Consider the following 288,358-nt stretch of genomic DNA (forward strand, 5'->3'; position numbering starts at 1 on the left):
TCACGAAAGCAGGAATGCCAGTTGTATTGATTTGCACTATTTAAATCCCCAGGTTCCTCCCTTTACAGTGACCGGAGGAGATTATTACCGTTTGGCCCGGTACAGTAGCCTTGGGAAATGATGTCAGGGCGAGGTTTTACCGACAGATTGGACAGGATTATGCTCCATTGTAATGCCTTTCACACTCATTCAACACCAAGACATGAAGTATGGGAGAAAAGAACTATTCCATCCAGGTCTCTTATTGACTAAGTATACATTGATAACATTGGGGTTCCAGGGGGGTTGCCAGATGAGTCAAAGCAATAAATCAGATCCTAGCAGGATTAGAGTTACGCATTTCCGTGGGGGTCTACTCTCAATAAGAACGTGGACTGGATTAATTATATTCATGATAATCAACAGCGCTTTAACAAGTATAACGCTGTACATGTATGAATTTTCTCTGTTGATCTCAGTATTGAATATAATGTAGTCAGGAGTTTAGTACAATGACGGTCTGTTCCTTTGTACAAAGGAATGAACTATCTCCAGACTGTCTAGAATGCTAATCTACACTGACTGACCTTGGCTCTAGGCAAGGCTTGAGAGCTATAGAGCCTTTCTACCAGTGTCAAGACGGAACATTTAGAAAACGCTGACGTCATTTTCAGTTTATAACCTGTGGCAAAATGTGTATGAACTGAGTACTCTCTTGAATTAAATGCTGTTACCTGACTTAAGACCGGGGCTCTGTCCATTCTTATAAAATATAGGTTCTTACAAACCCTTCGAATGCGTTGACAGTGTTTAATTTTGATTGGGAATTGAAACAGAGGAATCTAGAATTCCTTCAACAATTGTTCACTTTATTCTGCAAAACAAAGCGTGAATTCCTTGGTACTGCTACTGGGACCAGGGTTCGAGCTGTTGAACAAAAAAGTCCCCGTCTATGTATAGAAATAAATATCTGTACAGAGTAGAAACGTTTTGTAATGCCGTGATTCCTAGACTTCCAGGGACTAAGCAATATACATATTTCTTTGAGAAAAAAAAGACAGAAAGAAGAACCTGTGTTCACTTCACTTGCGTCATTGTATAAATTCAAGGTGGCTTTGCAGGGGAGCAGACTGAACGACAAAACAAAATAGCGATGACAGCAATAGATGACTGGTAAACCACAGAGGATGCAGGGCAGACATACACATTGTCAGAGATGCCATCAGCACAATCATGGGAATGGGGATGGGTTCATTCCAACAGTTAAGAAATAAACTAAGAATGAGGTCAGAAAAGCAGGAATTCTTTATTAATCAAAAGGTATATTGCAGAGGTTTCCCCACTGAGTTTTGCCTGGTCTGGGCTCTGCCAGAGATTCTCTCAGTGCTGGGCTGACGTAGGCAGTGTTTATCTCTCTCCATCTTACACAATTAGCTGCCCCCATCAGGCCAGCACTAAGAATAGATTACAGAGCAGGTGAGCACAGGGAGGGAGGAGAGGGGGCGCAAAAGAGAGAGAGCAGATGAGTTGGAGGGATGGAGAGAGAGGGATGGATGGCAAAGGAGATAGCAGTTAAGTCAGAAGAGAGAGGGAAAAAGACAGGAGAGGAAAGTGCAGGTGAGTCAGACCAGAGAGCAAGGGAGAAATGGAAAGATGGAGGTGGAAGAGAAGTTTCCAGGGATGTGATCAGGGAACAATAAGGAAAAAAGACTAGCAGTGCATCTTTTAACACAGATGCCCGACAACATATTACTCCAGTTTTTCCGTGGTCTGAAGAATCCCATTTGACATTTTCTGATCCCCTCTTCAGTTTTAAAGTTTCAAATCGCCCTCGATCTCCCTTCCCCCTAAATGGAAATGTAGTGTTCCCACTAATATAGTGTTGGTGTGAAATAAAACCACAAGGTTTATTCATATATATAAATATCTATAAATAAAACCCTGCAGTATAATGACCGTGCACCGTCAGAAAAGAAAAAATGGGAGCCAGAAAACAAAGGGTTTGGTTGGGACATGTTTTACATAAATAATTACAAAATATTTATTGGAAAAAAATCAAAACAAAAATGGAAACAAAACACAACATCCCCCCCAACTCACCATCAGCGTTGGCTGTCAAGGTTTTAGTCCATTTGTCTGTCCTTAACCAAGTAGTTTTCCTTACTCAAAGCTCCGTACAGCATGCAGTTTTACATGGGTAGCACTACCATCATCGTCATCATAGTTTAAATATATACGTGTTCTTTATCAACGTCATTCTTTTTACACATCACAATGTGCATCTTTAAAAACTGCAGTTAGGTTCTGTAAAATAAAAGATTGTCTATAAACTAAAACAAACTGGGGCAGGACTCAGAAAAGGTGGGTCTCACACGGCCAGGCCACGCCTCCTTTGGGACAACCAGACAACAGAGGGAGTGAAGGGAAACAAGCACTTCACACCAAGACCCTCGAGGGTAGTCTGAGCAGTCTCCATTTCTCTCCTTCTCCCCCTTTCCCGCTCTCTGTCAAGCGCATGGCATCCTTGAAGAAGAGTTTGTAGCCGAATGGTTCAGGAGGAAACGTGGGACACCACATCAGCAGGCTTCTCTTGGCAATGGCCAAGCACTCCAAAAACAGAAGGACAGGAAAAGATTAACCTGGGAGGACAGAGAGAGGGAGAGAGTTAAAGAGAGGAAGGGCAAGCTTCATTTTATTGTACGAGACTATGGCATGACAAATAGGACTATTTATGACATATAGCGACTTAAAAAGGATATTTAAGGGCACACTTTTCCTTATATGAGCATCAAAGGCTTATTTGTCAAACCCGCACGCACACACAAAGTGATCGAGACTTCCCTCTGCCTCCAGCAGCACACAGATAAAGCAGCTGAATGATGGCAGACCCTACATGGAGAATGAATAGGGGTTATTTAGGAGAGAGCCGGGCAGGCGGGATCACAGAGAACATACAGCTGACAGGGAGAGAGGTAGCGACGGACAGAGAGGGAAACTATATCCTGCCTGCACCCCACTCCATCTAGACCAACGTGAGTCATCTCTAGAACAAATTAATACAGACACTGCTGCACATCCTACCAAGTAGCTCTGCAGTCTGTGTGTGCTCACAAGAGCTTTATGACTGCTAGCGCAAAGGCTCAATGTGTGAGTAAAAGAGAGAGAGGCTTTGTTAGAGGTATGTGTGTGTCATCCTAATGCAGTTGTGAGGTGTGTGTGTGTGTGGTGTCCACGTCCTCTCTGAACTTCCGTCTCTGAGAGGATGCCTAGGGAGCAGTGTGATGGAGATGACTCATACAGAAGACAGCTGAATCTCATCAGTTTCTCTCCTCCCTTCCCTCACTGTCTGAGGATATGTTTTCCACACTCCTCCTGTAACTCCCTCCATCGGTCTTCATTTCCCTCCCTTTAGTCTCCCTCAGTCTTCCCTTCAGAAGAAGTGCCCCCCCCCCAGCACAAATGTCTCATTCACAATTCCCTCCATCACTCAGAGGAGTAAATGCTTTTTGAGAGAGTGCAAAAAATATTACACCTACCACATCCAGAATGACATAACCTTCTCACCAGGTGGGTTGTTGAGGTGCAGTCATTGCTGTTTGCAGTTGGAGAGCTTGCGTATCTTGCTGGCTGTGGATACTCCTTTGCGGGAGGGGTTGGATGAGGACGAGGACCTGCACTCTGGCTTGGCCTTGCTCTCTGTTCCATTCACACAAACAGGCTTGGCCTGGGCCCGGTTCCGATCCACCTCACCCTCGTCTAAGTCCTCCTCTGGCACCTGGCCTGTTGGACAGAGAGAGGGAATAGAGACTGGTCAACACAGAACACCGTGACAGTCACAAACACATAGTTACAGACACACACAGAGAGACATATACAGACCAAGAGGGCTTCTCGTTGCAGCGCATTGTTTTGTAAACAGCTGATAGGCATTTTCCTAATATTTGAGACTTGTTTTATAGATTTTTTTACCTTTAATTCTGAAACTGTCGTAGTTGTACTGAGCCACGTAAAACTATAGAGGCCCATCCCCACCACAAAAAAACGTTAAAACTATTTTATCAGGATATGTTTTTTTATTTTGTAACATTGTGTGGTGATTTCAGAGGTGGCAACACAGGTCCCACAGAGGCCGGGAGATTTTTCTAGGGCCCAGAGTTTCCTGGTGTGGTACTAGGCTAAACTAACAAACTCAGGACCCTAGCTGTAGGGTATGACAGTAATCAATCAGCTGAAAAAAAAAAACCTGACAGGCTATGATGGGACCAGATTATTTGTGTAATCAGGTCATATGGTTGAAAAAAATTCCTTGCTCATTAGAGATGAGTAATGTAGTGTATGTAAACATTATATGAAGTGGCATTGTTTAAAGTGGCTAGTGATACATTATACATTTTTCCATTATTAAAGTGGCTGGAGTTGAGTCAGTAGGTTGGCAGCAGCCACTTGATGTTAGTGATGGCTGTTTATAGAAGCTGTTTTTCAGTATCTCGGTCCCCGCTTTGATGCACCTGTACTGACCTCGCCTTCTGGATGATAGCGGGGTGAACAGGCAGTGGCTCGGATTGTTGTTGTCCTTGACCTTTTTGGCCTTCCTGTGACATCGGGTGGTGTAGATGTCCTGGAGGGGAGGTAGTTTTCCCCCGGTGATGTGTTGTGCAGACCTCACCACCCTCTGGAGAGCCTTACGGTTATGGGTGGTGCAGTTGCCATACCAGGCGGTGATACAAACTGAAAGGATGCTCTCAATTGTGCATCTGTAAAAGTTTGTGAGGGTTTTAGGGGCCAAGCCAAATTTCTTCAGCCTCCTGAGGTTGAAGACGCGCTGTTGCGCCGCCTTCATCACAATGTGTGTGTGGGTAGACCACTTCAGATCGTCAGTGATGTGTACGTCGAGGAACTTGAAGTTTTCCATCTTCTCTACTGCGGTCACATCAATGTGGATAGGGGCGTGCACCCTCTGCTGTTTCCTGAAGTCCACAATCAGCTCCTTTGTTGACGTTGAGTGAGGTTATTTTCCTGGCACCAATCTCCCAGGGCCCTCATCTCCCAGGGCCCTCACATAAGCTGTCTCGTCATTGTTGGTAATTAGGCCAACTACTGTTGTGTCATCTGCAAACTTGATGATTGAGTTGGAGGTGTGCATAGCCACGCAGTCATGGGTGAACAGGGAGTACAAGAGGGGGCTGAGCACGTAAGCTTGTGGGGCCCCTGCAAAGAGGTGTTGTTTCCTACCTTCATTTTTAGTCGCAGTTTGCTTTTACCACATGTAATGATCTTCAAAATATCGATACAAATTTCAGCCACACCCATTGCTGACAGGTGTATAAAATCTAGCACACAACCCTGCAATCTTCATTGACAAACATTAGCAATAGAATGGCCTTACTGAAGAGCTCAGTGACTTTCAACTTGACACCGTCAAGGGATGCCCCTTTTCTAACAAGTCAGTTCATCAAATTTCTGCCCTGGTCAACTGTAAGTGAAGTGGAAACATCTATGAGCCACAACGGCTCAGCCTGAGAAGTGTTAGGCCACACAAGCTCACAAAATGGGACCGCTGAGTGCTGAAGAATGTAAAAATAATTTGTCCTCGTTCGCAACCCACACTACAGAGTTCCAAAACATCTCAAAGCAACATCAGCACAAGAACTGGAGCTTCATGAAATGAGTTTCCATGGTTGAGCATCAGCACACATGCCCAATATCCCCATACAGAATGCCAAGCATCAGCTGGACTGGTGTAAAGCTTGCAGCCATTGGACTACAGAGTGGAAATGGCCCCTTAGCTCCAGTGAAGGGAAATCTTAACGCTACAGCATACAATGACAATCTACACAATTCTGTGCTTCCAACTTTGTGGCACCAGTTTGGGGAAGGCCCTTTCCTGTTTAAGCATGACAATGCCCCTGTGTGCACAAAGCGAGGTCCATACAGAAATGGTCTGTTGAGATTGGTGTGGAAGAACTTGACTGGCCTGCACAGAGCCCTGACCTCAAACCCATCAAACACCTTTGGGATGAATTGGAATGCCGACTGTGAGCCAGGTCTAGTAGCTCAACATCTGTGCCTAACCTCACTAATGCTCGTGGCTGAATGGAAGCAAGTCCCCGCAGCAAAGGGGGACCAACTCCATACTAATGCCCATGATTTTGTAATGAGAGGTTCGACGAGCAGGTGTCCACATACCTTTGGTCATGTAGTGTATTATTAGATAAAGTCAATCACCGCCATTCAAGTTCTCTGCGGCTCCATTGAACAATTTGATTTTTGTAGGTCATCATACTTCAGTGGCAGGGAATACGGCGGTTATATTATCAGTCCCTTTGTTGCCAAGCAAGACTTTAATGAAAATAAAGAGAAAAGTCTAGCTAACAAAATCAGAATTCTTCAAGCACTAGGTTTAGGTCCTCTTAAGCCATTATAACCAAGACATTTACATTTACATTTAAGTCATTTAGCAGACGCTCTTATCCAGAGCGACTTACAAATTGGTGCATTCACCTTATGACATCCAGTGGAACAACCACTTTACAATAGTGCATCTAAATATTTTAAGGGGGGTGAGAAGGATTACTTTATCCTATCCTAGGTATTCCTTAAAGAGGTGGGGTTTCAGGTGTCTCCGGAAGGTGGTGATTGACTCCGCTGTCCTGGCGTCGTGAGGGAGTTTGTTCCACCATTGGGGAGCCAGAGCAGCGAACAGTTTTGACTGAGCTGAGCGGGAACTGTACTTCCTCAGTGGTAGGGAGGCGAGCAGGCCAGAGGTGGATGAACGCAGTGCCCTTATTTGGGTGTAGGGCCTGATCAGAGCCTGGAGGTACTGAGGTGCCGTTCCCCTCACAGCTCCGTAGGCAAGCACCATGGTCTTGTAGCGGATGCGAGCTTCAACTGGAAGCCAGTGGAGAGAGCGGAGGAGCGGGGTGACGTGAGAGAACTTGGGAAGGTTGAACACTAGACGGGCTGCGGCGTTCTGGATGAGTTGTAGGGGTTTAATGGCACAGGCAGGGAGCCCAGCCAACAGCGAGTTGCAGTAATCCAGACGGGAGATGACAAGTGCCTGGATTAGGACCTGCGCCGCTTCCTGTGTGAGGCAGGGTCGTACTCTGCGGATGTTGTAGAGCATGAACCTACAGGAACGGGCCACCGCCTTGATGTTAGTTGAGAACGACAGTTTGTTGTCCAGGATCACGCCAAGGTTCTTAGCGCTCTGGGAGGAGGACACAATGGAGTTGTCAACCGTGATGGCGAGATCATGGAACGGGCAGTCCTTCCCCGGGAGGAAGAGCAGCTCCGTCTTGCCGAAGTTCAGCTTGAGGTGGTGATCCGTCATCCACACTGATATGTCTGCCAGACATGCAGAGATGCGATTCGCCACCTGGTCATCAGAAGGGGGAAAGGAGAAGATTAATTGTGTGTCGTCTGCATAGCAATGATAGGAGAGACCATGTGAGGTTATGACAGAGCCAAGTGACTTGGTGTATAGCGAGAATAGGAGAGGGCCTAGAACAGAGCCCTGCGGGACACCAGTGGTGAGAGCGCGTGGTGAGGAGACAGATTCTCGCCACGCCACCTGGTAGGAGCGACCTGTCAGGTAGGACGCAATCCAAGCGTGGGCCGCGCCGGAGATGCCCAACTCTGAGAGGGTGGAGAGGAGGATCTGATGGTTCACAGTATCGAAGGCAGCCGATAGGTCTAGAAGGATGAGAGCAGAGGAGAGAGAGTTAGCTTTAGCGGTGCGGAGCGCCTCCGTGATACAGAGAAGAGCAGTCTCAGTTGAATGACTAGTCTTGAAACCTGACTGATTTGGATCAAGAAGGTCATTCTGAGAGAGATAGCGGGAGAGCTGACCAAGGACGGCACGTTCAAGAGTTTTGGAGAGAAAAGAAAGAAGGGATACTGGTCTGTAGTTGTTGACATCGGAGGGATCGAGTGTAGGTTTTTTCAGAAGGGGTGCAACTCTCGCTCTCTTGAAGACGGAAGGGACGTAGCCAGCGGTCAGGGATAAGTTGATGAGCGAGGTGAGGTAAGGGAGAAGGTCTCCGGAAATGGTCTGGAGAAGAGAGGAGGGGATAGGGTCGAGCGGGCAGGTTGTTGGGCGGCCGGCCGTCACAAGACGCGAGATTTCATCTGGAGAGAGAGGGGAGAAAGAGGTCAGAGCACAGGGTAGGGCAGTGTGAGCAGAACCAGCGGTGTTGTTTGACTTAGCAAACGAGGATCGGATGTCGTCGATCTTCTTTTCAAAATGGTTGACGAAGTCATCTGCAGAGAGGGAGGAGGGGGGAGGGGGAGGAGGATTCAGGAGGGAGGAGAATGTGGCAAAGAGCTTCCTAGGGTTAGAGGCAGATGCTTGGAATTTAGAGTGGTAGAAAGTGGCTTTAGCAGCAGAGACAGAGGAGGAAAATGTAGAGAGGAGGGAGTGAAAGGATGCCAGGTCCGCAGGGAGGCGAGTTTTCCTCCATTTCCGCTCGGCCTTCCGGAGCCCTGTTCTGTGAGCTCGCATTGAGTCGTCAAGCCACGGAGCGGGAGGGAGGACCGAGCCGGCCTGGAAGATAGGGGACATAGAGAGTCAAAGGATGCAGAAAGGGAGGAGAGGAGGGTTGAGGAGGCAGAATCAGGAGATAGGTTGGAGAAGGTTTGAGCAGAGGGAAGAGATGATAGGATGGAAGAGGAGAGAGTAGCGGGGGAGAGAGAGCGAAGGTTGGGACGGCGCGATACCATCCGAGTAGGGGCAGTGTGGGAAGTGTTGGATGAGAGCGAGAGGGAAAAGGATACAAGGTAGTGGTCGGAGACTTGGAGGGGAGTTGCAATGAGGTTAGTGGAAGAACAGCATCTAGTAAAGATGAGGTCGAGCGTATTGCCTGCCTTGTGAGTAGGGGGGGAAGGTGAGAGGGTGAGGTCAAAAGAGGAGAGGAGTGGAAAGAAGGAGGCAGAGAGGAATGAGTCAAAGGTAGACGTGGGGAGGTTAAAGTCGCCCAGAACTGTGAGAGGTGAGCCGTCCTCAGGAAAGGAGCTTATCAAGGCATCAAGCTCATTGATGAACTCTCCGAGGGGACCTGGAGGGCGATAAATGATAAGGATGTTAAGCTTGAAAGGGCTGGTAACTGTGACAGCATGAAATTCAAAGACTCAGGAAAGATGTGTATTTATTGATTTTCAAGGATATAAACTGTCCAAACTGTGAGGCTTGCCCAACCTACAAAATGTCTTTAGTGCAGTAAGTTAATGGAGGTACTATGTTATATTTGCAGTTGAATGGTCCCCCCCGAGCTTCGAACGTTTAACAGTCTAAACTGGTAGCATCAACTTAAAAAAGGACATGGTTAAGCCCCGTCTTTGTGGCATACAGTATTCGAAAAACTGAAACATGTAAAGAGAAGGCTGCAACACTGTTCCCCCAAGCCTTTTAAAAACAAACTATAGGCATGTGAAGTTCTGATCCATTTTGCTTCCTACTGACTGTAGTCTATCCTCCATCTGAACTCTCCATGCCTTTCCTGAGCCCGCCACCAATCCATGTGTGTGTCTGTTTCTATCTCGCTCCCTCTACCTGGCACAGGGAAGTCATATACAGTGTCTTCAAAAAGTATTCACTCCAATTATTTCCACTTTACTTTGCGTTACAACCCGAATTTAAAATGTATTAAGTTGAGATTTTTTGTCACTGGCCTACACACAATACCCAAATAAAGTGGAATTATGTAGGGCTCCTCCCTTCTTACCTGACACAGTGAAGTCCTGAGTGTAGATGATTGTGTCCTCCTGGTCGTAGAGCTCGTCGTCCTCCTCCTCCGTGTACCCATGCAGGTCCTCCAGGTAGGGCACCACCGTCATGCTGCGCCACACGTCCCGGCTCTCCGCGCTGGCTGGGATCGGCACCGGTGGTTCTGTTGGCGGGTGTTTTTTACGTACCCAGCTAAGGGCAGAAGGCAAAGTGGTGGAGGGTGGGGGGGAATTGTATGACTAATTACTAAACACATCTTGGCAAAAGGTAAGCCAGTATAGCCCGATACCTCTCCAATAGGCTGACCCACATGTTTGTATCACAACTTAAGTCAGTTTTCATATGCCGACATTTAGCTACATTTTAATGCAACCCAACCAGATATAGAAAGTGTATTTCAGTATGTGACGGGGGGGGGGGGGATTCATGTATGCTTCACTGCTTATATACCCAGCACCATGCTGCTATAAAGAGTTTAAATGAGGCACCAGAGTCAGTTGTGGAGGGTGTTTCAGCAGGAGGGCTACTGAGGGGGTGATTAGGGTTTCTTTCTCTCGCCCCTCTTGTTCTCTCCCTAGGGTTACTTTCTTTCCCTTTCTCACGCACTCTTTTTCTCTCCCCAAATTGCAAGAGGGCCAAGGACCCCCTTGTAGAAAAAGGATGACGTATTATTAACCATGGAAACTGAGTCATCAAAGTCATTAGAGTTTATTTTAGTCAAGTGTCAGAATTCACTTTGAAAATACTTCCCTCTTCCGGTCTCTTTCACACACACAGAAAAGGAGAAAATTGATTTCAGCTTGCCTGTAGACCAGCTAGTGTTGAAATATTGAATAAAATGATACTTGATCTTACTCTGCCGATTGTCCGTGGTGTCGGTCCTTCAGCTGCTAGAAACGGGAGGCAATATCTACAAGAAAGTATTGTTTACCTTTTCAGAGCACCGGTACAAAAGAAGAAATTGCAATTACCTGGAACATGCCCAAAACCAAGAAAACATCTGCAAGACTTCAGTGAGTATGCATAGTTCGCATGCGTGTACTTCAGTATTGTACATGTGTTTTGCTTATGACTGTAGGCGCATCTTGATTGCCACACACATAGACCCACTTTTGAAATTACTTTCCTGTTGATATATTGATCTCAAATTTTGACCAGCTGAGGGACCAGACAATCATCAGATTAAGTTTAAATATAATTTTATTAAACATACATTAGATAAGTTGAAGGCACATTTGGTAACTAGACTTCAGCATGCTTTGGCCAGCCGCTCTCCCTCCATACCGTTTATACTAGAAGTCGACCGATTAATCGGTATGGCCGATTAATTAGGGCCGATTTCAAGTTTTCATAGCAATCGGTAACCTGCCTTTTTGGACGCCGATTATGGCCAATTACATTGCAATCCACGAGGAGAATGCGTGGCAGGCTGACCACTTGTTACGCAAGTGTAGCATCAAAAGGACCTTGTGGCTGCAAGGAGCCAAGTTGCAAGGAAGCTTTAAACTTATCTAATTAAAAACAAAACAATTAATTTTCACATAATCACTAGTTAACTACACATGGTTGATAATATTACTAGGTTAACTAGCTCGTTTCGCATTGCATATAATCAATGCCTTTTAATTTATCATCGAATCACAGCCTACTTCAACTTCGCCAAATGGGTGATGATTTAATAAAAGTGCATTTGCGGAAAAAGCACCTACATTGCACAAATGTACCTAACCATAAACATCAACGCCTTTCTTAAAATCAATACACAAGTATATATTTTTAATCCTGCATATCTAGTTAAAATACATTCATGTTAGCAGGCAATATTAACTAGGGAAATTGTGGCACTTCTTGCGTTCTGTGCAAGCAGAGTCAGCAGCAGTTTGGACCGCCTGGCTCGTTGCCAACTGTGTAAAGACAGTAATTCATTTGCCAGGATTTTACATAATTATGACAACATTGAAGGTTGTGCAATGTAACAGCAATATTTAGACTTACGGTTGCCACCTGTTCGATAAAATACGGAACGGTTCCGTATTTCACTGAAAGAATAAACGTTTTGTTTTCGAAATGATAGCTTCTGGATTTTATCATATTAATTATCATATTATGGCTCATATTTCTTTGTGTTTATTATATTAGAATTAAGTATATGATTTGATATTTGATAGATCAGTCTCACTGAGCGGTGGTAGGGAGCAGCAGGCTCGTAAGCATTCATTCAAACAGCACTTTACTGCGTTTGCCAGCAGCTCTTAGCAATGCCTGATGCACAGTGCTGTTTATGACTTCAAGCCTATCAACTCGCGAGATTAGGCTAACAATTCTAAAGTGCCTAATAGAACATCCAATGGTCAAAAAGTATATGATGTACAAATGGTAGAGAGAAATAGCCCTATAATTCCTATAATAACTACAACCTAAAACTTCTTAAGAGGACCTAAACCTAGTGCTTGAAGATTTCTGATTCTACTCCGATAAGCTCTGGAGAGATTGGGAGGACAGTGCGCAACACATTGCATCCAGAGGACACTATGATTGAATTGTGATTGGAGCAGCCTAATTGTTTGATATTGTGATTGAGTGATTTATTTGATTTGTTCATTCTGACAACTTAAAATCTATAATTTGCTTGTCCCAAAGAAATGGTACTTTCCCTGGACAAGTGTTATTGTCGAGCCTGCTTATTGCATACTAATAAATACAAAGATCTATGACTTCTCGGTTTCTAGCGTACCATTACTTGTTTATTTCATTTCGAAGCATCTAGACTGCACCATAAGGTGTGCTAACATTCCTATTTTCTGAAGAAGATATCTACATTTTATATCTGAACTCTCCCCAAGGCAAAAAATCTAATTGTCTGAGGTTCTTAGAGAAACTCATAGCTTGAGATGTGTGATATAAAGTGCCCATCCCTTTGCCTCCTCAGGTCTCAGGCAGTCTGTCTTTGATGCTGGAGCAGTAGAACCAGAGAACCACAACATAATTATTCAAATTCTCTGTGTGGAACACTAGAACGGTCTGGATGAACAGTGACAGACTTCACAGCATAGCTGAGGGCAAAGAGGGCACATGGACTGGAGTATTGTCAGGGTCAATTCCATTTCAGTTCAATCGAATCAGAAGATGAATGGAAACGAACTGAAGACTTGGAAGGAGTCATTTAGCCTATTTTCAACATGGATTACTTCAGTCACTTACTTGTGTTGCCTTATGTGCTGTATTGAAAACCTCTTGACGGGATCATATTCAAGCATTCCTGGAGAAGACAAAGGAGCTAAATGTAAGAACACAGGAGTGGAAAAGGGAGAAATAGGAATAATAGCAGCACTGCAGAAACTATTACACTCAACGGAACGACTTGATTAGTGTAGTGTCAACAACGCACCCACTGCCAGCTAGCCTACTTCAGCAGTACTGTATCATTTTAATCATTTTAGTCAATAAGATTCTTGCTACGTAAGCTTAACTTTCTGAACTTTCGAGACGTGTAGTCCACTTGTCATTCCAATCTCCTTTGCATTAGCGTAGCCTCTTCTGTAGCCTGTCAACTATGTGTCTGTCTATCCCTGTTCTCTCCTCTCTGCACAGACCATACAAACGCTCCACACCGCGTGGCCGCGGCCACCCTAATCTGGTGGTCCCAGCGCGCACGACCCACGTGGAGTTCCAGGTCTCCGGTAGCCTCTGGAACTGCCGATCTGCGGTCAACAAGGCAGAGTTCATCTCAGCCTATGCCTCCCTCCAGTCCCTCGACTTCTTGGCACTGACGGAAACATGGATCACCACAGACAACACTGCTACTCCTACTGCTCTCTCTTCGTCCGCCCACGTGTTCTCGCACACCACGAGAGCTTCTGGTCAGCGGGGTGGTGGCACCGGGATCCTCATCTCTCCCAAGTGGTCATTCTCTCTTTCTCCACTTACCCATCTGTCTATCGCCTCCTTTGAATTCCATGCTGTCACAGTTACCAGCCCTTTCAAGCTTAACATCCTTATCATTTATCGCCCTCCAGGTTCCCTCGGAGAGTTCATCAATGAGCTTGATGCCTTGATAAGCTCCTTTCCTGAGGACGGCTCACCTCTCACAGTTCTGGGCGACTTTAACCTCCCCACGTCTACCTTTGACTCATTCCTCTCTGCCTCCTTTCCACTCCTCTCCTCTCCTCTTTTGACCTCACCCTCTCACCTTCCCCCCCTACTCACAAGGCAGGCAATACGCTCGACCTAATCTTTACTAGATGCTGTTCTTCCACTAACCTCATTGCAACTCCCCTCCAAGTCTCCGACCACTACCTTGTATCCTTTTCCCTCTCGCTCTCATCCAACACCTCCCACACTGCCCCTACTTGGATGGTATCGCGCCGTCCCAACCTTCGCTCTCTCTCCCCCGCTACTCTCTCCTCTTCCATCCTATCATCTCTTCCCTCCGCTCAAACCTTCTCCAACCTATCTCCTGTTTCTGCCTCCTCAACCCTCCTCTCCTCCCTCTCTGCATCCTTTGACTCTCTATGTCCCCTATCCTCCAGGCCGGCTCGGTCCTCCCATTTTCCTCCTCTGTCTCTGCTGCTAAAGCCACTTTCTACCACGCTAAATTCCAAGCATCTGCCTCTAACCCTAGGAAGCTCTTTGCCACCTTCTCCTCCCTCCTGAATCCTCCCCCCCCTCCTCCCTCTGCAGATGACTTCGTCAACCATTTTGAAAAGAAGGTCGACGACATCCGATCCTCGTTTGCTAAGTCAAACGACACCGCTGGTTCTGCTCACACTGCCCTACCCTGTGCTCGGCCGGCCGGCCACCCAACAACCTGCCCGCTTGACCCTATCCCCTCTTCTCCTGACCATTTCCGGAGACCTTCTCCCTTACCTCACCTCGCTCATCAACTCATCCCTGACCGCTGGCTACGTCCCTTCCGTCTTCAAGAGAGCGAGAGTTGCACCCCTTCTGAAAACCTACACTCGATCCCTCCGATGTCAACAATTACAGACCAGTATCCCTTCTTTCTTTTCTCTCCAAAACTCTTGAACGTGCCGTCCTTTGCTATCTCTCTCTGAATGACCTTCTTGATCCAAATCAGTCAGGTTTCAAGACTAGTCATTCAACTGAGACTGCTCTCCTCTGTATCACGGAGGCGCTCCGCACTGCTAAAGCTAACTCTCTCTCCTCTGCTCTCATCCTTCTAGATCTATCGGCTGCCTTCGATACTGTGAACCATCAGATCCTCCTCTCCACCCTCTCCGAGTTGGGCATCTCCGGCGCGGCCCACGCTTGGATTGCGTCCTACCTGACAGGTCGCTCCTACCAGGTGGCGTGGCGAGAATCTGTCTCCTCACCACGCGCTCTCACCACTGGCGTCCCCCAGGGCTCTGTTCTAGGCCCGCTCCTATTCTCGCTATACACCAAGTCACTTGGCTCTGTCATAACCTCACATGGTCTCTCCTATCATTGCTATGCAGACGACACACAATTAATCTTCTCCTTTCCCCCTTCTGATGACCAGGTGGCGAATCGCATCTCTGCATGTCTGGCAGACATATCAGTGTGGATGACGGATCACCACCTCAAGCTGAACCTCGGCAAGACGGAGCTGCTCTTCCTCCCGGGGAAGGACTGCCCGTTCCATGATCTCGCCATCACGGTTGACAACTCCATTGTGTCCTCCTCCCAGAGCGCTAAGAACCTTGGCGTGATCCTGGACAACACCCTGTCGTTCTCAACTAACATCAAGGCGGTGGCCCGTTCCTGTAGGTTCATGCTCTACAACATCCGTAGAGCACGACCCTGCCTCACACAGGAAGCGGCGCAGGTCCTAATCCAGGCACTTGTCATCTCCCGTCTGGATTACTGCAACTCGCTGTTGGCTGGGCTCCCTGCCTGTGCCATTAAACCCCTTCAACTCATCCAGAAAGCCGCAGCCCGTCTGGTGTTCAACCTTCCCAAGTTCTCTCACGTCACCCCGCTCCTCCGTTCTCTCCACTGGCTTCCAGTTGAAGCTCGCATCCGCTACAAGACCATGGTGCTTGCCTACGGAGCTGTGAGGGGAACGGCACCTCAGTACCTCCAGGCTCTGATCAGGCCCTACACCCAAACAAGGGCACTGCGTTCATCCACCTCTGGCCTGCTCGCCTCCCTACCACTGAGGAAGTACAGCTCCCGCTCAGCCCAGTCAAAACTGTTCGCTGCTCTGGCCCCCCAATGGTGGAACAAACTCCCTCACGACGCCAGGACAGCGGAGTCAATCACCACCTTCCAGAGACACCTGAAACCCCACCTCTTTAAGGAATACCTAGGATAGGATAAGTAATCCCTCTCACCCCCCCCCTAAAGATTTAGATGCACTATTGTAAAGTGACTGTTCCACTGGATGTCATAAGGTGAATGCACCAATTTGTAAGTCGCTCTGGATAAGAGCGTCTGCTAAATGACTTAAATGTAATGTAATGAATAATTATAATACAGAGGAAGAGTACACATTTACAGTGCATTCGGAAAGAATTCAGATCTCTTCCCCTTTTCCACATTTCCTTACGATACAGCCTTATTCTTAAATGGATCACACACAATACCCCGTAATGACGCGAAAACAGAATTCTACATTTTTGCAAATGTATTAGCTTACTTAGATACATTTTCAGACCCTTCGCTATGAGACTAGAAATTGAGCTTATGTGCATCCTGTTTCCATTGATCATCCTTGAGATGTTTCTACAACTTGATTGAAGTCCACCTGTGGTAAATTCAATTGATTGGCCATGATTTGGAAAGGCACACACCGGTCTATATAAGGTCTCACAGTTGACAGTACATGTCAGAGCAAAAACCAAGCCATGAGATCGAACGAATTGTCCTTAGAGCTTCGAGGCAGGATTGTGTCAAGGCACAGATCTGGAAGAAGTTTGGAACCACCAAGACTCTTACTAGAGCTAGCCCGGCCAGTCAAACTGAGCAACTGGGGGAGAAAGGCCTTGGTCAGGGAAGTGATCAAGAATCCGATGGTCACTGACAGAGCTCCTCTTTGGAGATCTTCAGAAGGACAACCATCTCTGCAGCACTCCACCAATTAGGCCTTTATCCCAGAGAGGCCAGACGGAAGCCACTCTTCAGTAAAAGCACATGACAGACCGCTTGGAGTTTGCCAAAATGCACCTAAAGTCTCTCTGAACATGAGAAACAAGATTCTATGGTCTGATGAAACCACGATTGAACTCTTTGGCGTGAACGCCAAGCTTCACATCTGGAGGAAACCTGGCACCATACCTACAGTGAAGCATGGTGGTGCCAGTATCATGCTGTGGGGATGTTTTTCAGCAGCAGGGACTGGAAGACTAGTCAGGATCGAGGGAAAGATGAACGGTGCAAAGTACAGAGAGATCCTTGATAAAAACCTGCTCCAGCAGGTGCTAAGGTTCACCTTCCAACAGTACAATGACCCTAAGCACACAGCTAAGACAATGCAGGAGTGGCTTCGGGACAAGTCTCTGAAAGTCCTAGACTGGCCAAGCCAGAGCCCAGACTTGAACCCGATCAAACATCACTGCAGAGACCTGAAAATAGCTGTGCAGCGATGCTCCCCATCCAACCTGACAGAGCTTGAGAGGATCTGCAAAGAAGAATGAGAGAAACTCCCCAAATACAGGTGTGCCAAGCTTTTAGCGGCATACCCAAGAAGACTCGAGGCTGTAATCGCTGCCAAAGTTGCTTCAACAAAGTACTGAGTAAAGGGTCTGAATACTTATGTAAATGTAATTTGATTTATTTTACCTTTATTTTATTAGGCAAGTCAGTTAAGAACAAATTCTTATTTTCAATGACTGCCTAGGAACAGTGGGTTAACTGCCTGTTCAGGGGCAGAACGACAGATTTGTACCTTGTCAGCTCGGGGATTCGAACTTGCAACCTTTCGGTTACTAGTCCAACACTAACCACTAGGCTACCCTGCCGCCTCAATACAATATCAGTTTTCTATTCTTAATACATTTGCAACCATTTCTAAAAACCTGTTTTGATTTGCCATTATGGGGTATTGTGTGTAGACTGATGAGGGAAAAAAAACTATTTAATACATTTTAGAATAAGGCTGTTGGGTAACAAAATGTGTAAAAGTCAAGGGGTCTGAATACTTTCTGTATGCACTGTAGGCCTGCCTAAGTTACGGTATTAAGACTAAACAGGATGGGCTATTAGGCCTACAGCTTGATGGTGGTTATACAAGGCTGCTCTAATAAGCCTATTAATGATAATGACATTACTTATTATTATAATGATGATCATAATAGTAATTATAACAATAAAGAGAAATATCAAACCAATTTCTGACTATTTTTAAGCTTGCATTGCTTTGACTAAAAATAAGTTTAACAAAGGTCGAAAAAATACTTCTGTTCTGAATCTAGTCTCGTTCACAAAATGCGTGTGGGTCTTTTGTGAAAGCTATGATGAGCTTGCAGACAAACCTCATCTGCATCAGATATAAACCTTTGACCTGTCCTACACTACCCATTGCCATTAAATTAATTGCCTAAACCCTTCAATATCAATCAGATCAACTTTGAATGTCAGAGGAAAACACTACTGTATACGCACGCACACGTGAACTTACACACACCCCGGGGATGAAATCATTTTGAAGTATCTAGACTGTACCACAAGGCATACTAACATTCCTCTTTCTGAAGAAGATATCTCATTGTCTGAGGTTCTACCATATGCGTAGTCCACTTCTGTTCCTATGTCAATTGGAAAGTGATAGCGGCAGGGTTGTTCAGAGGAATTTCAATAGAGTGTATGATAGGTTACAGGCCTCTGATGCAGAGGAGACAAGATGGAGTCAACGTCATGGTGCCATCTACTGGACAAGCTCAGAAAATACCACAGGGCATTTGTCAATGTATTCCAGTGATTCCCCAGGCACACAATGGTGGCCAACTCCTGTCCGGGATAGATAGCGGGTGCAGGCTTTTGTTCCAGCCCAGCACTAACATTCAATTTTAGGTCATCAGTAGTTGAAATCGGGTGCATTTGAGTTGACCTGGAAGAAAGCTCTCACTTTACTCTCCATGACCGGAGTAAGCCACTGACTGTAAAGCCTCGAGCTAAATCAACCTTTAATTCAGAGATGGTCTTCATCATGGTCATCCTCACCTTGCAGTAGGTCTGACAGTGCAGGCCCGCACTCTTCTGGAACACTGTAGTCTCCCTTCCCAATGTTCTCAAATAGCTTATAGATGTTGTCCCCTTCAAACGGATAAAGACTCGTCGTAATGTTGTATCTACGGCATGGAAAAAGGGAAACAGGCAAGACATCACATATTGTGAGTTTGAGACGTCATATCTGAGATCTGTTAACTTGCATGGTCTATGACCTGGTATAATTACCTCTCAAAATGATAATACAAAGAATGCAATTGAAAATACACAGTGTAAAAAATATTAAGGACCCCCCTGCCCTCAGAACAGCCTCAATTCATTGGGGGAATTTGTATTTACTAGGGATCCCCATTTGCTGTTGCCAAGGCAGCAGCTACTCTTCCTGGGGTCCAATCACATTAAGGCACTTACATCACACACAAAAGACAAACAGTAAATCATAACAATATTACACCACTACAATATAATACCACTGTGCGTGTGCTAGTGTGTGTGCTTGTACCAGTGTGTGTCGCTTTAGTCCCCGCTGTTCCATAAGGTGTATTTTTATCTTTAAAAAAATAAAAAAATAAAATAAAAAACATCTGATTCTACTGCTTGCATCAGTTACTGGATGTGGAATAGAGTTTCATGTAGTCATGGCTCTATGTAAAACTGTGCATCTCCCATAGTTTGTTCTGGACTTGGGGATTGTGAAAAGACCTCTGGTGGCATGTCTTGTGGAACATGCATGGGTGTCAGAGCTGTGTGTTTGTAGATTAAACAGACAGCTCGGTACATTCAGCTGGTAAAAACTTCTTACAAAAACAAGTAGTGATGAAGTCATCTCTGCTCCACTTTAAGCCATGAGAGATTGACATGCATATCATTAATGTTAGCTCTCCGTGTACATTTAAGGGCCAGCCGTGCAGCCCTGTTCTGAGCCAATTGTACATTTCTTAAGTTCCTCTTTGTGGCACCTGACCACACGACTGAACAGTAGTCCAGGAGCGACAAGACTAGGGCCTGCAGGACCTGCCTTGTTGATAGTGTTGTTAAGGCAGAGCAGCGCTTTATTATGGACAGACTTCTCCCCATCTTAGCTACTGTTGTATCAACATGTTTTGACAATGTCAGTTTACAATCAAGGGTTACTCCAAGCAGTTTAGTCACCCCAACCTGCTCAATTTCCACAACATTTAGTTGAGCTGTAGGGCTGAGTGAATGAGTTGTCCCAAATACAATGCTTTTAGTTTTTAGAGACATTTAGGAATAACATATTCCTGCCACCCATTCTGAAACTAACTGCAGCTCATTAAGTGTTGCAATCATTTCAGTCGCTGTAGTAGCTGATGTGTATAGTGTTGAGTCATCTGCATACATATAGTATTTTACTTAAAGCATGTCATTAGTAATTATTGAAAAAGTAAGGGGTTAGACCACTGCCCTGGGGAATTCCTGACTGTACCTGGATTATGTTGGAGGCTTCCATTAAAGAACACCCTCTGTGTTCTGTTAGCTGTCTAACTCATTGTCCAGAATAAATCAGGGGGAGTAAACCAAAACACATGTTTTTCCTGCAGCAGACTATGATCGATAATGTCAAAAAGCCACACCGATGTCTAACAAGACAGCTCCAGCAATCTTTTAATCATCAATTTCTCTCAGTCATTTGTGTAAGTACTGTGCTTGTTGAATGTCCTTCCCCATAAGCCTGCTGAAGCCTGTTGTCAATTAAAAATGTACTGTTAAATAGCATTGTATCTGGTCAGACAATTGTTCCAAAAGTTTACAAAAACGTTGGTAATAAGACTGATTGGTCAGCCTTTTGAGCAAGTAAAGGGGCTTTACTAGTCCTGGGTAGCGGAATAACTTTTGCTTCCCTCCAGGGCTGAGGGCACACACTTTCTAGTGGCTTATATTGAAGATATGTCAAATATGAGTGGCAATATCGTACGCTATTATCATCCGTAATTTACCATCCAAATTGTCAGGTGGCTTGTCATTGTTGAAAAACAACAATCATTTTTTCACCTCTTCCACACTCAATTTACAGAAATGAAAATTACAATGCTTGCCTTTCATAATTAGGTCAGTTATACTTGGATGTGTAGTGTCGGCGTTTGATGCTGGCATATCATGCCTAAGTTTCCCAATCTTGCCAATGAAAAATCATTACAATATCAGTGGGTTTTGTGATGAATGGACTCTACAGGGTGTCGAAAGTGTTTCACAGGTATGCTAGCCCATGTTGACTCCAAAGCTTCCCACAGTTGTTTTAAGTAAGCTTGATGTCCTTTGGGTGGTGGACCATTCTTGAGACACACTGGAAACTTGAGTGTGAAAAACCCAGCAGCGTTGCAGTTCCTGACACCTGGTGCGCCTGGCACCTACTACCATACCCTGTTCAAAAGGTACTTAAATCTTTTGTCTTGCCCACTCACCCTCTGAATGGCACACTCCATAGCAGTGATTGAATACCCATACTAACATACTGTATACTACATACTTAGTAGGACCTGCCTTGTTGATAGTGTTGTTAAGGCAGAGCAAAGCTTTATTATGGACAGACTTCTCCCCATCTTAACTGAGTATATACTACAAGTACATTTTTGTATACTGTAAATGAACAGTATGCTTTCAGTTGAGCGTATTAGCTCTTCACATGTCTACCGGAAGTTGATGCTGTTGCTATGCAACCTTTTGCTAGCTAGTTAAGCATAACAAATTACTAGTTAGACATTTTATTTATTCAATCTGGAGTGCCAGAGCACGCTCATATTCAGAGCGTTGTCAGATTGTCAGTTTGTAAATTCAGAGCCTTTCCCTGTCGGAGCGCACACTGGACGATCGGGCTGAGAAGTAGAGTTTATTTGAGCATTCTGACCATACAATGAAAGTCAAGCACCCAAGCTAACGTTGGTTAGCTTGCTAGCTACTTCCAGACACAAACGAGACCACTCTGACCATTTTACTCGCCCTAGCAGAACTGGTAGTTTCATGTTATCCTGAGAGTTGGTGACTGTGCTGCTGGCAACAATTTAATTACTTTTTTCCCACAATTTAATTACTTTTTTCCCAACGTTTAGTGACACCGGCTATATTCAACGGGTGTTGAGAGCTCATAATTTAATTATTCTGCGCTCTGGTACACTCAGACGAGAGTCCTCTGAAATTGTAGTAGATAGCCAGAGCAAATTTACGAAAGCAACCGAATGTCAATTGCGAACACACACAGACTATAAAATTTTGCTAAGCTAAGAATGATGGGAATAATCAAGTCATTAACGTTGGGGAGTTAGCCTATAGTTAATATACTGCCAAGTTCGATGTATAAGTAGCCAACTAACATTAGGTAGATAGCTAACAACATACCGATACATCCTGCTGTAACACTATGTGGTTCGTAAGGACAGCGCAGCTAACAAATTGTCAGCCAATATAACATGTAAGGTAACCTGTTTTAAAAGGCATTACTTTATTACATTGCTCAACATTTTCTTAACATCTGTATCCGCTCTCGTATTTCGACTGCCTATTTTCCGATATATTCTTCAAATCTGGAAACGATGTGAAGCCACGCCCATTTCCTGAATTATGGGCCCTAAAGTACAGAAATAGTGTCCTCTGCATGTATACTTCATATTTCGGCGAATTTAGTACGACATCCGGGGACTTTTGGCATACTAACTATATCCCCACTATGACCAAAAAGCATACTAAATACTCAATTCATGTTACAAATAGTATGGTTAGTGCAGTTAGTACGAACATTCGAACACAGTTCATGTCTTAATTGCCTAAAGGCTTAAAAATCCTTCTTTAACCAGTTTCCTCCCCATTCATCTACACTGATTGAAGGTGATTTAACAAGGGACATCAATAAGGACCATAGCTTTTACTTGGACTCACCTGGTCAGTCGATGTCATGGAAAGAGTAGATCTCTTGTACACTCAGTGTATGTTGGACAGATAGGTAATCAAAGCGCTCGGTTTTCATTACCATTGATTATCCTTCCAGATCAACAGAAGGTGCTGAGCTAGGGGTCAGGGTGGACTTGGACATTGCAATGGCTATTACTCACAGTGTGATGCCTGCGGACCAGATGTCCACTTTGAACCCTGAAAAGGTGTCCAGGCCATTGGCGATCTCGGGGGGCTGGAACGCCGGCGAGCCCTGACTCGTACGACACGTGTCATCCTCTGCAAACGGGTGCAAAGCCTGGTGGAGGGGGAGCAACAGATAGGGAGAAAAGGCTCAAACTCAACACACTCAGAGGGAAGAATGATGTCTGCATAATATCGTTAAGAACATGCATATCCCTAACAATAGGTAATATACAGGTAAAGGTGACTGAGGTAAGTGAGATGACATCTCACCTCTGCCACGCCCAGGTCGGAGATCTTGAGTGCCCCGTCGGTAGTCAGAAGCAGATTTCCTGGTTTAATGTCCTTGTGAACGATTCCCTGGCTGTGCAAATATTCAAGGCCATCTAACAGCTGTAAAAAGTACCTGAGAGGGAGGGAGGGTTAATAATAAAATCCTACAAGACAAGTCAGTACACCACATTAGCTCTACGGTGAATCCTAACTTGAGATCTGTGCACACCCACAAACAACTTGATACAAGTGTGAGCTCAGCCATACACGATGTATCTATCCAAGCAATCTAATAAGTCTTTTAATCAAGTGTGGCTATAAATGAGTGTTTAAAGGCCCAATGCAGCCGTTATATATCAACTCATTTCTGGGTAACAATTAACCCTCATACAACCGACTGGGGTCATTTTGAACCCAGAGGCATATTTTATATCATAGCCAATAGGTGGTTTATTCAATTCTTCAAAATGTTAATGACCATGTCAATGAACTTGTTCTTAATAAATATACATAAATTGCTTAGTGTTGCTGTATAAAGACTTCAAATGAAATAAAAATCCAGTCCTTTGGGGTCATTTTGACCACAGCCAAAAGTGTTCTCCTCGAGCCTGAAAATTAGAGCCCGGTACTGACACCACAAGATGACATCACCAATAATATATGCAGAAAGAGCTGGGGAACCTGGGCATGATTCTCCCCGTGGTGTCAGAAGTAAACTGCTGACTACCACCCTGTCTCTAGCCATAGACATCGCTGCTTTTGCAGAAACAATCAGCCATTAATTTCTCTGTCCGACATCATAGAAATGTAAATGAGCCCAAACAGCCTGATTTCTAGAAAACAGTATATTGATTTAAACTGGTGTTGAGAACAATGAAGCGGGCAGCAGTGGAGTGAGGAGACCAGGAAACCGCCAGTCTTAGAAAAACACAAAGAGAGGAAACAAGTTGCTAGAATGTTATGTAACTTAAGTGGATTTTGCTCTTTACTCAAAAAAAAGCCTGTCTGATAATCAATGTGATTTTGTTTCACTGAATCTCAGTCTATATATTTAGTTAGGCTAATTGATCTCTGGCTGGGAAAATAAGTTGTGGTAGCTCATTTATTAATCTGCTTACAGTGCATTCGGAAAGTATTCAGACCCCTTGACTTTCTCGAAATTGTTACATTTTAGAATAAGCCTGTAATGTATTAAATCATTCCCCCCCTCATCAATCTACCCACAATGACAAAGCAAAAACAGGTTTTGGGAAATTTTTGCAAAAAATACAGAAACATTTACATCAGTATTTAGACCCTTTATGCAGTACTTTGTTGAAGCAGATTTGACAGCGATTACAGCCTTGAGTCTTCTTGGGTATGATGCTACAAACTTGGCACACCTGCATTTGGAGAGTTTCTCCCAAATAACTAAGGGAGAATGGGAAGGGATGTGGTATTCTGCAAGTGAGGCTAAACCAGGCGTGCAAGAAATGGAAGCCAATTTAAGAACTATTGCAGCTAGGTGATGGTTTTGTTTTGTGTCAACGACATTTGGACTAGCTGAAAGGGACACTGTTTCCTGGGGATTGTCGCCAGTTTTATTGACGGAAACTATCAAGGACACACAGTGTTGTTGAGCTGCGAGCACATACAAAAACGCCACACAGCAGAGGCCATTTACCAAAAATAGTGGACTGGAATAGTGGACTGGAACGTGCAGCGACAATTCATACGAGTGGTGACTGACAGTGCAAGCAACATGGTCGAAGCCTTCAACCTACCTTGTTTTGAGGAGACCAATGATGGACAGGAGGAAGATGAGGCATCCGATATGGAGGGCACACCACCTGCGATCTCAGTTCCAAACTGACCATATAGCCAACAATGTGGACATGATGGTAAACCAGTACTTCAGAGTCAAATCTCCATTTACGGTGCCCAATTCACATGCTTCAGTTCGCAACAAAGGATGCCATTAACATGCATGATGGGGTTAGCGGACTGATCCAGAAACTAGAAAAACTTTGAAAGGTGTTAGGAAGTGTACATAAAACACAGAAGAAAGTGACAGATTGGGAGTGCATCCCACAACAGCATGTATGACAAGAACAGCCAATTACGCATGATTGAGTCTGTATAAAAGATGTTCTAAAGAGACCCACTGTGGCAAAACAAACTGAAGTCTACCTCTGATGATGCAAAACTCACCCTAAACTAAATGAGTTGGCTACAGGTCCTGGTGGAGGTACTGACAGCACAAGCTGACCTCACCGATAATATGCAGAAAGAGATGGGGAACCTGGGCATGATTCTCCCCGTGGTGTCAGAAATAAACCGCTGACTACCGTGTCTCAGGCCATAGACATTGCTGCTTTTGCAGAAACGATCAGATAACGTTTCCACTCAGTACAGGGGGTATTATAATGATAAACATTTGTCCTAACTGCCATCCTGGACTCCAGGTTTAAAACTGAGCGGGTGATAAGGGATGAGCTGGTGCATAACCAGCTTGGAGAGATACGCAACCTCCTTGTGAAGGAAACAGAGGCTATCAATGTGCCTCCGGCAGGTGCATTTGCCGTACCAGCAGCACCCAAACCTGCCCTTGAGCAAAACAAAGTGCCCAAAAGACCTCACATGTTCAGCTCGTCATTCAGCAGCAGCGGTCCCTCTGTACAATCAAAAGCAGAGGTAAAGGAGTACATAACGGTCATGAGAAGAAACGCAGACGTTATCACCTTTTGGAAAGATATCTCCTCATCCCTTCCCTGCCTGGCAAGAGTGGCCGAAGGTTTTTTAGCATCCCCAGTGGCTCTGCAAGCACAGAGAGGGTATTTTCCGCTGCTGGCCTACTCTCAAGGCACCATCGCATAAGCCAGACTCTGGCCAAAATAGTGTTTCTCAAAAGTGAATTCAAAGGCACGGTAGACTGAGCCAAATAAGGAATTTTTCCATTTAATTTTCATTTAATTCTAAGTAAGACACAGCCTATATGTGCAATTTATAGACTAAGGATTTAATACAACGAAGTGTTGTTTAAATGCTGAGGAGCTTAATGTTCCTGCCAGCTTAGTTCGTCACACTCGCTTCAAAGTATTTATTTGTAGTCTATAGCATTGATATAATAGACTAATAATATAGCCTAAATAATTCATTTTCATTGCTTCTTAGGCCATCTGTCTGGCTCATGACCTATTTAGAGTGTTTATGTGCTGCGTAATATGACATATAGCTTTTTTGAAATGATGAGTGCTTCTTACAGTCACCTTTGTTATTTATGCAAATACTTTCCATTTAAATCATATGGTTTGCTTTCAAAACAACTTCAAACCCAAAATGGTAGGTCCACTTAGTCAAAGATAAATAGGTGTTGGTTAAATGGTGATTTTAAACAAAACATTTATGAAGCTAATTTGAAGCGAGTTTTTTTCACCCTTCCTGTAAACGTGTTAAAGGTTTTTAGCGGAGTAGCTGGAAAGGATGTTGAGCTCAACTCCGCTCAGATACTGTGGCTAGGCTGCATCGGCATTAGACGCCATTGGAATATGGGCTTCTCCTGATTCTGAGATGAGCTGTCTGTGGTGGTCTTGTGGATCATCATTCCATCAAATGCACCTCAACCTATTCATATTGCAATATGAAACATTTCAATGATCAGAAAAAAAGCTTCATCATGGCCACAAATTTCTCTGGCCCAACCAATATCGGAATCCTGACGCCGCTAGTGCCTGCTGCTCAGAGAGAGCAGTAGTGAAAGGTGCACAGACACGCACAGTTAAGAAAGATTAACACAACACCGCAAACCCAAAACACAGTATGAGGCCCAGCAGCAGTTGGGCCCCATCGGGTTTGGACTGAGAATGGTATACAGTGCATTCGGACAGTATTCAGACCCCTTGATTTTCTACACGTTACGTCAAAGACTTATTCCTCATAACTCTACACACAATACCTCTTAACCTGTTAGTCCACTAGGGGCATTATTTCATTTTTGGATAAAAAGACGTGCCCGTTTTAAGCGCAATATTTTGTCACGAAAAGATGCTCGACTATGCTTGGAATTGATAGTTTTGGAAAGAAGACACTCTGACGTTTCCAGAACTGCAAAGATTTTCACTGTGAGTGCCTTATAACAAAAGCTTCAGGCAAAACCAAGATGTTTAAGCGACCAGGAAATGAACAGGATTTCTGAAGGTACGTTTTCCACGATCGCCTTATATCGCCACCATTTTAGATAAGCATGCTCCGTTCAAAAAAATGCAGAACCAAGAACAGATACAGCCCTTGGTTCACTCCAGACCTGACTGCCCTCGACCAGCACAAAAACATCCTGTGGCGGACTGCAATAGCATCGAATAGCCCCCGTGATATGCAACTGTTCAGGGAAGTCAGGAACCAATACACGCAGTCAGTCAGGAAAGCTAAGGCCAGCTTCTTCAGGCAGAAGTTTGCATCCTGTAGCTCCAACTCCAAAAAGTTCTGGGACACTGTGAAGTCCATGGAGAACAAGAGCACCTCCTCCCAGCTGCCCACTGCACTGAGGCTAGGAAACACGGTCTCCACCGATAAATCCATGATTATCGAAAACTTCAATAAGCACTTCTCAACGGCTGGCCATGCCTTCCGCCTGGCTACTCCAACCTCGGCGAACAGCTCCGCCCCCCCCCGTAGCTCCTCACCCAAACCTCTCCAGGTTCTCCTTTACCCAAATCCAGATAGCAGATGTTATGAAAGAGCTGCAAAACCTGGACCCGTACAAATCAGCTGGGCTTGACAATCTGGACCCGCTATTTCTGAAACTATCTGCCGCCATTGTCGCAACCCCTATTACCAGCCTGTTCAACCTCTCTTTCATATCGTCTGAGATCCCCAAGGATTGGAAAGCTGCCGCAGTCATCCCCCTCTTCAAAGGGGAGACACCCTGGACCCAAACTGTTACAGACCTATATCCATCCTGCCCTGCCTATCTAAGGTCTTGAAAGCCAAGTCAACAAACAGGTCACTGACCATCTCGAATCCCACCGTACCTTCTCCGCTGTGCAATCTGGTTTCCGAGCCGGTCACGGGTGCACCTCAGCCACACTCAAGGTACTAAACGATATCATAACCGCCATCGATAAAAGACCGTACTGTGCAGCCGTCTTCATCGACCTCGCCAAGGCTTTCGACTCTGTCAATCACCATATTCTTATCGGCAGACTCAACAGCCTCGGTTTTTCGGATGACTGCCTTGCCTGGTTCACCAATTACTTTGCAGACAGAGTCCAGTGTGTCAAATCGGAGGGCATGCTGTCCGGTCCTCTGGCAGTCTCTATGGGGGTGCCACAGGGTTCAATTCTCGGGCCGACTCTTTTCTCTGTGTATATCAATGATGTTGCTCTTGCTGCGGGCGATTCCCTGATCCACCTCTACGCAGACGACACCATTCTATATACTTTCGGCCCGTCATTGGACACTGTGCTATCTAACGGACACTGTGCTATCTAACGAGCTTCAATGCCATACAGCGCTCCTTCCGTGGCCTCCAACTGCTCTTAAACGCGAGTAAAACCAAATGCATGCTTTTCAACCGATCGCTGCCTGCACCCGCATGCCCGACTAGCATCACCACCCTGGATGGTTCCGACCTTGAATATGTGGACATCTATAAGTACCTAGGTGTCTGGCTAGACTGCAAACTCTCCTTCCAGACCCACATCAAACATCTCCAATCGAAAATCAAATCAAGAGTCGGCTTTCTATTCCGCAACAAAGCCTCCTTCACTCACGCTGCCAAGCTTACCCTAGTAAAACTGACTATCCTACCGATCCTCGACATCGGCGATGTCATCTACAAAATGGCTTCCAACACTCTACTCAGCAAACTGGATGCAGTCTATCACAGTGCCATCCGTTTTGTCACTAAAGCACCTTATACCACCCACCACTGCGACTTGTATGCTCTGGTCGGCTGGCCCTCACTACATATTCGTCGCCAGACCCACTGGCTCCAGGTCATCTACAAGTCCATGCTAGGTAAAGCTCCGCCTTATCTCAGTTCACTGGTCACGATGGCAACACCCATCCGTAGCACGCGCTCCAGCAGGTGTATCTCACTGATCATCCCTAAAGCCAACACATCATTTGGCCACCTTTCGTTCCAGTACTCTGCTGCCTGTGACTGGAACGAATTGCAAAAATCGCTGAAGTTGGAGACTTTTATCTCCCTCACCAACTTCAAACATCAGCTATCCGAGCAGCTAACCGATCGCTGCAGGTGTACATAGTCTATAGGAAAATAGCCCACCCATTTTCACCTACCTCATTCCCATACTGTTTTTATACTGTTTTTATTTATTTATTTTTCTGCTCTTTTGCACACCAATATCTCTACCTGTACATGACCATCTGATCATTTATCACTCCAGTGTTAATCTGCAAAATTGTATTATTCGCCTACCTCCTCATGCCTTTTGCACACATTGTATATAGACTGCCCATTTTTTTCTACTGTGTTATTGACTTGTTAATTGTTTATTCCATGTGTAACTCTGTTGTCTGTTCACACTGCTATGCTTTATCTTGGCCAGGTCGCAGTTGCAAATGAGAACTTGTTCTCAACTAGCCTACCTGGTTAAATAAAGGTGAAATTAAAAAAAAGAAAAATATGGCTGTGAATGCGACAGGAATGAACGGACACTTTCTAGCGTTTCCCCAAGGTGTCTGCAGCAATTGTGACGTATTTGTAGGCATATCATTGGAAGATTGACCATAAGAGACTACAATTGCCAAGTGTCCCGCACGGTGTCTGCGTGGAAATTGGTGCGCAAAAGTCAGCTACCAGTATTTTTCCATCTGAATCAGAGAACAAAGAAGGCTTCTAGGACTGCCATTTCAATGAAGAGATATATGACAAAACACCTTGAGGATTGATTCAAACAACGTTTTCCATGTTTCAGTCAATATTATGGAGTTAATTCGGAAAAAAGTTTGACGTGTAGGTGACTGAATTTTCGGTTGGTTTCGGTAGCCAAATGCATAGTAACAAAACAGAACAATGTGTCCTACACAAGAATCTTTCAGGAAAAACTGGACATCTGCTATGTAACTGAGAGTCTCCTCATTGAAACATCTGAAGTTCTTCAAATGTAAATTATTTTATTTGATCCCTTTGCTGGTTTTTGTGAATATGTTGCGTGCTAAATGCTAATGCTAAATGCTAAGCTAGCTATCACCACTCTTACACAAATTATTGATTTTCTCTGGTTCTAAAGCATATTTTGAAAATCTGAGACGTCAGGATTGTTAAGAAAAGGATAAGCTTGAGAGCAGGCATATTGATTTCATTTCATTTGCGATTTTTAGAAATCGCTAACGTTGCGTTATGGTAATGAGCTTGAGGCTGTAGTAACGCGACCGCATGCGGGATGGGGCGGACTATGAGGTTAAATGATAAAGAAACAAGTTGAATTTTTTACAGATTAAAAAAATATATATTTAAAAAACTGAAATATCACATTTACATAAGTATTCAGACCTTTTACTCAGTACTTTGTTGAAGCACCGTTGGCAGCGATATCAAGCCTCAAGTCTTATTGGGTATGACAGTACAAATCTTGGCACACTTGTATTTGGGGAGCTTCTCCCATTCATCTCTGCAAATCCTCAAACTGTCAGGTTGGATGGGGATTGTCGCTGCACAGCTTTTTTCAGGTTTCTCCAGAGTTGTTCGATTGGATTGAAGTACAGGCTCTGGCTGGGCCAGTCTAGGACATTCCGAGACCTGTACCGAAGCCACTCCTGCAATATCTTGGCTGTGTGCTTAGGGTCATTGCCCTGTTGAAAGGTGAACTTTCGCCCCAGTCTGAGCACTCTGGAGCAAGTTTATCAAGGATCACTCTGTACTTCCCTCTTTCCCTCAATCCTGACTAGTTTCCCAGTCCCTGCCACTGAAAAACATCCCCACAGCATGATGCTGCCACCACCTTGCTTTCTCATGGTATGAGAGTCCTTTAGGTGCCTTTTGGCAAACTCCAAGCGGGCTGTCATGTGCTTTTTACTGAGGAGTGGCTTCCATCTGGCCACTCTGGCAAAAAGGAAATGATTGGTGGATTGCTTCAGAGATGGTTGTCCTTCTGAAAGGTTCTCCCATCTCCAGAGCTCTGTCTGAGTGACCACCAGGTTCTTGTTTACCTCCCTGACCAAGGCCCCTCTCCCCTGATTGCGCAGTTTGACCGGGCAGCCAGCTCTAGGAAGAGTGTTGGTGGTTCCAAACTTCTTCCACTTAACCTGTCTACGACCCCGTTCCGCTAGCGGAATCCTTCGCCAACAGCCAATGAAATTGCAGGGCGCCAAAAACAAAATCAACAGAAACCTCATAAATCACATTTCTCAAAGTATTAGGCACCATTTTAAAGATACAATTCTCATTAACCTAGCCACAGTCAGATTTAAAAAAAAATGCTTTACAGCAAAAGCTCCAAACAAATTGTTAGGTCACCACCAACTCACAGAAAAACCCTGCCATTTTTCCAGCCAGAGAGAGGAGTCACAAAAAGCACAAAGAGATAAAATTGATCACTAACCTTTGATGACCTTCATCAGATGACACTCATAGGACTTCATGTTACACAATACATGTATGTTTTGTTCTGTAAAGTTCATATTTCTATCCAAAAATCGTATTTTACATTGGCGTGTTACGTTCAGTAGTTCCAAAACATGCAGTGATATTGTAGAGAGCCACATGAATTCACAGAAATACTCATTATAAATGTCAATGGAAATACAAGTTTTAGACATGGAAATAGATACACTTCTCCTTAATGCAACCGCTGCCAGATTTTAAAAAAACTTTACGGAAAAAGCATAATCTGAGAACGGCGCTCAGAGCCCAGACCAGCCAGAGAAATATCCACCATGTTGGGTAATCAACTTTATTCATAAATAGCATTATAAATATTCACTTACCTTTGATGACCTTCATCAGAACGCACTCCCAGGAATCGCAGTTCCACAATAAATGCTTGTTTTGCTCGATAATGTCCATCATTTATGTCCAATCGGATTTGGTAAACAAATCCAAATGCGTGATCTGGTCCATTCGGAAGAAACGTTCAAAAAGTTATATTACAGGTCGAAGAAACAGTGGATATTGGTTGAGTTCAAAAACTACAAACCTCAGAATTCACACTTCCTGTTTGTTTTTTTGCCTGCCATATGAGTTTTGTTATACTCACAGACATCATTCAAACAATTTTAGAAACTTCAGAGTGTTTTCTATCCAATACTAATATGCACATTTTACATTTACATTTAAGTCATTTAGCAGATGCTCTTATCCAGAGCGACTTACATCATCCACCAGAACAGTGAAAAACAAGGAGGTGGAAATAGAAGATCTACACAGCTGTACTAAGAGGACAGAGGCTTCTCACCAGCCCTGATACTTCCTAGCTAACGAGCACGCAGAAGAACAGCCAGATGCAATCGCTCCAATAGTTAGTCATTAGCGTCTAGCCCTGTGTGGATGAATCCACAGCAGTGTTGTTGTGAGTTCCCCACCCCACTGATGGTGGCAGGGAGCTCGTTCCGTTCCAGTCCCCTCCACTGGTTGCACACACAGGACACAGCCGTAAGGGGTGAAGGGAAGGGGGACCTTTGAGGGGGGGGGGCAGCTGGAAAAGCAGGGGCTGCTACTCTCTTGAGCTGTTAGGCATGGCAAGGGGGCTGAATGCAACGGCTGAACTCCAATTCCCCCGAGTAGCATCTGGGACTGAGTAAGAGGCAGTTCACTCTGGGCACGCTATTCATCCAAAAGTGAAAATGATGCCCCTTATCCCAAAGAAGTTAAGAATGATGGAGGCCACTGTCTTCTTGGGGACCTTCAAAGCTGCAGAAGTGTTTTGGTACCCTTCCCCAGATCTGTGCCTCGACACAAATCCTGTCTCGGAGCTCGAAGGACAATTCCTTCAACCTCATTGCTTGGTTTTTGCTCTGACATGCACTGTCAACTGTGGGACCTTATATAGACAGGTGTGTGCCTTTCCAAATCATGTCCAATATACAACAGGTGGACTCCAAACAAGTTGTAGAAACATCTCAAGAATGATCAATGGAAACGGGATGCACCGGAGCTCAATTTCAAGTCTCATAGCAAAGGGCCTGAATATTTATGCCAATAAGGTATCTTTTTCATAAATTTGCAAACATTTCTAAAAACCCGCTTTGCCATTATGGGGTATTGTATGTAGATTGATGAGGAAATTGTTTTAGTTAATCCATTTTAGAATAAGGCTGTAATGTAAAAAAATGTGGAAAAAGGGAAGCGGTCTGAATACTTTCCGAATGCACCGAATGATGCCGTATGTTGAGTACATACAGTGCCATAAATGTAATGACAGAAAAGTAAATGCTTCATGTCAAACGATTTTGGACAAATCCATCAAAACACCAACCATGAGAAAGGGTTAAACATAAGTTAAATCAACTTGTGAATTTGATTGAATATAGCCATGATCCCACCTTCCCCCATATCTTAACGTAATGACTTGAAACAAATTAGCCGATTATTATCAGATACTCACTTAACAGATGTAACAAGTAAAAAAAAAATGGATAACCCTATTTACATGTCTAATGATGTTTTAATGAGAATTAAGTTGATATTTTGCTATGACTGTTGTTTTTTCCAACAGTTTCGTCTTGGGGTCAAAATGACTACAGTTGGTAATCCATGTATGTTCAATATGGTGGTAGTATGAGGGTTAAGTACCTTAATACCTTACTGTAATAGAACTCTAAGAGCTCCCTAAAAGTAATGGGTAAAAATTACTTTTTGCAAAAAACTCAAGCAATAACAAAACAGTCTTCGCTTTATCAGCAATGGAGAGCTCTGCAGTCCAGGGCCTAAACTTAGTCTTGGAGTAGACTCTGCACAGAAGCTCAGACTAATAAAATAAAAATAAAAAGAGGGAGAGAGAGATGGTGCAATTGAACAAGAATGGGGGGGCTAGAGGCAGAGAGAGAGATGGAGAGAAAGATGGCAAAATAGATAAAGGGCGGGCGAGAACAATAGAGAAATGGTGAGCGAGAGAGTTGTTGAGCTAGGGAGCTGCCGAGAAAAAGAGCGCGAGAGAGAAATAAACTTACCCGTGAGCTTGAAATACTGGAAATCTTCTCTCTGGGACGCTGTCCAGCATTTCTTGCATCCCACATACGCAATACTCCATCACCATATACGTAAAATGGGCAGTCAAGGGAATACTCAAAACACAACAGCGCAATGAGAAGCATTTACACAATAAAAGTTCCATATTAAACAGCCATTAAAATACAACAGAAAGGGAAAGACATTTTCCTCTTAACAGAATGCATATAGGTAATGGGGACAGCAGGTACCCTATTAGTTAGAGCGTTGGGCCAGTAACCGAAAGGTTGCCGAATTGACTCCACGAGCTGACGAGGTAAAAATCTGTCGTTCTGCCCCTGAACAAGGCAGTTAACCCACTGTTCCCCAGTAGGCCATCATTGTAAATAACAATTTGTTCTTATCTGACTTGCATATTTAGATAAGAGTTTAAATAAAAATAAATAAATAAAAAAATTTAAGAAACACTGTCTCAGAGTGGGAAATTGATTAAATATGGCATTTGTTTTACTTTAGGCGAGTTTCTCCAAGGCTTTGAACCAGCAGCAAGGCGGGTTATTTTGGAACTACAAGATAAATTGACAAAGCAAAAACTAGATATAAACCAATTAGATATTATCTTCAAGAAAACCTAGAGGTCAGGGATTGGCAACTTTGATGGGGGTCACAAAAAAAAAATCTATTCTACATATTTTGCCATGGGCTGTAGAGAAAATGCTGCAGTTTTAAAGCAAGTTTGCGGCAATTCTACACATTCTGCCATGGGGCGAAGAGAAATATATATATATATAAGTAAGAGCAGGAGCGAGAGATAGGCCTGGGGATGACGCAGAGCTTACTGCGAAGTCATGTCTGCGTCAGGAGTCTCTCCACTGCTGCAGGGTAGAGAAGGGAACACACACACTAGAGTCCTACATCGGGTCAGATACCCACAGTTCCCCACAATTAACCCTCAAATAAGTGTATACTAGCTACAGCTTCTCAATATGGATAAACAGTACTATGGCCAATTTTTTCTCTCACTTTTATAAGCCCAGTTATGGTACATTGTTAACAAATTAAAAATAAATAAAGCTGACAAATAAAAACTGTATAAAATATCCAGATGAAAAGTCTTCTCCAATTGCATTCATCTCTCTACTCAGCCTGTCTGCCACCCTTTTTATTTGTCTTGATGTGAACCATTGCTAGTGAAGCACAGCAATTGTATCAAATGTATCAACAAAGGTCCAGCTGAAGCTGTTGCTTGCTAACTTGCAACATTGTATCAACTAGCCTATTCATGGCCCTTGTAGTTTCCCATGTCAGTGAGTTTGGGACAGACAGCGGTCTTTGAGCAAGGGAAAAGTGTTCAGGTATTATTTCCACTGGAGATATGGGATGATCAGATAATGATTGGTCTTTGAGGCCGGGAGATTGTCGGAAAGATTTTTGAAATAATGTGAGGAACTATTATGATTCGCAAAAACTCAGCTTTTAAAATGGTGGTTGTGTTGAGTTAAGAATATCAGAAATCAGATATTCCCAAATTGTCACTTTCCTACATTTTCACTCAGCAAGCCAGGTACTTCATGCATGCTCAGGCACATGCTCCCTCATCATGAACAGGACAGTGAAACCAAACATGCTCATATGGAGCACTCAAAACAAGACAATTCAAAAACAAACTTGTAAACAATGGTCATTAAAATAAAACTTGTCTCTCACAAGTGTAGCTTGAGAACGGTCATTTACTGTAATTAGTAATGCATTAACAGAAATTAATGTAACCAAATGGGGATTAACGGTATATTTACTACTGGTGACATGCAGTGCCTTCAGAAAGTATTTATACCCCTTGACCTATTTCACATTTTGTGTTATAGCCCGAATTCAAAATGTATTCAATTGTTGTTTTTTTCCCACATCTTCACACAAAACCCAATAATGACATCGTGAAAACATGTTGAGAAATTCTAGCTAATTTATTTAAAATGAAATACCTCATTTACATAAGTATTCACACCCGAGTCAATACTCGACCACTGCTACTCAAACTTCCGGGATGCCTACAAGGCCCTCCTCCGCCCTCCCTTAAGCAAATCTTATCACGACTCCATTTTGCTCCTCCTTTCCTAAAGGCAGAAACTCAAAACAGGAAGTACACGTGCTAAGGACTATTCAATGCTAGTCTGGCCAATCGGAATCCACGCTTCAAGATTGTTTTGATCCCGCGGACTGGGATGTTACGGGTAGCCTCTATGAATAACATTAACGAATACACTGATACAGTGACTTTGTTTATCAGGAAGGGTATAGGAGATGTTGTACCCACTGTGACTATTAAAACCTACCCTCACCAGAAACAGTGGATAGATGGCAGCAATCACGCAAAATGGAAAGCACAATCCACCACATCTAACCATGGCAAGGTGACTGGGAATATGGCTGAATACAAACAGTGATGTTATTCCCTCTGTAAGGCAGACAAACAAACAGGCAAAAGATCAGTAGAGATAAAGTGGAGTGGCAATTCAACGGCTCAGACACGAGAAGTATGTGGCAGGGTCTACAGACAATCACAGACTACATACGGAAAAGGGAGTGTGTTGCCAGGAAAATAACCTCTCACTCAATGTCAGCAAACCAAAGGAGCTGATCGTGGACTTCAGGAAACAGCAGAGGGAGCACGCCCCTATCCACATCGACATGACCACAGTGGAGAAGGTGGAAAGCTTCAAGTTCCTCGGTGTACACATCATGGACAAACTGAAATGGTCCACCCACACAGACAGTGTGGTGAAGGCAGTGCAACGGCACCTCTTCAACCTAGGGAGGCTGAAGAAATTTGGTTTGGCACTTACAACCCATAAACTTTTACAGATGCACAATTGAGAGCATCGTATCGGACTGTATCACTGCCTGGTACCTCTCCAGAGGGCGGTGCGGTCTGCCAAATGCATCACCGGGGTCAAACGGCATGCCCTCCAGGACAACTACAGCACCCGATGTCACAAGAAGGCCAAAAAGATCAAGGTCAACAACCACCCGAGCCACTGCCTGTTCACCCCGCTATCATTCAGAAGGCGAGGTCAGTACAGATGAATCAAAGCGGGAAACGAGAGACTGAAAAACAGCTTCTATCTCAATGACCATTAGACTGTTAAATAGCCATCAGTAGCACCTTAGAGGCTATTTATCTGCCAAAGGGTGCTCTTTTAAGAGTTAAGAGTTTACATGGACTTGAAATCACTGGCCACTGTAATAATGGAACACTAGCCACTTTAATTATGTTTACATATTTTGCATTACATCTCATATGTATATACTGTATTCTATAGTATTTTAGTTTACGCTGCTCTGACATTTCTCGTCCAAATATTATTCCATTCCTTTAGATGTGTGTATTGTTGTGAAATTGATATCTATTATTGCACTGTTGGAGCTAGAAACAGAAGCAACACACATAATAACATCTGCTAAAATTGATCACACCCGAGTCACTAGAAAAATTCTACAAGCTCTGTCAAGGTGGTTGTTGATCATTGCTAGACCATGAGTCAAGACCTGCAAGATGTGGGACAGACAAACTGGCAGCCATTTTCAGGTCTTTGCCATAGGTTTTCAAGTATATTTAATTCAACACTAACTCAGGAACATTTGACTGTCTTCTTGGCAAGCAACTCAAATTGTAGATTTGGCTTTCTTTTTACATTATCGTCCTGATGAAAGGTGAATTGATCTCCCAGTGTCTGGTGAAAAGCAGACTGAACCAGGTTTTCCCCTAGGATTTTGCCTGTGCTTAGCTCCAATCCGTTTCTTTTTTATGCAGAGACTCCTCAGATTGGCCCCATAACATAACATGGATTGGCCCCAAACATATCACTTTGTATTCAAAGTGTATTTGTATTTGTATTTAGGAATATTTGTATTCTGTACAGGCTTCCTCCTTTTCACTCTGTCAATTAGGTTAGTATTGTGGAGTAACTACAATGTTGTTGATCCATCCTCAGTTCTCCCCTATAACAGCCATTAAACTCGAACTGTTTTAAAGTCACCATTGTTGTCATGGTGAAACCCCTGAGCAGTTTCCTTTCTTTCCAGAAATTGAGTTTGTCGTGTTTTTGTAGTGACTGGGTGTATTGACACACCATCCATAAGGTAATTAATAACTTCACCATGCTCAAAGGAATATTCAATGGCTGCATTTAAAAAATAAAAACGATCTGCCAATAGGTGCTCTTCTTTGCGAGGCATTGGAAATGGGAGGACTTTACAGATAATTGTATGTGTGGGGTATAGAGATAGTCATTCAAAAATCATGTTAAATGCCCTTGCAACATATGTGACTTGTTTAGCATATTTTTACTCCTGAACTTATTTAGGCTTGCCATAAAAAAAGTTGCTGAAAACTTACTAACTCAAGACATTTCAGCTTTTTATTTTTAAGACTTAAAAAAATAAAATAAAATCCACAGGCCCAAAGCATGATGTTTCCACCCATGTTTTCACACATATTTTAGTCACTTTTCACAGACAGCTAATCAGCTAGGCCTATTGCCATGCGCCCTGCCCAAATAGGCATAGGCAAATAAGCACTATTTTTAAAATAATGAAAATAATCTTTTATTCCTAAATCATGCTCTCTGGTGAAATATTTTGAATGAGTTCATTTCTGTATAGACAGGAGTAATTATATCATTTTGGCAAATGTATTTCAATGTACTTTAGGGGAAGTTACTTGACACCCCCGCCTATGAAATACCTCGTATGCTATTTCTCTCCTCTTCTATTAGTTTTCATATCAACTTTCTTTCGTTGTCCAGAAGCCAAGTCCTAGTGTTACATCTTCAGATTCCCCGTTTCCATGTTCCTAAATAAGATTTTTATATATGCCACATATGAACCGCTAGCAGAAATGCTTTTTGGCAAATGTTTGAACATTTTGTATTATTGGTTTCTTCATTAGAGGAGTTATATGTTCTGTTAAGATGCATTACAACAGTCCAAATGTGATTTGTCATTCTGAGCACAGTGGGTGGACGCCCTAAATGGGATTACAATCCAATGCCTATGGTCAAATTTAAATCTCCCAGGTCACGTTAGCCAGTGTCACATTTTCCTAACAGAAACCCTGGCGTGCACAAACACAGAAGGATATATTTTCTGCTTCTCTTCATTGTACAACACATCCACCAAATGGATCACATTTTTGTGCTGGAGTCTCCGTAGCAGCTGGATCTCCCTGAAACACAAACAAACCAACAGACAAAAAAGGTTAGAGATGTTACAAATGAAACTCCCTCACAGGCATCACAACTGAAACATTGGTGAAATTGGAAAATATACAAATAAATAGCACATTGTAAAATAAATGATGTGTAGACTTCAAGGGGAATGAAGCATTAAGGTGAATATAATAGCAGAAAAGGGTGAACGACACTTCAGGAAACAGCAGAGGGAACACCCCCCTATCCACATCGATGGAACAGTAGTGGAGAGGGTAGCTAGTTTTAAGTTCCTCGGCATACACATCACAGACAAACTGAATTGGTCCACTCACATTGACAGCGTCGTGAAGAAGGCGCAGCAGCGCCTATTCAACCTCAGGAGGCTGAAGAAATTCGGCTTGTCACCAAAAGCACTCACAAACTTCTACAGATGCACAATCGAGAGCATCCTGGCGGGCTGTATCACCGCCTGGTACGGCAACTGCTCCGCCCTCAACCGTAAGGCTCTCCAGAGGGTAGTGAGGACTGCACAACGCATCACCGGGGGCAAACTACCTGCCCTCCAGGACACCTACACCACCCGTTGTTACAGGAAGGCCATAAAGATCATCAAGGACATCAACCACCCGAACCACTGCCTGTTCACCCCGCTATCATCCAGAAGGCGAGGTCAGTACAGGTGCATCAAAGCTGGGACCGAGAGACTGAAAAACAGCTTCTATCTCAAGGCCATCAGACTGTTAAACAGCCACCACTAACATTGAGTGGCTGCTGCCAACACACTGTCATTGACACTGACCCAACTCCAGCCATTTTAATAATGGGAATTGATGGGAAATGATGTAAATATATCACTAGCCACTTTAAACAATGCTACCTTATATAATGTTACTTACCCTACATTATTCATCTCATATGCATATGTATATACTGTACTCTACATCATCGACTGCATCCTTATGTAACACATGTATCACTAGCCACTTTAACTATGCCACTTTGTTTACTTTGTCTACACACTCATCTCATATGTATATACTGTACTCGATACCATCTACTGTATGCTGCTCTGTACCATCACTCATTCATATATCCTTATGTACATGTTCCTTATCCCCTTACACTGTGTATAAGACAGTAGTTTTGGAATTGTTAGTTAGATTACTTGTTGGTTATCACTGCATTGTCGGAACTAGAAGCACAAGCATTTCGCTACACTCGCATTAACATCTGCTAACCATGTGTATGTGACAAATAAAATTTGATTTGATTTGATTTGATTGGGGTGGCTAAGCTCATTGAGACAGCTCTATAAACTGGCGCTGGAGGGGGAACTTTAAAATCACCCCAAGCACCACCATGTCAAACCCCCAAGAGACTCCACATTCATCTGCTACAGAGTAGCCAGCCTGCCACTAATGACTACAGCAACTGCATGAAGGGAGCAAACACAAAAGAGGCAGGCCAAAAGTGTTAGTGTATTTATGCCTCAGTCTACGTCACAGAGAAACATCCCCTTTCAAAACAAGAGTCCTTGTTTTTAAAACGACTGGGTTTGAATTATCCATGTCATTCAACTGGATGGGAAGGAAATCTCGGCTACATTTGAAAGTGCATTTTCATGAGTAAATGTTCTCATAGTCTTAAGTGTTGTACAATAATAGGTTAGTTACAGAGGGGCTGAACTTACTGATTTGGCCTAGTTTTTCAGCTTGGTCATTGATAAGAAATGAAGAAGCCATGACCGAAGCCAAACGAGGGTCGTCTTTGGGGCGGGGGGGTTAATGTGGGTTTCGTACGTGGCAAGAGTTCATACATTCTCTCTGCCAAAACAGTACACAGTCACAAACTACTCTAGATAACTTGAAACCGTCTAACAAACTCCTGTCTTGAAGTCGCAGAGTAAACTTCTTTCGGCTATTAGCTTCAGCCAACTGGGGTTCCGACCGTGGCAAAGTTGGTTTGACATTGGATAGCACATCTCTGGAACAAGTTATGGTTAAAGGGTTGGGAAATTTCTGGAAATTTTACATGGGAAGTTAAGCCTGGGAATTTTTCTTAAATTCATCAAATAAAGTTAGCTTATAACAGTGAATCTTTTTTTGTGGGATACACAAGGCAGCATATTTTGGTTAAACTATCCCCATTTCAATGGATTTGCAACCCTCTGCATGCACATTGCATTCTTCCATCAAATGTACAGCTAATTCTCAAGATTTTACACACTAATGAGATGCTATTGAGCCCACACTACTACACTGTCTGAGCCAAGGACTTCATGCTTTCTGGTAAGTTTTGATTACAATATTGGGTGGGGTGAATTTTACATTTACATTTAAGTCATTTAGCAGACGCTCTTATCCAGAGCGACTTACAAATTGGTGCATTCACCTTATGACATCCAGTGGAACAGTCACTTAACAATAGTGCATCTACATCTTAAAGGGGGGGGGTGAGAAGGATTACTTATCCTATCCTAGGTATTCCTTAGAGGTGGGGTTTCAGGTGTCTCCGGAAGGTGGTGATTGACTCCGCTGTCCTGGCGTCGTGAGGGAGTTTGTTCCACCATTGGGGGGCCAGAGCAGCGAACAGTTTTGACTGGGCTGAGCGGGAGCTGTACTTCCTCAGTGGTAGGGAGGCGAGCAGGCCAGAGGTGGATGAACGCAGTGCCCTTGTTTGGGTGTAGGGCCTGATCAGAGCCTGGAGGTACTGAGGTGCCGTTCCCCTCACAGCTCCGTAGGCAAGCACCATGGTCTTGTAAATATATTTTATGACACATTTTTTGTTAACTCGTAAATAGTAGCCTACAGCAAAGTGTGTTTAAATCATTTCTAACTTGTTAACAATTTCTGCGAGTTCGTTTTTGATAACGTGGGTTTTAGCTCATTTGAGCCTGCTAACTGAGGTGTTAATTCACCTGTTTCCATACAGGTTTAATTTTATAACATTAATTTTATAACATTAATTTTACAAAGTAGTTGTTTAATCTAACTGTTTAACTATTTATCTGTACATGGAATTGTATTTTGTTTTACTAATTTTTTCTAATCTTTACAGGAAAATGCCATGGGCACTATCTGATGTGTGGAGACATTTCACTGCAGCTAATGTAGAAGGAAAAGCTGTGTACATTTGCAAATGTTGTGCCAAATCATGTGAATAATGCAACAAAGATGCAGAATCTGGCCAAGTGCATGAAGTTCCCTTCGCGCTCACAACAAGCAACTTCTGACAAAAGTATGTGAAAGGTCATCATGTTATAGCAGCAATCTACCTCACCAAGCAAAGTGAGAGGAATAAGAGAACCACATTGAAACTGGCCAGAAACACCCGCTGAGGTGGTGTTGTCATCATGTTTAACGGTCTCCTGGAGGGGAAGGAGTCTCTCCAAGAAATGGCATATCACAGTCTGCCGATATGGACAGTATTTTGGGAGAGTGATAAAGCAACCTGAAACCTATAGCAGTAGCCATTGCACAGATTGAAGGAGACAATGCCACCCTGTCTGATAGTCAGACTCTCCTTGCAGATGTAAAAGAAGAAATCCATACAACCCGTCCCACTTCACTGTTGCTCAAAACAGAGGAAACTGCAGATCTGAAAATAATCAAAAAGCGTGAAAACTTCTGCCTGAAGCCCATACATGCCGCAGCGTACATGTTGGACCAAGCATGTTGGCGAGAGCATCCTGTCTGGTGCAGAGATCAACAAGGCCCGACAGGATGCTCTCGATTGTGCATCTGTAGAAGTTTGTGAGTGCTTTTTGTGACAAGCCAAATTTCTTCAGCCTCCTGAGGTTGAAGAGGCGCTGCTGCGCCTTCTTCACGATGCTATCTGTGTGGGTGGACCAATTCAGTTTGTCTGTGATGTGTACGCCGAGGAACTCCAAGCAAGGGCCTAAGTATGCAATATGGCAGTCGTGCCAACATATCTCATCAGCCACCTGGTGGAAGGGACTTTGTGGATCTGATGCTCTTCCCCGTTGCCTCCATCATCCTCTAAATCCCACCAACATCAGCCGCCTCAGAGTGCAACTGGTCCTTGTTTGGGAACGCACACACCAATACAAAGGTTGAAAAATTGGTGGCCATCCTGGCAAATTTGAGGATTTTTGAGCTTGACAACAAGCCATCCTCAACAAGGTTGGAAAGTGACAGTGAATATGAGGCCTCAAAGTCTGATGTTCAAGAGGTGGACATTGAGGAGGTTCAGGGAGAAGACATGAAGGCCTGAGAGGAAGACAACCAAAGCTTTAGTTTAAACTATCATTTTACAGATGGATGTTGAAAACATTTTTGGGGAGATGTGATGGATCATTGGGGATTATTCAAGATTGTATTTATTTTGTTGTTCAGTGGAATCATCCCATGTGAAGAGTCAACTCATTTAATTAAAGTTCAATTCCTAACTACATTTTTATTTCTATTGGAAGGACTTAACCATTTGCAATTATGTCAATTGTGAAAAGGTAAAAGGTTTATGTTTCTGTCTCCATATGGTAAATACATCCAATGGGGAAAAAAACCCTACATTTAAAATGATATTAATATTAATTCCCATGTAAAGTTTCCACCTCTGAATATTCCCCAAAATGTGCAACCCTACGGACCGTCAATAAATTACAATGTAAATGGGACAATATTTTCATGGTGCACATCTTTTAGTTGTATCATTAAATGCTTTCAATATTTGTACATAAATGTATAGTTATTTTGAAGTTGTAAAATGTATAGCTGTTTTGAAGTTAATTCATGGAAATTAGGCACTATTGACCTTATAAAATATTGTCCCATGTACATGTGTAATTTAAAGATATTCCCTAAGGCTACCAAAAGAATATGGACTGTCAAACCAAATTGACCATGGGCATTTAGATTCAAGTCTCCTGCAGCTACGCTCTGAATTGATGATTACTTGGGAGCTGCCAGCTGTGTGAATGTGTGCAGGATTGAAATAAACCCAAGAAAAAAATAAACTGTTACAGTACCCTTCATTTCATGACAAAAAAGTATCTCGTAAATCTCAGTTTAGGACGAGACTGACTTTATGACCAAATTTATTCTATTTACACGTTGTCGTCAATTTTGGCACTAGAATACATGTTTCTGACTCAAGACGCCACATAGGCAGTTATACTTTTTAGGGGCAGTCGATCTTTAAGCCAGTAGTTCAGTGCACAGCGTTGGGGTGCCTGCATTCTGCACACAGCTTATTGAAAACACCATGTAGGGCAGGAACGCGCACACACCCTCTTTCGCTAGTCTAAGTCGCCAGTCTCTCACACACAATCTACACACTGTACTGTAGCTCTCCCTCTGTGGTGTGCCCGTTTCACTCACCATACTAGCCTGCAGTCACAGGCTGGCCCAGTCCTTTGCTATATACCCAACAATTACTGCCTGCATCACAACTGACTGAGTCAGAGAGACATCCCGCCTGCAAGCAGCCACACACACAGCAAAAGGGACAAACACTGCTGCAAGGGATAATGCATACATGCCAGACCATTTTAAAAAAGTCAGGGAAAAGAAAGCTGCTTTAATCATACTAGTACAGAGCAACACAAAAATGTGTTATTGTTTTGGGATACCATCTTTGATGTAAATATAGGCCTATGTTTATCAGAATTGTGGTCACTTCACTTCCTAGTACTGAAAAGGCAATTGATAAACCTTTGCTGCATCATCACTCTCATTCAAGGGTAAAAACATTCCGCATTCAAGTTCAACAAGAGCAGTTAGCAGCACTGCTGTTCTCTAGGACAGAAATGAGTGTGTCAGCTTTGTGACGTCTAAAGCACTGGACTGTGTCCGCTGCGTAGTGAGAGTATCTGCTCTGCAGTGGATCAAATGTCTCTGTGGGATGCTGTCCAGGAGGACGGAAACCTGCATTTTTACAAAACAGTTTTACAATTGATCGACTGAACATCAGTGACCACCATCAGTGGTCACCCTTTTCTGAGTCACTTTGCAGTCAAAAAGCAAGCAGAGATCTACTGCTCCGATTCTTTAAAAAAAACATGACTTTAAAGAATTGAACATTAACCCAATAAAAACAGTTCTGTATGAATGAGGCGTGTGCAGTAGGCCGAATACATTTTCACAGCATATTTGGCTATATGCTTGGCAATATTGTTCTTCTCAGACCACATTATATTTAAAATCTTGAGCTTTCATAACAAAATAGTTCAGTTGGTGCAGCATTTGCGAGGCACAGCTGAGCATAAATTTAAATAATTTGCTAATAAATAGCTGTTTTATTTTACTGGACTGATGGTACCTGCATCCGATGGGGATTGTGCTTTCAAGAAAACTGGGAACTCTGGGGGAGGGGGGGGGGTGATCTTCAGGTCGGAAAGTCAGAGCTCTAGAAAAGATGCCAGAGTTCCGACTTGAACTTCTGAGTTGGATGACCGTTCCCAACTATTTTTCCCAGTCTTCCACCTGATGGCGAAACCTCTGCCTCAGGAACAAATTTATGTTGTTCCTTTGACCAGAAAATGTGAAATATTTTGTAGTAGTGTTGAATAAAAACTTAGACATGAACTCATTCATAAAAACAGCAGCTCTTTGCTGTATTCTTTAACAGTCTCTCTCTGGTCATAGTTTCAAAAGTCATAAAATCTCATGCCGGCTAGTATCAAACTTTGCTGTGGCTGGGGTCCTGGAAGCTGTGGGCATGGTGATTTGAGCTATCCGATCGGCCAGCGTAGTAGGCACACTCGATTTAGCCACAGATCTCCTGGTCTGCTGGAAAGGGGGAGTTTGTCTTTTCGGACAAATGAAATGGTTCAAAATGGGAACATTTTGCCTACCTCATACACAGGGCTTCTGAATCAAGTGCACCTACTGCGAACAGCGCAACACACACAAAAAAAGAAGAGCGCAAGCCTTTATAGTTGGCTTTTCGACAGAAATGTTAGGTGATCGACTAGGAATGCCTTGAAGATCGGCCGGTTGGTGACCACTCCTCTACACATATATATAGCTTAAACTTGGCCTTAGCTACATTCTACAGCTGCCGGTGCACTAATTCTAGGCTTATTCATTATGATGACAAACTTCTTAAAATGTTACCTGCTAGAAGTCAAATGAAATCAATGGACTCAAAGAACGTGACCCCACACACAAACACACCTCCCTATCTCCCCACTCAGGAGTGTGCGTGCAGCATTCCAAACCATGGCTCGGAATTTCGGAGGCATCGCCCAAGCAACAGGAATGGTCATTGCGCAACGGCAGAGTGTGAGGGTGTCCATCCCCGTGGCAACCCCGGGCAGTGAAAGCAGGAAGTGTTTGGCAAACAGGAATGTTAAGCGATGGCTGCTGTGAGTGTGAATGGAGAGAGAGAGAGGGGCTCAGGGTAGTACTGTACTATGCCATCCAGGGCCAGGCCTTATAAGGCTAGGTATGGCTCTCATACATGCTTAAAAATAAATAAGATTGTGCATGTCTGTGTTGGTGGGCCCAAACATATTACAGACACTGTTCCCACCAAAAGTGTGAGAAACTCAGGCATGTGCACAACAGCACATAGGACACACACTGGTGTGCTTAGTACTAGACCTTAATAATTAGAGGGTGTGAGTACAATACAAGACAGAACATTGCATCACTGCAAATGAATGCCCCATCCACAACAACACTGGTGGCTGGTAGCCTAGACAGCAACACTAACATAATCAAGTCAATTTAAAATCACATTCGAAATGGGCCAATTGCATCTAACCGAAATAGAACTTGCAACAAAAATCAATAGAAAAATGTACAGAGAACGTGTTCTACAAGCAGCCTAAACAGAGTTGTTCCTCCATCTCTCTAAATACTTCCCATGGTGAGAACTCACTCATTTGACAGTTGCATTAGCTTGCTCCTCTATATTTAGACACGCCTGCAGCTCATCACAAGATTATTAAATAAACTCCACTGTGTGATTAAAACCTCAGCTGTGGTTCGAAAACTGCCATTTTATAGAAAGAGAGATGGTTACAGTAAGGCATGCATTTTATCATATGGTGGCCCCAGCAGGAATCAAACCCACAACCCTTTGCATTGCAAGCGCCATGCTCTACTGACGGAGTTACACAGGACTGTGGACGATGTGGATCTGGGTCATCCAGTTCATGACACCTATTCAAGTGATCATGGTGATGCTCTGAACAAAACCAGTGGAGTGCCAAGGGCTTAGCCTATGGTAGAGCAAAATATTTAAATTAGGTTTACCTATAAAAGTGTACCTATAAAATCAACCAAAATCTAATTTGACATTTCTAACATATACTGCCCTAATTCTAGTAATAAGAAATGAAAAATTACCCTCTTGAATTTGTATGACTTTACCATATAACACACACTATCGTTCAAAAGTTGGGTCACTTAGAAATGTCCTTGTTTTTTAAAGAAAAGCTCATTTTTGGTCCATTAAAATAACATAAAATTGATCAGCAATACAGTGCAGACATTGTTAATGTTGTAAATGACTATTGTAGTTGGAAACGACAGATTTTGTATGGAATATCTACATAGGCATAGTGGCCCATTATCAGCAACCATCACTCCTGTGTTCCAATGACACGTTGTGTTAGCTAATACAAATGCATCATTTTAAAAAGGCTATTAGAAAAAAAAATTGCAATTATGTTAGCACAGCTGAAAACTGTTGTGCTGGTTAAAGAAGCAATAAAACGGGCCTTATTTAGACAAGTTGAGAATCTGGAGAATCAGTATTTGTGGGTTCGATTATACAGGCTCAAAATGGCCAGAAACAAAGAGCTTTCTTCTGAAACTCAGTCTATACCTGTTCTGAGAAATGAAGGCTATTCCACACAATACATTTCCAATAAGGCCAGCATCCCGGAGTCGCCTCTTCACTGTTGATGTGAAGACTGTTTTGCGGGGACAATTTAATGAAGCTACCAGTTGAGGACTTGTGAGGCGTCTTTCTCAAACTAGACAATTATGTACTTGTCTTCTTGCTTAGTTGTGCACAGGGGCCTCCCACTCCTTTCTATTCTGGTTAGGGCCAGTTTGCACTGTTCTGTGAAGGGAGTAGTACAGAGTTGCATGAGATCTTCAGTTTCATGGCAATTTCTCACATTTCTCAGAACAAGAATAGATTGACGAGTTTCAGAAGAAAGTTCTGCTTCTGGCCAACTGGTAGGGGTGTTTAATATGAACAATAACAGTGATGTACTGGGCCATACGCACTACCCTCTGTAGTATAGGTCGACCGATTATGATTTTTCAAGGCAAAAACAAAGTGTTGGAGAAGAAAGTAAAAGTGCAATATGTGCCATGTAAAAAAGCTAACAATTTAATTCCTTGCTCAGAACATGAGAAAATATGAAAGCTGGTGGTTCCTTTTAACATGAGTCTTCAATATTCCCAGGTAACTTTTACTATTGGATGTTCTTATAGGCACTATAGTATTGCCAGCCTAATCTCGGGAGTTGATAGACTTGGAGTCATAAACAGTGCAATGCTTGAAGCACAGCGAAGAGCTGCTGGCAAATACAGGAAAATGCTGTTTGAATGAATGCTTACGCGCCTGCTGCTGCCTACCACCGCTCAGTCAGACTACTTTATCAAATCATAGACTTAATTATAATATAACACACAGAAATACGAGCCTTAGGTCATTAATATGGTCAAATCGGGAAACTATCATTGACAGGGGGAAAAAAAAAGTATATTCTTTCAGTGAAATACTGTTCCATATTTTATGTAATGGGTGGCATCCCTAAGTCTAAATATTGCTGTTAAATTCCACAACATTCAATGTTATGTCATAATTATGTACAATTCTGGCAAATTAATTACGGTCTTTGTTAGGAAGAAATGGTCTTCACACAGTTCGCAACAAGCCAGGCAGCCCAAACTGCTGCATATACCCAGACTCTGCTTGCACAGAATGCAAGAGAAGTGACAATTTCCCAAGTTAAAATAATTCATGTTAGCATATTAACTAAATATGCAGGTTTAAAAATATATACTTGTGTATTGTTTTTTTTTAAAGGCATTGATTTTTATGGTTAGGTACTTATTGGTGCAAGAATGTGCTTTTTTCACAAATGCGCTTGTTAATTCATCACCCATTTGGTGAAGTAGGCTGTGATTCGATGATAAATTAACAGGCACCGCATCGATTATATGCAACACAGGACAAGCTAGATAAACTAGTAATATCAACATTGTGTAGTTAACTAGTGATTAAGATTAATTGTTTTTTTTAAATAAGTTTAATGCTAGCAAACAACTTACCATGGCTCCTTGCTGCACTCGCTGAAAAGGTGGTCAGCCTGCCACGCAGTCTCCTCGTGGAGTGCAATGTAATCTATGGCCATAATCGGTGTCCGAGAACGCAGATTACCGATTATTATGAAAATGGCCCTAATTTAAAAAAATGATAATAATAATAATAATAATAATCTTCTTTTTTTTTAAACGGCCAACCTCTACTCTGTAGTGCGTTACAGTCAAATGCAGAGCAGTTGCCATACCAGGTTGTGATGCAACCTTGCTAGCTAGCTGGCTAACTAACTTAGCTGGCTAGCTAGTTTCTTTGCATCGATTTGATGCAAGATAGATAACCTATCATCTCATCCAGCAGTGCCTATCACAGCAACAAGTTTGTCAAACTTGCAGGATTTGGTTTGGCTATTTTCTCTCTCTGACCCCTGCTCCTCTTGCACCCATCCCTCACCCAACTGTGCTGAAACAACAAGCAGTACATTTGCCTCGCCTGAGTCACATGAGCAAGTCCCCGTTGAATTTGTATTATAATAAAACATGTACTTCAGCTATTTTGTATTTATTAAGGATCCCTATTAGCTACTGCCAAGGCAGCAGCTACTCTTCCTGTGTTCCAACATTAAGGCAGTTATATACAAATATATACAAACACTTCGCACAAGTGTGTGTACCCTCAGGCAGCTACTCTACAATACAAAATCCACATGTAAGTGTGTAGAGTGCGTGTGTTATGTGTATGCGTGTGTTTTCACAGTCCCCACTGTTCCATTAGGTGTATTTTTATCCGTTACCTGACGTGGAATAGAGTTCCATGTAGCCATGGCTCTATGTAGTACTGTGCACCTCCCATAGTCTGCTCCCGACTTGGGGATTGTGAAGAGACCTCGGGTGGCATGTCTTGTGGGATATGCATTGGTGTCCAAACTATGTGCTAGTAGTTTAAATAGACAGTTCAGCATTCAGCACGTCAATATCTCTTAAAAAACAAGTAGTACTGAAGTCAATCTCTCCTCTAGTTTGAGCCTCGAGAGATTGACATGCATATTGTTCATGTTAGCTCTCAGTGTACATTTAAGGGCCAGTCGTGCTTCCCTGTTCCCTTTTTGCTACACCCGACTGACTACACAACTGGACAGTAATCCAGGTGAGACAAAACTAGGGCCTGTAGGATCTGCCTTGTTGACAGTGTTGGTAAGGCAGAGCAGCGCTTTATTATGGACAGACTTCTCCCCACCTTTCTATAGAAGGTCCCACAGTTAACAGTGCATGTCAGAACACGAACCAAGTCAGGAGGTTGAAGGAATTGTCCGTAGAGCTCCGAGACAGGATTGTGTTGAGGCACATATCTGGGGAAGGGTACCAAAAAAAATGCAGCACTGAAGGTCCCCAAGAAGACAGTGGCCTCAATCATTCTTAAATTGACAAAGTTTGGAAAGACCAAGACTCTCCCTAGAGCTGGCCGTCCGGCCAAACTGAGCAGGGGAGAAGGGGCTTGGTCCCGTCACTGACAGAGATCCAGAGTTCCTCTGTGGAGATGGGGGAACCTTCCAGAAGGACAACCATCTCTGCAGCACTCCACCAATCAGGCCTTTATGGTAGAGCGGCCAGATGGAAGCCACTCCTCAGTAAAAGGCACAGGATAGAACGCATAGAGTTTCCCAAAAGGCACCCATGAGAAACAAGATTCTCTGGTCTGATGATTGAACTCTTTGGCCTAAATGCAAAAAGTCAAGTAATGTGTTTTAATCAAATCAACTATATTCACTGAGCTTGTCTGATGCTTTAAGCACACTATGATTAAATAATTAAAGCCACACAAATGACTAGAGGGAGTCCGACCAGCAATTGATTTGATTGTGCCGGGCCAGAGTTATATTTGCTGCACTGCTAAAAAAAATTTTTTTGAAGTGTGACTGACTAGCGCCCGTTGTCACCCTCTCCTCCCTGCTGCAGCAACCACCACAGAACATTTGTGTTTCCCACACTGTCCGTGTTTCTACATATGCAACATAACTACAGCCATTTCTGACTAAAAAGTTCAGTTACCAAAATTCCTAATTTGTTTAGAAAAAAAACATTCCCTACTCACTCAACCCTTGCTCTCTTTACGTGGCACATGTATGCATGTGACCAAAGACCTATTTGCATGGGACTAGTATTACTAAAGAACGTTGGTTATGTTATTATTACTTCAGAAAGTCCGTTATTCCAGAGGATGATTCGGACGGGATTCGTTTTTTCCAAACTGCCCCCTGTAATTCTTTAAGAATACAGACAGACATACAGTTGAAGTCAGAAATTTAAATACACCTTAGCCAAATACATTTAAATTCAGTTTCACAAATCCTGACATTTAATCCTAGTAAAAATGTGCTGTTTTAGGTCAGTTAGGATCACCACTATTTTAAAGAACTTGAAATGTCAGAATAATAGTAGAGAGAATTATTTATTTTAGCTTTTATTTCTTTCATCACATTCCCTGTGAGTCACACACTCAATTAGTATTTGATAGCATTGCCTTTAAATGGTTTAACTTGGGTAAAACGTTTTGGGTAGCCTTCCACAAGCTTCCCACAATACATTAGGTACATGTTGGACCATTCCTCCTGACAGAGCTGGTGTAACTGAATCAGGTGTGTAGGCCTCCTTGCTCGCACACGCTTTTTCAGTTCTGCCCACACATTTTCTATAGGATTGAGGTCAGAGCTTTGTGATGGCCACTCCAATACCTTGACTTGGTTGTCCTTAAGCCATTTTGCCACAACTTTGGAAGCATGCTTGGGGTCATTGTCCATTTGGAAGACCCATTTGCGACCAAGCTTTAACTGATGACTTGAGATGCTGCTTCAATATACCCACACAATTTTCCTTCATCATGACGCCATCTATTTTGTGAAGTGCACCAGTCCCTCCTGCAGCAAAGCATCCCCACAACATGATGCTGCCATCCCCATGCTTCACAGTTGGGATGGTGTTCTTCGGCTTCCAAGCCTCCCCCTTTTTCCTCCAAACACAACAATGGTCATTATGGCCAAGCAGTTCTATTTTTGTTTCATCAGACCAGAGGACATTTCTCCAAAAATAATGATCTATGTCCCCATGTGCAGTTGCAAACCGTATTATGGGTTTTTTTAATGGCGGTTTTGGAGCAGTGGCCTCTTTCTTGCTGAGCGGCCTTTCAGGTTATGTCGATATAGGACTCGTTTTACTGTGGATATAGATACTTTACTTGTTTCCTCCAGCATCTTCACATGGTCCTTCGCTGTTGTTCTGGAATTGATTTGCACTTTTTGCACCAAAGTACATACATCTCTAGGAGACAGAACACGTCTTCCTCAGCAGTATGACAGCTGCGTGGTCCCATGGTGTTTATACTGGCGTACTATTGTTTATACAGATGAACGTGGTACCTACAGGCATTTGGAAATTGCTCCCAAGGATGAACCAGACTTGTGGAGGTCTAAAAAAAAAAGATTTTTTTAAATTTGAGGTTTTGGCTGATTTCTTTAGATTTTCCCATGTCAAGCAAAGAGGCACTGAATTTGAAGGTAAGCCTTGAAATACATCCACAGGTACAACTCCAATTGACTGAAATAATGTAAATTAGCCTATCAGAAGCTTCTAAAGCCATGACATTTTTGGGAATTTTCCAAGCTGTTTAAAGGCATATAGTGTATATAAACTTCTGACGCACTGGAATTGTGATACAGTGAATTATAAGTGAAATAATCTGTCTGTAAACAATTGATGGAAAAATTACTTGTGTCATGCACAAAGTAGATGTCCTAACCGACTTGTCAAAACTATAGTTTGTTTACAAGAAATGGTTGAAAAAAAACAGTTATAATGACTAACCTAAGTGTTTGTTAACTTCAACTGTATGCACACACACGCACCAGTCAAAAGTTCACACCTACCCATTCAAGGGTTTCTTTATTTTTACATTGTAAAATAATAGTAAAAAGACATCAAAACTATGAAATAACACATATGGAATCATGTAGTAACCCCAAAAAAAATATATATATATATATATAAAAAAAAAAATAGGTCAACCAGCTTCATGAGGTAGACTCCTGGAATGCCAGGTACCCCCCCAAAGCCTTAAACACGGGCACCCTCATAGATATCATCCTAACCAACTTCCCCTCTAAATACACCTCTGCAGTCTTCAACCAAGATCTCAGCGATCACTGCCTCATTGCCTGCATCCGTAATGGGTCAGCGGTCAAACGACCTCCACTCATCACTGTAAAACGCTCCCTAAAACACTTCAGCGAGCAGGCCTTTCTAATCGACCTGGCCGGGGTATCCTGGAAGGATATTGATCTCATCCCGTCAGTAGAGGATGCCTGGATATTTTTTTTAAATGCCTTCCTAACCATCTTAAATAAACATGCCCCATTCAAGCAATTTAGAACCAGGAACAGATATAGCCCTTGGTTCTCCCCAGACATGACTGCTCTTAAACCAACACAAAAACATCCTATGGCGTTCTGCATTAGCATCAAACAGCCCCCGTGATATGCAGCTGTTCAGGGAAGCTAGAAACAGTTATACACAGGCAGTTAGAAAAGCCAAGGCTAGCTTTTTCAAGCAGAAATTTGCTTCCTGCAACACCAACTCAAAAAAGTTCTGGGACACTGTAAAGTCCATTGAGAATAAGAACACCTCCTCCCAGCTGTCCACTGCACTGAAGATAGGAAACACTGTCACCACTGATAAATCCACCATAATTGAGAATTTCAATTAGCATTTTTCTACAGCTGGCCATGCTTTCCACCTGGCTACTCCTACCCCGGTCAACAGCACTGCACCCCCAACAGCAACTCGCCCAAGCCTTCCCCATTTATCCTTCTCCCAAATCCATTCAGCTGATGTTCTGAAAGAGCTGAAAAATCTGGACCCTTTCTTTCCAAAAATTATCTGCCGAAATTGTTGCCACCCCTATTACTAGCCTGTTCAACCTCTCTTCTGTGTCGTCTGAGATTCCCAAAGATTGGAAAGCAGCTGCGGTCATCCCCCTCTTCAAAGGGGGGGACACTCTTGACCCAAACTGCTACTGACCTATATCTATCCTACCATGCCTTTCTAAGGTCTTCGAAAGCCAAGTCAACAAACAGATTACCGACCATTTTGAATCTCACCATACCTTCTCTACTATGCAATCTGGTTTCAGAGCTGGTCATGGGTGCACCTCAGCCACGCTCAAGGTCCTAAACGATATCTTAACCGCCATCGATAAGAAACATTATTGTGCAGCCGTATTCATTGATCTGGCCAAGGCTTTCGACTCTGTCAACCACCACATCCTCATCGGCAGACTCGACAGCCTTGGTTTCTCAAATGATTGCCTCGCGTGGTTCACCAACTACTTCTCAGATAGAGTTCAGTGTGTCAAATCGGAGGGTCTGCTGTCCGGACCTCTGGCAGTCTCTATGGGGGTGCCACAGGATTAAATTCTTGGACCGACTCTTCTCTGTATACATCAATGAGGTCGCTCTTGCTGCTGGTGAGTCCCTGATCCACCTCTACGCAGACGACACCATTCTGTATACTTCTGGCCCTTCTTTGGACACTTAACAACCCTCCAGGCAAGCTTCAATGCCATACAACTCTCCTTCCGTGGCCTCCAATTGCTCTTAAATACAAGTAAAACTAAATGCATGCTCTTCAACCGATCGCTACCTGCACCTACCCGCCTGTCCAACATCACTACTCTGGACGGTTCTGACTTAGAATATGTGGACAACTACAAATACTTAGGTGTCTGGTTAGACTGTAAACTCTCCTTCCAGATCCATATCAAACATCTCCAATCAAAAGTTAAATCTAGAATTGGCTTCCTATTTCGCAACAAAGCATCCTTCACTCATGCTGCCAAACATACCCTTGTAAAACTGACCATCCTACCAATCCTCGACTTTGGCGATGTCATTTACAAAATAGCCTCCAATACCCTACTCAACAAATTGGATGCAGTCTATCACAGTGCAATCCGTTTTGTCGCCAAAGCCCCATATACTACCCACCATTGCGACCTGTATGCTCTCGTTGGCTGGCCCTCGCTTCATACTTGGTCGCCAAACCCACTGGCTCCATGTCATCTACAAGACCCTGCTAGGTAAAGTCCCCCCTTATCTCAGCTCGCTGGTCACCATAGCATCTCCCACCTGTAGCACACGCTCCAGCAGGTATATCTCTCTAGTCACCCCCAAAACCAATTCTTTCTTTGGCCGCCTCTCCTTCCAGTTCTCTGCTGCCAATGACTGGAACGAACTACAAAAATCTCTGAAACTGGAAACACTTATCTCCCTCACTAGCTTTGAGCACCAACTGTCAGAGCATCTTACAGATTACTGCACCTGTACATAGCCCACCTATAATTTAGCCCAAACAACTACCTCTTTCCCAACTGTATTTAATTTATTTATTTTGCTCCTTTGCACCCCATTATTTTTATTTCTACTTTGCATATTCTTCCATTGCAAAACTACCTTTCCAGTGTTTTACTTGCTATATTGTATTTACTTTGCCACCATGGCCTTTTTTGCCTTTACCTCCCTTCTCACCTAATTTGCTCACATTGTATATAGACTTGTTTATACTGTATTATTGACTGTATGTTTGTTTTACTCCATGTCGTTGTATCTGTCGAACTGCTTTGCTTTATCATGGCCAGGTCACAATTGTAAATGAGAACTTGTTCTAAACTTGCCTACCTGGTTAAATAAAGGTGAAAAAAAAATAATAAACTCTGGGCCAACTCATCCCAAACCATCTCAATTAGGTTGAGGTCGGGTGATTGTGGAGGCCAGCTCATCTGATGCAGCACTCCATCACTCTCCGTCTTGGTCAAATAGCCCTTACACAGGCTGGAGGTATTTTGGGTCATTGTCCTGTTTAAAAACAAATGATAGTTCACACTAAGCTCAAACTAGATGGGAAGTCGTATCGCTGCAGAATGCTGCGGTAGCCTGCAGCGGTAGCCATGCTGGTTAAGTGTGCATTGAATTCTGGATAAATCACTGACTGTCACCAGCAAAGCACCATCACACCTCCATTTTTCACGGTGGGAACTATACATGCAGAGATCATCTGTTCACCTACTCTGCATCTCACAAAGACACGGCAGATCTCAAATTTGGACTCAAAGGACAGATTTCCACCAGTCTAATGTCCATTGCTCGTGTTTCTTGGCCCAAGCACGTCTTCTTATTGGCGTCCTTTTATTACATAACATCTACCATAATTAAGCCAGGATTTAAATTCCACTTAAATAAGTTCAACTCTTAAGCAACTATTGAGCCATTACATCACTTCCTGTTTTACTCGGGTATAAAAAAAAAATGAGGTAACATGCATGCAATATCCCTTTGTCATCCAACACCATGAAGAAAACAAAAGAACTGACAGAGAGAACAAAAGAGAGAGATGGTCGTTGACCTTTATAAATCTGGTAATGGCTACAAGAAGATTCACAAACGACTGAATAGACCACTGAGCACTGTCAGGGCAATTATTTCAAAATTCTAAAGATATGGAACAGTTGAAAACCTCACTGGTAAAGGACGTATTTGCTCCCCAGGAAGGGAGGAGGATGGTGAGAGAAGCAACAAAATCCCCAAGAATCACAGTGAAAGAATTGCAGGCCTTGGTGGCGTCTTGGGGTCACCAGGTTTCAAAAAGCACAAAATCAGACGCCACCTCCACAACCTGGAAGTGTTACCAGAAGAAAGCCATTTCTGAACCCAAGACACAGACGCCAGCGCTTGGAGTTTGCCAAACGTCATTTAAATTATAACTGGAAGAAGGTGCTCTGGTCAGATGAGACCAAAATTGAACGTTTTGGTCAGATACAGCATTGGCACATTTGGCGTCGAAACAGAAATGCCTACAAGGAGAGGCACCTCATACCCATGGTGAAATATGGTGGTGGGTCAGGGATGTTTTAATTCCAGAGGTCCAGGGGCACTGGTTAAGATTGTGCCATCAATGAATTCCACCAAGTATCAGGCCATTTTGGCTGACAATCTGGTTACCTCTGCCGAAAGGCTGGGCCTTGGCCATAGGTGGACTTTCCAACTAGACAATGACCCAAAACATACCTCAAGATCCACACAGAAATGGTTCTGTGACAACAAAATCAATGTTGTGCCAAGGCCATCTCAGTCGCCGAACCTCAATCCAATCGATAACCTGTGGGCTGAGTTGAAGAGGGCAGTTGATAAACGCAAACCCAAGAATGTGAAGGATCTTGAAAGGATCTGCATAGATGAATGGTCCAAAAATCCCTACAAATGTGTTCCTTAGCCTTGTCAAACATCACAGGAAAAGACTCCATGCTGTTATCCTTGCCAGAGGTGGTTGCACTAAGTACTAAATGAGGAGAGCCAATCATTATGAAACCTTGATTTTAGTGAAATGTCATTTGTATTAAATAATTATGATTTGGGTTAGTTCCATTGAAACATTAATAAAGTACAGTATTTCTCAAATGTTGGTATTTTGAGTTTTTCTATAATTATATTGTTTATATTTTTTTGAAGTATAGTTTGTGCATTGCCAGTCAGGGGTGCCAGTAATTTTGGAGCCCACTGTGTGTGATATATATAAATAATTATTGCTACTGCCCGACTAAAGAAGTCTCGGTCGACCAACAGCCTGTAGACCAAACAATCAAACCAGCCGACGAAATGGAGTCAGCCCTAAAACAATATTGAAGTAGTTGGCAATATCAGTGGGTTTTGTGATGAATGAGACATCTGATTCAATGAACGAAGGAGCAAGAGTTTCATTTAAGGTGCTCCAAAGCGTTTTACTATCATTCCTATATAATTTATCTTTGTTTCATAGTATAGTTTCTTCTTTTTACTTAGTTTAGTCACATGATTTCTCAATTTGCATTACATTTGCCAATCGGTTGTGCAGCCAGACTTATTTGCCTCATCCCTCAACCGTAACCTTGTTCAATTACTCATCAATCCACAGGGATTTAACAGTTGTTATACCTCAGTGGGCCTACAAAAGGGGGAGGGGGGCAGGCCCGGCAGTTACACATCCCTGCTTTAAACATATGGCGACAATTTCAGAATAACCGTCTTTTCCTGGAAAATGCCTATACATTTTGCCGGTTTCAAAAACGTCACTCGGCTATGAGTGTTGGGCTCAACGAGACAATTCTGTTTATACTGACCTGCTTGGAGGGGGCAACTGTCAGGCGAGTGTACTGCTCGACCTCCGGAGGTAGTGGTCTAGATGTGACAAATTCACATTACCGAAAAAGGTCTGGCCGAGGGTATTTTCTCAATCTCTAGGAAATCTCTCGTAGTCAGAAAAGGCCCTATGGTGCTGCCATGTAGGGAAAGGGACTTATTTGAATAGGAGAGCGAAATGCAAATTAAGATCCAAAGTGTTGTTGTGCACTTTAGACAGGGGGACGATGGTGAGTCATATATAGGGAAAACAGTTCATGAGACACTGTAGGTGTGAACACAGTAATAGACTATGCACATGCTAATGATAATCACAGAGACACAATCTTAAGCGTTACCCAGGCAATCATCCTATAGCAGTGACATTTAAGCAATAAGGACTAAAGTGGTGTGGTATATGGCCAATATACTATGGCAAAGGGCTGTTCTTACACACACGACGCAATAAGAAGTGCCTGGACACAGCCCTTAGCTGTGGTATATTGGCCATCTAACACAGACCCCCAAGGAACCGTATTCCTATTATTAACTAGTTACCAACAAATTTAGAGCAGTAAAAATAAATGTTTTGTCATACCTGTGGTATACGGTCTGATATACCATATGCTGTTAGCCAATCAGCACTCAGGGCTCTAATAAGCCAGTTTATAATAGTTAATAAATACTTGAGCTTGACAATGAATGACCAAGAATGTAAACCAGAGGGAAGAAAAGAGCAAAAAGAAAGATAGGGAGAGAAAAAATGATAATAAAAATCCACCACCACACAAACTACCATCCCCAAAACTTACTTCTTCACATTAGCCTCTCCGTTGGGGATCCGCCTCAGCTTCTTCTTCTTGAGGATCTTGACAGCCCTGCGACACAGCGTGTCAGAGTCCAGCATCTCCTTCACCTTTCCATAGGAGCCCTCCCCCAGCAGGTCTCCCATCAGGTACTTCCCAATCAGCTTGGCCCTCTTCCTGCGTGGCTGGTAGATCACCTCGGTTGAGTCGATGCGGTGAATGAACGTGTCCATGCCCATCAGCTCATTCTCAGTCAGATAGTCCAGGTGCTGCAGCTCCCCGTCACTCATGTTTAAATCAACTTAGTTAGAGCTTAGTCAGTGCAGTGTGCTCTAGACAGTCCAATGCAACTGCATCAAGCCTTTGGCCTGGCTGTGTGTCGTGGTGGCTCAGGGATACAGTTCAATTAGAAAAAATTAAGGGACATGGGAGGAGGTGTGGCCAGGTCTGGGCATTGAGAGAATCTGTTGGGATAGAGTAGGTCTGTAAACATGAAGGGGTTCGTTTTGATTGGTGGGAAACTGTAGGCTAGCTGTAACAGTTACCAGAGAGGTGTAGGGCAGTTAGCTAAGACTCAATGAGTTCAAGGTCCAGGATGAAAATATTTGTGGAGAGTTCAGGCTGTGACAGGTGCTACTGAGCAGAGAGCGGGATCTCTGGCCGAGATTACATTTCACTGCTTAGCTCCATGTATCCTCCATCTGTGATCTGATATGGGATGGTGACAGGCAGAGGGAGAGGTAAATGGTCCCGTTTCAAACCAAAGCCCTGTACTTCGGCCATAAGTCCTGGTAGCGATCCATGGTCTCTACTTCAGAGAGGGCACCATCGGTTTGCCTTGATCTAAGTCCAGATGCAATAGCTAAATACTCAACCCAAAATGAGTCCTTTCAGTCTTTAGTATCGTTATTACTGCTCTGAATCCTATATTTCTTGCCAGCTATTCTAATGAGTCCATAGCCTCTCAACTGGCAACTCAGGATTATGTTCCAGGGAACCTGTGGGTGATTAACGACATCAGTCAAATCTCTCAGCAATCAGGTGGGATATTAGCCTAATTTTCATTTTGTAGAAAGCGAGTGACTACTACAGGATAGGTCCACAAGGCTGGCTGGCTATGCGTTTTACGCTACTTCTGCCCGGTCTGCTGTCAAAATACTAAGTCATAAAATCAGCGTTTCAGAACGCAAGCAAACAAGGAAAATCGATTATGAAATGTTCTTATCAGACAACTAGCTGTCGCACGACTCAGTAAATGCGTGTCGCACATAGAAAAGCTTGCAACCCAAAAAATCTGCGCATGCTTATTTTGTGTTCCAAAACAAAGTCTGCGCATGTTTATGTGTTGGCTTGAGCTAGCTAAATAGTGAACGTTAGCTAGCCTCGGGTGTTTTGCTGTTTGTTTCAGTACAGTACCATAGTTGCCTTCCTCAACTGACGAGGGTAGTTTTCAAAACAGATAGTTTCGGTGTGACTACACCGGGTAACATGTTTATCACCTCAACTCCTATCGTTCCGAACCCCAGCACAAATGTAACGTTACACTTTCATTCAACTAGCATTTCTGTAGCTAGCTAACGACGTGCTAGATAACGTTAGCCATTTAACTCGGATAAGTAATCGGTGTTTATTTAGTTTTGTAGGCTATGCTCAGAATCAGATAAAGTTACGAACAAACAAGACGAGTATAGTAACAGTAAGTTAGCTACGTCATCCCTACAGTGTTTACAAACTGCAAAAAGCTACAGTAGTTAACGGCTAACGTTAAATACAGATGGTAGGTTAGCTAAACGTCGGCATTTTGGTAAACAAGTCTCACCTTGACATTCAGACTGAATCGAAGTCGATGGATGTCCTGTTCGTTATGTAGTCTTCCTCTGTATTTTTTATTTATTTGTGTCTGTTTGCACAAATATGTGATGTTTGCTATTTTTTATGCAGCTGCTATCAGGTTGTCGCCATGTTGTTGCTCCAGATGAATGAAAGCCAACCTCTCACTTGCGTCAACGCCGAGTCAAAACGGGGCGTGGAAAAACGAAATTGCCGTTTTTCGTCTTTCGCTTCTGAATTTTACAAACTAAAATCGACTTGTTTTCTCATTTTTGTGTCAAAATTGGACATGGAATAACATAAAATAAATACAAACAACATGTATTACATTTTTAGGTTTAAGTTTCGAATTTTGTTCATACCTGGAAGTACACACCCCCTCCTATAATATTCCAGGGTTTAGGGGAGGTGTTTACAGTGTAGGTTGGCAGCACAAAAAAAGGATTAGACTGTGTCAGTGTGACAGAAAGATACAAATACTCATGTTAGCTAAAATGCAGAATTTATTAAGAAGTTAGCATGCCAATAGCATGCCAAACTCAGGAAATTGAAATAGGCAACTCGATCACTTTTCTAATCACCCCTAGGGTGTACACCCTATGCACTTTTGGAGTTTTGATTGGAGATTTAACTTCAACATAGGGTGGGAGTTATTATCAGATTGATTTCACCTGTCAAATAATCTCAGATCGCCACAAGTGCATAGATTTTAGGGAATGATTAGGGATTGATCCCCTCTATGCACATTTTGTTTTTAAAGAACATTTTTAAGATCAATTGTTGAACTGTAATTTCTCAAGTTGTCATATTCAATAACACTTTCAGATAAAATAAAAAGTAAATGTATGTAAAAAGTGGGATACAAAAGTCTGTCTACCTCTATTTTTTATACAGTATGTTTGTGTTTATTTACACTTATTATCTGTCATTTCAAGGTTCTATGTTCAGGTCTCAAATGGTTAACATGGTTAAAATGGTTAACAGCTCACTACTGTGATCCAGAGGATTTTAAAAGCTATTACATGTAATTGAACTTAATTAAATTAGCATTTTTCTGAAATGTTGATAAGAATGCCAAAAATCTTTGTTTATATTCATGAAAGCACACATTTCTTTGGTTATCAATACTTTGGATAATATGGATAGCCGTGGGCATGAAAAAAAACACTTGTTCTTTTTGGCCCAAGAAACATATGATATCTCCTGAAATAAATTGTAATCAATAGACACAATTCAATATTAAGATAATTGTGTCATCGCTACAATAACTTATGACATGTGACCTTTCCTATAATGAGAAGTTGTTCAGGGGTCCGGTCCTCAGTGCTGAGAAACAGCAGCTGTATCTACTGATCACATAGAGGTGATCAGTGATCCTAGATCAGCAATGTTGCCCTGACACTTTGGGGGGAATTCATACCCGAGTTAAGCGCACGGAAATGGAATGGAATTCCCTTTTTATGCACTTGTCTCTTTGCATATTCTGACAATTAACTTGGAGACAAATATAGACAAATGGAGACAAATATAACTTGCAAGGATGAAATTTGGAGACCCTAGCTATAGGCTTCTGTAGCCATGCACAAATGACAGTATAGTGCCAAATCTACTGAGTTGATTTATGATTTCTATAATATTTTATTTACATGGCCAGACTTTTCACTTTATTTTTTACAATTTGTATCATGTTAAATATTAGCCACAATCGGTAGCCACAGTCAGTTATACCCACATACATTTATAACTGTTGTTTTAGTGTTAGTTTCCTTACATTTTGCATCATTCCATGACATAGTTAGTTTAGCTTTCTTTCATCTGTCACGTTCATGTTGTTGTTCCTGAGGATTGCTAGCGCTAGTGGATCATATTAGGCTAATTTATTACAAGTTGTGCTATAATGTTGGACATGCAGCCTATTTGTATCATTACGGAATGCAGACCATACATAACAGTTTAAACCTGGAGCCTGGTGCACGGTTCATAACTGCTGGACTTGAACCGTAGTCATCACAGTTCCATGATTAGAGAGGATTATTAGGGTTGATTTAAAGGACTACTGTTGAACCCCTATTGTGCACTTTTTTCACCTTCCAATATTCATTGGATTGAACAATTGAATAAGGCAACTTTCAGGATGAATCAAACCACTGTATATTTTGATTCACCGATATATTGGTGAATTAAGGGCACTGCGTTCATCCACCTCTGGCCTGCTCGTCTCCCTACCACTGAGGAAGTACAGTTCCCGCTCAGCCCAGTCAAAACTGTTCGCTGCTCTGGCTCCCCAATGGTGGAACAAACTCCCTCACGACGCCAGGACAGCGGAGTCAATCACCACCTTCCGGAGACACCTGAAACCCCACCTCTTTAAGGAATACCTAGGATAGGATAAAGTAATCCTTCTCACCCCCCCTCTTCCCCCCTTAAAATATTTAGATGCACTATTGTAAAGTGGCTGTTCCACTGGATGTCATAAGGTGAATGCACCAATTTGTAAGTCGCTCTGGATAAGAGCGTCTGCTAAATGACTTAAATGTAATGTAATGTATTGTGTACGTAAAGGCTGTCCAAAACAGTTTTGTATATTATTATTCATAAATAGTTGCCGAACTGTAAATAACATACAAGATCAGAGTCTTTTTAAATCCATGTGGTGCTAAAAAGGAAACAAAAATATAAGTGTATTTAGGTCTACATGGCTTTCTTTCATTCTTTCATGAATATTCTGAACCGTTCTCTCCATATATTCCAGTGAGTCTGGTGAGAAATTTCAAATTAAAAGGTACACCAAATTTCAAGTGATTGCTTTAGACTGAAACCCCTACTGGATGCAAGGGAATCACACCCGCATAAGGTAAGTCTGAATACCAACTACTGAGAAGTGTGTTGGAAAGGTGTAAATATCCTAAGTTTGAATCAGGCCCCAAGTGAATACAGACTTAGATCTTCCTTGAATTGTATGTGTGTAAGTAAGTGGGGGCACAGATACAGGTGTGTGTGGTGGTCTGGCTAGTCATTTGTTAATGGGCTGTAGCCTCAGGCCTTTGCCTCTTAAATCTTTATTTTTTTGTGCAATCAAAAGGAATATTCAGACCAGACCTTCAACTGTGTGGTGAAGAATCCAAAGCCGTGGATCGGACAAAGAGGAGACAGGATGTTCTGGTGCTCACCTCTCTTAGAGGCTTTTATTTACAATATTAACAGGTGCAGGATTAATTGACCAATACACTTTGTACAGAAAATAACAATCAGGACTTGAAAAAAATCAAAGATATTCTCAGTATAAACTATTGCCTATTACTTAAACTCAGCCTGCTTTCCCCAGGGCATAAAACAAACAAAACAGCAACTGAGTACCTAAATACTATTTCCAGGAACTCCCTTCAAGCTAGGAATGTTCCATCTTGATAGCTCCAAAGCACATTTCAACCATAGATGCGTAATTTCCCATGGACATATACCATCCTAAACGACAGTTTTACATTAACATACACTTCAATAACTTGTACCATACTTTCTTCTTTAAGTCACACAATACGCATTCATTAAGTTATTCACCCCCGGGATAATTCATCACTTTGTTTATTCCAGCCAACTGATAAATGTTCCCCAATGATTCGTAGACTAATTTACGTCAAGCGTAAAGCACACTTCAACTTCAACAAGGAAGTCATTTAGCGTGACGCTTCAGACAAACACACCAGGTAGGTTAAGTGATATGGTTATACTCTACCAACACTTCGGTCTTTATTATAATAATTTATTTCACATTGCTAGAGTATGTACTTTTAAAGGGGCAGATTTATACGCGATAGAAACATGGTTAACAAGTTAAATCGTTTTATGCACAACAAACACTCGACTTTGTCAAAGTACGGCATTGTTGGCAAACCGAATGGGCTATTCAATACAACATTCTCTTTTTTTCAGGATTCTTGGCTATAGTTTGAAGAGAAACAATAAAGAATATTTCTCCAACCAATAATTTAAGTGTCATTGTCTATAAATCATGGACATGCGCCCCATGCCAAACTGTATATGTTTAAGATGGAGTGAGTAACAGGAGTTGGGGGCTCAACATTCAGGGAATTTCATGCATTTTGACATTCGCTCAGTACTTGAAAGGTTAATAGACTTCTGACATTACTGCCATCTGGTGAATAATAATTGCACAACACGGGTTATTCAGTAAATACACCGCAATTCAGCCATTTGAGACTTGATGTAGGATTAATGATACTAACTTCCAACTATTGTCAGATTAGAAATATATTGAATAACTTGTGTATACAGTACCATAAGTAGAATAATACAGCCTGTCACATGTTTTTATACTTCATCCAAAACACTTTACCTTAATTTTAAAACAGGCCTATAAAAATGGAAATGCTTGCTGAAGTGGATGGTGAATGCATTTGGCCAGTAGTGAATAGATGTGTGAAAACAAAGTAACATCTTGAAATCTCATTTTGTCTTAGCTTGTAGCTTATAAAATATTACATTAGATTTGATTTTGGATCAATTACATGAATGTTAATTTCTTATCAAGAGAAGGAGGGGAGGGAGTTTCTTCAACTAAACCTATGTACACCCATCTATCCTCTTTTTCCCCCTCACACCTCTCCATACAAGTGCCATCTGTCAACTATAAGTAAAAGCCACACTTGAAGAAAATTTATACATTGAATTAAATGGATTTAATCAAAGGGTAGTTGAACAAGAGCAAGCAAAGTTTAGTATGAGGGATGAAGTAATTGATTTTGGCAGCATGGAATCAGTGCCAACAGCAAAACAACTTCCCCTAATATATCATGGAGAGAAAGAGATTATCGGCTATGAAAAGCCAACTGACATTTACTCCTGAGGTGCTGACTTGTTGCACCCTCGACAACTACAGTGATTATTATTATTTGACCATGCTGGTCATTTATGAACATTTTAACATCTTGGCCATGTTCTGTTATAATCTCCACCCGGCACAGCCAGAAGAGGACTGGCCATCCCTCATAGCCTGGTTTCTCTCTAGGTTTCTTCCTAGGTTATGGCCTTTCTAGATGTTTTTCCTAGCCACTGTGCTTCTACTCCTGCATTGCTTGCTGTTTGGGGTTTTAGGCTGGGTTTCTGTACAGCACTTTGATATATCAGCTGATGTAAGAAGGGCTATATAAATACATTTGATTTTGATTTGAAAACATGGGGCAGTTGAATTATTTAAATTGTGTAAGAGAGACAGTATTTAAAGACCCATGTAACAAGTAAATAGCCTGATTATGTGGACAAACATTCACAGGCAAGCAATCTGAAAGCTTGTAAGGGTCATCTATAGGTAATACCACACGACATTAGATAATTGAAGAGACACCCCTTGAGAGCATCATGCCTAACAGGAAGTGTAAAGGAGGTTTCCTAACAGGATGTGTAAAGAGGAGGAGGAGGGTCTCAGCTGAAGTCCAAAAATGATAATATGTTTTGTCCAGTTGTCCCTCAAACAGGCCTGCGGGTGCCATCAACCAGCATACATACAATCTCTGAGTGAACTGAGGATTGTCAAGATGGAGAGGGAAAGTTAACTGTTAATTTGTGATATATGTTAACATACTGTATGTGACTTGCTCTATCATAAATCAGTCACATTGACCCTAAAAACACATTTGGATTTTTATACAGTGCTGAAAAGAGGCAAATGTTAGCTTTCTAATGAAACCCACATGATCTCTCTACTCCAAATATCAAGTGAGTTGCGCACCGTTACATGCTGAGTGTGATTCTGAGAAAAACGCAGTCAAAGTTTGCAGTTACTTAAGACATTTATTCAAATAATGACTAACAACTATTTACTTAATACAAAACTGCAGACATAGTGTCTGTTGCATAGTTGTCCGCAAACACGTATATGTGTACATTTGCATGTGTATGCGTGCACACATACGTGTGTACACATACAAGCATCAGAATGTATTGGTTACATTCACTTATTTGCACATATACAGTACATGCAGATACATATGTATGACATCGAAAAACTCACACCGCACATGTTCATGCCATGATACAGTATGTGCGAGGACTACACGCAGTGTGCACGTGTTTGTGTTCATGTGTACGCGCACATGCATGTACAAATGTCCGCACCCCGTGTAGTCCTTGCACATATGGTTCTGGCCCTTGCCCTGTTGTTTTTCCATGTCAGATTACATTCGAAGATAAGACTAGGGAGGATAAATACATAAGAAATTCCCACGTTAAATGACGTCTCTTATAAATACATGTAACAGAAAAAGTGTACAGCCTATACTCAAACACATTTTTTCCCTGGGTACAGCATACAGTATGTAGATGTACCCAGGACCTGCATTTTTATGAACACCGCACAGAGTAAACATCTGAAAAGAAATAAAAACAGGAAAGGGGATGGAGGGGCTGAGAGCTAAACAGGGTCAGAGTAAGCTCTGTTCTCTCTAAACAGCAAATCAATTCGAAATGTTAAAGAAAATATGACCACACACGTCACCAGAGAGTAATGACTGATGGCCTATTTGGATCCGATTCGTGTGGGCATTGGTTAGTCTTTGCCGCTGGCCCACTTGCTTGAGATGTTGAATGTTGGATTTAGGAAAACACTCAACATGATCACGCATCAAAAAGTTTTGTACCTGCGCCACACAGAGGACTTGGTCTAAAATGTCAGTAGCACCTGGATGTCTGCCCTCTTAATTCCAGGGATCCATCCTAAGAGCGACATCGCGTGAACATCAACGTTTTTGACAAAGTGAACAATTCGCTGAATATCCTCATAAGACAATCACCCTTTTACTGGCGTGACGACGACCACCACACCTCTTCTTCCTTGAAGCCACGCCATTTTCCTTGTAGAATTTAATCACTGCAGTCAGCTTATCTGTAAAAAAAATACACTTTTTAAAACATGCTTTTAATATGTGCTGAAAGGCACAATGTATTCGCTGCTCTTTTTCCTATTCATGATACAGCCTACTATCTATTACTCATTCTTTCCTCTTCTGGATAGGACCTCTCAATTTCTGCCTAAAATGACATACCCAAATCTAACTTCCTGTAGCAATGATATGCATATTATTGTTACTATATGAAAGGGACCACTTTTGAAGTTTGTGGAGATGTGAAATTAATGTAGGAGAATATAAAACAATAGATTTGGTAAAAGATCAAAACAAAAAAAACATGAGTTTTCTTTTTGGGAATCATTTAGATGCTGTCCACAACAGGGCAACAGTGTGTGTGTAAAGTTTTAGACTACACAGTATTTACAATTTTAGTATTTAGAACACCCACAGCCCTCTACACCAGATTGTGCTGCTGATGCCAAGTCCCATAGCTTTCTCTTTCTGCTGTGAAGCAGAGGGTAACAGCACAAGTAGTGCAAGGGATAGTATCTTTTTTGTGGCATAATGTGTGCTCTTTTGGCCCTGAGGCAAATTCAAGTTTGCAGTTATGTATTTTGGCCGGGCGGGGGTGGGTGTGGAGCCAGAGACTGCAGCAGGGGTCAGACTGGAAGAACCAGTTCCTACGTTTGAATGAGTGGGGGATGGAGGACTTGAATGTGGTCTCTGGCGTTGGCTCCCAGAGGTCATCTGAGTCTCTACCTCTACTCAGGATTTTTTAAAATTAAGTTAGAAATCAAGTTTACTATTACTTATTTTATTTAACCTTTATTTTGTCAGGGGGTGAGCCCTGCATCAATACTTTTACGGATGAGCCCTGCATCAATATATCAAATACACAACACATATATAAAAATATAATATATTGAGTATGGGGAACACAATCATTATAAATAAATATGTGGGCAAATAGGCAATAAGACAACAAAAAAACAGCCACAGAATGTCATAGCCAACATGACATACACATAGGCTGTGTTAATACTTTGTATGCCTCAGGTCTATATATACACAGTGCCTTCAGAAAGTATTCAGACCCCTTGAATTTTTCCACATTTGTTACGTTACAGCCTTATTCTAAAATGTATTAAATCGTTTTTTCCCCTTATCAATCTACACACAATAACCAATAATGAAGCAAAAAATGTTTTTAGAATATTTAGCAAATGTATAAAAAACAAACAGAAATACCATATTTACATAAGTCATTCAGACCCTTTACTCAGTACTTTGTTGAAGCACCTTTTGGGGTCTTCTCAGGTATGACACCACAAGCTTGGCATACCTGTATATGGGGAGTTTCTCCTATTCTCCGCATATCCTCTCAAGCTTTGTCAGGTTGGATGGGGAGCATTGCTGCACAGCTATTTTCAGGTCTCTCCAGAAATGTTCGATTGGGTCCGGGCTCTGGCTGGGCCACTCCTGCGTTGTCTTGGCTGTGTGCTTAGGGTTGTTGTCATGTTGGAAGGTGAACTTTTGCCCCAGTCTGAGGTCCTGAGTGCTCTGGAGCAGGTTTTCATCAAGGATCTCTCTTGACTTTGCTCCATTCATCTTTGCCTCAACCCTGAATAGTCTCTCAGTTCTTGCTGCTGAAAAACATCCCCACAGCATGATGCTGCCACCACCGTGCTTCACCCTAGGGATGGTGCCAGGTTTCCTCCAGATGTGACATTTGGCATTCACACCAAATAGTTCAATCTTGGTTTCATCAGACCAGATTGGTGGAGTGCTGCAGAGATGGTTGTCCTTCTGGAAGATTCACCCATCTCCACAGAGGAACTCTGGAGCTCTGTCAGAGTCACCATCGGGTTCTTGGTCACCTCCCTGACCAACGCCCTTCTCCCCTGATTACTCAGTTTGGCCGGGCCAGCACTAGGAAGAGTGTTGGTGGTTCCAAACTTCTTCCATTTAAGATTTATGGAGGCTACTGTGTTCTTGGGGACCTTCAATGCTGAATAATGATCACACAGACATCTGCGTGATCACACAGACATCTGTGTGATCACACAGACATCAGCGTGATCACAGAGACATCTGCGTGATCACAGAGACATCTGGAGCAGCTGGAACATGCATGCTTTAGTGTTGCTTGCCTCATAGCATAAAATGCATTTAACTTGTCTGGTAGGCTCACGTTAATGGGCAGATCGCGGCTGGGTTTCCCATTTTGTAGTCAGACCAGAGAATCTTGTTTATCATGGGTCGAGTCCTTTCGGTGCCATTTGGCAAACTCCAAGCGGGCTGTCGTGTGCCTTTTACTGATGAGTGGCTTTCATCTGGCCACTCTACCATAAAGGCCTGATTGGTGGAGTACTGCAGAGATGGTTGTCCTTCTGGAAGGTTATCCCATCTCCACAGAGGAACTCTGGAGCTCTGTCAGCGACCATCAGGTTTTCGGTCACCTCCCTTCCACCCCGATTTCTTGGTACCCTTCCCCAGATCTTTGCCACGACACAATCCTGTCTCGGAGCTCTACGGACCATTCCTTGGCTTCATGGCTTCGTTTTTGCTTAACATGCACTGTCAAATGTGGGACCTTATATATTCCAAATCATGTCCAATCAATTGAATTTACCACAGGTGGACTCCAATCAAGTTGTAGAAACATCTCAAGGATGATCAATGGAAACAAGATGCACTTGAGCTCAATTTCGAGATTCATAGCATAAGGTCTGAATAATTATGTATGTAAGGTATTACATTTTTTTATTTTTTATAAATTCGCAAACATTTCTACACTTTTTTTTCGCTTTGTCATTATGGGGTATTGTTTGTAGATTGCTGAATAACTTTTTTTATTTAATCCATTTCAGAATAAAGCTGTAAATTAACAATGTGGAAAAATTCTAGGGGTCTGAATACTTTCCGAATGTACTGTGTATATATAGAAATCAAAGATTATTCTTTTTTTTATATGCAACCATTTAAACTAATTTATTCTCATTAGCATGAGAAGCAAAAACATATTTGATCTAAAAGTGGATATTTTCCTTCCAAAAACATTTCTTCCACGCTGGAATCAGAACTGTGCTCACTCAGAGTCCTCATCCATTAGTTCTGTGTCACTCTCCCGGTCAATTTCTGCAATAATGTCATCCAAATTTGTATACTTGGTCTTCGATTTAGCTTTTCCACTCTTACATGCTGACCACCCCGCTCGCATCGTGAAATAAATTAGCAAAATTAATTTACACATAAATGTTATTCAATCATTGCACCAACACTGATCGCGTGTGTCAACGAGCGTCTGCTTATCCAGGCCCTAAAATAGAACTTGGTTCTATTTGTGACACTTGATGCTTTGCAAGTCCTGCCTCTCCCATCTTCTCATTGGTTTTTGGAGCATTTACCCACGTGGGTGATTGAAAGTTTAACTGAGGTCCACACTCCAATCCAGTTGGTAGTGGTAATGCACATTAAAGTTGGTTGCCAACTGCCATATAAAGTCCAAAGAAGAAGAAGAAGCCTGAAGAAGGCGAGATTACTAGAAACAAACGTTTACCCTTTTATCTGTGGATTAATTGTTGGAGTCGAGGACCTTGTGCATTTCAGGTAAAATAACAACCAAATGTTTATATCCCAGGACAAATTAACTAGCAACAGCAAGATGGCTAGCTAAATTTCCATAAATATTTAATTATTTTCTGTCCCCAAATTAATATAGTTAGCTCAGAGTTCGTTTTGATATTTCAACCTGCGTGTTCTGATGTGGCAACTGGTCTGGTGTGGGTGGACAAAATAAACATACGTGTGAGCGGTCTGGTCAGCATTTTAGTAGCCATGTTTTACCTTTTCAGTTTTGAGAAAAGATTGAAGAAGATAATTAACTGCTATGTAACATAAACTACGGTGCGTCTTGTTTGCTTTCCCCTTGAGAATGAACACTGTTGCGCACAGCTCTAGCTTGATGTCTGTTTGTCGTACAAAGGGCATTCACAAACTACTGTAAAGCTGAGCTCATTGGCTATCTAGCTAGCTATGTTTCAAAATGACAGGTGGTCATTGGGCCAAGACACTGTCAATGAAGTGAACACCCCTCGTCTCATTGGTGAGTAATGATGGCTGACCTTCATGGGCTAATTGATGTGTTGTGTAGCCAATACATAATGTAGAATGATGAAACACGTTTGGTTGCCTTCTAGAGTGTCTGCGGAATGCACAGAAACAGAAATTGACCGGATTGACTAGAGTTTTGCAGATTAGATTTCTTAAATAGTTTTGTTGAAAGAGTCGGAATTAATGCAAAACGCTGTATACAACATGGATCGTGTTAGGATATAAAAAAATGTATTCTATCAAACAAAACTTTGCTACATTTTATCTCTGGGACCCTCAGGATGACACATCAGAGCAGGATTACTGAATGTAAGTACATTATTTACCGACACAAACCTTCACATTACCGGTGAATGTATCAAACCAGTTGCCTTGATAAAAGCATTTTGTTGTTGTGCACTATCCTCAAACAATTGCATGGTATTTTTTTTTTTTTACTGTAAATTGGACACTGCAGTTAGATTAACAGTCATTTAAGCTTTTTGACGATATAAAACATTTCTATGTCCTGGAAAGTTGGCTGTAGTTTACAACTCCATTCTAGTCAAATAACACATATTGAGCAACAACTGTCCTGATTTCGAGACACTGATCCAGTTGGGGTTAACTACCGCATAACATTTGTAATACTGTTGCAGCCCCAACAGAAACCATAAAGTTGTATTCCTCTTTAAGAAAATTTACATGTGTAAGAATTTGAATGTTTCTCTGCAGATTTGCTGACTATCAAGGAAAAATGATGTCCTCTGATGTTTCCTTTTTGTTTTCTCCTTTTTGAGCTGATTGTTTCCTTGCAGACGTTCATGGAACCAGCTATCTTGGCAATGAGCACTAGATGCTTTTCATCTGAAAAACAAATAACAATATACAATTCTTTAACATTCAATCATCGTCATAATCTATTCTAGCCAATACATTTTCAAGTAATATCAACTCACTTTTTGTAACACTCACAAACTACTTATAACCTGCACTCATTAAAATGCATGGGTGAACACACAGACACACACACACACAAACAGTACACATCTAGTAACATAAAATACTAGCTACATAGCTAGCTAGGTTGCATGGGCTACACATACCCCACTTCTCTCTCTTTCCCAGGCCACACATTCACTCACACACACACACTTGGCATTAATAGACTTGCTAGCTGTGCCTCATCATACACATACATAAACTCAGCCACTGACAGATAGACAGAAACACGCACACATTACTCACTCACAGCCAACTAAACTTGATTAATAGTTGAATGGCAAGCACTTACCATTGGTGAGTTCATTCATCTGGTCACGTCTCTGGGCTATCCACTAGCTAACGTAAACTCACCCCATTCCGTACAAATGTGTGAACTATGTTTCTATTCAAGCGTTGATTGACATGGTAATGGCTCTATAGTATTGGAGAAAAGTTGAAAAGACGGACCCTCCGTTACATCGTGGTGTGTCATGTCGTAACGTACAGCACGCATAAAGCAACTATTTCTGTCTTACAATCTCTCTCCACCAGGTGTAGCACTTCTCTCATCGTTTAAAAACAAGAAATGGACACTGACGGTGGTAAAGGGGGATACCTAGTCATTTTTTTGCGTCAGCATTGCATGCTATCATCATTCTCAAAGCCTCTGCCTGGAAAATATATTTCCTGCACAATTTTTCCCCTCATAAAGCTCTTTTGTGGAATAATTCAGACATAACTGTAAGGAATAAGTAATTGTTCTACCCCAGCTGGCATGAAAGGAATATTGACTTTGTCCTTGATATTTTCGACAACAAGGGTAATATTCTCACATATGAACAATTTATAACATTGAAAGATTTTCCAATACATTTCAGAGTTTATTTCTGTGATCAAAGCCGTTCCCAGTGGTCTATCTACACTTTATGAAAAGTCATCTTAATTTTGGGAATGATCACAAAGTTTATCCAGAACTCAGATTGGAAGGTGTGGGCTTGAAATCTTGTAATAAATATATAAGACAAATTCTTCATTCACAAAACCAACTTACTTGTAAACTTGTAAATTTGTGTCAGAATTTTGGGAAAACCTTGCACGGTACTTATTTACCATTATGAACACTGCCTATAATTTTAACATAAAATATATAATATGTTACTATTTGCAATGATAACAAAACCACTGAAATGATTGTTATTTTTTTCATTCTTGTTGCCAAATACTTTCTACACAAACAAAAATTCCAAAATTCTACACCAAAATTACCAATTTTTCTGATTGAATTTAATTATCTCATTAAAACACTGACCCTAGTGAATAACAAAAATAATAACATCTTCATGAATCATTATAATAAGATATTTTCAGAGTGAATATAATTGCACTTAAATTGTTTATTTTTTGTATTTTATTTATATTTTTTGTATGTTTGAGCATTGTTAATAACTGTGTTTGGTTTGCTAGACATGTTTGATGTAAGTTGATTTTTGTATTATGAATAAAATACATTTATTTAAAAAAAAATATAGATATTTTTTTTACTTGTAAAAAAAATATATATATTTTTAAAAATCAAAAAGCCTCTGTTTAACTTCTAAGATCACTTTAGTACCGCCCTTAAAAATCCGATTCAAATTTGACACAAACCTTCAAATAGGTATGTAATGACACATTATATAAACTCTTTACAGTGTTTTATTTACATTTTAGAGGCGATAAGGTGATAAGTTTGACAGATCGAGTGAAAAAAAAACAGTTTTCCCACACGACATCTCTCCTCCTGACTATCACACATTAGTTTCGCATCCTCACCCGCCATTGCCTGCTTGAATTATGCAAAAACGGGCAGCGTTTAAGTCATGTCATTTATTTTGTTGGAAAGGGGAGAAATTGTGCTTTACAATGGTTTTGACATTACAGTTGATCTGGAAGTATTACGTTTTTGGGGCGCTAAAATAAGGGCAATTGTACGGACCAAGGCGATGTACGAGTTTACGTTACTAACTAGCATGACTATAGCCAGTAACCAGGTAGCGCTAGCTAGTCTGCCTGCTAACTAGTCAGTAGCCAGATAGTGCTAGCTAGCCAGGTAGTGATGGCTAGCTCTTCAGCTAGTGTAAACCAACTTTGTTCAGTATTTGTTCTATTGGTATGCCAACTTCATAAATTAACACTAGTAAAAAAAGAAAAAGATCTTCGAACAGTCTAATAATTTCTTTCTGCTGTAAAATCGTTGTGCTGCCAACCTGAATAAATGTTATTTATTTTCTGTTTTTCCATGTCCAATTTTGTCACAATAAGTAAGAAAACAAGTAGATTTCCAATTTTCGTTTTTCAAATTCAGAAATGAAAAACAAGCTATTTTACATATTTCACTCTCAGTTTTGACTAGTAAATCAAAGTAACAAAAGGTACACAGAAACGGTCAACATTGTCCCAGACCTTTTTTTATGATTCACACCCGCTGCCTTCACAAAATGTACTTTGTCTTTTAATATGTCCTAGAACCAATTTGACGGTTTACACAAAAAAACAATTGAGGACTGAAATACATTTAACAATTTAGGACAGATTTAGGGACACAAATATGCACATATCAAAGGCACCACAAATAAAATAAAAACCAAAGAAATAGCATGTGATCATGTAGGGTGTAATCTATTCATTCTAACACACTGAAAGGTCTGCATAATTCAGAAATAAAAGTGATCACTGAATTTTAAATGAATGGACATAGACATAAAAAACAAGGGTGCTTTCATTGCTGTTGATGTAATCCTTGAACGTTTTACATAATCCACAACATTTTGCCCCATGTCTGGTCACAGGAGTGCAGTCAGTGGTGCTGACCTGACTGCATACTGGCCAACCCTGCCCCACTACACAAGTATCCAGCTACCTCAGCTTCAGAGGCCAACACTTGTTTTGCCATTGGCTGATGTTGCGCTCCAGGGGGTCTCTTTTGCTTAGCTGGCCGATCTGTGATATATTTAACTGGTGTTAACCCCCAGGGAATGGCAAATTGAAGCTCTGATTTCAGAGATCTGTTACCCTCATTAAATGACTGCCGTGGCTGTCAAACCCTGGGGGTGATAATAGAGGGGTTAGGATACCCCCTCCCATACCTGTATGTATTGGGTATGACTACGAGGATGAAGTTGCAGGTTTTCGAGGAGACCCTATCAGGGTTACGAACTCTTCAACCCCCAGAATAAGATGGGCATCAGGGCCACGTTCAGTAGCCAAATGTTGGAGATAGAAATGGCACGAAGAGCTGATGCGATTCCTTATTCTACATAGCATATTTCTACCTGAAAGTTCCAAAATGTTGCCTATTGCTGAACGTGCCCCAGGTGTACCTCTAGTACACATTATACAACACTAATTTCAACTATTGCTCCTTGCACCTCTGCAATGCTGTACAATAATGCAAATGTGCTATTTGCAATAACAAACATGCTACTTGCTCGGTGAAATAAACATATTCACTAATATAAGTAATATTTTACACATACTGTGTAATGGACTTTCACTTTGTCTTGTAGATAAATATCTTTATTTGATCTAAACTGTGGAATTGGAGTTTGTCAGAATTGAAAAAATATATATACTGAAAAATATTAACATGTAACAATTCCAAAGATTTTACTGAGTTTTACAGGTCATTTAAAGAAATCAGTCAATTGAAATAAATTTATTAGGCCCTAATCTATGGATTTCACATGATTGGGCATGGGTGCAACCATGGGTGAGCCTAGGCCCACCCACTAGGAAGCCAGACCCAGCCAATCAGAATTAGTTTTTCCCCACAAAAGGGCTTTATTATAGACAGAAATACTCCTCAGCACCCCTGGGCTGGCGTGGTTACACGTGGTCTGCGGTTGTGAGGCCGTTTGGAAGTACTGCCAAATTCTCTAAAATGTTGGAGGCAGTTTATGGTAGAGAAATTAACATTACATTCTCTGGCAACAGCTCTGGTGGACATTCCTGCAGTCCGCATGCCAATTGCACACTCCCTCAAAACTTCAGACATCTGTGGCATTGTGTAGTGACAAAACTGCACATTTTAAAGTGGCCTTTTGTCCCCAGCACAGGATGCACCTGTGTAATGATCATGCTGTTTAATCAGCTTCTTGATATGCCACACCTGTCAGGTGGATGGATTATCTTGACATAGGAGAAATGCTCAACAGGGATGTAAACAAATTTGTGCGCAAAACATGAGAGAAATAAGATTATGAATATGGAACATTTCTGTGACTTCTTTTACATCAGCTCATGAAAAATGGGACCAACACTTTACATGTTGCGGTTATATTTTTGTTCAGTGTAAAATTGGTTTCCACAAGTCAGAGGGCAATTATCAGCGACAAGCATACTCTAATACTACACATTCAAGACAATTTAATTGTTTTATTGTTCGCAGTGAAGCATTTTACATTCGTTGCTTGAATTTACGATGTGTTAACACTGTGTTCAAATCTTTGAAGGGTGATCAAACAACCATAGCAAACCCATGTACAGAAAGAACTAACTACAAAGCCATTTATTACCAGTCAAATTATGTATTTTGGTTACGGTCATTGTCAAGTAGCATCTTGAACATGTGAAGAAATTAAAATCCAAACAAAAAGATAGACATCACAATACAGTGAGGACAGGTAGTGTTGATAGGTCGTTCTGTGTTTTGAATCGTGACTGTAAAATCAGATAAGCCATCATAATTATACCCTAGCCATCCAATTGATCAAATATGATACTTTGATTCTGCAATTGCGTAAGAACATCAACTGAGTCTTAGACAACTTAAATCCGACAAATCCGTCCCTCTTATTCTCCAACCTAAACAATTTATCAACAACTATAAAATTCCACACAATCTAGAGGAAATTACTATTACTGAGTGTCTTACAGTTTGTTCCCACAACAAAGTGAAGGGCATAACTGGGCCATCATGCCACTGTTGGTGGTTTAAAAAAGGAAATTTGACAGTCGGCCAAGTTCAGGCCTCTTCATCAGTAGTATGGTCTCCTTGGATTGTTCTGAAAACAGAGAAAAGACGTGTTACCAAAAACTCTTACCGATGCCAGGTCATCTGAACAGAACAGCTTGCATATTATGTAGTAATTACCAGTGGGTTAGGCCTGAAGCGGTAGGCTAGCATCATCCTCTTTCTGAAAGCGTCATACTCATCATCCTGTCCTGAGAGCTCAGCGGGCCGGTCCACGCCAAACCCTGCCCCGTCAATAGCCGTGATTCCCCTGGAGAAAACCAAACCACAGCAGCTGGTTAGCTGTGTATAAGCTGTGTAGAAGACCTTGTATCAGCCAATAGTGTGCGTGTTCATGTTCAGTTTTTACATGTCTTTGTGTGACTATGCCTGAGTCCAAGTGTGTATACTATTTGTCTGTGAATTCGACAGTCCCACACCTGTGGACAGGGGCCTTGATGCCCTGTCCGTCAGAGCCAAGACCATCGCCCTCCTTCCAGCCCATCTTCATGAGCATCTGAAAACCGAGGTTCTCCACCGTTAGCTTAAAATCCTTGTACTCCGAGTAGTCTGGGTCGCGGCCTTCCTGCAGAACACCACAAAACCCAATGCAAGAATATGAGATCATGTGAATAGAGTATGTGTTCCCCAAATGGTGGTTCACTGGTAATTCCTTTTTGGCTGAGGCTAGGCAACGAAGGGGTCAAGGGTTAAGTGGCAAAGAGAAAAGTTGGGGAGAAGATTTGGAACTGACCTTGAGTGCCTTGAAGGTCTCCATGAACTTCTCCAGCTCCTCTGGAGGTAGGAAGTCACCAATGAAGTGCTTCCCCTTTCCCATGTCAGTCAGCGACTCCGCCCACTCTGGAGGAAAAGACAAGTAGCCATTTACGTCAACACAAAATTACGTCAGGGGCGCGTTCAGCAGAACACAACGTTTTGAACATTCAGATTGAACGAGGCCAGGTTAATATGAAGAAGTATCTCTCAGAGTTCATTAATGAATTGTTGACAAAATGTTCTGAAAGTAGTCGTTGATTAAACAAAAATTATCGTAGTAATAAACTGATATTTTCAAGAATCAAACCTCACATTCAAAAGTCCTTTCACTTTTTAACAAACACATTATGCGCATTTGACATTGCAGCGGACTTTAAAGTTGAGACTGACTGAGCTACAAATCTCCTTGTATCATAAATAACTACTCAATATTATTTATAGATCAGTCAGAATTTACCAATGATACATCACGGTTTTGATGATCTCGAACATGGCCATTGTCTTCATGAATCTTACCACGCGTTTTCTCCATCTCCATGTGCCGTAGGCGGTGCTCCCAGGTGCCAGCCTGCTGGTCCACTTCCTCATCACTGTCGTACTCGTGGGAGTGGTCCCTCACCGCCTTCTCCCACATCACCTGCATCTCTGCCATGGCACGCTTATGCTTCATGATCATGTCAAACATCTCCTGCATCTGGGGTGAGAACAAAGGCACACATGCATGTGCAGGCCGGACACATCTCAGTCAAGGTTTCAGAGACGACTGAGAACGGACGCAACTGAGCCCATCTTGCATTGTTAGAGGCTAGGTTTGAAGTATGCTGGGCACTCCCATACCAAACTATGCCCAAAATACTAAAATGATTAACACTGCCAAGTCTCCAACAATTCAAACAGTGAAAGTACAATTTGCTGCCATTGTGTATTGTGCTCTGTCTGTCGGTCATGCAGTACCTCCTGTTGCTCTTTGAGCTGTTTCTTCTGGTCATCTGAGAGCTCTGATACCCCAACCAGGCCCACAGGCTTTCCCTTCTTATAGCCCAGATCTCTCAGTTCATGAACTGAAACACACACCCCGCATGGATGGACACAACACAGGGCCAGGATAGACATTCCTTACAAACTGTTTTTAGTCTAAGATATACTAAAACAACTGTCTTTCCGTTGTAATATTTCTTAATTTTTGGGATTTGCGTGTATTGTTTTGTGTTGTTAGGTATTACTGCACTGTTGGAGCTAGGAACATAAGCATTTCGTTACACCCGAGATAACATCGGCAAAATATGTGTAAGTGACCAAATACATTTGATTGGATTTCTGTGTGATACAAGAGAGGCTGTGTACTATGGTGTGTGTGGGTGTACCAGAAAGACACGGGCTGGGCTCTGGCTCTTCCTCCTTGGGGATGATGATGGGTGGCAGCGACAGATCCACCTTGTCATCCTCTGATCCCCAGCGGCTCTTCCGCTTCCTCTTAACCATGGGGGGCCCTGCTACTTCTTTTATCTCCAGACCCGGCTCGAGCTTCACCTGTCCCAGCAGGTTGGGGTACTGAGAAGGTGAGGGAGGATAGGTCAGGGGAAGAGCAGCTGGCCTCGTGAACCCCACTCCGGGCTCCTGCTTGATTGGGGGGCTCTGGTCCCTTTTGGCCTGGCGGTACTCCTCCACCTTCTCCTTGTAGAATTGATGGGCGGGGCTTTGGAGGTCATAAAGAAAACTGAGAAGAGGAACAAGAAATAAGCCATCTTTAACGGTATTTTGTCCACTTTACATGTTAGGTTTTTTAATAATGTATGCAATACTATGACAAATCTATTTCTTCTTGGGGATCAATAAAAATGCAATTGAAATCAATGCATTAAAACACTCATTACAATATCCGAGACTGTCACTAACCTGAAGGCGGGGTTGTCTTTGTTGTGCTGGGCGGCGATGGCTTCCACCTCGGGGCCTCCGTCAGCCACAAAACTGGCCAGTTTCTCGGCCACCCTCTGGGTCTCCTCGTCCACTGGGGGGGAGACTTTAAGCAGCCTATCAGTACTGGGGCTCAACTCACACTACTACCGTACTGTACTCAACTGGCCCTCACACACCAGTCTACAGCCAGTAGGGGATAAGAAGAGGGAGGAGCAGGGGGACATGGTGGTGATTGGGGAAGTGGATTTGATATTAAAATATAGGCCTAATTTTTGAATAAATAACCCCATGAACAGTGGGCATGGTAAATGAAGTCTGTCGTGAAGGACTTAGTAGTTTTCAGTAAATAATTGTGTCTGTCATTTGAAGCGTCGGCCCTCATCGCTTGTGTGTGCAATGGTACCTTTCAAAATAAACTAAAACTCTCCAAGGAGGGCAATATACAGTACCAGTCAAAAGTTTGGACACACTTACTCATTCAAGCATTTCTTTATTTTTTAATTATTTTCTAAATTGTAGAATAATAGTGAAAACATGAATAAACACGTATGGAATCATGTGGTAACCAAAAAAAAGTGTTGAATCAAAATATATTTTAGATTCTTCAAAGTAGCCACCCTTTGCCTTGATGACAGCTTTGCACACTCTTGGCATTCTCTCAACCAGCATCATGGGGAATGCTTTTCCAACTGTCTTTAAGGAGGTCCCACATATGCTGAGCACTTGTTGGCTGCTTTTCCTTCACTTTGTGGTCCAACTCATCCCAAACCATCTCATTTGGGTTGAGGTAATGTGTTTGTGTAGGCCAGGTCATCTGATGCAGCACTGGAGGTGTGTTTGGGGTCATTGTCCTGTATAAAAAGAAATGATAGTGGGACTAAGCGCAAACTAGAAGGGATGTCGTATCGTTGCAGAATGCTGCGGTTGGAACCAAATTTGACTCAATTAGGCCATAGGACAAATTTCAACAGGTGTAATGTTCATTTGCTCGTGTTTCTTGGCCCAAGCAACTCTTCTTATTGGTGTCCTTTAGTAGTGGTTTCTTTGCAGCATTTCAACCACGAAGGTCTGATTAACAGTCAAGTAACAGTGTTACTTGAACTCTGAAGCATTTATTTGGGCTGCAATTTCTGAGGCTGGTAACTCTAATAAATGTATTCTCTGCAGCAGAGGTAACTCTGGGTCTTCCTTTCCTGTGGCGGTCCTCATGAGAGCCAGTTTCATCATAGCGCTTGATGGTTTTTGTGACTGCACTTGAAGAAACTTTCAAAGTTCTTGAAATTTTCCGACTTTGACTGATCATCATGTCTTAAAGTAATGATGGACTGTCGTTTCTTTGCTTATTTGAGTTGTTCTTGCCATATGGACTTGGTCATTTACCAAATAGGGCCATCTTCCGAATACCACCCCTACCTCGTCACAACACAACTGATTGACTCAAATGCATTAACAAGGAAATAAATTCCACAAATGAACTTTTAACAAGGCAAAGCTTTTAATTGAAATGCATTCTAGGTGACTATCTAATGAAGCTGGTTGAGAGAATGCCAAGAGTGTGCAAAGCTGTCATCAAGGCAAAGGGTGGCTACTTTAAATGAATCTCAATTATAACATTTTGATTTATTTCAAACTTTTTGGGTTACTACATGATTCCATGTGGAATATAGTAAAAATAAAGAAATACCCTGGAATGAGTACGTTTGTCCAAACGTTTGACTTGTACTGTATGTATGCATGTATGCATACATACATACATACCACACAAAAACAGTGCATTCTGAAAGTATTCAGACACCTTGACTTTTTCCACATTTTGTTACATTAGACTTATTCTAAAATGTATTAAATAAAACATTTCTCATCAATCTACACACAATACCCCATAATGACAAAGTGAAAACGGGTTTTTAGACATGTTTGCAAATAAAAAACATATCTTATTTACATAGGTATTCAGACCCTTTGTTTTAAAATTGAGCTCAGGCGCATCCTGTTTCCATTGATCACCCATGATGTTTCTACAACTTGATGTGAGTCCACCTGTGGTAAATTCTATTGATTTGACATGATTTGGAAAGGCACACACACCTACATAACATACAGTTGACAGTGCATGTCAGAGCAAAAACCAAGCCATGAGGTCGAAGGAATTGTCATTAGAGCTCCGAGACAGGATTGTGTTGAGGCACAGATCTGGAGAAGGGTACCACAACACTTCTGCAGCATTGAAGGTCCCCCAAAACAGTGGCCTCCATCATCCGTAAAAGGAAAAAGTTTGGAACTACCAAGACTCTTCCTAGAGCTGACCACGCGGCAAAACTGAGCAATCAAGGGGAGAAGGGCCTTGGTCAGGGAGGTGACCAAGAACCCGATGGTCACTGACATAGCTCCAGAGTTCCTCTGTGGAGATGGGAGAACCTTCCAGAAGGACAACCATCTCTGCAGCAATCCACCAATCAGGCCTTTATGGTAGAGTGGCCAGACGGAAGCCACTCCTCAGTAATAGGCACATGACAGCCCACTTGGAGTTTGCCAAAAGGCACCTAAAGGACTCAGACCATGAGAAACAAGATTATCTGGTCTGATGAAACCATTCCTACAGTGAAGCATGGTGGTAGCAGCATCATGCCGTGGGGATGTTTTCAGTAGCAGGGACTGGGAGACTAGTCAGGATCGAGGGAAAGATGAACAGAGCAAAGTATAGAGATATCCTTGATGAAAACCTGCTCCAGAGCACTCAGGACTTCAGACTGGGGCGAAGGTTCACCTTCCAACAGGACAACGACCCTAAGCACCCAGCCAAGACAATGCAGGAGTGACTTCGGGACAGGTCTTTGTACATCCTTGAGTGGCCCAGCCAGAGCCCGGACTTGTGCAGTGACGCTCCCCAACCAACCTGACAGAGCTTGAGAGGATGTGCAGAGAATAATGCAAGAAACTCCAAATACAGGTGTGCCAAGCTTGTAGCGTCATACCCAAGAAGACTTGAGGCTGAAAATTGCTGCAGAAGGTGCTTCAACAAAGTACTGAGTAAAGGGTCTGAATGCTTATGTTAATGTGATATGTTTTACATTTTTAGTACATTTGCAAGAAATTCAAAAAACCTGTTTTTGCTTTGTCATTATGGGGTATTGTGTGTATATTGATGAGGGGAAAAAACGATTTAATCAATTTTAGAATAAGGCTGCAATGTAACAAAATGTGGAAAAAGTCAAGGGATCTGAATACTTTCTGAAATCACTGTGTGTGTGTGTGTGTGTGTGTATATTTTAGTGGTCGACCGATTAATCGGACTGGCCGATTTAATTAGGGACGATTTCAAGTTTTCATAACAATCGGAAATCGGTATTTTTTTATACCTTTATTTAACTAGGCAAGCCAGTTAAGAACACATTCTTATTTTCAATGACGGCCTAGGAACAGTGGGTTAACTGCCTCGTTCAGGGGCAGAAAGAAAGATTTATCTTGTCAGCTCGGGGCATCCTATCTTGCAACCTTACAGTTAACTAGTCCAACGCACTCCACAAGGAGTGCAACATAACTGCCTGTTATGCAAATGCAGTAAGCCAAGGTAAGTTCCTAGCTTGCATTAAAATGATCTTATAAAAAACAAATCATAATCACTAGTTAACTACACATGGTTAATGATATTACTAGATATTATCTAGCGTGTCCTGTGTTGCATATAATCTGACTGAGCATACAAGTATCTGACTGAGCGGTGGTAGGCATAAACAGGCGCATAAACATTCATTCAAACAGCACTTTCGTGCGTTTTCTCAGCAGCTTTTCGTTGTGCGTCAAGCATTGCGCTGTTTATGACTTCAAACTTATCAACTCCCGAGATGAGGCTGGTGTGACCGAAGTGAAATGGCTGACTAGTTAGCGTTCGCTAATAGCGTTTCAAACTTCACTCGCTCTGAGCCTTGGCGTGGTTGTTTCCCTTGCTCTGCATGGGTAACACTGCTTCGATGTGGTGGCTGTTGTTGTTGTGAGCCCAGGGAGGAGCGAGGAGAGGGACGGAAGCTATACTGTTACACTGGCAATACTAGAGTGACTATAAGAACATCCAATAGTCAAAGGTTAATGAAATACAAATGGTATAGAGGGAAATAGTCCTATAATAACTACAACCTAAAACTTCTTACCTGGGAATATTGAAGACAAAGTTAAAAGGAAGTTGGGAATATTGAAGACGAAGTTAAAAGGAACCACCAGCTTTCATAAGTTCTCATGTTCTGAGCAAGGAACTGAAACGTTAGCTTTCTTACATAGCACCTATTGCACTTTTACGTTCTTCTCCAACACTTTGTTTTTGCATTATTTAAACCAAATTGAACATGTTTCATTATCTACTTGAGGCTAAATTGATTTTATTGATGTATTATATTAAGTTAAAATAAGTGTTCATTCAGTATTGTTCTAATTGTCAATATTACAAATACATTTTTTTTTTTAAATCTGCCGATTAACCGGAATCGGCTTTTTTGGTCCTCCAATAATCGGTATCAGCGTTAAAAAAATCATAATCGTTCGACCTCATATATATATATATTATACACACACACGAAGTCAGAAGTTTAAATGCATTTGGCTAAGATGTATGTCCTTCTGTAGCTCAGTTGGTAGAGCATGGCGCTTGTAACGCCAGGGTAGTGGGTTCAATCCCGGGAAGAATTTGCACACATGAAATGCATTTGGCTAAGATGTATTATTATAACTCAGTTTATCCGAATTCCTGGCATTTAATCCTCATAAAAATTCCCTGTCTTTGGTCAGTTAGGATCCCCACTTTATTTTAAGAATGTGAAATGTCAGAATAATAGTAGAGTAATAATACTCAATTAGCCTATCAGAAGATTCTAAAGCCATGACATCATTTTCTGGAATTTTCCAAGCTGTTTAAAGGCACAGTCAATTTCGTGTATGTAAACTTCTGACCCACTGGAAATATAAGTGGAATAATCTGTCTGTAAGCAATTGTTGGGAAAATGACTTGTGTCATGCACAAAGTAGATGTCCTAACCGACTAGCCAAAGCTATCGTTTGTAAAAAAGAAACTTGTGGAGTGGTTGAAAAGAGTTTTAATGGAATCCAACCTAAGTGTATATAAACTTCCGACTTCAACTGTATGTATATATCATTCACATGTATAAAGATAGATTGAATGGTGTTATTTTAATCTGCAGTCTTTGGAGCTGAGACCAAGCATATATGTGAGAGAGCGTAAGAGAGAGAGAACCGATATAGGTAATCTTACCATTAGAACATGACGGCGTCTCAGGTTTTGGGTTATCCTTTCGTAGTTCAGCAACTCTCTTTCGGTAATAAAGATAGTCCCGGCTGTTCTTATCATACAAGAATCTGTAAAGTGGAAAAGGAACATATCTTTATATCAGGACAAAAAGAGGCCACATTACATACAAACACATAATATAAATTCGACATACTGTTAGTTCAGCCATACAGACTTACGAGAAAACAGGGTTGTCCTTGTAGTTTTCCTTGGCCTTCCTCTCTAGCTCAGGCCCTCCCTCAGCCACAAAGGCTGCCATCTTGTCCAGGATAAGTCGTGTGTCTGGGTCCTCTGGGGGAGAAACTTTAAGAGGGCTATGAGTACCTTACCTTTACTGTAAAAGGCTATGCAGACTCAGGAAAAGCACTACTCTCAGACAAGCAGCTACTCTGTCACTAGAATACACAGTCAATGACATGGGTGAAATGACAACAACAAGTAGCCTAGTACAGAATCCGACCAGCAACCAGGCTACTGGCAGTCCTTAGATGTCTAAAACCAGATCATTGATTACCTTTGATCTCTAGGAAGCTTAAATCATCAACATCCTCCTCCTCATCATCATCATCATCTGGGGAGCTGAATATGCTAGGCCTTTGGGGGCGAAGCGGGGTCTTCTTTGACTGGGAGTAGTTCTTAAACTGGTTCAGCATGCTGCTGATGCCTAGACCGGGACGTTTGCCAATGAGAATGCTCTTCTTCTGGGGCTGAGACACTCCTGACGACAGACTGGGGATGGATGAAGATGGGGCTTTGGTGTCATTGCTGGAGCCTGGAGAGGGTACAGAATTGGGTTAAGACTCACTGCAGTGCTTCCTTAATTGTTTAATGAATCCAGAAGAATCAAGTAATTCATAAATTATTACTGTGTTTTACTTCATAATTTCTGTACCATGTAAAGCCCGAACACATTTTCTATTGAAACCCATTAAGACAAAAGAGCTACCCATCTCACCAGAGTCGGGGCAGGGTTTGTCCTTCTGCAGCTTCATAAACTGCTGTAAGAAACTTCCGTCATTCACATACTTGTTATTGTTCGAAGACGGACCCTGTAAACTGGGTAAACTGTAGGGATAAGAAGTCAAAATGAATGGCTGTAGTCAACCAGTCAAGTGGACCAATCAAGTACTTCCAGCTGGGATTAAGTATAGAGGTAGACCTATTTGTAGTGTTTCAGAAACCCAGGTCTGCTGTACCTTGGTGGCAGTGGCCTGTTGGGAGTCTGAAGGCTCTTGGTCTTGGCTTGCTCTGCCATTTTAGCCTCAATCTCGCGCTTCTTCTGGGCGATCAGCTCCTCCTGACGGAGAATGTTCACACTCATCCTGTTCTTCTGAGGTGGCCGGAACTTGTTGTTCCAGCCTCCTCTCCCTGCAGTGGGAATAAAAGAGAGTCAGTAGATGAGTTTGGAACACTTGTTGTCTGTGTGTACTGTTACCAATAATGTTAGTCACAAGAGGGGATCGCTTTGTAATTGCTCTTTGAGAGTATTTTAGTAAAGTCACAAACGTGTTTGTTGCCACAGACAAGAGAAGCAGGCCTGGGTTGGTAAAAACGGGTTAGCTAGTTTTAACTAACTCGGGTGGCATCAACTCAGGTATTATTCTAGTAAGAAGTAGCTACCAAACTACAACCAATTCTTTCACGAATCTCACATATGCAGTTGATGCTGATTGTGGCAACAAATATGTTTGAGTTTTGATGCATCATCAACAAATCCTGTTGATGGGCGGTGGTAGCTAGCTACAAGAACCGGATTTGACGGGGCAATAGTTTAGCAATATTGGAATACATGTTACTAGCTATATACAGGTCTGTCATTTCAAATATTGCATATTATTGCGAAGTTTTACCTGTATCTCCGGACTCCATAGCTGAATCTAGCTAGATCTGTATTCGCTGTTATGTGCTAGCTGTTGCTAAACTCGTTTCCGCTTCCGGTCCGTCTTGCAAATCGAACCCGAAGGCAGCGAGTTATGTCCGTTGTCGCTACCCTTACACGTTCCGTCTCGGTTGTCTGGTAAAGAATCAGAAGATGGCTGAAGCTCCCCTACGGCCCTGTCGTTTTTTTTGTCACCAATGTTCAGCAGAGATCAACCCTCGTCTCCCGGTAAGCATTCCATAGAGGTTTTTGTCGTTTAGAAAAGAAAACCATGGCCAGCTAAGTGGGGTTTACGTTATTTCATTCACGATTGCCTCTGACTGAAGCGTGACAGCTAGCTGACGCTAAACGTTGGGTTGTAGCTAGAACGTTCACGTTGACAGGTGTGTTTTTGTCATTTGACAGCTGATTTAATTTATAATCTCGCCAGCTACCAAAATAGCGTGTAGTTTGTCTGTTAGGGTGTTCCGAGACCATGCCTCCGTGACTTGTTGGATTAGTTGAGGCGCTAGCTAAATTAGCTAAATGAAAAAGCTAACCAGTAAATGCTCTTCCAATGACAGCTTGTCTATCTGTTCGTGATTCTGACAGCTTGCCAGATAAACAGGGACATTGGTCCCTAGCCCCTCCAAAGGTAGCTTCTTTTGGAATCCAAGAGAGATCAAATATCTCCCATTAGCATCCAAGAGAGATCAAATATCTCCCATTAGCAATGGATCATTGAATAGATCATCAGCTATTGTTAAAATGATCAAAGTGTGAGGTCAATAGCCAACTTTTAATTATAAAAAAAAAAAATTCAAGCAACATCTGGTTGAAGTTAGCTAACGATCTTAATTCCCGGTACTTACATAGCCTCCATAGGGATGTTTTTGTTTTGTTTTGCTTTAGATCAAATAAAAACATGAAAGTGTATGAGACTGACTGATGCAAATTTATGATTATGTTCTAAATACGATTTATCTCTGCCTTCCTGCAGGACTACACCTGTCCACAGTGTGAATCTGGCTTCATTGAAGAGCTATCAGAGGAAAGAAGGTACAGTATTATCTACTTGTCTATCAGAGTTGAAACACTTTCAGCAGCATTTCTCCATTAACAGTACTGTCCGTGTCCCACATTGGTTCATAGTTGAAGATAAGATGAGAACACTTCTGATATTTCTTTCCAGCACTGAAAATGAGTCCACATCCATTGCCTCCACTAGCGATCAGAACCGTCCGACTTTCGAGGTTAGTGACACAGAACTGATATGTTCCTCAACTCAACATTTGTTCTTCATGAATTTATGCAGCTTGGTTGGACTTCAAGGTAGTGACCGTATGTTTTTCCATTTGTCCTCCCCCCTCAGATTATGGACCACCAGCACATGTTTACATTTCCGCCCGGATACGGACAGTTTTCTCTGGGGATCTTTGATGAGAATTTTGACCTCCGAGCGGGGATGCCGACGGAAGACAACCGCGAAACGGAGAACCGGCGGGAACGGGAGATGGCATCACGGCAACGGTACAGTGCCCGGCAACCACGGGGACGACACATCCCACGGCGACAGGGACAGAGACACGAGGGAGTACCCACTTTAGAGGGGTATGGAACACTTTACAGCTTGCTTGCCCTTTTGAGAGGAGATGAGAAAGGAAGGATGCTTGCTTGTTTAGCGACATGGTTCAGTTTCCTTGAGGAAGGAATTCAGGAAATGACTAAGATGTTTCTCATTGTCCCTCTGCAGAATCATCCAGCAGCTAGTAAATGGAATCATAGCACCCACAGCCATGGCTCCAAACATTGGGATGGGACCATGGTATGTGTTATTATATAAATACCCTCATACTCTATGTTGTGTCTGTGAACATACTAGTTGCTTTGTATTTCTAGTAATTTCTTGGAATATTCTTGATAGGGGCATGCTACACTCAAATCCAATGGACTATGCTTGGGGTGCCAATGGACTTGATGCTATCATTACCCAGGTATACCCAAATCCTCTACACTTCACAAGGGATTCAATTACATGCAATGACATCAAATGCTGGTGACATTTCCACAACCTAATAATACAACTTTCCCTCTCTGCCCTGTAGTTATTGAATCAGTTTGAGAACACGGGTCCTCCTCCTGCTGACAGAGAGAGGATAAAGACCCTGCCCACCATCCAGATCACAGAGGAACATGTGGGTGAGTCAACAAATCATCAAGCAACCCCAGAGTTCAAAGGTCATATTAAAGGAATACTTCACCACAAAATTGGTTCTCTTTAATTCTAGGTTCCAGTTTAGAATGTCCTGTGTGCAAAGAAGACTACAGTGTCGGGGAGACTGTCAGGCAACTTCCGTGCAATCACCTGTTTCACAATGACTGTATAGTACCATGGCTGGAACAAGTATGTGGGCTGCGTTTATACCACATTTTCATTCATTTAAATGAAGTGGTGTGAATGTATGTGTTCTCATTGAAGCAGATGTCAGCTGAACCTCTTTTGTCTGTGTCCTACTCTTCCTCCCTCAGCACGACACATGTCCAGTGTGCAGAAAGAGTCTCAGTGGACAGAACACAGCTACAGACCCCCCGGGACTATCAGGAATGAACTTCTCCCCTTCCTCCTCCTCTTCATCCTCCTCCAACTCCCCCAGTAACGAGAACGCTGCCAACAACTCCTAGACCTCCATCACCATCAAACCTCAAAATAACACCTCCTGCAACAACCAACACCTCATCCCCACCCCAGGCAGACCCCCACTCTACCACTGGCTCAGGAGGGCCACCTCTCTCAGTGCTCTGCTAGGCCCTCTGGGAGAAGCTGCTGGGGAGATGACTCTACTCTGGAGGCGAAACAATAAACCGGTTCAGGGAACACAACTGAAAACCGGAAAATAAAGAAATTATTTAAGGAACAGAACCCGAATCGAAAATGAAACTGATCTATACAGTTCCAGAACAGAACCGTTATTTTAAAAGGATGGGAACCGGTTAATAACGCTCTTTCACATTCCAGGCATTTTTTTCCAATCCCACAAAAATTGCAACAAAGCGCCAATACAAAGCCCTCACGTCTGCCTGCCAGCTGGAAATCTTTGCTAGTGCGTGTGTGTGTAGTGTGTAGGCCACCTGCCCCTCCCCTCTGAAGCATAGGTTACTGTATCCTACTGACGACGTAACAAAATTCACTGCTAGTGAAGGATACTATAGTTATTCACGTTGGTTTTATTAACTACAAAAAGAAAATATGTGTTTTTAATTATAATGCTGCTCTGTACACACAAGCTTGTTAGCTAGCGAGCTAACGTTTGCTCTGTTCAACCAACTCTGAGGTTCAAAGACATTGAAGGTTCCTCCATAGAAGCCGCTCCTCCGTAGGTATAATTCTGTGGGCCTAATTCAGATAATCCATGTCATAACAAGTTGCCCAGCATTTCAAGGCAAGCTTCCTCCATCCTCGCTCTCTCTTCACCCTCAAAATGTCAGTTGCATCTCACACCCTACACTGTTACTGGCAGCTCAGTGTGTATGTTTGTCTTTAATTATGATTAAACCATGCTGTTATGACGAAATACAATTTGCTCTTAACGACCTTCCCGTACAAATTAAATCGGTAACCCGCTCCACAGCAAGCTGCTGTATCCACACTGATTAGTAATTTAATGTTGAGCAAATTATAAATATATATTTAAGATGCTTAAAAAGAAACAGAAAGGAACGATATAAACCAGTACTGTTTTGGTGTTTCAACCGTTTTAGAACTCTTCAGAATGAAAAAAATAATGGTTCTGTTCAGAACGAAACAATTGAAAAATAATGTTGGTTCCAAACCCTGCAATAAAAACAAAGCGTTTATTTTACCCCCCTTTTTATTGTGAACTTTGAACACAAATCATTCCTCCCCATGAGTGTGTGAACTGGAGTGGACACTGGCACTGTTCCTGTTACGATGCTTATGTTAAGGGAAGGAGTGAAGACTCAAATGAAACTGGAGGAAGAGGATGATGAGCACAGGCTGAGGTATAATAGTATCCACAGAAGAACTGAGAGTGCGCTTGATTTGACGCTTGATTTGAACGCTTGATTTGACTTCCTGCCACAAGATGGGGAAACATTTTATATTTAAAAGGGATTTTTTTTTTTTTTTACAATTAACTGTGGTGTTACAAACTTCCATGCCGAAGGAGAGAGAGATGTGTACATAGAGGTATTCATATTAAGAACATAAACAAGCAGGTCAACCACTGTACAGCCAACTGAACTGAGTGATATGCATCTGATTTTAGGATTATTTATTTGCACTTTTTGTTTTGCGCAACATTTTGTTTGGTTTCAAGAATGTGACTTTTGGGAAATTACTACTGAGAAAAAATAGTATTGCATCGCTGAACAGTAATTTTAAGGCTCATATTGTGATTCTCACATTAGTCTCAATTTATCTGCATTTTTCAAAAGTTTTGGTATTCTCTAATTTCTTGTAGGCTATCTATCAATTGACAAGATTATCTTACTATGTCTTTCTAAAATGGAAAGCAAGTTCTCACTACTGTATGTTTCCTCCTTGAATATCCCATACAATGAATTTCAGTTCAATGCATTTTAACCTGTTCTAAGTTGTTGGGGTAAAGGCATAATAAAATATCAAAACTGGACTATACTGCAGTTTTGATCATAGCACTACTACAGTATTAGTAGAAATGGTTTTCTTCTGGAAGAGTCTAGAATGTTTTTTGATTGGTGAAATGTGAGCTGTCTGGAATCGAGTGCCTTGTTCCAATACTTTAGAAAAGCACCCTCCCTGCTTCCATCCATTCTCACTGATTATTCCCGATAGGTGAAAGTACAGTAGCACAAACAAGGTAATTTCACCTCAGTAGTTAGTCACTTCAAGGAAGGTAGGAAGGTTTGAAGCAACCCATCAGGGGCCTGAACTATATTACATATCAATGGCCTTAAGCCAGGCAATGGTCGCATTCCACCGCTTAGACGTTGCATGCATCAACCAATGGTTGCGTGCCATGTCATCGACTGTGTCATCGACTGACAGATTGCTATAACATATGATGTGGTAAACTGATAGGTAAAATACCTATCCAGGCGTTGAAAGGTCTGGCAAAGTCGTAAGCAGTGGAACGTGACCATTATGTGAATCCATTATACAATATTTGCTAAGTGTTGCCATGCTGCAGAACACTGTTACAGCATGCTGATTAGTAACTGATAGAGGAATTCTAAATTCCTTTTATTCTTTAATTGCCAAAATCAATAAGCACTCATTTCTAATCCATTAATGAATTGTAAGTTCATTAATTATGCATGAAGTAGAATGAGACCAGTCTTAAAAGCCAAAGGTAACAGCGTTTATTACGAGAGAGTACTGACCCAAAATACAAAGAACATTACATTTTAAAGAAAGAAGACATAAAATGACGTCATCAGTTTCACACCCTCTCCTAGCCTTACAATGGCGTAGTATTCGGTCCTGGAGATAGTTTCACTCCCCTCATAAACTACAATCCAACCTGTCTAAAGGATATACTTCTCTCCACTAATGGAATCCAACCAAAATCTGTTTGAAAAACTATCTTATCCCTCCTTCTTAAACTTTCCCAGGAGACACAGACACAATTCATTTCTGCTTACATTTTCAGTAACAGTTTTACTAGAAACCCATACTTTTCAAATCATAACATAATAGTATTAGCATAAATGGTTCTAATCATTAATGTATACATAATTGATCATCTAAACTATAATTTCCTCTAACAGTAACCCAATCAACATGGCTTAATTATGAGCTCAACCATGGAGCCAATCATAGCTCTGCTCCCTCAGGAGCCTTGTCCTGAAGGAGGAAATGGAGGAAGAGTGAAGTCCTAGGCCGCAGCCTCTGGAAACATGTGGCCATTTAACACTTCTCACCCTGCCCAATGCACCCTCCTTTTCACTATGCGTATTTTATCGCCTTTTTAAAGATGGTACCTGACGTTGTACTGTTGACTCTTTATGTGCATAGTACAGTGTATTTTGTGTGTTCTTGTGGCCCAGCGTAAATATTCCCCTAACCGCTACCCCTAGGCTTGCACCTATTGTCCCTGAAGGGATCATGGGAACATTTCAATGTTATTTCAGACCAAGCAATGTGTCGATAAAGATTAAAGTATGTTTTAGTGTGTGAAGACCCCCCCACCCAAGTCATGTCCTTATCAGTCCTGCTGGTGAGACGCATCTGTGTAAACTGTATCTCTCCTCTCTACTGCTGCAGCCCTATCAGGCTAAACTCATTATGACCCATTTAGAACAGCCTTATCTTTCTCTCTCTATCTCTGTGTGTGTGTGTGTGTGTGTGTGTGTGTGTGTGTGTGTGTGTGTGTGTGTGTGTGTGTGTGTGTGTGTGTGTGTGTGTGTGTGTGTGTGTGTGTGTGTGTGTGTGTGTGTGTGTGTGTGTGTTTGGAGGTGGGAAATGAGAGAAAGAAGAAAGGGGTGGGGAAAAGAACAAAAATAGAGTGAAAGAGACCACCCTGGCCTGGTGTTATCCACACCTTCATCTGATTGGCTTCCTGAGAAGAACAGGAGGTGGAGGAGGATAGAGAAGTGTAAAGCATTATTCTTGTGTTCCTCTCACTAAACCCTTTCCTGCACATGACTGACATGTTTATTGTTACTCTATGAATATGTTATGACCAGTCTTAATTTACATTTGACATTTTAGTCATTTAGCAGACTTACAATTTGTGCATTCATCTTAAGATAGGTAGGTGAAACAACACATCACAATCGTATCATGTACACTTTCCCTCAACAAAGAATTTATGATCAGGGACTCCACTGTCCTGGCTAGAGGGAAGCATGTTCCACCATTGGGGTGCCAGGACCGAGAAGAGCTTTGACTGGGCTGAGCGGGAGCTGCCCTCCAGTAGGGGTGGAAGGGCCTAGAGACCAGAGGTGGCAGAACAGAGTGCTTGGGTTAGGATGTAGGGTTTGAGTATAGCATGAAGATAAGGAGGCGCGGTTCCCCTAACTGCTCTGTAGGTAAGCACTATGGTCTTGAAGATGATGTGAGCTTCGACAGGAAGCTAGTGGAGTGTGCAGAGGAGCGGGTGACATGGGAGAATTTAGGAAGGTTGAAATCCAGGCGGACTGCAGCATTCTGGATAACTCGCAGGGGTTTGATGGGATAGGTAGGGAGCCCAGCCAACAGAGAACTGCAGTAGTGTATACGGGAGCTGACAAGTGCATGGATTAGAGCCTGCACCGCTTCCTGTGTGAGGAAAGGTCATAATCTACGGATGTTGTAGAGCATAAACCTGCAGGAGCGAGTCACTGTTTTGATGTTTGCAGAGAATGACAGGGTGTTGTCCAGGGTCACACCAAGTTTCTTTGCACTCTGGGAAGGAGCCACCGTGTAGTTGTCACCTGTGGTGGAGAGGTCTTGGAGCGGGCAAGCCTTTCCCGGGAGGAAGAGCATCTCCGTTTTGTTTGAGGTTGAGCTTGATGTGGTGGGCTGACATCCAAGCTGAGATGTCTGCCAGGCACGCAGAGATGTGTGTCACCACCTGGGTGTCAGAAGGGTTAAGGAGAAAAGTTATGTCATTGTCATTGTCATTTAAAATGTAGCTGGGGTTTTAGCTTGATGTTGACCTTAACCACAGACCTGAGACCAGATTACCCTAACCCCAGTTTGAACCTAAACCATAGAAGGTTGAAAGAATAGCTGACCTTGTGTCAGTGGTTATAGCTGCAACTTCAAATTCTCACAAAACAATGATGAATGTTGACACTGCTTCCAGGTCATTCCCACCAGACCACCCCACAGCAGAATCTGCTCAACCAGCCTTCCATTCTGTCTCTCTCTGGGATTCCTCAGATCTCGTTGGATCTCTTCCAAGATCAATTATTATTTTTGGAACTCTGCCTTTTATGCAAATGAATCCAGAGCGTCATACTATACCAGGAAGTGGAATTGAGGCAGGCAGCCTCTGCAGAGCGAGAGACACTGTCTTGCAGCTCAGACTGGACCCGGCATCTCACAGACAGCGTCACTGTGAAAAGGTAAGAGACCTGCGGCAAGGATACTTGGAACACGATAACCTAATTGACCGCAGGGAAACATAGTTTAGTATCGCTGCATGGATGTTTGAGACAAGTTCAGTGATTTCAGACAACCTCTGAATGTCATTGACACAGAGTGTGTGCGATCAGCGGCAGTGATTTTGAAGGCTGTGCGTGTGTGTGTGTGTCCTCTCATGCAGGTCCCATTGATACTGTAACAGAAGAGCAAGGTCTCAATGTAGAAGGTAAAATATCAGGTTATATATGAAGTTATGTTCCAAAACATGATATATAATTTGGGGGGGGGGGGTGCTGGTAAATTGACATGAATTAAAAACACATCTTGTGAAAGAGAGAGGGCAATTATTTTCCCATCTTACCATGTCATAGGCTAGTGGAAAGACAGACATTATTTTGTTTGAAATATATTGCAAGGTTATTTTATTTTAGAGAGACAAATAATCACGTTTTTGGGGCAAAACATCATATATACACCCAAAACAACAGAACAATAGTATCCTGATTGGGTTTTAAACGTTACTTGTAATAAAGTAGCTATACTTAAATAAATGTTAAAAATAATAAACTATATTGTGCAAATATCACCTAGCTGATTTATTGTATCCAGAGGGAACTATTCATACAATGTGTGTTTTCCTTAAGGACTTTTAAGCAACTTTTATTTTTTTATAATGGGGATTTTACAGTTTTTTTTAATGGATAAATCAAGGGAGGTTTTTTGAGTTTGATTATATAGCCTACACTTTAGGGAAGGATTTTAGGAATAATAAGAACATTGAAAGTATGTCACAATTAATTTACTGGTCAAGGATGGATTGATTCTTGAGTGACACAGCTCATTGTTTGCAGCCAGTATAGCCCATTATTGTTTCCCGTCGCTTGATCTTGTCTCTCATGTTCATTCTCTTTTTTTAGAAGAGTTCCTCTTTAGACCAACAGGAACAGATATCACAGGCTCTAAACTGTTGAAGGGATCCATAGCCAAAAGGTCCACGACACACAAGAGCAAAAAGCTAACGTAACTCTAGGTAGCCACCGCGCGAGCACTTGAGAGTGACAGCTGTCTTTCACTGTATCTGGCTGACTACGCCAGGGGTGAATAATGAATAATATAAAAATGAATAATATAAGGTTCTGATTACATTCCTAAGTGTGGAAACAATATTTAGTCATACCTAACTTACGAATGAACAGACAAATATAATGAACATCATTCGCTAAATGACCCACTTTTGCGCCCGCTGCAAAAACCATACGGAACGTCCCGTCCATCTGGAGAGTGGATATAGCCATAGTCATATATTTAGGGTTCGTGCTATCCGGGATCCTTAACCCTACCCTACCCTACCCTTACCTTAACCACAACCTTTTTCCTAACCTTAACCTTAGCTCTTACCTTAACCAGTTTGCATTTAAACTTCAATGGGGTAGGGACATCCCAATGACCATATATTTAGAGAGATTGGCCAACTTTTAGAATTGTTTATATTGTTCTATTCTAGATATTCAGTTACATAGCATGTGTTTTAAATATATATAGCTATTCCCCATGTAGTGTTAATGGAGTGCTAACATGGCTACAAACTGTAAATGCATCATAATGCAGAAACCTCAATCTCTCATCCATAGAAATAAAATGACTAGAACAAGCTTGGAATTTCTAACCCTGGCAATTTGACTGGTAAACTCACAATGTCTGCCTGGTATTGTGATGCAATAATTTCTATGGTAATGTAAACTCAATGTCCCAATATCCTCGAATATCCTATAGCCCCTTCCATCAGCCTCCTCTGGTCATTCAAATATATGTAAACTGATGGCTCATGCAAAGGAATGTATTTTTTGTAATTGCAGTTGCAAGCTTGTGGGAGGAGCTATAGGAGGATGAGCTCCTTGTAATGGCTGGAATGGAATTAATGGAATGTAAATGTGTTTGATACCATTCCATTTAGGCCTCTGGTCAGTTTTTTTCTATATATTTTTTATTTTGTACCTTTATTTAACTAGGCAAGTGAGTGAAGAACAACTTCTTTTTTACAATGACTGCCTAAACCTGCCAATGGGACTATGGGACTCCCAATCACGGCCAGTTATGATACAGCCTGGATGAGTTGAGTTGAATCAAAAATCACAGCACATATTGATGGGTACACTTCTTGCTTTTAGTTCCTGATTTTAGTTACTGCTTTGCTCCTATGGGTACACTTGCAATGGCCCCCAGTCCACCCATTATGCCATCATTGACTTGTTCTATTGCTTCTATTATTATGGTCCCAACACTTTGAATACATTGCTCTGGATATAGCAGACTTGGCAATAAAGAAATACTGGCCACTTTTTCCCTAACCATTGATCTCCCTCAAAGGCATCCTTGTCTACTATCAGATCAGGAGTTGGGGTCCTTTTTCAGAGCTGTTCCTTAGTATCCTACTGTTGGTCTGGTTTGAACACTGTATGATTGATTTAAAATGCAATACGTGCTCAGCTCAGCTCAATGCTTGGAAACAATTTGAGATGGATTGAACATTGTTTCTCTATTGTAAAGTAGTCCTGAAATAATAGTGTGGTTACACTAAGTTATATGGTTCTGTTGATGGTGGTAACATCAGGCTATAACTGGAGATAGAATGTAATCCTACCAGAAAGAATCATTTGGTGCCTGCGAACGCTATGTATCTGTTCACTGATATCCTAATCTAAGGTCTGGGTGACTGTACCCCTCTTCTTGGAAAGCTTGGTGTAAGATGAAAGCTGTATCTTTGAAGATAATCTTTAATGAAAATCCAAATATTTAGATTCAAGGACATGCTTATAAAGGATGCATTTCGATAGTTGCGGCCTCCTCCCCTTATCTCTTGATTTCCATTCCCTGAAAGTTATGGATGCCAATTGGAAAGTTGCTGTTACTGTGGGAGTTCACCGTCTCATCAGTGCAGATGAGTTGAGGTAAAGGAAAAATACTAGTATCACTTTGAGGTCTCTTTCAATGTATTTCGATAGTTGCGGCCTCCTCCCCTTATCTCTTGATTTCCATTCCCTGAAAGTTATGGATGCCAATTGGAAAGTTGCTGTTACTGTGGGAGTTCACCGTCTCATCAGTGCAGATGAGTTGAGGTAAAGGAAAAATACTAGTATCACTTTGAGGTCTCTTTCAATGTATTCCACCTGTATGGACACTAGAGGGGGCTACACGCCTGTTTGACATATTGTCATTGGAAACACCCTTAAAAAATATATCATTGGTTCATTATGACGTTTTAATATAGCTTTTGAATGATGTGAGTCATTGACCCCAAAGGACTCCACATTATGATTTTAGCTGAAAGCTTGTTGAATATTTGGGAAGTTTGATTGATTAGAATTTCATTGCAGGTTAATTAAATAAGGCCTAAGGTTTACAGTATCCTTTGTCGAATGTGACTTAATCACAGAGCAACTGCCATCAAATTTGTATTATATGTGATAAAAGAGAAACTATCTTGAAGCGATGCTTACATGATCTCTGAAAGTGAGCACAGCCACAGATACCTGCTCTTGTAAAGTTTGCAAAGAAGTCACGTCCACCCTCCCTCTCTCTCCTTTCTCTCTCTCCCCTCTCATTTGTTCCTGATTGGTTTTCTCTAAAGATAAATGGAGGCACAATTTGACATGCCCATGGACAAGAAGGCGACCATGAAAAAGAAGGCTGCGGGCGGAAGTGGATGTAGCCACATCAGCGCGCCCAAAGCTGCCGCGTCCAATTGTAGGAGCAGCAACAGCAGCAATTGTGTTGACTCTGTCCCCGCTGCTGCTGCCAGTCAGAGCGCCCCAAGTGTGAAGCAGCTCGTCGTGGCCAGCAAAGCAATCATGGACGAGGCGGAGGATGGTGAGGAGGAGTCCAAGTTTCAGCATCCGCGGCTGCGCCGAGCCGGGGGGAGCAGCAGTAGCGGTAGTGGTGGAGGTAGCATCAGAATGAAGAACTTTACGCCAGGAGGGGGAGCCGTGGCCACGGCTACCAGCAATAACTCTACAAACAATGAGCCCAGCCTACTGCAAGCGGAGAACGCGCCTGCTGCCACTGAGCCCACTGTAGCATCCAAAGCGATTGATACCACAACGTGTCTGGGAGATAATGCCGGGCGCGGCGAGACCAACAGAGTGGCAGGGGCGGAGACGTCTAGAGCCGCCGTCACACTCGAGGTTTTAAATGCGGCAGCAGGTGATGGTTGCAACAGCACCGCTCCAATTTCAAGAATGAAATGCAACAAAAACGGAGAATGCAGGAGGGACTCCGGGACCGGGAGCCTGCGCTCGATCATCTCCAACAAGACTGCCGGGGCGGGTAGGGCCGAAGACGGAGGGACCCTTAGGCGTGGTGCCTGTAACTCAGCCAGGGCCAGCATGGATGGCTCCATAACAATCTCCACCACGCAGGGCCACGGGGAAGTGGGCGCAAACCCCGGCATCACCCCGGTTTCCACCGGCGTCCCCGAGAAAAAAGACTCCAGGGTGTCCTTCTCCAACGCGCCGAGCAGGAAAGCCTCCTCATCGCTGCACGGCTCGACCCAGACCCAGACGACCCAGCAGCCCAGGAATTCTGTCACCTTCCAGAAGCCCGAGGAGGGACCCCAGATCCAGACCGAGGATGCCGAGCCCGGCGGAAGCACCTTCATGCAGCGACAATTCAGTGCCATGCTGCAACCTGGAGTTAACAAATTCTCCTTACGTATGTATGGGAGTCAAAAGGCGGTGGAGAGGGAGCAAGAGCGGGTTAAATCAGCGGGCAATTGGATTATCCACCCCTACAGTGATTTCAGGTAAGGGTTAAGTGCTGCGGTTGGTATCTGTGAGTGTGCATGTTGGCATTGTCATGGAGAGTCTTTGTTTGGCCCCATAGCACAACAAGTTATAATGAGAATCCAGGGGCCCAGAAGTAGAATGCCTATTATCAATGTGCATTGTGCAACACAGTCTATTGTCATTAGTTGTTATAAACCAGACACAATAACCCATTTTGGCCCACCTGTTCTGGCTGGTATTTTAGACTATACATTTCGATTACATTTTATTGAATGGAACCCATCTATGTAGTGATTTTCATTAAACAATAGGACATTAACAAAGACAGGTTTTTTAGTCGTGCTTTTTAGTATATTTCAAAGACAACCTGAGCGCAAAGCTTTTTGGCAAGGTATAGGCTTTAAGAATAGCGATGATATCGTGTCCTCTCAAGGTTGTAAACAACAGCCCTCTGTTGAATGTCTGGGATAACCAACCAATCCTCGCATCGATCTCATTCAGAACAATATGCTAATCTTAACCCAACATTATTAAATCACGCCAATTACTAGGCTATTTACCGTGGGGCTAGATTAAAATATGGCTTGTTTCGAGCCGATGTTAGCGTCGTGGCCGGCTGTGCTCTAGATCCTTGACTGACAGGACTGCCGGGGTGTGTGATGGACTCAGTAATGGAATGTCACCTTGAGCAAAGTGTGCTAAAACCTCAAGCATGCTCACTCGAGACATATCCGCCTCTATGACTCCCCAGATCAAGCATTTGAATAATGACGGGTTTACATTCCCTTTTATCACGGTTTTATCAGAAGAATCGACATCTCACGCTTTTTGACATACATATGTGGGTCCTCTCGCCTTTGAGAGGGTCATGTTGATCATGAAATGCTTTACTTTCGCGAAACGGGCCCATTGTATGCAGGGTCATAGAATTGCATCTTTGTGCCACTGAAGTTCGTGATAGACACATGGGCGCTTCCTTCCTTCGTTTCAGCACCACTCGCGAGTGGACAGCTCCCGTTTAACCAAGAGTGGAGCTGGCAGCTACTTTTAGCTACTTTCGATTCACACATCGCGCTGTTTCTGCTCAGCTCATGTTTACGTATCTGAACAAATAATGTTGATTCAATACAATACTTTATTGATACGTATCCAATATGTATAATTTGACTGTATAGTTTCGAAGAGAGACCAGAATTACAACACCAGAATTACAAGTCTCTCATAGGAGTAGGCATGCCCATAGTTCTCACAAATAGCGTCACCTACAGGGTTAATCAAATATGATATTATTGTGGTGTAAACTGCAGAGCTGTGTTCACTATCTCTAGTTACACGGTTAAGACCTAGTCCGTCAGTCGCAGTGTAATGACTCAGCGTTGCACCTGCAGCGAGCCCCCTATGACTGCCCGTCCATGAATACTCTTATCAATGAAAACAAGCCTACTAGCCCTGTACTTCTGACTGTCATCATCAGCAGCACCCAACCGTGTAACCCGCTCATTGGATTTTACTGAATTAGTTTGACCAAAATACTAGTACCATTTCACTTAAGCTATTTTCTTTTCCCATGCAGTTTATATAACTATTCATAAACCTGCAATTAAGGCACATGCTGCTACTGTTGTTGTTGATAAGAAAAACAACATAGGCCTATGTCTACTACAATAATAAAACGCAAATACATACACTACATGACCAAAAGTATGTGGACACCTGCTCATTGAACATTTCATTGCAATGTCTTGGGCAATAATATAGAGTTGGTACCCTCTTTCCTGCTATAACAGCCTCCACTCTTCTAGGAAAGCTTTCCACTAGATGTTGGAACATTTCTGTGAGGACTTACTTCCATTTAGCCATAAGAGCATTAGGGAGGTCGGGCATTGATGTTGGCTGATTAGGCCTGGCTCACAGTCGGCATTCCAATTCATCCCACAGGTGTTTGATGAGGTTGAGGTCAGGTCTCTGTGCAGGCCAGTCATGTTCTTCCACACTGATCTTGACAAATAATTTCTGTATGGACCTTGCTTAGTGCACGAGGGCATTGTCATGCTGAAACAGGAAATGGCCTTCCCCAAACTGTTGCCAAAAAGTTGGAAGTACAGAATCATCTAGAATGTTATTGTATGCTAGTGTTAATATTTCCCTTCACTGTAACTCAGGGATTTATCCAGAACCATGAAAAACAGCCCCAGACTATTATTCCTCCTCCACCAAACTTTACAGTTGGCACTATGCACTTGGGCAGGTAGCGTTCTCCTGGCATCCGCCAAACCCAGATTCGTCCGTCGGACTGCCAGATGATGAAGTGTGATTCATCACTCCAGAGAACGTGTTTCCACTGCTCCAGAGTCCATTGGCAGCGAGCTTTACACCACTCCAGCCGATGCTTGGCATTGCACATAGGGATCTTAGGCTTGTGTGCAGCTGCTCAGCCATGTAAAACAATTTCATGAAGTTCCCGGTACACAGTTATTGTGCTAACGTTGCTTCCAGAGGCAGTATGGAACTCAGTAGTGAGTGTTGCAACTGAGGACAGATAATTTTTATGCGCTTCAGCACTTGGCGGTCCTGTTCTGTAAACTTGTGTGGCTACCACTTCGTGGATGAGCCGTTGTTGCTCCTAGACGTTTCTACGTCACAATAACAGCACTTACAGTTGAGCAGCTCTAGCAGAGCAGAAATTTGACGAACTGACTTGTTGGAAAGGTGGCATCCTATGACGGTGCCAAGTTCAAAGTCACTGAGCTCTTCAGTAAGGCCATTCTACTGCCAATGTTTGTCTGTGGCCGAAATAGCCGAATACACTCATTTGAAGTGGTATCCACATAAACTCAGAAAAAAAGAAACATCCTCTCACTGTCAACTGCGTTTATTTTCAGCAAACGTGTAAATATTTGTATGAACATAACAAGATTCAACAACTGAGACATAAACTGAACAAGTTCCACAGACATGTGACTAACAGAAATGAAATAATGTGTCCCTAAACAAATGGGGGGGTCAGTCAGTATCTGGCGTGGCCACCAGCTGCATTAAGCACTGCAGTGCATCTCCTCCTCATGGACTGCACCAGATTTGCCAGTTCTTGCTGTGAGATGTTACGCACTCTTCCACCAAGGCACCTGCAAGTTCCCAGACATTTCTGGCGGGAATGGCCCTACCCTCACCCTCCAATCCAACAGGTTCCAGACGTGCTCAATGGGATTGAGATCCGGGCTCTTCGCTGGCCATGGCAGAACACTGACAGTCCAGTCTTGCAGGAAATCACGCACAGAACGAGCAGTATGGCTGGTGGCATTGTCATGCTGGAGGGTCATGTCAGGATGAGCCTGCAGGAAGGGTACCACATGAGGAAGGAGGATGTCTTCCCTGTAACGCACAGCGTTGAGATTTCCTGCAATTTACAACAAGCTCAGTCCGATGATGCTGTGATATACCTCTCCAGACCCTCCACCTCCAAATCGATCTTGCTCCAGAGTACAGGCCTCTGTGTAACGCTCATTCCTTTGATGATAAACGCGAATCCGACCATCACCCCTGGTGAGACAAAACCTCGACTCGTCAGTGAAGAGCACATTTTGCCAGTCCTGTCTGGTCCAACGACGGTGGGTTTGTGCCCATAGGTGACGTTGTTGCCAGTGATGTCTGGTGAGGACCTGCCTTACAACAGGCCTACAAGCCCTCAGTCCAGCCTTTCTCAGCCTATTGCGGACAGTCTGAGCACTAATGGAGGGATTGTGCATTCCTGGTGTAACTCGGGCAGTTGTTGCTGCCATCCTGTACATGTCGCGCATGTGTGATGTTCGGATGTACTGATCCTGTGCAGGTGTTGTTACACGTGGTCTGCCTCTGCGAGGACGATCAGCTGTCCATCCTGTCTCCCTACAGCGCTCTCTTAGGCGTCTCACAGTACGGACATTGCAATTTATTGCCTTGATCACATCTGCAGTCCTCATGCCTCCTTGCAGCATGCCTAAGGCACGTTCAATTAAATGAGCAGGGACCCTGGGCAACTTTCTTTTGGTGTTTTTCAGAGTCAGTAGAAAGGCCTCTTAGGTGTCCTAATTTTAAGCTGTAAGTAAGTATCCTAAGTAAGCTGTTAGTGTCTTAATGACTGTTCCACAGGTGCATGTTCATTAATAGTTCATGGTTCATTGAACAAGCATGGGAAACAGTCTTTAAACGCTTTACAATGAAGATCTGTGAAGTTATTTGGATTTTTACAAATTATCCTTGAAAGACTGGGTCCTGAAAAAGGGACATTTCTTTTTTTTCTGAGTTTACTTCTGTATATACAGTGGGGCAAAAACGTATTTAGTCAGCCACCAATTGTGCAAGTTCTCCCACTTAAAAAGATGAGAGAGGCCTGTAATTTTATAATATAATATATGCCATTTAGCAGACGCTTTTATCCAAAGCGACTTACAGTCATGTGTGCATACATTCTACGTATGGGTGGTCCCGGGAATCGAACCCACTACCCTGGCGTTACAAGCGCCATGCTCTACCAACTGAGCTACAGAAGGACCATAGGTACATCATAGGTACACTTCAACTATGACAGACAAAATGAGAAAAAAAATCCAGAAAATCACATTGTAGGATTTTTAATGAATTTATTTGCAAATTATGGTGGAAAATAAGTATTTGGTCAATAACAAAAGTTTATCTCAATACTTTGTTATATACCCTTTGTTGGCAATGACAGAGGTCAAACGTTTTCTGTAAGTCTTCACGAGGTTTTTACACACTGTTGCTGGTATTTTGGCCTATTCCTCCATGCAGATCTCCTCTAGAGCAGTGATGTTTTAGGGCTGTTTCTGGGCAACACAGACTTTCAACTCCCTCCAAAGATTTTCTATTTGGTTGAGATCTGGAGACTGGCTAGGCCACTCCAGGACCTTGAAATGCTTCATACGAAGCCACTCCTTCGTTGCCCGTGCGGTGTGTTTGGGATCATTGTCATGCTGAATGACCCAGCCACATTTCATCTTCAATGCCCTTGCTGATGGAATGAGGTTTTCACTCAAAATCTCACGATACATACATGGCCCCATTCATTCTTTCCTTTACACGGATCAGTCGTCCTGGTCCCTTTGCAGAAGAACAGCCCCATGCTTCACAGTAGGTATGGTGTTCTTTGGATGCAACTCAGCATTCTTTGTCCTCCAAACACGACGAGTTGAGTTTTTACCAAAAAGTTATATTTTGGTTTCATCTGACCATTTGAATCAAATCAAATCAAATTTATTAATATAGCCCTTCATACATCAGCTGATATCTCAAAGTGCTGTACAGAAACCCAGCCTAAACCCCAAACAGCAAGCAATGCAGGTGTAGAAGCACGGTGGCTAGGAAAAACTCCCTAGAAAGGCCAAAACCTAGGAAGAAACCTAGAGAGGAACCAGGCTATGTGGGGTGGACAGTCCTCTTCTGGCTGTGCCGGGTGGAGATTATAACAGAACATGGCCAAGCTGTTCAAATGTTCATAAATGACCAGCATGGTCGGATAATAATAAGGCAGAACAGTTGAAACTGGAGCAGCAGCACAGTCAGGTGGACTGGGGACAGCAAGGAGTCATCATGTCAGGTAGTCCTGGGGCATGGTCCTAGGGCTCAGGTCCTCTGAGAGAGAGAAAGAAAGAGAGAAGGAGAGAATTAGAGAATGCACACTTAGATTCACACAGGACACCGAATAGGACAGGAGAGGTACTCCAGTACCCTGGCGTTACAAGCGCCATGCTCTACCAACTGAGCTACAGACTGCATGGTTTCCCAAGTCCTAGTGAGAGGACCACACACCAGGTCATTGCATGACTCCAAGTTTACTTCAATATGATGGTTATTATATCAATATTTGCGTATACTGGTGTTTCCACAGCCATTTCTCGCATAATTAATTTTACAGACACAAAAACATCCCAACATGTTGAACAAACAAATTATCAATTTTTTTTATGACTTTACTCAACACTAAAAACTGTGGATGGAAACAAGGTTAATGACTGTCACATTCATTCAGTGTAGAAAAATATTTCTAACCAATAGAAAGCAGCTGGTCATCATACACTGTACCTGACAAATGTCCTATGCACAATGCCTTCATACAGCAAATTAGAGGAACTCAGTACCACTAATGATTAAGTTATGTGGGTGATTGGTGGATGTCATGGTTAGCCTGCAGGTAGTCCCTAGAGTGCTGTGCATAGAGGAGAGCCAAGGTAACCTACTTGGAACCGAATGGATCCTGTATCTTGTCAGCTGAGCAGAGAACACATTCGTGACAGTGGAATACTGGAGGCTGAGACAGGAGGGGTCAGGAGACACTGTGGCCCCATCCGAGGACACCCCCGGACAGGGCCAAACAGGAAGGATATAACCCCACCCACTTTGCCAAAGCACAGCCCCCACACCACTAGAGCGATATCTTCAACCACCAACTTACCATCCTGAGACAAGGCTGAGTATAGCCCACAAAGATCTCCGCCATGGCACAACCCAAGGGGGGGCGCCAACCCAGACAGGATGACCACATCAGTGAATCAACCCACTCAGGTGACGCACCCCTTCCAGGGACGGTATGAGAGAGCCCCAGTAAGCCAGTGACTCAGCCCCTGTAATAGGGTGACAAAAGCATGGATTAATTTTTCTGCATCTTATTTGGACAGAAAGTTTCTGATTTTTGCAATGTTACGTAGATGGAAAAAAGCTGTCCTTGAAATGGTCTTGATATGTTCTTCAAAAGAGAGATCAGGGTCCAGAGTAACACCGAGGTCCTTCACAGTTTTATTTGAGACGACTGTACAACCATTAAGATTAATTGTCAGATTCAACAGAAGATCTCTTTGTTTCTTGGGACCTAGAACAAGCATCTCTGTTTTGTCCGAGTTTAAAAGTAGAACGTTTGCAGCCATCCTCTTCCTTATGTCTGAAACACATGCTTCTAGCAAGGGCAATTTTGGGGCTTCACCATGTTTCATTGAAATGTACAGCTGTGTGTCATCCGCATAGCAGTGAAAGTTAACATTATGTTTTCGAATAACATCCCCAAGAGGTAAAATATATAGTGAAAACAATAGGGGTCCTAAAATGGAACCTTGAGGAACACCGAAATTTACAGTTGATTTATCAGAGGACAAACCATTCACAGAGACAAACTGATATCTTTCAGACAGATAAGATCTAAACCAGGCCAGAACTTGTCTGTGTCGACCAATTTGGGTTTCCAATCTCTCCAAAAGAATGTGGTGATCGATGGTATCAAAAGCAGCACTAAGGTCTAGGAGCACGAGGACAGATTCAGAGCCTTGATCCGATGCCATTAAAATGTAATTTACCACCTTCACAAGTGCCGTCTCAGTGCTATGATGGGGTCTAAAACCAGACTGAAGCATTTCGTATACATTGTTTGTCTTCAGGAAGGCAGTAAGTTGTTGCGCAACAGCCTTTTCAAAAAATTTTGAGAGGAATGGAAGATTCGATATAGGCCGATAGTTTTTTATATTTTCTGGGTCAAGGTTTGGCTTTTTCAAGAGAGGTTTTATTACTGCCACTTTTAGTGAGTTTGGTACACATCCGGTGGATAGAGAGCCGTTTATTATGTTCAACATAGGAGGGCCAAGCACAGGAAGCAGCTCTTTCAGTAGTTTAGTTGGAATAGGGTCCATTATGCAGCTTGAAGGTTTAGAGGCCATGATTATTTCTCTCAATCTTCTTCTGGATCATCCAAATGCTCTCTAGCAAACTTCAGACGGGCCTGGACATGTACTGGCTTAAGCAGGGGGACACGTCTGGCACTGCAGGATTCGAGTCCCTGGCGGCGTAGTGTGTTATTGATGGTAGGCTTTGTTACTTTGGTCTCAGCTCTCTGCAGGTCATTCACTAGGTCCCCCCGTGTGGTTCTGGGATTTTTGCTCACCGTTCTTGTGATCATTTTGACCGCACGGGGTGAGATCTTGCGCTCTTTGATCTTGGCCATAGTGGAGTTTGGAGTGTGACTGTTTGAAGTTGTGGACAGGTGTATTTGTCATGTATTGTCATGTATTGTCATGTCTTGTCCCTGTGCTTTCTCTTCTTTTTGTTTCCCCCTGCTGGTCTTATTAGGTTTCTTTCTCTCTCTCTATCCCTCTCTCTCTCTATTGTTCCGTTCCTGCTCCCAGCTGTTCCTCATTTTCCTAACGACCTCGTTTACTCTCTCACACCTGTCCCCTATTTTGCCCTCTGATTAGGTCTCTATTTCTCTCTCGGTTTCTGCCTCTGTCCTTGTCGGATTCTTGTTTGCTGTTTGCTGTGTCCTTGTTCCGTCCTGTCGTGTTTTGCCTTTTCATCAGATGCTGCGTGTGAGCAGGTGTCTCTGTCCGCTACGGCCCGCGCCTACCCGAAGGGACCTGCAGTCTGTTGCCGCTTATCCTGCAATTCTCCTCAACAACTAAGAGGATTTATGTTTTCCCTGTTTGGACATTTCCTGTAAGGATTGAGGATTATGTTTTCTCTGTTTGGACTTGAATAAACTCAGTTTCTGTTAAGTCGCTTTTGGGTCCTCACTCACCTGCATAACAGTATTTTATACTGATAACAAGTTCAAACAGGTGCCATTAATACAGGTAACGAGTGGAGTACAGAGGAGCCTCTTAAAGAAGAAGTTACAGGTCTGTGAGAGCCAGAAATCTTGCTTGTTTGTAGGTGACCAAATACTGATTTTCCACCATAATTTGCAAATAAATTCATAAAAAATCCTACAATGTGATTTTCTGGATTTTTCTTTCTCAGTTTGTCTGTCATAGTTGAAGTGTACCTATGATGAAAATTACAGGCCTCTCTCATCTTTTTAAGTAGGAGAACTTGCACAATTGGTGGCTGACTAAATACTTTTTTTGCCCCACTGTATAATGTATTTTCTACACTGGAGGTGTACCAAAACAATAATTTACAACAATAATGCTCATTCTCATTCATCAATCATTAATTTTCATATTCCTTCAGGTTATGCTTAAATCTTATACCCCAACCTGAGCACACCATTCTGCCACCTCTGGTCTCTTGGCCGTCTCACCCCCACTGAGGGTCAGCTCCCGCTCAGCCCAGTCAAAGCTCTTCTCTGTCCTGACACCCCAGTGGTGGAACGAGCTTCCCCCTGAAGCTAGGACAGCAGAGTCCCTGCTCATCTTCCAAAAACAACTGAAACCCTACCTCTTCAAAGAGTATCTGAAATAAGACAGCTCAGTCTTACCCCCACCCTATAAAAACATAAATAAAATAAAATTGCATTTGTCTTTTCCTACTGACACTGACTTTGCTGGTAACTACTCTATTTAGGAAGAATGTACTTACTATGACTGTGATATGTAGTTGTCTAATCTTAATACGAATGCACTAACTGTTAGTCGCTTTGGATAAAAGTGTCTGCTAAATGACTGAAATGCAAAATGCAAATCGATATTAATCAGCTTAACATAACCCTTCAGCCTAACATATTGTAGGTCTTTGTAGTTTGCTTACGCACTCACCAGTTTTTGTTAGAAAGTCCCCAGTGCCTGTCCGTTTCCCTCCCTTGCCTCTATCACTCTGCTTTTGTCCTCTATTCTATCATTTTCCTCCACCTCCACCTCTCCCTCTCGCTTTTACCTTTCCCTCATCCACACACAAATGCACTCACTCCCTCACACACACACACGCACACACACAAACTCTCCCTTCTCTCTCTCTCTCCCTTTCTCTTTCTCCAGGTTCTACTGGGATTTCACAATGCTTCTCTTCATGGTGGGTAACCTGATCATCATCCCGGTGGGCATCACCTTCTTCAACGACGGGACAACCACCCCTTGGATCATCTTTAACGTCATCTCAGACACCTTCTTCCTCATGGACCTGGTCCTCAACTTTCGCACAGGCATCATCATCGAGGACAACTCCGACATCATCCTGGACCCCAAAACCATCAAGACGACGTACCTGAAGACCTGGTTCATCGTGGACTTTGTCTCCTCAATCCCCGTGGATTATATCTTCCTTATCGTGGAGAAGGGGATTGACTCTGAGATGTATAAGACGGCCAGGGCCCTGAGGATCGTACGATTCACTAAGATCCTTAGCCTACTGAGGCTCCTGAGGTTGTCCCGGCTCATCCGCTACATCCACCAGTGGGAAGAGGTAGGACAACACTCCACACAGCCCCCCGAAATGCTTCATGGCCTATAATAATTATCATAATGGATTGCATCTATTCGTCACTTTTCACAATAGTTCTCAAAGATCTTGAAAGGGGGGGGGGACTCAAACTAGCCTCATCAACTATTTATTGTCCTGATGATAGGAGAAAGGATGATAACTATAGTATACACATAGCACCATTCTCCTGGAGCTTTGTAAGATGGAAACTCATCTGATCCACTACTAATGTGTAGTGCACACTCACAGCATCGTGGCTACATAATACATGGTTTAGGATAGTCACCATAGATAACTATGCTAGAAAGCTACATGGCTATACTAAGTACACGTATTGTCAGAGAGAAGGTACAGTAGGGAGGTGGGGCAGCATTGTATAGAAGCAAGATGAGATAGGCTCACAGCAGCATCATGCAATTTCCCATGACAATAATGAAAATGATAATGGTTGGATTATTATTATTTTTTTTACCACACTTCCACTGTAGGTCTAAAGTGCTTTAGATGTAAAGTGCTTTTACATTGTACAGTGGTCAACTCACCTCATCCACTACTAATGTGTAGTTACCCTTGGGAGAAAGTAGGCTAACATCCCTTCATGACCCATGGGTTCAGGGTAATCACTAGATGGCCATGCTAAAGAGGACAAGTGGATATTGTCACAGAGGAAGTAGGCTAAGAGCCAGGATCGTGCTATTGCTGATGATTGTAATGAAAGTGGGTAGTGAATTTTAGGCAGTGATTTTGGGTAGTGATGGTTAGTGAATTGTGGGTAGTAAGTTTGGTAGTGAATTGGGTAGTGAGGGGTAGCCTAGTGGTTAGAGCGTTGGACTAGTAACTGGAAGGTTGCAAGTTCAAACCTCCGAGCTGACAAGGTACAAATCTGTCGTTCTGCCCCTGTACAGGCAGTTAACCCACTGTTCCTAGGCCGTCATTGAAAATAAGAATTTGTTCTTAAATGACTTGCCTGGTTAAATAAAGGTTAAAAAAAAATTGTGCGACAGGTTGTCCAGACAAGTTGTCTAGGTGGAAAATCATAGAATGCTCTGCCAAGCTTTAAATATTTGACAGGTATACCACACTGTTCTGTACCCAGGACCTCTTGGTCCCACATCCATTTGGACTTCTTTATAGATTAATATCAAAGCAGACATTTGTCTAAGTGCTGTCAGGTCCCTGAGTTCCATCTAAGAACTTTAGTTGTTGGCTGACAACCAATAAGCTGTTAAACAGTCCGGACCCAGCCCTGCCTGTGTTTGTTCCCAGTCGTTTGTCGAGGGCCAGGAGGTTTACTTTGCTGTTCTTGACCTGTGTGTTGTTGTTGGCAGGAGGGTTTAAACTTTAAAACACACTTTGCATCCTAATCACCATCAGTGCCGTCGCTGTCTCCCCGTTTGACCCGCGACTCCCAGAAGGCATCTGCTCATTTTGATAAGCAACATTTTAGAAGAGGCAAACACAGTTAATAAATGAAGAAGCCGAGGAGGAGCAGGTGGGGTGGTTATATGGCACACTGGAGGGGGTGCTCACTATGATTATATATCTGGCTAATTGTTATTATTATTATAATTCAGTTAGGCTAGCGTTCCTCGTAGGTTAGCCTTTAATTGTGTCACCATTAATTTTCTGTCTCTTTGTTAGCTTCGGATGGTACATGATTGGTTGGTTTGTCCTTTGGCCATTACTAGTTATTCGTTCATCTACAATATTTCTTTATTTTTTATTTTACCTTTAACTACGCAAGTCAGTTAAGAACAAATTCTTATTTTCAATGACGGCCTAGGAACAGTGGGTTAACTGCCTTGTTCAGGGGCAGAACAACAGATTTGTACCTTGTCAGCTCGGGGATTCGATCTTCTTAACCTTTCAGTTAGAAGTCCAATGCGTTAACCGCTAGGTAGCCTAATATACCTCTGCTCTATTCATTTTCCCCCTCTTCTGTGTTCTCTTGGAGGGGCCTTGGTCTGTCTGGTCCGTCTACATTTACATTTACATTTAAGTCATTTAGCAGACGCTCTTATCCAGAGCGACTTACAAATTGGTGCATTCACCTTATGACATCCAGTGGAACAGTCACTTTACAATAGTGCATCTAAATCTTAAAGGGGGGGGGTGAGAAGGATTACTTATCCTATCCTAGGTATTCCTTAAAGAGGTGGGGTTTCAGGTGTTTCCGGAAGGTGGTGATTGACTCCGCTGTCCTGGCGTCGTGAGGGAGTTTGTTCCACCATTGGGGGGCCAGAGCAGCGAACAGTTTTGACTGGGCTGAGCGGGAGCTGTACTTCCTCAGTGGTAGGGAGGCGAGCAGGCCAGAGGTGGATGAACGCAGTGCCCTTGTTTGGGTGTAGGGCCTGATCAGAGCCTGGAGGTACTGAGGTGCCGTTCCCCTCACAGCTCCGTAGGCAAGCACCATGGTCTTGTAGCGGATGCGAGCTTCAACTGGAAGCCAGTGGAGAGAGCGGAGGAGCGGGGTGACGTGAGAGAACTTGGGAAGGTTGAACACCAGACGGGCTGCGGCGTTCTGGATGAGTTGTAGGGGGTTAATGGCACAGGCAGGGAGCCCAGCCAACAGCGAGTTGCAGTAATCCAGACGGGAGATGACAAGTGCCTGGATTAGGACCTGCGCCGCTTCCTGTGTAAGGCAGGGTCGTACTCTGCAGATGTTGTAGAGCATGAACCTACAGGAACGGGCCACCGCCTTGATGTTAGTTGAGAACGACAGGGTGTTGTCCAGGATCACGCCAAGGTTCTTAGCGCTCTGGGAGGAGGACACAATGGAGTTGTCAACCGTGATGGCGAGATCATGGAACGGACAGTCCTTCCCCGGGAGGAAGAGCAGCTCAGTCTTGCCGAGGTTCAGCTTGAGGTGGTGATCCGTCATCCACACTGATATGTCTGCCAGACATGCAGAGATGTGATTCGCCACCTGGTCATCAGAAGGGGGAAAGGAGAAGATTAATTGTGTGTCGTCTGCATAGCAATGATAGGAGAGACCATGTGAGGTCATAACAGAGCCAAGTGACTTGGTGTATAGCGAGAATAGGAGAGGGCCTAGAACAGAGCCCTGGGGGACACCAGTGGTGAGAGCGCGTGGTGGGGAGACAGATTCTCGCCACGCCACCTGGTAGGAGCGACCTGTCAGGTAGGACGCAATCCAAGCGTGGGCCGCGCCAGAGATGCCCAACTCGGAGAGGGTGGAGAGGAGGATCTGATGGTTCACAGTATCGAAGGCAGCCGATAGGTCTAGAAGGATGAGAGCAGAGGAGAGAGAGTTAGCTTTAGCGGTGCGGAGCGCCTCCGTGATACAGAGAAGAGCAGTCTCAGTTGAATGACTAGTCTTGAAACCTGACTGATTTGGATCAAGAAGGTCATTCAGAGAGAGATAGCGGGAGAGCTGGCCAAGGACGGCACGTTCAAGAGTTTTGGAGAGAAAAGAAAGAAGGGATACTGGTCTGTAGTTGTTGACATCGGTGGGATCGAGTGTAGGTTTTTTCAGAAGGGGTGCAACTCTCGCTCTCTTGAAGACGGAAGGGACGTAGCCAGCGGTCAGGGATGAGTTGATGCAGGGATGAGTTGATGAGCCAGGTGAGCTAAGGGAGAAGGTCTCCGGAAATGGTCTGGAGAAGAGAGGAGGGGATAGGGTCAAGCGGGCAGGTTGTTGGGCGGCCGGCCGTCACAAGACGCGAGATTTCATCTGGAGATAGAGGGGAGAAAGAGGTCAGAGCACAGGGTAGGGCAGTGTGAGCAGAACCAGCGGTGTCTATCTATCCGTCATCTCACACCGATGCCACAAAAGGTCTAATGGGGATAATGGGATCATTCTAACTTTTCTCTTATGAAAGTAGGCCAGGCATCGGGCACAAGCTGGCATTTTACAGTGGTGTGGATGGTGGATGCACTGGGCCCTGTGTGTGCCCCTTACCTTTGGATAATTGGATTTCTGAAGACATGATGCGACAAACAAACAGAGCGATGCATGATGGTTAGAGGAGGATACTTGGCATGCATGGAAGAGGAGTGCTGAGATGGGTTGGTGTTAAATAGGCACAGACAGGCAGACAAGTAGACAGCAGTCAGATGAACGGATGGAGCAGTTGGCAGATCCTTAATGACTGGCAGATCTATCCCTCAGATGCCATATTTGAATACTTTCGAAAAGCATCCTTTCTTTTGATAATCACTGATCTGCATGTAGTTGGATAACTGAGTTCAAGATCTCTCCACATTTTCGCTCTTATTCATAATGTCAAACAAGGAGGCATAGATGGAATGAAGGAAAATGCTTGTATTAAGTGTTTGTACAGGAATGATGGAATGAAAGAAGGATGCCTGCATTGAGTGTTTGAACAAGGCCATAGAGTGGAGTTTGGAGAGGAAGTGTTGAAAGTCCCTCTCCGCTGTTTAGTGTTGAATGGTGTGCCCTTAACTTACGCTGTATTCTCTACTAATGGGATTTGCCATGGTGACATAACTCTTTGTGCTGTGGTAGTAGGAGGTTTGCTTTTGTTGTTGTTATTCACTCGTCCAATTGATTACGTGAGTTTGTATTGTTTTACACACCAAAACAACAACGTTGTTTGGAAGACTTTTTATTTTTTATTTCAACTTTATTTAACCAGGTAAGCTAGTTGAGAACAAGTTCTCATTTACAACTGCGACCTGGCCAATTTAAAGCAAAGCAGTCGACAGAAGCAACAACACAGAGTTACACATGGAATAAACAAGCGTACAGTCAATAGCACAATAGAAAAAAAAGAAAGTCTATATACAGCGTGTGCAAATGGCATGAGGAGGTATGGCAATAAATAGGCCAGAGTAGCAAAGTAATTACAATTTAGCAGATTAACACTGGAGTGATAGATGAGCCGATGATGATGAGCAGATGATGGTGTGTAAGTAGTGATACTGGTGTGCAAAGAGCAGCAAAGTAAATAAAAACAATATGGGGATGAGGTAGGCAGATTGGGTGGGCTATTTACAGATGGACTATGTACAGCTGCAGCGATCCGTTAGCTGCTCAGATAGCTGATGTTTAAAGTTAGTGAGGCAAATGCAAGTCTCCAGCTTCAGCAATTTTTGCAATTCGTTCCAGTTACTGGCAGCACAGAACTGGAAGGAAAGGCGGCCAAAGGACGGTGTTGTTTTTGGGGATGACCAGGGAGATATACCTGCTAGAGCGCGTGCTACGGGTGGGTGTTGTTATCGTGACCAGTGAGCTGCGATAAGGCTGAGCTTTACCTAGCATAGACTTATAGATGACCTGGAGCCAGTGGGTCTGGTGATGAATTTGTAGCGAGGGCCAGACAACTAGAGCATACAGGTCGCAGTGGTGGGTGGTATAAGGCGCTTTGGTAACAAAACGGATGGCACTGTCATAGACTGCATCCAATTTGCTGAGTAGAGCATTGGAAGCTATTTTGTAGATGATATCGCCGAAGTCGAGGATTGGTAGGATAGTCAGATAGGATAGTTTTACTAGGGTAAGTTTGGCGGTATGAGTGAAGGAGGCTTTGTTGCAAAATAGAAAGCCGATTCTAGATATGATTTTGGATTGGAGATGTTTGATATGAGTCTGGAAGGAGAGTTTGCAGTCTAGCCAGCCACCTAGGTATTTGTAGTTGTCCACATATTCTAGGTCAGAACCGTCCAGAGTAGTGATGCTAGTCGGGCGGGCGGGTGCAGGCAGCGATCGGTTGAAAAGCATACATTTGGTTTTGCTAGCGTTGGAGAGTGTTGTATGGCATTGAAGCTCGTTTGGAGGTTAGTGAACACAGTGTCCAAAGAAGGGCCAAATGTATACAGAATGGTGTCGTCTGCATAGAGGTGGATCAGGGAATCACCCACAGCAAGAGCGACATCATTGATATATACAGATAAGAGAGTCGGACCGAGAATTGAACCCTGCGGTACCCCCATAGACGGCCAGAGGTCCGGACAATAGGCCCCCCGATTTTACACACTGAACTCTGTCTGCGAAGTAGTTGGTGAACCAGGCGAGGCAGTCATTTGAGAAACCAAGGCTATTGAGTCTGCTGATAAGAATACGGTGAATTTGCAGAGTCGAAAGCCTTGGTCAGGTCAATGAAGACGGCTGCACAGTACTGTCTTTTATCAATGTCGGTTATGATATCGTTTAATACCTTGAGCATGGCTGAGGTGCACCTGTGACCAGCTCGGAAACAGGATTGCACAGTGGAGAAGGTACAATGGGATTCGAAATGGTCAGTAATCTGTTTATTAACCTCTTGCTCCTACCTGACACGCAGGCGTCCCATCTAGACATCTGGAAATGCAAATGCGCTATGCTAAATGCTAATAGTACTAGTTAAAACTCAAACGTTCATTAAAATACACATGCAGGGTATTGAATTAAAGCTACACTCGTTGTGAATCCAGGCAACAAGTCAGATTTTTAAAATGCTTTTCGGCGAAAGCATGAGAAGCTATTATCTGATAGCATGTAACACCCCAAAAGACCCGCAGGGGACATAAACAAAAATAATTAGCATAGTCGGTGCTACACAAACCCCACAAATAAAATATAAAACATTCATTACCTTTGACCAACTTCTTTGTTGGCACTCCTAGATGTCCCATAATCACTATTGGGTCTTTTTTTTAGATTAAAGCGGTCCATATATAGCCTAGATATCGATCTATGAAGACTGTGTGATAAACGGAAAAAAATAGCGTCTTATAACGTAACGTCATTTTTTTTAAATTAAAAAAGTTGACGATAAACTTTCACAAAACACTTCGAAATACTTTTGTAATGCAACTTTAGGTATTAGTAAACGTTAATAAGCGATCAAATTGATCACGAGGCGATGTATATTCTATAGGGGTACGTCTGGAAATAATGTCCGGGTAAATCTCAACCAAAATATCCGGTCCGAGACCTGAAGAAATGGGCTGTCTCTTCTTCGTTTGACCAAGAAACAAAGCCTAGGCAAATGACAAGACTGTTGACATCGTGTGGAAGCTGTAGCAATTGCAATCTCGGCTCCAGGTAATTTGCTTTCCCATAGAAAATACATGCAAGTGGCGCATTGATATATTTTCCAATTTTCAGTGATCAGATTTTCCCCCTTTGAATTTGACTGCGGCAGCTTTCCAATCTTTAGGGATCTCGGACAAAACGAAAGAGAGGTTGAACAGACTGGTAATAGGGGTTGCAACAATGGCGGCGGATCATTTTAGAAAGAGAGGGTCCAGATTGTCTAGCCCAGCTGATTTTTACATTTACATTTACATTTACATTTAAGTCATTTAGCAGACGCTCTTATCCAGAGCGACTTACAAATTGGTGCATTCACCTTATGACATCCAGTGGAACAACCACTTTACAATAGTGCATCTAAATATTTTAAGGGGGGAGGGGGGTGAGAAGGATTACTTTATCCTATCCTAGGTATTCCTTAAAGAGGTGGGGTTTCAGGTGTCTCCGGAAGGTGGTGATTGACTCCGCTGTCCTGGCGTCGTGAGGGAGTTTGTTCCACCATTGGGGAGCCAGAGCAGCGAACAGTTTTGACTGAGCTGAGCGGGAACTGTACTTCCTCAGTGGTAGGGAGGCGAGCAGGCCAGAGGTGGATGAACGCAGTGCCCTTATTTGGGTGTAGGGCCTGATCAGAGCCTGGAGGTACTGAGGTGCCGTTCCCCTCACAGCTCCGTAGGCAAGCACCATGGTCTTGTAGCGGATGCGAGCTTCAACTGGAAGCCAGTGGAGAGAGCGGAGGAGCGGGGTGACGTGAGAGAACTTGGGAAGGTTGAACACTAGACGGGCTGCGGCGTTCTGGATGAGTTGTAGGGGTTTAATGGCACAGGCAGGGAGCCCAGCCAACAGCGAGTTGCAGTAATCCAGACGGGAGATGACAAGTGCCTGGATTAGGACCTGCGCCGTTTCCTGTGTGAGGCAGGGTCGTACTCTGCGGATGTTGTAGAGCATGAACCTACAGGAACGGGCCACCGCCTTGATGTTAGTTGAGAACGACAGTTTGTTGTCCAGGATCACGCCAAGGTTCTTAGCGCTCTGGGAGGAGGACACAATGGAGTTGTCAACCGTGATGGCGAGATCATGGAACGGGCAGTCCTTCCCCGGGAGGAAGAGCAGCTCCGTCTTGCCGAAGTTCAGCTTGAGGTGGTGATCCGTCATCCACACTGATATGTCTGCCAGACATGCAGAGATGCGATTTGCCACCCGGTCATCAGAAGGGGGAAAGGAGAAGATTAATTGTGTGTCGTCTGCATAGCAATGATAGGAGAGACCATGTGAGGTTATGACAGAGCCAAGTGACTTGGTGTATAGCGAGAATAGGAGAGGGCCTAGAACAGAGCCCTGGGGGACACCAGTGGTGAGAGCGCGTGGTGAGGAGACAGATTCTCGCCACGCCACCTGGTAGGAGCGACCTGTCAGGTAGGACGCAATCCAAGCGTGGGCCGCGCCGGAGATGCCCAACTCGGAGAGGGTGGAGAGGAGGATCTGATGGTTCACAGTATCGAAGGCAGCCGATAGGTCTAGAAGGATGAGAGCAGAGGAGAGAGAGTTAGCTTTAGCGGTGCGGAGCGCCTCCGTGATACAGAGAAGAGCAGTCTCAGTTGAATGACTAGTCTTGAAACCTGACTGATTTGGATCAAGAAGGTCATTCTGAGAGAGATAGCGGGAGAGCTGACCAAGGACGGCACGTTCAAGAGTTTTGGAGAGAAAAGAAAGAAGGGATACTGGTCTGTAGTTGTTGACATCGGAGGGATCGAGTGTAGGTTTTTTCAGAAGGGGTGCAACTCTCGCTCTCTTGAAGACGGAAGGGACGTAGCCAGCGGTCAGGGATAAGTTGATGAGCGAGGTGAGGTAAGGGAGAAGGTCTCCGGAAATGGTCTGGAGAAGAGAGGAGGGGATAGGGTCGAGCGGGCAGGTTGTTGGGCGGCCGGCCGTCACAAGACGCGAGATTTCATCTGGAGAGAGAGGGGAGAAAGAGGTCAGAGCACAGGGTAGGGCAGTGTGAGCAGAACCAGCAGTGTTGTTTGACTTAAAAACGAGGATCGGATGTCGTCGATCTTCTTTTCAAAATGGTTGACGAAGTCATCTGCAGAGAGGGAGGAGGGGGGGGAGGGGGAGGAGGATTCAGGAGGGAGGAGAATGTGGCAAAGAGCTTCCTAGGGTTAGAGGCAGATGCTTGGAATTTAGAGTGGTAGAAAGTGGCTTTAGCAGCAGAGACAGAGGAGGAAAATGTAGAGAGGAGGGAGTGAAAGGATGCCAGGTCCGCAGGGAGGCGAGTTTTCCTCCATTTCCGCTCGGCCTTCCGGAGCCCTGTTCTGTGAGCTCGCATTGAGTCGTCAAGCCACGGAGCGGGAGGGGATTTGTACGGGTCCAGGTTTTGCAGCTCTTTCAGAACATCTGCGATCTGGATTTGGGTGAAGGAGAATCTGGGGAGGCTCGGGCAAGTAGCTGCGAGGGATGTGGAGCCGTTGGCTGGGGTTGGGGTAGCCAGGAGGAAAGCATGGCCAGCCGTAGAGAAATGCTTATTGAAATTTCTGATTATCATGGATTTATCGGTGGTGACCGTGTTCGCCAGCTAGGAGGAGGTGCTCTTGTTCTCTATGGACTTTACAGTGTCCCAGAACTTTTTGGAAGTTAGAGCTACAGGATGCAAATTTCTATTTGAAAACTGGAGTGCTTCAGGGAATGAGTCCTTCTAGTGATTACATTTTCACACAGAAACGCTGAGAATACGCCTCAAATTGTTTTATATTACTGCTTCCCTTTGGTTATCTGTTTTCCGTCAGGAAGAACATTGACGCTGTCCATGGTGCTGATTAGAGCTGTTGGGTTCTGGGAATATGAAAATATACTTATTCATGTCACTGATGGAGTGCTGAGGTAGAGAGGGTCTACACCAGAAGTTAAGGGTTACAGGAGGAAGGTATGTAGTCTGTGCAACTAAGCTTGGAATGTGTTGAGTTCAGGGAAGCGATTACATGTGGCAGGCATTTGATGAGGAGAGACGGGTGGAAATCTTAGAAACTAACAATGTCACTGAGGGAAAGTTACATTGTGTCAGGATATGTCATTGTTAGCCATCAGGTATCCTCTGGAAGGAGAAGAGACACGGTCTGGTATCAATAACCATGACAGCCTTGAGTTGGGGAGGAGTGATCACTTTGGGGTAGAGATCAGGTTAGATGATGTGAGGAAGAACCGATATCACTAAGGTTCTGTCTAGCAACAGAGATGCATTGGCTGTTCTGTTGTGGAGGAGGAAACTCAGCTTAAGATAAAATATTAAATACCAGTGCCCTTTTGAATTTTTTTTTGTATGAATTACAGCTGTGTTGGTTAAGCTTCTCTTGTGTTCGTGAGTTATTTACTCAAAATTAGAACCTAACAGGGCCATACAGTTTGCCAATCAGCTACATGTTGGCACCAAGTGTTCCATTAAAGTAGCATTCTAATCTGCATTCTCTGTAGAATGTAATTGTCTTGGAACCTGTGGGTGCCAACATGCTGCTCGTTCGGATCCTATATCTTAAACTGAGTTAGCAGAACTCTGTATACTGTTAATATGGCTCTGGTACTGTATATTTAGAAATCAAATCAAATCACATTTTTATTAGCATTACAGTGAAATGTTTACTTATGAGCCCCTAACCAACAATGATGTTAAAAAATACGGATAAGAATAACAAATAAAAGTAAGAAGTAATTAAAGAGCAGCAGTAAAATAACAATATTGAGTCTATATATAGGGGGGGTACCAGTAAAGAGTTAATGTGTGGGGTTAGTTGAGGTAATATGTACATGTAGGTAGAGTTATTAAAGTGACTATGCATAGATGATAACAGAAAGTAGCAGCGGTGTAGAAGAGGGGGGGGGGCAATGCACATATAGTCTGGGTAACCATATGATTAGATGTCCAGGAGTCTTAAGGCTGGGGGGTAGAAGCTGTTTAGCAGCCTCTTGGACCTAGACTTGGTGCTCTAGTACCTCTTTCCGTGCGGTAGCAGAGAGAACAGTCTATGACAAGGGTGGCTCGAGTCTTTGACAATTTTGGGCCTTCCTCTGACACCGCCTGGTATATAGCTCCTGGATGGCAGAAAGCTTGGCCCCAGTGATGTACTGGGCCAATCACACTATGCTCTATAGTGCCTTGCAGTCGGAGGCAGAGCAGTTGCCATACCGGGCAGTGATGCAACCAGGATGATCTCGATGGTGCAGGTGTAGAACCTGGGATCTGAGGACCCATGCCAAATCTTTCAGTCTCCTGAGGGGGAATAGGTTTTGTTGTGCCCTCTTCACGACTATCTTGGTGTGCTTGGACCATGTTAGTTTGTTGGTGATGTGGACAAATACCGGAATTTTGCAACCCTGCTTGCAGGACTGATGTATCATGGTAAAAGTAGGCCTCAAAATAAGGCCCTATAAAGAGTTTAGTTTTAATGATAACATTTGCCTAGGAACTAATTTGGTGAAGGACACAGGATTGAAAAAAATGAATTCAACAGCCGTGTCGCTGTCACTAACAAGTATAGTCATGGGGGGGTAACACTACAATGCACTTGAAAAGGCATGGCACACTGGGAAATTATATTGGAGGCATGGCGTAGTGGGGGTGTAGCTTTCAGATAGTTATTTTTGGCCACCCGTGAGTGTTGTACCAGTCTAAGTGGTCTATGGTAGGGATACATTTTAGCCACTTACAAGTAACAAATGGGTTTGTCATTGTAGTGGTTCCTTATAAAGGCTAAATGTACCTTTTATAAAAGCACACCTTTGTACCTGTGGACTATATGTAAGAAAGGTACTATCTGAGTTATGAACTGGGGTACAATTATGTACCTACAGTATATCTGTCACGTGTGCTCCCTTTCAGACCTCTAGGTCACCGGGCTGCTCATTATGGCGCACACCTGTCACCATCATTACACGTACCTGCGCGTCATCAGACTCACCTGGACTCCATCACTTCCCTGATTACCGTCCCTATTGTGAGGACGTTGGTAAAATAAAAAATGCAGAGTCAGGCGCAGGACACAGTTCTGAGTAATCATCCAAAATTTACTCCAAAATAAGTAAGATTCCAACAAGGAACAAATACAATAATCCACAAGCACGAACAACGACAACCCAAATGACAAACAAACATTTGCACAAAACAGAGAGGGAAATCAGAGGGTTAAATAAGGAACATAATTAATGGAATGGAAACCAGGTGTGATCAAGACCAAACAAAACCAAAATGAAACATAGATCAGTGGTGTTTAGAAAGCCGGTGAAGTGGACCAACGAATGCCGCCCGAAGGAGAGGGACCAACTTCGGCCGAATTCATGACACCTATATATGTCCCTCCCTTTGGTTCCTTCCCCATACGTTATTGTTTCTGTTTCTGTTTCATGTCTGTTCTGTCACGTTCTGACCTTTATTTCCTTTGTTTTGTCTTTATTTAGTATGGTCAGGGCGTGAGTTGGGGTGGGCAGTCTATGTTTGTTTTTCTATGTTTGGTTTCTGTTTCGGCCTAGTATGGTTCTCAATCAGAGGCAGGTGTCGTTGGTTGTCTCTGAGTGAGAATCATACTTAGGTAGCATGGGTTTAACCTTTGAGTGGTGGGTGTTTGTTTCCGTGTGAGTGTTTGTCGCCACACTGTACTGTTTCGGTTTTCGTTGATGCGCGTTGTTTTGTTCTAGTGTTCTGTTTTTTTTTTTTCGTATTAAACATAATGGACACTTACCACGCTGCGCATTGGTCCTCTGATCCTTCTCGATTCTCCTCCTCCTCCTCAGCGGAGGAATGGCGTTACATGTGCGTTGTTGGTGTTTCTTGTTTTGTATTATGTTGCGTTTATTTATTAAGACACTCTTCCCGACACTCAGCGCACTCGTTACAATATCTAGAGGTACAAAGGATGACCTAACAGGGTACCACCCTGGTGACAAGTGTTTGTACCCCTTTAGGAACAAAAATAATAATACATCTACGTCTGACCCTCTCCTCCTCAGCCGGTTAACATGTCACTAATCACGAGTTGACCTCTAAGCAGCAGTTGGACTCTTTATAAATAGATGTGATGAAGTGCAGTATTTTGTCAGTTTCCAGCTCATATTAGACACCAACTGTCACAAGGCCTGAAAGGTTAAAGTGGCATTTCGAAATATCAACTGGTGATTCATGTTCAATCACAGCCCTTGCAGAGATACTGTATGAGGACAAAGTCATCGGTCAGTGACTGTGAGTTAGCAATGCTCCATACTCTGACTAAACTGCATTTCGTTTTCCAACTTGTATTTTCTTAATACTTCATCAGGGGTCATTGAAAGGTGATTGTCCTTGCGGTCAGTTTGGTTTCTTGTGCAGAAATACAGATGTCTATGTTTTGGTGAATTTAGTCTAGTTGGGCATAGAGAAGCATAGACAGATTTTAGCTGGTCACCCAATGATTTCAGCCATCACACCAAAGTACTAATAGATGGAGGGCTTAAGTGACAATAATGATCATTGGCTGGCTAAAGTGACAACCTTGTGTCTGAAGATGATTGATAAGTGAGATGACGTATCAGGAATCCTGATGGTTTCCTGTCCATCACATAGAGAGAGAGAGTGTGTGTGTTTGTCTGTGCCTACAGACTTGTGTACTGGTATGTGTTAGTGTGGTAGTGAGTGAGAGACTCCTGTCATGTGTGTTACATCTCTGATTGATGTGTTGTACCTGGCTGTAACAAATGTCTGCTCTGTTCCTGCTGTGTCTGATGGGGAGCTGTCTTTCCTCTCTCATTAATCATGCTTGGTATGGTCCAACGATACAGCAGGCAACATGGTACTGCTGACTAGAGTCTTCTCATTTAATCCTGCTTCTAGGACTTGTCATCTTGATCACTAGAGAATTTTGCATTAAAACTCTTAAGGATCTCTATAGATCAGTGTCCCAAACGTGGAACATTTGAGCTAATGTGCAACAATTTCCCAAGACATAGACATACCTGGTATTGGCAGAAAGCTTAAATTCTTGTTAATCTAACTGCACTGTTACAGTAGCTATTACAGTGAAAGAATACCATGCTATTGTTTGAGGAGAGTGCACAGTCGTGAACTTGAAAGTTATTATTAAACCAATTAGGCACATATGGGAAATCTTGATACAACATTTTGAACAGAAATGCAATGCTCCATTGGACCAGTCTAAAAAGTTGCACATACACTGCTGCCATCTAGTGGCTAAATTGCGCTTGGGCTGGAATAATACATTATTGTCTTTCTCTTGCATTTCAAAGATGATGGTGCAATTTATTTTGTATTATCTTTTACCAGATCTAATGTGTTATATTATCCTACATTAATTTCACATTTCCACAAAGTTCAAAGTGTTTCCTTTCAAATGGTATCAAGAATATGCAGGTCCTGAGCTACAGGCAGTTAGATTTGGGTATGTCAATTTAGGTGAAAATTGAAAAAAAGGGAGGTTTTAAACATGAAATCTCAAATGAAACAGAATTCCGTGACTGTGATTATGTCTCTCGCTAGCTTTCTCTCTGTCTATTTATCTCTTTCTCTCTCACTCTCTCTCTTTCACACACACACACACACACACACACACACACACACACACACACACACACACACACACACACACACACACACACACACACACACACACACACACACACACACACACACACACACACACACACACACACACACACACACACACACACACACACACACACACACACACACACACACACACACACACACACACACACACACACTCGTCCTTTCTTGCGGCTTGAACTAATTCTCTGTTTCTCTATCTCTGTTTCAGATCTTCCATATGACCTATGACCTGGCCAGTGCGGTGATGCGTATCTTCAACCTGATTGGTATGATGCTGCTGCTGTGTCACTGGGATGGCTGTCTACAGTTCCTGGTTCCCATGCTGCAGGACTTCCCCTCAGACTGCTGGGTCTCACTCAACAAGATGGTGGTATGTGTTTGATTCATAACATCATTTACATTCATAAGTAAAACCAGTGAGTAGAGAGGCAATAGGAAACATCAGTCATGAGCCATTCATGAATCCGTTCTTGTTCATAAACAATAAGAATAGTCTCCAACACTTACACAATACACATATCAGTGGTATTTAGTAACCACAGAGGCATTTCATAAGATAGGCTCAACGCTTGCTTTAATACAGATACTCTAGTTGATTTATCGATTGCTCAAAAGACCTTCATCTAATTGCTCTTGATGAAAGCTTCCTGATGAAGGCTTATTGGGAAAACACATCAATGTGTTTTAACTAGAAATCAATCCAATGAGTTGGATTGATTGATGGTTGTTTGAACTGTCTCCTGTTAGAACAGTCAGCCAGTGAGCCAGACACAGCCAGCAGAGCCATCCAAGGACGAGCAAGGGAAAGCCCTCTCGTTCTCTCACCGGGGTGGGGCGATGACAGGAAAGATTAAAGGGGTGAAACGGGAATGTGTCCGGGCAGCTGGCTCCTTTGTTCCTGTCTCTCTTCTCTGAGAGATAAAAGCCCGCTGTTTATACACTCTTAGAAAAAAGGGTTCCAAAAGGGTTCTTTGGTTGTCCCCATAGGAGAACCCTTTTTGGTTCCAAGTAGAACTCTTTTGGGTTCCATGTAGAACCAACCCTCTGCGGAAAGGGATTTACATGGAACCTAAAAGGTTTCTACCTGGAACCAAAAGGGTTCTCCTATGGGGACAGTCGAAGAACCATTTTAGGTTAAATAGAACCTTTCTTTTCAAGAGTGTAGGTCCGTCCGTCAGCTCAGCCTTTTACAGACCCATGGAAAACTGCCCTGTCTCCCAGGCCCTAGCCACGAGGCACAGCTCTAAATGGGGTTTTAAACGGATTGGGTTCTATTCCTCTGCCGCCATTGGGCCTGTAAATCTCGTACATTTTCTGTTAGTTAACATTTTTCCTGCAGGGAAGATGTTGAAGTGTGTTCCTTTTTATGAACGCACAGAACTAATACCCCATCAAATGAGTCCCCCGGTGGGCCTTAAGCAATGAGAAGAGAAAACAAGTATTTTCCTTTCATCCAAGTTGTGAAGGAACGAATCTTGGTTTGTGATGTTCGATTGAATTATGCTAGACTGTTATCTGTGCTGTGTTTTCATCTGTTTGATGTTTAAAATCAGGTCAGTTGATTGAGAAAGGTGATTACGACTTTGGCTCTGCTTCCCAATCTTACAACCTTGTGAAGTATTGCAGGGTTCAGGTGAGGGGTCAAGTGACCAGAATAGATATTAGTTGACCAGTTGATTGACCAGGTAACCATAATCTGAAAGGCTTGTTTGGGAAAGGCTTGTTTGAGAAAGGCTTGTTTGAGACTGTGATGAGAACAGTGAGGATCATGTGGATCGGCCAGGACACTCTCTCTAATGAAAGGTTCAGAACATCACATCCCTCCTGTCAGGAGCGTTATTGTCAGTTCCCATAATTTTGATGTCAGACTGTAATAAACCTGCATAACCTTCTCTGCCAGATACTTAATGTCATTCATATGACAACCCAACACATGCATTCTGACTGGCCACCTCAAAGCAACAACTCAGAGTTTACCCTTCTATGATAGACAATTAGGGGTCCTGAGGACTGTGTTGTATACTGTATAAACTCCCACATGATACTCTCTCCCACCCTGACAACTAGCCTACCTCTGGCAGGCCGTTGACCCCCCGTAGTATAACCAAGGCCAGGATCTCTCCAGAGGGCTGTCACTCTTTAGCGAGCGGCCCAGGTTGGCAGGATGCAGTGTTCCCGAGGCTACCTGCATGAGACCTCCCTCCTATTGAGTGGCTGGCTACTCGTAATATTATCCACTGTGTAGCAGCCAGGACATCCATCATCACTACTAGACCAAGGACGGACGGGTTGTAACCCTTTTGAAGAGTATAAACTGCCTGTTCCCTTCTTTGTTGAATGGATGACGTCACATAAGGCTAATAATTCAATCATAGAGCTGTAGAATTCCAAAATACACAATCTAGAACCTAAAGGGGTTCTTTGGTTGTCCCCATAGGAGAACAATAGCAATTACCATGGCAATTAAGCATCGATTCTTGAACATTTTAAATAGACAAATGTTACAACCACCAGGGAACGCTGATCAATTCTAGTCCGTTCTATCAATTTTAATTCTATGTTGGGAGTGATCGTTGATTAACAGTGAGAGATAGTTTGTTTTTCCTCAGCAGAGAGAAAGAGCCATGCGTCACAGGAGTGAAGGGGCTAAATGGATAATGATATAGCGGCATCAGCAGCAAACAGACAGTCAGGCTTTCAGAACTGTAATTATTGGTGTTGATTAAACACTACCGTAAAGAACAGACGTGCTTAATTGAAACAACTGGCCAAGAAATAGAGGCTCTTGTGTACCTTTCGAAAAGCTGCTTCCTTGAGACGTCAGTCTCTGCCACAGGAGACTGGTGAATGGAGGAAGGCTCCTAATGGCTTGAATAGATTAATGGAATGGCATCAAACACATGGAAACCATATGTTTGATACCTTTCCATTTATTCCATACCAGCCATTACAATGAGCCCGTCCTCCGATTTTAAAGTAACACCAGCCACCACTTCCCTCTATACGTGCATTACTGCATATATAATAACTAGTCTATCCCACACGGCAAAAACTAGTTGAATAAACATTGTTTCCACATAATTTCAACCCCCAAAACCTATGTGATGACATTGAATCAATGTGGAAAACTGATTGGATTTGCAAGAAGAAAACATAAGGGCATTTCATATTTTTAACCTAAATCCAATGATGGTGAGATTGATTTATTTCACATTGAATAACAACTCAACCAAATGTAAATCAAAACTAGATATTGAGCGGATGTCTGTGCCTAGTGGGATTGGACTAGTATGCAGTATCAGGGTGGGCTAAAGTGAGTTTCAGAGTCTGTATCCAACGCTGCAAAATTACCTGTGATCAGACCCCCAACAGGTACCGAGTGGAAACAGTAATTTGAAATCAGTGAAGGATTTAGATATGAGTTTGTCGTCACTGTCTGAGAGAGAGGCAAGACAAAGGAAGATATCATATCTAGCCCCATTAGCTGGTCTTGGTTTTGAGTGTGTGAATAATTCCACCGAAGTCATATGTTCCTGCATGTACAGCAGGGGGTGTATTGGTGGCTATGTGACAGTGCAAGGGGTTTTACACTGTCTAGGGCAGCGTTTCCCAAACTCGGTCCTCGGGACCGCAATGGTTGCACGTTTTGTTTTTTGAATCAGCTGTGTAGTACTAGGGCAAAAAACTAAATGTTCACCCCTTGGGGTCTGGAAAACACTGCCTATGCCGGACCAATGATTTAAAGGCAAAGGAGACAGATGAGCAGTGAAAACAAAGAGACTTTTATTAAGAAAAGGCTAATTAAATCCTGGCTTTTTCAGAGCTCTAGAGGGTCTGATGTTAAATGTAGAAAACAAAACAAAGTCAACAGGACTAGCCAACAGCTTAAACTTTGCTAATCATATCAGTCCTAGCAATACCTCGTGTGACGTGTGCTCTCCACCAAAATGAGCGCTGCACACCTTTAAATCTTTAGGCTGTCAATTAGAGGGCTGCCACTCTCATTAAGGGAACAGCGTTCAGCTGGAGCTTGTTCCCCTAGCCCTGCAGTACCACAAGCCAATACATTCTAACATATGGTGAACTAGGGTTTGCCAGAAAACAAGATATTGAAACTAACAGCAACATGGGAACAAACAACTCTGTAGATTTTGTATAGACTATGTATATGATAAAGGGCATATTGGCAATCAAATTAATCATATAAAGAGAAAGGTTAGCTAAGCTTCTACCACATTGCATGTGGAGTTCAGTAGTTCCATGTTATAATAATAGTGTCTCTCTGACCTTATCTACTGTACTGTTCCTCTGTGGAACCCAAGTAACCCTATTAGACATATCCATCAGAGCTGCTGTTTCCCTTCCAAAAAAAGGCTTTATGAGAAAAGACTGACGCCCTACAAACGGATCCAGACTCCCACACTAGACCCCATCATCATCAAGGCAGAGGCAGAGATAGATAAAAAATAAAAAAGGATGCCACTCTTCCTCTGGTGCTGGGAATGAATGGGCTCGGAAAAGAGGATGTCTGGCCTTCTGCTCACAGATTAAACAAATATATTACAATGTTGTGTTCTCCTCCCAGTGGTTTTGATGGAGGGAGAGCGATGAGGCATGAGGGGGGGGGGCAGAAAGAGAGAGAGAGAGATGGCCTGGCTGTCTCTGTCTGTGGCCGGTCACTATAAATTCAGTCAAGCTAGTGTAATAGAGCCTGCGGCTGCAGACAGGGTTGGACTGTCGGCTTCATAACGTGCTGTACTATATCTGCTTATCGCTCCCCAAATACACGTGTTGAATTGTCTCTCATTGGCTCTCTCTCTTTACGTGCCTATTATGGTCAAGCAACGCCCTGGCCCCCTTTTTGTTCTGAGAAAGGGAAAATATATGACAATGTGCCAGCGCAAAGCAAACATACATCTCTGTGTTCTGGGTTCTTTTGTTTGCCTGTGTTGGCCGTGACCCAGTTCCTTTGCGGTGAGGTTGACTGTTTTAAAATATATATATTTTTCACCTTTATTTAACCAGTTAGGCCAGTTGAGAACAAGTTCTCATTTACAACTGCGACCTGGCCAAGATAAAGCAAAAACAGAGTTACAAATGGAATAAACAAACACACAGTCAATAACACAATAGAAAACATCTATATACAGTGTGTGCATATTAGGTAAGATTAGGGAGGTAAGGCAATAAATAGGCCGTAGTGGCAAAGTATTTACAATTTAGCAATTAAACACTGGAGTGATAGATGTGCAGAAGATGAATGTGCAAGTAGAGATACTGCGCTGCAAAGGAGCAAATAAATAAATACAATATGGGGATGAGCTAGTTGGATGGGCTATTTACAGATGGGCTATTTACAGATGGGCTATTTACAGATGGGCTATTTACAGATGGGCTATTTACAGATGGGCTATGTACAGGTGCAATTGATCTGTGAAAACGAACAGAAGGAAAAGATGCAATATAAGACAAAACATGACAGGAGCTGATGCTTAAAGTTAGTGAGGGGGATGTGAGCCTCTAGCTTCAGTGATTTTTGCAATTCGTTCCAGTCATTGGCAGCAGAGAACTGGAAAGAACTGGAATAGGCTTTGGGGTTGACCAGTGAAATATACCTGGTGGAGCGCGTGCTTCAGGTGGGTGCTGCAATGGTGACCAGTGAGCTGAGATAAGGTAGGGGCTACCTAGCAAAGACTTATAGATGACCTGGAGCTAGTGAATTTGGCGACGAATATGAAGCAAGGGTCAGCCAACGAGCGCATACAGTTCGCTGTGGTGGGTAGTATATGGGGCTTTGGTGACAAAACGGATGGCACTGTGATAGACTGCATCCAATTTGCTGAGTAGTGTGTTGGAGACTATTTTGTAAATGACATCGCTGAAGTCAAGGATCGGTAGGATAGTCAGTTTTACAAGGGTATGTTTGGCAGCATGAGTGAAGGATGCTTAGCTGCAAAATAGGAAGCCGATTCTAGATTTAATTTTGGATTGGAGGTGCTTAATGTGAGTCTGAAAGGAGAGTTTACAGTCTAAACAGACACCTAGGTATTTGTATTGTCCATATATACTAAGTCAGAACCGTCCAGAGTGGTGATGCTGGATGGGAAGGCAGGTGTGGGCAGCGATCGGTTGAAGAGCATGCATTTAGTTGTACTTGCATTTAAGAGCAGTTGGAGGCCACGGAAAGAGAGTTGTATGGCATTGAAGCTCGTCTGGAGGTTAGTTAACACAGTGTCCAAAGAGGGCCAGAAGTTTACAGAATGGTGTCGCCTGCGTACAGGTGGATCGGAGAATCACCAGCAGCAAGAGCGACATCATTGATGTATACAGAGAAAAGAGTCAGCCAGAGAATTTAACCCTGTGGCAGCACCATAGAGACTGCCAGAGGTCCGGACAACAGGCCCTCCAATTTGACACACTGAAATCTGTCTGAGAAGTAGTTGGTGAAACAGGCGAGGCCGTCATTTGAGAAACCAAGGCTGTACAGTCTGCCGATAAGAATGTGGTGATTGACAGAGTCGAAAACCTTGGCCAGGTTGATGAAGACGGCTGCACAGTATTGTCTTTTATCGGTGGCGGTTGTGATGTTGTTTAGGACCTTAAGCGGGGCTGAGGTGACCAGCTCAGAAACCAAATTGCATACCGGAGAAGGTACGGTGGGATTCGAAATGGTCGGGGGATCTGTTTGTTAATTTGGCTTTCGAAGACCTTAGAATGGCAGGGTAGGTTGGAAAAAGGTCTGTAACAGTTTGGGTCTAGAGTGTCTTCCCCTTTGAAGAGGGGGATGACCACGGCAGCTTTCCAATCTTTGGGGATCTCAGACGATATGAAAGACAGGTTGAACAGGCTAGTAATAGGGGTTGCAACAATTGCGGTGGATACTTTTAGAAAGAGATGGTCCAGATTGTCTAGCCCAGCTGATTTGTAGGGGTCCAGATTTTGCAACTCTTTCAGAACGTCAAGATATCTGGATTTGGGTGTAGGAAAAGCTGCAAGTTGCTGTGGGGGGTGCAGGGCTGTTGACCGAGGTAGGGGTAGCCAGGTGGAAAACATGGCCAGCCATAGAAAATTGCTTATTAAAATTCTCAATTATCGTGGAGTTTTCGGTGGTGACAGTTTTTCCTAGCCTCAGTGCAGTGGGCAGCTGGGAGAAGGTGCTTTTATTCTCCGTGGACTGTACAGTGTCCCAGAACTTTTGGGAGTTTGTGCTACAGGATGCAAATTGCTGTTTGAAAAAGTTAGCCTTTGCTTTCCTAACTGCCTGTGTATATTGGTTCCTAACTTCCCTGAATAGTTGCATATTGCGGGAGCTATTCGTTGTTAATGCAGTACCCCACAGGATATTTTTGTGCTGGTCAAGGGCAGTCAGGTCTGGAGGGAACCAAGGGCTAAATCTGTTCCTGGTTCAACATTTTTTGAATGGGGCATGCTTATTTAAGATGGTGAGGAAAGCACTTTTAAAGAATAACCAGGCATCCTCTACTGACGGAATGAGGTCAATATCCTTCCAGGATACCCAGGCCAGGTCGATTAGAAAGGCCTGCTCGCTGAAATATTTTAGGGAGCATTTGACAGTGATGAGGATTGGTCGTTTGACCGCAGACCCATTACGGACGCAGGAAATGAGGCAGTGATCGCTGAGATCCTGGTTGAAAAAAGCAGAGGTGTGTTTAGAGGGCAGGTTGGTCAGTATGATATCTGTGAGGGTGCCCGTGTTTACGGATTTGGGGTTGTACCTGATAGGTTCATTGATAATTTGTATGAGATTGAGGGCATCTAGCTTAGATTGTAGGATAGCCGGGTGTTAAGCATGTCCCAGTTTGGGTCACCTAACAGTACGACATCTGAATATAGATGGGGGGCAATCAATTCACATGTGGTGTCCAGGGCACAGCTGGGGGCAGAAGGTTGTCTATAACAAGCGGCAATGGTGAGAGACTTGCTTCTGAAAAGGTGGATTTTTAGTAGAAGTAAAGTAGAAGCTCAAATTGTTTGGGCACAGACCTGGATAGTATGACAGAACTCTGCAGGCTATCTCTGCAGTAGATTGCAACTGCGCCCCCTTTGGCAGTTATGTCTTGTCAGAAAATGTTATAGTTAGGAATGGAAAATTCAGGATTTTTGGTTGCCTTCCTAAGCCAGGATTCAGACACGGCTAGGACATCCGGGGTATCAGAGTGTGCTAAAGCAGTGAATTAAACATATTTAGGGATGAGGTTTCTAATGTTAACATGCATGAAACCAAGGCTTTTACGGTTACAGAAGTCAACAAATGAGAGCACCTGGGGAATGGGAGTGGAGTTAGGCGCTGCAGGCCCTGGATTAACCTCTACATCACCAGAGGAACAGAGGAGGGGTAGGATAGGGTACGGCTAAAGGGTATAAGAACTGGTCGTCTAGTGCGTTCAGAACAGAGAGTAAAAGGAGCAGACTTCTGGGCACGGAAGAATAGATTCAAGGCATAATGTACAGACAAGGGTATGGTAGGATGTGAATACAGTGGAGGTAAATCTAGGCATTGAGTGACGATGAGAGAGGTTTTGTCTCTAGAGACATCATTTAGACCAGGTGAGCTCACCACATGTGTGGGAGGTGAAACAAAAGGGCTAGCTAAGGCATATTGAGCAGGGCTGGAGGCTCTTCAGTGAAATAAGGCAATAATCACAAACCAAAACGGCAAGGCATATTGACATTAGAGAGAGGCATGCGTAGCTGAGTGATCATAGGGACCCGGGGGTATGTAGGCGAGCTGGAGACACGCCAATTCAGACAGCTAGTGGGCTGGGGCTAGCAGGCTAGCAGAAGGGCCTTAGCGGGAAGTCGCGATGGAAGAAGTCTGTTGTAGTCCCCTCAGACGTCGGCAGACCAGTCGTGCTGGATCGGCAGGGCTCCGTGTATGTAGTAAAAGGGTCCAGGCCAATTGGCAAAATAGGTATTGTAGCCCAAGAAATTGGCTGAAGGTCCTCTTCAGCTAACAGTCCGATATGCTCTAGTGCTACTAGCCGTGGCTTGCGGGCCACGGTGGGCCTACAGGGGACATCTCGACGGAGGAGCCTGTTGAAACCCCTCGGGGCAAATTACGTCGGTAGACCAGTCATAATTTTAATTTTATTTTTATTTTATCTTAATTTCACTAAGCAAGTCAGTTAAGAACAAATTCTTATTTTCAATGAAGGCCTAGGAACAGTGGGTTAACTGCCATGTTTAGGGGCAGAATGACGATTATTACCTTATCAGCTCGGGGATTCGATCTTGCAACCTTTCGGTTACTAGTCCAACACTCTGACCACTAGGCTACCTGCCGCCCCAAATGGATCGGCGGGGATCCGTGTCGGCAGAAAAAGGGGTCCAGGCCAATTGGCAAAATATGTATTGTAGCCCAAGGAGTGGCTGATGGGCCTCTTCAGCTAGCCGGGAGATGGGCCTAGCACGAGGCTAGGCCCATGCTTACTTCGGGACAGAAACATTAGCCAGGGGGTAGCCACTCTGATAGCAGATATCTAGCTGTGATGATCCAAGTGAAAAGCTTGAGAGCTTGCGGTAGGAACCTGGAGATGTGGAGAAAAAGCAGTCAGGTATGCTCTGGGTTGAATCGCGCTGTGCAGACTGGCAGGACTTTCCCGGGCTAAGGTTAGCTGACTACTAGCTAGTAGCTAGTTAGCTGGCTAACTTCTGTTGGGGGTTCCGGTTAGTGAGCCATCAGTGTCTCAAAGAAAATCAACTTTTAAAATATTGGGACACAGCCCCTAAGGATTCAAGGAGACCCCGATGTCGTCAATTACATCATGTTCTCCTCTACCTACTACTGTACTTCCAAGCCAGGCTCTTAAAACCTGAGCATATAGCCTCCTATCCCTGAAGTGTTTTCAGATGGGAAAGAATCAAATTGGTTTAAACAGTATGGGGGAAGCTCCCCGTAGTCCATAGGAAGTCTAGGTGGAGCCTCACTTGGTGAGGTATCTGTTCAACTATGAGGCCTTTCATAGTTGAACAGATTGTTTATACATGTATCACTTTGATCCTGTGTGCTCCAGTGTGGTTGACCCCTGAGACTTCCTATTTCTCACTCACTCACTCACTCACTCACTCACTCACTCACTCACTCACTCACTCACTCACTCACTCACTCACTCACTCACTCACTCACTCACTCACTCACTCACTCACTCACTCACTCACTCTCTCTCTTTCCCTCTGTGTAAAGGCTTCTAGGAGTAGTGGGTGGAAGAGTCAGGTGCAGAGAGCAGGGTTAGTTCAAACATGGATCTTTATTCCAGGAACAGAGTAACAGTCACACCAAATACAAGTGCGCATAAATACCAAGTCCAACAAACAGGACGAAACTGTCCGGGTAAAAGGAATCCACAATAATCCACACACCATGAACAGAAAAACAAGCCCGCACAAAAGCAGGCGGGCCTACCGGGTTTAAATGGCCCAAAACAAAACCCACACAAGAAACAGGTGAAACTAATCAGACAAAACTAACTGAAACAGAAAAGGGGATCGGTGGCAGCTAGTAGGCCGGCGACGACGACCGCCGAGTGCCACCCGAACAGGAAGAGGCACCATCTTCGGCGGGATTTGTGACACTTTCTCAGCTGCCTGGGCTATTTTCAAGCCAAAGTGCTCATCATTCATCCATTATTCACTCTCTTTCACTCTACTGTTTCTGTTTCTGTTTTCACATCCACCATTTAGCCCCAGCCCCTGCAGTGTGTCCAAGGGTTATTTTAAGAATCTCTCTTCCTTCCATTTTATTACCTGAGTAAAACAGTCCCTCCTTTCCACTCTAACCATTTAATACAGAAAATCCTAGATATGGATCAGCTAGTGCTCAGTTCTACTTAATGGATTATTTATTTATTTTATTTAACCTTTATTTAACCAGGAAGGGCTCACTGAGATTAAAATCTCTTTTTCAAGAACGCCCTGGCCAAAATAGGCAGCACCAAGTCATTACAAAAAATTACAGAGACACAACATGAAAAACTACAAGTAATCTAGTAAAAACCATTGAATTCACAAGAGTATAAAAAAAGCAAATTAAAAACATTGACAGGTCAGGGAATCAGCCTCAAAATCCTTCATCAGTGATTTAAAAACACCAATCGGGACAAGTTCTTCCAGTCTAAAAGTATTTTGTGTTCTAAAACGATGGCGCAGAGTGCCCTTTTACCAAATTCAGTTCGAACATTTGGAACAGTTAGCAGGATAAAGTCCAGCGAACGAAGAGAGTACCCACCACATTTCTGAACAATAAAAATGCCCAAATAAAAAGGTAGTAAACCCAAAATGGCTTTGTAAATAAAAGTATACCAGTGACTGAGCTTTCGAGTGACTAGAGAAGGCCAGCCAACCCTGGTATACAAAGTGCAGTGGTGCATAAGGGTTTTGCAGTTTAAAATAAATCTCAAAGTGCCATGGTAAAGAGTGTCAATTGATTTCAAACACTGAGCGGAAGCATTCATATATAAAATATCCCCATAGTCTAGCAAAGACATAAATGTAGCTGATACTTGCCTCCTTCTGGCTTCAAAAGAAAAACAGGCCTTATTCCTAAAATAAAATCCCAATTTCAGCTTCATTTTTTTTGTTGTAAGTTGTTGAATATGCAATGTATTGGGGAGGGAATTTGTCTTGCAAATACAACAAAGCTCTTCTGTTTCTTCTCTTTGTTTTAAACAGCTACATGTACACTCTTCTACTATTATATGCTCTATTCTATCATAGTCGATTACATTTACCGTCTGGAGGGGAGAGCAGGACGAAGTGGAACATTTTGACTGCAGTCTCTAGCTGCACCCTTTCCCTGTTCTGCTCTGCTGTGTGTCGTGGGCGGTAGAGAAGGGCGTGGGAAATAAGAAATCTATGGAGGCCTTGACTTTGTGTCAGTACAGAACATTGTGTGCTTGGTAGGAATAATGGATAACTGAACTGCTTCTCAGTTGGCCACAAGGTGTTGTTGACATCAGAGGCTCCCTGGATAGGGGCTATGTTCCAACACTATCATCCGGTCCCAATTCGCCCCCTAGCCCTTCCCCTTGGCCATATCCATATGTGTTAGCAATATGGTTGAAGCTCCACCACCGCACTCCCTATACCTATCCAGATGCTTCAGATCTGGAAACGTCAAAGGGTTATGGCCAAGTGGAGGGAGTATGGAGTGAAGTGGGACTGGCTGGCTTCCTTTCCTTGTGACCTTTCTTTCCACTAACAGACAGGTGAAAGGGTTGTAGAGGTCTCTTTAGCTGTCAACGCAATTCAAATAAGAATTCAAACAAGAAGAGGAGGCAAGGAAAGGAAGCTGTTCAAAAGTACTGGGACTTGGCCAGACTATTAGGACGTGGCCTTTAGTTGCTTCTTTCCTGGACATTTTCTGTTGACTACACAGCCCTCACTGCAATAAATTGCTGAGATTGTACCAAAAACAAACCGCAATATTTCGAATCGACTGGAGAACACTTACTGTAATACAAAATGAGTACTGCCCCTCTGCACCTTTAAATTATTGGCGGCATCTCATAGACCTGCATAAAAATGAATTCTGCTCCACAGTATTGTTTTTATTGGTTGCATAATGTCACCCTGTGTGTGTTTGTTGTTGTGGTGTAAAGGAAAATACCCCAAAACTGTTGGTATTTGTTTCATTAGTCTGTTGTTTACATAGTCCCAAATGTTGCTTGTCATTTGTTGCTTGTAACTGAAAAAATACAGAATCCCCGTATGATGCATTTTGCAAAATATATCTTGAAAACTTGATTGCTGACAAGCAAAACATTTTGGGACAATGTCAACAATTCCAAAGGTTTTTGTGTAGAATAGTCCTTTAAAGTCTCTGTGGAAATAATCTCAGAACCTCCTCTACCTCTCACTGATTAGGCCTCACAGGATTCCCCCAATATCTCTCTCTTTCTTTGTTTCCCTCTCTCTAACCTTCTATCTTTGTCTTTTTCTCTCTTTCTTTCTTTCTCTCTCTTTGTCTCACTTTCTTTCTCTCATTTTTTCTACTTCTTTCTTTCTTCCTCTCTCCCTCCCTCTCTGTCTCTAACCCTCTTTCACTCCCCCTTTCTCACCCCCCCTAATTATCCTCCTCGTCCTCTCTATCTCTCTCCCTCTCTTTATCTCCCCTGAGTCCTCATTTATACAACTTCCTCTCCTTGTCCTGTTTGTCCCCAATTCTCAATCTCTCCTACCCTCCTCGGTCTCTCTCTCTCTGTACGTTTTTGTCTCTTACTTTGAGTCACCAACTTCCTCCATTCCTTCTCCTCTCCTCCCCAAATGGGTAACTTCTGTCTTTTATCCATATTTAAAATATTTTCTGTTTTTAATTTCTCTGTCTTTCTGCAGAATGACACCTGGTCGGAGCTATATTCGTTTGCAGTGTTCAAGGCGATGAGCCACATGCTGTGTATCGGCTACGGTCGGCAGGCCCCGGAGAGCCTGTCTGATATCTGGCTCACCATGCTCAGTATGATCGTCGGGGCCACCTGCTATGCTGTGTTCATAGGCCATGCCACAGCACTCATCCAGTCCCTGGACTCGTCCCGACGACAGTACCAGGAGAAGGTAAGGAGCCTCTCCCTTCATCATCCTCCCGCTATCTCTCAATTCTGTTATAACTACGATCATGTTGCCTGAATGGTGCAGTGAAATTATAGCTTCCTTTCCTGTGAATGAATACATTAATGAATGAATAATGAATGAATGAATGAATAAATGAACTGCCATTACTCCTTTACTGCTAAGCTATTCTTTCTCTTCATATTACTTCTGATATAAATAATTATACACTTATTATTAGCTATGTAACAACTACATGCTAAAATGTAGTGATCATTAATAAAGTAATACTTTATTTTATTATTGAACCACTAAGGACCATTTGGTTTTACCTAGTAGGTAGTAAGGTCATCGCAATATAAATTTTCTCCATTAGAAAAAAATATCATATTCTATATCAATCTTATTAGTGGTTATGAATTGACCATGTTCAATTTGACTGCACTATTTTATTTGTTCCAAGTTAGCCACAAAAACAGGCTACCTAAATATGGTTCCCAATCAGAGACAATGACTAACACCTGCCTCTGATTGAGAACCATATCAGGCCAAACATAGAAATAGACAAACTAGACATACAACATAGAATGCCCACCCAGCTCACGTCCTGACCAACACTAAAACACAGAAAACACAAAAGATCTATGGTCAGAACGTGACATTCAACTTCTCAGATACATTCAGATTCAGTTTTTAAAATTAATTTCTCTAAATTCAGATACAAAACCAGAGACAACATCCTGGGCCCGGTTTCCAAGAGCATCTTAAGTTAGGTTAAGTTAATCGTTAGAACCTTTGTAGGAGCTTCTTTTAATTTCAGAGCTGTTTCCCCAAACCATTGTTGTTAAAGTTGCATTTGAAAATGCTCTGAATCTAACGGCTCCCTCTCAGACCACTCGTAGAACAGCTAAGTGCTACGTTTTTTTTAGCTGATCCGTTGTCAGTATTGTGAAATAATTACAATGTTAAGGAAAGATTTGAATGAAGAAAGCTGATTCGAGAGCAGCGCTTCCTTTCTTTCAATCCTATCAGTATCGGGAGACTCTAGCATGATGCTGCCACCACCATGCTTCACTGTGGGGATGTTGTGTTCGAGGTGTTGGGTATAGCATTTTATAGCATAACATAGCATTTTTCTTGATGGCCAAAAAGCTACATTTTAGTCTCATCTGACCACAGTACTTTCTTCCATATGTTTGGGGAGTCTCCCACATGCCTTTTGGCGAACACCAAACGTGTTTGCTTATTTGTTTGTTTAAGCAATGGCTTTTTTCTGGCCACTCTTCCGTAAAGTCTATGGAGTGTATTGCTTAAAATGGTCCTTTGGACAGATACTGCAGCTTCTTCAGGAATATCTGATTAATGCCCTCCTTGCCTGGTCCTCTTGGCAGGTTTGTTGTGGTGCCATATTCTTTCAATTTTTTAATAATGGATTCAATGGTGCTCCGTGGGATGATCAAAGTTTCAGATATTTTTTTATAACCCAAGCCTGATCTGTACTTCTCCACAGCTTTGTCCCTGACCTGCTAGGAGAGCTCCTTGGTCTTCATGGTGCCGCTTAGACTCTGGGACCTTTCAGAACAGGTGTATATATATTGTGATCATGTGACAGATCATGTGACACAGATTATACACAGGTGAATGCACCACTTTTCAGGGTTTTGTTTTATTTCACATCACCAATTTGGACAATTTTGTGTATGTCCATTACATGAAAACAGGAAAAACACAAAGGGGGATGAATACTATTGCAAGGCACTGTATGTCTAACACAAACTAACACAGGTCAAACTTTTGGCATGGTGGGAGATCTGTCAACGTGCCCTTGAGCAGGGCATTGACCCTGGATGCTTCTGTATGTCGCTCTGAATGAATGACTGGTATGATGTAGTTGTTGAGCGGCTTCATTGCAAGTATATTGTATGTTTTGGATATTCAATTAAAAAAACACATGTCAAACTAACACATCTTCAGGTCTCAGGCAAGGTTTTCGTTACATAAGCATGGATCACCGAACCACGCAAGTAACTTTGCTGGATCTTGAAGACTTACACTGAGTGTACAAAACATTAGGAACAACCGCTCTTTCCATGACATATACTGTCCAGGTGAACCCAGGTGAAAGCCATGATCCCTTTTTGATGTCACCTGTTAAATTCAATTCAATCAGTGTAGATGAAGGGGAGACAGGTTACAGAAGGATTTTTAAGCCTTGACACAATTGAAACATGGATTGTGTACGTGTGCCATTCAGAGGTGACAAAAGATTTAAGTGCGTTTGAACGGGGTGCTGTAACGAAGTTCGTCTGTTGTTTGAAGAGAGTCAGACCGAAATGCAGCGTGTAGGTTACTCATGACTTTTAATGAAGATAATGCGGTACATGAAATAACTGAAGAAGAAAACAACAAACGAGTGAAACTAATTACAGCCTATCTGGTGACTAACACAGAGACAGGTACAATCACCCACGAAATACAACGCGCACTCAGGCTACCTAAATACGGTGCCCAATCCGAGACAACGAGAATCAGCTGACTCCAATTAGGAATCGCCTCAGGCAGCCAAGCCTAACTAGACACACCCCTAATAATACACACTCCCAATTAATACAAACCCCAATATGAAATACAACATATAAACCCATGTCACACCCTGGCCTACCCAAACATATAACAAAAACACAAGATACAATGACCAGGGCGTGACAGAACCCCCCCCCCTAAGGTGCGGACTCCGGGACGCACCTCAAGAGCATAGGGAGGGTCCGGGTGGGCGTCTGTCCATGGTGGCGGTTCTGGCTCGGGACGTGGACCCCACTCCATAAATGTCCTAGTTCCTCCCCTTCGCGTCCTAGGATAATCCACCTTCTCCGCCGACCATGGCCTAATAGTCCTCACCCTGATCCCCACATAACTGAGGGGCAGCTCGGGACCGAGGGGCAGCTCGGGACCGAGGGGCAGCTCGGGACAGAGGGGCAGCTCGGGACAGAGGGGCAGCTCGGGACAGAGGGGCAGCTCGGGACAGAGGGGCAGCTCGGGACAGAGGGGCAACTCAGGACAGAGGGGCATCTCAGGATAGAGGGGCATCTCAGGACAGCAGGGCAGCTCATGACAGAGGGGCATCTCAGGACAGAGGGGCATCTCGGGACAGAGGGGCATCTCGGGACAGAGGCAGCCCGGTACTGAGAGGGAGCCTAGTACTGAGAGGAAGCTCAGTACTGAGAGGAAGCTCAGTACTGAGAGGAAGCTCAGTACTGAGAGGAAGCTCAGTACTGAGAGGAAGCTCAGGCGGGTAGTAGGCTCCGGTAAATCCTGGCTGGCTGGTGGAACTGGATGATTCAGGTTGTCTGGCCGATCTAGAAGATCTTGGCAGACTGGCACTTCTAGCGGATCCTGGCAGACTGGCACTTCTGGTGGATCCTGGCAGACTGGTGACGCTGGGCAGACAGGAGACTCCGGCAGCGCAAGAGAGGAGAAAGGCTCTGGCTGCGCTGAACAGGCGGGAGACTCCAACAGCGCAGGAGAGGAGAAAAGCTCTGGCTGCGCTAAACAGGCGAGGCGCACTGGACGCGCTGGGCCGACTGGGAGCACTGGTGGCGCTGGACAGACAGGAGACTCTGGCAGCGCAGGAGAGGAGAAAGGCTCTGGCTGCGCTGAACAGGCGGGAGACTCCAACAGTGCAGGAGAGGAGAAAAGCTCTGGCTGCGCTGAACAGGCGAGGCACACTGGACGCGCTGGGCCGACTGGTAGCACTGGTGGCGCTGGACAGACAGGAGACTCCGGCAGCGCAGGAGAGGAGAAAGGCTCTGGCTGCGCTAAACAGGCTGGAGACTCCGATAGCACAGGAGGGGAGAAAAGCACTGGCTGTGCTGAACAGGCGAGGCGCACTGGAGGCTTGGTGCGTGGTGCTGGAACTGGTGGTACTGGCGCGAGGACACGCACAGGAAGCCTGGTGCGGGGAGCTGTTACCGGAGGACTGGTGTGTAGAGGTGGCTCTGGATAGACCGGACCGTGCAGGCGCACTGGAGCTCTTGAGCACCGAGCCTGCCCAAGCTTACCTGGCTCGATGCCCACTCTAGCCCGGCCAATAGGAAGGGCTGGTATGTGTTGCAGCTGGCTCTGCACCCGCACTGGAACCACCGTGCGCTCCATAGCATAACACGGTGCCTGCCCGGTCTCTCTAGCCCAATGGTGAGCACAGGGAGTATGCGCAGGTCTCCTACCTGGCATAACTATTCTCCCTTTTAGCCCCCCCCAATATTTTTTTTGGGGTGACTTTCCGGTTTCCAACCGCGTCGCCGTGCTGCCTCCTCATACTTGCGCCTCTCCGCTTTAGCTGCTTCTATTTCCTCCTTGGGACGGCGATATTCTCCCGGCTGTGCCCAGGGTCCTTTACCGTCTAATTCCTCCTCCCATGTCCAAATCTCCAAATGATGCAGTCTCTCCCATTGCAACTGCTCTTCACGATTAACAGGGAGAGTAGGCTCAGGTCTGATTCCTGACTCAGCCACTCTCTCTCTGCGCTTTCCCCCGTTACCTTTGGTTTTCGCTCTGTATAACCGTGCTTTCCTTTTCGATTCCATACGTGTATAGCCCTCTTCGCATTGCTGTAGGGAATACCAGGCGGGCTCCTGCACTCGCTCTGGGTCGGCCGCCCACCTGTCGATTTCTTCCCACGTCGTATAATCCCTGCTTCTGTTGTCCATAACGTCCACCTTTAGATCCTGCCAGTTCACACGCTGCTCGGTCTGTGAATGGTGGTGGGTGATTCTGTAACGAAGTTCGTCTGTTGTTTGAAGAGAGTCAGACCGAAATGCAGCGTGTAGGTTACTCATGACTTTTAATGAAGATAATGCGGTACATGAATTAACTGAAGAAGAAAACAACAAACAAGTGAAACTAATTACAGCCTATCTGGTGACTAACACAGAGACAGGTACAATCACCCACGAAATACAACGCGCACTCAGGCTACCTAAATACGGTTCCCAATCCGAGACAACGAGAATCAGCTGACTCCAATTAGGAATCGCCTCAGGCAGCCAAGCCTAACTAGACACCCCTAATAATACACACTCCCAATTAATACAAACCCCAATACGAAATACAACATATAAACCCATGTCACACCCTGGCCTACCCAAACATATAACAAAAACACAAGATACAATGACCAAGGTGTGACAGGTGCCAGGTGCACCGGTTTGAGTGTGTCAGGAACTGCAACTCTGCTGGGGTTTTCGCGCTCAAGAACGATCCACCACCAAAAGGACTTCGAGTCAACGGCAGGCCAGTTGTCGAAAATGGGTCATTGATAAAAGAGGACAAAGAGGCTGACAGGAATTGTGCAGTGCAACAGAAGGCTACAGTTCAGTACAACATTGGTGCCCAAAGACCCATAAAATACCCATAAAATAATGGGGTATGGCAACTGAGGACCTTACAGAGTTCCACTTCTTTCAGCAAAAAAACAAGAAACTGTGGTTGCAGTGGGCTAAGGAACAAAAATACTGGACACTGGAGAATTGGAAAAATATTGGCTGGTCTGACGAATTCTGGTTCCTGCTGTTTCACGCTGATGGGAGGACTAGAGTATGGAGAAAACCACATGAGTACATGCATCCATCATGCCGCATGTCAACATTGTAGGCGTGTGATGGTGTGGGTATGTTTTCATGGCACACAATGAGCCTCTTGATAAAGTGGAGCAACGTTTGAATGCCACAGGATATCTGAACAATCAGATGCATCCCTTCGTAGAAGCAGTGTATCCATGTGTGAATGAATTTTTTCAGCAGGATAATGCCCCATGCCACAAAGCTAGGATAGTCTAGGAATGGTTCCACAAACACGACAGTTAGTGCAGCTTACTGCAGTGGCCTGCCCAGTCACTAGATCTCAATCTAATTGAGCATCTGTGGGATGAGATGGAGCTAGCTATTCGGAGTAGAGATCCACTACCAGGCAACTAGTTCCAACTGTGGGAAGCATTGGAGTCAACATGTGCCAACAGCCCTGTGGAACGCTTTCGCCACCTTGTAGAGTCCATGCCCAGACAAATTGAGGCTGTTCTGAGGGCAAAAGTGGGTGCAACTCAATATTAGGAAGATGTTCCTAATGTTTTGTACAATCAGTGTATATTAGTGTAGCAGATGGGGATCTCTGAAACTCAATCCTCAGCCTGAAGTGTTGCTCCTTACACAATTGAAGAAGGCCTTTTTTGAAATGCTGAAGGCGGTCACGTGAGTTTGAGGCAGAAGCCCTGAGTTCGAGTCACCATATGAACTCAGGGGGAAGTGGTACTCGCTAAGCAGCCAGGGTGTCATCCTTTACATGAACTTCCTGAACTTATCCCTATAGGCTTTAGCTAAGTGGGCTAACACAGTCTTGTGACATGTAGGAGACCTGGTTCAAACCCAGTCAGTCACAAGAGCAAGATTAAATACGTCTACCCTTAGAAGGGCTATGAACGGCATTTCAACTGTATTCTTATCGGGACCAAATTTCTGTTTTTGTGACACTCCCTTCTAATGCAGTCTGTGATTATCATGTCCATGCTCCTGAGAGTCTTAGTTTTTAGGAATGGGGTCATAGTAGCTCATAACCAAAACAGTTCAAATGCTAGAGCCAAATAAATGTTACATGCCACAATGGCTTCAGAAACCGCCGGAAGTTTCTGTTTACCACAGTAAGTGTTTGATTCTATCTGTTCTCCTCTACCTTTCCTGGCTGGCAAAGTACCTGGGCCCGGTTTCCCAAAAGCAGCGTAAGGCTAAGTTCAGCGTTTGATCCTTCGAAGGAACAACGTTAATTCTCAGAGAAGGAGATTCCCCTGAACAGTGTCCATGCTGTGGCAATTCCTCTAGTGGAATGTGCTCAGACACCCAGGGGAGACTGCAATCCCCGACAACTGCATGCCTTGACAGTAGCCTCTACCCAGTGGGAGAGGCTTTGTTTGGACAAAGCCCTACCCCAAGCAGGGTTGGAAAAGCAAACAAACAGTTGGTCACAACTCCTAGTCCTGTCCATGTAAATGTGCAGGGTGTGCACCGGACACAACGTGTTAAGGCCCCGCTGCTCTGGAGAAGAGAATGGTGGAGAGTGGAAGGGAAAGAGGTCAGGCTTGACTACTGTGAGTCATGGGAATGACCTTAGGAATGAATGTGGCGTTAGGACATATCGTAACCTTGGAGTAGTCGGGGGCAAACTGAGTGGATGAAGGATGAACCGAGAGCGCATGAAGGTCGCTAACGCTCTTGGCCATGGCGAGCAACAGGTTTGTCTTATTAGACTGTCTTAAGGGGTCCAAAAGTGATCTCCTGTAAGCATATCCAGAACCAGTTGTTACGCGGAGTGGAACAGGGGAACCCAAGAGCCAATTTAGATGAGGAGACTGGGATGAAGTAACCAATGTATTTATTGAAACACCCCTGGGGGAGATGGAGTGCAGGTCAGGGGAAGCTCGGGCGGGTTGCTGGAAACCAGGTGCGGAGGCTGAGGCTGGAGCGAAAGAGGGGTTGAGACAGGGTAAGCAGGTCCGAAGCGAAATCCAAGGGAGTTGTAGAGTGCGAAATCCAGGACAGACTAGCAGGATGACGATACGTGGGACTGGAGACAGGGACCAGAGTCAGAGAACTGTAGCAGAGAGGAAAACAGCGTCAGGCAAGGAAAATAGGGACAACAGGATAACAGGATCTGAATAGTAACAAATGGCTAGAAACGTAGACTGACTGAGCAGAGATTACAATCTGGCAGCGTGGATGTGGCAGGGCTGAGTATTTGTAGAGATCTTGATTATGGAACAGGTTGCAGCTGGTGGGGATCTGCTCTGACTGCAGCACACCTGTCTCCGCCCACACAATCAGAGCGAGAGAGGGAGAGGGAGAGAGTACCGGGGGAGTGGCAGCAGGTCAAGGAGACACAGGATGAGCAGTAGAGGGCATTGCAGGAGCAGATGTGACCCCAGTGCCAAGTCCCATGATGGGGAATGTGTCTTTGCAAACTGACGGAGACAGCGTGCTCCCTTCATTAAAACGATGAACCAGGAGTTGAGTCCTGATCGTCGTCTCACCTAATCCTACATGGCATGCTGATATTGTCGCCAAGTAGACCTTAAAGGTGGAAAAAGCCTTGCCCTTGTCGAGTAATTCCTATAGGAAGGAGAGAACGGCAGGGATGGAACACTGAAAGGGGACCAACTCGCATCTCACACACCACCACTCGAGAAGCCCTCCACTTCAGGTCTTAAAGTCCTCTTGTAGAAGGGGCTCTGGCGCTCTGAATTCTGGCAAACACGTTCGGAGGCAAGCCCACCAAGTCTAAGTTGGACTTCTCATGGGCCAGGACCAGAGATCCATCAGCTCGAGATGAGGGTGGAATATTTCGCCCTGTGTTTGGGATAGCAGATCCTTGCGCTGAGGGAGGTACAATGGTTGTGTATACAGGAGAGTTACAATTTCCACCAGCCATGGCTTCCCAGGCCAATACGGGCTTATCAGGATGAGGGATTAACCGTTCGATCTTACTCTGTCGAGAGTAGGGGGGATCAGGTCCGAAGGGAGCAGTAGGGAAAAATTGTAATATTTGAGTAAAAGTAAAGATAAGTTAAAAACTTCTTGACGCTACCCATCCCTTAAGCAGGATAATTGTCATCAGCAACTGTTGAATAGCATAGCGCCTCAGTCAAATAATATTACTAAAAATATTCATATTCATGAATTCACAAGTGCAATATTGCAAAACACAGTTTAGCCTTTTGTTAATCCACCTGTCGTCTCAGATTTTGAAATTATGCTTTACAGCGAAAGCAATCCAAGCGTTTGTGTAAATTTATCGATCGCATGACAAAACATTATGTAAACTTAGCATCAGGTAGCTTGGTCACGAAAATCTGAAAAGCAATCAAATTAATTGTTTACCCTTGATGATCTTCGGATGTTTTCTCTCATGAGACTCCCAGTTACACAACAAATGTTCCTTTTGTTCCATAAAGATAATTTTTATATACAAAACACTTCTGTTTGTTTGGCGCATTATGTTCAGAAATCCACAGGAAAGAGTGGTCATGACAACGCAGACAAATTCCAAATAATATCCGTAATGTCCACAGAAACATGTCAAATGTTTTTTATAATCATTCCTTAGGTTGATTTCAAAATATATAATCGATAATATATCAACAGCAAATGTGTTTCACAGTAGGAGAGGGAAAAACAATAGCTGTCCAAATTCTGTTGCGCGAGCAAAACTCATGTGACTACTTGACGCGATGTTATCGTTCTGGCTCATTTTTCTAAATAAAAGCCTGAAACTATATCTGAAGACTGTTGAGGAAGCGATGGGAAAAGGAATTTGGTTGATATCCCTTTAAATGGAGCAATGGGAGGCTATGGAACATGGAGTTTTCAAAATATAAACCACTTCCTGGTTTGATTTTTCTCTGGGTTTCGACTGCAATATCAGTTATGTTATACTCACAGACAATATTTTGACAGTTTTGGAAACTTTAGAGTGTTTTCTATCCTAATCTGTCAATTATTTGAATCCCCAAATTATATGCATATTCTAGCATCTGGTCCTGAGAAATAGGCTGTTTAGTTTGGGGATGTTATTTTTCCAAACATAAAAACAGTTAATAGAAAATGACTCAAGTAAAAGTTAGTCACCCAGTAAAATACTACTTAAGTAAAAGTCTAAAAGTAGTTGGTTTTAAATATACTTAAGTGTCAAAAGTAAATGTAATCGTTAAAATATCTCTTTTAGTCCCCATTTGGACTAATCTTCCAAGAGTCCTTAAACATTAAAATACAATTTATAATACAAACACATTTTCACATATAACACACTATTACAAACATACATAATATACTAACAAAATGACCAATAAATACTCAATCTAAAAAATATTGATTCTTCATCTACACAAAACAACAATGTCCCACAACATTTCTATGTACTTTATTAAAATTGTTTTAAAATAATGTTTAAATGTATATATTGAAAGGTTTCTGGTTTGCTCAGTTAATTTATTCCATCACTTTATTGCTCTAAATCGAAATGTTATTTTGCCTATTTCTCTTTTCTGTCTGGATAACGTATAGATGGTGGACAATCTATTCCCAGTATTTATGGAATGTCTGTCTCTTACCAACTGAATACCATTGTGAATAGAATTGGCCGTTTTAAATGATGTATATTAAGAAATAAAATAAGCATGTTTTTTTTCAATGATCTTGTCGATTGATGACCAACCAAGAACATTGCGCATGACTGCAACAGAAGAACTATATGTCCACTTTAAAACAATCCTTTCTGCTTTGTTCTGTGCATTCTTCAGCCTCCTAACTTTACTTGACGAAGTCATTCCTCAGACCACAGAACAGTAGTTCACCTGACTCTGTCATGTTCGTCGTATGAATCGGACCAAGGTGCAGCGTGGTATGTGTACATTCTTCTTTATGAAATAGAAAGAACACTGAACAAACTAACAAAACAACAAAATGAACTGTGAAGCTAATATGAATCGTGCAGACAGGCAACTAAACATAGAACAAGAACCCACAAACACCAAAGGGAAATGGCTACCTAAATATGATCCCCAATCAGAGACAACAATAAACAGCTGCCTCTGATTGGGAACCATATCAGCCACCATAAACATACAAAAACCCTAGACAATACAAACCGCTAGACAATACAAAAACTAGTGTATCCACCCTAGTCACACCCTGACCTAACCAAAATATAAAGAAAACAGAGATATCTCAGGTCAGGGAGTGACAGACTGTCAATTAATGCTTGTGTTATTTGCTGAATAATGTTTCCTGGTAAATATTTAGCTATCTTTCTGATTATGCATGCTGTTTTAGTATATATTTTTTACAGAGATTAGTTTTTGAGACGACCATGATAAGCAGTTGTCTAGCTGCACTCCCAATAGTTTGGTTTCTGCCACTTCTTCAATTTGTACTCCTCCCATACTTAATTGTATCCCATGCTGTTTTGGCCTTTTCCTAGTGAAACAGGGGCGGCAGGGTAGCCTAGTGGTTAGAGCGTTGGACTAGTAACCGGAAGGTTGCAAGTTCAAACCCCCGAGCTGACAAGGTACAAATCTGTCGTTCTGCCCCTGAACAGGCAGTTAACCCACTGTTCCTAGGCTGTCATTGAAAATAAGAATCTGTTCTTAACTGACTTGCCTGGTTAAATAAAGGTTAAAAAAACATAACTTTGGTTTTCTTGGTGTTTAAAACAAGTTTGTTTTGGCTAACCCACTCCCTCATATTGTTGTACCTGTTGGACCGATTGTCTTGCTGCATAAATTGTAGTATCATCTGCAAATATAGTAGCTTGAGTTCCAGCTAAGGTCGTTGGTATATATTAAATAAAGAAGTGACCCAAGGCAGCTGCCCTGCGGTATACCACAGTTTAACACACAAGGGGAAGAAAATGAACTATTGATATAGGTGGACTGTTTCCTGTCAGTTAGATATGACTGTACCCAATTCAATGCTACCTCCTTAAAACTATAATGCATTAATCTTGTCAAAATGATTTCATGATCCACTAAATCAAATGCTGCATGCACTGAAATCTAAAAAAAAGTACACCCAAAAACTTGCCATTATCCATAGCATTGAGCCACTGGTCTGTCATGTCAACCAATGCAGTGGTATTGGAATGGTTGTTGCGATAAGCATGCTGATTGGCTGTAATCATATCATTCTTTCCATGTACTCCCATATTTGTCTACTCAGTGTGGGAGTAGACTAATTGGTTGACTATTGGCAGGAGTAATGGGTTCTTTGCAGTCTTTCGTAATAGGACATAGTTTTGCATGCTTCCATACATTTTCAAACATCTCCTTTTCCAGTGACCAATTAAATATGTATCTCAGTGGAACTGCAATCTGGGGAGCAGCACAGCGAAGAAAAAAATTGTCCAGAAGACCATAACCTGTAGATTTACTATCAGGTAATGACTTCAATAGGTTTAACACCTCCTCCACTGACACTGTTTGCACACTTAAAGAGCAGATCTTGTAGTTCATAATATGATCATAAATCAATTGGACAATAGCTTGTTTGGAAGAATGTATGTTTACATTGTTGCTCAGTAAATTAATTGTCTTTGTAAAAAAATCTGCAAAATGATTGGCAATATCAACTGGTTTTGTTATTATTCTCCCGTCAACCTCCACACTAGATGGGCATGATGAGATAGTTGTACCAAGTAAGCCCTTAACTGAGTTCCATACCTTTTTAGAATCATTTTTACAATCAATTAAAGAATTGTTGTAAAATAACTTTTTTCTTTCGATTCAATTTAACTGAATAATTACATAATGTTCTATAATTCTGGTCATCAATTTCTGATTTTGACTTGCCTGCTAAGACTTTTGCCATATTTCTTTGAGAAAAAGCCTCACCCAGTTCATCATCAATCCATGGAGATGGACGAGCAACAACTCTTTCTTATAGGGGCATGATGGTCCATTACCTCAGTGAGCAAATCAATAAAACATTCTGTAGCGTGGTTTACATTCATCCTCTAGATAAATCAGCTCTCAGGGTACAGCAGTCAAATCATTTAGAAATAGCTCATGATTAAATGTTTGAAAATTTCTCTTGACCACAATCCTAGGGGGTTTCTTTGGAACCCATGGTTATGGTCACAATATTATGTCTGTCTGTCCAGCCCACTGGCATTGATCTGGCTTTTAAGCAATGCAATGGTATATTACAGAAAATCAGATCAATGCATGTGTCTGTACAATGACCCAACTTAATTGACGATCTAGTAGTATCATTAACACTTTTTTTCAAACCACAGTTCTTGGCATATCTCATCAATATTGTTCTATTCGAAATATTGTGATCCTTTCAATTTATATTAAAATCACCCAAGATAAATACATCTCTGTTGCTATCTCTGGCCTGGTCAAACCCAGTACATAAGTCATCCAGATAGGACACCTTAGAGCTAGGAGGTATATACACACATCCTACCAATATGCGTGCCTGGTGAGGCAGATGTACTTGAGCCCATAGTGCCTCTATTTGACATACATTATGGTCATCCCTCCTCTTAAAAGGTATATGATTCTGAATGTACAGTGCTACACCCCCACCATTCTTATTCCTGTCTCTTCTCAGTAGACTATATCCTTGAATGTTAATTTGCCCATCATTTACAGATGCATCTAATCTGTAAAATATTTTAGTTCATAGTCAAAATATGAATATGATTTATGTTGACCAAGTTAAAAACCTAGTGTATTTTGTTAGGAAGGGTACATACATTAACCTGAGCTATATGCAACCCTTTCCTTTACAAGTGAAGATCAATAGAGCATGTATTCATTATAGTAGAAGTTGTCATGATACACTACAACACACAAACTCAAATTTGAATATTGAATTAAAATAGCCAGTGAGTTACTCTAGAGTCCCGATACAATTGCCCGTTGATATAAAGTTTATCCATCACCAGGGAGACTCGTTGATTCAGGCAATGCTTTTCCTTCATGATGGGATATAGCTTTTTTCTCCTTTCATTGATCTCGGTGGGGAAGTGATCATTCATTCCAAAATCAGTGTTTCTGAGTTCTTCATTTCATTTTGGTTAAATTTGTCAAAACATGTAATAATAGCCCGTGGCCTATTTCCAGAGGCCTTACCTATTCTATGGACTCATCAGTGGGCAGTTTTAGTTGAGTTGACATAAAGTCACAGCCTCTGCTGTTGTCATTCTCCGGTATCCCTGAAACTATTAGATTGTTCCGCATTGATGGACACTGTACATCAAGCAAGGTTTCTTTAAGTTGTTTGTTCTCCCTTTGCACCACCTCCACCTTGCTATGAATAGAGTCTACAGTACCTTTCAGCGCCGTGTTCTCTTTCCTTATATCATCAATCTGATGTTGGCTGAATTCTAGACGAGCACATAATGCATTGATGTCCTCTCGTAAATATATTCAAGATATCAAGTTTGGCAAGCCTTTCATTGATGGATTTTTACAAGTCAACATCCATATCAGTAAACCTCTCCCCACTCGCCACAGGGGATGGTTTGGTTCCATCGTTGATACCTATTGGCCAACCTGGTTTTGGTTTGTTTTGTTGATTTGGTTGGTTGTCCTTAACAATGCTTGAATCCTCCGAAACCAGCAACATGTTTCTTTGAGTTCGTAAGTATCTCTCGTCAATGTTCAAGCTCTACAATGGATTCTGAATCATCCAGCGTGTTTACAGGCAGAGTTAAACACACAAACAAACTGTTCAGCCGCAACTGAAAACCGCTGGTTGAAAGTCTCAGAGTCAGTTTTCCATATGACAGTTCTCCAAATGTTTTCTTGCTGTTTCCTTATGTATTTAAAGTAAAAGTATAAATAATTTCAAATTCCCTATATTAAGCAAACCATATGGCATAATTTTCTTGTTTTTTATTTAAGGATAGCCAGGGGAACACACCAACACTCAGACATAATTTACAAACGAAGCATTTGTGTTTAGTGAGTCCACCAGATCAGAGGCAATAGGGATGACCAGGGATGTTCTCTTGATACTTGCATGAATTTGACAATTTTCCTGTCCTGCCAAATGTAGAAAGTACTTTTGGGTGTCAGGAGAAATGTATGGAGTAAAAAGTATATTATTTTCTTTAGGAATGTAGTAATGTAAAATAAAAAGTTGTCAAAAATATCAATAGTAAAGTAAAGTACAGATACACAAAAAAACTACTTAAGTAGTACTTTAAAGTATTTTACTTAAGTACTTTACACCACTGCACGGGTGGGAAGGTGTACAGAAGCACACCTGGCCACTTGTGGGCCTGCGCATCCACGCCTAGAGGAGCGTTGTGATGATCCCGCATTGCACAGAACAAGCAAGCTGTACAGATCGACGGCAGCCATGCCGTAATACCCCGACACGTCCATGGCGACTTCAGGTTGAAGTCGCCACTCCTCTGGTAGGGGTTCTCCCGCAACAGTAAATCCACACCCGAGTTTAGTCTGCCTAGCATGTGTTGCTCTGAGAGAAAACATATGTTTGCTGCTCCATAGTAAGATCTTTCTCGTCAGAGAGTGAAGTTGACTGGAGCGCATTCCTCCTTGGCAGCTGATATACGCCACCGTAGATGTATTGTCTAGCCTGACCTGCCCCCCATCCCTGTAGTGACGCATCCGTCATCACTACTTTGCTCGTGAACACTTTCCCAGTAGGGCAGCCCTGTGTCAAGAGGGATCAATCAATCAAATGTATTTATGAAGCCCTTTCTACATTAGCAGATGTCACAAAGTGCATATACAGAAACACAGCCTAAAACCCCAAAGAGCAGGCAGATGTAGAAGCATAGTGGCTTGGAAAAACTCCCTAGAAAGGCAGGAACCTGGGAAGAAACCTAGAGAGGAACCAGGCTTTGAGGGGTGGCCAGTCTTCTTCTGTCTGTGTCGGGTGGAGATCATAAGAATACATGGCCATTAAGGCCAGATCGTTATTCAAGATGTTCAAACGTTCATAGATGACCAACAGGGTCAAATAATAATCACAGTGGTTGTAGAGGGTGCAACAGGTCAGAACCTCAGGAGTGAATGTCAGTTGGCTTTTTATAGCCGAGCATTCAGAGGTTGAGACAGCAGGTGCGGTAGAGAGGGATGGACAGAGAGAGAGAAGGAAAGAGAGGGTTGAAAACAGCAAGCCGGGACAAGGTAGCACGTCCGGTGAACATGTCAGGGTTCCATAGCCGCAGGCAGAACAGTTGAAACTGGAGCAGCAGCACGACCAGGTGGACTGGGGAGACAAAGTGGAACTACCGCAACCATGAGCCCAAGAATACTCAGACACATCTAGTACGTGACTGATGTTGCTGGGCGTAATCCTGAGGGGCAGTGGCGAAAAAACATTGCTCTCTGAGGGCTGCTCCACAAGTTACAGAGTCCAGAGGCAATCGGCAAAAGAGTTTCTGCTGGATTGGTAAGAGCGAGCTTATGGCACAATTCATCCTGAAGCCCAGAGCGAGCAGGTGCTACAACAGCGGGGCTGTGTGCTTCACTACCTGAGCCCGAGTCTCCATGCAGATCAACCATAGTTGATGTACGTCAAGACTCTTAAGGCTCTCACAAAGGGACAGACCAAATGGTAAGGTGAGATATTCGTAGACTATGCACTTGATGGTGAACCTCAGATATCTGCTATGTGCAGGATAAATCTGATGTGGAAATAAGCATCCTTAAGGTCTATTGTGGTGAACAACTCCTGCCCTACCTCTTCGGTCTAGCAGAGTAGCACAAACTCAGCAGAGGGTCGTGCAGTCTGATGCGGCAAGAGACATACCGTCGTCCTCACATCGGGGTCGGGGGTCCTCTGGGGTCCTCCGAATCAGACTGCAGCGCAGGTGGAGGGGATGCCTGAGTAGCTTCTCCCTCCTCTGGGACTTTGTTGTCAACGGAGTCATCCTCGAGCAAGGATGAGGCCTGGGAAATACTTTCCATGTACATCACTCTATGTCTAAGGACACCGGAGTCCAGCTGAGCGCAATGTCGACAACTAGCGTGTGATGATAGCCAGCTAGTCAAGCCATCACATGAAATACCAAGTGCTGAATCGGTTTGTAAACCAAGCAACTCGAGATAGAAAGCACAGTTAGATTATCTTTCACACGAGAATGTAAAAGGGATGGTGCTTCAATGGTGGGGTAATACACTGTGAAGAAACAGCACCACTCGTGTTACCCAAACAAACTGAATCTGGGTTTAGCCCAGAGGTTGCTAGCTAAATCATCTGTGATGTTGTTAGCCCACTAGCTATCTAAGACACTAGAAAGTTCAGCTAGTGACAGTTAAAGTCAGAAGTTTACATACACTTAGGTTGGAGTCATTAAAACTCATTTTCAACCACTCTTCAAATTTCCTGTTAACAAACTATAGTTTTGGCAAGTCGGCTAGGACATCTACTTTGTGCATGACACAAGTAATTTTTCCAACAATTGTTTACAGACAGATTATTTTACATATAATTCACTGTATCACAATTCCAGTGGGTCAGAAGTTTACATACAATAAGTTGACTGTGCCTTTAAACATCTTGGAAAATTCCCAAAAAGTATTTCATGGCTTTAGAAGCTTCTGATAGGCTAATTGACATAATTTGAGTTAATTGGAGGTGTACCTGAGGATGTATAACTCTTACCATGCAGCCGTCATACCGCTCAGGAAGGAGACGCATTCTGTCTCCTAAAGATGAACGTACTTTGGTACGAAAAGTGCAATAAAACGAGTCCTATATCGACATAACCTGAAAGGCCGCTCAGCAAGAAAGAAGCTGTCACGCCCTGGTCGATATATATTGTGTTTGTCTTCATTTATTTGGTCAGGCCAGGGTGTGACATGGGTTTATTGGGAACCATATTTAGGCAGCCATATTCTTTGAGTGTTTGGTGGGTGATTCTGAAACGGTTCTCTTGTGGTGAAGGAGAAGCAGACCAAAATGCAGCGTGGTGGTTACTCATGTTCTTTAATGGAAAATGAACGAAAATGAACGATACATGAAATAACATGTATCGTACTTCCGGGTTGGAGCGAGTGGTCGCATCGGCACTTCGCTCCCGCGGGTAGTATAACTTTTTCATTACATTTCATTACATTTCATTATATTTCATTATAGCACAACGGTTTGATTTGTCTAATCTTAGCAATTTCTTCTCAGCTAGCTACATAGCCGTCTTTGTATCAAAGATAATTGCGTAATTATCGTATTTCGCCGTCCTAACGTAGTCTTCACTAGCCAGCTAGCTAACGTCCACTGATTAGCTGCACTGGAAGAAACTATTACACTCAACTGAACGACTTGATTAGTGTAGTGTTAGCTAGCTACATAGCTGTCTTTGCTGTCTTCGTATCTTCGTATCCAAGATAATTGTGTTGTTTAGGTTTAGAGTGTGTAGTCTTAGAGTGATTATCTTAATTTACCGAGGTTAGCTAGCCAGCTATTTGTCGTCCTTAACATAGGAGACTCTGCTAGCTAGCCAACGCTAGCCAACGTCTTCTGAATAGAACTCAACAACCCGGTCGCATTCACAGGTAGTATCGCATTTTCACTTCATTTCATTACAGTACAACGGTTTGATTTGTTTGATCGTAGCTAGCTACATAGCTAGCTACATAGCCGTCTTTGTATCAAAGATAATTGTGTAGTCTAGAGCGATTTTCTAGGTTCGCTAGCCAGCTATTGTCGTTCTTTTAACGCAACGTAACGTAAACAACACTGCTAGCTAGCCAGCTAGCCCCCGAATAGCAACACTGCAGAAACTATTACACTCAACGGAACGACTTGATTAGTGTAGTGTCAACAACGCACCCACTGCCAGCTAGCCTACTTCAGCAGTACTGTATCATTTTAATCATTTTAATCAATAAGATTCTTGCTACGTAGCTTAACTTTCTGAACATTCGAGACGTGTAGTCCACTTGTCATTCCAATCTCCTTTGCATTAGCGTAGCTTCTTCTGTAGCCTGTCAACTATGTGTCTGTTTATCCCTGTTCTCTCCTCTCTGCACAGACCATACAAACGCTCCACACCGCGTGGCCGCGGCCACCCTACTCTGGTGGTCCCAGCGCGCACGACCCACGTGGAGTTCCAGGTCTCCGGTAGCCTCTGGAACTGCCAATCTGCGGTCAACAAGGCAGAGTTCATCTCAGCCTATGCCTCCCTCCAGTCCCTCGACTTCTTGGCACTGACGGAAACATGGATCACCACAGACAACACTGCTACTCCTACTGCTCTCTCTTCGTCCGCCCACGTGTTCTCGCACACCCCGAGAGCTTCTGGTCAGCGGGGTGGTGGCACCGGGATCCTCATCTCTCCCAAGTGGTCATTCTCTCTTTCTCCCTTACCCATCTGTCTATCGCCTCCTTTGAATTCCATGCTGTCACAGTTACCAGCCCTTTCAAGCTTAACATCCTTATCATTTATCGCCCTCCAGGTTCCCTCGGAGAGTTCATCAATGAGCTTGATGCCTTCATAAGCTCCTTTCCTGAGGACGGCTCACCTCTCACAGTTCTGGGCGACTTTAACCTCCCCACGTCTACCTTTGACTCTTTCCTCTCTGCCTCCTTCTTTCCACTCCTCTCCTCTTTTGACCTCACCCTCTCACCTTCCCCCCCTACTCACAAGGCAGGCAATACGCTTGACCTCATCTTTACTAGATGCTGTTCTTCCACTAACCTCATTGCAACTCCCCTCCAAGTCTCCGACCACTACCTTGTATCCTTTTCCCTCTCGCTCTCATCCAACACCTCCCACACAGCCCCTACTCGGATGGTATCGTGCCGTCCCAACCTTCGCTCTCTCTCCCCCGCTACTCTCTCCTCTTCCATCCTATCATCTCTTCCCTCCGCTCAAACCTTATCCAACCTATCTCCTGATTCTGCCTCCTCAACCCTCCTCTCCTCCCTCTCTGCATCCTTTGACTCTCTATGTCCCCTATCCTCCAGGCCGGCTCGGTCCTCCCCTCCCGCTCCGTGGCTCGATGACTCATTGCGAGCTCACAGAACAGGGCTCCGGGCAGCCGAGCGGAAATGGAGGAAAACTCGCCTCCCTGCGGACCTGGCATCCTTTCACTCCCTCCTCTCTACATTTTCCTCCTCTGTCTCTGCTGCTAAAGCCACTTTCTACCACGCTAAATTCCAAGCATCTGCCTCTAACCCTAGGAAGCTCTTTGCCACCTTCTCCTCCCTCCTGAAGCCTCCTCCCCCCCTCCTCCCTCTCTGCAGATGACTTCGTCAACCATTTTGAAAAGAAGGTCGACGACATCCGATCCTCGTTTGCTAAGTCAAACGACACCGCTGGTTCTGCTCACACTGCCCTACCCTGTGCTCTGACCTCTTTCTCCCCTCTCTCTCCAGATGAAATCTCGCGTCTTGTGACGGCCGGCCGCCCAACAACCTGCCCGCTTGACCCTATCCCCTCCTCTCTTCTCCAGACCATTTCCGGAGACCTTCTCCCTTACCTCACCTCGCTCATCAACTCATCCCTGACCGCTGGCTACGTCCCTTCCGTCTTCAAGAGAGCGAGAGTTGCACCCCTTCTGAAAAAACCTACACTCGATCCCTCCGATGTCAACAATTACAGACCAGTATCCCTTCTTTCTTTTCTCTCCAAAACTCTTGAACGTGCCGTCCTTGGCCAGCTCTCCCGCTATCTCTCTCTGAATGACCTTCTTGATCCAAATCAGTCAGGTTTCAAGACTAGTCATTCAACTGAGACTGCTCTCCTCTGTATCACGGAGGCGCTCCGCACTGCTAAAGCTAACTCTCTCTCCTCTGCTCTCATCCTTCTAGATCTATCGGCTGCCTTCGATACTGTGAACCATCAGATCCTCCTCTCCATCCTCTCCGAGTTGGGCATCTCCGGCGCGGCCCACGCTTGGATTGCGTCCTACCTGACAGGTCGCTCCTACCAGGTGGCGTGGCGAGAATCTGTCTCCTCATCACGCGCTCTCACCACTGGTGTCCCCCAGGGCTCTGTTCTTGGCCCTCTCCTATTCTCGCTATACACCAAGTCACACAAGTCATAACCTCACATGGTCTCTCCTATCATTGCTATGCAGACGACACACAATTAATCTTCTCCTTTCCCCCCTTCTGATGACCAGGTGGCGAATCGCATCTCTGCATGTCTGGCAGACATATCAGTGTGGATGACGGATCACCACCTCAAGCTGAACCTCGGCAAGACGGAGCTGCTCTTCCTCCCGGGGAAGGACTGCCCGTTCCATGATCTCGCCATCACGGTTGACAACTCCATTGTGTCCTCCTCCCAGAGCGCCAAGAACCTTGGCGTGATCCTGGACAACACCCTGTCGTTCTCAACCAACATCAAGGCGGTGGCCCGTTCCTGTAGGTTCATGCTCTACAACATCTGCAGAGTACGACCCTGCCTCACACAGGAAGCGGCGCAGGTCCTAATCCAGGCACTTGTCATCTCCCGTCTGGATTACTGCAACTCGCTGTTGGCGGGGCTCCCTGCCTGTGCCATTAAACCCCTTCAACTCATCCAGAACGCCGCAGCCCGTCTGGTGTTCAACCTTCCCAAGTTCTCTCACGTCACCCCGCTCCTCCGTTCTCTCCACTGGCTTCCAGTTGAAGCTCGCATCCGCTACAAGACCATGGTGCTTGCCTACGGAGCTGTGAGGGGAACGGCACCTCAGTAACTCCAGGCTCTGATCAGGCCCTACACCCAAACAAGGGCACTGCGTTCATCCACCTCTGGCCTGCTCGCCTCCCTACCACTGAGGAAGTACAGCTCCTGCTCAGCCCAGTCAAAACTGTTCGCTGCTCTGGCCCCCCAATGGTGGAACAAACTCCCTCACGACGCCAGGACAGCGGAGTCAATCACCACCTTCCGGAGACACCTGAAACCCCACCTCTTTAAGGAATACCTAGGATAGGATAAGTATCAAATCAAATCAAATCAAATTTATTTATATAGCCCTTCGTACATCAGCTGATATCTCAAAGTGCTGTACAGAAACCCAGCCTAAAACCCCAAACAGCAAACAATGCAGGTGTAAAAGCACGGTGGCTAGGAAAAACTCCCTAGAAAGGCCAAAACCTAGGAAGAAACCTAGAGAGCAACCGGGCTATGTGGGGTGGCCAGTCCTCTTCTGGCTGTGCCGGGTAGAGATTGTAACAGAACATGACCAAGATGTTCAAATGTTCATAAATGACCAGCATGGTCAAATAATAATAAGGCAGAACAGTTGAAACTGGAGCAGCAGCACAGTCAGGTGGACTGGGGACAGCAAGGAGCCATCATGTCAGGTAGTCCTGGGGCACGGTCCTAGGGCTCAGGTCCTCCGAGAGAGAGAAAGAAAGAGAGAATTAGAGAGAGCATATGTGGGGTGGCCAGTGCTCTTCTGGCTGTGCCGGGTGGAGATTATAACAGAACGTGGCCAAGATGTTCAAATGTTCATAAATGACCAGCATGGTTGAATAATAGTAAGGCAGAACAGTTAAAACTGGAGCAGGAGCATGGCCAGGTGGACTGGGGACAGCAAGGAATCCTCATGTCAGGTAGTCCTGGGACATGGTCCTAGGGCCCAGGCCAGTTGAAACTGGAGCAGCAGCATGGCCAGGTGGACTGGGGACAGCAAGGAGTCATCATGTCAGGTAGTCCTGGGGCATGGTCCTAGGGCTCAGGTCCTCCGAGAGAGAGAAAGAAAGAGAGAAGGAGAGAATTAGAGAACGCACACTTAGATTCACACAGGACACCTGAATAGGACAGGAGAAGTACTCCAGATAAACAAACTGACCCTAGCCCCCCGACACATAAACTACTGCAGCATAAATACTGGAGGCTGAGACAGGAGGGGTCAGGAGACACTGTGGCCCCATCCGAGGACACCCCGGACAGGGCCAAACAGGAAGGATATAACCCCACCCACTTTGCCAAAGCACAGCCCCCACACCACTAGAGGGAAATCTTCAACCACCAACTTACCATCCTGAGACAAGGCCGAGTATAGCCCACAAAGATCTCCGACACGGTACAACCCAAGGGGGAACCCAGACAGGCCGACCACAACAGTGAATCAACCCACCCAGGTGACGCACCCCCCAGGGACGGCACGAGAGAGCCCCAGCAAGCCAGTGACTCAGCCCCGTAACAGGGTTAGAGGCAAAGAATCCCAGTGAAAAGAGGGGAACCGGCCAGGCAGAGACAGCAAGGGCGGTTCGTTGCTCCAGAGCCTTTCCGTTCACCTTCCCACTCCTGGGCCAGACTACACTCAATCATATGACCCACTGAAGAGAAGAGTCTTCAGTAAAGACTTAAAGGTTGAGACCGAGTTTGCGTCTCTGACATGGGTAGGCAGACCGTTCCATAAAAATGGAGCTCTATAGGAGAAAGCCCTGCCTCCAGCTGTTTGCTTAGAAATTCTAGGGACAATTAGGAGGCCTGCGTCTTGTGACCGTAGCGTACGTGTAGGTATGTACGGCAGGACCAAATCAGAGAGGTAGGTAGGAGCAAGCCCATGTAATGCTTTGTAGGTTAGCAGTAAAACCTTGAAATCAGCCCTTGCTTTGACAGGAAGCCAGTGTAGAGAGGCTAGCACTGGAGTAATATGATCAAATTTTTTGGTTCTAGTCAGGATTCTAGCAGCCGTATTTAGCACTAACTGAAGTTTATTTAGTGCTTTATCCGGGTAGCCGGAAAATAGAGCATTGCAGTAGTCTAACCTAGAAGTGACAAAAGCATGGATTAATTTTTCTGCATCATTTTTGGACAGAAAGTTTCTGATTTTTGCAATGTTACGTAGATGGAAAAAAGCTGTCCTCGAAATGGTCTTGATATGTTCTTCAAAAGAGAGATCAGGGTCCAGAGTAACGCCGAGGTCCTTCACAGTTTTATTTGAGACGACTGTACAAATCAAATCAAATTTTATTTGTCACATACACATGGTTAGCAGATGTTAATGCGAGTGTAGCGAAATGCTTGTGCTTCTAGTTCCGACAATGCAGTGATAACCAACAAGTAATCTAACTAACAATTCCAAAACTACTGTCTTATACACAGTGTAAGGGGATAAGGAACATGTACATAAGGATATATGAATGAGTGATGGTACAGAGCAGCATACAGTAGATGGTATCGAGTACAGTATATACATATGAGATGAGTGTGTAGACAAAGTAAACAAAGTGGCATAGTTAAAGTGGCTAGTGATACATGTGTTACATAAGGATGCAGTCGATGATGTAGAGTACAGTATATACATATGCATATGAGATGAATAATGTAGGGTAAGTAACATTATATAAGGTAGCATTGTTTAAAGTGGCTAGTGATATATTTACATCATTTCCCATCAATTCCCATTATTAAAATGGCTGGAGTTGGGTCAGTGTCAATGACAGTGTGTTGGCAGCAGCCACTCAGTGTTAGTGGTGGCTGTTTAACAGTCTGATGGCCTTGAGATAGAAGCTGTTTTTCAGGCTCTCGGTCCCAGCTTTGATGCACCTGTACTGACCTCGCCTTCTGGATGATAGCGGGGTGAACAGGCAGTGGTTCGGGTGGTTGATGTCCTTGATGATCTTTATGGCCTTCCTGTAACAACGGGTGGTGTAGGTGTCCTGGAGGGCAGGTAGTTTGCCCCCGGTGATGCGTTGTGCAGTCCTCACTACCCTCTGGAGAGCCTTACGGTTGAGGGCGGAGCAGTTGCCGTACCAGGCGGTGATACAGCCCGCCAGGATGCTCTCGATTGTGCATCTGTAGAAGTTTGTGAGTGCTTTTGGTGACAAGCCAAATTTCTTCAGCCTCCTGAGGTTGAATAGGCGCTGCTGCGCCTTCTTCACGACGCTGTCAGTGTGAGTGGACCAATTCAGTTTGTCTGTGATGTGTATGCCGAGGAACTTAAAACTAGCTACCCTCTCCACTACTGTTCCATCGATGTGGATAGGGGGGTGTTCCCTCTGCTGTTTCCTGAAGTCCACAATCATCTCCTTAGTTTTGTTGACGTTGAGTGTGAGGTTATTTTCCTGACACCACACTCCGAGGGCCCTCACCTCCTCCCTGTAGGCCGTCTCGTCGTTGTTGGTAATCAAGCCTACCACTGTTGTGTCGTCCGCAAACTTGATGATTGAGTTGGAGGCGTGCGTGGCCACGCAGTCGTGGGTAAACAGGGAGTACAGGAGAGGGCTCAGAACGCACCCTTGTGGGGCCCCCGTGTTGAGGATCAGCGGGGAGGAGATGTTGTTGCCTACCCTCACCACCTGGGGCGGCCCGTCAGGAAGTCCAGTACCCAGTTGCACAGGGCGGGGTCGAGACCCAGGGTCTCGAGCTTGATGACGAGCTTGGAGGGTACTATGGTGTTGAATGCCAAGCTGTAGTCGATGAACAGCATTCTCACATAGGTATTCCTCTTGTCCAGGTGGGTTAGGGCAGTGTGCAGTGTGGTTGAGATTGCATCGTCTGTGGACCTATTTGGGCGGTAAGCAAATTGGAGTGGGTCTAGGGTGTCAGGTAGGGTGGAGGTGATATGGTCCTTGACTAGTCTCTCAAAGCACTTCATGATGACGGAAGTGAGTGCTACGGGGCGGTAGTCGTTTAGCTCAGTTACCTTAGCTTTCTTGGGAACAGGAACAATGGTGGCCCTCTTGAAGCATGTGGGAACAGCAGACTGGTATAGGGATTGATTGAATATGTCCGTAAACACACCGGCCAGCTGGTCTGCGCATGCTCTGAGGGCGCGGCTGGGGATGCCGTCTGGGCCTGCAGCCTTGCGAGGGTTAACACGTTTAAATGTCTTACTCACCTCGGCTGCAGTGAAGGAGAGACCGCATGTTTCCGTTGCAGGCCGTGTCAGTGGCACTGTATTGTCCTCAAAGCGGGCAAAAAAGTTATTTAGTCTGCCTGGGAGCAAGACATCCTGGTCCGTGACTGGGCTGGATTTCATCTTGTAGTCCGTGATTGACTGTAGACCCTGCCACATGCCTCTTGTGTCTGAGCCATTGAATTGAGATTCCACTTTGTCTCTGTACTGACGCTTAGCTTGTTTAATAGCCTTACGGAGGGAATAGCTGCACTGTTTGTATTCAGTCATGTTGCCAGACACCTTGCCCTGATTAAAAGCAGTGGTTCGCGCTTTCAGTTTCACGCGAATGCTGCCATCAATCCACGGTTTCTGGTTAGGGAATGTTTTTATCGTTGCTATGGGAACGACATCTTCGACGCACGTTCTAATGAACTCGCACACCGAATCAGCGTATTCGTCAATATTCCCATCTGACGCAATACGAAACATGTCCCAGTCCACGTGATGGAAGCAGTCTTGGAGTGTAGAGTCAGCTTGGTCTGACCAGCGTTGGACAGACCTCAGCGTGGGAGCCTCTTGTTTTAATTTCTGCCTGTAGGCAGGGATCAGCAAAATGGAGTCGTGGTCAGCTTTTCCGAAAGGGGGCGGGGCAGGGCCTTATATGCGTCGCGGAAGTTAGAGTAACAATGATCCAAGGTTTTACCACCCCTGGTTGCGCAATCGATATGCTGATAACATTTAGGAGTCTTGTTTTCAGATTGGCTTTGTTAAAATCCCCAGCTACAATGAATGCAGCCTCTGGATAAATGTTTTCCAGTTTGCAAAGAGTTAAATAAAGTTCGTTCAGAGCCATCGATGTGTCTGCTTGGGGGGGATATATACGGCTGTGATTATAATCGAAGAGAATTCTCTTGGAAGATAATGCGGCCTACATTTGATTGTGAGGAATTCTAAATCAGGTGAACAGAAGGATTTGAGTTCCTGTATGTTTCCTTCATCACACCATGTCCCGTTAGTCATGAGGCATACGCCCCCGCCACTCTTCTTACCAGAGAGATGTTTGTTTCTGTCGGCGCGATGCGTGGAGAAACCCGTTGGCTGCACCGCCCTGGATAGCGTTTTCCCAGTAAGCCATGTCTCCGTAAAGCAAAGAACGTTGCAGTCTCTGATGTCCCTCTGGAATGCCACCCTTGCTCGGATTTCATCAACCTTGTTGTCGAGAGACTGGACATTGGCAAGAAGAATACTGGGAAGTGGTGCGCGATGTGCCCTTTTTCGGAGTCTGACCAGAACACCGCCGCGTTTCCTCTTTTTCGGAGTCGTTTCCTTGGGTCGCTGCATGCGATCCATTCCGTTGTCCTGTTTGTAAGGCAGAACACAGGATCCGCGTCGCGGAAAACATATTCTTGGTCGTACTGATGGTGAGTTGACGCTGATCTTATATTCAGTAGTTCTTCTCGACTGTATGTAATGAAACCTAAGATGACCTGGGGTACTAATGTAAGAAATAACACGTAAAAAAACAAAAAACTGCATAGTTTCCTAGGAACGCGAAGCGAGGCGGCCATCTCAGTCGGCGCCGGAACCATTAAGATTAATTGTCAGATTCAACAGAAGATCTCTTTGTTTCTTGGGACCTAGAACAAGCATCTCTGTTTTGTCCGAGTTTAATAGTAGAAAGTTTGCAGCCATCCACTTCCTTATGTCTGAAACACATGCTTCTAGCGAGGGCAATTTTGGGGCTTCACCATGTTTCATTGAAATGTACAGCTGTGTGTCATCCGCATAGCAGTGAAAGTTTACATTATGTTTTCGAATAACATCCCCAAGAGGTAAAATATATAGTGAAAACAATAGTGGTCCTAAAACAGAACCTTGAGGAACACCGAAATGTACAGTTGATTTGTCAGAGGACAAACCATTCACAGAGACAAACTGATATCTTTCCGACAGATAAGACCTAAACCAGGCCAGAACATGTCCGTGTAGACCAATTTGGGTTTCCAATCTCTCCAAAAGAATGTGGTGATCGATGGTATCAAAAGCAGCACTAAGGTCTAGGAGCACGAGGACAGATGCAGAGCCTCGGTCCGATGCCATCAAAATGTCATTTACCACCTTCACAAGTGCCGTCTCAGTGCTATGATGGGGTCTAAAACCAGACTGAAGCATTTCGTATACATTGTTTGTCTTCAGGAAGGCAGTGAGTTGCTGCGCAACAGCCTTCTCTAAAATCTTTGAGAGGAATGGAAGATTCGATATAGGCCGATAGTTTTTTATATTTTCTTGGTCAAGGTTTGGCTTTTTCAAGAGAGGCTTTATTACTGCCACTTTTAGTGAGTTTGGTACACATCCAGTGGATAGAGAGCCGTTTATTATGTTCAACATAGGAGGGCCAAGCACTGGAAGCAGCTCTTTCAGTAGTTTAGTTGAAATAGGGTCCAGTATACAGCTTGAAGGTTTAGAGGCCATGATTATTTTCATCATTGTGTCAAGAGATATAGTACTAAAACACTTGAGCGTCTCTCTTGATCCTAGGTCCTGGCAGAGTTGTGCAGACTCAGGACAACTGAGGTTTGGAGGAATACGCAGGTTTAAAGAGGAGTCCGTAATTTGCTTTCCTAATAATCATAATCTTTTCCTCAAAGAAGTTCATGAATTTATCACTGCTAAAGTGCAAGTCATCCTCTCTTGGGGAATGCTGCTTTTTAGTTAGCTTTGCCACAGTATCAAAAAGGAATTTCGGATTGTTCTTATTTTCCTCAATTAAGTTAGAAAAATAGGACGATCGAGCAGCAGTAAGGGCTCTTAGGTACTGCACGGTACCGTCCTTCCAAGCTAGTCGGAAGACTTCCAGTTTGGTGTGGCGCCATTTCCGTTCCAATTTTCTGGAAGCTTGCTTCAGAGCTCGGGTATTTTCTGTGTACCAGGGAGCTAGTTTCTTATGAGACATTTTTTTAGTTTTTAGGGGTGCAACTGCATCTAGGGTATTGCGCAAGGTTAAATTGAGATCCTCAGTTAGGTGGTTAACAGATTTTTGTCCTCTGGCGTCCTTGGGTAGGCAGAGGGAGTCTGGAAGGGCATCAAGGAATCTTTGTGTTGTCTGTGAATTTATAGCACGACTTTTGATGTTCCTTGGTTGGGGTCTGAGCAGATTATTTGTTGCAATTGCAAACGTAATAAAACCGTAGCCTGTAAACAGTAGCTATAAAAAGTGATTGAGTAGGCTGCATAGATTTCATGACTAGAAGCTCAAAAGACGAAAACGTCATTTTTTTTTTTTTGTAAATTGAAATTTGCTATCGTAAATGTTAGCAACACCTCCGCCTTTGCGGGATGCACGGGGGGATATGGTCACTAGTGTAGCCAGGAGGTGAGGCCTCATTTAACACAGTAAATTCATCAGGCTTAAGCCATGTTTCAGTCAGGCCAATCACATCAAGATTATGATCAGTGATTAGTTCATTGACTATAATTGCCTTTGAAGTAAGGGATCTAACATTAAGTAGCCCTATTTTGAGATGTGAGATATCATGATCTCTTTCAGTAATGACAGGAATGGAGGTGGTCATTATCCTAGTGAGATTGCTAAGGCGAACACCGCCATGTTTAGTTTTGCCCAACCTAGGTCGAGGCACAGACACGGTCTCAATGGTGATAGCTGAGCTGACTACACTAACTATGCTAGTGGCAGACTCCACTATGCTGGCAGGCTGGCTAATAGCCTGCTGCCTGGCCTGCACCCTATTTCATTGTGGAGCTAGAGGAGTTAGAGCCCTGTCTATGTTGGCAGATAAGATGAGAGCACCCCTCCAGCTAGGATGGAGTCCGTCACTCCTCAGCAGGTCAGGCTTGGTCCTGTTTGTGGGTGAGTCCCAGAAAGAGGGCCAATTATCTACAAATTCTATCTTTTGGGAGGGGCAGAAAACAGTTTTCAACCAGCGATTGAGTTGTGAGACTCTGCTGTAGAGCTCATCACTCCCCCTAACTGGGAGGGGGCCAGAGACAATTACTCGATGCCGACACATCTTTCTAGCTGATATGCACGCAGAAGCTATGTTGCGCTTGGTGATCTCTGACTGTTTCATCCTAACATCGTTGGTGCCGACGTGGATAACAATATCTCTATACTCTCTACACTCGCCAGTTTTAGCTTTAGCCAGCACCATCTTCAGATTAGCCTTAACGTCGGTAGCCCTTGCGGGGACTGTGCCAGGGGATTTATACTACTATCTGTACTTATTGGTGGCACAGACGCTGTTTCATCCTTTCCTACACTGAAATTACCCTTGCCTAACGATTGCGTCTGAAGCTGGGCTTGCAGTACAGCTATCCTCGCCGTAAGGCGAGCACAGCGGCTGCAATTAGAAGGCATCATGTTAATGTTACTACTTAGCTTCGGCTGTTGGAGGTCCTGACGAATCGTGTCCAGATAAAGCGTCCGGAGTGAAAAAGTCGAGGAAAAAAATAAATATATGAACGGTAATTAAAAAGTGAAACCCGTAAAGTTGTCAGGTAGCAAAATAGGTTGGCAACAAAACGCACAGCAATTCGAAAACAAGCCTGCAAGTAATCCCTCTCACCCCCCCCCCCCTTAAGATTTAGATGCACTATTGTAAAGTGACTGTTCCACTGGATGTCATAAGGTGAATGCACCAATTTGTAAGTCGCTCTGGATAAGAGCGTCTGCTAAATGACTTAAATGTAAATGTAAATGTAACATATATCTACAAAACAACAAACAGAACGTTAAAACCTATACAGCCTATCTTGTGACAACAAACACAGAGACAGGAACAATCACCCACAAATCACTCAAAGAATATGGCTGCCTAAATATGACAACGATACACACCTGCCTCTGATTGAGAACCACCCCAGACAGCCATAGACTTTGCTAGATAACCCCACTAAGCCACACACCCAACACCCCACAAAACCCCAAGACAAAACACACCACAATAAACACATGTCACACCCTGGCCTGACCAAATAAATGAAGACAAACACAATATATTACGACCAGAGCGTGACAGAAGCCACTGCTCCAATACCGCCATAAAAAAAGCCAGACTACAGTTTGCAACTGCACATGGGGACAAAGGTCATACTTTTTGGCGAAATGTCCTCTGGTCTGATTAAACAAAAACAGAATTGTTTTGCCATAATGACCATCGTTATGTTTGGAGGAAAAAGGGGAAGGCTTGCAAGCCGAAGAACCATATCCCAACCGTGAAGCACAGGGGTGGAAGCATCATGTTGTGGAGGTGCTTTGCTGCAGGAGGGAGTGGTGCACTTCACAAAATAGATGGTATCATGGAGGCAGGAAAATTATGTGGATATATTGAAGCAACATCTCAGACATCGGTCAAGAATTTAAAGCTTGGTCGCAAATGGGTCTTCCAAATGGACAATGACCCAAGCATACTTCCAAAGTTGTGGCAAAACGGCTTAAGGACAACAAAGTTAAGGTATTGGATTGGCCATCTCAAAGCCCTGACCTCAATCCCATAGAAGATTTGTGGGCAGAACTGAAAAAGCATGTGCGAGCAAGGACACCTACAAACCTGATTCAGTTACACCAGCTAAAGTTCAACAGTTAAAGGCAATGCTACCAAAAATACGAATTCAGTGTATGTAAACTTCTGACCCACTGGGAATGTGATGAAATAAATAAAAGCTGAAATAAATCATTCTTTCTACTATTATTCTGACATTTCACATTCTTAAAATAAAGTGGTGATCCTAACTGACCTAAAACAGGGAATTTTTACTAGGATTAAATGTCAGGAATTGGGAAAAACCGAGTTTAAATGTATTTGGCTAAGGTGTATGTAAACTTCCAATTCAATTGTAACTCCGAACGGTGGAAACCGACGGAGAGCAACAGACCATGGGTAGAAGTAGCTAATACTACCTGAAACCAACTATTACCAGGATGCCGCCCTAATTCAACTATAATTTCTGTTGGCACTGAAATCACTCCCATATTTAAAGACACTTGTTTCCTTTATTTTGGCAGTTACCTGTTGGTACCAGAAAGCACCTGTAGTATAGTATTTTAGCGTCATATAGTTTCTCTGTAAATCCCAGGTAAATACCTACAGAGCCCAGCTAGTAAACTGTAGTGTTATTGAGTAGTGTTGCAGTAGTGTCGCATGGTGTTAGCAGCAGCGATAGCAACACAACGCAGCGTGAGCAGCTCAGCAGCCTGGCTGTCTCCAAGCAGAGTCTCTGTGGCTGGGGAGATGGGGGAGTGTTACTGCCTCTCTGCAGCCAATCAGAGTGAACGGGTGTGTTCGCCCAGGTAGCGCCAATTCGCAGTGGGCTGGGGCTAGCAGAGGAGGAAGGGGGTTGGGGGGGGGGTAAGGGAGGGTGGCAGATGTGGGAGAGGAGGGGAATGTAGGGTGGGCGGTAGTGATATGACATCCCCCCACCCAGCAGCAGAATTGATGAGACAGCAGACCTGTGTGTCCTGCCGCCAATGTTGTTCTGACATTGGTCCCCTCTTCCGTTTCTCTCTCTCTTATTATACTTGATTGCCTTTCCCTGCCTCTCCCACACACACACACGCACGCACGCACGCACGCACGCACGCACGCACGCACGCACGCACGCACGCACGCACGCACGCACGCACGCACGCACGCACGCACACACACACACACACACACACACACACACACACACACACACACACACACACACACACACACACACACACACACACACACACACACACACACACACACACACACACAGTCACTCTCATCCCATTCTGCTAATCTCTCTCTGTGAATCCCTTCTAGCTCTCCTTCTCCATCTTCTTCTCCGTTTTCCTCTTTTCTGTCTATCTACTGCTCTCTCTCTCTCTCTCTCTCTCTCTCTCTCTCTCTCTCTCTCTCTCTCTCTCTCTCTCTCTCTCTCTCTCTCTCTCTCTCTCTCTCTCTCTCTCTCTCTCTCTCTCTCTCTCTCTCTCTCTCTCTCTCTCTCACTCTCATTCTCATTCTCTCTCTCTCACTGGTGGCTGTGTCCTTGAGAGGTGCAGTGCTAACTAGCTGCTACAGGGAGCCAAGTGAGTGGTATAGGAGTCGAGGAAGAGGAGGAGACCTGTGGGCTATAGAGGGTTCGAAATCTCTTACCTCATCTACGTAAGCGTTCTATGCGCGATTTGCGATTTTTGGGCATAGTCAGAGATGTCGGAACAATTGATAGTCATTCTTTTCTGGGAAGATCCTCTGTTACGGCAATGCTACTTTTCATTTCCTGAATGTAATAACCTAGTTGTAAATCATAACACTTGCCCCTGCTCTCACGAGATCGATGGTAGTGGCCGCTTTTACTGAACCTCCGGACAGCAGACAGTGACAGGGTTTACAACAGACAAAGTATTCATTAAATCAGACAGAGCAGATGGAAGAGAGGCAGGGTGAATACTAATACAGCGATGACATATCAGAATGTTGGTGTTTTGGAATTTCTGCCTCCCAGCGCAAATGTACTTCCATCTCAAAGTTTTTCAGGAAGTACATTTACACTGGTATACAAATTAAAGTCCTCAGGGTGAAAAGAACAGAATTAAAGATTTGTAATAGAGTTTTAATAACTCTTAAATTGGTGTGTACTGGTGTATTTTATTTGTATTACTCTCTAATCATTCTGCATCGTTGTCATTCACTCAGCCATGCATTGCAGTGAGGCCAGATCAATACAGAAACTCTCTCTCTCCTTGTGATCTGTTGTCTGTTTTTTCCGCGACTCTACTCCTCGTGGGATTATGTCCCTGAGCTGAGGATGACGCTGTCTTTATTAAAATGTCCAGAGAAGAAATTGCCCTTGTAACGGTTTTCTAGGTGTGGTGAAGGAGAGTCGGAACAAAACGCAGCGTGTAGATTGCGATCCATGTTTAATCAAACAAACGTAAACACGAAAATAACACAAACACTACAAAACAATAAATGTAACGAAAACCGAAACAGCCAATGCTTGTCAACTAACACAGCGACAGGAACAAAGACACTAAGGACAATCACCCACGACAAACTCAAAGAATATGGCTGCCTAAATATGGTTCACAATCAGAGACAACGATAAACACCTGCCTCTGATTGAGAACCACTCCAGACAGCCATAGACTTTGCTAGATAACCCACTAAGCTACAATCCCAATACCACCACCAAAACCCCAAGACAAACACACCACAATACAAAAACCCCATGCCACACCCTGGCCTGACCCAAAACATGAAGATAAATACAAAATACTTCGACCAGGGCGTGACAGCCCTGCTGTACCATATACCTCTAGACTTAGACTCTTATATTATAGTAGCTTAGTGATAAGCACAGGTCTTCCACAGACCAAGCTGCCTGGCTGAAGCATGTAAGAGGATGGAGGATCCGTCAGCCAACAGCAGTGATCTGTGTACTCGGACACATTCAGTGAGTCACTAAGCACCTCCATTCCTCAAACTGAGGCTGGTTCTACTGTAGCCAGCAGTAGTACGTACTGTATGTATATGTTAAAACGGCAGTACATATACTCTCAGACAAAAATATGCTACCGAGAAGCTAAAAGGTCTCTTCGGCTGTCCTCATAGAAGAACCCTTTTGGGTTCCATGTCAAACCCTTTTCTACTCAAAAGGGTTCTAAACATCTACAGTTTTACCTGGAACCAAAAAGGGTTATTCCATGGAAACAGACGAATAACCCTTTTGGAACCTGTATAGCTCTTAGAATAGAAAACCTATTCATGTCACGATCGTCGTATGGTGGGGACCAAAGCACAGCGTGGTGTGAATCCATTATTTTATTGAATGACGAAAAACACAAAGAACACTTAAACAAAAAAACGAACGTGACGCTATGATAACAAGTGTTTACACAGGCAACTACACACAGACAATCACCCACAAACCACAATGACAGGCGACCTAAATATGGTTCCCAATCAGAGACAATGACTAACACCTGCCTCTGATTGAGAACCATATCAGGCCAAACACAGAAACAGACAAACTAGACATACAACATAGAATGCCCACTCAGATCACAACCTGACCAAACAAAACATATAAACATACAAAGCAAACTATGGTCAGGGCGTGACAATTCAGCCATTCAACGTAGGAAAATACTTGCACAGACAACCATCCTGTGGTCATTAGGTCTCTCAGTGTGAATCTGTGTTATTTTCCTCTTCTGATTTCTTAAAAATCAAATTATAACACAGCTGTGGTGACTTTAATGTTTCTGACAACCTAAAGTGTGTTGTTTTACCCACTGCTCAAATCTCCTCTGCCGGGATGGGGGACAGGGAGACAGGCTTTGACTTGGCTGTCATCAGCCTCTCTCTCTGCTAGATATATTATAATGAAGCGATTTAGGCTGGAATGGATTAATTAGTTATACATCTGAAAGGCTGTCTGCGCTGAACCAAAATTAGAATTCCTCATGGTGGGGAGCGAGAATCCAGGGTAGAGGAAAGGGTAGAGAGGAGAGAGGGAAGAGGGGAGGCCATTGGGCGGGTTTGAGATTAAAAAGCTTTAATTAAAGTACATGTAACTGATGTCACTGAAGCAGACATGAGAGTTGAGTTCAGCTTCAAAATAATGTGTGATGAATGGATTTGACACAACTATTTCCATCTATTTCCATTGGAAATGGAAGATTGGAAGATGTTTTTTAATGTTTTACTGTAAGGTATAAACAGTGTCACACAATTTGTACCACATTGTATACCCCTGGGTAGATGTGAAAGTGGTAGAATATCCCCCATCCTGCTGTCAACAGTGAAAGGAGAATCATTGCACCACCAAGTGCTAAATAGAAATCCATGAAAGCCAATGTTGAGACCGTATCAAGATGTCCTCTCACACTGTTTTGCTGCAGCTTACAGAGTATTCAGACCTCTTGACTTTTTCCACATTTTGTTTACATTTACATTTAAGTCATTTAGCAGACGCTCTTATCCAGAGCGACTTACAAATTGGTGCATTCACCTTATGACATCCAGTGGAACAACCACTTTACAATAGTGCATCTAAATATTTTAAGGGGGGGGTGGGTGAGAAGGATTACTTTATCCTATCCTAGGTATTCCTTAAAGAGGTGGGGTTTCAGGTGTCTCCGGAAGGTGGTGATTGACTCCGCTGTCCTGGCGTCGTGAGGGAGTTTGTTCCACCATTGGGGAGCCAGAGCAGCGAACAGTTTTGACTGAGCTGAGCGGGAACTGTACTTCCTCAGTGGTAGGGAGGCGAGCAGGCCAGAGGTGGATGAACGCAGTGCCCTTATTTGGGTGTAGGGCCTGATCAGAGCCTGGAGGTACTGAGGTGCCGTTCCCCTCACAGCTCCGTAGGCAAGCACCATGGTCTTGTAGCGGATGCGAGCTTCAACTGGAAGCCAGTGGAGAGAGCGGAGGAGCGGGGTGACGTGAGAGAACTTGGGAAGGTTGAACACTAGACGGGCTGCGGCGTTCTGGATGAGTTGTAGGGGTTTAATGGCACAGGCAGGGAGCCCAGCCAACAGCGAGTTGCAGTAATCCAGACGGGAGATGACAAGTGCCTGGATTAGGACCTGCGCCGCTTCCTGTGTGAGGCAGGGTCGTACTCTGCGGATGTTGTAGAGCATGAACCTACAGGAACGGGCCACCGCCTTGATGTTAGTTGAGAACGACAGTTTGTTGTCCAGGATCACGCCAAGGTTCTTAGCGCTCTGGGAGGAGGACACAATGGAGTTGTCAACCGTGATGGCGAGATCATGGAACGGGCAGTCCTTCCCCGGGAGGAAGAGCAGCTCCGTCTTGCCGAAGTTCAGCTTGAGGTGGTGATCCGTCATCCACACTGATATGTCTGCCAGACATGCAGAGATGCGATTCGCCACCTGGTCATCAGGTCATACAGCCTTATTCTAAAATGGATTGAATTACATTTTTACCTCATCAATCTATGCAATATTCCCCATAATGACAAAGCAAAAACAGGTTTTTAGAAATGCTAGCAAACTTATAAGAAATTCAAAACAGAAATACCTTATTTACATATGCATTCAGACCCTTTGCTATGAGACTCAAAATTGAGCTCAGGTGCATCCTGTTTCCATTGATTATCCTTGAGATGTTTCTACAACATGATTGGAGTCCACCTGTGGGAAATTAAATTGATTGAACCTGATTTGGAAAGAGACACACCTGTCTATATAAGATCCCAATGTTGACAGTGCATGTCAGAGCAAAAACCAAGCAATGAGATTGAAGGAATTGTCCGTAGAGATCCGAGACAGGATTGTGTCAAGGCATAGATCTGAGGAAATGTCTGCAGCATTGAAGGTCCCCAAGAACGAAGTGACCTACATTATTCTGAAATGGAAGAAGTTTGGAACCACCAAGACTCTTCCAAGAGCTGGCCACCGGCCAAACTGAGCAATCAGGGGAGAGGGGCCTTGGTCAGGGAGGTGACCAAGAACCTGATTGTCATTCTGACAGAGCTCCAGAGTTCCTCTGTCCTTTATGGTAGAGTGGCCAGACGGAAGCCACTCCTCAGTAAAAGGCACAGCCTGCTTGGAGTTTGCCAAAAGGCACCTAAAGAACGCTCAGACCATGAGAAACAAAATTCCCTGGTCTGATGAAACCAAGTTTGAATGTGGGGATGTTTTCAGAGGCAGGGACTGGGAGACTAGTAAGGATTGATGGAAAGATGAACGGAGCAAAGTACAACGAGATCCTTGACAGAAAGCTGCTCCAGAGTGCTTATGACCTCAAACTGGGGCAGAGGTTCACCTTCCAACAGTACAATGACCCTAAGCATACAACGAAGCAAGACATCGCAGGAGTGGCTTTGGGATAAGTCTCTGAATGTCCTTGAGTGGCCCAGCCAGATCGCGGACTTGAACCAGATCTAACATCTCTGGGGAGACCCAAAAATAGATGTGCAGCGACGCTCCCCTTCCAACCTGACAGAGCTTGAGAGGACCTGCAGAGAAGAATGGGAGTAACTCCCCAAATACAGGTGTGCCAAGCTTGTAGCGTCATACCCAAGAAGACACAAGGCTGTAATCGCTGCCAAAGGTGTTTCAATAAAATACTGAGTAAAGGGTCTGAATACTTATGTAAATGGGTTATTTCCATTTTTAATAGATTTGGTCAAATTTCTAAAAAACAGTTTTTGCTTTGGCATTATGGTGTAATGTGTGTGGATTGATGAGGAGAAAAAACAATTTAATACATTTTAGCATAAGGCTGTAACGTAACAAAATGTGGAAAAAGTCAAAGGGTCTGAATACTTTACGAATCCACTGTAGATGCCCATCAAAGTGACACACAGAAAATGAACATAATTTTGACCGTCTTTGGATGTTTGTCAGTCCCCCTCCGGGTGCTGTGACATATAGGCTAACCCTTTGTCTCATTTCTCAATCACATTAGAGAACTGTCAGGTTGTAAAAATCTATCTGGCACTCGGACATGTTTTTCAAAGGCATGTCTTTAAACCGCAGCTATTTTAGCCAATCAGCAGCCAAACAGATAGTGTTCTGCTGACTCATTCTGTTGTATTTAATAGAGTCTAAATCCCTTGAGTCCGGTTTGACCTCTGACCTCTATCATCATCCACCAATCAGAGAGGGCAGAGAGAAATAAGGTTTAAAGGCGCTGCATGGTCAATCCAATGTCTGCATTGGTCGTGCAGCATTTACGGTGATATGGCCTCTGCATAAGTCAGGGCATTCATACTTCTTGCGCTTCGCCGAGCAGCGCAGAGCTGTTGTGAAGGAAGTGAGTTTGTGATTATACAGGACCTCCTGCCCTCACCTACCGTCAACCAATCATGTCAATGCGGAGCTATACGGAGCCCTCTGCATTGTTACAGCGCACAGGAATATGGTACTGTGCTCGATTTGGCCTCTGCGTGCCTCTGGAGGCTCTGCAATTGCATCACACCCTCCATACGGCACCTCCGACCACATTTTCCGATCAAGCATAAATTGCCTCTTATGATCAACTGAGCCAAGGAGTAGTAGTATGGGGTGGGTATTTAAGTACCATTAGCCACTTAAAATACTCATCCAATTGACATTTTATGCACCATGGGATACCACTATTCAATTGAACATCATGTTTTCTTGGTATAATCCATATTTGGGGTGGTATTACAGAGATCATGTAAAGAATATGACTACTGGTATGTATGATAGAACTATACTGTTCTTGCTATTCCATTTCTATGTCCTCACCAGTATGGGAACACTGGCTGCATCTGAAATGGCACCTTATTCCCTTTATTTGACCAGAGCCCTATGTGTCTCAGGCATCCTCACCAGGACCAGTTGTTGTGATGGTTAGCCTGTCAGCCTCACCATTTAGGTCCTGGGCTGTTTCTCTCAGCAACACCTACGCCACCACACCTTCAGTTCAGCACCCAGTCTGCCTGTCAGAGAGCAGCAGCACTTACACATCTGAAGTGTCTCATTACGTAACGCCATCATTTAGAGGAGCAGAGCTTTCCTCACCGATGGGAGATTTCACTTCTTTATTTTGCATTTTAATTATTCAACTGAGCTTGTTAGAGTTAGATAGCTGTTCAGTTCCTTGATATGGTAGAAACCAGAGCAGGGTCAAACGGGGTTTGGTAAACCTTTACGGTACTACTGTTTAGTAATTGATTGTTAATAGATTATGAATAAGGCAGTTATTAACGCTCTATTACTTGACCTTAAAAGGAGGCCCTGTAAGTGTTTCTAAGGGCCCTGGCTCCTTTTGCAGATATCAAGGTTGTATTCTATTTTCTCTCATTATACAACTACAGTCACCCCCCAGAACAGAGTTTTTCTGCCTAACATCCCCCCCTCCCCCCACACACACACATCCACACCCATGTCATGTTAACAAAAACAGTGACTACATTTATGCTTGTCCTCCTGCTAGGGGGGATAATAGGACAAATGTCTAACAGTTTGCTGACAATATTATTGGTTGCCAGCGTCTTCTGCTGAAGAGAATATTTTGTTTTCTGTTTGGTTCCTAAATGATGAATTAGATTCTGTTTTTGTGAATCTTTAATGGTTTGAGACAAAAGGGAAGGAAAAAAGTATGTTTGTGGGGTGTGTGTTTTAGTGTGTCAGTGCCGGTTAAGATCCAAGCCTGTGTTATGTTTGTGAAGGCTTTATGAGTGCTGGGTGGAGTGGTATGTTTGTGAGACGGCTGAATTGCACAGGGCCTGACATAAGAGTAATCTCTCTATCTCTTAGAGCTCTACAGCTTTTACAACTCCATCAATTTCTTCCTGACTGCCAGGCTGGCATCCTGAGGATGGTTGCCAGTTATACACCACCTGATACACTTCATTGATTTAGAGTTGGTCTGCTCTGGTTTCCCAGACACAGATTAAGCCTAGTCCTGGTATAAAAAGCTCTAGTCCTAGACTAAAAAAGCTTTGCCATGAAGCATGGTATGCTTCATCTGTGAAAACAGGCCCTTAGTTTTCACCGTGGTCGGTCTGGCAGCCGCTTTAGTAATGGGCAAACTGCTGCAGCAGCAGTTCAACAATAATGTTTGATTGCTTGGTATTGATTAGCTGAATAAATGGGCTAGTTTTGGTCGTTTGCTCATTTTCATGTTTTGCCCACTTTCAGTGGGTTTCAAACATCAAGCAAATTTCCCTCAATAGTACACAGGAATATGTCACTTTGCCTGCGATGGTGCCCTGATCGTGTGGCTGAAATGAACAGCTATTTGTTTGCAACGGGTCTGTCTACCCACCTCTTGTTATTATTTTTCCAGAAAAAATTAAATCCAGTCATTTTAAAATCGAATGGTGGAAGTTTAAGCTCTGTGTTGACTTTGAGGTAGTTTAAGTGACTTCACTACTTTATTCACTCTTTCAATCTCTCTCCTCCTATCCCTCTCCCTTTCTCTTTACAGTACAAACAAGTGGAGCAGTATATGTCCTTCCACAAGCTGCCAGCTGACTTCCGACAGAAAATCCATGATTATTACGAGCACCGGTACCAGGGGAAGATGTTTGATGAAGAAAGCATCCTGGAAGAGCTGAATGAACCACTCAGAGAGGTAAGTCCCTTAGTCCCTGCCTGGACATGCACAAACATGCTCACAAACATTACTAACAAACTATGTCTATCTTAAGGAAATTGTCAATTTCAACTGCCGTAAACTGGTGGCATCCATGCCACTGTTCGCCAACGCAGAGCCCAACTTTGTGACAGCCATGTTGATCATGCTCCGCTTCGAGGTCTTCCAGCCCCGTGATTACATTATCAGAGAGGGCACCATCGGCAAGAAGATGTACTTTATCCAGCATGGAGTCTGCAATGTCATCACTAAGGGAACCCTGGGAATGAAGCTCTCTGATGGCTCCTACTTTGGAGGTATGGGCCTGAACCACAACACACACAGAATTAAATATAGTTCAGCAAACAATTCATATTTAGTGCCTCCTTGTGTTTTGCCTTACATCTTTGTACTCTATTACCATGTTCTCAAATGATGAAGTGCTTTGTGTGTTGGGGTACCTTTTTGGAAGTTTAAGACAATCCCAGATGGCTGGTAGTTGAACAGATGCAGTGTGGTTTCTACAGTATATTTGAAACATAATTAAATATAACATTATTATATTGTATCTCTGCCACATGTTGCTCTATCTCTGTGTCTCCTGACCCTGTTTCCCTTTTCCAGAGATCTGTTTGCTGACACGTGGCCGGCGTACTGCCAGTGTTAGAGCGGAGACATACTGTCGTCTCTACTCCCTGTCTGTGGACAACTTCAATGAGGTTCTGGAGGAATACCCCATGATGAGACGGGCCTTTGAGACAGTGGCCATCGACCGACTGGACCGCATAGGTACTGAAGAGAGCTCTGGGCCCTGTACCAATGCACCTTGCTTGCGTCCTTCCTCAAAGTAATCACTGGTCTGACATTACTGGATCTATGAAAGCTGTGGAATCGTTGCTTTCACCATCCATTTGTGTTCGATCAGTGAGAACTACGGGAGGAAGGAAGATGAATTTTAAAGTAGTTAAATAAGACCTTAGTTGTACTGCTTCTCTTGCTTAAAAAAGAGAAAGAAACTACCTGCGTGATAGCAGGTTTCATGCTAGTGGTACCCAGGTGGTTCCACAGGTGAAGGTTCATATGTTATATATGTTATATATGTTATATTTAAAGGTTAATAATATATGTTTTTATATTATTGAAATTGTTAGCTTTGTTTGTTTTCAGACCTGATCTGCTAGTTTTTATTCAGTTTTAGTTGTGTTTTTTATATTACTTCATTTCAGTTTAAGTCTTAGTGTTAAGGATAGAAAGCATGCGTGTGAGTATAGTTTTTTTTGTGTTACTTCTTGCCACTGGGATGCAGTAATACATAAGGTGATGACGGGTCAGGTTCTAGGTCAGGTTTAAATTATAAAGTTAATTCCATTGTGACTTGATTTTAAAAGGAATATTGCTGAGACTGCTACAAAAAAATATGGTTGAAGGAAATTCTCCAATGCCTTTTAATATTTTTTTAAAACTAGTAGTACATGTAAGAAGAGTCAAGTTGGCTACCTAGACGATTTTTTCCATGTTAGCTGGTGATTGCTAGTGATTGTTATGCACAAGCCATTTAAAAAAAAAAACAATGTAATGATTGTCATGATGTTTTTTATTTGTATTTTAGTTCAAATTCAATTTCAGTTCAAACGGGTTTGTAAATTATTTTATTTCAGTTTACTGAATAGTTTTTTCATGATTAGTTTTATTTTTAGTTTCAGTTATAGTTTACTATAATAACCTTGCCACAGTTGCTGCAGTCCCCACTGTTTGCCAGATACATCAGTGTTCCAAATAATCGAGACCTGGTACAGATTTATTAAGTGGATCCACCTGTTATTTTCACAAACTGGAAGAGGACAAAAACAAGGCTTGAAATATGACACTATCTATATTGATACCTCATATTCATATTAGATCCTAATGTTACGTATTGATATCAATGTTTTTTTATTTTACCTTTATCTATCTTTTTATGTTTTACTCCCTCTAAGAAATAGCAGATGCAAACTAATCTATGAATATGATCTCTATCCCAGGCAGACAGTTGAGTAATGCTGTGGCTTCAGCACACTATAGGACAGTGTTAATTGATAAAGTGACACGATGACCCTCTTGTTTTCAGTATTTTCCTTGTGCATTGCTTCTTGCCCCAAAATATACCAAATTTGAAGGTCAGAATATGCTGTCTGTGAACCCCCCCTTATCTCTTAATTTGTTACCCCTACTTCTCCTCTTTCCTCTACCTCATCATGTTCTACTATTCTCCCCCTCCTCCCTTCATCACAGGCAAGAAGAACACCATTCTGATGCACAAAGTGCAGCACGACCTCAACTCCGGCGTCTTCAACAACCATGAGAATGAGATGATCCAGGAGATCGTCAAGTACGACCGTGAGATGGTCAAACTGGTGGACCTCCAGAGACCCCGCACCATGTCCATGACTTCCTCTGTCCCCGGAGGCATGTTCTCCCCTGCAGGTCCTTCCGGGGCTGGGGCCCTCGCCAGCCTCCAGCAGGCTGTGGCCATGAGCTTCTGCCCCCAGGGGATGGGGCCGATGGGGGGAATGGGGATGCCAGGGATGGGGCTGATGGGTATGCCGATGGGTATGGGGACTGGGCCGATGGGGCCAGGTCCGATGGGGCTGGGGATGGCGTCTGGTTCGGGGTCAGGGACGCTACAGTCCCCCCGCATGTTGCGGAGGTTTCAGGTGGTCCATAGCCTGTCTCAGAGCCCAGTCTCCGCATCCCCTCTCCAGTCCCAGCCACCCCAGATGGCTCATGCAACAGGGGCGTTTGGGTCAGCTATCTCCAGCCCACCAGTCCAGAGCCCTCTGACGCACCAGGGACGGACATTCCAGTACATGGCAGGTGCAGGGCCCTCTGGGTCTCAGCTGTCCCTGGTGCAGCACCATGTTCCCAGTCCCACACACACCATCCAGAGGCCCTCCTCGCACAAGAGCACCCACTCCCTCCACTCGGGCACCCTGAGCCAAGACGCCCGTGCCCTCTCCTCCTCCCAGCTCTCCCTCCCTCAGGAAGGAACCCCTACCGTCACCCCCAGCCCTCCCCAATCCACCCACCCATCCACCCATGCCTCCTCCACCTCCATCGGCCCTCCTCAGCCCACTAACCCTAGCCACCCGGGGCCCTCTGGGGTGGGGGTCCAGGTTGAGGGAAGACCCACGGGAGCTCCACAGCGTGTGGCTTTCGCCTCTACTCCTCCACCAGGAGCACCCGGGATGGGGGCGGCTGTGGTGGCAGCTGGGTCGGGGATTCCGGACTCTGGGGTCCCCAACAAGGATTTGATCGATAGCCTACCGGAGTTAGACTCAGCCCGGAGCCGGCTGTCTTCTAACTTGTGACCCTATGAGAGGTGCAGGATAGAGGCCTTTACGTAGGTGAATCTAAAACAGGAAACTGGTTGGCTTCCTTACCGACATGGCCGACAGAATAGGGGTCACATCGTCAGTCATTCATAAAGAATGTCTTGTGTGTCGGTCAGAGTCAACAAAGAGGAAAGAGGAAAGAGGAAAGAGAAACTCTGTGACTCGTGTGAGTCCAAACAATTAAACTAGTTTAACAAAGGTTAGACTGGACTGTTCTACTGTGCCAGCACCTTTATTCTTAGTAGCACCCCTTACACTGCTTCCAAACACCTATATTGCTGTCTTTACTGTAAAGATATCGAGAAAGAAACTGTTGCATACTGTGTAGAATCCATACAGCGCAATCTAGCAGGAGCTGGACTTAAAAACAAAAAATCAGGGACTTGAATCAAAGGACAATGATGACATTTTACGCTTTCAGAATGTGTTTTTGGGTGTCCTTTTTTTCTGTATACGCTGTTGTAGCAAAAATAACTACGTTGCTCTTCACATTGTTCAAAATAGTGTTTTAGACCACTGGTCGATCTTACATCGATATGTAAATAGTTGAAATAGTAAAAAAATGACCGAAAGATAATATCTTCATTGTATCTATTCTAAACCAAAGTTGAGCTTGAACACGAAGTTTGGTTGTGTCTGTATCAAAAGAGATCCAGAAGAAAATGCCATTTATTTAACTGCCTTGATTTAGAAGCCATAAATTTGGTTTGTGTGTGTATATATATATATATATATATATATATATATATATATATATATATATATATATATATGTGTGTGTGTGTGTGTGTGTGTGTGTGTGTGTGTGTGTGTGTGTGTGTGTGTGTGTGTGTGTGTGTGTGTGTGTGTGTGTGTGTGTGTGTGTGTGTGTGTGTGTGTGTGTGTGTGTGTGTGTGTGTGAGAGAGAGAGAGTTGGTATGCATGTTTTTGGTTCCATTCGGTTTTTCCAAGAGAGCTGACATGTGTACTCATATCTTTACACTGCTTTGTCAGGCATGGTTGGTTGGATTTGCTGGCAATGGCACAGGCAATATTTCACAGCTTTTCTGTTCAGCTAAATGTGTCTAGGAAGATATCCACTTGTCATGTTGGCAGAAATATACATAACGTGACACTGGAGGCAAACATGGTGGTAAATCATCAGCGCTTTATCAAAAAGAACCATCGCAAACAACCCAAACTGTATACTTGCTTGTTTTCGTCCAGGTTTATTGATTAATACATGCAATATAATTCTGCAATACACTTACCCCGCCTATATGTATAAACACTCAGTGGCCAGTATATTAGGTACACCACCCTGTTCACCAAAATGGTTCGCTCCTACAGACAGTGAGTCACATGGCCTTGTTATATAAAACAGGCAGACAGCCATCGAGGCATTCAGTTACTGTTTGATTTAATGTTAGAATAGGCAACACAAGTTACCTAAGCTACCGTGAGCGTGGCTTTTCATGCACGGCAGTGTCCAGGTTTTTACAGAGAATGGTGTGACAAATAAAAAACATCCAGTCAGCAGCAGTCCTGTGGGCAAAAACAGCTCGTTGATGAGAGGTCGAAGGAGAATGCCAAGAATCGTGCAAGCTAACAGGCGGGCCACAAACAGGCATATAGCAGTGCAGTACAACAGTGGTGTGCAGAATGGCATCTCGGAAAGCACAACTCGTCGGTTCTTGTCACGGATGGGCTATTGCAGCAGATGACCACGCTGGGTTCCAGTCCTATCAGCTAAAAACAGTGAGCATGCGATCACCAACACTGGACAATATTGAGGACTGGAAAAACATTGCCTGGTCCGACGAATTCTATTGCGTCATGCTGATGGCAGAGTCAGGATTTGGCTAAGCAGCATAAATCCATGGCCCCATTTTGCCTAGCGTAAATGGTACAGGCGGGTGGCAGTGGTGTAATGGAGAGGGGAATTTTTTCCTGGCACATGTTAGGTCGCTTGATACCAATTGAGCAATGTTTTCTTGCACTGAAGAATTCAGGCTGTCCTGGAGGCCAAGCAGGGTCTGACCCTGTACTAGATGAGTGTACCAAATCAACTGGCCATATAGAGTACCAGTCAAAAGTTTGGACACACCCACCCATTAAAAGGATTTTCTTTATTTTTTACTATTTTCTACATTTTAGAATAATAGTAAAGACTTCGACAGTATGAAATAACACATATGGTATCATGTAGTAACCAAAAAAGTGTTAAACAAATCTAAATATATTTGAGATTTGAGATTTTTCAAAGTAGCCACCGTTTGCATTTATGACAGCTTGCACACTCTTGGAATTCTCTCAACCAGCTTCATGAGGTAGTCACCTGGAATGCAATTAAATTAACAGGTGTGCCTTGTTAAAAGTGAATTTGTGGAATTTATTTCCTTCTTAATGTTTTAGCTGTGTTGTGACATGGTAGAGGTGGTATACAGAAGATAGCCCTATTTGGTAAAAGACCAAGTCCATATTATGGCAAGAACAGCTCAAATAAGCAAAGGGAAATTACAGTTCATCATTACTTGAAGACATTAATGTCGCAAAGACCATCAAGCGCTATGATGAGGACCACCACAGGAAAGGAAAACCCAGAGTTACCTCTGCTGCAGAGGATATGTTCATTAGAGTTACCAGCCTCAGAAATGGCTGATTCACAGAGTTCAAGTAACATACACATCTCAACATCAACTGTTCAGAGGAGACTGAACGAACCATGCCTTCATGGTCGAATTGCTGCAAAGAAATTTTAGATTTTTGTTTCCAACCGCCGTGTCTGTGTGAGACGCAGAGTAGGTGAACGGATTATCTCCACATGTGTGGTTATATTTGATTTGTTTAACACTTTTTTGGTTACTACATGATTCCATATGTGTTATTTCATAGTTTTGATGTCTTCACTATTATTCTATAATGTAGAAAATAGTAAAAATAAAGAAAAACCCTTGAATGAGTAGGTGTGTCCAAATTTTGGACTGGTACTGTATACATATATATAGTGTATATGTTTTTTTTTTTACTGTGAAACCTTAAAGAATCAGCAGCTGCCGTGGCTTCACTAGTTGAGATATTGTAGTCCAGCGACCATATTGTTACCTTATTAATCTAAAATGTCACAGGAAGTGAGTGGATGTAGTTCTTTTGTGGATCAAATGAGGCAGACTGGTTTCAAACCTGTTCAAGGTCACCTGCGGATTTCAGAATGGAGTTATGGAAATCAAGTCCCCAAACTGTCATTTTAAATTACATTTTAAAGTAATATTGTACATTGTAAAGCAAGACTAACCAATCGACAGAATGCATGCCAATGGGAAATGGGGTGGGGCAGAGGAAAAAGAAAAGTATATCTTCACCTGTGTGAGTTTGGTGTTGTATGTACAGTATATTGAGCAAGAGCAGCTCCTTTGAGTCCAAAACTCCACGAATGTCTATACGACAAGAATTTATTCGTCAATAATTCATCAATTCAAGGCTGTGGCGGGTTGTGACTTTGAAGATAAATATTTAAGTTAATCTAACCCTGGTGTGCTTCAAGCCTTCTCTTGCTGAATGTATGCCATATGAGGGGGAAGACAGCTAATCAGAAATAAACTGCCATGTAAATACAAGGACTGACATTATTACGGGTGACGATGCGAAGGGAGATTTTGCTGTATGTGTTTGTGTGACTTAGGTTTGATGCTTCTCTCGTTTGGGTGTGTTCTGTATGTAAACTGTATGTTACCCTGTTCCCTGTTCTATGATGAGAGAATACACTTTTTATTTATTGGATGTACTGTAGCATAGAGAGTTGAAACCATTTCCAGTTTGTCACTGAGATCCAACCCTTTGGTTCAAAGCAACACAGCAAAGTTGAGTTCAGCATTTAAGCACATTATGTCACATTATGATGTTTTAAGCAAAGGACAAATCACTGCTTCAGTCTCTTAGAATGATCACGTCTGGTTAAATAAAGGTTAAAAAAATAATAATAATAACCTAATAATGTCTGTGGACGAATCTGGGAGAAATTTGGCAACTGACTCAATGTGCAAAAAACTGGCTTTTGAAGCTGTGAACTTTATCGATCGAGAGCAAAGCTGTTAAATCATGATGATAGACATTTCACTCAGGTTCGCTACCTTTCTGGAAAGATATATAGTTTTAATGATACGTGATTGGTTTACTATTTATTTGTTGTAGGTACAGTTTGTTTATATTCTTGAATTCAACTTGTTTTCATTTTGCATCAAGTTGGCCTTGAATTCTGATTAATTGCACCAAACACACAGGATATAGTATAATTAATAAGTTATATGTTGAAATAGAATGCAGAAGTTCTAAGCAAAGCCCTATTGACATTTTTGGTTTGATCTCCTAACTTACAGGTGTAGGAGGCCATTTTAGATATTGAAAGAATAACTATAGAAAATAATAGTGAATGTGAATTTCCAAGGGCTTCACTAATTTATGTAAAAGCTTCATTTTCATATACATTCTGGATCATTTGATAACAATATGTATTATTCACAAGTGTACTACTTATATTTTCAGTACATTCTAAGCCACAGTTCAAAACCTTATCCTTTAAGACTATCATTTTTTGACTGTCAAGTTACATATTTTAAGTCAGATCATAGTCCCCAACATATTAATATAATGTTTTGTTGTTTTTTCCCATGGGAAAGATGTATGCCAAAATGCCAATAGAATTATGAATGAGTTAAGTCCAAATAAGTGAATACCTGTTGATGCTTAAATGCTGTTTCAGTGCAATCAATTGGTCCTCTTACCTAATCCTAGTATGTGATAATACCTGAGTTTGCCCTATAAAGCTGCAATAAGGACTGTGCTGATATTATTTGTAAGGATTTGTGTCCACAGTCAGTGAAAAAGAAAGGGACAGAGAGAGAGAAAAAACCCTGCTTTGTTCAGTCAATATCATCTCTGTTTCATTGCAAGAGTTCCCATGCATCCAGCATAACATTTTATTAATGAATGACGACACCTCAGTGAATTTGGTTACCTTTTTCTTGAATCCCTGGCATCTGTTATATCATGCACGAGACACTGTTTTGCAGGTTTTCATTTATTGTTACTTCGTTCTCCATAAAAAAAAGAGACTTCCAATGGAATAAAAATTAGATTACCCATGCATGCTTGAAATCGACTGACGATTATTGAGAGACGATTATCTTAGTTTAAAATATATTTTTTTTCCGTACCAGATATTAAGGGTACTAAATGTCTTGGTATTAATGTCTTAGCAAATCAGGGTATTCTCTGTTTCTGTTTTGAGAAGTGTCTTCTTTGTTTGTCTGTTTTGTTTTGTTGTTGTTATTTTTTTACCATTTGCCCCAAAGCACATGGACTGTGTATACCTTGTGCCTAGTATATCTAGTTTCCACATAGTCTATTTTTGTGGTATGTACGTGCCTGTAAAAATGCAAAATATGTGTTTTTATTTTCAACTTGCAATATATGTACAAATGTTAGCTAAAGACGAGTACTGCTGAATTGAAATGATAATGTCAGTATATATAATTTTCCCTGATTTGGGAAACACAAAATTGCACATTTTTGTTGGTTTCAGCCTTCAAACAACATGTGCGCTTGTACTCTGTTCTCATCTACTGTACGTGTGTTATACACAGAGTTGTGGGGGCACATTGTTACATTTTTACTACAATCTGGTGTCACCAAAGCATTTTGTACAATGAGAGGGTGACGTCAAACAGGCTTTTTGTGGAGTTTATGCAGTCTAGATATCACCTCAGTCAACAAACAGTTTGTGTGGACAACTTGAACTCAAAATTCAACCCCAAAAAATCTAGAATCATTCAATTGAAAATTAACCCCCAACATGTATATCTGAAGACCAGGGGACCAACAGCAGTGCCAAGCTGCTTGAATCATTGTCTTTATGTCTGTCTGTTTGACAAGCCAATGCATTTGCTTCTAACCTAAAGGAGACGTTTGGTTAATAATTCCTCGTGGGACCTTCAAATCTAGACATTGCTGTGTAACCAACTACAATGATTTAAAACGTTATCTAGTCTGACAAATATTATACCTTAATGTTGTAGTTACCGTAGCCTGCTTATCTAAGCCTTCTCACCGCTTCAGACTCTCTGTATAATGTGTGTTTGTGTGTACCTGTGCCTTTCCTTCTACACTGTTGGTCCCACTTGAGAACACCAAGCTAGGTCTGCTAGCCCACCTCAAGCAAAACAGACAGGGTTGGCATTTGAAAAAAAGCTGTTTATTTTGGACAAAATACATTCTACTGCACTGTAGCCAGCGTTCCTAACAGTGGCTGTAGTACAAAGGTTCTCAGAACTCAAGTAGATACTATATTTCAGCCACTATGGGTTTTATCCTATTCTGGCACTGAAAAGGTTGATTTCACTCAGTGTTTGTCGCCCCTTTCTAAGTTGTCGTAGATCCAGCTTGTGTTTGGGTCTGTAAAGGTTGAAGTACTTTAACGCTTCACTGAACTCCATACTGTACTCTGTCTGAGCTGATATCTAACTGTCCAATCTCAAACTGACCCTTAACCCCTACTCCTACGTACTTCCTGTACTCTATATCTGCAAGGAGTGGATAGGTTTACTCAATGTGGTAATAGCTCCTCCTTGTCCTTTGATAGGCTTGATGGAACTTCCACCATAATAGTTCCACCTACCCAGTACTTTCAGATGAACATAAGTACATAGGGGTAGGAGGCCCTAAAGGTGTCTTTGGGACAGGTTACACAGCTGCCCTCCAGCTCATCCAGAACACAGAGCCAGGCTCTAGTCTCTCATTAAGCTGGTTAAATTGTCCCTAACCAAACAATTCAGTGTTGTGCAATAAAAAGACGAGCGCATTGGCATATTCACGAGTCATGTTCCTTCATTGATTCGTGTGTTCGAATTCATGGTATACCTGACAAGATTGATTCTGACAATGATACACACCTCACAAAATGTGTTTTTCAGATATTTCACGAGGAAAATCATGTAGTTTACTTCTGCATGAAGAGGGGGAGGGGGAGATGATCTATACAGGCTAACAGGATCCAAATGAGTTTTCCTGAATACCAGTGGAAGACACACACAGGCACATTTAGTCAAATAGTGTAGGTGTTTGTACTTAAGACCATCCATGTGAAACAAATGTTTTTGAAGATAACCGCCACAGTACAAATGTATAGGTCCACAAGGACTCACATTCTTTAGATGCCTGAACAGATGTATGGACCTTTGATTTGTTGTTACAAAACAGAAGCAACAAACACAAGCCAAATGAATCATACAAGGGTGCTGTCTTTTTCTCTCTCTCTGCCCTGGATACAAGATCTACCTCTCATTTTTTAAATCCCTCTATCTCTGCAGACAGGGGCTCTTCTGCATCCCTGATGAGGTGTCTGAGTCTGGGAGCCTCCTAACACGTGTGTGTGCGTGTGAAGAAACGAGTGAATGTGTGTATGCGTATGTTTGTTCATGCATGCGTCAGAGACGAGGGCAGCCCAAGGACACACTCCTCTGGCGCGGCCCAGGAGCAGCTACAGCACAGCTCCCACCTTCTCTCTCTCTCTCCCTCTCCCAACTATCTCTCTTCTCCTCTTTACCCTCTATCCCTTTCCCACCGTTTCTCTCTCTCTCATTTCTCCCTTTTCTTCTTCTACCCCTCTGTGTTTCCCCTTTACCACCATTCCTCTCTCCCCTCCCTCCTTTCCTCCCCGACCCAGCTCCACCACACCTCTCAGGACACACAGAGTGCAGCGATCCAGGGTGGAGCAGAGAGACTAGGGAGCTAACAGGGGCACTAAATTATGAAGAACCATTCCTTGCAGCATAATTTCTCATAAATCTGTTTTATAATGTGGATGAAGACACATACATTGTGTGTATAGCTTTACCGGGATTTGTACAGAAGTGGAATTCCTTCCCTTTCCTTTCCTCTTTGTTGGTAGTCCTCTACAGCGTCCCTGGATGTCCTGCTGGCCTACTTCCATTAATTATATCACCATTCTCACTTTACACCCCCTGGCTGTTTCCCTCCAGAGGGGAATTTGCGTATTTAGTCACTAACTGGTATCCCCATCCATCCCCTTCTAGTCTCCTTGCTTTGTGAGGCACCTAACAGCAACTTCTCTCTCTTTGTTTATTTTGGAACTAATTGACCCTTTTCTAAGCCCTGAACCCTTGGTTACTGTTGCTACCTTGGGTCAACATTTTCCCAGGAAGCTCAATTCCCAAATTTAAACTACTGGAGAAAACCCCTCACAATATCTCATACTCACACAACAAAATGAAACACAGGCTACCCCTTGCAGATCAGGAGACTCGGATATGTTTTGGTGGACTATCATTTCAATTGCTTCACGGGATCCTGGTAAAAGGAATTTGTAGTGTGCCTAGCCACTATGGCTTTGAATGCACTGTCAGCATGCATTCAAGGCTACTAACCACATTCAGAGCTGACTAGGGTTCTCAAATCGTATATACTGATGTCGACAGCAGATGAGAGTTTTATTCATAATGTAGCCAACGTCTTACTACATTGTTGGGTTTTGGAGATTGCAAGAAATGCATTTCACTGTACTTGTGCACGTGACATTAAAACTTGAAACTTATTGGCTAGCTAACATACATTTAGAGAAAACAAGTTATATTGACTGTCTGGCTAGCTAGCTTTAGCAACATGTTTAACGGTGGTCAAAGAGACTAAGAGCTAGTTAATCAGCTAGCAAACAATGCAAAAAGGTATAATTTCAGATTAGAAAAACACTTAACCAATAGGCTCTGCATTTCATAAATCATGGTCACAGTACCGGTGAAGAACTGTTAAATTATTTCGCCATTTAAACAATTATAAAATAAAAATGTAAAACTCTTATTGTCTTCCATGCACTTGAAACTGAAGCTTGTCAAAGTGGCGTTGGACACGAGCTTGGTTAGCGACAGTTGCTATCCACTGGAGTGCTGTGATTGGTTGTCCAACATTCTGGGATGGGCTTAGCGAAGGGTTTATTGGTACACTCCCCCTCTCCCTACCTACTCCCCAGAATCTCTCTAGTTAGGTCAGGATGGTTAGCTCTCGTCCGACTGCACCAATAGATCTGGAATAATTTAGTGGGTTCATGTCCTCCTCTGTTGATGTATATATGTATCTTTCTTTATCTACTCAACTGGTTATTCCCTCCAACTGACCTCCAAGGACTGCCAATCAGTCCACGGTTCAATAACAATAACAGTGATGTTCTTATTGATATACATAATGCAGTACGTGCACAAAGACAACGCTTTTGCAACCCAATCAAAACTAATGTTAAAAATCACCCTATGCATGAGTAGGACTATATCATTACACAACATATGATCATGACTTACAACCCCTATTCATGATGCATCATAAAATGTTGTATCTACTGGATTAACCATATTCAGCCTCTCATGAAGTAAAAAGGAAGCTCAATTAAAATGTTATACAAATTGTATTTGTTTGTGATTAGGAACCAATACATGTAATCACTAAATCCTTATGAACTGATCAAAATGAAAAGCCAAAGCCAGGATCCATTACACATACTGGTCCTACATAATCACCATAGTAAAACATCCCTTTAAATGCTTCTGTGGAGTGGGACATCTGTAAGGGGTGGTGAACAGGGTCAAGTGTTCTGTTACTGTAATAAACAGGTCCAATGGGAGGAGGGTACTTGCACACCACTCTGGAGCCAGGGGACAGCATCCTGGCAGATGGGGACTGATGAGATGTGTGCAAATAATCTTAGTGCTGTGCTGTCTTCATGGTTTGTTTCTCTTATGGAAAAATCTATAAGTTGTTCATGGCCAGAATGAACCCTTTACTCAGTTGAGTGAGTTTAATTTGGAATTTAAATGACTTTGTTTTTACACTGAACAAAAATATAAATGCAACAACATGTAAAGTGTTGGGCCCATGTTTCATGAGCTGAAAAAAAAGATCCCTGAAATTTTCCATATGTACAAAAATCAGATTTCTCTAAAATGTTGTGCACATATTTGTTTAAATCCCTGTTAGTGAGCATTTCTCCTTTGCCAAGGTAATCCATCCACCTGACAGGTGTGGCATATCAAGACGCTGATTAAACAGCATGATCATTACACAGGTGTACCTTGCGCTAGAGAATTTGGCAGTATGTCCAACCAGCCTCACAGCCGCAGACCATGTGTATGGTGTCGTGTGGGAAAGCGGTTTTCTGATGTCAAAGTTGTGAACAGAGTGCCCCATGGCGGTGGTGGGGTTATGGTATGGGCAGGCATAAGCTACAGACAATGAACACAATTACATTTTATCGATGGCAATTTGAATGCACAGAGATACCATGACAAGATCCTGAGGCCCATTGTCGTGCCATTCATCCATCACCGCATGTTTCAGCATGATAATGCACGGCCCCATATCACAAGGATATGTACACAATTGCTGGAAGCTGAAAATGTCCCAGTTCTTCCGTGGCCTGTATACTCACCAGACATGTCACCCATTGAGCATGTTTGGGATGCTCTGGATCGATGTGTACAACAGCATTCTCCAGTTCCAGGCAATATCCTGCAACTTTGCACAGCCATTGAAGAGGAGTGGGACAACATTCCAGATTGCAGAATCAACAGTCTGCGAAGGAGATGTGTTGCGCTGCATGAGACAAATAGTGGACACACCTGATACTGACTTGTTTTCTGATCCACACCCCTTTTTGTTAAGGTATCTGTGACCAACAGATGCATATCTGTATTCACAGTTGTGAAATCCAGGGCTTATACAATTAGGTTTTAGCTAAGTGGGCAAACACAGCACTGAGTCACATAAATACCTTCCATCTCATCTCACAGCGTACAGTATGTACAGATATATGATCTTAATTTGATCACTCTTTGGTTGATAAACATTTTCCTGCAAACTTGTAGTGTATTCAATGTTTAAAAAGGCTTCTAAAGTTAGTAATTTCCACTTAAAAATGTCAGACTTGATTTGCCCTAAAGTAAAACATATCAACCCCTACAAAAAAGATCAATTAATTTTAATCCACATAATAATTGACACTTCCTGTTGCTGGAGGATTATTTTCCTGCTTTAGCAAACTGGTAAACACTTCCCATTACGACTCAGAAATATTCATGAACTCCTGGCCGACCGGTGGCAGTAATATGGTCACCTCAATAGCCCTTTATAATTATGCCCACCTATGTGGTATTTTAATTTTAAAAATGTAATATCAGGGGGTGGATCAGCTTTAATACTGTGGATAGATTGTTGCTTCCATCAATGTAATTGTCTGCATCATCTATAAATATACATACACATACCCACATATATATATAAAGATTCATACATACACACATACAGACTTAAAAAAAAAAAAAATACCTTCATTTATTATTCCCTGCAAACCCTACCACCCCTCCCCCAATTGGAGTAAACTAATAAACAATAACACTTAGGCTTCTACTTCCAGCTTATACATATTATACACATTTTATAGACACAATCTATTTTACAATAGTTATATAAAATAAAAATGTTTGTCCTGGCCTTCCTCTATTTCTGATGTCAATGCAGTTTGATTTCTATTTGCCATAGATTTGTAACTGTGCTATTTCACAAAAGTTCTGAACCAAAATACATTTTACAGACCCTGTATGCTTTACATTTGTTATCTTGTTGTTACTAGTCCCACCCTTCAGCTCCATTCAACCCTTCGATCTCTTAACACTATCCAAATTGGATTTTTATTTGCCATGTATTTTTCAACTGTGCTGTGATGCTTCACAGAGGTACTGAACCTTTCTATTCTTATAGTTTCTACAGGTTTTAAGTTAAAGATAAACATTTTTGCTAAAATAGTTATTGTATTATTGATAAATTGACTATGACTTTTCAAATCACACAGTACTGCTATCTGCAACGTTAGCTCTGCTACATATGGACAGAACCAAAATAAATGATATAATGACTCTGCCTCCTCGCAGCATAATCTGCATAGCTGGGAAGATTGTATCCCCCACATATATAACATTCTATTGGTTGCAATAATTTTGTACGATCATTTAAATTGAACAATTCAAAGTTTTGAATCCAGCGTTGTTTTTGCATGTCAATTCATAAACCATGTGCCATGGAATCGGTACACCGAAGAGCAAACATTTTTGGTCCTTAAATGAAACTGGTATATATTTTTATTTATCACAATTTTCTTTAACCAATTTTGGTCTTTAATGCAGGGCAGACTGGTGTCAAGTTCGTCGTATGAATGAGACCAAGGCGCAGCATGAGTAGAGTTCCACATAATTTTAATAACCTGAAACTCATCTAACAAAACAACAAACAAACAAACAAACAAACAAACAAATGAATGAACGAACGAGACGCTATAGAAATAGTGAAGACAGGCAATACATAAACAAGATCCCACAACTAACAATGGGGTAAATGGCTACCTAAATATGATCCCCAACCAGAGACAACGATAAACAGCTGTCTCTGATTGGGAACCATATCAGGCCAACATAGACATACAAAAACCCTAGATGACAAAAACCCTAAACTTTCTATGGCTTGTTTAAATAACGATATTTTGGAGATTACTCACAACAACAATACCACACAGGTGGGAATAATTAGAAATTCACAGTCAGTATTGGCTCAAATCAAGAGATCCCTGCAGAGGGAGCTGTGGGGGAAACATGAAAATTAAATAAAGATCTATAGACACACAATACAAATACATTATGATGGCATTACTTAAATGTTCAGCCTATTTATAACCTACTACAAAAACACACTACAAAATCTAGGAGAATGATATTCCTTATTAAGGCCTGCTGGGGCAAGAGTGCCCAAGCGGTCTATCCATTATGTCTCTTTGGAGAAGTAATTTAACCCCATCTCCTCCCCTATGTGGCACCTTCACCATTTGAATACCCTTGTAACACACTTAGGTCATGATTATGGCTATTGAAATTACTGGCAACAGGTGATTTTTCATCATGGTTGTGAATGGAGCTCCTACGCTCACATATCCTTGTCTTAAATTCATGTTTGGTCTAACCCACACAATAACAGTAACGGGAACACTTAAGTAGATACACAACATACTGTATTTCGTGTTACATGTTATTCTACCTCAAACCTTTATCCGATCACCAAAATGGGGATGGATAAGAGAGTTATCTCTGATCATGGCATAACAGTGGACTCAGTTGTGACAGGAGAAATTGCCATCAGGAATGAGAGACATTATATGTGTTGCTTTTTTCTTAGGCAAATCTGACCTCACGCAATCCCATAAATGTAAGGGTCTCTTTGTCACACCCTGATCTGTTTCACCTGTATTTGTGCTTGTCTCCACCCCCCTCCAGGTGTCGCCCATCTTCCCCATTATCCCCAGTGTATTTATACCTGTGTTCTCTGTTTGTCTGTTGCCAGTTCGTTTTGTTTGTCAAGCCTACCAGCGGTTTTCCCCTTGCTCCTGGCTGTTTCTAGTTCCTGTTTTCTAGTTTTCACGGTTTTGACCATTCTGCCTGCCCCAACCCTGCGCCCGCCTGCCTTTTCTGTACCTATTCACACCACCATGGATTTCTGACTTCAACCTGCCCTTGACCTGTCGTTTTGCCTGTCCCCTGTTCTAGTGATACACTTTTGCTACTTTGACATTGTCTGCATGTCTGGGTCTTCCCTGAAAAGTGACCTGGGGGGGTTAAACGCTTTACCGAAGCTGGGGTCACAGTGTAATATGTGCCAATGTCTATTAACTACATCCTTGAACAACCTTGAAATAGGACTGTAGGTGGACACCGAAGTTGCAGAAGAAGGAGAGGGATTACTTTGAAGTGGTTGCAATAATGCATTCAACTCAGTTTGTTTTACTATCTTAAGGAAATTGTACAATAATTATTCTTCATACCCTCTTGTTTGGATATACAATACCATGTGAAAATGTGTTTTTCACACGTGGAGTTTTCTTATATGTGAATATGCAAATGTTATTTTTTACATTTGCTTCAATTTCACATGTGAACTTGCAATTCCACATTTACATTTACATTTCTAGCTAAATAGACTGTTTACACTCCTTCTTCCAATGGACCGTCAGGAGGTCGAAATAATTAAATTGTCTACCAAATCTATTCATTTTATAATGTTGATTACTTCTACTTGCCATTATCACTTGGCTGATGATAAGACAATACATGTTGTTGGTTTTTTGCTAACATCCCTGGGTCACTGGGTTAGCCTGGGTGGGGTCCCTGGGAAAGCAGAGTTTGAAAACATTAAATTACCCCATTTTCACGAATTTGCTGATATTAACACCAAGCCCATTCAAAAGATTAGGGGACAGGACCCGGAAGTATAATTTAGGTGGATGTCAGTTGCACATAATATATTCCGTAGTGGACTTTAACATTCCTTAGAGGATTCCAACATTCCATAGTGGGTTGAGTGAAAATTGATGAGTCTAGTGGAGTCTTACATTATATAGAGGATTTAAACATTCTGTAGTGGAATCCAGCATTCCATGGTAGACTAACATTATGTAGGACTCCAACATTAAGTAGTGGGGTGAATATTGATGACATCACATGGAGCAGGGTGGCTTATTCTGAGCTGAGGAACACCATGTAGCAGTGGTTTAATTGCCAAGAGAGCAGAGGAGAATCCCCTCAGCATTTATCATCATCATACAGCATGGCACCGGGTCGTAGAGAGAGCACATTATTCCATTCCCTCACATGTTCTCCCCATAGGGTTGAAAATAATGTTATAATGTTACTGACAGTGTATCTAGACATTGTGCAAATAATCCAAATGGACTATGCCCAGAGTGCACAATAATAACAACATTTAGTTTTTATATGTACACCCAGCAGGCAAAACTGTCATAATGACATCATTGTAACCAGTTTTCTCCTCTGGGCGGGCTCAAGATCCCTCTGCCAGAAACCCTTTAACATGTCTAATCAGCTATATAACCATGTCATACTTTGTTAACCACTGTTCTAACCATGAATTTAACCTTACTGTGCATTCGGAAAGTATTCAGACCCCTTTACTTTTTCCACATTGTGTTACGTTTCCCTCATCAATCTACGCACAATACCTCATAATGACGGAGCAAAAACAGGTTTTTAGAAATGTTTGCAAATGTATTTTAAAAATATATAATATTTACATAAGTATTCAAACCCTTTACTCAGTACTTTGTTGAAGCACCTTTGGCAGCGATTACAGCCTCAAGTCTTCTTGTGTATGAAGCTGCAAGCTTGGCACACCTGTATTTGGGGAGTTTCTCCCATTCTTCTCTGCAGATCCTCTCAAGCTCTGTCAGGTTGGATGGGGATAGTCACTGCACAGCTATCAGTTTCTTGGCAATTTGTTGCATGGAATAGCCTTCATTTCTCAAAACAGGAATAGACTGATGAGTTTCAGAAGAAAGTTCTTTGTTTCTGGCCATCTTGAGCCTGTAATCAAACCCACAAATGCTGACGCGTCAGATACGTGCTATTGGAACACAGGAGTGATGGTTGCTGATAATGGGCCTCTGTACGCTTATGTAGATAACCATAAAAAATCTGCCGTTTCCAGCTACAATAGTCATTTACAACATTAACAATGTCTACACTGTAATTCTGATCAATTTGATGTTATTTTGATGGACAAAAACAAGAACATTTCTAAGTGACCCCAAACTTTTGAATGGTAGTGTAAGAAATTTTTGGATACACTCTGTGTCTGTCTGTTTCTTGACTATGACAGATACACACAGACAGAGGCCTGTTGGAGACAGGGAGCACTCTTAATCAGGGACTTAAACTGATTTGAGTGAGATATGGAAGCAGTTTCCCTCTCATTCCTCAGGCTCAGTTCATCTCCTGCCCTTCCTGCACTGCTGTGACCTCTTCATGACACACACGCACACACACACACACACACACACACACACACACACACACACACACACACACACACACACACACACACACACACACACACACACACACACACACACACACACACACACACACACACACACACACACACACACACACACACACACACACACACACACACTAACATTGTTTCTTCCCGATTTAACCTGACTCAAACAATGACCAACACTGGTGGAATTTATAAGAACGAAGGAGTTCGAACTGTTTCGCAAACGGTCCTAACCTCCACACACACCTCTGCTCAATCCATTCTCCTCTCTACATTAATGATCCATTCCCTCTATCCATCACAATACACGGAGCAAGACTTAAGAGTGTGTTTGCCAGGCTGCCAGCAGCCCAGGCAATTTTTATCTATTTTCTTCTCCTCTCTTTTCCTCTCCGCTCCTGTTATCTCCTCTCCTCACCGCAGCACAACACAACCATCCCAGTGTGGGTCTATTTCTGTCCTGCTGGCTCCCCACTGTCAGCGGATGTAGCCGGAAGCATCAGCCAAGGGGAATTGTGAGTGAAGTAAGAGTCTGAATAATATTAGACCACTTTATGCTCCATTAGAGGGCATCAGCATTGACACTGAGATGGCGCTGTGGATAACGTCTGTTTTACGGGCTCCTGACCAATTCTGCTATTTTGTGTTTTTTATACAGATCTGAACTTTTTTGGTACATTTCTCAGCCATCATTTCCTGTGACTGAAAACAGTTTCTGGACATCGGAACAGTGATCACTAACAAATTCACCACCATTTCCTTCTGTTCTGCTGCTGAATGTACTGGAGAACAAACTGGATAAACTCAGTTTGAGACTATCCTATCAATGGCCTCTGAAGAACTGTAATATCCTATGTTTCTCGGAGTCTTGGCTGAGTAAGGACATGGAAAATATACATCTTGTGGGTTTCTCCATGTATCGTCTAGACAGGACGGCAGCTTTAGATAAGGCTATGGGGAGGGGCGTGTCTCTTTGTTAATTGCAGCTGGAGTGTGTTCTCTAATTTTAACCTCTAGCGACGAGCAATCCCGTATCCGGGAGCGTAATCATAGCCTCAAGGACATTACCATAACGCAACATTTCCTATTCATGAAAATCACAAATGAAATTAAATAAATATATTGAAATACAAGCTTAGCCTTTTGTTAACAACACTGTCATCTCAGATTTTCAAAATATGCGTTACAGCCATAGACAAGCATTTGTGTAAGTTTAGCATGGCATAATGCTATGCTAGGCTGTGCTGGCAGCAGGCAACATTTTCATAAAAATAAGAAAAGCAACCAAATTAAATAATTTACCTTTGAAGAACTTCAGATGCTTTGACTCAGGAGACTCCCAGTTAGATAGCAAATGTTCCTTTTTTCCAAAAATATTATTTTTGTAGGCGAAAAACGTCACGTTTGTTCATCCTGCTTGGCTGAGAAATCGACCGAAAATACTTAAACTATAACACCGAACTTTTTTCAAAATTTGCTCCATAATATCGACAGAAACACGGCAAACGTTGTTTAGGATCCATCCTCAAAGTGTTTTTAACATGTGTATTCAATAATATATCCGTGGAGGCAGTTGGTTTCTCATAAGAAACTATTGGAAAAATGGCTACCTCGGTATTTTACGCAACGTTTTCTCCGGGAGACACCATGCGTCCACTCGCCCTATATTTTCTCTTACAGCCATTCTCCAATGGAAATACCTAAAAAGACACAATGCTGCAGACACCTTGGGGAAAACGTGGAAAACATAAGCTGATTCCTAGCTCCTTCACAGCCATTGGCATGAGGCTGTTTCAGAAAATGCGGCACTTCCTGATTGGGTTTCGCCTGTAACATCAGTTTTGTGGCACTCACAGACAATATCTTTGCAGTTTTGGAAACGTCAGAGTGTTTTCTTTCCAAAGCTGTCAATTATATGCATAGTCGAGCATCTTTCCGTGACAAAATATCTTGTTTAAAACGGGAACGTTTTTCATCCAAAAATTAAAATAGCGCCCCCTATATCCAAGAAGTTAAGGAAGCCTAGAGTTTTTGCTCAACTGAGTTAGAATACCTCATGATAAGCTGTAGACCATGCTATATACGAAGAGAGTTTTCATCTATGTTTTTAGTAGCTGTCTATTTACCACCACAAAACCAATGCTGGCACAACTGTGTGTTCTCACTCTCTATCGCCGATGTAAGACCTTTAAACAGGTTAACATTCACAAGGCCAGATGGATTACCAGAATGTGTACTCAGAACATACGCTGATCAGCTGGAAAGTGTCTTCACTGACATTTTCAACCTCTCCTGTTTCAAGTAGACCCCCATAGTCCCTGTGCCCAAGAATGCCCAAGTCACCTGTCTAAATTACTATCGCCCCATAACACTCACGTCAGTAACCATGAAATGATTTGAAAGGCTGACCATGGCTCAAATCTACACCATCATCCCTGGCCCCCTTTGACCCACTCCAATTCACGTATCACCCCAACTGATCCAAAGATGACGCAATCTCTACTGCACACCACACTGCACTCTCCCACCTGGATAAGAAGAACACCTATGTGAGAATGTTGTTAATTTACAACAGCTCAGCATGCCCTCCAAGATCATCACTAAGCTTAGAACCCAGGGACTCATTACCTCCCTCTGCCACTGGATCCTGGACTCCCTGATGGGCCGCCCCCAGGTGGTGATAGTAGGCAACAACACATCCACCATGCTGACCCTCAACACATGGGCTCCTCAGGGGTGAGCGCTTAGTCCCCTCCAAGTATTCCCTATTCACCCAGGCCTAGCACGACTCCAACACCATCATTAAGTTTGCTGACAACACAACGGTGGTAGGCCTGGTCACCAAAGACAATGAGACAGCCATAGGATGGAGGTCAGTGACCTGGTAGTGTGGTGCCAGGAAAACAACCTTTCTCTCTCAATGCCCCTATCCACATCACTGGGGCTGTAGTGGAGCGGGGCTCGTCCGGGATCTTGTTTCCCATGAGTATGGTAGTCCCTCTAATCACCTACTCTGAAGCTCTGCTGTGCCCAGATATTTTAGTGTTCAAAATACACTTTTGTGGTAGAGTTCCATTCACTGAGATCCACCCTGAGGGGTTATAAGATTGGTTGAATCATTTTGAAAGTTGCATAAACACTTTCATGGACTTTCATGGATGCTAAAATAATGTACAAAGGCGAATACGCTTGTCATTTCAAAGCATTATGACATTAAGGGAGCATCAGGCGATCCAAAAGCAGTAGTCAAAGAGTTGATCTGTACTGCTTTGGTGGAGGAGGAAATCCTTCCGGAGAGGAAGGCTGATGAAATGGGTCCTACGGGTGATAGAGTACATCCCGTAGTGGTGTAAAACATTTGCTTTAAAGGCAAAGTTGGAGTAAGAAAAATTGGAGATTGAAAACCAGAAATTAGAGCTTGAGCACAGGGAAAGAGAATAAGAATGAGAATGTGCAGCCAGACGAGAACAAGAACAAGAAAGAGATTTGATTGAAAGAGAGGGAGTTGGTGTTCACATCACTAAGGAATTAACATGGTCAGGACACACCAACACAGTTGTGAAGAAGGCACGACAATGCCTCTTCCCCCTCAAGAGGCAAAAAAAATTGTCTGGGCCCTCAGATCTTGACTGGATGCAAGGTGCTACAGAGGGTAGTGCGCACGGCCTAGTACATCACTGTGGCTGAGCTCCCTGCCATCCAGGACCTCTATACCAGGTGGTGTCAAAAGAAGGCACTAAAAATAGTCAAAGACTCCAGCCACCCAAGTCATAGACTGTTCCCTCTGCTACCGCACGACAAGTGGTACCGATGCACCGAGTCTGGAACCAACAAGACCCTGAACAGCTTCTACTCCCAAGCCATAAGACTGCTTAATAGTTAACCAAATAGCTACCCAGACTATCTGCATTGACCCACCTTTGCACTAACTCTTTTGACTCATCACATACACTGCTGCTACTGCTTATTATCTACCCTGTTGCCTAGTCACTTTACCCCTACCCATATGTACATATCTACCTCAACTACTTCATACCCCTACACATTGACTTAGTACTGGCACCCAGTGTATATCGCCAAGTTATAATTTGCTCATAGTGTATTTATTCCTGTTATTACTTTCTATATATATATTTTTTTTTCTGAATTGTTGGAAAGCATTTCACTGTTAGTCTACACCTGTTGTTTACTAAGAATGTGACAAATGACATTTGATTTGATTACAATGAAATTCATATTGTTAAGGAGACTGTGTAGCAGTCTTCAATTACACGTACTGTTATTTAACGTAGCTGCATGAAAGTACATTTATACATGATACATTTTATGTTTACATTTGCATGTTTTAACTTCAGTTTTTAAATGTAATCATGTCTGACATTATGAAGATGAGATGTTGGCCAACATTTAGTTTCACCCCTGAAGTAATGAGACTAATGGTGATATCCTAAGAAGGGACGAACGGATTATTCACACCCTTCATCTGGGGAATTGGAAGTAGAGTGCGGTGTTCTCTCTCTCTCGCTAAACCTCCTCCAGCTACACTGTAAAAAAAAAAGTTGATTCAACATACAATTAATTGTAAGGCAACCAGCTGCAATAAGACTGTGAGTTTGATCAACATATGGCATATACAGTAGCTGAACCAACAGACATTTTCAAGTTTAATTGTATGTTCACTCAACTTTGAATTTTAGGTTGAGTGAACATACAATTCAACATTGTGAATGTATTCTACCCTGTTTGCATATTTCCCAGTGGAAAATGAAACTATATGACAACACAATACATTTCATGAGGCCTGTTTTTGAGGGCCTAGCTACACCCTAACAGAGTGGTCTGAAAATCCTGGTTTACAGGCCACATCAAGCCTGCAAATCACATTATGTTGTCTTGCAAAGTAATGTTTAATTTCTATTGTCCAGCAGAATGAGGAAGAGAGTGAGGAGAGTGAGGAACTCCAACAATTGGAACTTTTGCAACCTGCATTCAGAACAACTACCGGGGTAGGGAAGATTGATTATTGAGACTACCTATATCATATCAACTGGGACAGACATCTCAGTAAACATGTGTAAAAAGTCTAAACACTAACAGATTGAATTAGTTTAGAAAAAAATGTTATTTATGTATGTGTAGCATAAGATTAATCATCCAATCCACGTACATGCAAAAACACAGGTATTGAAAGAAACAACCTGCAAGAGACCATGTTGGGAAATATGATAATTATGGGCATTTGTAATTTTACTCAACAAGCGTGTACAAATTCAGCTCACTTTGGGCAGAGTTTGTTTATTCAATGTGCAATTTTAAGGCATCCAGCTGCAATAGGATTGTGAGTTTGCTTAATAAAAGAACATATAGCTCACAGAATAACGCTGTTGAAGCAATTGGTTTTCGCTCTCATTCTCTCGCACGTGCGCGCACGTTTTACACACATGCGCACACACACACCCCAGTGGAGCCTCATCAGAGGAAGAAGGGGAGGACTATCATTAAAAAAAGTTAAACATTTAAAAAGTTATCCTTTCTAGATAAAACTATGCTAAATATATTCACGGCACCAAATAACTGATTAAAAAAACACTTTTTTGCAATGATGTTCTACAGTAGCCTCAACAGCACCCTCTAGGATAGCACCATAGAGAACAGCTATTTTCATTCATCCTCTGGGTACATTGACTTTAATTCAAAACCTAGGAGGCTCATGGTTCTTACCCCCTTCCATAGACTTACACAGTAACTTTGACAACTTCCCAGAGGATGTCCTCCAACCTATCAGAGCTCTTTCATTATGAGCTGACACCTTGTCCATCCAATCAAAGAATCAGATAATAAATCTAGTACTGAAAGCATAACCTACAGATAGCTAGCACTGCAGTGCGTAAAGTATAGTGAGTAGTTGACTCAAAGAGAGAGAAAGACAATAGTTGAAAAGATTAGAACACCGTTTGATTCATCCAAGCCAACAATGGACCAGATCGCAAGCAGCCTTATATTGACAATAGATAAACCACATCTATCTTCTAGACCCTCTGGGCTTAATGTGGAGGAGCCCATGTAACATAATTTCCGGTATATCAGTGAGTTGAGTTTGGCTGGTGTTATAACAAAACTGTGTGCTCTTGGGGGTACTGGAGATGGGAAATACTTCTGTAGATGGCTAACTTTGGGACATAGGGCTTCACATGGTCAGCCATTATCATTGAAAATGTAGCCGTCAATAAGGACATGTTTGTAGACGCAGTACACAGATTAATAGACAATTTAAATAAAATGATAGCCCACACCATAGAGATACAGTACACACTGAGGGTACAAAACATTCGGAACACCATCCTAATATTGAATTGCCTTCTTCAGGGTTACATAATGAAAGCTTAAACCAAACTTTTTACTGAACCATTAGAGAACCACCAAGCTCAGAGGATGAGTAATAGAGTATGATTCAGGACTGTATAGTCTGAGGACCTTGGATTTAGTGAGTGATTAAAAAATTGAGAGACGAGAGACAAGAGAGAGAGAGAGAGAGAGAGAGAGAGAGAGAGAGAGAGAGAGAGAGAGAGAGAGAGAGAGAGAGAGAGAGAGAGAGAGAGAGAAAGAGAAAGAGAGTGAGAAGCACTCTCTCAATGATAAGTCGATGCAGTGGTAGGTGTGTGTGTGTATTTGTGCCTGGTTGCATGCATACCTACGTGCGTCTGTGTATTCGTGCGTACCTACGTGTGCGCACCCATGTGTGTGTGTGTGTGTGTGTGTGTGTGTGTCTGTAAGAGAGAGAATACAGACGGCACACTGATTTATGACCCTATGTCATGGGTTACGTGTGTATGCCAATATATGGGCATCCTGTCAGGACATCCTGGCGGGAAGTTGTCACGTGCTCTAGGGAGTGCCCATATATGGGCATCCTGTCAGGACATCCTGTCATCCGTTCTCACGCCTTAGAGTGTTAATTTATGCATATAGTGCATCTATTCCTTTGAAGCTGTCACGCTTTAGAGTTAGTGTTTATTTAACAAGATAGTGCATCTGTATATGTTAAAGCATGTGTTTGCAGTTGATCTATCTTGGGATGTGCGTGTGTGTGTGTGTGTGTGTGTGTGTGTGTGTGTGTGTGTGTGTGTGTGTGTGTGTGTGTGTGTGTGTGTGTGTGTGTGTGTGTGTGTGTGTGTGTGTGTGTGTGTGTGTGTGTGTGTGTGTGTGTGTGTGTGTGTGTGTGTGTGTGTATGCAATTGTGTTTCAAAACAATGTTTTTTTCGGGATGTGTGTGTGTGTGTGTGTGTGTGTGTGTGTGTGTGTGTGTGTGTGTGTGTGTGTGTGTGTGTGTGTGTGTGTGTGTGTGTGTGTGTGTGTGTGTGTGTGTGTGTGTGTGTGTGTGTGTGTGTGTGTGTGTGTGTGTGTGTGTGTGTGTGTGTGTGTGTCTCTGCAGGGGTGTTTGAAACAATGTGTTTTTATCTAAATAATTCAACAATAGGAGGGCATATATACATAACGATACCCAAACAAAAGGTGATAGTTCCTAGGTTGGGGTGATCCCCCCCCCCCCCCAAAAAAGTTTACATCCCAAAGGAGAGCTGCTCTCCAGGGGGTGGCTGTCACAGTCAGTCATGCCATCCTCTTTTTGAAAGGGTTCCTAACCATGATGAAAAAGCTGGACAATCTTTTCCAAAATCGTGAACAATTACGCCACTGGGCGCTTCTATCCTTAAGACACAACCGGGGCCTAAGTGCAGGACGTATGAACTAGCCATGAATTGAAAACTTATGTAACGTGGAATGTGCGGGATATCTAGCGAGCAAGAGAGCCTGTCTTGACGATGGTGAATTGGAAACGGATAGATGTCAGAGCTAACCCGTGTGTGTGCGTGTGCAAGCGGGCGTTTATGTGTGTGATTTAAAAACAATGGGTTTTTCGAGGTTGTGTGTCTGCATGGTGTGTTTGGAACCAGGTAGGCACTTTTGTGTCATTAACACACAAGCCTTTCAAATCCTAATTTATTTCCACCCCTCAAAGGATGTGGGGGCTCAAAAGTCAAAACCCACAGCCACAATATAAACGGTCTAGACACCCCCTATGGTTTAAAAACAATGTTATTTCTAATCACCACCGGTACATTATGCATACTGGGTGTCCCCAAAAACAGCAGGCGTTATATCCCTAGAGGATGTAGGAAGAAAAAGGCATTGCCGCCATCCCTGCATATAAAAGGTCTAGACAGCCCCCCCTAAGGTTGAAAAACAATGTTTATTTTCTAAACAACCAATTTAATATCGGTTCATTTTTGCATAGAGGATGTCGCCCGAAAAACACTAAACTCCCCCCCACGCTCTGTAAATTAATTCTATACTATGTCTCAGTCAGGACAGAGGTCCTGATGAAAACTATTTTCCTGCGTTTCTGCAAGCCTATACAGATGGAGATTTTGAAGGTGAGGATATTAATATAATAGATTTTGGCGTGCGTTAATGTTAGGAATTTTATGAATAATGACTAAACAATATCTATATTTAAGTAGAAATATAACTAATTAAACTCGACCCTGTTTTACAATATCTGATTAATAATGTTAGTTCCTAAGAAAGAGGTTATGTAGCATGGATAAGGGGTAATTGGAAATGATTACCATTGTGTAGGAAGGAATGTGTGTGTGTGTCTTAAGTAAGCAAAGAGGGTCATTAACCTATGTTTGAACCGACTCAACTATAACTCTGTGGCGATCAAATAAGACAGCGAGAGCCTCTCCAGGTTTTTCGTATCTGGAACTGTCTGCTAAGTGGTAATAAATTATGGTAAGACTTCAGGAGTTAATCCAGTGAGTTGGAATTAACTTTTGAACCTGTTTTGTTCCTGATCGAGAGGAGGAAGGACATTTTCAAACCTATGATGTCATATTTGATATATAAACTGTTGTACCGGGTTCTTTGAGCAGCGCGCTCCGAGAATAAATACAATTGGCTAATTTTGATAAGACTGGTCTCTGTCTATTTTATGCAAATAATGATCTTACAAATTATTTTAAAAAGACAGAATGAATTTAATTTAATTGGTTAATGAACACATATAGGAATTGTAAAATTCCCAAGACAATTTGGTCCTTCGAGCGGATTTCCAAAAATCTGTCCCTGTCGTCCTAAGGTAGTACGCCGAAAACCGTGCATGGTCATTGACCCGTAAATTAAAGACCTGGCCCCTGAATTGGGGTTCAAAGAACAGGCTGGTATATATATATATCTAAGGTCGACAGAGACGGTGACGGAATCTCACGAACATTGCTTTTCCCAGTCTACAGGACGACGGTAAATAGTTGTGGTAGTTCCAGGTTATTGATTTTTGGTTTGATTGTTTAGGTAACACCAGTGAATTTGAACAAGAAGTTAACGTATTCTAAACATTGTCTGTTCTCATTCTGGGGAACAATGAAAGGTCCGCAAAGTGGATTGCAGGCTGAGTTTTTTTATTTTAAAAGGGACAGTGCACGTTTATCACAGTTGTGTGGGTCTAATGGCAGGGTATTACTATCAAGTATTTTGGAGGAGACTATTTGGAGAGAGACTGAATTAAACATTGAGGAAATTTAAAACAAATGATTTGAAGGAGTACAATAGGATTATAATAATTATTAGGTTTTGTTTGTAGTAAACGTTTGGGTTTAAGGGGATTTCCATGTTTCCCAGAGACAATAAATCTTAAAGGGGCACACATATGGAATATTGGGAGTTTTATTTTATGAGTTTTAATTGAACAAGTGAATTCTTTAGATTAAAGGGTTCTTTAATATGTCTAATATGATATGGAGCATGACTATAAAAGGGTGGTAAAACCTTTGACCTCTATCATGGCTTTCCCTTGTGGTCTGATCAGCCACAGGGGAGGGCCATTTGGATAATGAATTTGTGGTTATTTGGGATACTAGTTTTAAGGTAAATTAATTATAATGGAGTTTATAGCTCTTGGACATAATTATAGTTTGAACCACAGAGGAGACAGTGGAATTGAGGCAGGACAAATTATGGGGAGCGGGGGAATAAACTCTAGTGAGGGAGAGGAAGAGGTTCAGGATTCTGTTCTTTAACATTGGCTGTGAATGTTTCGAATGGGCTATTATTGATTTGGTATTACAACAGGAAAAAAACTCATATTTATCATCAATAATAAATAGGGGAAGATATGGTACATTGAGGTTTGGACAGGAAATATTTTAAGCCGATAGGGCTGGAAAATATATAGAAAAATTGTGATTTTATAATCATTAAAATGATTAATGAAAATAAATAAGTTTCAGTTCTTAGGGATGGTAAATTACTGTAGATAAGGTATCCCACACTATGCAACATATATTAAATGATTGATGAGACTGAGTTTAAGGTTAACCCATGTTATTGTTAGATAAAATACAATGGACCACTGAAGGAGAGAGCTTATTAGTACAGAAAGGATTTGATATGGTTAGCATTTGTTTTGGCTTTATTTGACCCATTAGACATTTTTATTTTAAATAGTATTAAAGTTGATAAGGTTATATGAGATCTGTGGTGATTCAGGATTATTGATAGGATTGAGATAGGTTGATTAACCTGTTAAGCCTACCCCTGTTTACTGCCCCTTCTGAAGGAATTGGGTACCCATATAAAACATGATACATTTTTGTCAAAAGTTGCTAATATATGTATATAAAAAATATTATTGAATAGAAAACACTCTAAAGCTTCTAAAACCGTTTAAATTTTGTCTCTATGTAAAGCAGAAGTCTCAGGGCATGCATTCTCCCAAAGTCTCTCTTGTCATGGAAAAAGTTGGCCCAACTTTGACGTCATCGTATACGCACCTCCCAAACAGCTACCGCTCTGGGAACAGTCTGTACGTGTTCTGCGCGAAGCCTGCTTTCAATGGGGCTTCTCATTGTGAGAATCGCGCGCTCACGAGACTTTGAGCGTGCCGAAAGGTCACGCAAAAAAAAGTGTACGCTTATGCGCGCTCTGCTCCGGTGAGGTCTTTTCTTCAGGATCGATTAAACGACGTGTGTGTTTCGCTTCGTCCTCACAATTGCTGTACATCTTTATAACTTTTTAAAGCTTAATTATGAACATAGTTTGACAAGTTTACTCGACATATAATATATAATTTCAATGTTTTGGTGCGCATCCACTTGAATTTTGCCTACATTTCGACCGAAATGTGGCTATTTTGAGAACCGAAAGACACAGACTTGAAAACTAAATGCTGTTTTGGTAAGTATAATCCCTTCCAGGTCTTTTGATGGAAGAACAGCAAAGGTAAGGGAATATTTATGTGTTAATTTTGGGTTTCTGTCGACTCCAAGATAGAGGAGGCATAATGATACCTTTGGAGCGCCGACTCCTAGTATAGCCTAGTGAACGCAACCTGTAACGTTAAAAATAAATGTAACACAGCGATTGCATTTAGAAGAAGTGTATCTTCCTATACATATGTAAAACATGCATATTTAGTCAAAGTTTATGATGTGTATTCCTTGTTAGCTGACGTTATCTGCCGGAGCTATTTCATTTCTCCTGACATTTTAGTAGCATTTTTTGAACGATGCGTCATTGTAAACAGAGATTTATGGATATAGATTGCAGATCATTGAAAAAAAATGAATGTACTGTGTAACATGTTATATTACTGTCATCTGATGAAGATTTCAAAAGATTAGTGAAATGATTTTTTTTTAAATCCTGCGTTTGTTGATTGCATATTTTTTCCTACTTGGCTATGCTAATCAGCTGTGTCTGCGGTGGTGGTTTGACATAAATATGTGCTATGTTTTCGCCGTAAAACATTTTAGAAATCTGACTTTTTTGTTGCCTGGATTCACAACGAGTGTAGCTTTAATTCAATACCCTGCATGTGTATTTTAATGAACGTTTGAGTTTTAACTAATACTATTAGCATTTAGCGTAGCGCATTTGCATTTCCAGAGCTCTAGATGGGACGCCTTTGTGCCAGGTAGGAGCAAGAGGTTAAGGTTTATGTAAGGATTTTAGAGATTGCCACCATAGACATGTTTTTTCTCAAATCCATGATTTTGGATAGAGCCAAACAATGAGACACTTAGTTAATATTTGTAAACAACACATAATTGCTACTGACTGTTATGGGAAAAAGAGCTACAGACAGAGAGGGGAAAAGGTAGACAGAGGAGCCCTCCCCGCAGTGCTGAGACCTTGAAGGTTTAAGACAAGAGAGGAGTAGGGGAGCCAGGAAATGAGCAAGATAGTCAGGATAGGAGTCAGCGGAGTCAATCACCACCTTCCGGAGACACCTGAAACCCCACCTCTTTGCTAGGATAGGATAAGTAACCTTCACCCCCTAAGTTTTAATGACTATTGTTAAGTGACTGTCCCAGGATGTCATAAGGGATGCCAATTTGTAAGTCGCTCTGGAAGAGCGTCTGCTAAATGACTTAAATGTAAATGTAAATTAAATAGATAAACATATATATATTTAAATGGAGCAAAGGGAGGCTATGGAACATGGAGTTTTCAAAATAGAAGCGACTTCCTGGTTTGATTTTATCTCAGGGTTTCGCCTGCAATATCAGTTATGTTATACTCACAGACAATATTTTGACAGTTTTGGAAACTTTCGAGCGTTTCCTATCCTAATCTGTCAATTATATGCATATTCTAGAATCTAGTCCTGAGAAATAGGCTGTATACTTTGGGAACGTTATTTTTCCAAACATAAAAATAGTACCCCCTAGCTTCGAGAGGTTAATACTTCTGGTCCCATCCCAGAATTCAGCAGGTGGTAACTTGACACATTGTTAGACAATGAGCATTTTGTATTAACCAAGCATAAGAGATCACTTGATCTGGATAAATAGGAAGTGAGAGTGGGATTGGGAATGATGTTTCAGTGGAGATTTATGTAGACCAAATGGGGTCTCTGACTCCTTGGCAGTATATGACTAAGAGCCATTATGGAAGACATCTGTGCAAGTCCCTGTGTAGTTCATGGAAACAGGTTATAGCTCACATCGAGAGTGAGGGCTACATAAATCCACATACCCAGTATGGAAGAAGATGGAGTGTAGTGAAAGTAAGGTTTCAGTTGATAACCTAGTGTCATTCCGGGTGGAAGAAGTTAGAGCAGATGATAGCTCCATAGTCAGCCAGAATACAAAGCAGAGCCCCTGACAAAGCAGATACTGACGATGGAGTTGTCCAGAGCCAAGGGCCGGTGTGGATAGTTCAGATGAAAGATCTTAAGGAAGTGATTGAGGTGGAAACTGGTTATGGGGATTCTAACCTATATGGTTAGAATGGATTCAGTATAAAGCCAGATCAGTAGCGAAAGAAGAATGTTAGGCCTGCGTCACAGCAAAACCTCAGTTGACAACCATTCTCTTTCCATTTGATGGAATTGATTTACCCAGGGGAATGGCCTGTATGGTAAAGCTGTTCATGAAAGCAGGGAAACCAGACAATGACAGTTACATTATCTGTATTCCCATGTGTTCATCCCATTCAGATTTCCCCCTTTCACAGTTACAGGAGGACATTATTATTGTATGGCTCACTACATCACACATGGATGGGACGTAGGGGAGGTAAGGACATGTAATAGGACGGAGAATGTTACTACTGATGAGTGATCTGACAGGCTGGTTGAGCTCTGGGCATTTCAGTAAGATTAAGTGGTCCAGGGCTGACATCTGGTGGTTGTGTGGGGGACTGACGTTATGGCCAAATGTACCTTCTAATTGGACAGGCCTATGTTCTCTAGTGTATTTGGGAATGCCTTTCACACTCATTCAACACCATGACATGAAGTTGGCCAAACGGGAGAAAAGAGTTACTCCGTGTGGGTCTTTTGACGATAGAATATATATTGATAACATTGGTGTTCGATGGGGGGGGGGGTGCCAGACGAGTTCAAAGCATGAAATCAGATCTTAGCAGGATTAGAGTCAACTATTTTCTGGTGGTCCACTCTCAATAAGAATGTTGACTGGATCAATTATAATCAACAGCGTTTCATCAATATCAGAGATGCAATAAAAGGATTGGCAGAGCAGACTAAAGCGACCAGCCCGATGGCTTGGCAGAATAGAATAGCCTTGGATATATTACTAGCTGAAAAGGGTGGGGGGTGTATGAGGGTAATTTAATACCCGATGACACAGCTCCAGACGGATCAGTGACCAAGGCCCTGGCAGAGAACTCTGTGACAGTTAACCTCTTATGGCTGCATCCCTTGTTCTCAATTTCCGCCTGAAGACATACCCTAATCTAACTGGATATGCATATTCTTGGTATCATTTGAATGGCAACATTCTGAAGTTTGTGGAAATGTTAATTGAATGTAGGAGAATATAACACAGTAGATCAGGTGGAAGACAAGAGAAAGAAAGAGCATACGTTTTCTGTTTTTTATTGTTGTATAGCATCATCTTTCACATGTACTAGAATAGCCACACAGTCCGATAGGATGCTGGAGATAATTTTGATGGATAACACAAGAGGGCAACTGTAGGTGTGCAAAGTTTCAGACTGATAACTTCAGGAATGGGTGAGCTACATGACATTTAGCATGAAGTCACCTAGGTGTCCCACACAAGTTGCCTGAATGTACCCAAGTGGCCGAATTGGTGAAATGACCTATAACTATATACAACAGTGCAAATAACTACATATCATAAAGCAATTCTAACACACACACACACACACACACACACACACACAAATATATATATATTAGAAAAAAAATATTTAAAAAAAACTGTACACCCTTTGGAAGTCCTCTACACAACATTTTGCTACCTGTGCCATGTCCCATAGCAGTCTCTTTCTGATGTAAAGCAGAGGCAAACTGAACAAGTGGTGCAGTTCATACGACACAGAACACAATGACGCCTCCATGCTGTGCCCTTTTGGCCCTGAGGCACAGTCATGCCCGCAGTAATGAACTGTGGCATATGAACACCACTGGGGACAGAGGTAGAGCGGGCAGCTTGGCACCGGGGGCTCCCAGTCAGAGCCACTATCACTGTGAAAGAAAACATGTAAAAAATATTTGTATTGTATGAGCCTTTTATCATCACATAAACTAAACAGATATGTATTGTATAGAGCAGAGGGAACAGTCACTAAGGTGAAGTGCTGTTCCATTCAACTCCGGCCATTGTTGTGGGCCTGCCCTCCCCTGAACAGCACCCAATGTCTATTTCATATGGAAATGGAGAGGAGTAGCAGGCACAGTGGCCATGTGTGTGTTTGCTGTTCTACTCCATTCCATTTGAATAAAAATATGGAAAATATAATCTGATATGGAAAATATATATAGAGAATATATATATATATATATATATATATATATATATATATATGTACACACACACACACACACACACACACACACACACACACACACACACACACACACACACACACACACACACACACACACACACACACACACACACACACACACACACACACACACACACACAAACAAACCAACACACACACACACATACACACAAACAAACCACACATTTGATTGCAATACATATATATATATTATTATTTATTTTTTGCACAAAAAAATATACATATGTATATTTATATTTCATAAAATGGCATTAGCACTTACCCGTCCAGAAGTACGTCCTGTCCTTGCAGAAACAGCTCCTCAGTTCCTGTTTGAATCATAACACTCAAAGATTCCTCAAACAAAGAAAAATCTGTCTCACTTTCACTTTTTCACTTTCACTTTAGACTTTGACTTCGCTTTTCCTGATTTATTCGCCATGATATCTTCAATGAAATTGTTGAAAATACAACTTTCCGAAATACTGCTGCGTGTAACAAGCCTCACAGCAACTCCTCTGATAATCAAGGCGAGAATGGAGTTCCTTACGTGTGCATTTACAAACAAGGAATGGTGGTCCAACCCAAAACCATTACATACTGGCGTTTACCTCAGCTCATCAGCTACCCCCCTACTTTTTCAATTCCCGCCTGAAGACATTCCCAAATCTAACTGCTTGTAGCTCAGGCTCAGAACCAAGAATTAGCATATTCTTGATTTAATTTGAAAGAAAACACTCTGAAGTTTGTGTAAACGTGAATTGAATGTAGGAGAATATAACACAATAGATCTGGTTTAGATAATACAATGAAAAAAACATACGTTTTTTTTTCATTTTTATTGTTGTATCATCATCTTTAAAATGAACAAGACAAAACAAACATTCAGATAGGATGATGGGGATAATTTCAGTGAAAAACATAAGATGGCAACAGTACTTGTGCAAATTTTCAGAATGATAACATCCAAAATGAGTGTGCTACATGACATGTATCATGAAGTCACCCAGGTGTCCCACACAAGTAGCCCAAATGTACCCAAGTGGCCAAATTGGTGAAGTTATACATTTGGAATGGAATAACTATATACAAAATACCAAAATGGTATTCTAACACCCCCCCCCCAAAAAAATGGAGAAAAAACATGAAAATAAATATATACATTTACAAAATAACACTCAATATTTGGAAGACCTCTACACAATATTGTGCCGCTGATGCCAGGTGCCATAGCAGTCTCTTTCTACTGTAAAGCAGATGGTCACTAAGCATGTGGTGCAGGTGAAGGGGGACATTTAGCAAAGAACACAGTGACGCCTCCATGCTGTGCCCTTTTGGCCCTGAGGCACATCCATGCCTGAAGAAATACATTTGGGCAGATGAACACCACTTGTGGCAGGAGCTGGATGAACCAGTTTCAGTGGGGGATGGACACCTCGGCACTGGGGGCTCCCATTCGGAGTCAGTGTCACTGTGAAAGAAAATGTTCAGTTAGAATAGTTTCACATATGAGCCCTGTATAAACAGGTATAATAAACAGATACATATAGAGTACCGGGAACATAAGGTTGAATATGTTATTATAGACCTGCTAGATCTACTGTCTAATTTATATTATGACAGACCAGCTAAATCTACTGTCTTTATTATATTACAACAGACCAGCAGTATCTACTGTCTCCATTTCACTTTGGCCATTGTTGTGGGCCTGCCCTCCCCTCAACAACCTCAAATAGGCTATTTCATGTGGGGGTGGGGTGGGGCGGCAGACACACGCATCTCACATTTCATTACATTACATTTTTATATATTTCTACAACAACAACAAAAATCACTAATAATATTTTATATTATTAATTTCAAACAACGGCATTAGCATGAGAAGAACTTACTAGTCCTCCAATTGGGAATCTCTAAATGAATCGTCCTCCAACAATATCTGTCTCACTTTCCCGATCAATTTTTTCTAAAGTTGTGTGTACATCTGTATATCTAAACTTAGATAAGCATGCTCCGTTCAAAAAATGCAGAACTAAGAACAGATATAGCTCTTGGTTCACTCCAGACCTGACTGCCCTCGACCAGCACAAAAACATCCTGTGGCGGACTGCAATAGCATTGAATAGTCCCCGTGATATGTAACTGTTCAGGGAAGTCAGGAACCAATACACGCAGTAAGTCAGGAAAGCAAAGGCCAGCTTCTTCAGGCAGAAATTTGCATCCTGTAGCTCTAACTCCAAAACGTTTTGGGACACTGTAAATTCCATGGAGAACAAGAGCACCTTCTCCCAGCTGCCCACTGCACTGAGGCTAGGTAACACGGTAAATCCACGATTATCGAAAACTTCAACAAGCATTTCTCAACAGCTGGCCATGCCTTCCTCCTGGCTACTCCAACCTCGGCCAACAGCTCCACCCCCCCCCGCAGCTACTCGCCCAAGCCTCTCCAGGTTCTCCTTAACCCAAATCCAGATAGCAGATGTTCTGAAAGAGCTGCAAAACCTGGACCCGTACAAATCAGCTGGGCTTGACAATCTGGACCCTCTATTTCTGAAACTATCCGCCGCCATTGTCGCAACCCCTATTACCAGCCTGTTCAACTCTCTTTCATATCGTCTGAGATCCCCAAGGATTGGAAAGCTTCCGCAGTCATCCCCCTCTTCAAAGGGGGGAGGGCACCCTGAGAGAGAATAAAGTAGACGGCATGGGACAAAATTTTGATTTATGACCCTGTGTCCATGATGACGTGTACATGTCCAAATATGGGCCTCCGGCCAGGCCATCCTGTTCCTGTGGTCACGTGTTAGAGGGTGTGTTATTTTATATCTATATTGCATCCTTTGAAGTTGTCATACTGATTGATGTCTAGGGACCTGGTTGAACTGGGGGGGGGTTCAGTGTTTGAACTTTTGAAAGTGTATGGCCCCCCACCCCCAGTTTTATTGCCCTTATGGTTGTTATCTGATGAAGCAGGAATGTCCGGGGTATTGGCTGTGGCAGACGCATTATAAATAAAAGTCCAGAACAAGGCATGCGACCCCAGAACAGTAAACAAGATTTTTTAAATAAAGCCCAGAATATTAAACATAAAAATATGTCTCCTAGGCCAATTCTCGTGGTGCTCTGCAGCTCATGTCATGAACCCAATGACAAAAGCCTGGAGGATGTCTTGCGTGAGGCTCCAGAATGTTTTAAAGTAGTTTTAGGTACGAGTGAGGGACATATGTCTTACATATTCCAACCTGAGGAATCTACAGTTAAGATATTCACAGACAGCGGCCCCAAACCCCTTTATCGGGCAGAACCCGGGAGTTTATCTCCAGCGCTAAGGATGAGAGAATGACTTAAGATAAGACTCACGCTGTGTCAAATTGAACAGGCCCTGAGTGCTTCAAGTCTACCCAGATATGCGTTGGAAGAACTGGTCTGCGGACGAAGTGATCTGATGGCCCTAAGAATCGCTTCAATGGCGTATACCCCTGACTCCAGAGTGATAATTTTAGCATGTGAACAATTTGATAGTCCAAATGTAACTAAAACTGTCAGTTCATATGTATTTTCCAAAGCATGCAAGGATGTAAACTTCTTTATACCAGTGTTCAGTTTTAAATGGTGTGATTATCATATTTTCCGAACACTGATGAATAAGCTGGACAGTCTTTTCGAAAATCGTGAACAATTACGGCGATAGCCGAGGTTATCGTTGAGACATACCCAGGACCCACAAGGCCAAAGGAGGATCTTTCCCTTGTGTGAAAATGTCCAGAGCTTTGATGGAGCGGGCAAGCGACTTTGCATCAATTAATTGGAAACGGATAATGGTCAGGGCTAACCGGACCCTTTATCTGTAAGAAATAGTAAAAATGTTGAATTATAACGTGTGTTAAAATCTATGTACTAAATATTTTGAATTAAATCATTGGTTTTGAAAATGTATCTCACCCTTTAACGAAAGGGGAAGCTGTCTTTTCAGGGTGTTGCATACATGATATCTCCTGAAAAAAATGCCACCACGGCCCTGTAAACTCATTCTGTACTTTCGCTAGTTAGGGACAGAACGCGGAGCGAGTCTAGTGTAGCATATATTTTAATTAACACTATGTTAGCACAGCTTTAGCGCAAACCCACAGCCCCAAATATTTAGCTGCCAGGACAGATTAAAAAATATTGTCATGTTTGTCATTTATTATCATGTCTTGTCCCTGTGCTCCCCATTCTATTCGTTTCCCTCTGCTGGTCTTATTAGGTCCTTTCCCTCTTTCTATCCCTCTCTCTCCCCCTCCCTCTCTCACTCCCTCGCTCTCTCTTCTCTCTATCGTTCCGTTCCTGCTCCCAGCTGTTCCTATTCCCCTAATCATCATTTAGTCTTCCCACACCTGTTCCCGATCCTTTCCCCTGATTGGAGTCCCTATTTATTCCTTTGTGTTCCGTTCCTGTCCCGTCGGTTCCTTGTTTAGTATTCACCATGCTGTGATTGTGTTTCGCCCTGTCCTGTCGTGTTTTTTGCCTTCATCAGATGCTGCGTGTGAGCAGGTGTCTCTGTCTACTACGGCCTGCGCCTACCCGAAGCGACCTGCAGTCTGTGGCCGCTTCTCTTGTTATTCCCCTCTACAGACTAGAGGATTTCTGTTATTCCCTGTTTGGACTTGAATAAACTCTGTTTCTGTTAAGTCGCTTTTGGGTCCTCTATCACCGGCATGACAGAAGGAACCGACCAAGGAATGGACCCAGCGACTTCAGACGCTCGTTACACTGCCGTCAAGATCCAAGGAGCCATGCTCGGCAGACACGAGCAGGAATTGTCTGCTGCTCGCCATGCCGTGGAGAACCTGGCCGCTCAGGTTTCCGACCTCTCTGGACAGTTCCAGAGTCTACGTCTCGTGCCACCTGTTACTTCCTGGCCTGCCGAGCCTCCAGAACCTAGGGTTAATAACCCACCTTGCTACTCCGGGCAGCCCACTGAGTGCCGCTCCTTTCTCACGCAGTGTGAGATTGTGTTCTCTCTCCAACCCAACACATACTCTAGAGAGAGAGCTCGGGTTGCTTACGTCATTTCACTCCTTACTGGCCGGGCTCGAGAATGGGGCACAGCTATCTGGGAGGCAAGGGCTGATTGCTCTAACAAGTTCCAGAACTTTAAAGAGGAGATGATTCGGGTTTTTGACCGTTCAGTTTTTGGTAGGGAGGCTTCTAGGGCCCTGGCTTCCTTATGCCAAGGTGAACGGTCCATAACGGATTATTCTATTGAGTTTCGCACTCTTGCTGCCTCTAGTGAGTGGAACGAGCCGGCGCTGCTCGCTCGTTTTCTGGAGGGACTCCACGCAGTGGTTAAGGATGAGATTCTCTCCCGGGAGGTTCCTTCAGATGTGGACTCTTTGATTGCTCTCGCCATCCGCATAGAACGACGGGTAGATCTTCGTCACCGGGCTCGTGGAAGAGAGCTCGCATCAACGGTGTTTCCCTGCTCCGCATCGCAACCATCTCCCTCCTCTGGCTTTGAGACTGAGCCCATGCAGCTGGGAGGGATTCGCATCTCGACTAAGGAGAGGGAACGGAGGATCACCAACCGCCTGTGCCTCTATTGCGGAGTTGCTGGACATTTTGTTAATTCATGTCCAGTAAGAGGCCAGAGCCCATCAGTAAGCGGAGGGCTACTGGTGAGCGCTACTACTCAGGTCTCTTCATCTAGATCTTGTACTACTATGTCGGTCCATCTACGCTGGACCGGTTCGGGTGCTACATGCAGTGCCTTGATTGACTCTGGGGCTGAGGGTTGTTTCATGGACGAAGCATGGGTTCGGAAACATAACATTCCTTTCAGACCGTTAGACAAGCCTACGCCCATGTTTGCCTTAGATGGTAGTCATCTTCCCAGTATCAAATTTGAGACACTACCTTTAACTCTCACAGTATCTGGTAACCACAGTGAGACTATTTCTTTTTTGATTTTCCGTTCACCGTTTACACCTGTTGTTTTGGGTCATCCCTGGCTAGTATGTCATAATCCTTCTATTAATTGGTCTAGTAATTCTATCCTATCCTGGAACGTTTCTTGTCATGTGAAGTGTTTAATGTCTGCCATCCCTCCCGTTTCTTCTGTCCCTACTTCTCAGGAGGAACCTGGCGATTTGACAGGAGTGCCGGAGGAATATCATGATCTGCGCACGGTCTTCAGTCGGTCCCGAGCCAACTCCCTTCCTCCTCACCGGTCGTATGATTGTAGTATTGATCTCCTTCCGGGGACCACTCCTCCTCGAGGTAGACTATACTCTCTGTCGGCTCCCGAACGTAAGGCTCTCGAGGATTATTTGTCTGTGTCTCTTGACGCCGGTACCATAGTGCCTTCTTCCTCTCCGGCCGGGGCGGGGTTCTTTTTGTTAAGAAGAAGGACGGTACTCTGCGCCCCTGCGTGGATTATCGAGGGCTGAATGACATAACGGTTAAGAATCGTTATCCGCTTCCCCTTATGTCATCAGCCTTCGAGATTCTGCAGGGAGCCAGGTGCTTTACTAAGTTGGACCTTCGTAACGCTTACCATCTCGTGCGCATCAGAGAGGGGGACGAGTGGAAAACGGCGTTTAACACTCCGTTAGGGCATTTTGAGTACCGGGTTCTGCCGTTCGGTCTCGCCAATGCGCCAGCTGTTTTTCAGGCATTAGTTAATGATGTTCTGAGAGACATGCTGAACATCTTTGTTTTTGTCTATCTTGACGATATCCTGATTTTTTCTCCGTCACTCGAGATTCATGTTCAGCACGTTCGACGTGTTCTACAGCGCCTTTAGAGAATTGTCTCTACGTAAAGGCTGAGAAGTGCTCTTTTCATGTCTCCTCCGTTACTTTTCTCGGTTCCGTTATTTCCGCTGAAGGCATTCAGATGGATTCCGCTAAGGTCCAAGCTGTCAGTGATTGGCCCGTTCCAAGGTCACGTGTCGAGTTGCAGCGCTTTTTAGGTTTCGCTAATTTCTATCGGCGTTTCATTCGTAATTTCGGTCAAGTTGCTGCCCCTCTCACAGCTCTTACTTCTGTCAAGACGTGTTTTAAGTGGTCCGGTTCCGCCCAGGGAGCTTTTGATCTTCTAAAAGAACGTTTTACGTCCGCTCCTATCCTCGTTACTCCTGACGTCACTAGACAATTCATTGTCGAGGTTGACGCTTCAGAGGTAGGCGTGGGAGCCATTCTATCCCAGCGCTTCCAGTCTGACGATAAGGTTCATCCTTGCGCTTATTTTTCTCATCGCCTGTCGCCATCTGAGCGCAACTATGATGTGGGTAACCGTGAACTGCTCGCCATCCGCTTAGCCCTAGGCGAATGGCGACAGTGGTTGGAGGGGGCGACCGTTCCTTTTGTCGTTTGGACAGACCATAAGAACCTTGAGTACATCCGTTCTGCCAAACGACTTAATGCCCGTCAAGCTCGTTGGGCGTTGTTTTTCGCTCGTTTCGAGTTTGTGATTTCTTACCGTCCGGGTAGCAAGAACACCAAGCCTGATGCCTTATCCCGTCTGTTTAGTTCTTCTGTGGCTTCTACTGATCCCGAGGGGATTCTTCCTTATGGGCGTGTTGTCGGGTTAACAGTCTGGGAATTGAAAGACAGGTTAAGCAAGCACTCACGCACACTGCGTCGCCGCGCGCTTGTCCTAGTAACCTCCTTTTCGTTCCTGTTTCCACTCGTCTGGCTGTTCTTCAGTGGGCTCACTCTGCCAAGTTAGCTGGTCATCCCGGTGTTCGAGGCACTCTTGCGTCTATTCGCCAGCGCTTTTGGTGGCCGACTCAGCAGCGTGACACGCGCCGTTTCGTGGCTGCTTGTTCGGACTGCGCGCAGACTAAGTCGGGTAACTCTCCTCCTGCCGGTCGTCTCAGACCGCTCCCCATTCCTTCTCGACCATGGTCTCACATCGCCTTAGACTTCATTACCGGTCTGCCTTTGTCTGCGGGGAAGACTGTGAGAGCCGCCAATAAACGCAGGATTAAGAGTCCAAGGTATTGTTGCGGCCAGAGAGTGTGGCTTTCCACTCGCAACCTTCCTCTTACGACAGCTTCTCGTAAGTTGACTCCGCGGTTCATTGGTCCGTTCCGTGTCTCCCAGGTCGTCAATCCTGTCGCTGTGCGACTGCTTCTTCCGCGACATCTTCGTCGCGTCCATCCTGTCTTCCATGTCTCCTGTGTTAAGCCCTTTCTTCGCACCCCCGTTCGTCTTCCCTCCCCCTCCCGTCCTTGTCGAGAGCGCACCTATTTACAAGGTACATAAGATCATGGACATGCGTTCTCGGGGACGGGGTCACCAATACTTAGTGGATTGGGAGGGTTACGGTCCTGAGGAGAGGAGTTGGGTTCCGTCTCGGGACGTGCTGGACCGTTCACTCATCGATGATTTCCTCCGTTGCCGCCAGGATTCCTCCTCGAGTGCGCCAGGAGGCGCTCGGTGAGTGGGGGGGTACTGTCATGTTTGTCATTTATTATCATGTCTTGTCCCTGTGCTCCCCATTCTATTCGTTTCCCTCTGCTGGTCTTATTAGGTCCTTTCCCTCTTTCTATCCCTCTCTCTCCCCCTCCCTCTCTCACTCTCTCGCTCTCTCTTCTCTCTATCGTTCCGTTCCTGCTCCCAGCTGTTCCTATTCCCCTAATCATCATTTAGTCTTCCCACACCTGTTCCCGATCCTTTCCCCTGATTGGAGTCCCTATTTATTCCTTTGTGTTCCGTTCCTGTCCCGTCGGTTCCTTGTTTAGTATTCACCATGCTGTGATTGTGTTTCGCCCTGTCCTGTCGTGTTTTTGCCTTCATCAGATGCTGCGTGTGAGCAGGTGTCTCTGTCTACTACGGCCTGCGCCTACCCGAAGCGACCTGCAGTCTGTGGCCGCTTCTCTTGTTATTCCCCTCTACAGACTAGAGGATTTCTGTTATTCCCTGTTTGGACTTGAATAAACTCTGTTTCTGTTAAGTCGCTTTTGGGTCCTCTATCACCGGCATGACAAATATATTCGGAATCCCTCCTAATGGATATTTCTGAAGGCTACTGGACATAAGTGATTGGGAAGCGATCAATTTTTGGCGTAAGTCCAAATAATCAAACACCCAAGAATATTTATATATTCAAAAATGAAAAGTGGGTACTCTGAACGACTTGGACATTTGAACGACTTGGATACTCTGAACGAATGGATATTTCTGGATGTGAGTAAGTGAAAAATATATTTTAAGTTTTGTTTGAATATTATCGTGATATTATTGTAATATTAAACACGAGTTATTTGTGTTTTTCAGGCCAAATGCCCATATAAGTTAAAGTGTATATATATCGTATAACTGTTAATATTATCTAACGTTTGTTAGGCTCCCCAACATTTACCCAGCTTTTAAGAGGTTTAACAGATCTGGAACACAATCGCCATCAGCATATTTTCGACGTAAGTCCAAATAATCACATACCCAGGAATATTTAGAAATTTAAAAAACAAATAGTGTGTACTATTTTAAAAGTATTTTTTTTGTATTTACAGCAGACATACATCCAAGAAGCATAAAGGCATCGTTATGGACAACTGACACAACAGGTGACTTGGATGCAATTCTCCCATTCTGCACAAACGATTTTTCCAGCACACTGCGAACAGAGAATTTAAAGTCCCGACAACTCCCCCGGGATCCTCAACCCACTCGCTACACATTCCATGTCCCAACAACCAACGCATAACTGTGGCCCAAGTGCATTGCGTAGAATCACCCCGGCCCAAGAAGGTCTACAGGGCTGAAAATGTACGGATTCAAGAACTGGAGCTCTATGGATAAGGTATGAGACCATTATACATTTGTTATTAGTTATATGTCTTTTATTAGTTATACCTCTTTTGATAAATGTTAAAACAATGTCAAATAATATTTTTTCAGACTCCAACAAGACCGGCCCTGCAAAATCGGGAATGCTTGATGAAAAAAGTCTAGAGCCCTCGGTATCCACGATTTGTCAGAACAGCCAGCGCCAAAAAAGCCAAAGTATTTTAACTATGTATTGTTAATATATAGTATTATACCTGAAATGTGTTTGACATTCTATGTATATAACATATTTTTATATTTAATAACGTATTTTGTATGTATTATTTTCTTTCAGACTCCTCCCCGGCGAAAAACGGCACAGAAGGCCACATACAGCTGGGGGATTCCGGCTCACCGAACATTCCCAATGAAACAACCAAAGCGGAGAATATCCCTGTTTTTAATGAAATTTCAGAGGTTGACGACCAGTTATTCTCTGATGCGGCCAACCTTCTTGACCCCGACAATTCTATGGCGTCAACATCAGGATCTGAAATAGAACAAGCAAGGTTTTTCACAGTCTTTTCCAGGGCTTTGAAATCGAGGAACGTTTTGCTATACAAACGACTGGGGTTTTTACTTGAGAGACAGTACTGAGACGATATGTTATTCTGGCATAGAACAATTTCACGCATGTTAAACAGAAAACCGATTAAAAAACGCAAATACAGGCGCTAAAATCATATATGTTACCCAAAAATGCACATCCTTAATTATCCAAATGGCAGAACCACAGGAACAAGTTGAGACAGTTGAAAGCCACTTAGCACAGATACCGCCAGAACTCCTAGAAATTATTAAACGTATGAACGAGGCGGGGGTAACAGACATAATACCGATAAATGAAAGCATATTATCACAGATTCCAGCCGAACTCCTAGAAATGATTAATCGTATGAACGAGTCAGGGACGCCCGATGAAAACCTGTTATCACAGATTCCCGAAGCCCTCATAACCCTAATTAATCGGATGAACGAGAGCCGGACATTTTCGGCACCTGCTACACCAACAGCGACATCCCAACCGTTAACGCCCATGTCCGTAGAGTCTGAAATGCCACATGATGTTTTTGGAGAATTGGAAAATTGTCTAATAAATCTGGAGGGAGATGGTATTGATAGACGTGTCCGGGTTGTGTACCGGAATAAATTCAACAATACAGAGATTCGACCGTTTTTCAATTTCCTATGGGTGAATCAGAATCTTGACTATGCTGTGTTTTACGTAATGATTTTGGACACTCTGAACGATCTTTTAGACAGGGCAAGAGATTATGGTGAACCAAGTGATGTCTTACAGTTGGAAGTTTGTGGAGATAGCCTGCATAACACAGTATCTCTAATTTTACCCAATGGCGAAGCAGATCTTGAACAATTTATAGCACTGCTAGAACGCCTTGTTCAGTCAAATTTAGCCATCATAGCAGATCGGACCCTCGAGCTTGTAGTGCAAATAATACGTCAACCCCAGGGTGGTGGTGGGCAGAGAAGGAAGCTTGATAGCCTAATGCAGTCAGAAATCATAAGCAATAAAAGGGCCTACCTCATAAACGTTCACAATCCAGGTAATAAGCTATGTTTTGCAATAGGCCTAGCGCATTTACTTAACCCTGGATGTACTGATCTGACGGCATTTCAAAAGTTTAGAGAGCTCCAAACGGCCGTGGGTCTCGGTATACAGGATGCTGTGGCTTTCTCTGACATAGTCAAATTTGAAAACTTTCTGAATATCAAGATTGTGGTTTTGTACCACAGTAGAGCTAATGCAGCTCTCTTGAAGTTCCAAAACAACCCCCAAACGCATCCTCAGATTCTGTACTTTTATGTGCAAAACGAACATACTACGCCGTTACCAACATCACGCCATTCATAGGGGCACCATATGTGTGTCCATCCTGCCATACCGGCTGCACCCGAAAGGGGGGCACTCGTGCCGTTCTAACTGTTCAGTATGTCAGGATGCAGATTGCCCAATGCAACCCTTAAACTTGACACCATGTGAGGATTACCATCGCACATGTCGTTCGACCTACTGTTACGAAAAACACAATATTGAAACATGGCACCCCAAGGCATGTAAATCTGTAAGCAGTTGTGACATTAACAAGAAATGCCCAAAATGTCATTGCAATTACAACCTTAAAATAGATAACACTAAACCGCATGTGTGTGGAATCATACATTGTCCAATCTGTAAAGGGCCTTGGAAAAGCAGAGATGCTGAAGTGGTTCAAGAAGTGTCACACGAGTGTTATATTCAGCCCTTGGCTGAAGATGAACATTCAGAGAAATATGTGTTCTGTGATTTTGAGACAAATCAGCAATCGGGGGTTCATTTACCTATTTTTGTATCTACCATGACTTTCAAGGGTGAAAAGTGGTCGGCAGAGGGATCCAATTGTGCACTGCTCTTTCTAAAACACTTTAGAAAACCCCATTATTGAAACTTCACGTTTATAGTGCACAATGCTAGAGTCTACGACTCCTACCTTCTTCTGAACCCCTTGATACAGCAAGGCGTGGCACCCAGTGTCATAGCTCAAGGTAGTAAAATCTTGTGTTTTGTAGACCCAGCCTTCAACCAGAGATACATTGACAGTTTAAGCTTCTTACCCATGAGATTGGCTCAAATGCCAGAGGCCTTGGGTTTTGAAAACTCTGTGAAAGGCTGGTTCCCCCACTTCTTGACATCTGAGGAGATTCTACATTATGTCGGATCATATCCCAGCCCAGAATGTCATGTATTGTCATATTATGTCTTGTTCCTGTTCTTTCTCTTCACTCCGTCTCCCTCTGCTGGTCGTATTAGGTTACCTTCTCTTCCTCTCCTTCCCCCAGCTGTTCCTCATCTTCTCTAACTACCTCGTTCACCCTTTTCCCACCTGTTCCTTTTTTCCCTCTGATTAGGTCTCTATTTCTCTCTCTGTTCCTGCTTCTGTCTTTGTCAGATTCTCGTTTGAGTTTCTCATGCCAGAACCAAACTATCGTCTCGTTTGCTTCACCCTTGTCCCATCCTGTCGGAATCTGCCTGTTCATCTGATGCTACGTGTGATCAGGTACCTCTGTCCTCTACGACCCACGCCTACCCAGAGAGACCAGCAGTCTGTCGCCGCTAACCCAGCTATTCTCCTCTGCTGCTAAGAAGGGGACTCTTCTGAAAATATCAGAAGGACTTTATGATTCATTTGTCGCCCTCTCTGCGGGTTGTCTATTTTGCCATTATATACATCTGAAGAGGATCTATGTCTTCCCTGTGTTTTGACATTAAAGGACTCTGTATTTGTTAAACCGCTTTTGGGTCCTCACTCACGTGCATAACAGAGAAATGTACGGTGTGATCAAATGTCTCCCAAAGAGTGTGAGAGATTCATGATGTGGTACGAGTCAGTAAGACATGGCACCTTTGATTTCCATAAAGAGATGGAATCATACTGTGACAATGATGTGGTTATACTTTGTGAAGGATGCCTCAGATTCAGAGAAGAGGTCATCAAAGATGCAGGCATTGACCCCTGGAGTTGTACAACTATTGCATCGGCATGCATGAAAACCTATCGTACACACTATCTGCCTACATCCTCTATAGCAATTCCCTCGCCTGACAACTACCGACGCCAATTTAATTCATACTCTAGTGGGTCCATTCAATGGTTGGAGTATATGGCCCAGGATAAAGACATTTTTATTCAACATGTTTTGAATCGGGGGGAGAAGGCGTTTGGCTCTTACCATGTAGATGGATATACCCAGATTGACGGGGTTGAGACCATGTATGGGTACAATGGTTGTAAATCTTGCTTTGTGCCCCACGCCATGTGTGTCCTAACCCAAAATACTTTTGGGGAAATATACCAAGAGTTTCAAGACAAATTGGATTCTTTACAGGCTACTTACGGGCTAAAAGTGGAGGTTTTGTGGGAACACGAATGGGCCACCCTCAAAAAGTCTGATCCTCATGTTCAAGCCTTCCTTTCCAGCTATGACACACCAGAACCCCTGGAACCACGACTGGCCTTGTATGGAGGCCGCACCAATGCCTTGCGGTATGTAGCGCAACCCGACGAGACAATAGGATATGTAGATTTTACATCCCTTTATCCTCATGTAATGAGTTCCTCATGCTATCCTATGGGACATCCTGAAATTATTAATCGCGATTTTGACTTACCTCAACTATTTTGGTCTGATCAAAGCAACTGTCTACCCTCCTAGGGGTTTGTTTAATACCAGTGTTGCCTTACAGGGGCCCTCAAGGAAAACCTTTCTTTCCCCTTTGTCGCACCTGCAGTGAAAACAAACAGCAAACCCCATGTGATCACTCAGATCAAGAAAGAGCCCTGACAGGGGTTTGGGTCACAGTTGAATTCTCTAAGGCTTTAGAGATGGGGTATTGTGTGACCAAAATCTTTGAAGTGTGGAACTTTTCCAAGAAATCAGACACTCTTTTAAAAGAGTACATCAAGACCTTCTTGAGATGCAAGCAAATGGCTTCAGGCTATCCCGCATCGGTCACAGATCAAGAGAGCAAAGACAGGTACATTCAAGACTATCACGACAGAGATGGCATACTTCTGGACCCTGACAGAATAGAGGTCAACAAAACCAAACGAAATGAGTCGAAATTGTACTTAAATTTGCTTTGGGGCAAATTATCGCAGAGATGTAATATGCTAACAACGTCGATTATTAAATACATTTTTGGAATTCGTTTTTTCGGACCAATACGAAATTTCACATTTTTCATTCTTGAGTCAAGACATTGCCCTGGTGCAATGGTGACGTAACAAGAAGTGTGTTCTACCCCCGGGTAATGTAAATGTGTTTCTTGCAGCATTTACCACGGCCTGTGGCCGACTTGAACTGTACACGCTCATGGAGCAGCTTCAGAGGCGGGTTCTTTACCACGACACAGACTCTGTGGTCTATGTAAGCAAACCGGAGGATTGGAGCCCTCCACTCAGCAACTATCTGGGTGGCTTAACTTAGAACTCCCCATCCCGGATCCGGGATCGTGACTACGGCTCAAGCTCATTACCATAACGCACAATGCAAAACAATATTCTTAGAAATATTTAACCTCCACACATTAACAAGTCCAATAGCTCAAATGAAAGATAAACACCTTGTTCATCTACCCAGCAAGTCAGATTTCTAAAATGTTTTACGGCGAAAACATAGCACATATTTATATTAGATCACCACCGAAACAAAAGACAAGCGGCGGCCATTTTGTCCCAGAAAAAAACATTTTTAAAAGTAGGATTAAAAAATAAATAATTCACTAACCTTTTGAAAATCTTCATCAGATGACAGTAATATTACATGTTACACAGTACATAATTTTTATTTTCAATAATATGCCATTTATATCCATAAATCTCTGTTTACAATGACGACATTTCAAAAAAATGCTACTCAAATGTCCGGAGAAATGATGATAGCTCCGACAGATAACGTCAGATAACAAGCAATAAACATGACTAAATATACATTTTCTACATATAGTGACAAAGATACACTTCTTCTTAATGCAACCGCTGTATTACATTTATTTTTAACGTTACAGAAATCATCCACTGGGCTATACAATGAGACGGCGCTCAGATATTAGCAGTATGTCTCCTCTGCGTTTGGAGTCCACAGAAACCCAAAATAACCACATAAATATTCCCTTACCTTTGATGTTTTTCGATCAGAAGACGTAGAAGGAGTCATACTTACCCAATACATCGTTTGGTTTCACGTTGTGTGTCTCTGTATTAGCATATGCTAACAGATTCTGCTGAAATGCATCCAAAATGACTTCAGGTCCAGCACTCTTGCGCATCAAAACTTCCAATTTACATATTATATGTCGACTAAACTGGTCAAACTATGTGAAAAATCGAGCTTTATGATGTTTTTAGCATGTAGAACAAAGATCAGCGCGAACAGACCGGCTTCAAATGCTGGATCATGGAAAAGACCGTACTCCAAATCGGCCGCGCGCAATAGAGTGCATGTTTTTCAGAGGAACACGAGCAATTTCGCCCGCCAAACGTCAAGGGCTCGTGGGATTCTCAGAATGAATGCGCCATTTGAAAGCAGACATCGCGCTGAACACATACATACTGTTCCCAGATCGGTAGCTGCCTGGGAAGGGTGGGGGCGATGACGTCAAAGTTGACCCAACTTTTCTCTCCACAAGAGAGAGTTTGGGAGAAAGGCTGCCCTGAGAGTTCTGCTTTACATACAGACATAATTTAAATGGTTTTAGAAACTTTAGAGTGTTTTCTATTCAATAATAATTATTATATGCATATATTAGCAATTTTGGGAAAAAATATTTTCAGTTTACTATGGGCACGCACTTTCTCCAACGGGGGCAGTATTGAGGGCTAGTCTTAAGAGGTTATTAACGAGTGAACTCGAAGAGGGTGACCATATCTCAGAATGGTCCTCCTGTGGTCCCAAAAGCAATGCTAGTCCTGACTAAAAAGAATCACGTGGTGTTGAAAGCCAAAGGCGTGACTCAAAACTATGAAAATGCCCCACGTGTAAACTTGGAATCAATCACACGCTTGGTAAATGACAGGAATAGTGACTTGGAGATTTTGAGCTCCTACAAAAAGATTGTAAAAAGGGCTTCCATCTGAGGAATGCCCCACTTACTAAAAGATTCAGGGTAGTCTATGACAAGAGACTGCTTTTGCCTGACGGGACCACATTGCCCTTTGGCTACCACAGGCAGTTGCGGGGGTATCTGAGTTCTATACACACTTAGAAACCGCATTTTTGGCGCATCGTATATTGCGGCACTATACTTGGCCCTTTCTCTATGTTTCAGCCGCGGTCCTGCTTCCTTTGTTACAGTCATCACAGCTTTGCCACTGATTACAAAATCCATGTTTAAAAATCTTGTTTACTGTTCTGGGGTTGCAGGCCTTGTTCTGGACTTTTATTTATAATGCGTCTGTCACAGCCAATACCCCGAACATTCCTGCTTCATTGTTATGCAGGTGAATGAGGACCCAAAAGCGACTTAACGGAAACAGAGTCTTTATTCCAGTCTTAGACAAAAGCGATAATCCTGGATATTATCAAGGCAAATGCAAACACAGGAAAACTGAAATCCACTCGTCAGTAGAGAGGAATGACTGGAGACGCGACCACAGACTGCAGGTCGTTTCGGGAAGGCACCGGCCGTAGCTGACATTGACACCTGCTCACACGCAGCATCTGAAGAAGGTAAAACACGACAGAGCGGAACAAGGACACAGAACAGCGAACATCAAGCAAGGATCCGACAAGGACAGAAGCGGAAAACAGAGGGAGAAATTAGGGACTCAATCAGAGGGCAAAATAGGGGACAGGTGTGAAAGAGTAAATGAGGTAGTTAGGAGAATGAGGAACAGCTGGGAGCAGGAACGGAACGATAGAGAGAGAGAGAGAGAGAGAGGGAGAGAGGGAGGGGGAGAGAGAGGGATAGAAAGAGGGAAAGAACCTAATAAGACCAGCAGGGGGAAACGAACAGAAGGGGAAGCACAAGGACAAGACATGACAATATATGACAAAACATGACATTCATCAGATAACAACGATAAGGGCAATAAAACTGGAGGTGGGGGGCCATACACTTTCAAAAGTTCAAACACTGAACCCCCCCAGTTCAACCAGGTCCCTAAACATCAATCAGCATGACAACTTCAAAGGATAAAAATAAAATAACACATAAAATAACACAACCTCCAACACGTGATCACAGGAACAGGATGGCCTGGCCAGAGGCCCATATTTGGACATGTACATGTCATCATGGACACAGGGTCATAAATCAACATTTTGACCCGTGCCATCTACTTTATTCTCTCTACCCTGGACCCAAACTGTTACAGACCTATATCCATCCTGCCCTGCCTATCTAAAGTCTTTGAAAGCCAAGTCAATTCCGCAACAAAGCCTCCTTCACTCACGCCGCCAAACTTATCCTAATAAAACTGACTATCCTACCGATCCTCGACTTCGGCGATGTCATCTACAAAATAGCTTCCTACTCAACAAACTGGATGCAGTTTATCACAGTGCCATCCGTTTTGTTACTAAAGCACCTTATACCACCCATGCTACATATTCGTCGCCAGACCCACTGGCTCCAGGTCATCTACAAGTCCATGCTAGGTAAAGCTCCGCCTCATCTCAGTTCACTGTCTAAGGTAAACGATTTATTTTATTGCAGTTTGTGATTTTGTTACACCTGTGCTGGTTGAAATAGTTGTTTTTTATGGGGCTCTATCCTCAGATAATCGCATTGTATTATTTCGCATTAAATCCTTTTTTAAATCTGACAACGCAGTTGGATTAGCAAGATTCTAGGCTTTCGAGTCATGTGAGACACTTGTATTTTCATGAATGTTTAATATGACTATTTATGTACCGATCACCGTATGTTGTCGAATTTCATCCCGCTACCGGGTTCCGTGAGCAGAGACGTTAAGGTATTTCCTGTCATCCTCAGGACATGCACAGATGTCAAATTTCGAAGTCAATCTTGAGCATTCTGCCTGGCCAGATATCTGGAGATGTGAGATGGAGGGAGTACTCTATTTTGGTAGCTGAGATTCGCAGCATGCCCCTGGGAAGAATGCCTCCACGGGATCCCCTCCTTGAATAACACTGCTGGAGGAACCTCTTAGCAGCAGAGACAGTAGCAGATAGTTAGCTGGCTATTTAGAGATGCCCCCTCCCCCCATTTAGGAGGACTCATGTCTCATTCAGGGAGGTCTGAGACTGCTTGCCACAGAGGTGTTTTTATGAGGCTTATGAAGAGCTAAATGCTGGGAAGGGAGGAGGAGGAGACTAGGAGGAGAGTTGAGGTCGAGCTGATTTACTTCGAAAAACATTTACTTTGTTTGGTCATTGTTTGAGTCAGGTTAAATCGGGAAGAAACAATGTTAGTGTGTGTGTGTGTGTGTGTGTGTGTGTGTGTGTGTGTGTGTGTGTGTGTGTGTGTGTGTGTGTGTGTGTGTGTGTGTGTGTGTGTGTGTGTGTGTGTGTGTGTGTGTGTGTGTGTGTGTGTGTGTGTGTGTGTGTGTGTGTGTGTGTGTGTGTGTGTGTGTGTGCGCGCACATGTAATGTGTCAGTGGCGGTCGGTGCCGATTAAGATTAATGAGGACACATTTTTGGGAGGCCATATTTCCATTATAGCATATTGGATGATTGTCATTCATATTGGGGCGGCAGGGTAGCCTAGTGTTTAGAGCATTGGACTAGTAACTGAAAGGTTGCAAGTTCAAATCCCGGAGCTGACAAGGTACAAAATCTGTCGTTCTGCCACTGAACAGGCAGTTAACACACTGTTCCTAGGCCGTCATTGAAAATAAGAATTTGTTCTTAACTGACTTGCCTAGTAAAATAAAGGTAAAATAAAAAAATAAATAAAATATTCCATTCAACCAGATCAATGTAACATCAATATGTTTAGTCTACTACATGATACTCGAATATGCCCTATACCCATCATGAGGTTGCTACAACCTAGCCTACAAATGAAAGTTTATAACGTAGGTGCACAGGTCGAGTGACAAATTGGAGTAATGAAGGTGACAGACAGTGACACATTCAATAGTGCCTTGCACACTTTTGCCTGCATCTAACTGATCTGGGGTGTATTCATTAGTCCAAACCGTTAAAACTACATTTTATATTGGACAAATTCAGGTACGTCCCTCCCTGTTTCATTCCTAGCATTTTGTAACAGAATCACTGGAATGAATACACCCCTGATCACACACAGTTCATTTTCATATTAGCCACACACAGCATCATCACTTTGCTTGTTGTAAAAATAAATAAGCTACACTCCTCCTCTCACCTTTTCCCTTTGAATGTGGACTTCAGAGAAAAACGTAACAGCTGTCTGTGACCAGGCACAAAAACCTCTTCAAGACAAACCTTCATACCATAACCGCCACACAGCCTACATTGTTGTCACCATATTAACGTTATACTCAACAAACCAGAAGTAATGCATTAGTAAACCCACAATCCAATCCATGTGTACAATCACACAGTACAGTGCACAGCAAATAGTTTAGCAGTTACACCGGCAGGCCCCGGTGGCATTACTTTTATGAAATTGAAAGCTTACCTTGACTTGGAAGATTTGCAGTGTTGGTTAGCCTTAGCCAACTAGCTAACATAAATAGCATTCTCTGTTTGAGAATGCTATATTTTGTCAGGTTTTTGAATAGGCTAAATGAGCTGCATTAGCTAAGTCAGTGAAAGGTAAATAAAAAATATAGGCAGCTCAACTATTGTCTTTCTGTCTCTTTGAGTCAACTACTCACTACACTTCATGTACTACAGTGTTCGCTCGCTGTGGCTTATGCTTTCAGTACTAGATTCATTCTCTGATTCTTTGATTGGATGGACAAAGTTTCAATTCATACTACAAGAGCTATGATAGGTTGGAGGATGTCCTCCAGAAGTAACTACTCATAACTACTGTGTAAGTCTATGGAAGTGTGTAAGAACCATGAGCCTCCTAGGTTTTGTATTGAAGTCAATATACCCAGAGGATGAATGAAAATAGGTGTTCTCCAGCTACACTATAGTGCTGTTGAGGCTAATGTAGAACTTCATTGCAAAAAAAGGTGGGTTTTAATCAGTTATTTAGTGACGTGAATATATTTAGTATAGTTTTATCTAGAAAGGCAAACAAAAAAAAATAATGTTTCTCAATTGCTTTGTAGGATGGTCCTCCCCTTCTCCAACTGAAGAGCCTCCACTGGTGTGTGTGTGTGTGTGTGTGTGTGTGTGTGTGTGTGTGTGTGTGTGTGTGTGTGTGTGTGTGTGTGTGTGTGTGTGTGTGTGTGTGTGTGTGTGTGTGTGTGTGTGTGTGTGTGTGTGTGTGTGTGTGTGTGTGTGTGTGATGGAAACTTGGCTCAAAGGCTACTTTCTCTCTTTCTCTCCAGACTTTTTAGGATTGGGCTAAGCTACATGTTTATAAGCAGTGGTTCCCAAACTTTGTAGGTTAGTGATGTGAGTGATCCAGCCATGACCTGCCACTGGGTCCTGGATCCCCCTCTGGATTACCCCTTTGGATTACCATTGGATTAAGAGTGAATATGATGAGTACTATTTTCAGTTATAATATTTAAGATTCATCCTTACTCTTACCCTCGTAAAACTGACCATCTTACCGATCCTCTACTTGGGCGATGTCATTTACAAAATAGCCTCCAACACCCTACTAAACAAATTGGATGCAGTCTATCACAGTGCCATCCGTTTTGTCACCAAAGCCCCATATACTACCCACCACTGCGACCTGTACGCTCTCGTTGGCTGGCCCTCGCTTCATAGTCGTCGCCAAACCCACTGGCTCCAGGTCATCTACAAGACCCTGCTAGGGAAAGTCCCACCTTATCGCTTGTCACCATAACTGCACCCACCCGTAGCACGCGTTCCAGCAGGTATATCTCACTTGTCACCCCCAAAGCCAATTCCTCCTTTGGTCGCCTCTCCTTCCAGTTCTCTGCTGCCAATGGAACGAACTACAAAAATCTCTGAAACTAGAAACACTTATCTCCCTCACTAGCTTTAAGCACCAGCTGTCAGAGCAGCTCACAGATCACTGCACCTGTACATAGCCCATCTATAAATAGCCCAAACAACTACCTCTTCCCCTACTGTATTTATTTATTTATTTTGCTCCTTTTCACCCCAGTATTTCTACTTTGCACACTACTGTCAAATCTACCATTCAGGTGTTTTAATTGCTATATAGTATTTATTTCGCCACCATGGTCTATTTATTGCCTTTACCTCCCTTATCTCACCTCATTTGCTCACATTGTATATAGACTCTTGTTTCTACTGTATTATTGACTGTATGTTTGTTTTACTCCATGTGTAACTCTGTGTTGTTGTATGTGTCGAACTGCTTTGCTTTATCTTGCCAGGTCGCAGTTGTAAATGAGAACTTGTTCTCAACTTTCCTACCTGGTTAAATAAAGGTGAAATAAATAAAAAAAAATAAAAAAAATGTAATGGACCAAATTAACTGTAAAATATAATAAAGTCATATTTTATTGAACTCTCATTTCCCTCCCAATAAAATATTTTGCACAGCACCGACTTTGTGTTTAAAATGAAAAGCAGGAGAAAGTCAGAATAGCATCGTCATCATTCTGTTTCACTCTTACAAATATGAATCAGTTTTCCTATTAGTCAAGACAACTTTTATGTCATAGTGTTCTCTAGGCTCACCACAAAGCTTACAGCCCTGGGACTGAACTCCCTATGCAACTGGGTCTTGGACTTCCTGACGGGCCACCCTCAGGTGGTGAAGGTCGACAACATCACCTCCTCAGCACTGATTCTCAACACGGGGGCCAACAAGGGTGCGTCCTCAGGCTCCTCCTGTACTCCCTGTTTACCCACGACTGTGTGGCCTCACACAGTTCCAACTCCATCAACAAGTTTGCTGACAACACCACAGTAGTAGGCCTGATTTACAACAAATTATGTGACAGTCTACAGGGAGGAGGTAGGCAATTTGACGGTGTGGTGCCAGTTAAACAACTTCTCCCTTAATGCAAGAAAAACAAAGGAGCTGATTGTGGACTTCAGGAGGAACCAGGCTGGGCATGCCCTCATCCTTATCAACCGTGGAGACGGTCAATGCGTACACATCTCTGTAACGGCGTTCTTCCTTTGTTGAAAGAGAGTCGGACCGAAATGCAGCGTGGTGGTTACTCATGTCTTTAATGAATGAATTGCGATACATGAAATAACTGATACAAATACAAAACAACAAACGGAACGTGAAAACTAATTACAGCCTATCTGGTGAACACTACACAGAGACAGGAACAATCACCCACGAAATACAAAGTGAAACCCAGGCTACCTAAATACGGTTCCCAATCAGAGACAACGAGAATCACCTGACTCTGTTTGAGAACCGCCTCAGGCAGCCAAGCCTATACAACACCCCTACGAAATACAACAAAATACGAAATACAACAAAATAAACCCATGTCACACCCTGGCCTGACCAAATAATAAACGAAAACACAAAATACTAAGACCAAGGCGTGACAATCTCTGAGTGGCTGAAATGGTCAAACCACAGGGAAACTGTGGTGAAGAAGGCCTAACAGCGACTCTTCAACCTCAGGATGCTGAAAAAATATGGCCTGTCTCCGAGGGCCATCACAGTGTTCTACATGAGCACCATCAAGAGCATACTGTCGGGCTGCATCACAGGCTGGTACGGCAACTCCACCGCCGCGAACTGCAAGGCGCTACAGAGGATTGTACGCTCAGCCGAACACACCAGGTGTTGCAGGAAGGCCAAGGAGATAATTAGGGACCCCAGACACCCGACCCATTGCTTGCCCTGCCATTTCCATCACTCAGTATAGGAGCATCATGGCAAAAACTGTAAGACTGGCTCCATCCCCAGCCACCTCAATGGACATTTTTACCCTGTCCCCACCTCAATGGACATTTATCATGCTGAATAGCCACCGCTTGTCAGCTACCTACACCCCATGTACTCTCTCCTGCTCCCCCGGTATTCTTTTATTTAAATTTGTCCTGTATTGTTGGAGTTTAAGAACTTCACTGTACCCCTGTAATTACATATGCAAAGGTGTAAATGTGACTATTAAACTCTCTCATCACTAAAAATGTTCAGCTATTTGGTGAAACAACAGCAGTGTAGTGAACTAATGCTTTCTGCTCCGTTGCTGTGACAATGACGGGCAGCCAGAGACGTGGACAGGCAACCTTGAGCAGCAGGAATGCTTTGTACACAGCCACAGAGGACACATTCTGTCAGTTTAACATATTAACTTTCTGACCTACCCCCACACACACTGACTAAACATCTGCACTGTGTAGAACTGAAGAAATTGTGGTAGCACTTTACTAGGTGTTAGGTGTACAAAGGTGTTAGGTGTTTGGCTGATATACAGAGTTTCAGTTTCTGACATCAGAAAATGCACTTTAGGTCTACTCTTTCATGGGGCGTACATGGCAGTTCCATTATAATGTCATGACATATTTCCTAAGCTGTCATGACTCATGACAGTTGACATAAGATGACATATGTTGTAATAACGCATGACTATTCATGACGACATCATTATAAGGATGTAGGCCTTATGACAAAGGCCTTATGACAGTATTTTACTTAAAATGTTTTACCAAAATGATATATCCTTGTGTAACAGGCTTTTAGTTTCTCTAGTCAGGCCAGGATGATCCTCATACAACAACAATCACCTCTGTTGTTCAGTGTCCTGTGTCCATAATGATGAATGGCTGAGGGGGAGGATTGTATACCATCTCAGCTTTAGCCAAACCCACAGACTTCTCTGGACAGATCCAGTCTTGCTGAGTTAGCCAAGGCTGAGGCACAGAGGCAGCCAAACCACAGAGAGAGAGAGCAGTCCATGGCCCTGTTCAAATACTGTTCAAATGAATCTTTCCTTCTTCCCCTCCTTTGGAGTAATCACTGATCCAACACGAAAGGGAGGTGAAAGCGAGAGAGCTTTGTGTGAGGGAGCTTAGATCATTCATGTTAGAACAGGGATTACCTCAAGAAAGGGAGGAAAGAAAGAAGGATGCATTGCAAAAGTATTGTGACAGGGCACAGGATATATATTACGCTGGATTATGGGAGAGAGATGGGATAAGACTGACAGTAGAATGACACATCTGGGTGCATCTCAATAGTCTAAAGTTCATTTTCCTCACCTGGTCTTCTTGTGTGTGCACTGACAAGCGAAACCACATTCCTCGCAAATATATCAATGTACGTTGCATTCCCCTAGCCTGTGTTCTCAGACCAGTACAGATGAAAGGAACAAAAAGAAGAGGCCACTTTAGACTGTTATATTTACACATCAACAAATCTGTTATGCAGGTGAATGAGGACCCAAAAGCGACTTTACAGAAACAGAGTTTATTCCAAGTCAAAACAGGAATACTGAAACCCTCTAGTCAGTAGAGGGGGACAACTGGAGATGCGACCACAGACTGCAGGTCGCTTCGGGAAGGCGCAGGCCGTAGCTGATCTAGACACCTGCTCACACGCAGCATCTGAAGAAGGCAAAAACATGACAGGACGGAATGAGGACATAGAACAGCAAACAATGATCCGACAAGGACAGAAGCGAAAACAGAGAGAGAAATAGGGACTTAATCAGAGGGAAAATAGGGAACAGGTGAGAAAGAGTAAATGAGGTAGTTAGGAGAATGAGGAACAGCTGGGAGCAGGAACGGAACGATAGAGAGAGAGAGAGAGAGAGAGAGAGAGAGAGAGAGAGAGAGAGGGAGGGGGAGAGAGAGGGATAGAAAGAGGGAAAGAACCTAATAAGACCAGCAGGGGGAAACGAATAGAAGGGGAAGCACAGGGAAAAGACATGACAATCAATGACAAAACATGACAGTACCCCCCCACTCACCGAGCGCCTCCTGGCGCACTCGAGGAGGAATCCTGGCGGCAACGGAGGAAATCATCAATCAACGAACGGTCCAGCACGTCCCGAGATGGAACCCAACTCCTCTCCTCAGGACCGTAACCCTCCCAATCCACTAAGTACTGGTGGCCACGTCCCCGAGAACGCATGTCCATGATCTTCCGTACCCTGACAAGGACGGTGGGGAGGGATGACGAACGGGGGCGCGAAGAAAAGGCTTGACACAGGAGACATGGAAGACTGGGTGGACGCGACGAAGATGTCGCGGAAGAAGCAGTCGCACTGCGACAGGATTGACGACCTGAGAAACACGGAACGGACCAATGAACCGCGGAGTCAACTTGCGGGAAGCTGTCGTAAGGGGAAGATTACGAGTGGAAAGCCACACTCTCTGACCGCGACAATACCTAGGACTCTTAATCCTACGTTTATTGGCGGCTCTCACAGTCTGCGCCCTGTAACGGCAAAGTGCAGACCTGACCCTCCTCCAGGTGCGCTCACAACGTTGGACAAAAGCCTGAGCGGAGGGAACGCTGGACTCGGCGAGCTGGGACGAGAACAGAGGAGGCTGGTACCCAAGACTACTCTGAAAAGGAGATAGCCCGGTAGCAGACGAAGGAAGCGAGTTGTGAGCGTATTCTGCCCAGGGGAGCTGTTCTGCCCAAGACGCAGGGTTTCGAAAAGAAAGGCTGCGTAATATGCGACCAATCGTCTGATTGGCCCGTTCTGCTTGACCGTTAGACTGGGGATGAAAACCGGAAGAGAGACTGACGGAAGCACCAATCAAACGACAGAACTCCCTCCAAAACTGTGACGTGAATTGCGGACCTCTGTCCGAAACGGCGTCTAACGGGAGGCCATGAATTCTGAACACATTCTCAATGATGATTTGTGCCGTCTCTTTTAGCGGAAGGAAGCTTAGCGAGGGGAATAAAATGAGCCGCCTTAGAGAACCTATCGACAACCGTAAGAATCACAGTCTTCCCCGCAGACGAAGGCAGACCGGTAATAAAGTCTAAGGCGATGTGAGACCATGGTCGAGAAGGAATGGGAAGCGGTCTGAGACGACCGGCAGGAGGGGAGTTACCTGACTTAGTCTGCGCGCAGTCCGAACAAGCAGCCACGAAACGGCGCGTGTCACGCTCCTGAGTAGGCCACCAAAACCGCTGGCGAATAGAAGCAAGCGTACCCCGAACGCCGGGGTGGCCAGCTAACTTGGCAGAGTGAGCCCACTGAAGAACAGCCAGACGAGTAGAGACAGGAACGAAAAGAAGGTTACTAGGACAAGCGCGCGGCGACGCAGTGTGAGTGAGTGCTTGCTTTACCTGTCTCTCAATTCCCCAGACAGTCAACCCGACAACACGCCCTTCAGGGAGAATCCCCTCGGGGTCGGTAGAAGCTACAGAAGAACTGAAGAGACGAGATAAGGCATCAGGCTTGGTGTTCTTATTTCCCGGGTGATAAGAAATCACGAACTCGAAACGAGCGAAAAACAACGCCCAACGAGCTTGACGAGCATTGAGTCGTTTGGCAGAACGGATGTACTCAAGGTTCTTATGGTCAGTCCAAACGACAAAAGGAACGGTCGCCCCCTCCAACCACTGTCGCCATTCGCCTAGGGCTAAGCGGATGGCGAGCAGTTCGCGGTTACCCACATCATAGTTGCGTTCCGATGGCGACAGGCGATGAGAAAAATACGCGCAAGGATAGACCTTATCGTCAGAATGGAAGCGCTGGGACAGAATGGCTCCCACGCCCACCTCTGAAGCGTCAACCTCGACAATGAATTGTTTAGTGACGTCAGGAGTAACAAGGATAGGAGCGGATGTAAAACGCTTCTTGAGGAGATCAAAAGCTCCCTGGGCGGAACCGGACCACTTAAAGCACGACTTGACAGAAGTAAGGGCTGTGAGAGGGGCTGCCACTTGACCGAAATTACGAATGAAACGCCGATAGAAATTCGCAAAACCGAGAAAGCGCTGCAACTCGACACGTGACTTAGGGACGGGCCAATCGCTGACAGCCTGGACCTTAGCGGGATCCATCTGAATGCCTTCAGCGGAAATAACAGAACCGAGAAATGTGACAGAGGAGACATGAAAGGCGCACTTCTCAGCCTTCACATAGAGACAATTCTCTAAAAGGCGCTGGAGTACACGTCGAACGTGCTGAACATGAATCTCGAGTGATGGTTAAAAAATCAGGATATCGTCAAGGTAAACGAAAACAAAGATGTTCAGCATGTCTCTCAGTACATCATTAACTAATGCCTGAAAGACAGCTGAAGCATTAGCGAGACCGAACGGCAGAACCCGGTATTCAAAATGCCCTAACGGAGTGTTAAACGTCGTCTTCCACTCGTCCCCCTCTCTGATGCGCACGAGATGGTAAGCGTTACGAAGGTCCAACTTAGTAAAGAACCTTGCTCCCTGCAGAATCTCGAAGGCTGACGACATAAGGGGAAGCGGATAACGATTCTTAACCGTTATGTCATTCAGCCCTCGATAATCCACGCAGGGGCGCAGGGTACCGTCCTTCTTCTTAACAAAAAAACCCCGCTCCGGCGGGAGAGGAAGAAGGCACAACGGTACCGGCGTCGAGAGAAACAGACAGATAATCTTCGAGAGCCTTACGTTCGGGAGCCGACAGAGAGTATAGTCTACCCCGAGGGGGAGTGGTCCCCGGAAGGAGATCAATACAACAATCATACGACCGGTGAGGAGGAAGGGAGTTGGCTCTGGACCGACTGAAGACCGTGCGCAGATCATGATATTCCTCCGGCACTCCTGTCAAATCACCAGGTTCCTCCTGAGAAGAGGGGACAGAAGAAACAGGAGGGATAGCAGACATTAAACACTTCACATGACAAGAAATGTTCCAGGATAGGATAGAATTACAAGACCAATTAATAGAAGGATTATGACATACTAGCCAGGGATGACCCAAAACAACAGGTGTAAAAGGTGAACGAAAAATCAAAAAGGAAATGGTCTCACTGTGGTTACCAGATACTGTGAGGGTTAAAGGTAGTGTCTCACATATGATACTGGGAGAAGACTACCATCTAAGGCGAACATGGGCGTGGGCTCCCTAACTGTCTGAGAGGAATGTCATGTTTCCGAGCCCATGCTTCGTCCATAAAACAACCCTCAGCCCCAGAGTCTATCAAGGCACTGCAGGAAGCTGCCGAACCGGTCCAGCGTAGATGGACCGACAAGGTAGTACAGGATCTTGATGGAGAGACCTGAGTAGTAGCGCTCACCAGTAGCCCTCCGCTTACTGATGAGCTCTGGCCTTTAACTGGACATGAAATGACAAAATGTCCAGCAGAACCGCAATAGAAGCAAAGGCGGTTGGTGATTCTCCGTTCCCTCTCCTTAGTCGAGATGCGAATACCTCCCAGCTGCATGGGCTCAATCTCTGAGCCAGTGGGAGGAGATGGTTGAGATGCGGAGAGGGGGAACACCGTTAACGCGAGCTCTCTTCCACGAGCTCGGTGACGAAGATCTACCCGTCGTTCAATGCGGATGGCGAGTGCAATCAAAGAATCCACGCTGGAAGGAACCTCCCGGGAGAGAATCTCATCTTTAACCTCAGCGTGGAGTCCCTCCAGAAAACGAGCGAGCAACGCCGGCTCGTTCCAGTCACTGGAGGCAGCAAGAGTGCGAAACTCTATAGAGTAATCCGTTATGGATCGATCACCTTGACATAGGGAAGCCAGGGCCCTGGAAGCCTCCATCCCAAAAACTGAACGATCAAAACCCCGTATCATCTCCTCTTTAAAGTTCTGATACTCGTTAGTACACTCAGCCCTTGCCTCCCAGATAGCTGTGCCTCACTCCCGAGCCCGTCCCGTAAGGAGTGATATGACGTAGGCGATCCGAGCTCTCTCTCTTGAGTATGTGTTGGGCTGGAGAGAGAACACAATATCACACTGGGTGAGAAAGGAGCGGCACTCAGTGGGCTGCCCAGAGTAACATGGTGGGTTATTAACCCTAGGTTCCGGAGACTCGGAAGACCAGGAAGTAGCTGGTGGCTCGAGACGGAGACTCTGAAACTGTCCTGAGAGGTCGGAGACCTGAGCGGCCAGGGTCTCAACGGCATGACGAGCAGCAAACAATTCCTGCTCGTGTCTGCCGAGCATCGCTCCCTGGATCTTGACGGCTGAGTTGCGAGAATCCGTAGTCGCTGGGTCCATTCTTGGTCAGATCATTCTGTTATGCAGGTGAATGAGGACCCAAAAGCGACTTTACAGAAACAGAGTTTATTCCAAGTCAAAACAGGAATACTGAAACCCTCTAGTCAGTAGAGGGGGACAACTGGAGATGCGACCACAGACTGCAGGTCGCTTCGGGAAGGCGCAGGCCGTAGCTGATCTAGACACCTGCTCACACGCAGCATCTGAAGAAGGCAAAAACATGACAGGACGGAACGAGGACATAGAACAGCAAACAATGATCCGACAAGGACAGAAGCGAAAACAGAGAGAGAAATAGGGAAAAATAGGGAACAGGTGAGAAAGAGTAAATGAGGTAGTTAGGAGAATGAGGAACAGCTGGGAGCAGGAACGGAACGATAGAGAGAGAGAGAGAGAGAGAGAGAGAGAGAGGGAGGGGGAGAGAGAGGGATAGAAAGAGGGAAAGAACCTAATAAGACCAGCAGGGGGAAACGAATAGAAGGGGAAGCACAGGGACAAGACATGACAATCAATGACAAAACATGACAAAATCAGTGCTTCCTTGTACTCATTAATAGCACACAGTTTAAGTGTCTGCAAGCTCTAGTATGCTAGGGTACATAAAGATGGCGTAGCATTGCAGACGTGGTTTGTCGTCCTCTCGTTTACTTTTTGTATTTTTCGTCTTTTTTTGTATATATTTCCATTTATCTTCAATCTCTTTTCCATTTTTAAATGAAATATACCACAGCCCTAGCGAGAACCTCAGACAGAAGCTAGCCACCAGGAGATAACCAGCTAATTAGCTACTAGCTATTTAGTCATTGTTAGCCACTGCTAGCGGCCTTTACCTTTTGCCTGGATAATACTTGCCAGTCTGCCCGTATCGGACTGTTTTCTCCACTACAATTCCGGATTCCTGCCATAAACCCTGGACCATTACTCATGATCATCACAGCTAGCTAGCTGCCACCGAGTGACCCACCCAAAAGGTAGCCCTGAGCCAGGCCCACCTCCCGGCCTACTCTGTGATCACTCGGCTACTCAGCTGATGCCTCCCGGAGCTCTGGACCTTTGCATCGGATCATCGCTGCTAGCTAGCTGCTACCGAGTGGCTATAGTGGCTAATGCCCCTGCCCCGAAGCAAGCACCAGTTAACCGCAAGCCTGGCACCTCTTCCGGCTAGCAAACAAAATTACTACAACTACAATACCTCTTTCGCCATCTGGTCCAGACCCAATGTCGACACGACACCCCGAAGTACCACCACGACTGGTCCGCCGATGTAACTCCACCCGCTGTGCCCTCAACCGGCCTTTGCCAGATGTCGGAGCAGAAGCTTATACTTACCCCAGCCTGCTAACTTCAAATGCTGTGTCTCCAGCGTGCTAGCATAGTAACGACTACCCCGCGACTTCCCTGTTCCATCTATTGCTGTTCAATGGACCCTATGATCACTTGGCTAAATAGCTGATGCCTGCTGGACTGTTCATTAATCACGGTACTCCATTTTTTTTTGTTTTTGTTTATCTGTCGGCCCAAACCTTGAACTCAGGATCTCAGCGATCACTGCCTCATTGCCTGCATCCACTACAGGTCCGCAGTCAAATGACCACCCATCATCACTGTCAAATGCTCCCTAAAACACTTCTGTGAGCAGGCCTTTCTAATCGAAATTGCCCGGATATCCTGGAAGAAAAGTGACCTCATCCCGTCAGTCGAGGATGCCTGGTTGTTTTTTAAAAGTAATTTCCTCACCATCTTACATAAGCATGCCCCTTTAAAAAATAGAACTAAGAACAGATATAGTCCTTGGTTCATTCCAGACCTGACTGCCCTCAACCAGGGAAGTCAGGAACCAATTTACGCAGTCAGTCAGGAAAGCAAAGGCTGGCTTTTTCAAACAGAAATTTGCATCCTGTAGCTCTAACTCCAAAAAATGTTGGGACACTGTAAAGTCCATGGAGAATAAGAGCACCTCTTCCCAGTTACCCACTGCACTGAGGCTAGGTAATACTGTCACCACCAATAAATCCACAATAATCGAGAATTTCAATAAGCATTTCTCTATGGCTGGCCATGCTTTCCTCCTGGCTACCCCAACCCCGGCCAACAGCTTCTCCTTCATGCAAATCCAGATAGCAGATGATCTAAAGGAGCTGCAAAACCTGAACCCATACAAATCAGCTGGGCTAGACAATCTGGACCCTCTCTTTCTAAAATTATCCACCGCCATTGTTGCAACCACTATTACCAGTCTGTTCAAACACTCTTTCGTATCATCCGAGATCCCTAAAGATTGGAACGCTGCCATGGTCATCCCCCTTCAAAGGGGGAAACACTCTTGACCCAAACTGTTACAGACCTGTATCCATCCTGCCCTGCCTTTCTAAAGTCTTTGAAAGCCAAGTTAATAAACAGATCACTGACCATTTTGAATCACACCATACCTTCTCTACTGTGCATTCCGGTTTTAGAGCTGGTCACGGATGCACCTCAGCCACGCTCAAGGTACTAAATGATATCATGTCCGCCATCGATAAAAGACAGTACTATGAAGCCATCTTCATCGACCTGGCCAAGGCTTTCGACTCTGTCAATCACTGTATTCTTATCGGCAGACTCAACAGCCTTTGTTTCTCAAATGATTGCCTCACCTGGTTCACCAACTACTTCTCAGACAGAGTTCAGTGTGTCAAATTAGAGGCCTGTTGTCCGGACCTCTGGCAGTCTCTATGGGGGTACCACAGGGTTCAATTCTCGGGCCGACTCTTTTCTCTGTATATATCAACGATGTCGCTCTTGCTGCGGGTGATTACCTCATCCACCTCTACGCAGACAACACCATTCTGTATACATCTGGCCCCTCTTTGGCCACTGTGTTAACTAACCTCCAAACAAGTTTCTATGCCATGCAACACTCCTTCCGTGGCCTCCAGCTGCCCTTAAACGCAAGTAAAACCAAATGCATGCTTTTCAAACGATCGCTGACCACACCCGCCCACCTGACTAGCATCACTATTCTGGACGGTTCTGACTTAGAATATGTGGACAATTACAAATACCTAGGTGTCTGGCTAGACTGTAAACTTTCCTTCCAGACTCATATTAAAGATCTCCAATCCAAAATTAAATCTAGAATCGGCTTCCTATTTAGAAAACAAAGCATCCTTCACTCACGCCGCCAAACATACCCTCATAAAACTGACTATCCTACCGATCCTCGACTTCGGCGATGTCATTTACAAAATAGCTTCCAATACTCTACTCAGAAAACTGGATGCAGTCTATCACAGTGCCATCCATTTTGTCACCAAAGCCCCTTATACCACCCACCACTGCAACCTGTATGCTCTAGTCGGCTGGCCCTCGCTATGTATTCGTCGCCAGACACACTGGCTCCAGGTCATCTATAAGTCTATGCTAGGTAAAGCTCCGCCTTATCTCAGCTCACTGGTCACGATAACAACACCCATCCGTAGAACGCGCTCCAGCAGGTATATCCCACTAGTGTGTGTGTGCGTCCCAGTGACGCACACACATGCCACTGCGGAACTAAGAAAGGTACTCAGAGCTCTAATAGAGGATAGGTTGTCAGAGAAGCCCTCTGAAACACTCAATCATTTGTTTTGTACAGTTAATCCATGAAAGTCTGTCCAACCCAGTCACTTTAACTATACATTCATGTACATACTACCTCAGTTAGGCCGACCAACCAGTGCTCCCGCATATTGGCTAACTGGGCTATCTGCATTGTGTCCCGCCACCCATCTCCCCCTCTTTTACGCTACTGCGACTCACTTTAACCATATCTACATGTACATACTACCTCAATCAGCCTGTTTAACCGGTGTCTGTATGTAGCCTCCCTACTTTTAGAGCCTCGCTAATGTCTGTCTTTTTACTGTTGTTTTATTTCTTTACTTACCTATTGTTCACTTAATACCTTTTTTGCACTATTGGTTAGAGCCTGTAAGTAAACATTTCACTGTAAGGTCTACACCTGTTGTATTCGGCACACTTGACAAATAAACTTTGATTTGATCATTATGAATGGTCTGCTGTGACATAGACTGTGTCTGACATCTAGTGGTAAAAACTAGAACTTATAAAACTAGAACATCTAGTTGTAAAACTAGAACTAGAACAATATCGTTGGAGGAGTTTGTTGAGTAGGCCAAATTTGATCAGATGTAATGGTTTATCCGGCCTCCTTAGCAGCTAACAGTACAGAGTATTTTTCTTATGTCATTTATTTGACAAGGCAGGTATTTGTTAGATCTGTCACAGGACTTGGACTGGACAGTGATTTATGATCCTCCACCCTCAACATGATTAGACTCTATCTCCTGCCATGTTTGGCCACTGGAGGAGACCAGGGAAAACGGAGAGATGTGGAAACTTATGATCCCTATTACATCATCGTTGTTATTGTAATGTAACATTTATTTTACTTGGTTTAGCCACCTTGACATGTTGAGAGGGACCACCCATACGTAGAATGTATGCACACATGACTGTAAGTCACTTTGGATAAAAGCGTCTGCTAAATGGCATATATTATTATTATTATATAGATACCTGACGGGGGGAAAATTACGCTCAAATAATACGCTCAAATGATAAAATGAATAGTACACCTGTATGCATATTATCTGTTCTGAAATACTGAGATGGGAGACAAAGTTCTGAGTTAAATAAAACACAATAAATAATTGCTACTTAAGTAGATTTCTGGGGTATCTGTACTTTACTTGACTATTTATATTTTTGACAACTTTAACATCACTACAATCCTTAAGAAAATAATGTACTTTTTACTGCATACATTTTCTGACACCCAAAAGTACATGTTACATTTTGAATGCTTAGCAGGACAGGATACTTGTCTTATTCACACACTTATCAAGAGAACACCCTTGGTCATCCCTATTTCCACTGATCTGGCGGACTTCTGGCAGATATTTTAGCAATTACATTTACTTTTGATACTTAACTATATTTAAAACCAAATACTTTTAGACTTTTACTCAAGTAGTATTTTACTGGGTGACTTTCACTTCTACTTGAGTCATTTTTTATTAAGGTATCTTTACTTTTAGTCAAGTATGAGAATTGTATACGTTTTCCACCATTTGAGTCAGATATTTAGGAGCCTCCTTTTGGACATGACTGATGACATCCATTGAGATTCAGAGGTCCTGTGTCAGGTAGCTGCCTTTTCTGATCAGTCTGCTCTGTAGCTCTAGTTGATTATGTACAGTACGGACACAGCAGTCGGATTGTGAGAGGCGGAGAGAGATAACGAATATTGGGAAAGACAATTCACAAAATGTATTGCATGGTGGGAAATGTAGGTTAGTTCAACCTACGTAGCCTATTGGCCTCAAAGTTTACTAACAGATAGGCAAAATAGATACACACGGAATCTTTAAATGCTTGCAAAAGCCACACTGTAGATGTATGCTAAATTAAAACATGTCCGCTCCTTTGTGAGATACAGCACCCAATCACTTTCCATGGCTTTATGGTGAGTGACGTAATGGACACCAACTCCCAGCGTCCTTTGAGAAGTACACGGATTTAATGAACAGTTCGTTGAGGCATAGACCTGTCTTGGTAGTTGTAGTTTCCGTACTAACACTATTTCCTTGTAGCTTTCATGAGGTGGATTCTGCTCAGCAGAGGGAAGTAGATATGAAAATAGTGCCCAGGTAACTCTGTTTAAATATTTATTCTACTTTAATAATCGTTTTACTACACTAGAGTATAGGCCTGCCGTAATTCAAGCCCTCCAGTGCGTCAACTTCGCCTGTTGCGTGCGCTATTGTAATGCAAATGTAAATACCGCAATGGTCGTTTTACTGTAGACCAGAGGTCAGTTTTATGTCACAAAACAACCTCACTGTAGCCTATACATGATTACATGACGTTGATTGTTACATCGACGTTAATGTCGCAAATAGGCACGCGCGCCTTTGAAAAACAATTGTCAACATCTGAACAAAAATTACGAATGTGAAAAGCTACACCTCTGCTTACAGGATGGCTTCAACTTGATTATGTCTGTCGCCAGGTATTTTTCTTGTCTAGTCCAGAAAAATCTAATTGCTACAATTTTTCGAAACTTGGTCGCAGCGAAATGACACTAGAGACGCGACATGATTGTATAAGAAATTGCACTGGCAGAAGTTGAAAGAGGTTATACAGCAAGAGGGAGGGCGACATTGTTGTTTGTTGACATCCGGTATGGCTACAATGTAACAACGCCTGTGGTCTACTCGCGGGAAACTACTAGGCTACATGGGTAAAATAACCAATCCTGTAGGACTACTTGTAGACTACTTTGGTGGGTGTGGGTTTGTTGGTTGTGGGGGACAGCATAATTTACGTAACCATAATTATGCGATATGATAACACTGTAATTTAGGCAATATTGTTATGAGTGTCCAGAATCCCCAGGTAAATATGTGTGCCTTCTTCCTTTGTAACTTGAATATAGGTCTTTCTGCTCCTCAAGACACTGTCCATGTGTTATCCATATAACCTAGTAAAATATAAACTCATAATCCAACGCACAATACAATTGTATCAAGTTACTTTCTCAAGATTGAGATTATTAAATGTTTTTGTGTTGTAAAATACACTCTTTGCCCTCTACCCACAGGATTGTGTGAATTTATGGAAATATGTCCAAGAAAAGGGGCAGGTAGGTTGAATCACTTGTTGGTTATTTCACTGATATTCTAGTACTGTTTTGTGTGTTCCTGGTTTGCTTGAACCCGAACTTGCCCACTGGGCATACGATGGTTGAATTAACGTTGTTTCCACGTCATTTCAACAAAATTACGTTCAACCAACGTGGAATAGACTGTGAATTGACGTCTGTGCCCAGTGCGCTGAATTTATTTTACCCACTTTACATTTACATTTGTCATTTAGCAGACGCTCTTATCCATAGTGACTTAAATTTAGTGTAAAGATGGCTAAGTGAGACAACCCCATATCGCAATCATAGTAAGTTTTACCTCGATATAGTTATCAGCAAAGTGCTAGTATGAAAAAAGTAATGGCACTAGCCAACAAAAGACAGGGCAACAACTGATTAAGACAAATAACTGATACTTAGCTACTCCTGGAGAGAGCAGAGGTCCTCTAGCTACAGATTACATTTTTTTTATTAGGATCCCCATTAGCTGACGCCAATGGAGACAGCTAGTCTTACTGGGGTCTGACACATAACGAAAAAGACATTACAGACATAGATGAAGAGCCTATATTCTTCTCTCCCTACCCCTCAGAAAGCGTAGCAGCGGTGAGCTGAGTGAGAGTTCAGGTTCGTCTCTGTCATCGACCCCGGACCCTAACAACCTGCTGAGCATGCGGATTGAGCACATCTGGAGGGAGAAGGGCAACCTGACCAAGTGGAAAGGCACAGTGCTGGAGCGCCTCACCGTCAACACCTCCCTCTACATGGTCAAATACGACGGATTCGACTGCGTCTATGGCATTGAGCTGTTCAAGGATGAGCGAGTGTCCAACCTCCAGGTTTTAACAGAGAAAGTCGGTGGGTTGGCTTGCTATTTGAGTATGTTGAAGCTTTTATTTAACCAGATTGATCACGAGTAGGACTATGGCGGTCACTAAATTTAGTCAGCCGGTGATTGTCAAGCAAATAACTTCCGATCTCACGGTAATTGACCGTTAATGAACATAAACACATTTAGCCTCTCCCTCCTGTCTTCCACACGTAGTCTACAAGCCACCGCTGGAGAACTTTGAAACATCTATATTATAGAAAGTCTAATAAATCCCTGTAATATAGCCTACACCTTCACAATAAATCCATTATTTATTTTAGAATGGTCTAAAGTAACATGTTATGAAGAAATTTAGTCAGAAGAACAGAACAGCATACTCTGAGTTGTCCTTATGTTAGGTCCTGATGTGGCAAAAAACTTTAATGTATACAGAAATTGGCTATTTAGGAAAAAATAATCTGATGAAAACCTTTGAAGTATACAGCTTACCGGGTTGCATCTTCCAAGCTTTGGAGATACAATTTACAACCAGGAATACAATTTTTTGTAAATTGCCATTTTTTAAAATATTTTTTAAAATCCAGAATAGTTCCTGTTTTCTTTGCAACATTTTAGCAAACAGTATAGCTCTCAAATCATCATATACAGTACAATAAAATGTGCACTTAATTCTCAACCTCCCAAATCCCAGATAGTACATAGTCGCTCTTCTTCATCAATGGCATTGAACCTACGTACTTCAAATTGTCAGAAGCAGTATCTTGGTTCTTTTGGTTGTTGGTTAGGTGAGAGGTGACATAAGGTCATAGATCGTAGCTGCTTTTGATCTGGTTGTAAGTTCAGAGTTTTGGTTTAGCCATATTTCCGTTTACCAATTTTCACTGTAGCTAAGGGTTAACTTGTGTTTGATCATACTGCATCCTAACTTGTTTCTAAAGTGTTCTAGATCAGCTTCCTTAAATATGGCATAGGTTCCGTTGTCCAAGGGTAGTTGTGTGTTTTATCCCAGTTGAAAACAATTTTTGTTATTCTGTCCACTGGAATATTGATATGGTTGTTCCATAACCTAATAATTTCACCCCTCTTGTCTTATTTCACAGAGCTCCCAACCCATGTCTCCTTGAATAGCAAGGCTTGGAGCAAACTTACACACTCCCAGAAAACATTGTATGGCTCTATTCTGAATAGTCTGCTGTTTTGGATTCTATAAAACCCCTGATTCCAGCAGCATAGTTCAGTATAGGACACAGATGAACTAAAGAGCTGCGAATATATACAATAGCCCAGGTCTTTACAGACTTTCAGTGTACTTACGAAAGACCCCTACATGCTATCTGCAGAATCTAGTACATACTTTATACCCTCTTTAAAGGGCATACATTCATCAAAAGGAAACCAATATGAGTTAGTGTTTTTTAGGGGCATTGCTTCAAAAGAGAATATGAAAACTTCTTACTGTCTCATTAATCATTCATCTCCATTTGGTACACCAGAGATTGCTGTGTTCTGCATACATTGCCAATCAAACTCGCTTTCTGCAATGAGAACAATATCATCCGGGTACAATGGTAAAAGACAAAATAGAGTCTGCAGTAACCTAGTAGACTTTAGGACTTCATTTGGTAACTCTGCTATTCTTATTGCTTTTCTTATTTTGCTTTCTCAACAGCCTTCCTAACTTCCTCCAAAGTCAATTCAGGAGCATGTTTGAGGTGTATCCAGCCCTATTCATCTCAATTTCCAACCAATTATTTAAGTTACATGTATAATTTATAATTAATCATCAAACACAGATGGAATATTATTGCCTGTAAATAGGTTAACAAAAGCCTTCTCCCAGTTATCTAATACACAATTCTTCTGATGTTCAAGTTGATAATTTTCCAGTATGATTTCCATTGGAATTTTCACAACTCTTTTCGGACCCAGTTTATTGATTTCAGTCCAAAATTGCTGAGGGTTGTTACTTTGCAGTTGTTCAAGATGAGGTGCTTGGCCCCTTCTGAATCTCCTCTTCTAGAACTTAGCTTGTTGTCAAAGATATGTTGACACTTTAAACTCTTCCCTTAAACCTCTTCTCATTGATTGGTCGTTACATTTTAGAAACATATTTTCTGCAACACTCATTACAAACCATAAATGACTTAACTCTTTATTCCAGTAACGGTTTACCAATTTCTTGAGGTCTCAGGCTTGGATGATACTGATTTTAACAGGTAAACACTTTTCCATTGCATCATGTAGTACATCACAGAACCGGCCATACCACTGATCAATGTTTTTTTGTGTTTTCTGGCAAGCTTCCAGGTTATCAATAAGGTCCATAAGAACAGTACAGCACATGTCAGATGAAAGAAAATGGTCAGCTAGGTTTCTAGGCGTTCTTTTGGTCTGATTTGCACTTTGATAAGCCTAGATCACCTTCCTTCCCAGTATAGTTTCGGAAACAACAATGAAGGATCAGGCCTCTACACTCAGGACCTTTACTTTCCACAAGCTCAGTTGAGGTAATCACATTCAACTCCACACATGAATTCAGACAGTCATGAGGTGTTATAATATAGTCGACGACTGCTTTTCACTTTGTTGACAAAATTATAATTTTGTGGTGATAATCTACCGTCTAGAATGCAGAATTTGGAATCCTTTTGAGAACTCATGCCTATTTAAACCTGTGTCTAAAGCAACTTTAGGTGCAATAACATCAATGTCAATTAAACAATCTTTCAGATCACAGATACGACTGTTCAAGTCACCGAATATATATATATATATATATATATATATATATATATATATATATATATATATATATATATATATACAGTACCTTCAGAAAGTATTCATACCCCTTGACTTATTCCACATTTTGTGTTATAGGCTGAATTCAAAATGTATTAAATATGAATTTTTCTCACCCATCTACCTCACAATGACAACATGAAAACATGTTTTAAAACATTTTGCCAATGTACTGAAAATGAAATATCTAATTTACATAAGTATTCACACCCCTGAGTCAATACAATCACCTTTGGCAGCGATTCTTTCTGGGTAAGTCTCTAAGAGTTTTGCACACCTGGATTGTACAATATTTGCCCATTTTTTATTTTTTGAAAATTCTTCAGGATCAGTCAAATTGGTTGTTGGTCATTGCCAGACAGCCATTTTTAAGTCTTGCCATAGATTTTCAAGCTGGTTTAAGTCAACTGTAACTCGGCCACAAATGACCATTCAACATCGCCTTAGTAAGCACCTACAGTATATATTTGGTTTTAGGTTATTGTCCTGCTGAAAGGTGAATTTGTCTCATAGTGTCTGTTGGAAAGCAGACTGAACCAGGTTTTTCTCTATGATTTTGCCTGTGCTTAGCTCTATTCTGTTTCTTTTTTATCCTAAGAAAAACTCCCTAGTACTTGCCAATGACAAGCACATCCATAACATGATGCAGCCACCACCATGCTTGAAAATATGAAGAGGGTATTGTGTGTAGGCTCGTGGCACAAAATCCTAATTGAATCCATTTTAAATGCAGGCTGTAACACAAGAAATATTGGAAAAAGTCAAGGGTTGTGAACACTTTCAGTGTCCAGAGAATACACCTGCGCCAACAAGTGGAGAGTTCCCCTTGTAGAACCCTCCGGTGGTAAATAACAAGACAAAATCATGTTTTTTTAATTTAACTAGACACACAGTGTTCAAATCTTACAACAATTTTTCCATCCATTGACTTGTCCACAATGTTCACTCTATATTGTTCAATTTGTTCCTAAAAAAAGTCAGATGCCACCTGAAGCTTTAGGGTCTCTTGCTCTTATATGAACGTTTGGGTTGTGTCCAAACCAAGAATAACCATCCAAGTCAATAGTGGAGTCGCCAGACAAATGAGTTTCATTCAGATGAATAGTCAGGGTGTAGGGCCTGTAGTAGTAATGTTCTAAGAGTAGAATTTGAGGTCGTCCATCCATTAACGTTCCAGTGAATTAAATACAATTGTTAAGCCGGGACATGATCTGTTAGTCCCGGCGTCTGTGGTCGCCCTAGGGATCAGAAGAATTGCTTCATCATCCTCCCATTCCCCGAAATGTAGAAATCTTGAAGTTTTGAAGATTTTGATTATTCCATTTGTGTGGACCGATGATGCTTTAGCCGGAGGACATCCCCTTTATCTTTAATGTGACCTTCACGACTCCTGGTCCCCAGCCTCTTGCTCTCATTCTTTCGGTGGCCACCAACTCTGGCACCCTCGGTGACAGCTCCCCTCCTTTCCTGCCGTGTCTTTGTTGTCCTTGTAAGGTTACTATTATAGATGCGTCTGGGTCAAACTGTTTAGTTGGGTTCTTGTTGTGTTACATTTTTGTCCTCGATACTGCCCATTCTTGAACTCAGGAGCGCTATATCCAGGTCAATATCTTCACAGATTTATTTTGCTTTCTGCTCCAAATCAGTTTATGAGATTTTGATTTTCTATGACCAGCTTCTCCATGTTGTCACGAAGGCTGTCGACCTTGCTGTTTATTTGCTTTTCAAGAGTCGTTTGCATTGTGACCATTTTCACATCTTCAATTATTCCATTATACCGTCAGTCTCGTTTTTGTCAAAGCGAATCTCCATCCGGGTTATTTTCTGCCTTAACTAACTCTTTGCTATATTTTGCGAGCTTGATCATAGAATGTAGACAGTGCCTACAGAGGGAATTGCCATGTTGCTTTGTAATGTGTATTTAAATTAGCAGACGTCTTCCATATGGTTAAGATAGCCTGCTGAGTAATCAATGTAACTTTAGGAGGTTTAAAACAACGTATTTACATTTTGTTTTCAAAGTTTTGTCTCAGTTTGCTAAACACTGTTCACCAATTGGAAGTCCAGTCAGTCTATCTACAAAATACACAAGAGCTACTGTGTGTGCAGGTCTTTGCTCCAGACCAGCATGTACATAACAGATTAATTTTATCAAATCAAATGTATTTCTATAGCCCTTCGTACATCAGCTTATATCTCAAAGTGCTGTACAGAAACCCAGCCTAAAACCCCAAACAGCAAGCAATGCAGGTGTAGAAGCACTGTGGCTAGGAAAAACTCCCTAGAAAAGGCCAAAACCTAGGAAGAAACCTAGAGAGAAACCAGGCTATGTGGTGTGGCCAGTCCTCTTCTGGCTGTGCCGGGTGGAGATTATAACAGAACATGGCCAAGATGTTTAAATGTTTATAAATGACCAGTATGGTCAAATAATAATAATCACAGGCAGAACAGTTTAAACTGGAGCAGCAGCACGGCCAGGTGGACTGGGGACAGCAAGGAGTCATCATGTCAGGTAGTCCTGAGGCATGGTCCTAGGGCTCAGGTCTCCGAGAGAGAGAAAGAAAGAGAGAATTAGAGAGAGCATACGTAAATTCACACAGGACCCTGGATAGGACAGGAGAAGTACTCCAGATATAACAAACTGACCCTAGCCCCCCGACACATAAACTACTGCAGCATAAATACTGGAGGCTGAGACAGGAGGGGTCAGGAGACACTGTGGCCACATCCGATGACACCCCCGGACAGGGCCAAACAGGAAGGATATAACCCCACCCACTTTGCCAAAGCACAGCCCCCACACCACTAGAGGGATATCTTCAACCACCAACTTACCATCCTGAGACAAGGCCGAGTATAGCCCACAAAGATCTCCGCCATGGCACAACCCAAGGGGGGGGCGCCAACCCAGACAGGAAGATCACATCAGTGACTCAACCCACTCAAGTGACGCACCCCTCCTATGGACGGTATGAAAGAGCCCTAGTAAGCCAGTGACTCAGTCCCTGTAATAGGGTTAGAGGCAGAGAATCCCAGTGGAAAGAGGGGAACCGGCCAGGCAGAGACAGCAAGGGCGGTTCGTTGCTCCAGAGCCTTTCCATTCAACTTCACACTCAATCATATGACCCACTGAAGAGATGAGTCTTCAGTAAAGACTTAAAGGTTGAGACCGAGTTTGCGTCTCTCACATGGGTAGGCAGATCATTCCATAAAAATGGAGCAATAGGAGAAAGCCCTGCCTCCAGCTGTTTGCTTAGAAATTCTAGGGACAATTAGGAGGCCTGCGTCTTGTGACCGTAGTGTACGTGTAGGTATGTACGGCAGGAACAAATCAGAGAGATAGGTAGGAGCAAGCCCATGTAATGCTTTGTAGGTTAGTAGTAAAACCTTGAAATCAGCCCTTGCCTTGACAGGAAGCCAGGTTAGGGAGGCTAGCACTGGAGTAATATGATCAAATTTTGGGGTTCTAATCAGGATTCTAGCAGCCGTATTTAGCACGAACTGAAGTTTATTTAGTGCTTTATCCGGGTAGCCGGAAAGTAGAGCATTGCAGTAGTCTAACCTAGATTCATTTTTCTGCATCATTTTTGGACAGAAAGTTTCTGATTTTTGCAATGTAGATGGAAAAAAGCTGTCCTTGAAACAGTCTTGATATGTTCTTCAAAAGAGAGATCAGGTTCCAGTGTAACGCCGAGGTCCTTCACAGTTTTATTTGAGACGACTGTAGAACCATTAAGATTAATTGTCAGATTCAACAGAAGATCTCTTTGTTTCTTGAGACCTAGAACAAGCATCTCTGTTTTGTCCGAGTTTAAAAGTAGAAAGTTTGCAGCCATCCACTTCCTTGTCTGAAACACATGCTTCAAGACCTTAATGATTAGCATAATTGTATAGAAAAGCCTGTATAACCTTATCTCACTTTACTCTCCTTATCCCCAAGTTAATGTCCTACCATTGCCTCATCATGTGTAATTTCCCCTCATTGATAATTGTATTCTTCTTCCGTACAGCAAACCACAACTCTGTGCAATATAATTGTACTCAATCCCATTATGAACCCTAGCACCTAGCTTCTACTGTATGTGTGCCAATGTGGAAAGACTGTGTAGGATTGGACCTATACAGCTATCCATGCCATTCAGATCTACACAAGTGCTTAGGAGTGGTTTTGAAATTGAGTACTTGTGTTTCCATCTCTAGTCACCCCCAAAAGTACACAAAAAAGCAATGCTATTCCCTCTACCTTTCCCAACTTGGGGAACTATTTTAGTTGCCTGGTGGAATCTGCCTTGTCTTGCGAAAGCTCACATTCTGTTTAATTTTAAACCAAAAGTGAGCGCAGCATTCGGTCTGCTTAACCATGTTGCTATTTGATTTATTTTCAACACTATAAAATCTGTGGTTTACCCCTATAGTAAACAACAAGATCAAGGTGCCCCATGATGCGCCAGAGCTGGTGGGGAAGGCTGTGGAGCACCTGTTTGAGAAGGAGGACGGTGAGAAGAACGAGTGGCGGGGCATGGTGCTGTCTCGCGCCCCCATCATGACCAACTGGTACTACATCACATATGAGAAGGACCCTGTGCTCTACATGTACCAGCTCTGGGACGACTATAAGGACGGAGACCTCCGCATCCTCCCTGAAGCAGGTAAGAGCTTTTATTTGTTTTGGGGCATTTGTTTTAATTTTCTTTGTTTGGAATCAGCTAATTCCCTAATCCTGTAAAAAGAGGGAAGGGCAATACAGAGAGACAGAAATGGAGAGAGATAATCGGTCCACTGATAAATCTGGACTATACAAATGAAAAATTAAACATTCTCAGACACTGCCAGAGATAATTTTCATTCCCTCTCAAATAGCCTATTATGATAATCTCAGGATTTATGCAATGTTAGTGCTGACCAAAGAGAAACCTCATTTAACATAGTAATGGGGATGGTGGTCCTTTTGATTGTCAAGGGTACACTCATTTTGGTATAGCTCTACAGTATCTTATCTTCTTAAACTTCTTGGCGCACACATCCCGTTAGCGGGATCATTTTTGTCAACGTCCGCTGAATTGCAGAGCGCCAAATTCAAATTAAATTACTCAAAATATTACATTTTCATTAAATCGCAAGTGCAATATAGCAAAACACAGCTTAGCTTGTTGTTAATCCATCTGGCATGTCAGACTTCAAAAAAGCTTTACAGCAAAAGCTATCCAAGCAAATGTTAGGACATCTCTCTCAGCAGACAAAACATTACAAACAGCAAAGTAGATTGGTCACGAAAGTCAGAAAAGCAATAGAACAAATAACTTACTTTTGATCTTCGGATGTTTGCACTCACGAGACTCCCAGTTACACAATAAATGTTCCTTTTGTTCCATAACGATGATTTTTATATCCAAAATACCTCCATTTGGTTAGCGCGTTTTGTTCTGAAATCCACAGGCTCGAGCGGTCACGACGGGGCAGATGAAAATTCCAAATAGTATCCGTAAAGTTTGTAGAAACATGTCAAACATTTTTTATAATCAATCCTCAGATTGTTTATAATCGATAATATTTCAACCGGACCGTAGCTTTTTCAATAGGAGAGAGAGAGAAAATGTCTGCTCCAAGCTGTTGCGCATGTGATCCTTCTTGCTCATATTTCAGAATAAAAGCCTGAAACTATGTCTAAAGACTGTTCACACCATGTGGAAGCCATAGAGAAAGGAATCTGGTTGATATCCCTTTAAATGGAGGGAAGGCATGGAATGGAACAGAGACGTTTCAGGAAAAACAGCACTTCCTGGTTGAATTTTCCTCAGGTTTTCTCCTGCAATATCAATTCTGTTATACTCACAGACAATATGTTGACAGTTTTGGAAACTTTAGAGTGTTTTCTATCCTAATCTGACAATTATATGCATATTCTAGATTCTGGGCCCGAGAAATAGGCAGTTTCATTTGGGTGTGTTTTTCACCCAAACATCAAAATACTGCCCCCTACACTCAAGGTTTTAAGAAGGCATAGTACTGGAGTTTACTGTGTACAGCACTGAAGTTGGAATAGGGACATAGGAAGAGAACAACGTCGAGAGTACTATGACCACCTGTGGTGAAGTGATTGTTGTGAAGCTAAATGGAAGCCAGGTAACTGAAAGCATATGAAAGAGTAGGAGGTCATGTAAATCTTGTGAGGCTACTGGGTGAAATAGACTTGAGTTTTCAATTGAGCATGAGAACTGGAACACACATACATACCTTATGCTCATTCCCTGTTCAGGATGTTATTGTAAAATAGAGTGTGTTCTCAATTACTTACCTGGTTAAATAAAGGCAAATAAATAGCTTAGCTTATGAGCAGGCTACCTGAATGAGGAGGAACTATTTGTTTTGGTATGTGAAGTAAAAGGGCAGACGACAGCATATGCAAATTCTCTTTTTTCATTCTCTCTGTTCTTTCTTCCTCATCTTATTATTTTCTTGTTTCCCAGAGAACAAACACCTACTGCCTGCAGACAGGAAGCCAGGCGAGGAGACCGAGAGCCTTGTGGGTAAGCAGGTGGAGTACGTCACGGACAAGGGCGTGAAAAGGACGGGGCTGGTTATCTACCAGGTTCCAGCCAAACCCTCTGTCTACTACATCAAATACGACGATGACTTCCACATCCACGTCTACGACCTGGTCAAAACCACCTAGAATACAACTCTACCCGGTCAAAGCCCCCTAGAAAGGACTAGGACCCCCTGCCTCCGACCCTCACACCTGTACACTCATCTTAGGTTGAGGCCTATTTCAACTCAGTCAATTCAGGAAGAGAGTTGAAGTTCAGTATTCACCAAAGTCGAAATATTGGGAAACTTAATTCATTATTGGAATGTCAATCCATTTCCTGAATTGACTGGATTGAAATAGAACTCTCTGCAACCATGACACTACCCTGCCATTATTGTGGACATATTCCCTGCCCTGTGTCTTGTCCAACGTCAGAAGTTTGCTAAAAGTGTGAACTCTGTGACTCATAGTGACTAGTGTTTTGTAAACAGTGCAAAGCTTGCATGTATTTCCTTTGCTTTTAAGAAACAAGTGATTAAGCAGTTATGTTTGATTTTGTTTGGCTAAGAATTACTAATTATAAATCGCTCTGGATAAGAGCGTCTGCTAAATGACTAAAATATAAATGTAAGGAAGTAGATATTATCAATGAAAATGACCTATGTTGATGTTCAAATGTGTTGCTAGAATAAGTGCAATAAAAAAATGATTTAATAGAAATTATAAACAACTGCCAAGATTTGACTGCACATGTCTCAGAATAGCCAAACACCAGCTGAGGTCAAATTATTAGACCTACTAGTTTCATGAGTACAGAGAAGTCATGTTTATTTGAGCCAGACATTTAAATACTATTGGCTGTCACTGCAAGACATTTTGGATTATAATCTACCCTTAGTCATGGTTGAATAATCAAATATTTCTGTCACGTTAGAACGCTGTGAACGTAACTGTACTTGCTTTTGTAAATACCTGTATTGTGAGGCATTCTTGAAAATACTGCAAAGATGCTTTGGTATGATTTGCTGTTAAATAATGCATGATTTAGAGATTGCAGCAATTGTTGGTTCATTATTGTTTGTTTCATTATGGTGGGTAACCACCCCAGTTGGTAAAGCAGCACAATATATACAAAAAGACAGAAGGACAAATGGTTTCTTCATCATTTAATCCTCCCCCCTCCAACATTTTAAATAAACATTTAAAATCAAATCAAAGTTTATTAGTACAGAGATTAGCAGATGTTAAAGCAGGTGCCGCGACAAAACAAAATAAACAAGAAATTAAGAAACGAGCAATGTCAGAGTCCGGAATATTAATACAGGGTGTGTATAGACAATATCTACAATATACGGTGTAAGTAGTAAAAGGGTATGTACAGTAGTAGTTGTATAGGATGAGCTATGTCAAGAATACAGTATCCCACTACGCACAAATGTCAATTCAACGTCTTCCACATTGGTTCAATGTAATTTCATTGAAATAATGTAGAAACAACACCTAAAGTGGACATTGCTCTTGGCTGCATGGAGTCGCATTAACAGTAATCCCATGCAGCCTTGTTTACAAGTTTGAACACTGGAAGATGACATTTAATTTACACCTCGATTAGGATGATAGAGCGTAATTATTTCTATATAGCTTATATTCTCGTTCTAAACTTCTAACGCAAGTGGGGCGGGTGTGGCTTCATGACAATGATGGCAAGAGCAGCTGCTCACCTATTTTACCCAATGCAGTTCTACCTCCAACACCGCCAAAACATCCGCTTTGCGGGTGTTTGCTATCGCCAGTTAATGCTTGATCTGATTGAATCTAGGCCAGCTAGTGATGACTGGTTAACAGTCTGATGGCCTAGAGATGGAAGCTGCTTTTCAGACTCTTGGGGCCAGCTTTGATGTACCTGTACTGTCTCTGCCTGCCAGATGGTCGCAGGGTGAACAGGCCATTGCTTGAGTGGCTGAGGTCCTTGATGATCTTCTTTGCCTTCCTGTGATACCCGGTGCTGAAGGTGTCCTGGAGGGTAGGCATAGTGCCCCAGGTGATGCGCTGGGCAAGACCGCACCACCCGCTGGAGAGCCCTGCGGTTGCGGGAGGTGCAGTTGCTGTACCAGGCGGTGATACAGCCCGACAGAATGGTGCTCAATGGTGCATCTGTAGAAGTTTGAGATGGTCAAACACGACTCCAAGCCAAATTTCTTCAGCCTCCTGTGGTTGAAGAGGTGCTGTTGCCCCTTCATCACGGTATCAGTGTAGCGGTACCATTTCAGGTTTCTCTGGAGGAACTTTACACTCCGTGGAACTTGAAGCTTTTGACCCTCTCCACTGTGGCCCCGTGGATGGAGGCGTACCTTCTCGGCTGTCTCCTGTAGTCCACAAATAACTCCTTTGTTTTCTTGACATTGAGGGAGAGGTTATTTTCCTGGCACCACTTCGCCAGGGCTCTCACCTCCTCCTTGTAGGCTGTCTCGTCATTGTTGGTAATCAGGCCTACCACTGTGTCGTCAGCAAACTTGATGATAAAGTTGGAGACGTGCATTGCCATGCAGTCGTGTGAATGGGGAGTACCTTCACCACCTGGAGTTGGCCCATCAGGAAGTCTAGTTGCACAGAGAGGGGTTCAGACCCAGGGTCCTGAGCTTAGTGATGAGCTTGGAGGGCACTATGGTGTTGAATGCTGAGCTGAAGTGCAATGGCGATTTCGTCTTCCATGGATCTGTTGTGGCGGTATGCAAATTGTAGTGGGTGTCGGGTAAGGTGGAGGTGATATGGTCCTTAAATAGCCTCGCAAAGCACTTCATGAGGCAGGGGTGAGGCTGTGGATGTTTGTATGTCAGCATGTTGTAATTTTTGTGTATGTTTTGTGTTGTATAATAAAACTTTTTTTTTTACAAAAAAGAGCACTTCATGATGACATTTAGATCAGTAACCTTTGCTTTCTTGGGTACAGGAACAATGGTGGACATCTTGAAGCAAGTGCGGACAACAGAAAACCTTTTTTAATATGATTCTAGCAGGTAATTACTGATTGTTAGAAATAGTTCAATTGAGCAAAACCTTTAATAAACACATTAAACCACACTTTGAACAATTGTTGTAAAATGAGCATTTCCTTGTTTTAGCAATGACTGTGTGGCAAACACGACTCCAACACCATCATTAGGTTTGCTGATGACAACAGTGGTAGGCCTGATCACCGACAACGATGAGACAGCCTATAAGGAGGAGGTCAGAGAACTGGCAGTGGGGTACCAGGACAACAACCTCTCCCTCAATGTGAGCAAGACAAAGGAACGGATTGTGGACAACAGGAAAAGGCGGGCCGAACAGGCCCACATTAACATCGATGGGGCTGTAGTGGAGTGGGTTGAGAGTTAAGTCCCTTGGTGTCCACATTACATTTACATTTAAGTCATTTAGCAGACGCTCTTATCCAGAGCGACTTACAAATTGGTGCATTCACCTTATGACATCCAGTGGAACAGTCACTTTACAATAGTGCATCTAAATCTTAAAGGGGGGTGAGAGGGATTACTTATCCTATCCTAGGTATTCCTTAAAGAGGTGGGGTTTCAGGTGTCTCCGGAAGGTGGTGATTGACTCCGCTGTCCTGGCGTCGTGAGGGAGTTTGTTCCACCATTGGGGGGCCAGAGCAGCGAACAGTTTTGACTGGGCTGAGCGGGAGCTGTACTTCCTCAGTGGTAGGGAGGCGAGCAGGCCAGAGGTGGATGAACGCAGTGCCCTTGTTTGGGTGTAGGGCCTGATCAGAGCCTGGAGGTACTGAGGTGCCGTTCCCCTCACAGCTCCGTAGGCAAGCACCATGGTCTTGTAGCGGATGCGAGCTTCAACTGGAAGCCAGTGGAGAGAACGGAGGAGCGGGGTGACGTGAGAGAACTTGGGAAGGTTGAACACCAGACGGGCTGCGGCGTTCTGGGTGAGTTGAAGGGGTTTAATGGCACAGGCAGGGAGCCCAGCCAACAGCGAGTTGCAGTAATCCAGACGGGAGATGACAAGTGCCTGCATTAGGACCTGCGCCGCTTCCTGTGTGAGGCAGGGTCGTACTCTGCGGATGTTGTAGAGCATGAACCTACAGGAACGGGCCACCGCCTTGATGTTGGTTGAGAACGACAGGGTGTTGTCCAGGATCACGCCAAGGTTCTTAGCGCTCTGGGAGGAGGACACAATGGAGTTGTCAACCGTGATGGCGAGATCATGGAACGGGCAGTCCTTCCCGGGAGGAAGAGCAGCTCCGTCTTGCCGAGGTTCAGCTTGAGGTGGTGATCCGTCATCCACACTGATATGTCTGCCAGACATGCAGAGATGCGATTCGCCACCTGGTCATCAGAAGGGGGAAAGGAGAAGATTAGTTGTGTGTCGTCTGCATAGCAATGATAGGAGAGACCATGTGAGGATATGACAGAGCCAAGTGACTTGGTGTATAGCGAGAATAGGAGAGGGCCTAGAACAGAGCCCTGGGGGACACCAGTGGTGAGAGCGCGTGGTGAGGAGACAGATTCTCGCCACGCCACCTGGTAGGAGCGACCTGTCAGGTAGGACGCAATCCAAGCGTGGGCCGCGCCGGAGATGCCCAACTCGGAGAGGGTGGAGAGGAGGATCTGATTGTTCACAGTATCGAAGGCAGCCGATAGATCTAGAAGGATGAGAGCAGAGGAGAGAGAGTTAGCTTTAGCAGTGCGGAGCGCCTCCGTGATACAGAGGAGAGCAGTCTCAGTTGAATGACTAGTCTTGAAACCTGACTGATTTGGATCACGAACGAACTATCATGGTCCAAACATACCAAGACAGTCGTGACGAGGGAACAACAAAACCTTTTCCCCCTCAGGAGGAGGGGGAAAAAGATTTGGCTTGGGCATGGATCCTCAAAAGGTTCTACAGCTGCACCATCGAGAGCATCCAGACCGGTTGCATCACCGCCAGTACCGGTACCGGTGCCCTCTGTATACAGCCTTTATTCTTATTCTTATTGTGTTACTTGTGTATTATTACTTTTATTTTAGCCTACTTGGTAAATATTTTCTTCTTCTTGAACTGCACTGTTGGTTAAGGGCTTGTAAGTCAGCATTTTACTGTAAAGTCTACACTTGTATTCTGCGCATGTGACAGAGTTTGATTTGATTTGACTTCTATAGTGGTTTTAGTCCATTCTTGTACAGTTCAAGTGATTGACTGTCAATGGGTTGTCATTAGAAATACAATTCCGAAGGAGATTTATTGAAGAAAATCACTTGCGCTCTGTGGCCAGGTTCACAAATAAGGAATAAGGAATGAAACATAAAATGGTTATAAAAACGTTTAATGTTTCTAGCTTACCTTTTGTTCTTCGTTCACCTCGGGAAATAACAGGTGTAAAAATTGCACAGACCTTTCTAAAGCTGGACATTAGGTTTTAATGGGGTATTTTTCTACAGTAAGAGGTTGATGTTGAAATTGACTTTTGAACTAGCTTTTGTTTAGAAAAGTTGAAGATAAATACCTTCTTAGTCATGTTCTCTCAAAATGCCATTTTTAATTTAACTCTAAAATTATACATCCCATTTTGAGACTTGTCATTTCTCTTCTCTTGTGTTCTGCTCTATTATTCTCGCTGTGTTTGCTAGCTATTGAAACCTTTGTTTCTGTCATTATGCCAGTCTATCAGTCAGTGGCATTCAAAATCTCTTGTTTGGAATAAAAAATGTATTTGTAATGTTCTCTCCTCCCTCTCCTTCGTTGTTACAGTGTATATATAGTTTGCGAGCTTACAGGACTGTCAAGGGCTTCTGAGAAATATATTTGCAATGTTATTTTGCAGCTTTCTACAAAAGTGTATTATTTAGTAAGCTTAGAAGTGTTGAATTCTCCGTCTTATCTGTTTGTGTAACAACACTATCATGGATATAAAAAAATTGCACAAGGTGTGTATATGTTCCCAGCTCCTGGTACATAGCTCCCATTTCACTGTTCATGGAAATAGGGTGAGAGGAAGAAGTAGAATGAATAAAAGGAAGAGGGAACACAGTTACATAGTGTTTGTGTGTCCGTGCATACCTATCTGATGTGAAAAATATACAGTACCAGTCAACTCATTCAAGCGTTTTTCTTTATTTTTTACTATTTTCTACATTGTAGAATAATGGTGAAGACATTAAAACTGAAATAACACATGGAATCATGTAGTAACCAAAAGTGTTAAACAAATCAAATGTAATTTATATTTGCAAATCTTCAAAGTAGCCACCCTTTGCCTTGATGACAGCTTTGCACACTCTTGTCATTCTCTCAACCAGATTCATCTGGAATGCTTTTCCAACAGTCATGAAGGAGATCCCAAATATGCTGAGTACTTGTTGGCTGATTTTCCTTCACTCTGCAGTCCAACTCATCCCAAACCATCTCAATTGGGTTGAGGTTGGGTGATTGTGAAGGCCAGGTCATCTGAAATCACCTGGAATGCGTTTTTCCGCATATGCTTCTATTGTCTGCTTTTCTTTCACTCTGCGGTCCAACTCATCCCAAATCATGTCAATTGGGTTGAGGTTGTGTGATTGTGGAGAACAGGTCATCTGATGCAGCACTCCATCACTCTCCTTCCTGGTCAAATAGCCCTTACACAGCCTGGAGGTGTGTTGGGTCAATGTCCCGTTAAAAACAAATGATAGTCCCACTAAGCGCAAACCAGATGGGATGGCGTAGCGCTGCAGAATGCTGAGGTTGCAATGCTGGTTAAGTGTGCCTTGAATTAAAAGTAAATCACTGACAGTGTCACCAGCAAAGCAACCCCACACCATCACTCCTCCTACATGCTAAATGGTGGGAACCACACATACAGAGATCTGTTAACCTACTCTGCATCTCACAAAGACTCAAATTTGGACTCAGACCAAAGGACAGATCTAATGGCCTTTGCTCGTATTTCTTGGCCCAAGAAAGTATCTTCTTATTATTGGTGTCCTTTAGCAGTAGTTTCTTTGCAGCAATTCAACAATGAAGGCCTGATTCATGCAGTCTCCTCTGAACAGTTGATGTTGAGATGTGTCTCTTACGAACTCTGTGATGCATTAATTTGTCCTGCAATCTAAGGTGCAGTTAACTCTAATGAACTTATCCTCTGCAGCAGAGGTAACCTGGGACGCAAACTGGTGAGGGCTAAAAAGGTGACACTTTTTTAATTTCCACCGAAGCATGCAAAAAATCCCTGCACTTGGGAAAAATACATCTTAAAGTACAAATAGAATGAAACTGTAATGGTTTTCCTCTTCTGATGAGGAGTAGGAAAGATCGGACCAATGCTCAGCGTGGTAAGTGTCCATATTTTAATGAAATATAAACGAACACTGAATACAAAAGAAATAAATGAAAATCGAAACAGTTCTGTATGGTAAAACACAGACACAGAAAACAACTACCCACAACCCATAGTGGGAAAACAGGCTGCCTAAGTAAGTTCTCAATCAGAGACAACGATCAACAGCTGCCTCTGATTGGGAACCATACCAGGCCAAACACAGAAATGCAAAACCTAGAATACACAACATAGAATGCCCACCCCAACTCACGCCCTGACCAAACTAAAACAGAGACATAAAAAGGAACTAAGGTCAGGACGTGACAGAAACACACAGGCATTATATTGTTGCTCTATTATAGTGGCCACTATGGTAGACATTGATCAAGTGCACAAGACTACACGTGTGCAAAAATAACGTTCACAGAATAAAACATTCAATTACCCACCCCCCACCCCCCTCACTCACACACAAGTTGTACTGTGAAGTTCAACACAAAATCAATATCTTTGGGCTACACTGCAGGTTATTACATTGTACACTTTCTGCCTGTAGACATCTGTTCTACAATGTGCCAGCCGCAGATCATGAAACTCTTTGTTGACATAATTGATCTCTTTAAGGCAGAGTACAGCTGGCATTCCCCTTGTTATCCACTTTATTGGAAAAGTGAGAAAGAGAGCAAGTGTGTGGTGTGTGGTGTTCCTTTCACCTATATAGTGGCATCCAGCTTAAGTCAGGGCTGGCTACACTTTTTTTTAAAAACCTTTATTTAACTAGGCAAGTCAGTTAAGAAAATATTTTTTATTTTCAATGACACCTACACCGGCCAATCCCAGACAACACTGGACCAATTGTGCACCACCCTATGGGACTCCCAATCACAGCTGGATGTGATACAGCCTGGATTCAAACCAGGGTGTCTGTAGTGACGCCTCTAGCACTGAAATGCAGTGCCTTAGACCACTGTGCCACTCAGGAGCCCCAATCCACTTGTTTAACAAACAATGCCTCCTTTTTACCTAATTCTCTCATTCTGAACATTAACCACATATTGTAGAGGGAAAACATTAGTTCACAGATAGTAGTTAGTTCATTAGCTAGCTAACTAGTCAACATTTCACATAGATTGCCAGGGTCCCGTAAGCAACTAACGCGTTATAACTTCAAGAATGGCAAGGAGTCATAACATTATACCAGTTAAGTTAATACTATAGCGAATTGGTTAGCTCATCTGATGTTAGTTCATCTGATGGTGCAACGTTAGCTAGCTAACGTTAGCTGACTGACTTTATTAGCCAGCTAATTTTCCCACCATAAACTAAATTATCAGTTAAGTTGGCTAATGTTGCTCAACATTTCTCTGGCTAGCTTATGGATAATTAGTTCCAGCTAGCAAGATAACGTTACTTAACAATGCTAACAATAATAGTACTTGTTCCACCACATTTTCTCCTTCACCTTAAACTTTCCAAATGCCAGTTGTTTTTTGGTTACAGCTCATGAAGTATGCTTCATCACCTTCTCACCCCGTCTCCGTAGTCAGGCTTTTCACCTACCTCTTCGTTATCGTTTAGGGGACACACTGCTGTAAGTGGCAAACTGCCTTTCTACTCTCTGCTGTCTTTCCAGAGCAGGCGCTGATGCTGTAACTAGCAAATTGGTTGTCTCTTCTCTCTTCAGTCGTGTGCTGCATTCTGCTGTTAAGTGAATGATATTTCCCAGAAAGGTGACTAGTTTGCATCCCGGGGTAACTCTGGGTCTTCCTTTTCTGTGGCGGTCCTCAATTGAGCCAGTTTCATCATAGCGCCTGATGGTTTTTGAAAAAACATTTAAAATTCTTGAAATTTTCCAGATTGACTGACCTTCATGTCTTAAAGTAATGATGGACTGTCGTTTCTCTTTGCTTATTTGAGCTGTTATTGCTATAATATGGACTTGGTCTTTTACCAAATAGGGCTATCTCTTGTGTACCACCCCTACCTTGTCACAACTCAACTGATTGGCTCAAATGCAAATAAACTTTTAACAAGGCACACCTGTTAATTGAAATGCATTCCAGGTCATTTCAGATGACCTGGCCTTCACAATCACCCAACCTCAACCCAATTGAGATGGTTTGGGATGAGTTGGACTGCAGAGTGAAGGAAAAGCAGCCAACAAGTACTCAGCATATTTAGGAACTCCTTCATGACTGTTGGAAAAGCATTCCAGATGAATCTGGTTGAGAGAATGACAAGAGTGTGCAAAGCTGTCATCAAGGCAAAGGGTGGCTACTTTGAAGATTTGCAAATATAAATTACATTTTGATTTCTTGAACACTTTTTTGATTAAGACATGATTCCATGTGTTATTTCAGTTTTAATGTCTTCACCATTATTCTACAATGTAGAAAAGAGCAAAAAAGAAAGAAAAACCCTGGAATGAGTAGGTGTGTCCAAACTTTTTACAGTATATTAAATCAAATTTTATTTCATATGCTTCGTAAATAACAGGTGTAGACTAACAGTGAAATGCTTACTTGCCCTTCCCGTCAATGCAAAGAGAGAAATAATAGAAGAAAAACACAAGGAAGTAACAATAACTTGGCTATTTTCACTAGTTACCAATACCGAGTCGATGTGCAGGGGTACAAGGTAATTAAGGTAGATATGTACATATACTGTATGTAGTAGAGGTCGACCGATTAATCGGAATGACCGATTAATTAGGGCCGATTTCAAGTTTTCATAACAATCGAAAATCTGTAATTTGGGACGCCAATTTTGCCGATTTTATACCTTTTTTTACACCTTTATTTAATCTTCAGTTAAGAACACATTCTTACTTTCAATGACGGCCTAGGAACGGTGGGTTAACTGCCTTGTTCAGGTGCAGAACTACAGATTTTTACCGTGTCAGTTTAGGGATTCAATCTTGCAACCTTACAGTTAACTAGTCCAACGATCTAACCAACTGCCTCACGAGGAGCCCGCCTGTTACGCAAATACAGTAAGAAGCTAAGGTATGTTGCTAGCTAGCATTAAACTTAACTAATCATAATTGCAAGTTATAACTACACATGGTTGATGATATTACTAGTTTATCTAGCGTGTCCTGCGTTGCATATAATCGATGCAGTGCGCATTCGCGAAAAAGGATTGTCATTGCTCCAGTGTACCTAACCATAAACACCAATGCCTTTCTTAAAATCAAAACAATACATTGAATTTTTTTAACTGCATATTTAGCTAAAAGAAATCCAGGTTAGAAGGCAATATTAACCAGGTGAAATTGTGTCACTTCTCTTGCGTTCATTGCACGCAGAGTCAGGGTATATGCAACAGTTTGGGCCGCCTGGCTCATTGCGAACTAATTTACTAGAATTTTACGTAATTATGACATAACATTGAAGGTTGTGCAATGTAACAGGAATATTTAGACTGATGGATGCCACCCGTTAGATAAAATATGGAACGGTTCCGTATTTCACTGAAAGAATAACCGTCTTGTTTTTGAGATGATAGTTTCCGGATTCGACATTTACATTTTACATTTAAGTCATTTAGCAGACGCTCTTATCCAGAGCGACTTACAAATTGGTGCATTCACCTTATGACATCCAGTGGAACAGTCACTTTACAATAGTGCATCTAAATCTTAAAGGGGGGGAGGGAATACTTATCCTATCCTAGGTATTCCTTAAAGAGGTGGGGTTTCAGGTGTCTCCAGAAGGTGGTGATTGACTCCGCTGTCCTGGCGTCGTGAGGGAGTTTGTTCCACCATTGGGGGGCCAGAGCAGCGAACAGTTTTGACTGGGCTGAGCGGGAGCTGTACTTCCTCAGTGGTAGGGAGGCGAGCAGGCCAGAGGTGGATGAACGCAGTGCCCTTGTTTGGGTGTAGGGCCTGATCAGAGCCTGGAGGTACTGAGGTGCCGTTCCCCTCACAGCTCCGTAGGCAAGCACCATGGTCTTGTAGCGGATGCGAGCTTCAACTGGAAGCTAGTGGAGAGAACGGAGGAGCGGGGTGACGTGAGAGAACTTGGGAAGGTTGAACACCAGACGGGCTGCGGCGTTCTGGATGAGTTGAAGGGGTTTAATGGCACAGGCAGGGAGCCCAGCCAACAGCGAGTTGCAGTAATCCAGACGGGAGATGACAAGTGCCTGGATTAGGACCTGCGCCGCTTCCTGTGTGAGGCAGGGACGTACTCTGCGGATGTTGTAGAGCATGAACCTACAGGAACGGGCCACCGCCTTGATGTTGGTTGAGAACGACAGGGTGTTGTCCAGGATCACACCAAGGTTCTTAGCGCTCTGGGAGGAGGACACAATGGAGTTGTCAACCGTGATGGCGAGATCATGGAACGGGCAGTCCTTCCCCGGGAGGAAGAGCAGCTCCGTCTTGCCGAGGTTCAACTTGAGGTGGTGATCCGTCATCCACACTGATATGTCTGCCAGACATGCAGAGATGCGATTCGCCACCTGGTCATCAGAAGGGGGAAAGGAGAAGATTAGTTGTGTGTCGTCTGCATAGCAATGATAGGAGAGACCATGTGAGGTTATGACAGAGCCAAGTGACTTGGTGTATAGCGAGAATAGGAGAGGGCCTAGAACAGAGCCCTGGGGGACACCAGTGGTGAGAGCGCGTGGTGAGGAGACAGATTCTCGCCACGCCACCTGGTAGGAGCGACCTGTCAGGTAGGACGCAATCCAAGCGTGGGCCGCGCCGGAGATGCCCAACTCGGAGAGGGTGGAGAGGAGGATCTGATGGTTCACAGTATCGAAGGCAGCCGATAGATCTAGAAGGATGAGAGCAGAGGAGAGAGAGTTAGCTTTAGCAGTGCGGAGCGCCTCCGTGATACAGAGGAGAGCAGTCTCAGTTGAATGACTAGTCTTGAAACCTGACTGATTTGGATCAAGAAGGTCATTCAGAGAGAGATAGCGGGAGAGCTGGCCAAGGACGGCACGTTCAAGAGTTTTGGAGAGAAAAGAAAGAAGGGATACTGGTCTGTAATTGTTGACATCGGAGGGATCGAGTGTAGGTTTTTTCAGAAGGGGTGCAACTCTCGCTCTCTTGAAGACGGAAGGGACGTAGCCAGCGGTCAGTGATGAGTTGATGAGCGAGGTGAGGTAAGGGAGAAGGTCTCCGGAAATGGTCTGGAGAAGAGGGGAGGGGATAGGGTCAAGGGGGCAGGTTGTTGGGCGGCCGGCCGTCACAAGACGCGAGATTTCATCTGGAGAGAGGGGAGAAAGAGGTCAGAGCACAGGGTAGGGCAGTGTGAGCAGAACCAGCGGTGTCGTTTGACTTAGCAAACGAGGATCGGATGTCGTCGACCTTCTTTTCAAAATGGTTGACGAAGTCGTCTGCAGAGAGGGAGGAGGGGGAGGGGGAGGAGGATTCAGGAGGGAGGAGAAGGTGGCAAAGAGCTTCCTAGGGTTAGAGGCAGATGCTTGGAATTTAGCGTGGTAGAAAGTGGCTTTAGCAGCAGAGACAGAGGAGGAAAATGTAGAGAGGAGGGAGTGAAAGGATGCCAGGTCCGCAGGGAGGCGAGTTTTCCTCCATTTCCGCTCGGCTGCCCGGAGCCCTGTTCTGTGAGCTCGCAATGAGTCATCGAGCCACGGAGCGGGAGGGGAGGACCGAGCCGGCCTGGAGGATAGGGGACATAGAGAGTCAAAGGATGCAGAGAGGGAGGAGAGGAGGGTTGAGGAGGCAGAATCAGGAGATAGGTTGGAGAAGGTTTGAGCGGAGGGAAGAGATGATAGGATGGAAGAGGAGAGAGTAGCGGGGGAGAGAGAGCGAAGGTTGGGACGGTGCGATACCATCCGAGTAGGGGCAGTGTGGGAGGTGTTGGATGAGAGCGAGAGGGAAAAGGATACCAGGTAGTGGTCGGAGACTTGGAGGGGAGTTGCAATGAGGTTAGTGGAAGAACAGCATCTAGTAAAGATGAGGTCGAGTGTATTGCCTGCCTTGTGAGTAGGGGGGGAAGGTGAGAGGGTGAGGTCAAAAGAGGAGAGGAGTGGAAAGAATGAGGCAGAGAGGAATGAGTCAAAGGTAGACGTGGGGAGGTTAAAGTCGCCCAGAACTGTGAGAGGTGAGCCGTCCTCAGGAAAGGAGCTTATCAAGGCATCAAGCTCATTGATGAACTCTCCGAGGGAACCTGGAGGGCGATAAATGATAAGGATGTTAAGCTTGAAAGGGCTGGTAACTGTGACAGCATGGAATTCAAAGGAGGCGATAGACAGATGGGTAAGGGGAGAAAGAGAGAATGACCACTTGGGAGAGATGAGGATCCCGGTGCCACCACCCCGCTGACCAGAAGCTCTCGGGGTGTGCGAGAACACGTGGGCGGACGAAGAGAGAGCAGTAGGAGTAGCAGTGTTGTCTGTGGTGATCCATGTTTTCAACCATATTAATGACCTAAGGCTCGTATTTCTGTGGGTTATTATGTTATAATTAAGTCTATGATTTGATAGAGCAGTCTGACTGAGTGATGGTCGGAACCAGCAGGCTTCTAAGCATTTATTCAAACAGCACTTTCGTGCGTTTGCCAGCAGCTCTGCTGTTTTTGACTTCAAACCTATCAACTCCCGAGATTAGGCTGGTGTAATGATGTGATGTGAAATGGCTAGCTAGTTAGCGGGGTGCGCGCTAATAGCGTTTCAAACGTCACTCGCTCTGAGAGTAGTAGTTGAGTAGTTGTTACCCTTGCTCTGCATGGGTAACGCTGCTTCGAGGGTGGCTGTGGTCGATGTGTTCCTGGTTCGAGCCCAGGTAGGAGCGAGGCTAGGTACGGAAGTTTGGTGGAGTTTTTAGAATATACTTTTTGACAGTTTTTATTTTAGATCAACTAGGATATTGACACAGGCGTGATTTTTTTTTAAACAAATAAGGTGTGTTACCTAAGCATCACCTGTAGCATTGAAATTAATTCAACATGATTACGAAGGGCAGGATGAAGACCAAGTTTTTTCATGTTCAGCATTTGGCTGATGGCAGTCCTCTGGAAGGACACATTTGATCCAGTTCTCCAGCAGTAGCTATCCATGTCAGTTGAGTAGCAAGGCAAAGGGCATGCAAAAATATTATTCAAGGTTTTGAATACACCCTTTGAGCTACTTTTATGTATTTTCTTTATTTTCTTTAAGGCAATTGTTGTCATTTTCATTTTCCATTCTTATATTAATTTTTACCTTTTTCTATTTCACATACATTGAGATTTAATGCACTGATTTGACTATTGTGATTATTTGACAATATAATGGAGCTCTTTCTGATGTGTATGTTGTCTTCAAATATGTAGGAAATTTGATCAAATCACAAAAAATCAAATCAAATTAATTTGTCACATACACATGGTTAGCAGATGTTAATGCGAGTGTAGCGAAATGCTTGTGCTTCTAGTTCCGACAATGCAGTAATAACCAACAAGTAATCTAACTAACCATTCCAAAACTACTACTTTATACACACAAGTGTAAGGGGATAAAGAATATGTACATAAAGATATATGAATGAGTGATGGTACAGAGCGGCATAGGCAAGATACAGTAGATGGTATCGAGTACAGTATATACATATGAGATGAGTATGTAAACAAAGTGGCATAGTTAAAGTGGCTAGTGATACATGTATTACATAAAGATGCAGTAGATGATATAGAGTACAGTATATACGTATACATATGAGATGAATAATGTAGGGTATGTAAACATTATATTAGGTAGCATTGTTTGAAGTGGCTAGTGATATATTTTACATCCTTTCCCATCAATTCCCATTATTAAAGTGGCTGGAGTTGAGTCAGTGTGTTGGCAGCAGCCACTCAATGTTAGTGGTGGCTGTTTAACAGTCTGATGGCCTTGAGATAGAAGCTGTTTTTCAGTCTCTCGGTCCCAGCTTTGATGCACCTGTACTGACCTCGCCTTCTGGATGATAGCGGGATGAACAGGCAGTGGCTCGGGTGATTGTTGTCCTTGATGATCTTTATGGCCTTCCTGAAACATCGGGTGGTGTAGGTGTCCTGGAGGGCAGGTAGTTTGCCCCCGGTGATGTGTTGTGCAGACCTCACTACCCTCTGGAGAGCCTTACGGTTGTGGGCGGAGCAGTTGCCGTACCAGGCGGTGATGCAGCCCGCCAGGATGCTCTCGATTGTGCATCTGTAGAAGTTTGTGAGTGCTTTTGGTGACAAGCCAAATTTCTTCAGCCTCCTGAGGTTGAAGAGGCGCTGCTGCGCCTTCTTCACAATGCTGTCTGTGTGGGTGGACCAATTCAGTTTGTCTGTGATGTGTATGCCGAGGAACTTACTACCCTCTCCACTACTGTTCCATCGATGTGGAAAGGGGGGTGTTCCCTTTGCTGTTTCCTGAAGTCCACGATCATCTCCTTAGTTTTGTTGACATTGAGTGTGAGGTTATTTTCCTGACACCACACTCCGAGGGTCCTCACCTCCTCCCTGTAGGACGTCTCGTCGTTGTTGGTAATCAAGCCTACCACTGTTGTGTCGTCCGCAAACTTGATGATTGAGTTGGAGGCGTGCGTGGCCACGCAGTCGTGGGTGAACAGGGAGTACAGGAGAGGGCTCAGAACGCACCCTTGTGGGGCCCCAGTGTTGAGGATCAGCGGGGTGGAGATGTTGTTGCCTACCCTCACCACCTGGGGGCGGCCCGTCAGGAAGTCCAGTACCCAGTTGCACAGGGCGGGGTCGAAACCCAGGGTCTCGAGCTTGATGATGAGCTTGGAGGGTACTATGGTGGGCGGCAGGGTAGCCTAGTGGTTAGAGCGTTAGAGCGTTGGACAAGTAAACCGGAAGGCTGCAAGTTCAAACCCCCGAGCTGACAAGGTACAAATCTGTCGTTCTGCCCCTGAACAGGCAGTTAACCCACTGTTCCTAGGCCGTCATTGAAAATAAGAATTTGTTCTTAACTGACTTGCCTAGTTAAATAAAGGTAAAATAAAAATGGTGTTAAATGCCGAGCTGTTGTTGATGAATAGCATTCTCACATAGGTATTCCTCTTGTCCAGATGGGTTAGGGCAGTGTGCAGTGTGGTTGAGATTGCATCGTCTGTGGACCTATTTGGGCGGAAAGCAAATTGGAGTGGGTCTAGGGTGTCAGGTAGGGTGGAGGTGATATGGTCCTTGACTAGTCTCTCAAAGCACTTCATGTTGACGGAAGTGAGTGCTACGGGGATGTAGTTGTTTAGCTCAGTTACCTTAGCTTTCTTGGGAACAGGAACAATGGTGGCCCTCTTGAAGCATGTGGGAACAGCAGACTGGGCTGGGGATGCCGTCTGGGCCTGCAGCCTTGCGAGGGTTAACACATTTAAATGTTTTCCTCACGTCGGCTGCAGTGAAGGAGAGGCCGCATGTTTTGGTTGCGGGCCGTGTCAGTGGCACTGTATTGTCCTCAAAGCGGGCCAAAAAGTTATTTAGTCTGCCTAGGAGCAAGACATCCTGGTCCGTGACGGGGCTGGTTTTCTTTTTGTAATCCGTGATTGACTGTAGACCCTGCCACATACCTCTTGTGTCTGAGCCGTTGAATTGCGATGTGAGGGTCTTTATGGTAATGATGATGATGATCATTTCAACACAAATTCATGCTCAACTTCAAAACACCAATATTGTTTCATATCCATTGTGATGAGATGATTTTCTAATTCCCGAACCGACTAGGTGAAAAATCTGTCGATGTGCCCTTGTGCAAAGCAATTAACCCTGTGTAACCATGTACGCTGAGAGTCGGGAAGCAAGTTCAGGAAGTGAATACATTTAATAAATAAACTAACAAAACAAGAAACACAAACAGAGCACCGACATGTAACAGCAATAATGACGACTGGGGAAGGAACCAAAGGGAGTGACATATAAAGGGCAGATAGTCAAGAAGGTGATGGAGTCCAGGTGAGTGTCATTATGCGTGTAACGCTGCTGACAGGTGTGTGCCCTAACGAGCAGCCTGGTGACCTAGAGGCCGTAGACGGAGCACACGTGACACCCCTAATTGCTCCTGTAAGTCGCTGTGGATAAGAGCGTATGCTAAATGACTAAAATGTAAAATCATCTTCCTCCCTCGTCAGTTGTCTTCCTCACCCCAAGCAGCCTGACTGACTGATGTTTGTCTGTCTCTCCCCTCGATCTGTTCGTGGTGCCAGGATGCTGGTGACTGGTGCCAGCACGGGCATAGGAGAGCAGGTGGCATTCCACTACTCAAAGATGGGTGGCCAGATCGTCATCACGGCCAGGAAGGAGCTCGCCTTGCAGAAGGTTTGTGGATCTGTCTGTCTGACTAACTACACTGCTCAAAAAAATAAAGGGAACACTTAAACAACACAATGCAATCCCAAGTCAATCACACTTCTGTGAAATCAAACTGTCTACTTAGGAAGCAACACTGATTGACAATAAATTTCACATGCTGTTGTGCAAATGGAATAGACAACAGGTGGAAAATTATAGGCAATTAGCAAGACACCCCCAATAAAGGAGTGGTTCTGCAGGTGGAGACCACAGACCACTTCTCAGTTCCTATGCTTCCTGGCTGATGTTTTGGTCACTTTTGAATGCTGGCGGTGCTTTCACTCTAGTGGTAGCATGAGACGGAGTCTACAACCCACACAAGTGGCTCAGGTAGTGCAGCTCATCCAGGATGGAATATCAATGCGAGCTGTGGCAAGAAGGTTTGCTGTGTCTGTCAGCGTAGTGTACAGAGCATGGAGGCGCTACCAGGAGACAGGCCAGTACATCAGAAGACGTGGAGGAGGCCGTAGGATGGCAACAACCCAGCAGAAGGACCACTACTTTCGCCTTTGTGCAAGGAGGAGCACTGCCAGAGCCCTACAAAATTACCTCCAGCAGGCCACAAATGTGCATGTGTCTGCTCAAACTGTCAGAAACAGACTCCATGAGGGTGGTATGAGGGCCCGACGTCCGCAGGTAGGGGTTGTGCTTACAACACCGTGCAGGACGTTTGGCATTTGCCAGATAACACCAAGATTGGCAAATTCGCCACTGGCGCCCTGTGCTCTTCACAGATGAAAGCAGGTTCACACTGAGCACATGTTAGACGTGACAGAGTCTGGAGACGCCGTGGAGAACGTTCTGCTGCCTGCAACATCCTCCAGCATGACCGGTTTGGCGGTGGGTCAGTCATGGTGTGGGGTGGCATTTCTTTGGGGGGCCGCACTGCCCTCCATGTGCTCGCCAGAGGTAGCCTGACTGCCATTAGGTACCGAGATGAGATCCTCAGACCCTTTGTGAGACCATATGCTGGTGCGGTTGGCCCTGGGTTCCTCCTAATGCAAGACAATGCTAGACCTCATGTGGCTGGAGTGTGTCAGCAGTTCCTGCAAGAGGAAGGCATTGATGCTATGGACTGGCCAGCCCGTTCCCAAGACCTGAATCCAATTGAGCACATATGGGACATCATGTCTCGCTCTATCCACCAACGCCACGTTGCACCACAGACTGTCCAGGAGTTGGCGGATGCTTTAGTCCAGGTCTGGGAGGAGATCCCTCAGGAGACCATCCGCCACCTCATCAGGAGCATGCCCAGGCGTTGTAGGAAGGTCGTACAGGCACTTGGAGGCCACACACACTACTGAGCCTCATTTTGACTTGTTTTAAGGACATTACATCAAAGTTGGATCAGCCTGTAGTGTGGTTTTCCACTTTAATTTTGAGTGTGACTGAGTGTCATTTTGAGTGTGACTCCAAATCCAGACCTCCATGGGTTTTGTGTGATTTTGTTGTCAGCACATTCAACTATGTAAAGAAAAAAGTATTTAATAAGAATACTTCATTCATTCAGATCTAGGATGTGTTATTTTAGTGTTCCCTTTATTTTTTTGAGCAGTGTATCTGTCCTTTCTATTATGACCAGATGGTGACAGCCTCTTTACCAGTGTGTCATTGCTCCCTCTGTCCTGTAGGTGGCAGAGAACAGCACAAGCCTGGGGGCCCAGAAGGCTCTGTATGTGACAGGAGATGTGTGCCAAGCCTCAGATCCAGAGGGAGTGGTGAGGATGGCTGGGTAAGAACTGATCACTTAGATTAACTTCAGTCATTGTCTGTATTATGTTAAAGATTCATAAGGCACATTAGTTTACATTTTCAAACTATCTTTTTGTTCTGCAGAATGTCTTGACATCCTAGTTTTGAATCACATTGGATCCTCCCCATTCGCCATATGGAACGGAGACGGGGAGCACGTCAGGGAAATAATGCAGATACGCTTAGTTTTTTTCCCTTTATATTAGGCTATACTTAGCCTTGCACCTAGCCAAGTGAGACAAGGCTATGCTATAGTAGTTTTTAATGTGTTGCTGTTTTCCAAAGCTACGTGAACATTGCTTCTGCAGCTTTGTCAGTGTTGGAGTATAGGGTCTGTGATCGTAGTATCCTCTCTGTTGGGTGAGTACACAACACACGGTCTTATACATATACAGTCTTATACAGATTCACACTTACACTAGTACTCCTTCTACTGTATTTTTAGAGGGGAATAAAACCAAGATCTGTCCTTCTGTCTGAACTCACCAACTTTCTTTTCACCCTGTCTCTCCTTCTCTCCCCTACAGGTAAGATGACTACTCCGTGGAGCCCTACGCGGCCAACAGTTTCTTGTAGTGAATGTTTTCTTTGGCACCATACTGCATGAGCTAGCCATCTAGCACAGCAATGTATCTCTGACCATCACCACCTTGGGCCTGATAGACACAGAATCAGGTCAGACACACAATCCATTTACAGTTCTTTTTTCAACAATACATTTTTGTTTATGTGTTCTAGAGCTTTTGTCTTTTCCTACTGAATAAATGGCATTTATGACTGGGTAGTGTGCGCGGTTGTGCTGGTGATGTTGAATGACTGGCCATGTAAAATAAACATTTTCAACTGTCACCATAACTTCACATGCATGAGTTGTATTGACTGCTTGTGTAGCAGTAGTTGGATATTTATGAAGGTGCAATACCTGTTATATTTATAGTAGGCCTTAGATAAAGTAGAATGAAGTAGAAAACATTACAGTAGGTATCATGTAGGTCCTTATTCTATTATTTAACCCTTATTAAACCAGGGAGTTCAATTGAGATGAAACCTGATCAAAACATTTAAACACATCCTGCATGTAACATGCATTACAGTACCCTTAATGTCTTACCCTGCAGCGTATCTTTAATTGTCCATGTAATATCCCGCCTGCAGAGGCCACACCAATATGATGGCCTACCCAGCCTGCGATGCTGCCCTCCACCTCATCACCCGCCAGAAGAAGTCATTCTGCCCTCTCTACATTTACCTCGCCTGCCTGTGCAGACAGGTTCCTCTTCTTCAGAAGCATTGTCATTGAGAACTCCTACACATACTGAAGGAGCCTCAAACCCCTAGTGAATGAAGCCCTTACTACACAGAGTGGGGCAGGGTAAGGGTCAGGGGGAACTTTTTTGGGATAGGATAGAAATATAGAGGAGAGAGGGTGCTAGAGCAGTGGGTCAGATTCAAACCCATGCTCGCAGACGTTCACAGCACATATGATCCAGAGACAGCGACTTTTAGACAGCTGGAACTCCCAGGCCACATGCTTCACCTACTTAAAAAGGGAACCCTCATAGTTGTATGGAATGAGCTCACCTACTTCTGTGACCACACAGGAAGCCCAACTCCACCCATGGTTGGATGTTGTATCTATATGAGGCGTTTCCACCTATGGTTGGATGTTGTATCTATATGAGGCAATCTCATGTCTTCAAAATGCTCTCCATTGTAATGGTGGTGAATGCTCCTTATCCACTACCCAAGGTGTAGCACCCGTTGTGACCAATCAGACTAATCTGGAGGGAGGAGGTGGGTGGTTAAATGGAAAGCATATCAGGGCGTAGAGTGACCATAGTGGCTATGTCTCATTATGTGTGGTCACTAGTGTGCAATTGAGATCTGCTTTAATGATTTCACAGGCCCTCCTTAAGCCCCCTTCAGGTCCTACATGTGGGGACATCAAAGGATTTGAGTTCTAGCCACCGGTTCTTATAACCCATTCCTTTAATTAACATGCAATATTCTGTGTCTAGAGAATAAGGTGCACAATAAACTATGGTGCTAAGCGGAAGGTTGAAGTCGGGCTGTAACGTGAAGACCTCTGAAGTGTTATGTGTGTGATGACACGCTCGACAGCAACGTTAACTGTGTGCAGTCATATGAATACAATTAATAGAACAGACACAAGTCTGGGTAGGCTATGTGTTCTCATGACTCATTGGGTCAAATGGAACACAGAGGGAATGCTAAATTGAATAGAAGTATTCCATCTTAGTAACGGAGCACTTCAAAATGGCTTCTTTTGTACAAATCCATTACCAATGCCCTTTGTCTCCGTAGTCATATAAATGCTGCCTGTACATTGTCTGTAGGTTCAAATCTGTAATGTGTTAGTTGGTCTAGGCTTTCTGCAAATGTTGATGAAGTCTGTTGATGTCAGATAAAGCAATTATAGAGGTGTTTTTATCTACAAAGTGTAGTCATAGAGTCATATACCGTTGGTCTCCTGCCCTAGTTCAACTGTACCAGTTTTAAATGCAAGTCACATGCGATTACTAGGGGAAAATGGCTGTTTCTCCCTTTTACCAGCTTGCCTGGGAAACTGATCAAAGCATGTTTACGATGAGGTTCCAAATTTCAAATGCATTTTCTGATTGTATGAATGTGACCATTTGTACATGTTTTGTATTTTATCAATGTTCCAGTCTTGAATTAAATATCTATGTTATTTCAGTTTACACATCATGATGGTTTTATTTGCATTTATAGTCATGCATGTTTACGTTGCAATTCCACCTCGAAACAGCACACACACACACAGTAGTATGCAGCAGACTGTAGGGAAGTGCCCTGTGCTGAGAGGCAGACTGGGACTTGTTGTTATTCTCATTGCTCAGCATCACAACAAAATCACTAGTCTTCCACACTGCACTAGGACCATGTCTCTCTCTCCATCCTCCATCCATCCATCCATCTGTCTGGTGTTTTTTCATCCCTTGCCTCAGCTGAAAGAGAATAATGATAAAAAATGTGATAGCACAGAGCCTTGACACAGATTCTGAGGGTAAAAACTCACATTCCACTTAACATTTCACGTATGTACCCACCTAACATTTGTATTTCCGCTCCACACATCCACATTTATACAGTATGCACTCAACATGTAAATACCGCACTCTCCTATGCATACTCACACTGCATTTGGGAGCTGTAGTGGAACTCTAGTGGAAGATATAAAAAGTGAAAAGGGATGTAGGGGCTAGAGGTTGATTTCGCACTGTCCTTTACTCATTCCTGTGTTTCCTCTCTCTCTTTCTTTCTTTCTTTCTCCCTCTCTCTCTCTCTCTCTCTCTCTCTCTTTCTCTCCCCCCCCCCATCTCTCTGCCTATTTCTCTCTGAAGCCTGTTGACATTCCGTCCTGCCTTTGTTGTTCTAATGCCAACCTTTCAGCTCTTCTCAAAGAGGCAGAGGAGAGGAGAGCAGGATGAGGGGAGGTGGAGGAGAATAGGGGGAGGGGAACATAGCACTCATAATAAACCTTATTTGCTAAAGCACTGCTACTGCATGGAGGCCTTCTTTTCTAGTCAAATTCTAATATTAAAGAAATGGAGATGGCCTTCATTAGTATGCCCAATCTACATAGGTATTTATTCAAATGGTTCTATGATTTCATAATGTAAATATTATGTTACATTATGTAGACACTACAGTCACCTCCACTAATGACAGTAAAAAAATAAACTTCACTGCACTTCCACAGCAGATAAATCAGATTATTGTTGGCTTTTGACTTAATTTTCTTTAACATCTTATATTTTTATTTTTCAACATATGCCATGCTAGCATGCATGCACACATGCTCACATGCACACACACAGCTATAATCTTTGTCTTCCATCTCCAGTGTTTCACGGGCAGAGCTGGTAGCTATGCAACAGGACTGGGAGCAACTGGGAGGGGGGGGGATGGGGTGGGGGTGACAGTTTAGCAAAGGAAGAGAAGGGAAGGATGGGGGGGAAGGGGCCTTGACAGTCGTTGTTGGCAACCATGGTTGGTAGAGAGGTTGGCTGATCACGAGCAGAGAAAGCCCTCTCTTAGGAGAACAGATTGACTAGAGGAGATGTGTCATCTTGTGTGGAAAAGTAAATTCCTCTTTTGCATAGTTATATTTGCCAAGACCTGCCTTGACTTGATTTTCTGTTGGCAATAACATTTTAGAGTGAAAATTACATTGAAAAGTAAAATGAAACAAACATATCAATGGCTCTCTTTGACATGAATTTCATGAACCTTTACACTTGAAAGTAAATGGTGATTTCATTTTTTTTAATGTCCAGATGAATTAAGGGTATTGTGTATATATTCTGAAAACGAGTTATATAATTACATGGTGTGATGTAGTTGCTAACAAGACCAACAAACACATTTAAAATCTGGTGGCGAATTTAAAAGAAACAACCTTTGTATTGATTGACCCACATAAATAGGCGAATAGACATTGTGAACGTAGGAGCTGTCCGGTGTCTCGGGCTGAATGACGCCCTACTTCATCTCTCTCCCACCCTCAGCATCAGACTCGCCTTTCCATACTCCGGCCCGGAAAAAACCTGCCACCTGTTGCACGAAAGTTTCCTATCTAAAGCTGATTTTATTTTTTTATGATATTCAACGTAAATGAAGATAAACTACGTAAATAGGCTACTGAAAGTTAACGGCTGCTCAAAACATTTTGCGATTTGTTCTTAATTTAAATTTAAAAAACAGCAACCGGTGAGGGAATATTTTTTTCTCGAGGCTCGAGTTATATCGCGGCAGACGAGCGAAAGAATTACAATACATTTCAGAATCACTCCTGTAAAGATGGAGTCTACTCTTAATTTGTCAATGATAGATCACGATTTACTGTTTTCTCACACTGACCGTTTTCTTCTTTGGGACACGTCCTGTACCATTAAACCATAATTGTGTGAACATCAACATATATCTCTACAATGACCACGTCGACGAAATGTTCTTAACAACCCGTTTAAAATAGATTTACCTGTCTAACATGTGAAATTGAGAAAGTCTGACTTACCACCATGTAACGTAGCCTATACGGATCAACAGGGGTCTCCTTATGGCAGCACATCTCTCTCTCCGGCTGCCATTGAAACACACGTCAATCTCAGCTGTAAGCCCTCCCCATTTGAGGTCCACGTATTGGTTATTATGATGTTACTAGGTAGCTCAGAGAGAGAGAGATTCTGTCTGTTTATATACTGTCCAAACACCAGAAAGGAGGTTGGATCAATGCAGATGACGACTACAGGAAGAGACCAATTGAGATTCGATTATTTTTTTTCTAGTGCTGTAGTAGAAAATCAAGGGTGCGGCCCTAACAAATTGTGACATGAAATTACAAATAAAAGCCAATGGAGTTACACATTAATGATGTAAAACGCCAATAGGCCTACAAGCTCATGCTATATCGTATAACATTTATTCATGATGATCATGTACAAGGCTGTTTGCAATTGGATTAAATCTACTATCATGAGAAAAGGTGAAATGCATTGGGCAATTATTCTTTACAGAGTATGGGCACTTTACACACAGGTGTAAGCCTGGAAACCACAAGATGATTGATCATATTCATGTGTGGATACTGTCTTTTCCTAGCCAGTTGCAATTTACCTGAACAAATCATTGAAATAGGAAATAATATGCAAAGGATTTCAACTCTTCAAATAAATTGTCAAACCTTCAATAACCACCTGAGGCCTACTTATATGTGCCTTAATATTGGTGAAAGTGCTCATCTCACCCCTCTTCCACATAAACATATTTGTAAAAGCAAAACCTACTTGGAAAATCCAAGTGGTGCTACTTTGCAATTCAACCCGAATTTTGACATGGTCCATACCTCACCCCTGATACCGCACAATACCTATTCACTAAACATTTTTAAAGACATTTCATAGCCAGTGGATAAATGAATGAATACAATTACGAAGGAGCATTGTCTGTAAAGGTCGCTCATAATTGTGAAGTCCAAATCGCGCCTCAAGAGAGCCCTGAGCCATGCAAACTCAAATAGATGGCCGCAAGCCTGCAATGACTGAGGATGCTGTGGGCTACAATCCTATACGGACACAACCTATTAGTAGGGACGTCAAACATTTAGCTTGCTGCACAGACCATGTGGACACTAGTCTAGGTGGTGGTTTTTCTGTGTTCGTTTTAACAGGACGTGCAAACTCATCTCTCCCCTTTTGTGCAATTGATGTAAACTTATTTATCGATAGGAGTGATTGACAAAACAGTGTTGCGTCTCTCTTTCTGTGAGGTGAGCCCAGTGGTTATTTTGGCATTAATATGTGTCACATATCAGTGTGAAAACTCATTGACTTAATAAAGCTGCATACAAACATGGTCTCTTTTTAGTTTTCTTGATTAAGGCAGCTCCTAAATGCAGGTGTTTCAGCCTAGCTCATTGCTTTCTGTGGTGGCGGGGAAGCCAGTGGAAAATACGGAGTGTAGGAGTTGGCAATTTCTCAGTTGAGCTGTGATTGGCTTAGTATTCTGTCACTCATGGGGACACCTTGAGTAGAGCTAGAAAATGCAAGCCCCTTGGATGCTGCCACATTAGAAATGCCCTCAAGGTCATTGTCCACAGATAAAATAATGTCAAATCACGTTTTATCTACCATAGCTTTAATTGGACTGTCAACGTCATACTTTCAAACATCTTAGCTAGCAAGCCAGCAGTCATCATCATGAATCAAGTCGACAATCTACTGGCAAATCCTTTTCAATCCTTGTCACAATGAGAGAAATGTTGAAGAGAAATTATAGAAAAAACGTATCATATCGGCCACTGGACATAAACATTACACAACAAGTTGGAAATCGCAAATTCAACAGTGAGTGGTTTGGATGGAATCAGCGGAGTGGGTGTGTGGTCCAAGTGTGGGTTTAAGGGTCTCTTTTCCAAGCTTAAAAGGATAAACATTCAACACCATGGGCCATAAAAGGTTGAAGACATTGACCATGCTGTCAAACCAGCATGACTTCTGCCGCGTTCAAAACAACTGGAAACTCGGAACTGGGAAATTTTCAGACATCAGGGAGTTCACGACAACTGGGAACTAGCTCCGACTGGGGAAATATGTTTTGAAAAGTCATCCATCTCAGAATTCCAAATCAGGGGGATGGTAGGGGACGGGGGATGGTAGGGGACGCCATGTGCAACTGACGTGTTTTCTGTTTGCTCCCGTGGTATTCTTAAAGTTTATGTGAATTCTGCAGCAGAACCGTATTTATTTTAAAATATTAATTTGGTGATCCCTTTCCGTAAAAAACAAGACTACTTTGCTTCCGAATGTCAGCATGTCGACCAAACATAAGGCCAAAAGCATGACTTTGAGAAAACCCGGCCTACAAGACCCGCTCTCATCACCGCCCTCTCCTGAGTCTGAGGGCCCTGGGACGCACACTTTACCAGGGGGCGCGGCTTAGCCTAGCAGCGCTGAAATGAACATTCTCGAGGCCATCAAACTACTATGCTCTGAGATAGTTGAAATGAAAACACAGGTGGTTGCTACGATTGAGGCCAGAATACAGAAGGTTTCTGATACTTTAAAAGCAGATTTAACCATCCTGCGGAACGAGACTGTGCCAGCAATCACAATACTCAAAACAACAACTGCGTCACACACTACAACGATTGCGGTACTTGTTTACACATTGTCTCGGTGACTCAAAATATTTTTGGTTATTTGTTTACTGCATCCGTTTGCATTGACCCAGTAAACAGTAAATGTCTCCCGAGGCTACACGGTTTTTGGGGCCTCACTTTAATTTTAAAAGTTTTGAGCGTCATTTATGCCCAGGCAAACGTTCAACGTTGCGCACACATAGTTTTTTGGTATTGGTTGTAAGCTGTCTCAGCTTCAACTAGACTACTATTATAATTACTATTATTTTTGATTGTCTTACTACGATTTCCTTACTTCAAATTAGATTTTTTGGCTGAGAGCCTTTATACATTTTATTTATTTTCTCTCTCAATGCCTGTTATAAGACTGGGAATACAATTATATACATCTACAAGTGGTGCTTTTGTCATTACGTTTGCACAAGGGATTCGGCTTTTTTTTATTTG

General features: G+C 43.3%; 5 protein-coding genes, 1 long non-coding RNA gene and 1 pseudogene across 12 annotated transcripts; 4 read left to right on the forward strand and 3 right to left on the reverse strand.

Annotated features, from left to right (window-relative positions):
• Window positions 1-1,055: 1,055 nt before the first annotated feature.
• On the reverse strand, window positions 1,056-62,089 carry LOC124041515 (serine/threonine-protein kinase STK11-like). Of its 4 annotated transcripts, none has more exons than XR_006839959.1 (11): window positions 61,596-61,779; window positions 59,783-60,774; window positions 39,457-39,540; window positions 34,319-34,408; window positions 23,207-23,339; window positions 22,912-23,048; window positions 18,842-18,969; window positions 12,902-12,959; window positions 9,699-9,892; window positions 3,516-3,759; window positions 1,056-2,618 (listed from the first exon to the last, which is right to left on the reverse strand). XR_006839959.1 is itself a non-coding variant. In XM_046359194.1 (11 exons), exons 2-10 carry the CDS (start codon window positions 60,064-60,066, stop codon window positions 3,566-3,568), a joined length of 1,302 nt encoding a protein of 433 aa, XP_046215150.1. In that variant the 5' UTR covers window positions 60,067-60,774; window positions 61,969-62,089; the 3' UTR covers window positions 1,056-2,618; window positions 3,544-3,565. The 4 variants fall into 4 exon arrangements, 3 of the variants coding, with proteins under 3 accessions (XP_046215150.1, XP_046215151.1, XP_046215149.1); XM_046359194.1 differs by lacking the exon at window positions 61,596-61,779 and adding an exon at window positions 61,969-62,089 and having other exon boundaries at window positions 3,544-3,759; XM_046359195.1 differs by having other exon boundaries at window positions 3,544-3,759; window positions 59,783-60,240; window positions 61,596-61,775.
• Window positions 62,090-67,414: 5,325 nt separating this feature from the next.
• On the reverse strand, window positions 67,415-74,021 carry LOC124040835. 2 transcript variants are annotated; one of them, XR_006839804.1, is made up of 3 exons: window positions 73,856-74,021; window positions 73,267-73,428; window positions 67,415-68,504 (listed from the first exon to the last, which is right to left on the reverse strand). It is a non-coding gene; the product is annotated as an uncharacterized LOC124040835 (long non-coding RNA). The 2 variants fall into 2 exon arrangements; XR_006839805.1 differs by lacking the exon at window positions 67,415-68,504 and having other exon boundaries at window positions 72,792-73,428.
• Window positions 74,022-77,938: 3,917 nt separating this feature from the next.
• sugp1 (SURP and G patch domain containing 1) lies at window positions 77,939-88,530 on the reverse strand. The gene is made up of 14 exons (XM_046359196.1): window positions 88,376-88,530; window positions 87,722-87,893; window positions 87,481-87,590; window positions 87,040-87,297; window positions 86,705-86,828; window positions 86,490-86,593; window positions 81,209-81,332; window positions 80,677-81,029; window positions 80,267-80,373; window positions 79,829-80,006; window positions 79,290-79,396; window positions 78,976-79,121; window positions 78,677-78,806; window positions 77,939-78,587 (listed from the first exon to the last, which is right to left on the reverse strand). The coding sequence occupies exons 1-14, from the start codon at window positions 88,392-88,394 to the stop codon at window positions 78,561-78,563; spliced, it is 1,959 nt and encodes a 652-aa protein (XP_046215152.1). The 5' UTR covers window positions 88,395-88,530; the 3' UTR covers window positions 77,939-78,560.
• On the forward strand, window positions 88,480-93,060 carry LOC124041517 (E3 ubiquitin-protein ligase RNF126-like). Its single transcript, XM_046359197.1, has 9 exons — window positions 88,480-88,632; window positions 89,384-89,442; window positions 89,576-89,636; window positions 89,756-89,994; window positions 90,137-90,208; window positions 90,308-90,377; window positions 90,489-90,582; window positions 90,672-90,787; window positions 90,913-93,060. The coding sequence occupies exons 1-9, from the start codon at window positions 88,558-88,560 to the stop codon at window positions 91,063-91,065; spliced, it is 939 nt and encodes a 312-aa protein (XP_046215153.1). The 5' UTR covers window positions 88,480-88,557; the 3' UTR covers window positions 91,066-93,060.
• A 7,063-nt stretch (window positions 93,061-100,123) lies between these two features.
• On the forward strand, window positions 100,124-183,986 carry LOC124040837 (potassium/sodium hyperpolarization-activated cyclic nucleotide-gated channel 2-like). The gene is made up of 8 exons (XM_046357937.1): window positions 100,124-101,252; window positions 110,964-111,387; window positions 126,211-126,372; window positions 139,353-139,571; window positions 179,790-179,936; window positions 180,013-180,253; window positions 180,561-180,725; window positions 182,208-183,986. The coding sequence occupies exons 1-8, from the start codon at window positions 100,129-100,131 to the stop codon at window positions 183,281-183,283; spliced, it is 3,558 nt and encodes a 1,185-aa protein (XP_046213893.1). The 5' UTR covers window positions 100,124-100,128; the 3' UTR covers window positions 183,284-183,986.
• A 65,642-nt stretch (window positions 183,987-249,628) lies between these two features.
• LOC124041519 (spindlin-1-like) lies at window positions 249,629-263,997 on the forward strand. 3 transcript variants are annotated; one of them, XM_046359198.1, is made up of 5 exons: window positions 249,629-249,758; window positions 250,712-250,753; window positions 251,346-251,611; window positions 258,803-259,036; window positions 260,855-263,997. In XM_046359198.1, exons 2-5 carry the CDS (start codon window positions 250,734-250,736, stop codon window positions 261,058-261,060), a joined length of 726 nt encoding a protein of 241 aa, XP_046215154.1. In that variant the 5' UTR covers window positions 249,629-249,758; window positions 250,712-250,733; the 3' UTR covers window positions 261,061-263,997. The 3 variants fall into 3 exon arrangements, with proteins under 3 accessions (XP_046215154.1, XP_046215155.1, XP_046215156.1); XM_046359199.1 differs by lacking the exon at window positions 249,629-249,758 and adding an exon at window positions 250,250-250,351; XM_046359200.1 differs by lacking the exon at window positions 249,629-249,758 and adding an exon at window positions 250,483-250,506.
• An 11,173-nt stretch (window positions 263,998-275,170) lies between these two features.
• Window positions 275,171-283,145, forward strand: LOC124040838 (annotated as a pseudogene).
• The last annotated feature ends 5,213 nt before the right edge of the window (window positions 283,146-288,358 follow it).

The sequence above is a fragment of the Oncorhynchus gorbuscha genome, linkage group LG08, assembly GCF_021184085.1.
Source record: "Oncorhynchus gorbuscha isolate QuinsamMale2020 ecotype Even-year linkage group LG08, OgorEven_v1.0, whole genome shotgun sequence".
Classification (NCBI taxonomy): Eukaryota; Metazoa; Chordata; class Actinopteri; order Salmoniformes; family Salmonidae; genus Oncorhynchus; species Oncorhynchus gorbuscha.

Coding starts and splice junctions, on each gene's coding strand:
- LOC124041515 (XM_046359194.1), bottom strand. CDS start 60,066: ATGAGTGACGGGGAGCTGCAGCACCTGGACTATCTGACTGAGAATGAG. Junction 39,541..59,782: donor GGAGAGGCTAATGTGAAGAA/GTAAGTTTTGGG, acceptor TTTGTGTTTCAG/GGAGATCCAGCTGCTACGGA. Junction 18,970..22,911: donor TGGTCCGCAGGCATCACACT/GTGAGTAATAGC, acceptor TCCATGCCGTAG/ATACAACATTACGACGAGTC.
- sugp1 (XM_046359196.1), bottom strand. Junction 79,122..79,289: donor AGACCTTCAAGGCACTCAAG/GTCAGTTCCAAA, acceptor GGTGTTCTGCAG/GAAGGCCGCGACCCAGACTA. Junction 78,588..78,676: donor GCTTCAGGCCTAACCCACTG/GTAATTACTACA, acceptor CTCTGTTTTCAG/AACAATCCAAGGAGACCATA.
- LOC124041517 (XM_046359197.1), top strand. CDS start 88,558: ATGGCTGAAGCTCCCCTACGGCCCTGTCGTTTTTTTTGTCACCAATGT. Junction 90,209..90,307: donor AACATTGGGATGGGACCATG/GTATGTGTTATT, acceptor TATTCTTGATAG/GGGCATGCTACACTCAAATC. Junction 90,788..90,912: donor TAGTACCATGGCTGGAACAA/GTATGTGGGCTG, acceptor TTCCTCCCTCAG/CACGACACATGTCCAGTGTG.
- LOC124040837 (XM_046357937.1), top strand. CDS start 100,129: ATGAAAAAGAAGGCTGCGGGCGGAAGTGGATGTAGCCACATCAGCGCG. Junction 101,253..110,963: donor CACCCCTACAGTGATTTCAG/GTAAGGGTTAAG, acceptor CTCTTTCTCCAG/GTTCTACTGGGATTTCACAA. Junction 139,572..179,789: donor GACGACAGTACCAGGAGAAG/GTAAGGAGCCTC, acceptor TTCTCTTTACAG/TACAAACAAGTGGAGCAGTA.
- LOC124041519 (XM_046359198.1), top strand. CDS start 250,734: ATGTCCAAGAAAAGGGGCAG. Junction 250,754..251,345: donor ATGTCCAAGAAAAGGGGCAG/GTAGGTTGAATC, acceptor CCTACCCCTCAG/AAAGCGTAGCAGCGGTGAGC. Junction 259,037..260,854: donor CCGCATCCTCCCTGAAGCAG/GTAAGAGCTTTT, acceptor CTTGTTTCCCAG/AGAACAAACACCTACTGCCT.